We start from the raw sequence: 288,358 nt of genomic DNA, 5'->3' as shown, positions 1-288,358 counted from the left end.
AGAACGAATGATCTTGTCTTCATAAAAATCTGCTTGGGCTGCCCTAAGTTCAAGCTTGCAGCGTCTAATGTCCTCCCTATATTCGGCTTTAAGGAGAACAGAGTAATCTCTTCCCCATTTCCTTTCAAGCCTTCTGCAGGATTGTTTAATGTCTCTTAGCCTAGGGGAGAACCATGGGGCGGTGCTTTGCCTGCTAATTATATGTTTGGATTTTTTTGGGAGTACTGCATCCAGTGAGCCCGGAATGCAGAGGTTAAAATTATCAGAGACCCGGTCGGGATTAAGATCATTAGGAGGTCTAGTGGCTTCCAAGGTTTGCTTCCATTGGTCTGTAGGAAGTTTCATCCAGTTCCGTTCCTGAACGGAGGTTATATTAGGAGAGGAAGAGGGTCCGGGCATCTCCCCAAAAAAAGGGATCAGAAAGTGATCGGTCCACGGTAAAGGGACGGGAGTGCTTACCCTCAGTTCTTTACAGCTACTAAAGACAGGAGCTAATAAATGGCCTTGGGAGTGAGTGGGTCTCAATACTTTCTCCCTGAGCTGAAGAGCCATAAGATTCTCAATCAGTTCGTTGGCCAGCTTATCCAAAGGATCATATAGGTGGAGATTAAGGTCACCAAGTACCGTGAAGGGGGAGGGGGTAAAAGCCAGACTAGCAACCGTAGTGGGAAGTGCCTCAAGAAATTGCCTGGGAGTGCCAGGAGGGTGGTAGACAAGAAGGCCTGAAAAGGTACTAGTCGGGGACATATCAATGGCGATGGTGAGAATTTAGCAGTCCGGTAAAGGGTCTGCTAAAATACAGCAGGTACATTTATTATTAGCCACAATAGCTATTCCTCCACCTCTGCCACCCTGTAGATCGAGTAGCTGGAAGAGAGGGTTTGAGCAAGAATAGGGTCAGATTCATTATGCAGCCACGTCTCCATCAAGAAGAGAACGTCAGGTTTAAGATCCAACAATAGAATTGACAATTCAATAGCATGTTTTGAGAAGGATCTACAATTTAATAAAAACATCTTTAGGGCAGGAGCATTACTCATAGGGTCTGCCCGTTTGAGGGAGGGCTGGAGGAAGAAGCCACAAACTATACAATGGGAATCACCACTAAAAACATTAAGCCGGTGCCAACACGAATCGTTAAATACACCTCTAAGAGAGTGGAGATACATCACGCTATAGTATATAGTATTTCCATGACAACGGCCAGAGGTTGTGGCCCCTGGTCCCGGCATGGTGTGGAAGGGTGCAGATAGGCTTGCCTTTGGCGCGCTACAGCGCGCCCGCTGCGCGGGAAAAAGAGCATGAAATTAATAGTAGTTGCGAGACTCCTCCCCCTTCGGGCTGCAACCCAGAAGAGGGAAGAGAGAGGTTGCTGGTGCTCCCTCCACTACAACAGGAAAACCCGAGGTGGACCCGGGAGTAGAGCGGGGAGCGAGGGTGCAGTGACAGGTAGGAATCCAGTTAAAAAAACACACAATAGAATTTCGATCAGCAACAGTTCAATTAAAACAAGTTAAAAACGAAAATCAGATTTGTGCTCAGCGCTAAAACAATCAATTTGCTTGGCTTCGCTGCGCGTGTCTGGGAGCTCTTTGTACCAGAGTGAGTCAATCAATCAATCAATCAGGTTTTTTTGAAGCGCAAGCTACTCACCCGGGCGGGTCTCATGGCGCTGAGAGAAAGGGAGGGTAGGCGGATAGTTCCGCAGATCCTGGAGGCTCACTGAGTTCCATCGAAGAGCCAGGTGTGGGGGTCCTTTAGGAACTTAGGGAGTGATGCACTCTGTCAGAGGTGGAGTGGGAGGGAGTTCCATACCTTGGCCGTGAGGAGGGAGAAGGAGCGCCCTCCTGTTCTGCTTTTCTTGATCCGGGGTATCGTTGCAAGGTAGAGCTGGGCTGAGCAGAGCGAACGCTGGGGAGCGTGGAACACGAGGCAGTAGTTCAGGTTGGCGGGTCCAGTGTTGTGGATGGGAATCACTGACATTATCGAAAGACACAATATCATCCTACAAAAATATCGACACAAAATTAATGAACACAATAATATCAACATCCTATACATAACTAAAAACATACAAAAATATCGGATACACAATATCGACCTACATAAACATCGATCTCACTAAAATCGACAACATACATATCGAAAGTTTTAAATATCGACTACATTAAAATGTATACACTAAGTCAAAAATATCGAGAACACATTTATCGACAACAATATTATCGTTATTTTATATATATCAAAATATTTATATATATATATAACAATACTTTCCAACATATAAAAATTAAATTAACACCAAAATACACATCTCTCATAACAAACTATAAATATAATTACATTTCAGATTTATAAAACATCTAATAATTTAAAAAATGTTAATAAAAGTTTTTAATTAAATTATATAAAATTAACACGCAAAATTATTATTTTACGTTTGCCTTATATATAAAAAAAACCCTAACATATTTTCAAAAATACTAACTCACCAAATGAAAACACTGAAAATATAAATTAACCAATAGCAAACTAATTACCAACTCGAAACCACTATATAAACAATTACACACTAAACACAAACCACCTGAAGAAAAAAAGGACAGGATCAATTCGACTACACCTACAAGAACATCAAGATTGAACCTAAAATTCTATGGATTAAAAGTAAGTAACTAAAATAAACTAAATAAAACTAACTGCTAAAATGTGAAAAATGACAAACATGATCAAATTACTAATGCATATCTACTTTTTATTTTCTCCTACCACTACAGAATACTCTACTAACAAAGAACAGAGAACAGAATTCTGAAAACCAAGATACAACTAACAAAGTAAGTATGTTCAAACATTAAACTAACTGCTAAAATGTTAAAAATTACAAACATGTTCAAATTACTAAAACATATCTACTTTTTATTTTCTCCTACCACTACAGAATACTCTACTAACAAAGAACAGAGAACAAAATTCAGAAAACCAAGATACAACTAACAAAGTAAGTATGTTCAAACATTTTCTTAAAAACATAAAATAAGTTTAAGCTAAATGTATCGAAAAAACTGTAATTGCAACCTAAAAAATATCGCTTAACAATTAACACAAATAAATGCATTTTTTTCCTCACAGATCAAGAAAACACAGAAAATAAAGGCCACAACTAAACAGTCAAGTACATCAAAATCAAAGACAGAATTTCTAAAAATGTAAGTATATACTATAGAAATTTTTATAAATTAACTTAAAATACATACATTATTTTTTTATTAACTACAAAATATATTTCTTGAAGAATAACAAACAACAAAATGAGTGAAGGAGCTGAATTTGTTACCTGCCAGAAAGGAAAACTATTACTCTGCTACATGGGTTACACTTATACCCAAGAAAAACAATTTGGGATGAAAGTTAATTGGAAATGTTGCAAATATTACTCCAACAAATGTTACGGAAGGGCAACAACTACAGAAGCAACAGTACTTTGAACTAGGGAACACAACCACCCACCAAACGTAACAGAAATAGAAGTTAGAACAGCATTGGAAAACATAAAAGAGGCAAGCACAGGTTCCCAAAAAGCAACAAGCGTCATCTTAAAAGAACACATTCCCAAAACACCTAAAACAATGACTACTCAGATGCCAAATATTGTTTCCCTAAAAAGAACAATAGCCCGAACAAAAAGAACAACTACTACTACCACTCCACCTCCTAGAACATATAGCGATATAAATTTAAATCCTAACCACACTATAGGGCTCCATTAGGATGGCGGGCGGTGGCACCACCGCCGTGGTGGCGGGGCGAAAAAACACCTTTTTCCGCCCGCGACCTGCGGAACACACGTCCGCAACATTAGGATAGGTAAACACAGGTCATTTCCCGTCCGCCGCGGCAAGCTGCGCACCGCCATCAAACAGCGCCCGCCAGCGCGGCGGCGGGAGCTAATCGAAAGTCTCCGCCATGCCCGATGACGTCCGGCCCGTCCGACAAATTAGGATGGGCCAAACAAGCAGACGCACCGCAGCGGGGACACCGCACAGCTGTAATGTAATGTAATGTAATGTATAGGCATTTATATAGCGCACTACTTACCCGTAGGGTCCCAAGGCGCTTCGACCGCTGCGAAACCCTTCCTGGCTTCCCTGAGAGATGGTCCCTTAATGGGTATCTCCAGGGTGAGACCAGGCATCCCCGGCGGTCTGGTGGGGCCGTTAGTGAAGATGAGGCAAGCTAATGCCCAGAGTTGCCGAGTGTGATCGCTGATCAGAGTGGGCACCGAGGCGAGAGAATTATCGAGTCCGCTGACCCTGGTCCAGAAACTGCCGCGCCGGGAATCGAACCCTGGTCCCGGGCCGTCCTCTGCTCTCGGGTCTGCCGCCTCTAACCAGTGAGCCACACTACTTGAAGCAGGCGGAAAGTCGACAGCGGAGCACGAACACCGAGCCCCGACATGAACCCCATGGACCCAGCCCTCCACATGCATCCGGTCATGTACCTGCTGCAACACTATCGCCAGATGGGCCAACGCGGACGCTGCCGCAGGTACGCCACTACACATATGCACCGCACAACACACATGCCGACACAGTGTCCCAGCACCACACTGGCATCCTGCTAGGGGACACAACACATCCACATGGGCACCCACATATCACCTACCTCACTACAAGGCATTCCACACCATCCGGAACACAGAACGTCCGCCAACCAGCAGGAACGCCCCGGTCACGGTCACGTCACCGCCGCGGTCGACACATGTGCACAATGTTGAAGGCAGGGCCACACCAAGGCATGGGCAGGTCACCTACATCACACAAACACGCCACCCCAGACCACACTGCACACCACCCGAGATAGCCAAAGGCCAGGTACTAATCCTGTGCACCCCCATGCACACCAACAAGCACAGCAACAAGAACCACAATACACAAACACTGTAACACACAACACACAACCAGGGACACAGGCACTGCAGGAGTGGCTGAGAATGAACACACAACACCAGTGCACTCCCCATAGCCCACACAATTGCAAACAATCATCCATACAGGGCAAGACAAAACCAAAAACAGGCATACAACTCCTGGCACACCCAACACCACACATGCCATGTAGGCCATGCCACCTGGACTAAGGCCAACACAAGATGACCATACACATACACGCCTCGGCACACAGAAAGGAAAACACACACATACCCCATGACATCACACACAGCTACACAACCACTGAACAGCTGCACACCCTGTGCTGCCAGTGTCCTCCCAAGGTGACCTGTGAACTGTGTATGCAGCAATAGCAAATCCCCAACAGGAAATTAGCATTGTCTGTGAAATAGCCATTCCAGAGTACAACATCAGCTGGGCCAGAATGGACGGAAGAGCCCATCACCCCTGTATTAAAATAAGATGGCCACAAAGAGGCTAGCAATGTAGAACTGAAAAATAGAGCATGGTAAACTGTCAAGCAAATGCAAACAAGAAAAGGATTACCATCAGCACAGCACATCAGAGCAACAGGCCCAGAGTCCTTGGCAGGGGAGACAGCAAGTACATGAGAGGCTGCACAGGGGACAGCACAGCACATCAGAGCAACAGGCCCAGAGTCCTTGGCAGGGGAGAGCACAGCACATCAGAGCAACAGGCCCAGAGTCCTTGGCAGGGGAGACAGCAAGTACATGAGAGGCTACACAGGGGAGAGCACAGCACATCAGAGCAACAGGCCCAGAGTCCTTGGCAGGGGAGACAGTAAGTACATGAGAGGCTGCACAGGGGACAGCACAGCACATCAGAGCAACAGGCCCAGAGTCCTTGGCAGGGGAGAGCACAGCACATCAGAGCAACAGGCCCAGAGTCCTTGGCAGGGGAGACAGCAAGTACATGAGAGACTACACAGGGGAGAGCACAGCATATCAGAGCAACAGGCCCAGAGTCCTTGGCAGGGGAGACAGCAAGTACATGAGAGGCTGCACAGGGGACAGCACAGCACATCAGAGCAACAGGCCCAGAGTCCTTGGCAGGGGAGAGCACAGCACATCAGAGCAATAGGCCCAGAGTCCTTGGCAGGGGAGAGCACAGCACATCAGAGCAACAGGCCCAGAGTCCTTGGCAGGGGAGACAGCAAGTACATGAGAGGCTGCACAGGGAACAGCACAGCACATCAGAGCAACAGGCCCAGAGTCCTTGGCAGGGGAGAGCACAGCACATCAGAGCAACAGGCCCAGAGTCCTTGGCAGGGGAGACAGCAAGTACATGAGAGGCTGCACAGGGGAGAGCACAGCACATCAGCGCAACAGGTCCAGAGTCCATGGCAGGGGAGACAGCAAGTACATGAGAGGCGGCACAGGGGAGAGTACAGCACATCAGAGCAACAGACCCAGAGTCCATGGCAGGGGAGAGCACAGCACATCAGAGCAACGGGCCCAGAGTCCATGGCAGGGGAGACAGCAAGTACATGAGAGGCTACACAGGGGAGAGCACAGCACATCAGAGCAACAGGCCCAGAGTCCTTGGCAGGGGAGACAGCAAGTACATGAGAGGCTGCACAGGGGACAGCACAGCACATCAGAGCAACAGGCCCAGAGTCCTTGGCAGGGGAGAGCACAGCATATCAGAGCAACAGGCCCAGAGTCTTTGGCAGGGGAGACAGCAAGTACATGAGAGGCTACACAGGGGAGAGCACAGCACATCAGAGCAACAGGCCCAGAGTCCATGGCAGGGGAGACAGCAAGTACATGAGAGGCTGCACAGGGGAGAGTACAGCACATCAGAGCAACAGGCCCAGAGTCCATGGCAGGGGAGACAGCAAGTACATGAGAGGGTGCACAGGGGAGAGTACAGCACATCATAGCAACAGGCCCAGAGTCCATGGCAGGGGAGAGCACAGCACATCAGAGCAACAGGCCCAGAGTCCTTGGCAGGGAGAGCACAGCACAACAGAGCAACAGGGTTAGCAACACACCCAGGCTGCAAGCAATGGTCCTGAGTAGCACACCTGTGTGTGGCACAAGCGTATGAGGGTGTTGTCAACTCACTCCAGGCTGTCATGCGGACTGTGACCTGGCTGCGTGTCATGGACAGCAGGACTACTTGACTGGTGTGCCAGAGGGCCATGTGATGCGGTAATAACAGAGGGCCTGCAAGGTGGAGGGCTGTGTGGACCAGGTGGCACCGTGGCACATGGAGGTGGAGTCATGCACACCCTTGACACAGTGTGGGTGGGAGAGGTTGGAGGGATGCCCTTCCACTTTTTTGGTACATGAAATGGCTTGCCTGTCTTGGGGTTGATGGGAAGTAGAGATGGCAGAATAGGCACACACACCAACTGTACCACATCAGGGGCACACACTGGCACTCCCTCAGGTGATGTGCTTGATCCTGCATCACGCTTTGGCTGGCTACGCCTCCGGACCACCCTACCCTCTCTGGAAGGTGCACCCTTCACAGTGACCACCTTACCACTACCCCCAGGGGTGTGGTCCACAGTGCCCTCCTGTCCCTCCTTGCCAGGGCTGGTCACAACACTGGGATTCCCCGCCTTTACCATTGGGCTGGTCACAACAGGGCTCTCCTCTGCCCCAATGGTTGGGCTGGTCCCAACAGGGCCCTCCTCCACCTGCCTCGATGTACTTTTATTTGGTGTCGATGTGGTGGGTGGTTGTGTCCCTGTGCTCTCCCCAGGTGTAGCCATGACATGCCACACATCCTCTGTGGTCAACGCTGAGTCATAATCTGGTGATGCCTCTGCAGCATGTGAGCTTGATGTTTTGGACAATGATCTTGTGGCCTTACTTTTCTGTGACTCTGCCTTGTCCGTGCATATTGGGGGGGCACTGTTCTTCTTCTGGGATGGAGTCTGTGGACGGGATTGTTTGCTTTGTGTCTGACCTGTGCTCCTAGTGTTGTACCGTTTAGTAGACGTAGGTCCCAAGTGGACAATGTCATCTGATGTGTCCCCTGAATGGGTGGACGTCACTGGCACCTGAGCTGCAATGGGACCATGTGCCTGTTGTAGGCCTGTTGTGACTGTGGCTGACAATGACTGGACAGTGCGGTGAAGCCCACCCACGTCAGAGTGTATGTCCTCCATGAAAGCTAGAACCTGACCTAATTTGTTATCGTGGGCACTGAAGGCATTGAGCAGGGCGGACTGTCCCACGCAAAGTTGGCGCAGGAGCTCTACGCACTCTACACTGAGGGCAGCAGGGGGGACAGGTGCAGGGGCAGCGGTGCCATGTGTGAATGTCACACCTCCCCTCTTAGTAACACGGATACGGGCAGCACCAGAGGAAGTGGATGGGAGGCTGGGCACTGGCCGCTGGGTGTCAGATGCTGTGGCACACTCCACATCCCCTGTGCCTGCAAACAGGGATGCATCGCCGCCGCCATCAGATGAAGTGGTACTTTGTGTCTCAGCTACAGATTCCCCATGCATACTCCTGTCACCCTCAGGAGCGCTGGTGTTCTCAGTGTCACTTGGCTCAGTCCCACTTGCCTCCGCTGCCGCTGTCGTGCTGGTCTCGCCAACACTTGTCTCAGGATCATGTACCGCTGTGTTGTCTTGCGAATCTGCATTTGTGAGACAAACAGGTTTGTGTAAGTGTCATCATCTGTACACACCACAGCTGATCAATACTGCACAGTAGAGGCCTAGAGCTACATCAGAACCAACACACCCTGCAAACACTGTGCATCTACACACGATATAGACCACAACAGTGCCTGTCATGCAGACAACCTTCCTGGATTGAGGCATGTCGATGCCACACAGCACCACACCCTGCCCATGGATGGTCTTCCCCCAGCCCACATTGACCATCCCCACGGACATGATGTAGCCACAACACACATCACCACTTACACCCCTACAGGGAATCAGAGGGGACCCCACACACCTGTATTCACCACACATGCCACAGTGCCAAGTAGGCCATAGCAAACACCATGTCGCAATCAGGCTACACAATATCGTCGGATGAGTGGGCCTCAAACATCATGGATGCATGCAAAGTACACAGACATGGTGTGACACTCATCAAATGGACACAGCAGTTCGGCACAATATGTACTCCCCACACCATCACAGAGCAGAGAGACCATGTGGACACATAAAATCTGTCAAGGACTGAGAACTGCATGCATGGGCAGTACAGTAAGGCCATGGTGGTGAAATGCCTCATACAGGCACACATCACAGTGGCCACACACATCACATGACACAGCATGGCAACACACGCACATCACATGTGTCACCGCTGGCACCGGCCCTGTACACATGCATCCACTCCCAGACAAACTCTCCCTCCCCAGATACTAAGCTTCTCTGTCTTGCTGCTGATGCCCCTTCAGACGTGCATCCAGGTCTGGATTGGTCACCGCCAGTATGCGTGCCATCAGCGGAGTCATGGTGCGACGTTCCAAACGTCCTGTGCGTGGTACCTTACCCAAGGTCATCTCTGCCACTTGCTTAGCCAGTCTGCTGATGTCGTCCCACCTCTTGTGACAGTGTGTGTGCCGTCTGTTTGATACCCCCAGGGCTCGCACCTTTGCTGCAATGGCCCTCCACACAGCCTTACGTTGGTGTACCTTGAGCTGCAGGCATGAGAGTAAAGAAGAGCAAAAGAACATTTACACAATGTAAGATGTCAGCATCTATCATCACAGCAGCCACACACAGACTCTGGACTCACAGTAACCTCCCTCCCTCCAGTACTGGGCGTACCCTCTGCATGGCATAAATATTAGTGTATGCATGCACACATTGTAGTCCCTAGTCTCCATGATATGCACACAAAGGCATAATGCATCAACACAAATGCATCGACAGCGGTGTGGAAATCGGAAATTGCACAGGGCACCGATGGGGTATATCCACTAATGAGTGTGAAGCAACTGTAGCATGTAAGTTGGCTGATGTTCAAGGTTTGGCTATGCTGCCACTGAACCCACTCTGTGGCTCACACTGACTCTAACTACAGGGGCACCCTTAAATTTCAGCAAAAGCGTTCACTGTCCTGGCTACTGAAAGGCTAACAACTGTTGGTTCTGCATGGGCGCCAATGTCACACACCCCCACATACGAGTACAGGCCTAGGAAAGACTCACATCGCAACACACACACTACCTCGAGCAGGAAACAGCCTGTCTGTCAGTGTAAGTCATCACCCCACTTCCCCAAGCATGTACTGCAGCATCACGACTACACGTCTGACACCACCCTGCCCTGCAGCTCCCTTCATGGCAACTTACCACAACATTGGGACCACCAAACAGCCGTGGGTACTGTGCCAGCACCCCGTCCACAAGGACATCCAGCTCCTCACTTGTGAATGGACTGGCACAGATCTTCTCTGTTCTCGACATCACTGTGTAAATGGCAGACCTGTGGCGGAAGTGAGTTGTGAGGGGTCCCAGGCAGCAGGCTCTTGGAGCAGCAGGACAGGGTCCAAGGCAGCAGGACAGGGTCCCAGGCAGCAGGACAGGGTCCCAGGCAGCAGGACAGGGTCTCAGGCAGCAGGACAGGGTCTCAGGCAGCAGGACAGGGTCTCAGGCAGCAGGACAGGGTCTCAGGCAGCAGGACAGGGTCCCAGGCAGCCGGACAGGGTCCAAGGCAGCAGGACAGGGTCCCAGGCAGCAGGACAGGGTCCCAGGCAGCAGGACAGGGTCCAAGGCAGCAGGACATGGTCCCAGGCAGCAGGACAGGGTCCAAGGCAGCAGGACAGGGTCTCAGGCAGCAGGCTCTTGGAGCAGTGGGAATGTAAGGTCACTCCCACAGATTTATAGCCCCCTGTGGTCGTTAGGTTGCTTGAAAGCTGCTTCAATTGGTAGTCCGGGTGTGCCTCATTCAAAAGCATCCAATGACCGCCTCCGCGGTAGCGGAGCACACCTCCTGCGACTTTCAAATCTGCATCATGCCAACGCCATCATCGATGCCATTGGCTGGATGCAAAGCTCCACTAGCTGCACCTTGTATGCACATGTGAATTGTTCTTCCATAATTTCCACTTCCACTGTCCCAGATGTGTTTGTGGCACTTGTGTATTGTCACTGAAGAGGCGTGCCCTCTGTGTGTAGCTATTGGCCAGCCAAGTCACCTGAAGTGCCATGCATCTCTCTGGTACTCCTTTGTTTCCCATTACATCATTTATGCTCTGTGCCATGCTCATCACATGTTGCTTGTCACTGACATTTGCATTTCACTCCTTGACTAGGAGGAGGCCGAATCTACTCCGTCACCTGACAGTGCTGCAGGACATGGAGGATGAGGCAATCGTCAGAAAATTCAGGCTGGACAGACCAACACTGAAGATCCTGTGTGATCCATTGGAGCCCCACCTGCAGCCTCGCCGTCACTATCCTACGGCATTCACACCCACCTACAAGGTGATGGCGGCACTCCACTTTTTTGCGACTGGTTGCTTCCAGGAGACCGTGGCCAACGTTGGGGGGATGTCGCAGCCCATGTTCAGCATGGTGCTGCGGGATGTGCTTGCGGCTATGATGATCTATCGCAATCGGTACATACATTTCCCCAGGGGACGTGAATTGGCTGCTGTGAAGGCGGACTTTTATGCCCTTGGGGCCATCCCACATGTAGTCGGTGCCATTGATTGCACACATGTCGGTCTGTTGCCACCGCAGGCGACGGAGCACATTTATCGTAATCGCAAACACTACCACTCCATGAATGTGCAGGTGGTGTGCCTTGCCTACATGACAATTTCACATGTGTGTGCCAAGTTTCCTGGTTCGGCCCATGATTCTTACATCATGAAGAACAGCATGGTGCTACGGATGATGAAGAATATGCATCCTGAACGTGCCTGGATTGTGGGTGAGTTTCACTACTGCAATGGCGTGCTGTGTGTCACTTTCTGCACTCTGGCTGTACAACATTGCAATGTGTGTTTTGCGTTCACAGGTGACTCAGCATATCCCAGTCGCCCATGGCTGTTGAGCCCACTACGGAATCCCCGGACACCAGCAGACATCCGCTACAATGATGCCCATGGCAGGACCCGACGGGTGATTGAGCGGACTTTCGGGCTGCTTAAGTCAAGGTTCCGGTGCCTTGACAGGACCGGTGGCGCACTGGCATATTCGCCTGGGAAGGTGTGCCAGATTTTCGTGGCATGCTGTATGCTGCACAACCTGGCCATCCACAGGAGGGTCCCCCTGCTCCTGGATGATGGTGATGACCCAAGGCCGCAACCTGCTCAGGGCCCAGAATCCAGTGATGAGGACAGTGGAGATGAGGAAGGAGTTGACCAGCGCCAGCAGCTCATCGACCGGTACTTCACTTGAAGGTGGATGGCTAGGTACAATGTGAACATTGTCTGATGGTGTTGTTCTTGTTATGAATGGCTATGCGTGGCAATGACCAATGGCCACATGTACTGTCACCCATGTGTGTATATTGTGAAATGGAATTTCAGTGCCGAGATGTGTATAGGACTTTATTTGCGCACATCTGCTCGACATTGTGTAATTTGGCTGTGAAGTTTAGGTTATTTTGTGTGCTGTGATCAGTGTGTTGCCACAATGACACCAGTGACTGTTGTTCTGTTGTGTCTCCCTAGGTGCTACAGAGGGTTCCTGGCCTGCATACTGTACATCATTGGCACACATCATGGACATCTGGAACTATGTAAATACTGCACTATAAAAATCACAACACAAAATCTTGTGCATCAGGTATTTTATTTTAGAAGTGTACATGTGATTGGTGCGGTGATATTTACAGGAAGGTGTGGAATGTGCACTGAGTTGACAGTCCAGTTCAGTGAGTTGTACGAGTAGAGACCACATGGATGTGGTCACCCAGTCCAACGGTGAGGTGCCATTGCCAGGGCAATGTGGGGAAGGATAGTCCAAAGTGTGAATGCAGTTGGGAAGAGGGTTGTCTTCACGGCTGGCTCCGTGACTGGCGTATGGTAGGTGCATTGCCTCCAGATACTCCCAGGCTCTTCTTAGGACGCCCCCTGGTTCTTTTGGGGGGGGGGGCAGCTGATTGGCCAGCGACGTCAGGGGACTCGTCCCTCTCTGTTGGCGCAGGGGAGGATGGAGCACTGTCATCATGCGGCACAACAGGAGGAGACGGAGGTGGTGGTTGGGACACAGGCCTGTCCCTCTGCAATGCCACTTGCTGGCCCATGAGGTCCACCATCTGTCCCAGATGGTTATCGATGGACCTCATCAGCTGGACGAGCTCCCTCATGAATTCATCTGACCGGCCACTTTGTCCCTGGACCTCTTGGTAAGCCTCCACAACTCTTGTGAAGTGGTCCAGGGATGGTGTCCACTCCTCCCGAGGTCTGGTGGTGACCCTGGCCCTCCCACTTGTTCTGCCGCCACTGACCTCTTCCCTCGCCACTGGGGGACCACGCACTCTCTCCCTGCCCTCCACAGCTGTTGGTGTGGGTTCTTCGTCCCTGGGGACAGGGACGTTGCTGCAGGTGGCACTGGTGGTCCTGGTGGTGTTGGTGGCAGTGGCGGTGGTGGCTGTGGTGGTTGCGGTGATAGAGGCCGTGGCTGCAGGGGTCTGCTGCGTTGTAGTGGCAGCAGAGGTGGTGGTGGGGAGGATGGGGTCATGGGACCTCGGGGTCATGGGACCTCTGGGTCTGTGGCACACCTGATGGGCCGGGCTGGAGCTCATCGTCCAAGCTGTCCTGGGATTCCACTCCTGAGATTCCATGGGCCGGTGGTGGAGACTGGCTCTGCTGGTCATTGGTGTTGTCCTCAGCAGTGAGTTCTTCATCACCTGTGGAGTAGATGGGGAGTGGTCAGTGTTAGTGTAATCTGCATATCATCATCTGTCTGTACACTACTTACATGTGCATTCATCAGTTGTAGTAATAATGGCTACACCGTCTGACATTTAATAGTGTTGGGGGACATCAAGGAGTCATACATATTGATTCTCAATGCTTTGGGTTGGATTGTTGTCGGTTTTCTGGATGCAGGTCACACACACACTTCATGTGGATTTATTGTAGATACGTACCTGTTAAGTAACTGTGCAGGAGGCAATGGCTGACACATGCTGCTGGGTGGGGGAGGCCTCCATGATGCTGGGGTGTGGCACAGGGGGGAGGGTGGGAGTTGTGATACAACCCTCCCACCCAAAAACAGTGCTCCAATACAAGATGGCTACCAACCTGTTAGTCTGTTTGTCAAACAGTGCAATGGCTGACACATGCTGCTGGGTGGGGGAGGCCTCCATGATGCTGGGGTGTGGCACAGGGGGGATGGTGGGAGTTGTTGTACAGAGCCTCCCTCCCTTCCACACACTCCCAGTGAAGATGGCTACCAACCTGTAAGTCTGTTTGTTCAACAGTGCAATGGCTGACACATGCTGCTGGGTGGGGGAGGCCTCCATGATGCAGGAGTGTGGCACAGGCGGGATGGTGGGAGTTGTGATACAACCCTCCCACCCGAAAACAGTGCTCCAATACAAGATGGCTACCAACCTGTTAGTCTGTTGTCAAACAGTGTAATGGCTGACACATGCTGCTGGGTGGGGGAGGCCTCCATGATGCTCAGCTTTGATACAGGGGGGATGGTGGGAGTTGTTGTACAGACCTCCCTCCCTTCCACACACTCCCAGTGAAGATGGCTACCAACCTGTAGGTCTGTTTGTCAAACAGTGCAATGGCTGACACATGCTGCTGGGTGGGGGAGGCCTCCATGATGCTCAGCTTTGATACAGGGGGGATGGTGGGAGTTGTTATACAGACCTCCCTCCCTTCCACACACACACAGTGAAGATGGCTACCAACCTGTAGGTCTGTTTGTCAAACAGTACAATGGCTGACACATGCTGCTGGGTGGGGGAGGCCTCCATGATGCTCAGCTTTGATACAGGGGGGATGGTGGGAGTTGTTGTACAGACCTCCCTCCCTTCCACACACACCCAGTGAAGATGGCTACCAACCTGTAGGTCTGTTTGTCAAACAGTGCAATGGCTGACACATGCTGCTGGGTGGGGGAGGCCTCCATGATGCTCAGCTTTGATACAGGGGGGATGGTGGGAGTTGTTGTACAGACCTCCCTCGCCCATACAGGCCTCCTAAGCAGGGTGGCTGGCTACATGTTGGGTGGGGATGGACATTCAAATGGTGTTTGGGTATTGCAAGGAGCTAATTGTCATTGTGGTGTGGGACATTTGTGTGTACTTACCAGCCTCCGCTCCCCCGGCTACTCCTGTGAGACTCTCAGGTAGAAGGATGGCAAGCACCTTATCCTCCAATGGTGTGAATGTCTTTAGTGGGACGGGAGGGCCACTGCCAGTCACGTTTGCCAGCGTCCAGTTCTTGCTCCTCTTCTCCTTGACAACCCTCTTGAGATCATTCCACAGCCTCTGGATCTCCCTCTTGGATCTTGGGGCGGCCCCTACTGCATTCACCCTTTGGACTATCCTTTGCCACATTTTTGTCCTGATGGCTAATGGTGTCTGTTGGACCAGGCTACCAAATAGTTGTGGCTCTACTCTTACAATCTCGTTGACCATGACTGTCAACTCAGTGTCGGTGAATTTTTTGCATTTTTTGTGCTGTCATGGTGTGGGAGGGTTGAGGTGTTTGTGGGTGCAAGGGTGTGTGGGTGCAGGGGTGTGGTGATGATGTGTGTGGGGTGTTGTGTAGTGGGGGTTGTTTGTGATGGTGTGATGGTGGTGGTGGTGGTGGTTGGTGGATGGGTGTGCTGTGGTCTTTTGCCTCTCCTGTCAGATGTGGTGTATGGCCTTGTCTTCTGGAGTGATGCAAAGGATTGTGGTCAGTGCAGGGGGTGGCTTTATACTCACCTGTGTGGGTGTGCCCAATGGGATTTAGGTGGTCAGGCGTGTTGTGGGAGTGGTTCTGTGTATTATTTTCGTTATTTATGTTTCTGTGTAAGTGTATTGTATGTTTTGGGTGCAGGGCTATTTTGTTTGTGCATTGTTAGGCATGACTGCGGTCTTTTCACATCGTCCGCCATGTTTATCATGTTCGTTCGTAGCGGTGGCTTTGCTGCTGCTTGACCGCCATTTCTCCGATTCACTCCTGGGTGCGTCCGCTGCGGTCGGTGTGGGCGGTTCCGTCCGCAACACCCTCGGAATTATCCTAATTTCCCGTGCGGTGTCTCCGATGGACCTGTGGACGGTTTTGTGTTATCTGCTGCTTTTCTGTCTGCCGCGGTCGGAGTTTTGCCATCACCGCACGCGTCGGGCGGTTTTATATTGGCAGCTACCACCGCGGTCGGTTTTTCGTGGCGGGTGATCCTAATTCGCATGCCGGTTTTGCCGTGGTCATGGCGGGCGGTTGATTTCCGCCTCCATGGCGGTCGGGGTGGTTTTCCGCACGCTATCCTGATGGGCCCCACTTTAAACAAACAACCATTTGTCATTTACGACAATGAAAGCAATGATAAAAGACTCATAATTTTTGGCACAAATATAAACCTCATAAAACTTCAGCAAAGCCAATATTGGATGATGGATGGGACTTTTAACATCTGTCCCAAACCTTTTTTCCAATTATACACAATACATTGCCTATATCAAAACTTCAACATACCTCTACTTTATGCACTACTACCAAATAAAACTAATTCCACATATATGGAATTATTAAACACAATCAAACAAAAAACTAATGACTATTCCCCTGAAAAAATAATACTTGATTTTGAACAAGCAATGCTTTCAAGTATTTTAAAAATACACTCCCATACCTGTATTCAAGGCTGCTATTATCACTTTAACTAGTGTCTATGGAGACATTTACAAAAGACAACTTTAAGTATAGAATATGCAAACTCATCTTTTGCATATCAAATAAAAAAACTCACAGCACTGGCTTACGTTCCAGAAACAGACGTAGTAGAACACTACAACCTTTTAATTGATAGCACCTATTATAAACAAAATGAAGCTAAATTAAGTCAACTTTTAGACTACTTTGAAGATACCTGGGTAGGCAGACTCCACAGATATGGCCACAGAAGAAATCCTAAATTCCTAATACCCTGGTGGAACGTTTACCGAAGCACCTTAAATGGTGAATCAAAAACAAACAACTCTGTTGGAGGCTGGCACAATGCCTTCCTACAATCAACTGGCCGAACTAAACAAAGTTTAAAAAAAATTATTAAATGCTTACAAAAAGAACAAAGCTATCAAGAGTCCAGAATGGAACAATGCATTACTGAACTATCTCTAAAAACATCTAAACAAACCAAACAAATGCACAAATACCTAGAACAACAAGTAAAGTTGTACCCTAGCACAAAAGGCATTGAATACCTCAACATAATAGCCAAAACACTACTCTAAATTACTGTGAACAACAAACCAGTCCTAAAAAATAAAACCAATAAAATATAAATAACAATAATATATTTTATCTCCCAAAAAATTAATGTGTGCAATATATGTAAAATGTTATTAAATATATATACACACATTAATTAAATTGGAAATAAATAAAACATAACAATTATGATAATAACATTACCCACCCACAATAAATACAATTTAAAAAACTTACCAAGCATATTCCAAGTGCTGTAGAATCTGTCCCAAAACTGAATAATCCTTTCAACGAATATCCTTCGAATAACCATCAAAAACCCGAAAATTTGTAAAATATAGAACAAACGCTCCAGGAAACCCGAAAAATTTAAAGAAGTGTTCAAAATCCATTAGTTAATAAAACTAACAAAAACTTCTAAAAAAAAAAAAAAAAATGATTGCTTCCGATATCACGAACACCTGAAAAAAAAATATATAAAACATACATTCCCACCCACATAAAACACATAAACACCTAATAACATCACTAGTAAAATTATATTTCACCTACATATACTTTTAACATCGAAATACTAAGGGCCACATTAGAATGGCGGGCGGATTGCCCCCGCCAGGCTGGCGGTAGCCACCGCCAGCCTGGCGGGGGAAATCCGCCCGCCATCCTTCCCTGTATTCCCCCCCGCCATATTAGAATGGCGGGGGGGACCACGGCGGAGCAAAACACCGCCCGCCACTTTTCCGTCCCGGTCGCCTTGCGGCCGGGGCGGAAAACGAGTAACATGCAGGCGTTGTCTGTCAGACACCGCCCGCATCATTACAATGGCCATTTTACAATGCCTTTCCGTGGCGGCATTGCCGCCACGGAAAGGCATGCGGTGTTCACTCTGGGGGCCCCCTGGGGGCCCCCAGAGTGAAGGCCAAAGGGGGGTGGCACACGGGGGGGTACCTGTGGTACCCCCCTGCATTTACATAATCAAAGCGATAGGCACCGCGCGGTGCCTGCCGCTTTGATTATGTAAATGCTGCACAGCATTTTTAGTATTGTGGCGGGCGGAGCTCTGTGCTCCGCCCGCCACAATACTAAAAATACAGGATGTGCCCGCCACAGTGGCGGGCACATCCTAATGCTGCGTGCGGGACCCCCGCCCTTAGGGCGGGCGGTCCCGATGTCCGATAGGATGGCGGGCGGGCAAAGCCCGCCCGCCATCCTAATGGGGCCCTTACTATACAAACAAGCCTAAAACAAGCTAAAAATACGTACATCCACCATGCGTAAATACAACATATCAAACAGTTTAATATAACTAATTTACTTCTAACAACACTAAATAGTACCACACTACTATCAAAAGTAATTTAAAACACACTTAAAACATATAAAACAAACCTTACCTTTAGCGACGTGAAGTGTCTCCCAATCGCGAGCTAGTCTTCCTCCAAATGACACAAAACGACATCAAGCGGTTACAAAATAAAAGACCCAAAACTAATAAAATAGATTAATCTTACAAACATATTATTTAATTTTCTAAAATATTCCTTTACTAAATTAAAAATAAATACTAGGTTAAAAAAAATCTGTTTTTGATATTTGTATTAAAATACTTAACAAAATGTATATATTTTGTAAAATTATAAAAATAAATATTATAAAATACATAATATTTATTATTATAATTATTAAAACATGGAAAAATTGTACAAAAATCTGTGAACCAAGGGCTCCATTATGATGTCGGACGGATCGCCTCCGCCATGGTGGGGGTGGCGATCTGCCTGACAGAAATGCCCGCCCGCCACCCTTTTCCCCCCGCCACATTACAATGGTGGGGGGGACCGCAGCGAGGCAAACACCGCCCGCCACTTTCCCGCCCCGGTTGCCTTGCGACCGGGGCGGAAAACGAGTAACATGCAGGCGGTGTCTGTCAGACACCGCCCGCAATATTACAATGGGCATTTTTCAATGCCTTTCCGTGGTGGCAATGCCACCACGGAAAGGCATGCGGTGTTCACTCTGGGGGCCCCCTGTGGGCCCCCAGAGTGAAGGCCAAACGGGGGTGGCACACGGGGGTACCTGTGGTACCCCCCTGTCTTTGCATAATCGAAGAGGCAGGCACTGCGCGGTGCCTGCCGCTTCGATTGTGCAAAGGCGTGCTTTTGTTTTTAACATTGAGGCGGGCGGAGCAGTGAGCACCGCCCTCCACAATGTTAAATTGAAGAATGCGCCCGCCACTGTGGCGGACGCATCCTAATGGCAATGTCGGGACCCCCGCCCTTTGGGCGGGCGGTCCCGAGTTCTGCTAGGGTGGCGGGCGGGCAAAGCCCGCCCGCCATCCTAATGTGCCCCCAAATTTTGAATTTATATATATATATATATATATATATATTATATCCAATCCCGACCAAACAATAACCATCAGGCGCTGACTCCGTGGGGTCAAATCAGGAACAAATATTTATTTATTCAGTGCACAAGGATTGACGCGTTTCGACGGTCACAGCCGCCTTGCTCACAACACAGAGCAAATAGTGACTCATAGCTTTTAAACATGTCAACATGTGATTGGGTCTCGCATTGGTTTCCCTGTAGTCATGGTTACCAGTTGTCAACTCACTGGAAAAATACCGCGTTATATGTAGGAAGGCTACTCCTACTCTATAAAGGCAATTGAAAATTAAACTGCATATAATTTATCAAATTAAATAAAGGACAATTCATTGCATTGCCGATTATATAAATTAACGCCAAAGAACATTGCACTTTTCAAACATAAATGCGATTATATAAATTTGTTATATCATAATGTGTTTAAATGTGCACCAGTTAAATTCACTGTATGGGTACAAATTAATTCATGGTACTCGGAAAAGGAATACTGGGTCTAGTGCCCGTTTTTTGACAAGAACCTTGAATTAAGAGGTTCGCTGTGTTTGTTTACACAATTACTCGTTTTGAGAAAACGTTTTGGAATTGAGCCCAAGTGGGCATTGGCAACACATTAGACAGGTAATACTACATATGCATCATACAATGCTAATAATTAACTTCACATACTAGCAATGTCAAAACCGTGAGAATTTCAAAATCAGGGATAACCAAAGTAAATAAGTGAGCATAACCTATACTTCAATTAAGAAAGTGACATGTGAGATATATATATATAATTACATTTAAGTCTCTGTTATCGGAGGATTGGTATGGGGGCTTAAAGGATCAGTTTATGTTACATTGCTAAAGGAATCATAAGTGAACACTAAGTGCTTCATCTGCATTAAGGCCATGCGGCGTCTTGCTGTCTAGGAGAATGATATAACGTGACTCCAACCTCCTAAGGGCTAGCTGTCTGTTTCCCCCTCTGGCGCTATTTGACACATGGTCTACTACAAAGTATTTTATATTGTCTGCATTGCCTGCGTGTGACATGTTTATGTGCCTGGCCACTGGATACGTAGGGTCATTGTTTTTTATGGCCCTAAGGTGTTGTAACACTCTTACGTGGACCGGGTGTATTGTACTACCCACGTATAGTTTTTTGCAGCTACACTGTAATATATAGACTGCAAAGTCTGTTTTGCATGAGTAGTTAGATCGTATCATTAGTGGGGTTTTTCTGTGTGGCACATCTACCTGAGTAGTATTGGTGCCATACTGACACGCTTTGCACTTAGTGCATTTAAAGAAACCATTTTTGGTTTTAAGCCATGGCGGTTCTTTCTTTTTTAACACTGGGGTACTGTTGACCAACTCTTCCCTCATGCTTTTCGCTTTCCTAAACGTGAGTTGGGGGTTCCTTGTACAGCTTTTGCCTATTATCGGATCATTCCGAACTATAGGCCAATGTCTGTAAATTATGCTCCTCACTTGTTTATGGTAAGCATTGTAGCCTGTGATGAGACGTGGTATGTCTGTATTGGATTCAGATTTGGATTTAGCATTTTTGTCATCAAACAATAGTTCTCTCCTGTCTTTTTGGTCACACTTCTGTTCTGCCCTTTTTAGTGTTTTTTCTGGGTATCCTCTAAGCTTTAATCTGTTGAAAAGTGCAGTTTTTGATTGGTTGTATGAACTCACTGTACTGCAGTTTCTTTTCATGCGGAGACATTCTGCATATGGTATACTTTCAATGAGATTGGGGGGATGAAAACTGGCAGCGTGCAGGATAGTGTTACCTGCTGTTGGTTTGCGGTAGGTATTGGTTTCAATTTTGTTGTCTATGGCCAACAGTTCCAAATCTAGGAAATTTATCCCAGTGGTGCTTGTGTTACAGGTGAATTTCAGGTTAAGGCTGTTTTCATTCAACCTTTCCGCAAACTTTTGGGCACTAAATTCACTGCCTTTCCAAATTAGGAAGATATCGTCTATATATCGACAATAAAACATAACATTTTCTGTCATTTCTTCCAAGTATCTCACCCTGAGTACTTGCTCCTCCCACCAGCCCATATGCAAATTAGCATAGCTGGGGGCGAAGCAAGTACCCATGGCCGTCCCCTGTATCTGTTTGTACAGTAATTTATTAAAACTGAAAGTATTATTTTCCAAACACCACTCAACCATTTGCAATAACATTTGTGTGTGTTTGTACAGATCTAGGCTACGGCCTCCTAGAAAGTGTCTGATAGCCTTAAGTCCATCTTGATGTCTTATGCTCGTATACAGACTTTGAACATCCAGTGTGACAAACACAAAATCTGAATTCCATTTGATATCATATATTTTTTTCAAAAAATCTCCACTGTCTCTCGTGTACGAGGGTAGGTCCTTAACAAAGGGTTGTAGGAAGGAATCCACAAATATACTGGTGTTTTCGAAAAGACCTCCGATGGCGGAAATTATTGGTCTTCCCGGTGGGCAAGTCGAGTCTTTATGCACTTTCGGGATTAGGTACAGATTTGGCGTGATGGGGTAATTGTTCCGTAGGAATTCAAATTCATTCTTCGAAATTGTCCCCGCAGCTTTCCAGTCATATAGACTTCTGTGATATCTTTCTTTAATGCTGATGATATTGGTTTCACTAATCCTTTGGTAGCATATATATATATACCTGTGTTAAAATATTTTTTTATTTAAATATATTGTTAAAAAAAATAATATTAATAATTTTAATATTAGTATTAATTTAAAAACAGTATGTACAACCAACATGTATAACAATACAAAAATGTTATATAATATGTTTAAAAAAATTACTTTTTTGTTATAATTTTTAACCATACTTACATCTGTATTCAAATTTTTTTAAATAAAATGTACAATTTCAAACAAATATAAAAATGTAAATTGAACATATAATTTTTTGTCAAATATATGTAACCAAATAAATTAGTATGAAATAAAAATGTAATACTAACTACCAACTACACAAAAATGGTATACATTTATTTATAGTCATAAATAATTTACTATTCCCACTCCATTCTACATTAAATTGGGGTAGGTGCTGGACACTAATTAAATAAAATTTACTATTCCCACTCCAGTCTACATTAAATTGGGGTAGGTGCTGGAAACTAATTTAGAATTATTTACTATTCCCACTCCAGTCTACATTAAATTGGGGTAGATGCTGGACACTAATTAAATATAATTTACTATTCCCACTCCAGTCTACATTAAATTGGGGTAGGTGCTGGACACTAATTAATTATAATTTGCTATTCCCACTCCAGTCTACATTAAATTGTGGTAGGTGCTGGACACTAATTAAATATAATTTACTATTCCCACTCCAGTCTACATTAAATTGGGTAAGTGCTGGACACTAATTAATTATAATTTACTATTCCCACTCCAGTCTACATTAAATTGGGTAAGTGCTGGACACTAATTAAATATAATTTACTATTCCCACTCCAGTCTACATTAAATTGGAGTAGGTGCTGGGCGCTAATTAATTATAATTTACTATTCCCACTCCAGTGTACATTAAATTGTAGTAGGTTCTGGACACTAATTAAATATAATTTACTATTCCCACTCCAGGCTACATTAAATTGGGGTAGGTGCTGGACACTAATTAATTATAATTTACTATTCCCACTCCAGTCTACATTAAATTGTAGTAGGTGCTGGACACTAATTAAATAAAATTTACTATTCCCACTCCAGTCTACATTAAATTGGGGTAAGTGCTGGACACTAATTAATTATAATTTACTATTCCCAACTCCACTCTACATTAAATTAAAGTAGGTGCTCGACACTAATTAAAAAAAATGTACCATTCCCACTCCAGTGTACATTAAATTGAGGTAGGTGCTGGACACTAATTAATTACAATTTACTATTCCCACTCCAGTCTACATTAAATTGTGGTAGGTGCTGGACACTAATTAAATATAATTTACTATTCCCACTCCAGTCTACATTAAATTGGGGTAGGTGCTGGACACCAATGTAAAAATATTTACTATTCCCACTCCAGTCTACATTAAATTGGGGTAGGTGCTGGACACTAATTAAATATAATTTACTATTCCCACTTCAGTCTACATTAAATTTGAGTAGTAGCTTAAACCAATAACATATTTATAATACATCAAAAAAATTATACAAACGAATTAAATAATATAGTAATATAATATGTGTTTTCTAAACATACATTTTAATGTAATTTTTTTAAATATTTGCATTTTTTTAAAAATATTACAAAATTATAAATTGTGAATTCAATGTCATAATTTTTTGAAATAAAAACATTTAAAAAAAATAATTTTATTTTATTTTTTTTCAAGTTTTTTAATTTGTTTTACATTTTTAATAAATATTTCTTCAATGTTATAAGTTTTTTAAATAACTCCCCACCCTTATCCACTATAAACCCAGCATCCTGCTACTAAATAATTTATATTTTAAATGTCATTTTTAATTTTTTTAATTTTTTTAAATTTTGTTAAAAATCTTACTTCAAATTGTTAAATTTTTAAAACACTCACCACCCTTATCCCCTATAAACCCAACATCCCCCTACTAAATATATATTTTTTTAATTTCATTTTTTTTAATTGTTTTAACTTTTTTAACAAATATTACTTCAAATTTAAACATTTTTAAAACACTCTCCACCCTTATCCCTTATAAACCCAACATCCCTCTACTAAATATTTTGTTTAAATTTCATTTTGAATTTTTTTTAATTTTTTAACAAATATTACTTCAAATGTATAATTTTTTAAAACACTCCCCACCCTTATCCCCTATAAACCCAATATACCGCTCCTAAAATTATATATTATTTTAAAAAAAATATATTAAAAAAAGCATTTTAATAACACATTGAAATTACTAATTATTAATAAACACTAAACATTTCTAAAAAATAAACATATTTTACTAATAATTACAATATATCGCTATTTTTATACAACGATATTTTGTCTTACTATATTTTTGCATCCGATATAAAATTACACATACTTAAAACAATATTTTTGTAATCGATATTTTATTATTCGATATACTTTACCATCGATATAAAAACTTCGATATTCTGTCACATCGATAATAAAAATTCGATATTATGTCTGCTTACCGTGGATGGCCTTGTGTGCATGGGTGAGGAGCTTTATGGTGATTCTCTTCTCGACGGGGAGCCAGTGTAGGGTCCCTAGGTGTTGGCTGATGTGGCAGTGGCGCGGTATTTTGAGGACTAGTCTCGCGGCAGCGTACTGGATGTTCTGGAGTTTGCGAGTAAGGTTCTTGTTGATCCTGGCATAGAATGCATTGCCGTAGTCCAGTCTGCTACAGATGAGGGCGTGTGACAGTTTTTCTGTGTTCGGGGGGATCCACTTGAAGGTACTGCAGAGTAGGCGGAGGGTGTGGTAGCAGGAGGAGGTGATTGCGTTGACCTGACGGTCCATTTTGAGTTCAGAGACCAGGATGATTCCGAGGTTGCATGCGTAGTTCGTGGGGGCGGGAGGGTCGCCGAGGGTGGGGGGCCACCAGGTGTCATTCCAGGCATAGGGGTGTGGGCCCATGATGAGCATCTCGTTTTTTCCTTGTTCATTTGAAGCCAGCTGTTCTTCACCCATCTTGCAACGGCTTTCATTCTGTCTTGAAAGTTGCGTTTGGTGATGTTTGGTTCATTGGATAGGAAGGGAATGAGTTGGGTGTTGTCTGCGTATGATGTGATGTTGAGTCCGTGTCCCCTGACGATGGATGCGGGTAGGCCATGTAGATGTTGAACAGGTTGGGCTGACGGAGGATCCTTGTGGGACTCCGCAGGAGGTTGGAGTCGGTTCTGAAAGAAATGCAGGGAGTCTGACTAGTTGTGTTCTGCCGGAGAGGAAAGAGAAGATCCATTTGAGGGCCTTGCTCCGGATTCCCGCATCGTGGAGCCTGTGGGCTAGGGTGCGGTGAGAGACAGTATTGAAGGCAACAGAGAGGTCCAGGAGGATGAGGGCCACTGTCTCTCTTCTGTCAAGGAGGGCGCAGTTGTCGTCCGTTGCTGTGAGAAGTGTGGCTTCAGTGCTGTGGTTCTTCCTGAAGCCTGATTGGGAGGAGTCGAGGATGTTGTTTTCTTCAATGAAGGTGGCAAGTTGACTGTTGATGGCTTTTTCCATGACTTTGGCCGGATAAGGGGGTAGGGAGATCGGTCTGAAGTTCTTGAGGTCAGAGAGGTCTGCAGAAGGTTTTTTCAGGACAGGGTTGATCTCTGCATGTTTCCAGTCATCGGGGAAGGAGGTGGTCTCAAAGGAGCGGTTGATGATGCATTGAAGCTCAGGGGCGATGATGTCTGCAGCTTTGCGGTACATGTGGTGGGGGCAGGGGTCCGTGGGCGACCCAAAGTGGGTAGTTTTCATTATCCTCAGAGTGTCATCGATGCTGATGGCAGTCCATCTGTCAAGTGGCGGCTGCGTGCTGCTGGGAGTGGTTGGAGGGGGTTCCTCATGGGGGTTGTTGTTGTCAAATTTGTCATAGATGGTCTTGATTTTGTGATGGAAGAAAACGCTGAGTCTGACACAGAGGTCCTGGGGGTGAATGATGTCTGTGGACTCGCTGTTGGGTTGGGCGAACTCTTTGATGTTGACCAAGAGTTCCTTACTGTTGTGTACGTTGGTGGAGATTTTGTCCTGAAGTGCTTTCTTCCTGAAGAGTCTGATGAGCTTGTGGTATGTTGCGGTAGCTGTTTTGAAGTTGTCGAGGTCTGTCAGGGTTTTGGAGTTTCTCCACCATTTTTCACGTCATCTGCAGGTGCGTCTAGAATCTTGTAGTTCGGTGGAAGACTAGCTGGCTTTCTTGGCGTGGGGCTTAGAGGCTTTTTTGAGGGAGCTGATGGTATTAGCGCAGTCTATGATCCAGTTGTGAGGAGGGCGGGCAGCGGTGGTGGGGTCATCGTTTGTGGTGGTGGGATTGGAGCTGCCGAGGGCGGCACGGAGCTGGTCATTGGAGATCTGCTCCAATTCCTACTTTGAAGCTGATGTGGGTGACTTTGTGGGATGATGGATTTGAAGGTGACGTGAACACAGCAATGGTCCGTCCATGGGAGTTCGAAGGTGTGGCTGAAGGTGATGGAGTTCCCTGCTGTGAAAATGGGATCGAAGATGTGCCCAGCTGAGTGTGTTTGCTTGGGTACAATCTGCTTAAGTCCCATGGTGTGGAGATTGTCCAGGAGGGAGGTGGAGTTGGAGTCCTGGCAGTTATCGAGGTGGAAGTTGAGGTCTCTTAGCAGCATGAAATTGGTGGAGGTGATGGCATGAGTCATGATGATGTCAATGATGGAGTCGGAGAAGGGAGTACAGGTTCCTGGGGGTCTGTAGAAGAGGGTTCCTCAGAGGGTGGAGGACAGGTTGATCTGGATCTTGAAATGGAGGTGTTCCATCAGCTCTGTGGGCCCATAGGGGTAGGTGCTCAGCTGGAGATTGGCCTTGTGGGCGATGGCGATGCCTTCTCTGGGGCGGTTGGGGCTATCCTTCCGGATGAACTTGTATCCTTCAGGGTTGGCGATCACGATGTCTGGTCTGGAAGAGGCGTTCGTCCATGATTCGGTGAGGAAGGTAATGTCTGGGGCAGCGCTGTCGAGGAGGTCCCAGATTTCCGTGGCGTGTCTGTGGAGGGAGCGGACGTGGAGGAGGATGCATCTCAGAGTTTGGGGTGCGATGGAGTTGCTGTTGTAGGGAGGTGAAGGGTCCTAAGTCTCGGTGACGGTGAAGGAATGGTGGCAGTGATGGTAGGTGAAGGGTCCATGGGTGTCGAGAGTTGAGGAGAGCTTGCCGTTGTGGTTCTTGCCAACATTGAGTTAGTGGAGCGCTGATGAGCTGTAGCACTGGTGGGCCAGAAGACATGGGGTCATAGTGCTGGTCCCAGTCGGGTCATGGACGGGTGCAGACGGGCTTGCCTTTGGCACGAATTCAGTGCACCAGTCATGCAGCGGCCTCCATTAAGTCGAGGTCGGGGGAAGGTGGGACAGCTGGTAGGCGGGAGCTGGAAAAACACAGAAGCGGGAGGGGCAGTAGGGGCAGCAGTGGCGGAGACCGGCAAAAGGGAAAAAGTTAGACAAAATAGCTCTGTGGAAAAAGAAAGCAAGCAATGTCACGAAAGAAAGAAATAGGTAGAGCAAGTCACCAGTCGAGAAATAAGGCAAATAAAGCAAGAAACAAGACTGCAGGAGAAACAAAAGAATAGAAAAGAGAAAAAGAAAAAGAAAAAAAAGCAATCCCAGTGGCCTCAAACCGTGGTCTGAGTGGCCAGGAGCAGAGCACTACTAGGGGGAGCTGCGGGGCTGTGCGCTGAGAGAGCAGGAACCTAGGGGGTTAAGTTTAGGAGCAGAAGTCTCAGTTGCTTTGGGAGTTGGAGTGTGCTTGTTTATTGCATGTTTGTGGGCATGTGTAAGTCAGTATGAGCATAGGTGTTCTTTCACAGTTCGATAACTCTCGAGGATTATACACATGGGTACCACAAAGGTAGATACAAAGGTTTGAGATACCCCAGTATATGAAAGCTGAACACATGCTGTACTCAAGAATCTCCCCTGGTTGCCAGAATACTTGAACTCAGCGCACACTACAGCTTTCGTGCAACATAGTCTGGCATAAGTCCCCTGTGGTGAAACATCTTGTCAAAAGCTACATTACACCATATTCACCCATGTTAGACCATTTCCAACTATGATGTGTCTGTGAACATGCAGACAGCAGGTTCAGTGTCTTTCTCCATAGATGAGTCTACTGTTCATCCCTGCTCCATGAAGGCCTACCTCTGAAGTCCCCCTACTCTCTTATACTTCACAAAGCTTGAGGACCAACTTCCTGTCCATAAGAAAACTGAAGAGCACCTTCTTTGAAAAAATGCTCCACTAAACGGTACGAAATGTAATACTTAATGCCCAACCACCATATTGCACAACAGATCGTGCATCCAGCCTGTCATCTTGCAACCAACTAGCAAACACACAGACATTTGAATCCTTGCATAGTTGTTTGACCAAAAGCTGTTAGCACGACGAAAACCTGCAATCACTTCAAAAAAGCACCTATTATTATGCCTTGGTTTACTACATAACTATTTTTAGGAAAATGTGTTAATTTTCCAAGACCTGTAAGCAGTGGCTAAGTACTTTACAAGTGTAACAGTCAATTCCTATCAAGCCCCATCTATTTTGTATCTTGGAGGTAAGAACGTCGACGCGTTTCGAACCCAATATAATTCTGCGGGTTCTCCTCAGGACACGGACTGGGGGGTCGCTGTCACTGTGAAATAATAATTAAAATATGGTTTTAGCTGAGAAAACTACCTCTAGGGACCTCTTCTCTCAGACTCAAACACTCTTGTAATAAATGTACCTTATTGATGAAGGGTTCAGATCACTCCCTGTGAACAGATAACGTAAAGATGTCTATTATATACGTTACTACACTGTCCCAGATATACGGTCCAGGGAAGACATGGCTTGGCAGTTCGGACTGGACTGTTCCCATGAGGCACAGGGTCAGACTGATTTGCATATAGCCATGTCTGAAATAGGGTGGCAGAGTGGGCTAAAGAACGTGATGGATTAAACCCAGATCTTTTGACTGGGTGTGAGTGTTTGATTGATTCAGATGCTCCGTCCATCACCACCCCCTTTTGTACCGCTTTTGGCCGACATAAGTGTGGCAGGGTATGCTCAGATGTGAGTCCCTTGCTCACTTTGCCACTGGATTCAAGCAAGCCGGGCTGAAGACGGCTGTAATGCCAGAAACCGGTCCTCGGAAGCTTGTTTCCGGTCCAGAGAAGACATGGCTTGGCAGTTCGGACTGGACTGTTCCCATGAGGCACAGGGTCAGACTGATTTGTATATAGCCATGTCTGAACTGGGGTGGCAGAGTGGGCTAAAGAACGGTGATGGATTAAACCCAGATCTTTTGACTGGGTGTGAGTGTTTGATTGATTCAGATGCTCCGTCCATCACCACCCCCTTTTGTACCGCTTTTGGCCACCATAAGTGTGGCAGGGTATGCTCAGACGTGAGTCCCTTGCTCACGTTGCCACTGGATTCAAGCAAGCCAGGCTGAAGACGGCTGTAATGCCAGAAACCGGTCCTCAGAAGCTTGTTTCCGGTCCAGGGAAGACATGGCTTGGCAGTTTGGACTGGACTGTTCCCATGAGGCACAGGGTCAGACTGATTTGCATATAGCCATGTCTGAACTAGGGTGGCAGAGTGGGCTAAAGAACGGTGATGGATTAAACCCAGATCTTTTGACTGGGTGTGAGTGTTTGATTGATTCAGATGCTCCGTCCATCACCACCCCCTTTTGTACCGCGACTGCTGCACAGCAAGAAGCGACTGCTGCATATCGAGGATCAGCTACGGGACGTAGAAGTTGAAAAAATGCGGACCCAGGCGATTTCCACCCAGCCTGCTCCCAAGATTGCGCCCAAGTAGGGACTCTACGCCGGAAACCCTATCTTCCTAGGACAAATAAAAAATGATAAAATCTACATGCACCCTCCATGGGCCACACAGGATTAGCAATTGGATGCACTCCGATACACACAGATGGCGAACCAAGGAATCCGTCTATAGGAGGTCCCAGCCGATCGCCCTCTTGCCTGCCCCCAAGATGGCGCTTATCTTCTTCTGGAATTCGTCCCGGTAACAGCTAGAAAACTCGTAATTGCACAGCAACTCTCTACATCACGTCGCAATAAAGGGGCAACAACCTCCACTTTAGCACCAAGAGCAGAACGAGGTCAGAAACGGGACGAAGCAGCCGAACCAACACGGACCCAGATGAACCTCATTCTGCCTGACCCCCAAATGGCGCCCAAGTCGGGACACCGCGCGGAAAAAACCTCCCGGTAATCCCTATCTGCCATGGAGATAGAGGGGATTAAAGCACACATCCTCCCTCCACAGGACTTACAGAGATAACCAATCGAGTTGCACACTGTGGGACATAGACTGTGGACTGAGATAAGCCGAGGAGAAGAGGTCCCAGCCGATCTCCTCCTTGCCTGCCCCCAAGATGGCGCTCCACATTCGGAACTCATCCCGGTAATGCTCAGCTACTCTCTCCAATACGACGCAAGAAAGGGGTAAGAACCTTATCACCTTAACAGCAAGTAATAACAAAGGCTGCTTTCTGAGTGTCAACTGAGGTCACGGCTAAAACCCACAGACGGGGTCTGGCACCCCCTTCCTCTGCCTGACCTCTAAATGGCCCCCAAAACGGACATCACCCATAAAAAACCCTACTGGAGGAAGAAATCATCGGCTTCTCAATCATCACGAATCCTCAGGCCAAACCTCTCCAAAGCCTAGTCCAACCACCCACTGCCACAAGAGGCGCTCAGAGGGTCATCGGCCTCAAAGCCCAAGGGACTTTCACCATATCCAGACATACAGGAGTATTAGAAGCATCACTATTGGCGAAAGATCCAACGTGACCTCAAACAATAACGGTTCCACAGGACCCAGTAAAAGCCAATAAATTTCAAAAGCCTCTGGCAAGACCTCACAGCCCCTCACACTTCAAAAGCACTACAACCTACCCAAAGGGACGCTCCCCAGCCCCAGACGCACAGAAACTCAAGAAGCGTCATTTTTTTCGGAGTAAGATCAGCGCTACCTCATTCTAATCGAGCACACAGGTCCCAACTGCTCCCTATCACTTCCCCCTCCCCCACTGGAAACGCTACTTCGCTCAGACCTTTAGCGCCCCCTCCTCAGACACCCAGAAACGCCCCCCCTTGCCCGTGACCCTCATTCATCGCATACCACCCAGTCACAGCACCCACTGGCCCCTACCTCCCTACCCCCGCCCCTCCCCTCTCCACTAACACACACTCAGCCCTCAGGCAACGCCCCTCCCTCACTAGAGACTAGTGGCTTCCCCAGCCAAACGCCCCTCCACACCGCCTCTCACCATGACTATCAACTCCAGCCCCCTTTCCTCCCCCTCATAAAACATAACGGACCCAACTCCTTCTCCATCACCCCCCATCAAACCTCACGCACAATGCAAGAAAATCCCTCCAACACAAACTCATCAGGCAATTCCCCGAATCCCTCTTCGTAGATGTCTACCACTGCCCCTCAAAAGCCCAATTAAAAATGGACCTCATCTTCCACACAGCCAGACCAGGCTATTGGATTTCCAATCTGAGAGAAAATCGCCTAATAACCAAAACCACCAAGACAATACACAGCTTCAAGCTCTCCTTCTACTCCCCGAATCTCTCGCCCAATTTCGGGATCACCTCAGTAACCATCTACTCCAACGGCACAGTCCGGATTCAAGCCAACAACTACAATCTGGAGGCCTTTGACCGCTCATTCCCCTCCCTACTAGCAAACTCTGTCACTCATGACGCCTACCAAGACCATCAGCCCCACACGATGATCAAACCCCCTACACCATACACAAGGAACACAGCCACCCCTAAACATCCCCCACCCACCTACAAGCCCCTAGATAACAAGGCCGCGACACCATCCACCACCACAGCCCACACTACAGAAACACTCCCGAAGCGGACCTCCCCCCACCAGACCCAGTGGGTAAGACGGCTAACCCCAACCCCCCCCCCACATCCAACGACTACTCTCCCTCAAGATAAACCGCCCTCCACCCCCCAAACTCCACTCACCACCTCCCCAGACCTTGACCCAAGCAGCCACCCAAACCTGCTCAGACACCCGAGTTAACCCTAAACCACAACACAACCAAAACATCTCCCAAGCGCAACTCCCCCCCTCAAGAAGGGCCACACCACCGCCTCACCCGCATCAAAAGCCAAATAGACACCATAATACAAGGCCTAAACCTCATCCTCACCAACCTCTCGACTGGACAAAACCCCAAGACCCTGTCCTCTCCCCCCTTCACCTATATCCCCCCTACAACTATAGCCCCCCCCAGCCAAACAAACTCATCTCTTCACTCCAACACACATCCCCCCACCCCGCCCTTAACCTGGAGACCCAACAGAGCGGAGAAAGCCATGACCTGGGACGAGGCGCTCGAACTGGCCGCCTCTTACAACAGCCCTACCTCCCCCCCCTGTCCGCTATTCAGGTAATTACCAGTCTTAGAAACGAGAATCCCCTCCGCACACCTCCTAGACCCCCGATCTCCCTCATTAACATCCCCACCAAACCTACAAAAAAAGACTCTCCCGGGACCAACTGCCTGCTCATAAATTCCAGATTGGCCACCAAACACTCCACAGAGCTAGCAGAGACCATCCTCAACCATAATATAGACATAGCATTCATCACGGAGACATGGCTCAACGACTCTTCATCACCTAATCTAGATATGCTTGTCCCACCAGGCTATTCCATCATCAATAAAGATAGGAAGAATCAAAAAAAAAAAAGGAGGAGGCGTGGCAATCATCCACAAGAACGACCTCTCGGTGACCAAAACAGATGCTTTTAACTACAACTCCTTTGAATGCCTTACAATTAACATCAACACAAGTGACAACCAGTTAACGCAATGCTATCTACTATATCATCCGCCAGGTAACAACGCCACTTTCACGGATCAACTTTCAAACTTGATCGCCAACTGCTCTCTCAAAGAGTCCAACACTCTCATTCTAGGGGATCTTAATCTACGCTGGAACAACGAGAACAACATCACTATTAAATCCCTAAACGATCTTCTGCACTCCAACAACCTCTCCCAACACTGCTCAGAAGAGACCCACTACAAAGGGTCGATCCTAGACGTCATCATCGCCCGACATGATGCAATCTCCATCGATCACATACTCCCGGTAGACTGGTCCGACCACCACCTAATCCTATTTCAACTCTCTCAAGGGATCCAGTCTCGTCCCCCCATTGCAGCCCCCCCTCCCCACATGGTCCAGAAACATATCACAAATCAACACATCGGAACTAGAAGAAAGAATAGCCTCCTGTCTGCCAATCCCCACAGAAGGACTCTCAGCTACTGAACTCACCTCACACTACAAACCGACCACATCCGACATCCTAAACCAACTGGCACCCCTAAAACAAAAAAAAAAAGGAACATCCCATCAAGAACCTGGTTTAACAAGGACATCAATAAGGAAAGGAGACTTCTCAGAGGCACAGAACGACACTGGAGAAAGAACCCCTCCGCCATCCATCGCAGGGAACTCAGGGATGTTCAAAGAAGGTACAAAAAACAGCGAAAAAACAAACCTTTTCTGCAATGCGCTTGACAAGGCAAAAAATAGACCCAGAGAACTCTTCAACATCATCAAAAAACAAACATCCAAGCCAGCCACTGCCCTTGTACAACCCTCCAAAACCCTATGTGACAACGTTGTCACCTTCTTCAACGACAAAATAGCCAAGATCGAACTATCCCTAGGCATCAGCCCTCCCTTGGCTACCAACATCAATCCAACAGTAACAGAAAACTTCTCCACAGATCCTACTGTTACCGCCTGGTCCTCCTTCGACCTCGTCCATGAAGCAGAGATCCTCAACCTAATCTCATCCTCCAAACCCTCCTCCCACAACCTCGATCCCATCCCCTCCCAAATGGCCAAAGACCTCAAACTCACCCTTGCTCCACTCTGGTGTGAAATCATCAATAGCTCCCTAAAGAATGGCACCGTCCCGGACTGCCTCAAAGTCGGCCAGGTGACTCCTCTCCTGAAGAAACCAGGTTTAGACACCAACGACCTCAATAACTTCAGACCAGTCTCAAGTCTGCCTTTTCTAGCCAAAATCCTAGAAAAGTGTGCATTACGGCAACTCAACAAGCAGCTCGACAACATCAACCTTCTTGACCACAATCAATCGGGCTTCAGAAAAGGATTTAGCACTGAAACCGCAATACTGAACATAGTAGATGACATCCGCAATTCCCTTGACGCGGATCAGTGCTGCCTACTCATCCTCCTAGACCTGTCAGCGGCCTTCGACACGGTTGACCACAAGCTCCTCATCAAGGCCCTCAAGGAAAGAGTTGGTGCAAACGATGTGGTCCTGCAATGGTTTGACTCCTTCTTTCAGAACCGCTTCCAAAGAGTCAAAATAAAATCCTTCACATCCGACCCTCTCCCCGTGACCAGAGGGGTTCCTCAAGGTTTAACATATACATGGTACCCCTCACCATCATACTGAAGAAAGCCAACATCCCCTTCCATCTCTACGCAGATGACACACAGATCTACATAGAAACCACCTCCTTCAACGACATTCTAAGGCTCAACAACACTCTCAAAGAAATACGAGCCTGGCTTGGGACGAACCACCTCAAACTCAATCAAGGAAAAACCAAACTCCTCCTCATCTCCAACAAGGACGACAACCCCCAAATCACAGAATGGGTGAAAGCTATTGACGCTCTCAATGGAAATCTCACTCTGACTAACTCAGTTAAATCTCTTGGAATCACCCTTGACCATAAACTTTAATGTCAAACCACATTAAGAACTCCGCAAAGAGCGCCTTCCTCAATCTCAAACTCCTCAACAAAATCAAACCGCACATCCCACAAAGGGATCTCCAACTAGACACCCAATCTCTGGTGTTGTCCAGACTGGACTATGAGATCGCAACCTTATCAGGCACAGCCCTTTCACACCTTGCACCAATGAAAACCACCCTCAATGCAGCTGCCAGAATGGTCTCAGGGGCAAAGAAATTCGACCACATATCCCCCGCACTCAAAGACTTAAAATGGCTCCCAATGGAAATGCGCGCCAGCTTCAGAACGGCCTGTCTTACACACAAAGCCTTGCACACAGGGAAACCGGAATACCTAGCCTCCAAACTCAAGAGAGCGGGCCAATCCAGAAACCTCAGAAGTTCAAACTCCCTACTACTCATCCCCTTGAGAACCCGGAAACAAAAAAACGCAACTCGCTCGTTTGCCGGCAATGCCCCAAAAATCTGGAACTCCATCCCAGTGGACATCAGGACTACAGCTTCCTTTCCAGACTTCAAGAGACGCCTAAAAATCCTCTACCTCAACCGCGTATTCCCGAACTCTACCTCAGCAGCCCACCCTGCAACTATGTCTACCTCATAATCACTACCTCCAACACGCCCCTCAGGTGCCAAATATCAATGTTAATCCTTGAACTTGTATGAAACTTTTTCTTGATATACTGCTCTACACTTGTTCCCTCCAGCCGATTGTAAAGCGCTCCAATACCCTCAGGTCTGGCCAGCGCTATAGAAAACTCCCCCCCCCCCCCAAATAAATAAATAAAATAAACGTGCTACCCCTGGTGTATTTGTTTTCTCCCGGCCTTATTGGCTCTCCTCCTCCTCCCCACCCGGCGCTGGCGTTCACCTTACGATGGCACCCTCTCCCTCCTGGCTCCTGTAGCGTTCGTGCTCTTCTGCTGGCTTTTCCTCCCCACCATGGCCCCACCGGGCTGCGTGCTGGTTGGCCCCCAGCCCCCCGTTTTATGTCTGACCGTCCCATATCTCCTGACCTATGGCTGATATCACCTGTTGGTCTTGGAATGTACGTGGCCTAAATGACCACCGCAAGGCCCGCTTGATGCACGCCCACATGTCGATATTTGCCTCCTGCAGGAGACTTACCTGCTTCCCCATTCGACCTCTAGATTGGGCGCAAGATACTTGGGTCCGACTCCTCCATGTACTCTTCCTACGCAAGAGGAGTCTCCATCCTGCTGCGCCGCGGTCTCCCCTGGCAGACCACCCGAGTCATAGCTGACCCTGAAGGTCGGTATGTAATTCTTCACGGGATGCTGCTCGCTCAAACTGTCACCATTGCTTCGGTGTATGGCCCCAACACGGATGACCCCGAGTTCTTCTATACGGTTTGGCATCTGATCTCCTCTTGTGGCCCTGCAGCGGTAATATGGGGTGGCGATTTCAACGTCACTCTGTACGTAGATTTGGACAAGTCGGGATCTTTCTGGTCCAACCCGCACGCGGCCGCTGCCTTGTCTTCCATCTTGGGACAACTTGCTAGTCGATGTTTGGCGTCACCTCCGGCCTGCGGTCCGGGAGGGCACGTGCGTCTCGGGTGCCAGGGGCTGCTGGTCGTGCATTGACCTTTGGCTGGTTTTGCCGGATGTCCTCTCTTGGACTGAGGACGCTACTCACATGGCGGGCACACTCTCCGACCATGCTTCAGTCAGCCTTCTGCTGCGCCGGCCGGATTCCCAGCACTGCGCATTCACCTGGCGCCTTCCTTCTAACACCCTCCGGGATACTGTCTTCTGTGACGAGATCCAAACCACCATTGTTAACTATTTTGAGCTTAATGTCGGCTCTGTTGATTCGGCCTCCAAGCTGTGGGAGGGATTCAAGGTGTGCATTCGGGGGGAGTGTATATCCAAGCAGTCCGGTGTCCTCCGGGCCATCCGTTCCACGCTTGCCAGGCTCGAGGGGGAGATCCGGGATCTAGACGCCTCCATCGCGAACGGCGCTGGCCCAGATGTGTTGGTGCTTCTGCGTCAAAAGCATTCTGAATTCTCCGAGGAGGCCGGCCGCGAGCTATCCTTCCTGTGTAGGATGGGTCGTGCTCGCCGATTCGGGGAGGGAGACCGGCCGGGACGCACCCTAGCCAACTTATTGCGGCCACCGCGTGCCTCCTCCTACATCACCACCCTCGTTGACGGTGGACCTGATCGCACCACCTCTTCCGATGAGATAAAATCCTGTTTCCTCGCCTTTTACTCCCAGCTGTATTTGGCCGGCACCCCCCCCCCCCTCCCCGGAGGACTTTGATCTATATTTTGAGTCTATTGCTTTGGTCTGGTTGGCGGACTACCACCGCAAATTTCTTGATGAACCTTTTTCCAAGGAGGAAATACTGGCAGCGGGCACCCGGACTGGACGGCATTATGGCCGCCTTCTATAAGCAGTTCGCCCCCATTCTGATTCAACATCTTGCTGCCATGTATAACGAGTCCTTTGATACCGGAACGCTCCCACCGTCGCTCCGTGAAGCGTCGCTCCTCAAACCGGACAAACCTGCAGACCGGTGTGATTCATATCGCCCCCCTCTCCCTCATTAATATAGACAATAACATTTTCACTAAACTCATCGGCTCCCGTCTCCTTCTTTTAATGCCAACCATCGCCCTCCCCAACCAATCTGGCTTCATCCCGGGCAGGGCGACCTCCCATAACCTTCGTACCATCTTCTCAGTTCTACATCAAATCAACCCTGATCTTCTGGCTGTGGCCGCACTGCTAGACGCAACCAAAGCGTTTGACACGCTAGAGTGGCCGTTCCTCTTTTATGTCCTCTCACGTATGGGTTTTAGTGCGCATTGTTTGAGGAATATCAAACTGCTCTACACTGACCCACTCGCACGGTTACGTATTAACGGCCAAATCACTGACCCTATTCCCATTTTGCCTGAGGCACGCCGTGTATAAATCCACCCAAAGTTGCTCAAGCAATATGAGGCCGCACTCCCATTGAGGTGAAAGAAACATCTTTATTTATTTTAAAGCCGACAGCTTTTCCTCCCGTATTCGTGTCCCTGGCCTGATGCGTTTCAATGGACTCTCACCATCTTATCAGAGGCCTTCTTGGGGACATAATTTATAGCCCATATTGAGCCCCCGGAGCAAACTCTGTCAGCCTGAGAGAAGACTCACCAGGACCACTCGAGGAGGAACCCCTTCTTGAATTGGGCAAATTGAGGTGTTAAAATTGATCCCGGAGCTCCTGCAGCGACAATTGAACTGTCTTGCACCCCGCTGCACGCTTCGCCGATGAAGATCCGCGCCTCGTGACTGGCGCTGCGGCATGGGCCAGAGGCTCCCCCCGGTGCGGCCCGCTGACCGCGGGTGCCCGTGAGCTCTCCCACACTGCCGAAACGGGTGAGTGGCTTACCTCTGTGGGGACTGCTTGCGAGGTTGGGGGCCGCCCGCTGTGCTGGCCGGTGTGCGGACGCTGCGGCCTGGTCACGGCCCTTCCGAATCTCAGCCGTTTGGTACGTGAGGTTATTCGGTTCGGAGGGCTTTCGGGGGTCCAAATAAATTGGAATAAGTCTGTACTTTTCCCCCTGGCGGAAGCCACTCTTCCATTTGTGCCTGACTATCCCTTCGAGTGGGCTACAGGTCCCACCCGTTATCTCGGCATCTGGTTGAGTAGGGACCCGGACGACCTCTGGAGGTCCAACTTTGGCCGTGCTGTGGACTGGTTGGAGCCTAAGATTCCCCAGTGGACTCGATTGCCCCTCTCTCTCGCTGGCCGCGTCGCCGTCGCAAAGATTGTGGTCCTCCCCAAATTCCTTTATCTATTCTCTAACATACCCATCCCCCTGACCGCTTATTTTTTCTGCAGGTTGCGTTCTCTTATGGTGTCCTTAGTTTGGGCGGGACCACAGCCCAATGTCGCTTATGAAATACTGACCCTGCCGATGGCTGCTGGCGGTCTTAGTGCGCCTGATCTCCGGCTATACGCCCTCTGCGCTCAGGCCAGCTTTCTGCATTTCTGGGTGCATCCCACCCGCTACCAGCGGTGGAGTCAGATGTCACCGCCCCTCGGCCCCTCACTACAGCGCTGTTCGTCCCTGCGGTGCGTCCTCGCTCGGAGGTTAACATGGTGGAGACGCTGCGCCGGGCATGGTCTTATCTGCGCAGGCTGGCTGGACTCACTCTTTTTCAGCGGGTACCATGCCCATCACAAACCACCCGGACTTCCCCCCACTCCAGTCTTCCTGTATGTCTCGGAACGCGGCGGCAGGAGGCCTAGAGACTGTGGCTGAGCTATATCCCGATGATTCTTTCTATCCACTCCCGGAATCGCCCTCCTTGATGGACACGCTTCTGTATTATCAGCTGCGTGCCACCTGCCGGAAATTGCAGTCCTCCTTTCCACAACCTCCACCCACCTTTCCCGCTCTGGACTTGTTATACACCTCCGCTTCTCTGCGTAAGCTCGTTACTAGATTGTAGGCCTCTGCCCTGCTGTCCTCCACAACACGGGCAAGCGAGACGTGGATCGCAGCCCTGGGCTTGGATATTTCAGACGCCGATTGGCTCTACTGTTGTAATCAAATTACTAAACTTTCCCCAAATTACAGGCTCTGTCTGATCCATTTTAAGTTCTTACACAGGTTCTATCGCACTCCACGACACCTTCACAGTTTGGGGCTCATACCTGATGATTCCCACCCCACACAACCTACGAACCTTTTTCTTTTCCATAAGCACCTCTGGAAGAGACCCTACTGACTATGCCACCTCTTTGATGAAGGTTTATTGCCCTATGCCAATGGCCCTGTGTTGCTGAAGACCGACCTCTATGCACTGATATTGTTTTGTATTTTGCCACTCTGTACTGAACCCTCACATGATGCTTTCTTATTTGATTGTATTGTTGTTCTGCACTTGCATCAATAAAAAAGTTTATATTAAAAAAAAAAAAGTATTGTCTCTTGGGTGCACGATGTCACAATTGCAGCGTCATTATTTAGAAATACCTGGCATAGGAATCTGTCCAAGAGAGGTGTAGCTCCTCTTTTCTCCCTTTCATCACTCACGCCAGAATTTCCCTGGAAGTCCGTAGGTCTGGCAATGAGGGATGCCTGTCATGCCCCCACGGTCCGCAGCGCGGCAAAGTTCATGTCTCAATACTGGGGCCCCCAACCCTGCAGACAATGGAGATGGAGTACTCCATCATTTAATCCAACAAAACAGAAATGCCAAGCTCGGGTTCAATTGCGCAGGTATTTATTGCATTTTGCTGCAGGCTAACCCTACGCGTTTCAGCTTCTGCCTTGATCACAGGTGGGTGACATCATAGTAAAAAGCAAGTGCTCCTTTAATTAAAACAATCATGTGACTTTCACTCGTTGCAATCAAAGTTCCAAGATGAATTTGTTTGGCGCATTTGGACTGCACTGGCAGTTAGTGTAAATTTCGGCCCCAATAGCCTTCAATGCTGCCTTGTGCTGTCATCTCCTACTAGGAAAACAGAGATAAGATAAGATAAGATAAGATAAGATAAGATAAGATAAGATAAGATAAGATAAGATAAGATAAGATAAGATAAGATAAGATAAGATAAGATAAGATAAGATAAGATAAGATAAGATAAGATAAGATAAGATAAGATAAGATAAGATAAGATAAGATAAGATAAGATAAGATAAGATAAGATAAGATAAGATAAGATAAGATAAGATAAGATAAGATAAGATAAGATAAGATAAGATAAGATAAGATAAGATAGACCTTGTGCTGCAGGTCCTGGTCCATCTTGCTTCTCGTGTCCTGACACTCTTAACCTTGGTCCTCATAGTTTGGGTTGTCTTTTTTCTCCTGGATTGTTCCTTGTCCATTTAGTCCTACTGGTACTGCAGCCACTGATTAAGGTCCTCTTGATCCATGTTCTCCTTGCACAGGTTTTCCTGAGCCTGGTCATTTTGGTCCTGCCCCTCCTGCCCAACTCTGTCCATTCCACTTGGTCTTCCAGATGCTGGTTGGCCTTCTTACCTCAGATCCTCCTCAACCTGGTCGTGCTACTTGTAATGATTGCTCTCTCTCACTTGGTAAACCAAGCCCTGGTCCCCAAGGTCTTAATGACCCTCTTAGCCCTGTGTCCGATCCTCCTGGTCATGATCCTTTTAGTTTACCTAGATATTTTGCTCTGGTCATCTGAGTGCCCTTGTACTGCCCCCCTCCGTCTTCCGAATCCCTGTCCTGCTTATCCTTATAAAATGGACATACTGACCATTGCCCTTTAGGTCCTGATCTTCATAGTCCTCTTCAATCTGGTCCTGATTCTCCTGGCCCTCATGCTCCTGATCCTTACCTGCATGACTCTGCAATAACTTGTCCTGTTACAGATCATCCTTGCCTTTCCAAGTTCTGATGTTCCTTGAGCTCCAGTTCATGCTAGTCTAAGAGGGAAACATTGTTTACAACGCGGTGTTTATGTAGTAAAGGAAAGATGCACAGTCTTCTGTGTAAGTAGGATTCTTTACTGTAAGTTCCTTCCAAGATAGTAAGTACAAGGGTAGATCCCACTAGGAGCCAGCTGTTAGCAGCTCAGCCTGAGTCGACAAACTGCCACAGTCAGGTAGAGAGAGACACAGTGAGCCAGAGAGTCAGACAGGCATTCTATGATGTCACAGAAGTCATAGGACAGTCTATCTATTGAAGAACAGTGGAGAGGAAATTTACCACAATTTACACCGCAGTACCTTTACAACAATGCCATTACAACGCAAGTCGTTACTACGACTTGCGCTGGATGGCGCTGTTGGATAAGGAATATTGTAATTTTATATTCCAACACCTTCCCTACTGTTACGTGGGCTGGTGTTGGAATATAAAATTATAATAATCCTCAATCCTCGCACACCAACGCAAGTTGTTATAACAACTTGCGTTGTAATGGCAGCGTTGTAAATTACCGCAATATGAAAGATCGCGTTGTACTGACGTACATCCAGTCTAAAGCTTCCTGTTCCTGTACTTTCTGGTCCTAGTTTGACTACTCGTCATTCCTAAGTACTCCTACCTCTAGTTGTTTAGATCCTGGTTCTCCTATTTCACAGGATCCAGGTCCTAAACTTTTTCATCCTCTTCACCCTAATTCTTATCATTCAATGCAGGTGGTCCTGCTTCCCTGGTTTACATAGTCCCCTTGTATGCCTGTACCTAATCCTTCTGATCCTAGTCACCTTGGTCCATGTAGTCCTGGTCTTAGTTCTGGTACTCCTTTGTCTGGCTCTCATGTACTGGGTCTTCTGGTGCTAGTTCTTCTGACCCTTGTTTCCCTAGCCCTCCTAGTTCCCAGTTCTCCTACACCATCCTACTCCTTCCTAGTCCTCCCTATCTCCTAGTTTACCTATTCTACCTTGGACTTGTCCACCTGAGCATGGCCCCCTCTATCATGGTCCACATAGTAATGGTCCTATTGGGTCTGGTCTTCCCTCTGGCACTTGTCTTCCTAGTTCCTATGTTGTGGGCCACCCTGGTTCATGTAGTTCTTATGACCCTGGTTTAGAATCTTCCTGAGTCTGACACTCCTGGACCTTCTGAACCATGGTCATTCTAACCTAGGGTCTCCACAGGTCCTGGCAGCCCTGGAAGTTCTCATTGAGGCCTTCCTGGTCTGGGTTCTTTTCCTTCTGGCTCCCAGGTCATCCTTGATCTGTTGTCTGCAGTTTTGGCCCTCCTGTCTCTGGTCCTCTCTCCATTGGTTTCCTGGCAATGGTCCTGTTTGGTCTGTTTACTTAGGTCTGCTGCGCCTGGCCCTAGGTGTCGTCATACCTCTGGTCCTGGTTGGTTCACACAGGACCTCATAACCCTCCTTACCATGTGGTCCAGGATATTTTTTCACTTCTACCTCTGATACTTCTGTTCCTTTGGGCCCCTGTCTACTGGTTCCAGATCCCCCTGTTCCACATCCTTCTGGCCCTCCCGATCCTTCTAACCAAGGCCATGGTCGCCCTAGTGCTGTTATTAATTTTCCTGTTCCTCATTGTCTATTTTCTTCTGGTCCCTTGTATTTGGTAAACCTGGTTCTCATAGATTAGGTCTTCCTGGGCCTAGTTCTTCAGATCCTTGTCCTCATGGCTCTGGCCGCCCTAGCCCTCCTAGTGGTTCACCTCTTGGCCCTTATTCTTCTAATTTTCCTCCTCCTCCTGCTTCTCTCCCCACCACCGATCCACAATGACTTCAGTCAGGTCCAGCCTCCAAGCCTGTCACATAGATTTTTGGGGGGACTTCCAGATTTCTTTTGCTGAGACAGCACTGACAAGTACAGAAATGAGGGCCCAGTAGAGGCAGGCCCTTACACTGTTTAACAAGTTAAAAATGAAAACTACCATTCCCAAGATGCATTGCGCAGATGAATGAAATGTTAGTGTGGCTTAAGGGGCCACTCATGACATAGGACCAATAAGCATCAAAACCCTAAACCTACTCTGCTGGGTGAATATTGTGAAAAAGTGTGTTCATTCATCAGCAGCAGATGGAACTCTTCCTGTGAATTACTCAAATGCATTACCTACCTTTCTCCTGCTTTCACATCCCCTTTCTACAGAAGCCCTGTTACAGTGTCTCACACAATTTTAATCCTGCGAGTGCCCGAAAGTACTGTGCCTCCAAACACCAATTACCTACTGTACCTCTGGGGCCCAAATACCACCTATCCTGCTGCATTCACTGTTTGCTGCTTGATGACTGCAGGTGCTGTGTTGAAAGATTTGGAATGCTAATCAAGAACAACCCCCGTTAAATAGCCTCAAGCCTGCACAAGGCATTCCATAAGTCAAAAAGATTCCAGCCATCACAAATCATCAAAAGGAGCATCATGAACACTAAGTTATGTATGTTATGTTATGTTATGTTGTTATGTTATGTCATTTCATGTCACGTCATGTTATATAATACTGTGTTATGGTGTATTATTTTATATGGATTTGTAGAGCACACTATCAGCCAGGGAGGGAAACTGGTGCTGAGCAGGTATGAGTCAATCCAAATCTACGTACTGGTAAGACTACTCAAAAAGCCATTTCTTCAGCTTCTTGAGGAGAAGGAGGCTCTTATGTGTAGCAGGAGGTCGTCCACGCTTTAGGAGTGATGTACGAAAAGGCTCAACCACTAGATACAGTTTCCCATGTGTGTGGGGTGTGTGCAAATAGGAGTCTAGACGAGAGAAGGTGTCTGAATGATTTGTGAAAACAGATAAGATTGTTGAGATATTCTGGGACAGTGTTATGGAGTGTCTTAAAAGTGTGGGTGAGGAGTTTGAATTGTGCTCATTTGTGTATGGGGAACCAGTGGAGCTCTTTCAGGTGCAGTGTGATGTGAGTGTGGTATGGAATGTTGAGAGTGATCGGGGCGACAAGTTCCGAATGGTCTGCAGCCTTATGGTGAGTTTTTGTTGATCCCTAAATAGAGGGTGTACCCATAGTCCCGCTTGCTTGTGAAGAGGGCGTGTGTGATGGTTATGCAGGTGCTAATTGGGAGCCATTTGAAAATCTTCCAGAGCATTGGCAGGTTAGTGCAGCATGAGATGATGGCAGTGACCTTGGCAGTCAAGCCAAGTTTGCTTTTGAAGACTATCCCAATGTTCTTGGCATGGCTGGTGGGTGGCGGGTATTGGTCCTAGATCAGTTGGCCACTGAGTGGAGTCCCACAGTAAAGTGCTCTTCATAAAGATCACAATTTTGTCTTGTTGGCGTTCAGCTTCAGAACAGTTGGTCTTCATCCAGTGGGCGGTTTAAGTCATGCAGGCATTGAAATTAATCCAGGTTATGGGCGCCTTGTCTGAGTGAGAAAATGAGTTGCGTGTCTTCATTATAGGAGAGGACATTGATGTCGCGAGAGCAGATGATGTTGGCTAGAGGGATAATGTATGCATTGAAGAGGTTTAGAATCAGGGAGGATCCTTGTGGAACCCCGCAGATGAGGTCGTGGGCGACCAACGTGTATGGTACCAGGCTGAATGACTGTGTCCTTCCAGTCAGGAAAAAGTAGAACCATTGGAGTGCGTGCCCTTGGATTCTGATGTTGTGTGGGCTCTGGATGTGGATGGAGTGAGAGACCATGTCAAACACTGCAGAGAGGTCCAGGGCAATGAGGTGTCTCCTCCATCCAGAGTCATGAGGATGTCAACCATGGTAGCAAAGAGGGATGTTTCTGTGCCATGGTTGGGTCTAAAACCAGACTGAGTGGTATCAAGAAGCCAGTCACAAAAGGAGGAGAGGACACACAGTGTGGCATACCAGCACTCAGTTAGCCCCGATGCATTGTAGTAAATGCAGTGCATGATTTCATTTGAAAGTCATTAGTATTCACCATTGTTGGTGCAGTCAGTGCAGTGTATTTCTAGACATGTGTATCAAAATAGTTTTTCTTCTTTACTGGAGAGCAACAAGTGACATTTTAGGAGTGCTGGCAATGCTGCTCACAGTCTTTTCAGGTTTAGTACCCCTCCCAGAGCACAGGTGCATCCCAGAGCTCTTCAGCCCAATAACTCAGCAAGGAGCCAATCACAAAATGAGAAGGGAGCCCACTGCTGGCATACCAGCACACAATTAGCCCAGATGCAATGTGGTAAATGCGGTGCATGATAATACTCACTTTATTTAAAAGTCTTTAGTATTCATCAAAGAGTTGGTGGTCATTGAGGTATTCGGTGGGGTATCTGTTGATAATTTTTTCTACGACCTTGGCTGGAAATGGTATCAGGTGGACTGATCTGTAGTTGGCGAGAGTTGAAGGGTCCACAGAGGATTTATTCTGCAACTGAAGGACAATTGCATGTTTCGAAGAATCTAGGATGGTCATGGAAGAGGTTGAAGCAGTTGGCACGGGTGTGAGCATGGCGCTGATTGGTTGCAGTCCTCTGGAGAAGACAAGGAAGGTCAGGGGTCTGATGGGGGCCCTGAGTGGATGGACTTCATGGAGAGGGTGGTTTCTTCTGGGGGGATGAGAACATCATGCAATGCTTACTCATATCCTGTATAGCCAAATATAGGAGTTGAAGTGGTTCATTATTCTTCTCATTCAAAGCAAGACTCTGCTGGCATTACATGCAGGATCTCATGTGCTAAGAGGAAACTTGTGGTGCTGGAACCGAATGCAATAGCAGTGGTTGGTGCCATCTTTGGAAGTAGTTGGTACCAGTTGTAGCCACCTACGAACACATTTGGGATGTGGGACTGTTGTAACTAAAATAGCCGGCTCACATAGGTTACAAAGTGTAGATTTAATGAAGACGATATCTCTTAGGTCACAGGTTATATATAAACGCCCCATCAGGAGCAGCATCCCCACTACTCAGTCCACTCTCCACTGACACTCTTACAGGCACAGGCACTCATCAACATTCCAACACATTACAGACACACTGGCTGAGCAGCGGGGAACTGAGAGACAATGGACAGGATGCATTATAACAACATTAGGTTACAACACATCTCTTCCCCTTAGAAAAATAAATAAAAATACAGTGCGTAAGATGAAAATAAAACAATCAATGAGTCCTATAAATATTCAAACTCATAAATTATTCATACAGGTTCAGTAACAAAACCTTCCCAAACTTAAATATGTAGATATTACCACATGGAAAGATGGCAGAAAAATGTAAGGTGCAACACAGCATGGCCCTTACCACATCTCACCCCTGAGGGGGGATCATCTTAAATTAAAGACTGCAACAACACTCTCTACTGCATACACATGCTTAGAGATCAAACCCCTTCTGCATACACAACAGGACTAGGGGTGAGTACATAGAACACAAACTCAAACATAACCACTACTCTTCACCAAAACTCCTGCACCCTCCTACAGAGACAGAAACTCAAAATTTGCACTCATTGCGTACCACACCTAAGGAAAACAAAAATACTTCCTCCAAAATTATACTAACAACAGACCTTTAGAGCATAGCTTTTCGCAAAATTTGAAAAGCATGACATGACACTATACTTAAACATTCAGTACAGCAATAAAACCAGACAAGAATGTACAATACATTTGACAGCATATATAAGGAAAACCACATTAAAAATGATTCTCTGGCAGGTACTCAAATCTTCCACCCAAGTGAGTAAATTATCACCAGAACACAATTTAGAAACTGACTGTAGATCCAACTGAAACAGTTCCTTTGTTATGAACTGCCTGAAGGTGAATTTTTCCTCACACTAGAAACATTAGACTGCACATAGACTAACGATTAGTGTATCCAGGTAAAATGTCACAGAGGACCACTTCCTGTTGCCAAAAGGAAAGAAACTATTACAGACTAGAGCGGTGGACACTAACGTCACCCAAATTCCTTACTCAATAATCAGGCTGTTTGTTAACTTACTAGGCACGTGCTAGATTGTAGTGTGCTCCTTCAGATGCACTGTCCTTTCAGATGAACGTACAACCAGGACTGCAATCGCTGCTCACTTCAGGATGCCAGCTCCTAATGCATCAGCCTATGGCTGCTTCTAGCCTCTTCATGCACCAGCAACCTCACAGTTACGCTGGGCTACACTACTTCCACGCTCCTGCGTCAGCTCATGTAATCAATAAAAGGGTCATGCAGTTTTGCGCTGAACTTAAAAAATGTATACCGGCCTCAATCAACACACTGCCTTCTTCAGATGAGCTCTAAATGCGTTTAAAGCCCATCTACTTACATCGCATTCATAACAATGCACACGTCTCCCTTGGCAATGAGCTTCACTGGCCAACGCTGATGATTCCACCTTCCTTTGGGATCGGGTAGAGACAAGTCCACAACTCAATAATGATGATCTCGAATTACTGAGATCGAAACGCCGTCGACCCCATGTACAACAAAAAACTCCTCTATTGCTAAAATTTATGCCAGGAGTTTTTGCTCTCGTTGTCAAATCGATGTATATATTTAAAATGTCACTTTCACTCGTCACACCTTGAACCTTTCACTTTTTTTGTGAGCATGTGAACCGTACTGCTATAAAGTTTTTTTGATATAATAATAATAATAAATGCCCTATTATGTCAATTCTCATCCTGTGTCCCGTTGTACAATTTTAGTCGAACTACTGTTGCTCCCCTCTAGCATTTATTCAATAATATACCTCATACCATAGGCTAATAGACTAGCACTGCGTCAGAGTTTTGGTTATATTGCTAAGGACCAGTTAGCCCTCTATGAACCACTGTTTCTCCTAATATAGCTACATTTCTAGAACACACGTAAACCAAAAACTGTTTCATGGTGCTAAGGTAACTAGAACATAGCGCACAAATGATCGTTACTCATAAGCGAGCCTGAAAAGCCAGGGGCCTCATTTATGAGGCCGTGCGTCACTTTTATGCCGCTGGTGCGTCACTTTTTGTGACGCACCAGTGGCGTAAAAAATGCGCCTTGTTGCGCCATATTTACAAAGTGACGCATCTAGGTAGATGCGTCACGTTGTAAACCCCTGCGCCACATTATACCTGCGCCAGGTATAATGTATGCAAGGGGGGCGTATTGACGCAAGGAAGGGTTGTAGAAGTGACGCAGTGAAATCTATGAGATATCACTGCGTCACTTTTAGGACGCCGCTGCGTCAAAATCTTGCGCCTGCCTCAGAGCAGGCGTAAGACTGACGCAGGCCCTTTCACATGGGGCTTGCCCCATGTGAAAGGACGCATTGCTGGATGTAGGACTTGGCCCTTTCCCCAGACTTTTTCGCTTTTTATTCCCTTAATTTAGGATGTCCCCCATAGTAACAAAAGTGTATAGGCCTTGTGTAATGGAGAAAGCCCTGTGTAATGTTAAACTAATGTAAAGGTGCAGGTGCTCTCTTCGCCTAACATGGCTGCCACTGACCCCTGCTATTGCAGCGCGGTCTTTGTGTGCGCATTCTAGTGGTCAGGAGCTGGCTAGAACCCTCCAAACAATGTATCAATACTAGCCTGCCAGCCTATCCATAGCCAGAATGGTGGAACCTCCTAGAACCTCCTGGAACCTTCTGGAACAGGTGAGGTGACACCAACTGCCACTACCAACTGTCAACTGGCACTATAGAAGGAAAGGCAGGGAAACTTTCCTGGCAGACTGAGGGAGCACAGACCTGGGGGAGAACCTACGCAGGAGCATTAGGCAGAGGGGCCTAGACAGGGACCTATGACACTGGTAGAGACAGAGCCTAGGCGCTGCCTATCAAGTGTTGAGGGATCCTGAATTTGCCCCCCTGACCTGGCCCGGTGGAAGGGGAACCCCAGGTCTGCTTGAAGGGAACTGGCTGAGGAGACTTGATATCAACCATCAACTTCAACATCCCCCCCCCCTTCAAGGAACCCAGAGACTGCAATTTACAAGGGCGCAAGAAATATAAAGCGCCAAGAAGAAACCAAATCACCACAGGACTTTTGAGAAATCAACCAGGTATTGGCGCTGTAACACTCCCTGCGCTCCCTGACGCCACCTGGGATCCCTTTTTCTTGCTTGCCACTGTCATGTGAACTGTCCTGTGGAACCTGCTGATCTGACTTCAACTAATATAAACTGTCTGCTAGCTAAGCGCTCTTATTCCCTGGCGCTAGCACCCTGCACTACCTGTCCTGAGGAAAGTGCTCCACTGAAGTGAATGCTAAGCACTATCTCTGCGTAGCGCTAGTCTCCTGAACTGCTAGCCTAACTGAATTGCCTGAGGCTTAAGCACTGTAACTGCCGGCAGAAGCGCTAGAACCCTGAAGCGCTATATCTGTCTGAATTGCTAACCTGCATCATCTGAACTGACTAATTTACTTCAGCGTGCTAAACTGGACAGAGCGCTGTCTCCCAGGCACTATCCCTCCGATCACCTGTTGAAGAGCTGTGCCTCCTTGAGAAGTGCTTATGTCCTGCAGACTGTTGGGCCCTGAAGAGCTATACTCTTAAAGCGCCACGAAGCTCCTGGGCGCTATTCCTGCCTGAAGCGCTTTTGCCCTGATGAGCGCTGACTCTGCCTGAGACGGCTGTTGTGCCTTCAAGCGCTGTCGCCTCCAGAGAAGCACTGCCATTCGTGTCCTGCTGACTGAGCCCAGCGCCGTGAAACCCCTGGCGCTAGGCCCCTTTGAAGAGCGCTGTGAATGGGTCGCACTGTGTACCTGATCCCTGAAACCCACTACCAGCGCTGTGACTGCGAAGCGTTGTGAACCTGTGAGCTCTGCTGCTGCCTGGGGACCCTTTAGGTACTGTGAAGCACTGTACATCCAGCATCTGTCATTAATTTCAAGCACTGCATCAGCGAGGCGCTGTGGGCCCAGGACCTGAATTTGCTGCCTGGCGCTGTGTCAGAAAGCGCCCTGTGCCCAAGATCATTGCCGCTAGTGTGAGCGCTGAGGCTGTGGAGAGCACTGTGAGGAAGAGCGCTGTTATGCCCCAGAACACCTCAGCCAGTGCGAGCGCTGTGGAAGTGTAGAGTGCTATGAGGAGAAACTGTAGTTGGGCCCTGTTGGCCCTGATCAGGCCCATAAAAGCATCTGAACTGGGCCTGGTCCCATTTAAGAATTAACCCCCGGTTAGGGGTCTATTATGGCCCTGGTGAATCTTGCCACTGAGAAGGGTTAACAAGTTAAGGGGCTGCTGGGCCACTAAGGTTAACCCCGGCCTGGGAGTAAAGTTAAGTGCTCATTTTGGCCTTAATACCGGGTTAGTGCTGGCTAATGCAATGTACCGGGTTAGTGCTGGCTAATGCAATGGTTATCTTTGATGCCAGGTTTATTCTTGATGCAATATCTCCTTGCTGTAATGTTTATTCCTGATGAATTGGTTATTGATGCTACAGGGATTAGTAACTTGCTCCCTTTGCTCACATAATGAAATGTTGACCCCCAGTTAAATGCAAAGGTTATCCTGGCCTAATGAAATGTGGGTTTTTGCATAATGACATGTTGCCTGATCTTTAAGGAAGTGTTTTCTACTCCTGCCTGATGCCAGGGTCTCTGAAACACCTGCATTTATATAATGAAATGTGTCTGCATAGGGAAGGGTTATATGCCAAGTGCAATGTTCCTTAAGTACAACTCCAGGAAATGTTTAATGCTGGGTAATGTAACGTTTTAACCTTTATTGAAATAAGTTATTGCTAATGAGAATATGAATGGCTCTACATGAAATGTTGTTCTCACCTGCGAACAGGATACTTCCTAATGAAAGGTCCCTACTAGATTAAGGGGGTGTTTACCCTGGTATTGGACTGTTTTAGAGGTCCCAAGGACCACAGTTTATAGGCCTCAATTCATAAAAGGTTAACCCCTGACTAGAGGTGGTATTAGGAAGCCTACAGTATCAGGATGACGAGTATTAGCAAGGGCTAGGCCCAAACCCAGGGATTATCCACATTACGCCTAGTGTCCTGTTCAGCCTAGGCCTTATGAGAGGTTTACCTATTAGTAAATGTGTACTCTTGCTCAGAAAAGTGGTTACTAGCATAATGAGATGCTCACCCTTGCTGGGTGCCTTGTTTTAGAATATTTAAGGAGATGGTTAATCCTGCACAAGGGGATGTTTTATCTTAATGGAATGTTTTCTCCCACTTAGTGCTACATTTAAAGGAAGCCTCCAGTTAACCCCTGATTAGGGGAAGGGTATACACTAAGGCGAAACTGCTTAGGGAGTCGCTTAGGCCCTGTTCTAACGCATGTACTGAGGTCCCCAGCTATGTTTGAGACCTGTTAAATGAGATGATGATTTCCTCATGCCTCATGAAATGTTTTACATTGACTTCACAGGAAGTCCTTCATCGGCGTAAGGAGAATGATAACTCTGACCTACAGTTATTTATGATACATCATTTATGCCTTTTTAAGTTTTACTCCTAATAGAGGAGGAGAGTTATGCCCGCTTAATTCTGAGGCTAATAGGATGTTTCACATTGAATGAAATGTTTTATCACTTGATGCACTGCTTACTCCTACAGCGGAGAGATGTAACTGTTATGAAGATGCTCTTCGCTTACCTGAAGAAATGGAGATTGGTACTTAACGCAATGTTGTATTCATGTCTTTATAATGTATTTCTTACAGGTGATGATAAGAAGCAAGGCCAAGGTCAGGCCTGTGTTTTTCTAGTACTTGATATTATCTAATATTTAGTATTTAACTTATATTTGATATTTAATCACCTAGTATTTATTGCCAAGTGTTGAAACACATGTATTTGAAGAAAACTAACAAGTTATTGATTGCAATTTTTGATTACCCTGACTCTGCTCTATATAAAAGTTATCTAATTTTTATACAAACTAACTGTAGTGGTGTCATTCATTGCGTGCCCTTTTTACTGTCTCAGTGGTTGCATGTGCTGTATGGTCGCTTTACACATAAGCTTTTGGATGCCTACCCGCTCGTGCCATGCTACCCTTGGGGAGCTGGTGACCCCAGTTCCAACACAGGAGTTGCGTCACTTTTGTGACACACTCCAGCAATGCGTCACTTTTGCACTTGCAGATACGTCAGAAATACTGACGTATCTGTAACTCCTTGCGACATGATGCGTCATACATTAAATATGACGCACCACGAATGTCGCAAGGAGTGCGCACTGAGAAGTGACGCATCGCTGCTTTCACGCAGCGATGCGTCATTTCTCATAAATGAGGCCCCACGTCTTTAGGAGTTTCCTGAACACAGTATAACATGGGGTGGACCTGATTACAGGTGGAAGGGCATTCCAGATGCGGGGGCAAGTACAGAGCACCCGGAACCGCAGATTGTCTTTTTTTTTAAAGTAGGAATGATAAAAAATTGCTTCTACATCATAGTGCATTACATGCAGCATTTTGGCCTGTGATGCCTCATGCTATCTGCTTGGCAACTTATGCTTCACCGGCTCTTATGGGCATACCATTTCCTAATACATTCTGTGGTTCTTATGCACAGAGCGTTTTCTTTGAGTAGTTGTGTTATTCTTAAGGCTTAGGTGTCATTTGCTTGTGAATCTCTTTTTATAATGCATGTTTTTGTGAAGAAGCATGTCTTCTTCCTAAGCCTACTCGTTTTACTTCTAGAAAAGGATTTGGATTTATCTCTAGTTTTTCAGATATAACTCACAGCTAAGGCAGGAGTAAGGTGCTACTATCAAACAATACGCTTTGTGAATCCAACTTTGCACATCTTTATACTATTTTCTTATTTATTACTCTAAGGCAGGCTGAACAATTGAATGAATATACCAGCAATGCTAACAGTACAGTTGAGGATATATTGGCACCATGCTAGCTCCAGTAACAACTGGTTGAAAGGTTTCTAAAACCATCAGTACCCATTTACCAAAGACTTTCTCGTGACTTACTCATCTAGTACTTCTAGCTTATTCCTAAGACTCCAGGACTACAGAATAAAACACGCCTACACAGAGGATAATATTTGTGAATCTGCATATTAGTGTGTTTTTTAGATTGAAGCATACCAGACAGCGCAGCTGTCTAGTTTGCTGGAGACATTTTTGGGACATTCAGAAAGCTTCCCTGGTATTGCATTCCACCCTTTGCTTACCATTGGGTTTGTGCTTCGTAGCTCACATTTTATACCTTTCTATCTGCTGGCTTTAGTTTCAGTTCATCGCTCCCAAGGAACAAAGACTTTTCATAAGTGCTCCTTGTTGTAAACATGCCTGTAATTCTTGTTCTTATCTTGTCACATTTGATGTGCATCCAAAGACTAAGATCAAATGTCAGGCTCTCTCTTCTGAGGGAGCTTGGTGTTTACTTTTGCTTCTTCGACTTCAAATTGAGAGAATTTGTGTAACAATCTTGCTGGATACTGGTGGTAGGAAAGGGCCTTATTCTAGCACACAACAACATTTAAATCCAATGTGCAAGTATTTCAGAATATATCAGAATTCAGAAAGCACAAATGAAGCAACTTTTTTTAAATTCTGAAGCCTGTTGGAAACAAATACTTTGATATGATCAAAATAAATCAATACACTAGGTGATGCTATTTCCACACATTATCACTTGTGACCTGTATAGTTTTATTAGTAAAACTGTATATCAGTGCAAATCTAATGGCCCTTTCAATTGAAAATGGGTTGTTTGTAATGGCCGTGTGCCATCACACCACGCATATTTTATTTAACATCACTCCATTCTACTCTGCATCACTCCATGCCACTGCACTCCACTCTGCATCACTCCACTTTACACCACTCCTCACCACTGCACTCTGCATCACTGCACTCTATGTCACTCTGCGCCACTCCACTCTATGCCACTGCTTTGAAAGAATCTATTCTACGCCACTGTACTCTACACTACTGTACTCCACTCTTCACCACTCCACTTTATGCCACTGCACTCTACACCACTGCACTCTATGTCACAGCACTGCACACCACTGTACTCTACATCACACCATTGTAGTCTATGACACTGGACTCCATGTAATGCACTCCCTGCCACTGAACTCTCCACCACTCTCCTATGTACTACTGCACTCTATGCCACTGCATTCTGCAGCACTCCACTCCACACCACTGCATGATACACCACTCCACTCTATGCCACTCTATGCAATTCTACTCTGCACCCACTGCACTCTACATCACTGTACTCTATATGACTGTACTGTATGCCACTCTGCTCGGCACAATTCCACTCTGCAGCACTGCACTATACTTTGGACCACTCTAATCTATGCCACTGCATTCTACAATGCTCCATTGTACGCAGCGGAATTCTATGTCACTGCACTCTACACCACTGCACTCTATGCCACTATATTTGCCAACACTCTACACAAGTCCACTCTACTCTGTTCAATGCCCCTCCACTGCTCTGTTCATCATTGCACTCTAATCTACACTGCACCACTCTACTCTACACCCCTTCACTCTATGCCACTGCACTCTACATCACTGCACTCTACTCCACTCAACTGTACGCCAGTGCACTCTATTATACTGCACTCCATTTTGCACCAACGTACTCAACACCATTGAACTCTACCCCACTTTACTCAATGCCACTGCACTCTACGTCAATGCACTCTATTCTACTCAACGCCACTGCACTCTACAACCCTGTACTATGCAACACTTCACTCCATACGGCTGAACTCTACTATGCACTACTGGATTCTACGCCAATGTACCCTATGCTACGGTAGGCTGCATCACTCCACTCTATGCCACAGCACTCTGCAGCATTCCACTCTATGCCACTGCACTCTCCCACTGTACTCTAAAGCACTATACTTTACTCTGCACCACTCTACTCTGCACCACTTTATGCCACTCTACTCTGTGCCACTCTTCGCCACTGTACTCTGCAGCACTGCATTCTACGCAACTGTACTCTATGCCAGTCTACTCTACTCTGCATCACTACATTCTATGCTACTGCACTCTACTATGCAACACTATAATCTATGCCACTGCATTCTACGATGCTGCCTTGTACGCTGCTGAATTCTATGCCTCAGCAGTCTACACCACTCCAGTCTACTTCACTTTATGCCAATGCACTCTACACCAGTCCAATCTGCTCTATGCCACTCTGCGGTACGCCACTCTACATGACATTTCTCAATGCCACACTGATGCACAACACGCTATGTCACTCCGCTCTGCGACGTTCTACTCCACTCTTCACCATTGCTCTCTACAACACTCCTTGTCACTCTCCTTCATGCCAGCATTTTTTAGCCATGCTGAACACAGAACATGGCTAAAACACATTGGTAAAGCCAATAGCTCTTGCATAAGCAAGACCTATTGGTTTTGCCAATGTTTGTTTCATTATTCTATTTGCTGAAGTTGCATACGCTTGCAATAACGTTGAATAATTAACTCTCACCCCCCCCCCACCCCCATCATTATAGCTGCAGATGTAATCATGTTAGCACTGATTGGTGCCAATGTTTTTCCACTGGATGCAAATATGGTGCATCAAGGAGCATGTTCTTTGTAGCCCACATGGGGCCGGATGTACGACCATTGACAATTGCAACTCGCAAATGTGCCAAATTTAGATTCACAATTTTAAGTCCCAATTGCCAATGTACAACAGTGTCTGAGACACTGTTTGCCATTCCCACTGGGGTCGCAAATTGCATGCCTCATGCATATTAATGAGGCTGTTGCAATTTGCGACCCCATTGGTAATGGCTGCCAATCTCAGAGAAGGTGTCCTGCTGGGGTCATCAGACCTCCATGCCTGGGACTGCTTATGCAGTCCGTTTTCAGTAAAAAAAAACGGAATGTATTTTAAAAAAATTAAATTAAAAACTTTTTTCTCCACTTTTTAAGGGCAGGTAGTGGTCCCTGGGACCACTGCCGGCTCTGAAAAAATGTTTGCGCACCCATTCACAAAAGGGAAGTGGTCAACTCGGGACCCCTTCCCATTTGTGAATGATAAACTGCAAGTGTTTCGCAATTGCGGTTACAAAACATTCTTACATAGGGTTCAGACTCGCTGTTAGGAAGGGACTCCCTTGGAACGGCCCTTCCTAATAGCGAGTCGCTACCCTATTTTGCGGGTCGCTATTTAATTAGCGACTCACAAATTAGGGTTAGTACATGGGCCATAGGTTTTTGCATGCGAAAACAGGTCTATAACCCACTTGTACATGCAAAAATCCATCGTACATCTGGCCCATGGTGTTTCCTGGGAGTTGGATTATCAAGTGCTTTAAACACCGAAATCACTAACACTTGTAAGAGACACCTTCATTAGTACTCTGCAATAGTAAATGTTTCTAGTTGTGTTAGCCTTACCTACATTCTCAAAGCTTCGACTTATTTGTTGATCATTTTCCTAGAAGTTATTTCTGGTATTTTGCAAACTTCCCATGCACTTGCGATTAATGTTTGCCTATGATTTGTACACTGTCTGAATGGTTTTGGATGAACACTGCTTAAAATCATTTTTAAATAAATACATATCCCTCAGCTTACTTTTGGTTTCTGGCCTCATTATCTTCCAAACTAACACGGCACTTATCTGATTGACAGCGCTAAACCAGACAGGTATGTGCCAGCACGCCTCCCAATTCTTAACAGCAAGCACAGCCACTTTTAAAACCAGGTCAGGTCTCAAGTGTCAACTGCAGAAGGCCCTTTGCTGACCTTGTACCACCTGACATCTTCTCCTCTTTCTGACCTGAATTTTACCTTTTGCTTAACACCCTCTTCTTTCTCCTCTAAATCCATTTTAGTAGTTCCTACTCTTGCCACGATTATTTGAGATAAACCCTTTGTGCGGTAGGGGATGAAAAGATGTTTTATTGAAGCCGAGATAAGTCCTGGGCACAGCTTCTCTATTGTCTACCAGCACAGCTACGGGTTTCTCTGGCTGGCACTTCCTTCTAGCACTCAGTGCTGACAGACTGTGAGCTAAGCAGTACACAGACGGTGGGATGCCATGGGGATCATGGGCTCCAGTATTTTCTGTATTGCTGTGTTTAGTCCCATCAGATAATGTTTTACCTACACATTCCCAGGCACTTGTTAACGAGCAGCTAGAAACGAGCAGCTAGAAGGAGGATTCCTGGGAACTGATCTCGCTTTAACCTACTTCCTCGATAACTTGAGTATCTAAATTATTGAATTACTATGCATGTCACAAAAGTGTTTCCCTGAACTTCTTTTTCAAAAAAATCTTTCCCCAAACACTGTTTATAATTACCTTATTTTTCCATAACATCTTAGAGCAAATTTATCATTGCATTCTAAGGCTGAAAAAACTAAATGTATTAAAAAATATGAATTTCTAAATGAACAATGCCGTTTCATAAGTCGCATTTATTAACGGTCTAACAGCCTGATTCATGAAGCTAAATTGCGCTCGCAATAGCAGCGAAAATGCTATCGCGGGCGCAATTTCACAAATCGGTATTCACCACGAATATAGCGAAATCGCAAACACAGAATTGCGAAATCGCAAAGAAGATTCGCAGAATCCCGGCAGTAGACCATTAGCGAATCGGAAATTGCGAGAAATCACGGATTCTGCGAAAATAATAGCGATTTGGCAATACAATCGCAATCGGTATTCATGAAAAATCGCAATTAGCAAAAAAAAAACAAATCGCTGTTTGCGAGGCGCAAATTAAGGACAACCCAAAGCAGGTGGTAACCATCAAAGCCATTGTAAAACATTTTTTGAAAAACCGTTGGCCAATCAGTAACTGGTGCAGGCCTGACCAAACACACTTAAGGAGAAGCAGCATCAGCAGAAGGAGTGACAGAATGCCAGGACTGTACATGGTGGTCAGGCGGCGAAGGCTACAGCGAGCAGCACGGAGGAGACGCAGAATCCAGGAAAGGATATTCCGCCAGCGGGTCACCCTGCTGGGCCAAACCAGAGAGCAAATATACGCAAAGTACCGGCTGCATGGGGCTATGATCATCAAGCTAATACAGGACCTTGACCCCCTGATGCAGCACCCAACAAGGCGGACCAATGCCGTCCCAACACATGTCCAGGTATTGTGTAGCCTGCACCTCCTGGCCTCTGGGAGCTTCCAGGGGATAGTTGCTGTTGCTGGGGGGATATCCCAGCCCACCATGTCCCGCTGCCTACCGAGTTTCCTTGACGCAATGCTGACCCAGCTACACCACCACATCAAATTTCCCACCAGCCAACAGGATTTGGATGAGACCAAGCTACAATTCTACAATGTCGCCCATTTCCCACACGTGATAGGATGCATTGACTGTACCCACGTCCATATCTGCCCACCAGCTGTAAAGGAGTACATGTACCGCAATCGCAAGTCCTACCACTCCCTCAACATCCAGATGGTCTGCAATGCTAAGACATACATCACGGACATAGTGGCACAGTACCCAGGGAGTACACATGACTCATTCATATTCCGTCACAGCGGCCTCCACACACGACTGGCCAGGGGAGACTTCGGGGAAGGACACCTACTTGGTAAGTACACTTTGCCCACAATGTCAAACTGCGATGAAGTAGCTGCGCTGCACAGGCACTCACCCTCTGCTCCTCTCATTCAGGTGACAGTGGCTACGCCCTGCGTGACTACCTCCTCACCCCATACCTCAACCCTGCTACACCACAGCAACAGCGTTACAACGTATCACACATACGCACAAGGAATTGCATTGAGAGGACTTTTGGGCTACTGATGAGCAGATTCCGCATACTTCACAAGACAGGTGGGGCCATGTACTACAGTCCTGATGTGTGCTGCCGCATTGTGGCTGTGTGTGCAATACTACACAACATTGCTACCAAGCGCCGGATACCTGTAGACATCTCTGGCAGTGAGTCGGAAGGGGATGACCGGCCACCTGCACATGTGCGCCATGCACGCGGGGAGAACCCAGCTGAAGGCCACAGACGCCGCAACCACATCACAATGAACAGTTTCTAGTGTACCCACTCCCCTCACCCAACAAATCACAATTGCATGCAAATGGAAATAATGACAGGATGCCAATGTATGATGCAAGAATAAATATTATTGTTGGATTCACAATAATAGTGCAAGTTGCCATCCTTCCTATGCAATCAGTTTTGCCCCATACTGCTGCGTCCAAAACCCAGGGCAGGCTTGTAGTGTCAGCATGTCCCTGTAAAAGTACATGTTACTCAGGTGCGCCGCCGACGCGAAGCACCCAGCCGCCTCTCTGGCTCCTCCTCTGCCACCGCACGTGACCCTGCAGTGGGCCTGGTGCTACGTCGTAACACCGCAACCTGTGAGGCAGACAGGCTGCTCACACTGGAGGTGCCCTCGCTGGCATCGTCCCCCCGACATTTCCTGGTAGAGTGGGATGGAGTGCCATAACGGCAGTGGTGAGGTGATCTAACACTCTGGCCACATCCTCACAGCATTAAATTAGCTGCTGCTGCTGCGCCAGGGACCGTCGCGAGAGCTGGGACGTCGCATTCCCGATCACGTAGTTGGATCTGGTGTATGCGGACAGCCGCGTCAGTAGCTGCCGGTGGCGGCGGCGGGCGGTGTTGCGCTGCGATATTAGCGCAGCAGTGTTGGCCTCCATGGCTGCCATCATGCGGTCCATCCTCTCTGCCACATTTGCCACATTGCGGCCAATATTATGTGGCTGCATCTGTATGGCCCCTTGCCGGTGTGCCTGCAGCTGGTGAATGCGTAGCATCCTACGCTTTATGCTCATGCTCGGCAAGCGCACTTCCATCCCCCTCCTGCCGCTGCGTGCATTGTTCTGCAGGCGAGCCCTGCCATGCCTGCTCTGCTGGCTGGCCACAGTGGGTGGGCGCTGTGTCACCGCTGTGGCTGGACCAGATGTGGAGGCTCCAGCTGCTGGTGGCGTTGAGGTAGGCGTAGGTGGTGCGCCTGATGGTGGAGGCGCTGATGCTGTGAGCCTGGCTGCAGGGGTAGGTGGTGCGCCTGATGGTGGAGGCGCTGATGCTGTGGGCCTGGCTGCAGGGGTAGGTGGTGCGCCTGATGGTGGAGGCGCTGATGCTGTGGGCCTGGCTGCAGGGGTAGGTGCAGCGCCTGTTGGTGCAGGATGTGTTTGTGACGGCACCTCCTCGGCATCCTGTGGTTGCTCATCGATGAGCAGCCTGTCACTGTCGCTGCTGTCTGCGCCACCTGTGAGGGGAAGTGGACGTTCATTAGTTGCATGTATCTGTCACACGTGCAGTTGCTACATGCATGCTGGATGACATTCCCTGACTGGCTGTGGCATTGCGTACTTTGGAACCTGTCTGGCTGCATTGGGGTACTTGTACATTGTGGGCAGACTACATGTCCCACAATGCTTTAGGGCATTACCTAATGTGCACCGATGGCATGACTTTGGAACATTATGGGAGGCTATAGGTTCATGGCCATTGATAGGGGACAGGGTCGCAGTCGCATGCCACTTACCTTGGCTCTCTTGGGTGGGGCGGGATGAGTCCAATCTGGTTACCCCAATGCACGCCTTGGGCTCCAACGTATCCTCGACGCGGTCCTCCATGGGGGTGTTTGGAGGGACTGTAGGTCCTCCCCCTACAGTGGCCAGAGACTCTCCCAGCCTCTCGGCAACCTTCTCCTTGGCACGAACTCGGAGGTCGTACCACCTCTTCTTTAGTTCCTCCAGTGACCTGTCTGCCACGCCCACGGAGTTCACTGTGGCTGCTATCCCGAGCCAGATTCTCCGTTTCTCCTGCTCAGGCACCCTCCTTGATTCTCTCCCAAACAGTTTTGAGTGGTTCTCTACCACCCCTTCGATGAGGTGCTCCAACTCCTGTTCGGAGAACTTCAGTTTCCTCTTCCGCCCGGTGTTGCTGGGCCCTGGTACAGCCTCCTCTGCCATTGCTGCAGTGAGATTGGGTGTGGAATACCAAGTTTGCTGGTGTCCTGGCAGGAGCTGAGTTAGTTGCTGCCTCGAGGTCTGCCTCACTGTTGTGAATGGGGGTGGGAACTGGCTGCTTCCTGGTTGTGATGTCATCACTGTGCTCGAAATGCGACTTCCCGTTTTCCCGATCTCGCGATTTTGCGATCTTGCATTTTGCGATCTCGCAATTAGCGATATCGCTATTTGCGATATCGCAATTCCTACACGGATGTTGCTGAAAATAGCGATTATTCTGCGATTTCCGAAACTCGCAAACGCTTTTTGCGGCCACGTGCGAATCGCATTTTTTTCTCGCTAAATTTCATGAATACTGATCTGCAATTTCTAAATTGCGATTCGCTGTTAATCGCAATTTGGAAATCGCAGATTTCAGTTTTCATGAATCAGGCTGTAAATAAGTAACAAACCTTAACACTGTTAAACCATTTCTTTTTTTCATAATTAAATAACAGATAAGAAAAAAGTTATTCAAAGCAACAAAGAAATATCTTCATTGTTAATATGTTTCAAATAGGTTGCTTAGAAATGAAATCTTTTTGAAAGGCTGTTTTTTTGCATGTTAGATGGACAAGGATACATTAGGGGTGGAGGTTATGGGGTGACTTCTACCCAGGAGATATAGGGAAAATAGTCCCTCTCCTTGGCAAAGTGGCTGACTAGCTAATGTACATAACAAAACTTATTTTTTTAAAGGAATTTAAGATATAACAAAAAAAAGTAGTTAAATAAAAAGATTTTAGACTGAAGTTGACCTTTAAAAAAATATGCCTTGGCAGAAAATACGTGCAGTACTTCTGGCTTGTTTTGGAGTGAGCTAAGAGTTCTAAAAGAGTAAGACACATCTACTCATAATAAACTCTTTGGGTATCAGGTAATTAATGTGGTGAAAGCTGTAAAACCGTTGTAACTAGCATGGAATAGTGGAGACAAAATGTGGTGGTAGCCACCTGGCCACGGGAATACATTATTAGTGTGGTTAGTTTATGAGTCAATGCAAGTGACAAAGCTCAACCATATGCTTGGAAAAACAGGTGAGTTTATTAGAATCATCTCAATTTGAGGGTTATTTTTTAAGTCTTACTTGTGGTATTAGGGTGATTCACAAAATCGAACATAGATGTCAGTTGACAGAATATAGGCCTTTTGATGGGTGATAAAGAACAAATAGCTTAGTAAGGTAGCTTAGACTAGATAAAGCTTTATGACACTTCTGGTGCCTATTTTGTTCAATTTATAGTCCAATTATTAGTTCCAAAGTTTAGCATCTGATGTGTAATGTTATTAATTAACCTATTTTAAAGGTTTAAATGAAGTCCTCAGTAAGGAATTGCTGGTTTGTCGAATATTTAGAATGGCTTGCCTAGCAACCAGTAGCGGCTGTTACCGGACACAGGTGGCAGCGCGGAAGCTGAGGGGGGTGAAAAAAGAAAACAACTTATCTAAAAATGGCCAGCTGCTGCCTCTCCTCAGTTCTCTTCTTCCTGTCTCCAGTCCGGCAGCAGGAAGAAACAGAGAAGCACCTGGAGTGCCAGGCTCTCAAGCTCCCATGAGCCAATCACAACGCTCACCGTACAATAGTGCAAATTTGTCATTACAACTGCATGGCTGATTTCTACCTTCGCTAAACACAGCCCTCAACCAATCACATCACCAGTTCTAAACCCCATGTACTGTGGTATACCATGAACTTTGCACAGTATACCATAGCACAATATACAACATATACGTTTACAATTTCTTACACTATTTATATACAGCCAGAAAATTATTTTGAGGATACTAAAATTCATATTTTGCAGATATAACATTCACACGTTTTCACATATTGTTACAGTCCCTGTCATTTTAATTACACACTTAACTTTACGCCGTTCTGGTGTATAAGAGTTGACTTCATATCACTGCACGCTATGCTATTTACAGTATGCCACTCCACTTTACGACACTCCAGTATACACCATTAACTTGTATGCTAATCTTCTGAACATTACTCAACTCTACTCCACCCAACTCCACTGTAGGCCACTCCAGTCTACACCACTATACTCTACGTTATTATATTGTTCACCGCTGTATTCTATTATACTTTTGTATTTGCTGCTCTACTGGATAAACCTACGCTGTACTGCTCACTACTGTTCGCTATTCCACTGTACGCATCTCCACTTTACTCTATTCCACTATAAGCTATTCCACTATTCCCCACTTTATGGTACACTACTGGAGTGTATCCTATTCCAGGGTCTGCTAATCCACTGTGTGGCATTCTATTCTACTAAAATCTAGTATACACCATTGCATTGCACCACAATGTACTCTATGCTATTTCACTTTACAAAACTACATTCTGCATCATCCCACAAAACAACACTTCACTGTATGTTACTAGACTATAAGCATCTATAATTAACCCTATTGAATTGCACAACACTTTACTGTACTCAACTTCATTATATACCACTCCAATGTACATGCCAAGACTTAACATCAGTAAACTCTATGTTATTTCAGTAAACACTACTTAATTGTACGCTGCCCCAATGTATGGTACTACACTTTAGACTACTCCAGTATATGCCATTGCACTGTACCCTATAACATTGTGCATGGCCGTAGCGTACACTATTCCAGTCTGCACCTCTGCAATGTACGGCACTCCAATAAACACCACTTCACTTTACTCAATTATTCTTTACAACACTACACTGTACAACACTAGACTAGATCTATGCCCACTATACAACACTCAACTGCACACCACTCCGCTGTATGGCACTCCCCTGGACCCCACTCCAGTGTATGTTATTCCATTTTATGCCTCTCCATTGTACCAAACTCCACGGTATGCCTCTTGACTGTACACTATTTTAATATACGATATTCCAAAATATGCACCTGCATGATGCAACACTTCACTCTATGGCACTTCACTGTAGGCCAGTACAGTGTCTGCGAATATACTCTGCAATTTTTTTAGGACTCCACTCCATTTTACCACACTCCCCTCTATGCTATTCCGCTGGATACCACTGCCACATAAGCCACTGCAATATTCACTACTCTAATGTATCCAACATCAGTGTAAATCTCTCCACAGTATGCAAATCCACTCAATGCCACTACGCTGTATACTATTCCAGTGTACGCCACTCAGTATACTTAAATACACTTTATTCCCTCCAGTATTTCAAAATATACCGTATCACAGTACACTTAACAACACTATCCTCCAGTAAATTCTACCACACTCCACCTTATTAACAATCCACTCCGAACCAGTAAACTGTACCAATATTACACATGTGTTACTGACATAAGAAAAACGATTGAAATTCACATAAGAAAAAAAAGGTTAGAGATAATTTATAGTTACAAAAAACGTGTTTAAGTTTCAAACACAACTTAAACTACACAAACGTTTGAAATTATACAGTTATAGTTATATCTTTAATGTATCACTTAAGCACCACTTCCAAAGTAATACGTCATACTTATAACTCCCATTCACCCTTCCATACCACTTTAACTTTCAGATAACTCAATCACCTCCATACACAGTCCTCTCACCTCACTCGCCACACTACATTAACAATAGCTTGCCCCTTCTCCATGCACTACCTATATCCTTGCATATTACATAAGTTAGAGCATGTGAAATCATTGCATTAATAATAAAACGTATCACATCTCAAATACTTAATAAGGCTATACACAGCGTATGGTACAGTGGAGAGATTCTTGGGCTATGCCATCATGATCTCCCCTTTTGCGCCAACTCCATAGATTCACTCCGGTGGTATCTCTGGTATTCTATTGATTGTACCATTTCTGTTTTTGGGTGGCCCCCTGCTATAGATCCATTTATCTTTGGCTTATGCCATCTCTGCCGCAGACTACACTCCATAGCCCTATACTGCAATGTCTATGTTTTGTTTCTTGAGTTGTGACTCTTTTCTTTGGTGGCACCACAGACCATTTTCTGTGGCGTCTCTCGTTATCCTTGGATTGTGCCATCTCCATTTTGTGATGGATCTGTTAAACCCACTACCTCTTACTTGGAATCAATAGTCATTCTTCAAGTGCATCACACAAAATCCTAGATGGAGCCAGCCCTATTTCTAGTAATAGATGTAAACTCAATAATGTAATTGTGGTTGGTATGTGCAAATGTGACTTTGGGGCATATTATCAAGGAGGACGTTAAAAATGATCGCGGGTTAAGCTGCAGAAAACTGCAGCTAAAGCGGTGATAATGGGCTTGATAATATGCCCTTGAGAATTCCAAGAGAAGTCCATGTTCTGGTGTGAACATGGGCTTCTATTGGAATTCTCCAGGGCATATTATCAAGCCCATTATCGCCGTCCTTGATAATATGCCCCCAAATTCTTACACATCTTTCTTATACACTGCATAATTCAGAGCACCTGCATGGTCAACACAACAAGTTGCAAGGACACCTCCATGTCTCATGCACGACACCACAAGTTTTTCCCACACATACCATTCTCAAGCCAACATTCTGCCAACCAGGCAAAACAAACAGCATAGCTTCCTACAAGATTATCCAGAAAACACATAAGGTTCTACAAGGGATATGGAAAAGCCACTGTAAAAGGCAATACCAATGTTATGTTTTGTAATGTACCCCAATATAGGCCTGGGTTGTCACCTAACCTTTCACCTACATTTCCCTGCCGTTGTAGTACATAATGTTTTTTGGTATTGACCTTTTACCTAGTTATGGTGCTGCATAAATGTGTGGTTTTCCCAGAAAACTAGCCTCATTTATTATGCATGAGGATTCTCAGAATAACAGCAGTATCATCAGCTTCTGTATAATAACTATGTATAAGGCCCATCCTTTCGGTCATCCTCTGCCGACATGACACAGCAAGGTAGAACCCCTGAGGGTACCTTTGGGGTATATATACACCATATCTTTGTTGGGGCAGGCAGAGGAGAAAGACTTCAATGCTGACACTCTGACGCAAGACGCTGGGTTTCCTGCACGCAGACAATGCAGCTCGCAATGGTCTGACATCCCTCGCGTGGTGTCCATCTCGAGACCAAGACAGGGTCCCACAGTCTCTCACTTCAGGTAATGGGGTTGGCCTCATCCTAGCGGGATTCCTCGCTCTACACCTACATACCTTTTAGGTACACTTAGGCACATCTAACAAGGTTGCATCGTAGGAGTACGCATTATTAATGTCATGTATTATTACACCTACCTGTATTCATTGTTTTAGCACTATGGTAGGAATCTACCATTCATTTACTCTCTTGGTCCTTATAATCATTTATATCTGTTTCTATCTTATGGTGTTTCAGCACACCTATTTTACACTTGCATGACGCTGGTTCAATAAATGCTTATTGAAAACGTCCCCACCATTTATTCTGTGCATTTCTCTGAGACAAAGTGAGCACAAGTGACTGAGCGAAAACTGTACTGTTTCTGTGATCCCTGATGGGACAGGGTTGTCATGTAAAATGTTGCCAAGAACTAATCTCTCCTTGTAAGAGGAGTTTACAATGGCACTGTGAGCTAGCTGGTCTACAGGTGAACGAACCCGGTGGGGGTGTCTGGAATCATTCTGGACACAAATTCCACAGTTTATGTTGACTAAACCACAGATCCTATATAGGTTTATGAGAACTAAACGACATGGCGCCACCAACATTGGTTTGGTTATTTAACGGTCAAATCTGAGTAGTTGAGTCATGCTTTACTCAGAGACCAATACTCACATTTACCCAGAGACGTCTGGAGTGGGAAGGGAAAAATCCACTACAGCTGAGTAGGCATATATTATGTATTGGCTGTAGGGTTATTCAAGCTTGAAAGACAAATAATTCAGATTGTGCATAAAACCTTATCTGAAGTTTCCTCAAAACTATTTCAACAATGTCTGTTGTAGAGAACGCTGCATTACAAGCACATGCAGCAGGGGAAGGAGATCAGGAAGGTGATATTAAGATTTCAGAAAATGTCAGAACTGCCCTTACTCTAAAATTAAGAAAAACCAAAGGGGAGGATGGACAGAGTGTTGAACAATGCAAGCACTCAACCCCAGTCAACTGATCTGGGTTTAATCCATCATCATTATTTAGTCCACTCTGCCACCCCAGTTCAGACATGGCCATTTGCAAATCAGTCTGACCCTGTGCCTTATGGGAACAGTCCAGCCTGAACTGCCAAGCCATGTCTTCCCTGGACCGGAAACAATCATCCTGGGACCGGTTTTGGGTTCATAACCCTCATCAGCCAGGCTATCTTGAATCCAGTGGCAAAGTGTGCAAGGGAATCACGTCTGGGCATACCCTGCCAACTTAGGGCGAGCACAGCAAAACCAAAGGGGATGATGGACGGAGTGTTCAACAATGCAAGCACTCACCCCCAGTCAACTGATCTGGGTTCAATCCATCATCATACTTTAGCTCACTCCGCCAGCCCAGTTCAGACATGACCATATGCCAATCCGTCTGACCCTGTGCCTCATGGGAACAGTCCAGCCCAAACTGCCAAGCCATGTCTTCCCTGGACTGTACACAATCCTCCTGGGACCGGTTTCGGGTTCATAACCCTCATCAGGCAGGCTATCTTGAATCCAGTGGCAAAGTGAGCAAGGGACCCACGTCTGGGCATACCCTGCCAACGTAGGGCGAACAAAGCAAAACCAAAGGGGATTATGGAAGGAGTAGGGTCAAGACTGATTTGCACATGGTTGGGTTCAAACTGGAATGGCATGGTGAGCAAAAAAACAATAGATTTAGGCCCAGATCTCTGTACCGAATAAACGACATTGTTCTGCATTCTGTCCATCAACTGTTGTTTTTGCACTTACTCTAAAATTAGCAGGCTATGGAGTCACATCAATAGGCGGGACAGTAACTTTCAAGATTGAGGCACACAAGTCATACATGACAGAGGTATTCTATTCATGGGTTAAATTCCCACCAGCAGATGCACGCACAAATACACTGAAGATGAAATACCGGAAGAATATTGTCCATATGAGGACATTGAAGTTCTGCTCACCTACCAGGAGCACATGAACTGGTTTAAAGGAGCCCTCCCACACACAACAGATAAAGTGAGACTTGGTCCACTCGGAAGAGATAAAGCCACTTGGCTGGTCCCAGTGGCTTACACACCACATCCGAACATTGACACAAAGACCGTAGCAGACTTACGTACCCTATACAAAGAAATAATCAAACTTTACAGAAATCTGACACAGTTCATTATAAGAACACTCACACTTCAGCCTGAAAAGGGCTACACCAGCAGGACAAATTCAGAGGTCGGCCCACTGAACACGAGCAAATGCCATTCTGGATAGATCAGAAAATAACACAGTTACAGGCAGTGTTTCCACACACAAGCCCTGAAGAAAAAAATAGAATGCTAACAATATGCTTGCCAATGGGGCTAGCTCCCCAGATAGAGGATTGTACTGCTTGGGGTACAGTTTTTGCTGCCATCTATACCAGAACTCATGGTATCCCTTCAATAGCAGTAAAACCATATATATTGAGACAGGTACAGAATGAGTATGGAGCAGAACAAGCTCTGAACTTTGGGATGAAATTGTTAGGAAATGTTGCCCAGGTATCAACTATTATGTTGGCTAACATAAAAGGGGAAGCAGGGGCAGTGGAAATATGCCAGCACCTTTGGGATTTCAATCCTATATAACAGGAGCGTGACGTACCTAAAATTATCAAAGATACATATGCCTAATTAGGTATAGATAATTTGGGAGCTAGAGCAACAAACCCTCCACTGATGGGTGGACCTGAAAAGGATAACACCAAGCAAGCACCTGATTCTTCCAAGAAGAAATGGGACAATTAAAAATAAAAGAATAGAGAGAATAGATCACAATCAAGAGATGATTCTCCTCAACAGGAGTCCTCCAAAAGGAGGTACAACCTTAAGAATTGTGATAACATTAAGAAACCTGACCGGTATCAGGCTACCAATACACATTCCTCTTGTACCTTTCAGGGTTCATAAAAAAACTCAGAGAGGGAAGGACGGTCAGAACACAGCCAAGAAAAACTCACACAGTCCAGAGACACACATCTTACTTCTGGCTATAATAGCAAAAAAGTAGATAAACTAAAATCAAAACCTCAATTCAAAAAGAGGAAGGTATCAGGTCTTCATGTCAGACAGGCCAAGGATACTGAGGACTCAACTTCTGAATGGGGAATGGGCTCCGACGATGCTAGACAGTGCAGCAGAAGTAACAATAGCTAGCCAGAACCTGATTGCATTTCTGGTGACAGCGGCATTGAAGGAACATATTACCTGATACTAGTCAAGTCAAGTCAAGTCAGAAGATTTGTATAGCGCGCTACATACCCAGAGGGTCTCAAGGCGCTTGAAGAAGGGTGGGGAGTTACTTGTCGAATATCCACGTTTTGAGTTGCTTTCTGAATGCTAGGTGGTTCTGAGTAAGGCGAAGGTGAGTGGGAAGTGAGTTCCAAGTTTTAGCTGCTAGGTAGGAGAAGGATCTACCTCCCATGGTGGTTTTGTTGATGCGAGGTACAGTGGCAAGGGCTTGGTTGGAGGATCGTAGCTGGCGGGAGGGGGTGTAGAAGGATAGTCGTGTGTTGAGGCATTCGGGTCCGATTTCGTAGAGTGCTTTGTGTGCGTGGGTAAGGAGCCGGAAAGTGATCCTCTTATTGACGGGGAGCCAGTGGAGGTTTTTCAGGTGATCAGAGATGTGTTCTTTACGCGGGATGTCTAATATGAGCTTGGCTGAGGCGTTCTGAATGCGTTGTAGTTTTTTCTGGAGTTTTGCGGTGGTGCCGGCGTAGAGGGTGTTTCCGTAGTCCAGTCGGCTCGTGACCAGAGCGTGGGTGACTGTTTTTCTAGTTTCGGTAGGGATCCAGCGGAATGTTTTTTTGAGCATGCGAAGAATGTTGAAGCAAGATGAAGAAACGGCGTTGACTTGTCTGTTCATCGAGAGTGAGGAGTACAGAATGACGCCCAGGTTCCGTGCGTGGTCCGTCGGGATGGGTGCTTTTCCAAGGGCCTCTGGCCACCAAGAGTCGTCCCAGGCGGAGGGGGAGGTACCTAAGATGAGGACTTCTGTTTTGTCTGAGTTCAGTTTCAGACGGCTGTGCTTCATCCATTCGGCTACTTCTTTCATTCCTTCGTGTAGGTTGGTTTTGGCCGTGTTAGGGTCTCTGGTGAGTGATAGGATCAGTTGAGTGTCGTCGGCGTAGGAGATGATGTTGAGGTTATGTTGGCGTGCGATGGCCGCGAGGGGGCTCATGTAAACGTTGAAGAGGGTGGGACTGAGTGAGGACCCTTGAGGTACGCCGCAGATGACTTCGGTAGCCTCTGACTTGAATGGTGGAAGGCGGACTCTCTGGGTTCTTCCGGAGAGGAACGAGGTGATCCATTCCAGTGCTTTTCCTTGGATTCCGATGTTTTTGAGGCGCTGTAGAAGGGTGCTATGGCAGACTGTGTCGAAGGCTGCGGAGAGGTCGAGGAGGATGAGGGCAACTGTGTCTCCATTGTCCAGTAGAGTTCGAATGTCGTCTGTTGCTGCGATGAGGGCGGTTTCTGTGCTGTGCTTGGCTCGGAAGCCGGACTGTGAGGAGTCGAGGGATTTGTTTGTTTCGAGGAATGCGGCGAGCTGGTTGTTGACAGCTTTCTCAATGACTTTGGCCGGGAATGGAAGGAGTGAGATAGGGCGGTAGTTTTTGAGTTCGGTGGGGTCAGCTGTGGGTTTCTTCAGAAGGGCGCTGAGTTCGGCATGTTTCCAGCTTTCCGGGAAGGTTGCGGAGTTGAGGGAGCAGTTGATGACGTCTCGGAGGTGCGGTGCAATAATGGAGTCTGCTTTGTTGAAGATGTGGTGAGGGCAAGGGTCAGTGGGGGATCCTGAGTAGATAGAGTTCATCAGACGGATGGTGTCCTCAGTGGAGATTGGCTTCCAGTTATTGAGGATGTTCAGGGGGGGTGGGGGTTCTGCAGGGGATTGGGTGGTTTGGTCTCCGGGTTGGTTGTCGAAGCTGTTGTGGATGTCTGCAATTTTGTTGTGGAAGAATGAGGCTAGGGAGTCGCAGAGGGCTTGAGAGGGGGTGATGTCGTTGGAGTTGGCTGAGGGGTTGGTAAATTCCTTGATGATGTTGAATAATTCCTTGCTGTTGTGGGCATTGTTATCTAGACGGTCCTTGAAGGCTGCTTTCTTGGCATTTCGGATTAGTTGGTGGTGTATGCGGGTGGCGTTTTTGAAGGCGTCCTTGGTGCTGGTGGTTGGGTCTTTTTTCCAGGTCTTCGAGGGAGCGACAGAGTTTCTTTGATTTTTTAAGGTCATCGTTGAACCAGGAGGCCTTCTTGCTGCCTAGTTTGATTTGTCGTTTTTTCAGTGGTGCTAGGATGTCGGCGCTGTTGGATAGCCATTGGGTGAGGTTGGTGGCTGCTTGGTCTGGGTTTGAGGAGTGGGCGGGGGGCTTTTGAAGAAGCGATGAGGAGATCTGGTCGATGGTGATTTTGTTCCAGTTTCTTTGCAGAGTGGGTTGGGGGTGGTTGTTGGATGTGGGCTTATTGTAGGTGAAGTTAACGCAGCTGTGGTCAGTCCAAAGGAGAGCTGTGGTGTGGCTGAAGGAGACATGTTTGCTGGAGGTGAAGATAGGGTCGAGTGTGTGACCTGCGATGTGGGTGGGGGTAGTGACGAGTTGTTTAAGTCCGAGGTTTGCGAGGTTGTCCAAAAGGGTGGTGGTGTTGCGGTCGTTGTTCTTTTCAAGGTGAAAGTTGAGGTCTCCCAAAAGGATGTAGTCCTCGGAGGGGAGTGCGTGTGGGGTGATGAAGTCCGTGATGTCTTCACTAAACTGTGCGCGGGGTCCTGGTGGCCTGTAAAGGAGGGTGCCTCTGAGTGTGGTCTTGGGGTCGATGTGGATCTGGAAGTGAAGGTGTTCAGAGTTGGCGAGATTGACGTCTGAGCTGGTTGAGATGCGGATGGATTTCTTATGGACGATAGCGATGCCTGCTCCTGTGTGGCCGGTATGGTCCTTGCGAATGATCTTATAGCCTTCCGGGATGGCAATGGTGATGTCTGGGGCTGAGGAGGCATTCATCCATGTTTCTGTTAGGAAGGCGACGTCCGGAGAGATGGTGTCGAGTAGATTCCAGAGGTCAATGGCGTGTCTGTGGACCGAGCGGGTGTTGAGCAGGATGCATTGTAGGTGTTTGGGATCGGATATCTGTTTTGAGTTCGTAGATGTGGAGTTGTTCTTGGAGCCGTCGAACTTGCAGGAGTAGCAGGAAAAGGGTCCATGGGTGTGTCCAGGAGCAGCTTGGACGCAGTTGAGGGAGCGGCCGGGGTTGAGGGCTAGGAGGGTGGAGGCATCGTAAGTAATGCAGGAGGGGTGGACTTTACGAGGGCCAGGGGTTCTGGCGCTGGGCGCGGTCCAGGCGCGGACGGGCGTAGACGGGCTTACCTTTGGCGCACCTTCGGCGCGGGTTGGGCGCGGTCGCTGCGCGTATACGCTGCGCGTTAGGTCATTGGTCATAAATGGATGGTGGAGGGGGCGGAGCGTGGGAGGGTCAGCAGCTGGGAGGAGGCGGTGGCGGGAGGAGGGGCGGACCAGGGGAAAAACCAAAACACAAAATGGAGGGTCAAAGGCGAGCACAGCCAGGGGCAGCAAATGCACAGCGTGAAACGAGCCTTACACGCACAAATCAGCTGAAAAGTCTGAGTTACTGCCTCAGAGACGTCGCGCTGCTAATTAAATAAATAAGGCGACAGTGCGGCACATATAATTAATTAATTCGACAGTGCAGCGCAATTCAGAAAGTACAGTACAGCGCTATGGAGCGACAGTGCAGCGCTAGCAATTAAATAAATAAAGGACAATGCAGCGTTAGGAGCTGAAATGCAGGAAAACAGAACGATACCAGCGTGTAGCTCAGCTGTGGCGTGGGGGAGCAACCGGACTGAATGAGGGTCCAGGCGGTCACAGGGAGCTCGGGAGCAAGGAAGGGTATTACTCGTGGGTGGGAGGGTCAGCAGCTGGGAGGAGGCGGTGGCGGGAGGAGGGGCGGACCAGGGGAAAAACCAAAACACAAAATGGAGGGTCAAAGGCGAGCACAGCCAGGGGCAGCAAATGCACAGCGTGAAACGAGCCTTACACGCACAAATCAGCTGAAAAGTCTGAGTTACTGCCTCAGAGACGTCGCGCTGCTAATTAAATAAATAAGGCGACAGTGCGGCACATATAATTAATTAATTCGACAGTGCAGCGCAATTCAGAAAGTACAGTACAGCGCTATGGAGCGACAGGGCAGCGCTAGCAATTAAATAAATAAAGGACAATGCAGCGTTAGGAGCTGAAATGCAGGAAAACAGAACGATACCAGCGTGTAGCTCAGCTGTGGCGTGGGGGAGCAACCGGACTGAATGGGTCCCACACCCGATATATCAAATAACACTCCAAATGGAGGGGGACAACCCAAGGAAAATTAAAGGTCTCTTTTGGGAGAACCTGACTTATTGCTATGGCATTCCCTTGGCAGAAAAAGATTGGCCGCCTGAAATTGTTATGGAGTGCCGGAAGGGAGGAACAGTAATTTTAACGGCCTTTTCTGACCTCAGTCCAGTATACTTAAAACATATGAGTAGGAGTGGGCGGTAGAACTTACTCCAGCATTATATCACAACAATGTAGGGTGGGATACTGAGTCAACTTATCTTGTAATCCCGGTAAAAACATCTCCAACTCCACAGAGACAATACCCAATAAAACAAGAAGTGAAAAAACAAGTCAGGGAAATCTTAGATCAACTTGAATACCAAGGTGTAATAGAGAATTGCACCTCTTCAATGAATAATCCTTTGTTTCCTGTAATGAAACTGGACAATTCATATTGTCTAGTTTTAGATCACAGACAATTGAATACATGCACAAAAACATTTGCAGTACAGAATGCATAAATGAATAAAATTGTGCGGACAAAATACAAAACCACACTGGATATTGCAAGTGGATTTTTCTGCCAAAATATAGCACCTGAAAGCAGATATTTGATAGCATTCTCAGTCCTAGACTTTCAGAGTCAATTCTGTTGACTGCCCAAGGGTATGAGAATAGCCCTAGTTGTTCTCAGCTAGGGTAACAGAGTTACTTCAAAATTTTGACGAGGAGGCATTGTCCTATGTAGATGATATTTATCTGATGGATGATGATTTATTGGATCATTTGACCAGGGTGAGTAACATAATTTTGGAGTTCACCTCTTAGAGTTACAAATTCAACATTAAAAATCAAAAATAGCCCACCTCAATGTCCTATTTTTGAGATATGAGTTATCAAGTGAAGGTAAAAGCCTAGCAGCTAACTATTTAGAAAAGTGTGCACTGCTCCAACCTCTAAAAATCACAAAAATTTGCAATCCATTTTGGAATTCTAAAGTTTGGCAGAACATACAGTTTGGATTGCGCAGAAAAAGTAAAACTTTTCTACGATTTAATAAGACCTGAGTTTTTCAATCAGACATTGGACACAGGAACACACAGATATACTTTGTTCCCAAGCTGACATGATAGCTTCCAAACACCTACACACACGTGTAAATACCACAAATTTGGTGATCCATGTAGTCGTGAGTCTATCAGGGTACACTTAACTAACCTTCAATGAAGGCAAAACAGTATCTATAGCATACAAGTCTCACTTGTATACAAACACTGAAATGCGCTTTGCTTCCACAGAAAAAATTCTGTCAGCAGTACAGACTGTCATAGTGAGAGAAAGAGAACCAGCACAGGGGAAACAAGTAATTGTCATAACTCCAGTACCGGCCTTAGAGGCTGTTACAAAAGCTAGCATTCCAAATGCAATAATGCTGCATCCACGATGGATACAATGGGCTAACTCTCTTACTTCAACAGATGAAGACAAATTTGATTCCACATTAAAACCACAAGCATTTCTGAAATACGAACAAGAATATCCTCTCCCGAATGAAATAATGTCTCTAGATCATTATGAATTGATTATTTACTCTGACGGCACTGCTCACCCTGCCATAGGAAGTAAAGAGCAAAACAGCGCAGCTTGTGAGATTGTAAAAGGACGTATGCAGGATGGCACGTTCGATCCTAGCAGTACAAAGACGCAGTCTCTAGGAGACTGCAAGGCATAGCTGGCAGAATTAAAAACCCTATTACTGGCACTAATACATACTGACCTGGAATTCCCCACACTTATAGTGTGCGATTCATTTTACTGTGTGCAGTCTTACAATGAAAATCTTCACTACTGGGGTCCGGACGGGTTTAAAGGCTCAAAAGGTTGCATATTAGAGCACAAAATGCTTTGGGAACAAGTGGCAGAGTTGAAAAAAGACCTGGCAAAAGCCCTTGTGATACACACGCTAAGTCATCAACGTGATAGCGTTCACGTTGAAGGAAATTCATTGGCTAATGAAGCCGCAAAGGTGACAGTGCGGACTGCTACCGTAGCTGCAAACACTTGTTCAAGCACAAGAATAAATGGAAGCACAATGATAGTTTTCATTGCTTCATGCAAAAAACAGTGCAGCCTTGCCAACAGGCTTTCCACTCAAGTACTCCTACAAGTTCAATGCCAAAAATATTCTGTGTGCTCAAATTCCAGGAGTGGGGGATGGAGTAATACAAAACATGGATCACAGCTTTAATTTTAGCTGCACACAAGGGTCTGGGTTCTGCAAACACAGGGATTACTGCAACAGTTTCTCTACTGAACACTATTGGTGGCCAGGTTTAACAAACATTTGTCAGCAGATGAAGGGTTCCACCATAGCACTTCCAGCACAAACACCATTACTAATATCAGACAGACCTCTCGCTTGTGTCTATTTGGACCACTGCGGCCCCTTACAATCGGATGGAGCTTACAAGTACATATTGATGGCAGTGGATTCATGCTCTAGATTCCTGTGGGTTTGGCCTCAGTGCTCGGCTGACGCTTGAACTGTTATAAAAGATTTGCAAGTCTTCATAGGGACGTACGCAGTTGGCACATTACATTCTGACCGTGTCCCTGTGTTTGGCTCTAGGGCTTACAAAGAAGCCATGGGAAGTTTAGTTGTTGCATTACAGTACTCCTCTCCGTACCACCCCGATGGAAATTTGTTATTGAAAGGAAAAACCGGGATTTAAAGCAATCTTTAACACAGGCTGTCAGGTTTGGGTGGTAGTTGGTCAATCACCTACATGGGGTCCAGAGGGCACTTAATAACATGCCAAGAAGTTCCATAGGAGGTATCACCCCTTACGAGGGCCTATTTGGGACAAGGATGTGTGTAGCTGACCTCGATTATGAAAGCACAGTGGCGGTTGAAAAACCTTTTGACATCAATAAACGTTTGGCTGTTTTACAGGATCTTAATGAATTCCAGGCACTACAAAGCAACATGCAAGTAAAACGCACTGCCACTGGGAAAGCAACATCAGTAACGGCAATATCTGCCTGGATCCCAAAAGTCAGAGATCTGGTCAGAGAAAAGATTGTGGACAAGAAAGAATTTGGACCATCATACAGAATCTGCCTGTACCTGTCCTGGCTGTCACAGGAATAAGAACAGTACTTCTTCTGCCTCTTGCCAGCAAGAAAGAAAAGAGATTTGTCTCAATTGATCTGATGAAACCCCACTATGTGGCCGATACTGAATAGCGGGCGTGTGGGCTCCTGGGTAGACACCGCTCTCCTCTCGCTATCTTACGGGAAGTTCAGACAAAAAGACTTATAACATTCGAAGTGTCTTCAATTCGAAGTAATGGAATTTCCAACAATGAAATGTAACTTGTTCCTATTGAAATTGAACAACGAAATTCAAATGAAACACAGATATCAATTCATTCTACCACCAAAATCTACATCAGCATGTCTCTACAGGAGACATCTGCCAGTTCATCAAAATCTGCGGAGCTACCAAAGATAGATCTAACTGCATCTGGCTACTTCATCAATTTCAACACATTTTCTCTGGATCCCAGTGAACCTGAGTCAGCCAAGCACCAGTTTCCTGCAAAAAATAACTTCATGATTTCTACATTTTTCTGACAAAGACATAGCTAGTTTCCCATAGCTACAGCACTGGATAATGCCTGGAATAGTGTTCCTACTATTCTGGATTGGTTTAGTGACTGTATTTTCCTTGATTGTGAATGGACACTATCTCCCAGAATGCTCTGCAGTATCAAAAGTGAACTTGGTGCTGAAACCTCATACTTCATCTCATCGTAAACAGAGAGACATGTACAATGTAAACATTACAGCAGATCTAGTTCCTGACAGAATAGCTTGGGATAGAGTTTCATATGATGTATTTGGTCCCACTGAACTTTTAGAAATACCACATATATTCAAAATGTCTTTAAATTATGTCATCACCACTGGTACATACTCTGATGATTAAAACTGTTAATAATATGTTGTCTGATTTAGAACTGTCTGCAGCATTTGAATGAAATGCTCGATGACTCGTTCGATTTTGACACACTGGTCTTCACTTTCTGCGCACCATGTCATGTTTTCACATATCACCAATGGGAACATTGCCCAACACCACCGAAAGATAGTTCACAAATGTTTGCACAAAAGTTTTACTTATTTTTCTGGGTTTAATACATCAGATCCGCGCCCATGTTATTATAAGCTTACATCTACATCTGCAAAGAAAAGTATGCTTAATAACACAAAACAGATATACTCTGCATCCTTTATTGCCCAATTGTCTGAACAGGTGTTTCAGCTTATGGAAAGACACTATAGAGCAAAATCAGGCTGTGGTACTAAGGAATGGCAGGTTCATAGAACTGAGACACTATTTAGAGCATGCATCATACCACAACAGATTATCTTCCTGAGTGACACTTTGCAACAGACTTCATGTCTTGGGTTAGCCAAGATTAAGGACTTGAAAACCCCTTATATTCCCTCTCTTTCACACTTTGAGGGATGGCAAAACTATACAGAAAATGGTGAGGGTACACTCAAAGACATCGTGCATGACGTTTCATACAATTCAACAGACTCTAATTGGAAGGGATGGTTGGTTTTGCCTATCGACAATAAGTGTCTATCAAGATTCAAGTGCACAACTGAAGGGTTTAGTATCCATAGGGCTGACTCATGATATGTACAACAAGAACATCCGGGGGTTGTGACATCATACACTGTTAGGAAGTTATGCCTAGATTGGCTAGGAACCCTGACACTGTCTCAGGTGAAACAATACTTGTCCCTACTTTACTTGTTGTATGTAAGTATTGTTTCCAGCTACCACACTGTCAGGGAGGCTCCGTTATGGCCTTCGTTGAATGTTTCCTTTATACGGTTTGATACTCTGAGCCGAATGAAAGCCATGCTTTTAAAGAAAGATGTGCCCTTAAACTCAGCCCAAGAGACTTTTGATCTCCAGGTTGCAAGGTCCTCTACTGAGATACCGGCACTGGTATGAACTAACTGCCCTTTCCATTTTGGAGAAATGGTATAGCGTATCTTTAACATGTCTGATATGAAGAGTGTAGTACACCTATTTAAGACCATAGGTTCTGGACTGTTAAGCACCTTTCAGACCATTTTCGGAGTGATTCCAGATTTTATACACTCTGTATTTTGGAAGCATTTTTGGAGGACTTCCTTTAATCCTGCTACTGGTAGTGGGAATCCTTTATTTACGCAATGGACGTCCCAGTCACCAAAGAGAAGGGAAAATGCTCCTGAAGCAACGTTACCATGACCGCATGGCACTCCATCTGGGCACACCTCAACTTCGGGAGCTAAGTGAGTCTTGGTTCCTATCTTTCCGACCAGTCTGGATTGACTGTGCTTTGCCTGTTCTATGTTCTGCGGGCCCGAATGCATGTTGGATCTCTGTACAACACTTCCATTGTTGCACCACTGGTCGTGGATGCATTGCTGGACCCGTTAATGGATCACTGTTGGACTTGGCCCTTTTGGTAGGTTCACGCTGAAACTTTTTGCGTTCTCCTAGCCTGTTTCTATAACCTGGTGTTGGTGATTTTTAGCCTCTGCACACTTTAGCACTGTGGTGTAAAGTGCTTGCGATGTCTGTGTATGTGTGGTGAGATGGGCCTGCCCTCCTATAGGAATGCATGGGGGATATGTGTGTCCATGGTAATTCCTGATATGAGAGGAGTGCTGGGGCGAGTTTAGTATGTGCCAACTCGTGAGAATAAATGCTGCGCAATGGTGTGCGCAGATGTATTGTGACTAGTGGAGAAATGCCACTTTTAGAAGTTTGCATTTCTGTCTCCAGTGTGTCTGCCTGCCTGATGTGAATTGCATGTCTGGCTTGTGATTGACAGGTGCTGGATGATGTGGGTGGCTCCAGGAGCAAGGATGGGTCTGCCCGGAGGTGAATAGGGAGATCTGCATATAGATGGGAGGGAGGAGTTGCACCTGGGACCTGAATAGGGCTGTGTCTTTCCTCCACAATCCTGGCTCCACCTCCTGTGGTGGGTCTGATGAAGTGCTCAGGAGCCCCCCTGAACCAGCAGTATCTTGTACTAAGTGGTGTATAAAAGAAGGGACTGTGACCCCATTTAAATGTTCTCTTTTGGACCCTGACAGAGGGAGGGCTTCCTCCTTGCTGGAGTGCCCTGTGTGCTGGCCCCTGGGCCCTACATTGCCCCCCTGATGCCTCCAGGACTTCTTGGACCTTTTGGGTGCTTTTCCTTTGCCAAGGCTTGATGCAGCCTGCCAGTACCCTGAGAGCACTTTGTCTGGAGTTTTTCCTGGGAGAGGGAGAGCCTGGGGCTGAGCAGCGTGGCGCTGCAGCCCTGGCTGAGGGAGCCCCCCATGTGGGGGTCCCCTGCTCCTTGTGAGCCTTGCGGGTGCCCACCCTGCTTATGTCACTGTTTCGATGGCGGGTGCCCACCCCGCATTGATCCTTGTCTCACGGGTGCCACCCCGCATGCTAGTGTCATTTTGGTTGCCTAGCGTGTGCCCACCAGGCGATTGTGGCCGTCGGAGTTGTTTTGTGCGCAGGTGCCCCTCCCACGACTTTGCTTAATTAAGCGGGTGCCCACCCCGCTGTGGATTTCTAGTTACGGAGGGAGCCTACCCCTCATTTCCCCCGAGAACGCCACCCGCGGCCCGCCTAGTTGTGGGCGGGGCCGCTGGACGGAAGCGGAAGTACACTTAGTTTGAAAAAATATTTGCACCGGGCACAGTGCTAGCTATGTGATTGTGAAGCAGTCATACCAAAAATATGCAAGTAATAACAAACTTCATACTTATTTTATGCAAAAATATATCTTTTTTATTTCTTTTGCTCTTTTTTGTTTCTAGTAATTGGTATTAAATATTGCGGAAAAACATATACATATCCAATACAAAAATATTTTTTTATATTTAAAAAGGCATTTCTTGTGAAATATTTTTCTATACAATTGTAACCACAAAGACAAATTGAAGTTAAGGCTAATTGAGTACAAACAAGAGATGATCACAGCTAATTTTGCTATTTCATTTGTCACGTGCTAATATGCTGATGTACAATTATTAGTTTAACGGTTGTCACACTTGTAGGTTGACCATATCATAAAGAGAAACACTGGTTACTGAACGTTATTGCCACCAACGCGTTTCGGGTTTGAGCCTTCCTCAAGGTGTTCTGACCAGTGGTATACTACAATAGAAAAAGAATTCATTTAAAAAACCTTACCATGATACGACTGGAAGGCACTAACTGATTAAACATATATAGATTAGATTATAATCCCAACCCCACATATAGTAAAGGTGTCTATAAAGGCAAGGTTGACCGCCCAGTCATAAGGCGCAAACTTCTCAGTCATGCTTACAAATCCCATACACTCTAATACAACATCCATACTTAATCTTATTGTATAAAGACCCTATTTTTTCTGATAAATCTACAGTCTATCTACCTGAAAATTCATGAACTATTCACTAAGACTACAGATGTTAAATGTCATTAACTCTGTATAGAGGAGGACTATACGGTTGTAGCAAAAAGGTCAGATATTATGGAAGGGCCATAGTTTCCAACAAACTCGCTATTACTCAACCTATAGTTTAACACTAATATAGATTTATGACATCTGCACTTTTTGTCATAGATGCCCAAAGTGCCCATATCTTCTTACCCAAGAGATCTCAGTTATATCTTGTATTGAGATCTTTACACTTGATGTTCTAACATCTTCTGTCAACAAAGAGTACTTCGGTTCAAGGAGTCTTTGTTGACGCAAGTAAGTGTATTCATCTATAAAGATTACCAAAACAACTTTGATTTAGTGTCTCATATTATTATGTATAGATTCCAGATTTCTCACTACAATATCCCCTTAATGGATGCTTACCCGATTATATGGATGAAAGAGACGTGAATATTCGTTCTATTGAAGAACCTGATTGTTTGAACATAAAAGCTTATGGAATGGTCATCTCACATCATGTGGCTGAAATAATAAAGATATTAAGATATTTTATTTGCTCTCAAGTTTGACACTCTCCTAATTGGATCTAAAACTAGGGAGACTTGATTGTGATTTCGTTTAACCCCTTCGCTGCGGGGGTTAATCCACCACTGTGCTGGGGGGAGGGGGCACGCACAGCGCCCGCATGCTCATGACGAGCTCGTCATGAGCTACAGCGCTCCTGTGCTCATGAGGAGCTCAGCTCATCACAGGTGCATTGGCTCCGTGGAACGTTCAGCACTGCGGGGGAATTATCCCCGCGTGTGAGCGTTCCACGGGCCATGACGAGCTGAGCTCGTCATGAGCACCGGAGCGCAGTGGCTCATGACAAGCTCAGCTCATCATGAGCATTGAAGAGGTTAACATGCTCACCTCATTCCTGTATTACAGACTTTCACATAAGCTGGGCTTGTTTCCAATTTATCCTTATAGATTGAGACAATTCGTAAATGAGCACGAGTGTCACTGGATTCTGGACAGAGTATGATGGTACCTAATACATAAAGAGGTGTAGCAAATGATCAGCCTCTTCTGCCACCTCTCCTGACTATACAACCTACTATACAACCTATCAAATCATTCTCTGTCTTTAATCTCTTGCGGGTACCTCTATGCATGTAGCACAAATGTTGTGCATATCTTGTACAGGCAGCATAAAATGGTATCCAATACATATAATAGCACATAGAGCTTGATCCCAAGCTCTGCGCTGTAAAAAAAGCTCACTAAAAAAGGTTCCTAAGGTAATGACACATGCTTTAAATCTATAAGATGCGCAGTGCACGGTACTAACGAACCATGCTGGTCATAATAACCTGCCTGTAACATACCAAGTAGCCGAAAAATTCTCGAAATTAACAGGAAAAGAACATTATGTCGCCTCGTTGCATCACTAGTTTTAATGCTTGGTAATTTAGCTATACTTTGCAATTAAATAGAGGCGACCTGGACCTAACATCTTTACCCATGAAAAAATATTTTTAGCTACTAAGTGTGGTTAAGCCAAGGAATTTTTTACCTTACAAAGGTTATCGTTATATTAGGTTGCTTTATTAATAGCAGGCTTTAAGATACGTAACAACATAGCTATGTTTAATGATTAGACTGACTTGTTCTCAACCTGACAACATACTTATAAACATCAGAATACCTTAAGATTGTTAAAAAACTACTGGGGCAGTTGCATCCAAAGTTGACTTACAGGAAAACCGAGCTAAAGCTAAAGCTCGAACCTGCAAATTGAACTACACTTATTTCAAGCTTACCTGTCTTTCTCAAACCATCAAGCCGCTGTTTGTGCTGGCTCAGGAATAGGCCAATAGTTTGAACCGCTCTGCATTTCGAAGTTTAAATAGTAGCTTACGCTGCACTAAAGGGATAACATGATTACGTCATCTTTGTTCGCCTCGCTCGACCTGAGAAATAGGTAATGAAGGCGGCCATCTTAATCTATGTTTATAATTCAGCATGCACATTAAATGGACTCGATATTTTGATGCCCCACTTATATAATCACAATTTTTAAGTGAATATTTATGAATGTAATGCAATTGACCTAACCTAACCAATGTATAGAGATAAATATTTGTATTCACTCATTCTCTATATACTAGACGTGCCACAAATATTAGGCCAATCGTTTTTGTTTTAATTAAGTTATTTTTGTTGTAATAGGTTATGCAAATCCACCTGTAATTATTTGTGTTGTCTATAGATCATACAAACCCATCTATAACTATTAAAAGGGTTTAGTATCTTGGCATGAGAGGGGTATAAGGAGTCTTTTGTCATGAATTTTATGGGATTAACAGCAGTGTCATAGATATTATTAGATTGACACTAATGTTTTTGTGTTGATAATCTAAGTTACTAAATATATTTCAGAGAACAAACACTTGTCTCTACAAAAAGCCATTCACAGAGTGTGTTATTTGTTCGTTTATTACAAATCCAGCTCCACTGTCTGCATGTTAGTTATGTCTTATTGCCTGTTCCCACGGTATTTCCATATTTAAACCTTTGGTGGCTGTATCCAGCAAAAAAATCCAGAAGCGGAAGTACAGCCAGACGCAAAGGGGAAGCTGGGCTGCATGAGAGGAGGTCGGGAGCCTACACCCCCTCCTCGAGTGCCCGTGACAAGTCCCGGGGCTCCCAGGAGGGGGCCCGGATGAAGAATGAAGGTGGCTGAGGCCACCAACGGTAGCGCAGGGCTCCCAGGAGCAAAGGGAAACCCCGGGCCGCAAGTGTATCTGCTGGTGTGCGAGGGTCTCCTAGTGAGAAGATAGCCCCGCTGATTGCCCTGCACCAGTGTGAGAGCCCCAGCAAACTGTGTGTAGAGGTGTGAGGTAGTCTAGTGGTTGGGGGGCGGAGTCGTAGGAGGAGCAGGAACAGGAGGAGCCGGGGAAAGGAACTGATCAGTTAGAGTAGGGACAGGATAGGAGCAAGAGGTGTGTAATAAAGCTCCCATTAAAATAACTACAAGTGTCTGTAATAATTGTAGCAGGATGCTACAACTGGCGACGAGGGTGGGATGAGCCAGCCCACTGTATGCAGAACCAAGAGAAGACACCCTGTCCCAGGCGATGTCCAGAGGAACGCTGCCGAACATAATAAGCTGCTGCCCGAGCAGAGAAGCCAGCAGTAGGTGACCCTGTTCCCCCCCCCCCGCAGTCGAGAGGGATTCTAGAGGGAGCCGAAACACCGAGCGCTGAAACGCTCCACAACAGAGATTGTCTCGCGCCAAAAACGCGAGCCCCCACTGGATGCGTAGTGCCTGGCATCCGCGAAGAAACAGGAGTCGGGAGCCCACTCCGACCCTGTCCAACACCCCAAAGTGAGTAGAAGGTGCCCGAGTGAGGAGGACGCCGTCCCTGCGAGCCTACTGCCGAGCGCGAGTGAACGCGCCAAAACCGGAGCCTGAATACCGGTGAAAGTAAAACCTCACGCCCGATGCGTGAGGTTTGGCATGCTGTCGGAAAACCTCACGCCCGATGAGTGAGGTTTGGCGCGCTGTGAACGAAGAAAAGCAGGAACTCTAAAGTATGGAGGATTCGGGAGCCTACCCCGATCCTGCCTAATACCCTGATCACAAGAAGGCGCCTGGGGCACTGTGGAAGCCCCGTGGAGTGCCCAGAAACAAGAGCGCTGTTCGCGCCAAAGAGAGACTGCAGGTGCCCATGTGAGTACGGGCTGAAGCGAGGGAAACTGAGCAAGGGCTCGGGAGCTCACCCCGACCCTGCTGCACTGCTGGAATAAATGTTGGGGACTGGCTGAGCGCTGCGAGAAGAAGCGCTATCCCATGAAAAAAGAACTGTGCCGCTTTGGTGGAAACCTCACCCCCGATGCGTGGGAATTCGCATCTGTGTCCGGCGATCGTGTCGGAATGAGTCTGTGAGCTCACCTGGTGGTGGTGAAGAAATAACCCCAGAAGGAAGACGTGGGACTGAAATGAAGACCGGGGTAAGTCCCTGTGAAGAGCTGTGAAGCGCTGTGAAGCTTGCATGGTGAGAAGAGGTGCATGTGGCCAAGTCTCGTGAGAGTTGGGCGGCCATCTTTGAGTCAGGCGGATTTCAAGGACATACCCTGTGTGATGCATAGGCGGCCATCTTAGAGTCAGGCAATAGCCAGAAAGTGAACAAACATTGGCGAGAACAAAGAAACAAACATTGACACATGCAAAATAACAAGCATTGGTGCCTGCAAGGACAAGTATTGGCCAAGAGTAAACAAGCGTTGGCAAAGGTAAGAGACATACAAACAAGCACTTGTAGGTGCATGCAAACAAGCACTGGCGAAGACCAAATAAACACTGGCAAAGGCCGAACAAGCATCGGCGAAAGCCAAACAAGCATTGGCAAGCAACCTACAAATACTGTCAAGAGCCAACAGACAAGTCGTGGCGAATAGAAAAAAAAAACAAGCAGTGGCGAAAGGAAACAAACACATGCCGTCGACAAGCCTTGGTACATGACAATAAACAGACACTGGTAAATGCCTAGAAATAGGCAGTAACAAGGCAAACACACAAGCGGAGATAACGGCGTGTGAACACCAATGAACACGGCCTGGCAATCAACACAGAACAAGCACGTGCACACACGAGAGTGAATCGACTAACAAGCACGGGCAACCACAAGACCCGCTCACCTAACATGCGTTGACAAAACAAATGTCAGCACAGGTGGCAACGTGGACATTGAGCAACACAAACAAATGCGCAGTGGTGAAGGCACTGAAGCAACACGTGTCTGTACCACAAGAGGCACAAGCAAACTCAAGAACCAAGCAACGACAACGGCACAATGGAATAAGCATTAGCAAATGCAAGAGACAGATAACGACGACACTGAGCGCTAACTGAAGAGCGCCGAAGAGACAAGAGCGGCTGGACTGTACTGCAGCAGACCCAGAGGAGGGCAGTCTTACAGAGGACCCCGGAGAGAGCAGTACCATCCAAGCTCATTCGCCGACGCATACTTCGTTAGCTACAAAGACCATCAATCTCCAAGCAAACGACCAAACCAAAGACCCTGACCAGAATCTCCCTCTCTCATGACGGGTGGAGACACAGCACAGCGGGTCACTCCATACAGTGAAGTACCGCCCCCGGCGATGCAGACTGATGAGTGGATCTCGGATCTCAAACGACACCGGTGGCTCGAAGCACTAGAAGATTTCTTAAAAGCCAATGGTGAACAAAGAGAGAGGAAGTGTCTACTACTACTCCTCCATTTGGTGGGTCCGGAGGGCCGATGCCCAATCAGGACATTTTCCGAGGAGGACACCGAAATCTACAAAAGACTCCAAAGGGAGCTCTGTGCTCATCTCAACGCACAGACAGATGTGGACCATAATCGCATGGCTTTCAATACAGCACGGCAGGAACCAGGCGAACCGCTGCCAAACTTCATCACTCGTTTGCAGAGTATGGTACGAGGTTGCCACTTCAACACTTTCACAAATGAGGATGCGGTTCGACTTCGGATCGTTGAAGGATGCACAAATCCTGACACAAAACGTAAGATTCTGCAAGGTCATTGGTCGTTAAAGGAGATCATCAAGAAGGCCGAAATTGGAATGCAAATCAAAGCAAGAGAAGGATTGAAGGACGTGCACCTAAGCGCAACTCATCCAGATACCGAGGAAGATAGAACTCAGAAAACAAACAGAACTGAAAGAGGCAGACCAGCAAAAAGACAACGGGAAAGACACGGTGACAAAGAAAGTGACACAGATTATTCCGGGTCAGACTCTTCAACATCCGACCACTCGAAGTCAACCAAGGATTACCCGGAGTCAGATGACCCAGAGGCGACCATCCAAAAGACCGGTCCCAGAAGTCATTCACCTCCCAGGAGTTCCTCAAGGAGTCACTCAAGGTATGACACACAATGTTCCGATGGGGAAAAAGCATCAAGTACAGATCGCATCCCTGGACAAGATGGCATCCGGCACAGCAAGTGGGAGAGAAAGAATAACCAGAGAAGAAGAGGTCGCACTGGTCAACACCAGAAGTCGGCGCAGGAACATCGGTCGACAAGCAGTGAAGACGAGTCCAAGGAAACATCTGGCCGAAGAACACATACAACTCAAATCAGAAGTGTTGGAGCATCCAACAAGGGAGAAGGAGAAACAGGTCGCACAAGACGGACTGATCCTCCATTGCGACGAACCAAACAAGAAGACAATGAGGCAAACGCTTGGGATCAAGCACAAGGAACAAGCACAGGATCATCAAACAACCTCCCAAATGGGACGGCACTGAAGACGTTCCAACAAAGGCGCACGGAGAAACATCTCAACGACAACTCAAAAGGGAAGTACAATTCGCCATGGATTACGGACTTCAAAAATCCACTACCAAAGACAGTTTCAAGGAAACGTTGGAGAAGGAGAGGGGAGAAGAATCTCTCTGACACTGAGTGCACATCTATCCGATCCTGGAGGTCGACAAAAGACTTCTCTGACCCAGAAAGCACGTTCATGTCCAGGAACTACTCTGACTCAGAGAGTGCGTCCGTCCGATCCTGGAGGTCAACAAGAGACTTCTCTGGCCCAGAGAGCACAGCTGTCCGATCCCGTGAGTCGACCAAGTCATGGTCCCGACAACAGCCATGGCGTCAACCACCCGAACGCGCCAGAGAACCAAAGGACACCCTTCCTGTCAAGAGTAACATAACACACACTAAGGTCTCTGATTACTCAGCCACGCCACAAGGCAATCCATCATGTCAATCACAAACATATCCGGACATGGACCAGACACCGTCACCCCTGAAGGGGTCCGAAAGGCTGACTCAAAGGACCTATAAAAGGAAAACAGAGACAGTGGACCTTAGTCATCGGACAGGAAGGGACCTGCCAGCCAGTCTGCAGAGAAAGCCGGACATGTCAGCAGAGATGGATCATCGGATGAGTGAAAAACATGCCCATGCACAGATAGACAACGAGTTCGTCAGACAATCTGAGGTTGTGCATGAGTTACCGAACCGAACCAAGACAGTCTCGTCAGATAATACCATACTGTCTGATGTGCACGACCCAGAGGTGAACGACAGTGTCGCCCTCGACCGGACAAGACAAGAAGGGGCAAGGGTAAGCGCAGGTGCCCATAAAAGGACAAGAACATTGTCCACTCATGAAAGGGACCGAGCACCCGAACCAACTATTACACCACTAGAAGAAAACATGAGGACTGCAGACCGTGAGAGTGAACAGCTCACCCGCACTGTGGTCAAGAACGCCCTGATCAAGACACCGGAAAGAGTGACCAAAGTCCAACCCACCACTGATTCGACACTATTGAGGCTTGAAGAACAGACCGTCCGCCAACCCGTGTGGTGGATTGAAGAACTGCGAACACTGAGGACATTAAGATCACTTTGTTGAGAAGGGGGGAGATGTAGAGGTGTGAGGTAGTCTAGTGGTTGGGGGGCGGAGTCGTAGGAGGAGCAGGAACAGGAGGAGCCGGGGAAAGGAACTGATCAGTTAGAGTAGGGACAGGATAGGAGCAAGAGGTGTGTAATAAAGCTCCCATTAAAATAACTACAAGTGTCTGTAATAATTGTAGCAGGATGCTACACTGTGAAGATGACACAGTGCCTCCCCCTGCCACCAGAGAGCAGCCTGGTGAGTGGAGCTGCCTGGGGGGGAGGGAGGCACAGCACCAGAGTCCCTATCCTGAGCAGGCCCGCTGTTATGGGCCGCCTCAATGAAGTGGGGAGAAGCAGAGTGCCAGTCCCGCTCCAGAGCCCGGAGGAGTCCCGTCATAGAGCCCAGGTGAGTGGAGATCAAGTTACTTGGTCCCTGGCAGAGGCACAGAATGAGGGCGCCCCTGTCTCGCAGCGGGCCCCCTCCCCCAAGAGGAGCATGATGGTTTTAGAGCCCCATGTGGCTCAGACATTGGGCATTGTGGTGTCCAGAGCCCGTGAGGCTCCACCATGGTGGCATGTTTTGTTTCAGGAGCCAGTGCGCTCCCAGGGGGCATAGTTATTTTTAGAGCCTAGGTAGCTCCCACGATGGTCATAATTGTTTTGGGAAGGCCCAGAGGCGCCCATGCTTTTAGTGATTGTTCACCTTTGTCTTCAAGGCACAGTGGTGCCAGAGCCGCTTTCCCTACTCCCAGCTGCGCCGCACCAGCGTGGCCAGCTGCAACATTGGCCGATTGATTCCAAGGGCAGCTGCACCGTTTAGGTCACCATTCTTTGGAGGACATGGATTGTCAGTTAGGAGCGAAATTCAGTCTTTGCTCATCCCTGCACAGCTGCGCAGCACTTAGTGCCAATTGCACTGTTTAGGTTTGCGCAGTGGCGCAATTGGATTTCGCTGGATTGGCAGCGCACCCTGACATTCTGGACATTGGGCATTTGAGCCCCTGTTTGAGATGACCAGTTGGCCATGGGGGACTGTTAGATTTATAGGGCGCCAGGCCCTAATGTGATGTGGTGCTAGGAAATGTAATATGTGTAGTATGTTTGACGCACCCTGTGTTGCACCTCTAAGCTGTGGTTTATGATTATGAGGTTGTTCTGCATATCATCGTTTATGCTAGTGAGATTATGTTTCACTGTGTGATTTATGCCCCTAATGTGAGTTATACTTAGGAGGTTAGGGTCTAATGTGTTTAGACTTGAGAGATGATTGCATAATGTGTTTATGCTGGTGAGGTTGGCGCAGAATGTAATTCGTGCATGATGTGAGACTGTGCATAATGTAGTTTATTTTACAGGCTGATGCTAAATACAGTGATTACCAGTGTTTACCTGTTGTACGTTTGTGATCTGTTTTACTTTTACCAAGTGCTCTTTGTGGTGGTTCTGACAGTGGTCTATGTGGCCCTGTCATGTGTATATAATCCCTTGTGAATATTGCCTGTGCCAGTTGGCACAGTGTATGTTATGTGTTTACTATTCTAATTTATTTTGAAAATACAAAGGCTATTTTTGATATAACCTTGTGTGGAGTTCCTTTTGTAGTGTGCCTGGGATGTTGTTGCTGTGTGTGTGCGCAAATGCTTTACACATGGCCTCCAGGATAAGCCTGACTGCTTGTGCCAAGCTACCAAGGGGGTGAGCAGGGGTTATCTTTGGCGTGTAACTCCCCAGCCCAGACTAGAGTGGTGGTCTATGCCTGGCTTTGGCACAAGCCTTAGCCAACCAGAGATCCCATTTCTAACAATCACGTACTGCAGTGTCCTTAGCATATTCCCATGTTGATGCTGGCATTCTTAGAGCCACCATGGGACGCTTCAGCTCCTGTTGTATTGGATACTGGCTCTACTACAGGCACAGAGGCTTTGAATGTTTCAAACACTTCCTCAGCATCAGCAGTGAGAACTGAAGAAGATCATATTTGCTTGATTGACCTGATCTGTGAGGTGTTACAGGGAATGGTGTCTGCGAAGGCAAGCAGCAGTGATGTTGCATCTCCCACACAGGAAACATAAACATTTGGCTCTCCATGTGCTGGGAAGAATTTGGCCTTTTTCCAAAACAACCGAAATTGGAATTTTAACCCCTTCAGCGCTGCACACATTTTCGCCCTGTGCTGGCGATTTAAATAGTGGGCGGGATTCAGACGGCCCCTGGCCATCCTCCGCACACACCCACCGTGACTCATGACAGCCGGGGGCCGTCATGCGCACCAAAGGGGTTAAACAAAAAATATTTCTATACTATTACTGACCACATGGCTTTCAGACACTCTCATTTGCTCCAACCATGTATATGAACAAATGTTAAAGGACTTTTAACATACATAATGCACCTATGGAGTTTTAGGCACTTTTTAATATGCTTTTTAGACATTTTTATTCCGAACATTTTTAACAAGGTTTTACAACTAATTAGTTGAACATTTGCTTTTAGTGTATCATCCGGTCAGATGAGGAGTGGGTGTTACGTTTTGTAATGTACCCCAATATAGGCCTGGGTAGTCACCTAACCTTTCACCTACATTTCCCTGCCGTTGTACTATATAACGGTTTTTGGAATTGACCTTTTACCTAGTTAAGGTGCTGCATAAATGTTGTGTGGTTTTCCCAGAAAACTAGCCTAATTTATTACGCATGAGGATTCTCAGAATCACAGCAGGATTACCATCTTCTGCATAATAACTATGTATAAGGGTCATCCCTTCCATCATCCTCGGCCGACATTACACAGGAAGTTAGAATCCCTGAGGGTACCTTACAGGTATATATACACCATATCTTTGCTGGGGTAGGCAGAGGAGAAAGACTTCCATTCTGACACGCTGACTTAGGATGCTGAGGTTCCTGCAGGCAGACACTTCAGCTCGCAGTAGTCTGACATCCCTCGCGGGGTGTCCATCTCGAGACCAAGATGGGGTCCCAAAGTCTCTCACTTCAGGTAATGGAGTTGGCTTCATCCTAGGGGGATTCTTTGCTCTACGCCTACATACATGTACATAGGTACACTTAGGCACATCTAGTTCCGGTTGCATTGTAGTAGTAAGCATCATTACTGTCATGTATTTATATATCTGCCTGTATTCATTGTTTTAGCACTATGGCAGGAATCTACCATCCATTTATTCTATTGGTGCCTATAAAAATGTATATCTGTTTCTGTCTTATGGTTGTTTCAGCACACCTATTTTACACCATAATGACACTGGTTCAATGAATGTTTATTGAAAATGTCCCAACCATTTATTTTGTGTATTTCTCTGAGACAAAGTGAGCAGGAGTGAATGAGCGAAAAGTACTGTACTGTTTCCACAATCCCTGATGGGACAGGGTTGTCATGTTCGATAGTTGCCAAGAACTATTCTCTCCTTGGTAAGAGGAGTTTACAGTGGCACTGTGAGCTAGCTGGTATACAGTGAACATTCCTGGTGGGGGTGTCTGGAATCAGTCTGGACACCAATCTCACAGTCTATGTTGTCTAAATGCGCAGATCCTATATAGGTTTATAAGAACTACATTACACAAATACTTCTATAGTGGTTAGCCTTTTTCGTACTGTTTCCAATTTTGTTGATAAGGTAAATGAGGCAGAAAGATATACATTTGGTTGGCAAGAATATCATGCATGGCCAAGTGTGGAAATTGTGGAATTTGCTATTAGATAAGGTAAAGAGCTACAGGATACAGTTTCTGGGTTTTAACCAGTAACTTAATTGACGATTTCTTTGTGAAACTCTTTCCACTCTCTATGTTAGTTTCTGTAGTATTTTCAGCCAAAATAAAATCAACCCCTTTATTACTGAAAGTTGACCAAAATAGCCAATGTGTTGTGATCTTTTTTCTAATTGTATTGTGTTTATTGTTTATCAGAACAAGGGTGTATTGTAATTACAAGCTTTTTCCCAGATTTTTTTTGCCATATACTAATTCACCCTCCACAAACCTAGCTCTAAAAATAGAAAATGGAAAAGAAAGATGAGGGTGGATCTTAGTGTGTTGAATTGGTACTTTTCAGTGGAATAGGCTGGTCTCTATACAGAAGGTGCAACATAGAGAGTATTTTTCTTTTGATGCATATTAGGATCTCACAAGGAAGGAGTCATGCAAGAACCTGTAGCATTTATCAGTAGCTATAGGCAGTAGACTGTAGGTGTATTACTGACAAAGCACATTGACTTGAAACACATTGACTGGATAATAAGTATACAAAAATTATTAATGACTAAGGCATTGCAAAAGAGCAGTTCTTGCAAATAACCTTGCCCATATTAAATGTATTGTATTGCATTGTTTTGTAATTGCATTTATAAAGCACTTTCCAAAGCTGACGAGGTGTTAAAGTGCTTTATGGAAAGTAGCACAATAATCCAGAATTAGTTGTTAATCCAGTTGTTATTGGTTATTGTGGTTATTGGTTTTAGTGATGTGCTCTCAAAACCCATTTTATGCATTTAATCCTGTTTCTTTGTGATAAATTAAATTAATAAGAGTTAGGTGTGCTCGTTAGTGGGGGATATATGGGTTCATGTAAGTGGGTGATGAGATGAATAAATAGGCTGGCAAAATTAGGTACTTAAGATGCAGGCATAGTATTTTAAAGTAGAAGAGCCATTTGAAATACAGTACCTGAAACTGATGAGCTCTGAGCCAAAAGTAATTCCTCTTAAAACTAATAATAATAATAATAAGCAAGCTCATAAAGCGCATGGCTTCACTCACTAGTGTGTTCCCGCGCTGCGGCCAAAACTCGTCTGGAGCAATAACGTGACATAGGGTTGAATTTTTTCCGAAAGAGTGTTTCCGATGGTTCCTTCTGGAGAGCGAGGGGGGTCATTCTAGTGTTTAGCAGCCAGATAGCAGAAAGATCGACCACCCATTCTTGCTCTTTTAGTACCCGGTATTTTAACTTGTCCAGTCCCCGAAAATCTCAGATGCCGGGTTGGAGTGGAGGGGAACAGTAGATTGAGTAGATAGCTTGGCCCTTTCCCCTGCAGAATGCAGTGACTAATACACAGGGCCTTAAAAAGTATTCTCTTCCTCACTGGAAGCCAGTGAAGGGCTGCGAGGGCATTCTTGGAGGAAGCTCTCCTGGGCAGCATCAGAACAAGGTGGGCCAACAGGTTCTTCTCTTTTACATCAAAAAATAAATTAAAGGAAAATGCCAGACTGTGTACAATAAGGGGCACTAGTTTAGATGAAGACATGGACACAATTCACTAAAATGACAGGGGTTGCAGAATTGACACACATCCTTTGGTAGCCTATTGACATTAAACTGTTATTCTTATGTACCAGACTTACCCTCTCAGCAGCTTCCTACTTTCCTCTGAGGATACTGAAGAAGGGCAAGAAGCAGAAACATCTGAAAGTGGACATGGCACAAATTTTTGTTTCTAGTCTGGTTATGCTTGTTTCTTCATGACACCTGAGACTAACGGTAGCAAAGACAGTGCTAGGAGTAACAAAGAGCAAGTTAGTGGCAGTAATTGCTACCCCTGGTAACCTCAAATGATCCAAGGATGAAGGTTAATCCTTTGCAAGCATTGCTGACTTCAGTCTCTATTTCTTTTCTCACACAAAGTGAAGTATTATTGCAGATTTTTAAATTCAGTCATGTGAGAAATATATATAATCGAAGGAAGATACACAATCGGTCTTTTGTGGAGAGATCAAAAATATTGTTGAATAATAAAATATGGCATCAGTGGCTGTGCAATACATTTGTTAAGAATGTATTCTAAGACTGTGTGAGCTGAGTGTGCATATGATTTTATTGTAATTTTTATGTAACAAGCATTAATTTTGCTTAACACCACATTTTTTTCATTTTCCACTCATCTGCGAAAGGGATAGAAACTAAACGAGTTTTGGCTTGTGGAATAATTCAGATTGCATTTGAAACTTTTGGAGGACAAGTAATTTCTCTACTAGACTATAACGGTAATATGTAATAATGGAGCTTGGTACATGCTTTGTTATTTTCAGTTTGGAGACAAAATGACTATGCATGTGCTTCACACAATGTACTGTACAATCTTGTGATAAAAGTGTCAGTGTGGCAGATTGCCTGAAGGTAAGGCACTTCATGTGAATTCCCCAGAGGTGAATTCACCTGCATTTCAGCCATTCTTCATTCAATGGCCGGTCCTTCCATCATGGCTACTTAAGCTCTTGAATTCTACACTCTTGCTTTCCTGTATGGCTGCTGTAAAAGTCACACCCACCCATTTCCCTCCATTGGTGTAATGAAAAATTATCCCCCCTCCCCTGCAGAATGTGATGTGGGAACCTAGGGGCATATTATCAAAGGATTTATCTCTGCTTTTCTGGCTTTAAAAGCCAAGAAAGCGGAGATAACATTATCTCCCTATCAGCAACAGGGTGCTAACACGCAAATTCACATGTTAGCACACTTTTTTTCTACGCTTCCCCTTGCGTCTCTAATGAGATGCAAAGAGGGCGTTCCAGAGTAAAATAATAGGAGAAATGCTGTTAAGCGACATTTCTCCTATTATCAAGGATATCGCTAACCCTGTTAGTGATAAAAAAAAGCAGAGCTAATCGCGGTTAGCACGGCTTTTTTTACACCTGGTATTTTCCTGACTTAGCCATGATATCCTATGGAAGGTATATCATGGCTAAGTTTGAAAAGCGTGGAGGCAGCACCAATCCTGAAGTAAATCAACAGAGGCCAAAATTTTACAAAAATAGATTTTTCTTTTTATTTTCGTATTTTCAAAGTGCACAGGACAGCCAACGCGTTTCGCTCCCCAACCATGGGAGCTTCGTCAGGGCAATTTTAATAGATGATTCTCCTCTAGTAGTGCAATCAAAGTGAAGAAAATGCTGGCCACTATAATGGTACATATACTAGTAAAAAGTTCCGAATTGCATCGTAGTGTCCAAAACGTAGAGGGCCGTTGAGTTTTTCACACAAGTAACATATCAGATTATCCCATTAGGTAAATATAAATATCCATCAAGGTATTGTGATGCGAAGAGACGTATATGCAGTCCTTGATAAGCTGCTATCACATGCGTACTTCAAACGGTTATGCCAGTGTGACGGCTCATGACGGATTTTCCCATGGCTAAGTTTGTGAGCCCCTATCATCAAGCTAACGCCAAACTTCGAGAGATTATCGTTGCTTTTCCAGCGATAATCTCTCATTTGGCAGTTAGCGCGAGGATTTTTATCACTACTGAGATAAGCGTTGCTAATAACACGCTATCTCAGTGATAAAAATCCACGCTACCCGGCGATAATTATCCTACCGCTAAGTGCGCTTAGCGATAATTATCGCTGGGGCTTGATAATATGGCCCCTAGAGTCACGATATCTCACAGAAATTGAGTGGCCTTGGCCTGAATAGGAGACCTTGAAGGCCTGGTGGCACCCTGAACGGTTGGGGAACCCTTGCCCCGCAGGGGCTGTAGGGACTGTCATTACATCCCTGTTTATCTCCTCTACATGGAGGAGGTCACTTATCGCACCACCACTTTCATCCCTGACATACTGCAACAGCTGTCATCATTAGCAGAGGCACCAGAAGCCAGCCTAGCCCTGCAAGCATGTTGTCATTTGCAGCTCCACTTTCATACTCCCACGAGACATTGCAGCAAGGTAATGTGAGTTGGGTTTCTTGCTTTGTGTGTTCATCCACCACAACATGATGTGCATCATTCACCATCCTTAAACACACCCAGTATGCATTGGCATTTGTGTAATGCTGTCCGTGTGTTGGTCTAAAGAGCCATATGTTTTTTAGTATGCTTGCCCAGAGGCATTAAATTTGAAGGAACACCAAAATCAGCTTCTCACTGTCAGTGGTGAAATTACCACGTTTTGTGCCGAACCTTAAAATACATGTGTTTGGGATGCTCATGCCTCCATTGGCTACAAAACGCTGTCCAGTGAGGAAATTTGTAAACAGTAACTTAGGGCCCTATTTAATTCTTGCTGGTAAGGATACTCTGTTGCAACGGTGATGGAGTAGAGTATCATTACCGCTAAGAATGTGGTCCACCTGCCACATTTAGATGCAGGCGGATTTTGGTGTTTATCACAGTGGAGATTGTTCTGTTTCCGCTATGATTAACCACCTCCGATGGCCCTGGGGAGCAAGGGCAATCAGAGAAATTACTGCACGTCCACCCACCCAATTTGGATGGGCGGACGTGTGATCATTTTTAGGTTTCACCTACAGAGAGCTTTTGCTGAGCTTGTGAAGTCTGTGGTATTTTTAAAAAAAATCTTAAAAGGGGCTTACAACCCCCCCTCCATTTGTTCATATGCTTATCACTGTTTTCCTTGCTTGCAGTTAGTTGCAGCATGCTATTTCCTGGTGTGTTCATCTTTCTCTTTGTATGTTTTCTTATCAAAGGAACTTGGATGAAGTAATCCCTTTGATGTTTTTCTCTTACTTTAATGGAACTAGTTTTGTCTTAGTGATGAAGCGTGCTTGGCGACTGCACCAACCAAAGGTATTGGAGTGCTTTACATTAACACCAGATACTTTTCATGAAGACACCGTAAACGTAGGCAAATCACTTAATCTCACTGTGACAACCCGCATTTGCTCTTGGCTGCCCGTCAACCTCGTGCCGCCCCTGCTTGCCCACACTAAACCGCTGTTGCGCAGATCCCTCTTCCCCTCAGATCCCCTTTTTGTGCAGTTTTATGTAGCGGCAACACACCCTGAACAGATTGGAGCACTTTACAAAAGTAGCAGTTACTCTTTTTTGCTACAGTTTTAGGTAGGCCCAAACACCACCCGAAGATATTGAAGAGCTTCATATTAGCACCAGTTCCTTTACACAAGGCCACATTAATTTTTGTAGTCACAGGGAGATTAAGTTATTTGCCCAGAAGCTAGGATGTTAAGCGAATTGCGAAACTCAAACCTGGTTTACCAACTCCATAATTGTCCGCTCGGGCCCTTACCCCACATCCTCCCCAATGAGGATGCCACATTCCCTTCGTAGCCTCGGTCACAATTTTGCATTTTGTGATTACCAGAAAAACACTTAATCTCCCCATGGCTGCCCGCATTTGCTGTTGGTTGCCCATCCACTTCCCGCCAGTCGTTGCTTGCCCCCGCTGAACTCCATGGCACAGATCCCCTCCTCCACCAACTCTGTTTTTCGCATTTTTTTGTGCAGTTTTATATAGCCACAACAATACCCGAAGGTATTGGAGCACTTTCAATAAGCACCAGTTACTTTTTGGTGCAATTTTATATAGCACCAACACCACCTTGAAGGCATCGGAGCACTTTACATTAGCATCAGTTCCATTACACAAGGACACATTCATTTTTTAATGTGTCCCAAATCAAGGATGTTAAGCCGACAACGAAACGCGAACCCGGTTTACCAGCGCCGTCGTCAGCAGCTCTGGCCCTCATGCCACATCCTCTCCCGAAAGGATGCCATATCATCTCCCTCACCGCAACCTCAGTTCTACATTTTGTGGTTATGGATAAATTACTTAATCTCCCCATTTCTAAACACAACAAGCATTGGAAAAGCCAGTAGGTTTCTTCAGTGTGAAATCTATTTTATGTCTAGGCTACACAGCGCATGCACTGTCTTGAAGAGACATGTTGCGTTCTATCCGTGGGCTTATAGGCCGCCTATCTCCTACCATTGGCAAACATCAGTGTCACTCTCATTTTCCTTGATGCTATTTGTCATGGTGTCGTAATTTGACGGTGATCGGGTTAGCGTTAAGCTTTGCTACACGCATTTCCCCTTAAATTGACTATAGTGTTCGGACGCCATTTTGAATACACTGGCGGCCATTTGAAAGAACGCGTTGCCTCGTGGTCAGCATGCCCTTTTGTCCTTCCTCTGTACCACTGACCACTCGAGTTTGCCCAGCAACAGGCTATTTTTAGTACTGGTCAAGCTTGCACATGCGTAGTCAAACCCTCTGTACTAGTGGACAGTCATCGCTTAGGAATGTCCCACTAAACTGACCAGTGGTGTTGTAACCCCACCCATGAGTTGGCTGTGTTCCAAAAATGACCATATATGTACCTAAATTGAGCAAATGTGTTCCGCCTACTCTTTTTTATTACTGTAAAACTGTATAAAAGATGTCTCGCACCGATGTTCGGTGTGATACTTCTTGCATTACCGAAGGGTGCTGTAGGAATGTACCACCACCCCATGGGGTCCTAATAAACTTGTCTTTTGCATTTTCTAGTTTCCGTGCCAAGCTCTGTTTTATGGTGTAGCGGGTTTTGCGGAATATGTAGGCCTAAAGAACCCAATACCACAAATTGGCGACCACGAAGGGACTCATCGGCGACTCGGTTGCCCGAAGGAGAGGTCGTGACGAAGGATTGGAAACTCGCCATGGACGCGTACGCTGCCACTGAGTGACCCGAGTCTTGGCACCCACGGTGTTTTCTTCCTTTCCTTCTGATCTGACCTTCCAGGTGGCGCCGGTCCCCGACTTAGATCCTGCTTGTTCGAGTTGTCGTACAGTGCCGGTTTGGCTGATTCGATTAAAGAACTTGGCAGTTGGAACCTGGATATTTGAGGATTTGGTAAGCTTGTGATTGGTAAGATTGTCTACGGACGCTTACTGTGGCTTTTTGAATATGTTTTGAGTTAGCTAACATTTGGTTCTATGATTTGGATTATATGTGCAGTGCACTTCACATAGGCGGGTAGTGTGGAGATATTTCTCTAACTTTGTATTTGTTTGAACGGCACACCTTGTGTGAAGTATATTAAGTGCCATTTTTGTAATATCGCGTTTTCGTGATTTTTGACATGCCCGTTTTAAGCACACTCCGAGGGATGTGCTGTCTTGGAAAAGGTACCAATTATCGACTAAATGAATCTCAGCCGGCTCCCCCAGAGGGGACCCCTAATCGCGAAATGTACATTAAATTTGGCATTCCTCCTATTTTATACAGCACATTGTGGCACAAGTACACCAAAACTGATCCCGAATTGCAATGGCCACTACATGGGTCGTTTGATTTACGAAAGGTTCAGTATGTGGAGCAATGTTTGTTTCAGCGCAGGTCTAGGCAGGATATGTTTGATTGCGTACGTATGTGGGAGAAAGCGGTGCGTGAACGAATGAAGCGTGAATTTGCCTTGGCGGACAAAGAGCAGCGGAAGGCTGCTTGGGATAAGGCTTTACAGCTGGAGGAGAAAGAGTTGCAGGAAAAGAAAGAGAAGGAGGCGCGGGAACGTAATTTGCAAACGAATGGTCAATTCCCTATTCGACGTCCTCTTTATCCTGTCCTTACTAATGAAGTTGATGATTTTTCATTATTAGATCGTTGCCCGCCTCCATATGTTCTACCTACGGCCCCAGATGAGGATTCGGACGAAGGCGATCAAGGGGGTAGTCGTCTGAGGTTAAGAGCTAGTGAGACTGCGGAACTGCGCAGTTTTGCCCGTAAACTCCATTTGAACAAAATAACTATGTCAGAGATTAATGACCAAATGAGTAGGTGGTCCGAACGAGAATGGTTGTATTTTTTGGAACATTTTGGAGATGAAGTTGTAGAACGATTCAGGAAAAATTCTAATGAGCTAGAGCCAAAGGATGTATCAGTTAGTCGTGAGAACATGCGTAAAGGTCTTTTTGTTATTGCAGATGCGGATGGGTTTTTCCAACGGTTGGTCCAGCTACGGGATGAGGCGTCAAGATTACGGGAAGCGAAAAAGGCATCAGAGGCGCCTGCGCCGGGATCGACGGAGCAATCCAAAGAGTGTTCTATCTTTGGAGCAGATAAGAGTTCTACAGTTCATGTTATGCCTATGCGTGAAGCTGCACCTTTGTATGTCCCTCCTAAAGGGCAAGGTACAAGTGACGACAAAATGTCCGGGGATGCAAAGGGTTATTTTGTATATAATTGGGTTTATACACCTTGGAATAGAGCAGATGTTATGGCACTGAAAAATGCTTTGCCTGACCCCCGTAAGAATCCGGCAGCTTTTTATGAAGGAGTGGAAGGGGCTATTTCTTCGTGTGTTATGACGTTAGTTGATATTGACCTTTTCTTTGGGTTAATATTGCCTCCTGATATGTGGAGAGCAATTCGTAAGTTCGATGATGGAGCGATCTTGGGGGCGGATTGGAAAACTCTATCCCAAGCTGATTTAGATAGGGAACCTGCATGTAAGCCATGTCAATTAATCTTAGATCTCCCGACGGCTATTTTGAACAAATTAAAAACGCTCGTCCCCCCTAAAAAGATTGATTGGACAATGCTAGCTTCTTGTAAACAGAAGGCAGATGAGTCGGTTTCTGACTTCTTCTCACGTTTTGAAGAAGCATTTCATGATTACAGTGGGCAATTATTAACAGACGATACGGGTAGGCATTTGTTCGTTGACAAGTATGTAGCGAATCTCCTACCAGAGATTGCAAAGCGTTTAAAGACTAGTGAAAGTTCCTGGACCACGGCGACCCCTGCCTCTCTATTGACTATGGCCCAGTATTATGAACGACAGGAGTTAGAGGCTAAAGAAAGTACTGATAAGAAAGCGAAGGAATTGAAGACGAAAGTGATGTTGGCTCAGGTTTATGCTACACAGCCAAGAGGGAATGATAGAGGAAGGCGTGGATCGTATGGTACGTCTTCTGGTCGTACCGACATTGCTGAGGATCAGTGTGCATATTGTAAAGAGTTTGGACATTGGGCATCAGATTGTCCGGTGCTTCGAGAACAATGTAATCGGCGTGGTCGAGGAGGTGGAAGGACACGGAATAGTTATTCAGGAGCGAGGGGTGGAGCAAGTGATCGCGGCGGGTTTGAAGCGAGGGGTCGTGGTCAGGCCGATAATAATACTTTTGATCGACGGAATCAGTATCAGATATTGGAGGGTGAGAATGTGGAGTCTCAGGATTATGTACATGCATAGGATTGTGTAGGATGGGGTGTGGAATCGGTTGAAGTACTAGTAGATCAAAGAGGTCCATATGTATCAGCGGGCGTTTTGGGTTCTACTGATCAGTTCCTAGTTGATATGGGAGCTACTCGTAGCGCTCTGTCTAAAAACTTGGTTCCAAGGGCTCCCCTGTCTGGCGAAACGATTACATCCATAGGGTTCGATGGAACACCCTCTCTTAGCCCATTGTCACAACCCCTTACATTTTACATTGACAGATTCTTTGGCCCGTGCCCGTTCTTATTGTCACCAAACACTCCAGACAATATTATGGGAATAGATTTGCTTAAATACTTCTGAGCAACAATACGCTGCGCTCCTGAAGGAGTGCGGGTTATTTTGAATGATAACTACCCAGATGTAGAGAGATTGTGCACTATGCAAGAAATTGAAGCGTTGGCATCTCTCCCACACACGTTATGGGCTACTTCAGACACGGATGTGGGACAGATGCTTATTCCCCCTATTCGAATAACTGTCAAGGAGGGAGCGTCTTTGCCTCGTGTACCTCAGTATAAAATCCCCAGGGAGGGCGAAGTTGCTTTAACTCGTATTGTACATGACTTGATTATCGCGGGCGTTGTGGAGGAAGTTCCCTATAATGTTTGTAACAGCCCTATTCTTCCGATTTTAAAGAAGGATACTGATAACAAAATCTATCGATTTATTATTGATTTGAGAGAGATTAACAAAATAGTAGTGCCCCAGTACCCGGTGGTGTCTGATATCACCACTTTACTTACTTTCATTCCGCCCACTGCTACCACGTTTACAGTGATCGGCTTGAAAAATGCTTTCTTCTCCATTCCTATCCATCCTGATAGCCGATACTTATTTGGCTTCACATTAAATAATAAATCGTATAGATTTTGTCGAGTTCCTCAAGGCTATACAGAAAGTCCTAGCATTTATAGCCAGGCTTTAAAAAGACAGCTCGATTCTTTTGATTTGCAGTCTGGAGTGGCTCTCATCCAGTATGTCGATGACATTCTACTTGCAGCAGATACGCAAGACCAGTGTGAGGAGAGTACGCTTGCTTTGCTCTCCTTTCTTGCTCAGAACAATCACAAGGTTTCTAGGAAAAAGCTCCAATATTGTAGACCAAAGGTGACCTACCTCGGTCATCTTTTGTCTAAGGAGGGACGTGCATTGACATCTGATCGAATCCAAGCAATTTTAGATACACCAGTCCCTCGCACTCAGAAAGATGTTCGTGCTTTCATAGGTTTAACGTCTTTTTGTAGACAGTGGATAATGGGGTTCTCACACATTATAAAACCTTTGTTAGCCTTGTTGTCAAAAGATACACCGATCCCCCTTGAATGGACGGATGAATGTCAGAATGCTTTCGAGCAATTGAGAGAAGCTCTTTGTTCTGCACCAGTGTTAGGTACACCAGATTATACGAAGATTTTCACATTGTATGTACACGAGAAGGATGGGTGTGCATTGTCAGTCCTAGTGCAGACACACGGGGATAAACAGAGACCTTGCGCGTATTTTTTGGCGATACTTGACCCCGTAGCACGAGGATTACCAGTGTTTTCGAGCAGTTGCAGCAACAGCAGTGGCCATACGACAGAGTGAGGGAATAGTTTTGTCACATAAATTGACGGTGTTAGTTCCCCATGCGGTAGATGCTCTGCTAAATCAAACAAAGACCCAGTACTTAACGAGTGCACGTTTAACAGGATATGAGCTAACGTTGTTGGCGCCACATATCACACTAAAGAGATGTGCTACCCTGAACCCTGCTACTTTATTACCGTATCCAGTTGCTGATGGCCAACAGGAAGAGCTCCATGATTGTGTTTTCCTGACTGAAGAACAAACAAAGGGTCGTGTCGACTTACAGGATACGCCACTTCCAGATGTGGATGGGGAACTGTGGGTTGATGGATCGTGTGCAAGGCTGCCGGATGGTACAACTTCCGCAGCATATGCGATCACGACACTTAAGACAGTGGTAGAAACAGCACGAATACCACAGCAATCGGCCCAAGCAGCGGAACTGATAGCCTTAACAAGAGCATGTGAATTGAGTGCTGGCCTGTGTGTGAACATCTACACTGATAGCCGGTAGCCTTTGGAGTAGCGCATGATTTTGGCCTACTCTGGAGAGAGCGAGGGTTTTTGACTTCACACGGAGTGCACATCATGCATGGAGAATTAGTGCGTGATCTTCTGAATGCGCTACTTTGTCCAAAGAAAGTGGCGATAATCAAATGTTGTGCACATAAGAAGGTGACAGACAAAGTAGGACAGGGAAACGCCTTTGCAGATTGCATAGCGAGGGAAACTGCTATATCACGAAATGCCTCGCCAATGTATGTAGTGAAATTACAGGCTGAGCGATGGCATGATGCCAGAGAGGAGATATTAGACATTCAGAAATCAGCGTCTGAGGCAGAACTTGCAACCTGGGCAGCGGAAGGAGTGCTAGATGATGAGGGTTGTTGGAGAAGCAAAGATATGGAAAGATGGAAATTGCCTGCAGCTTATTTGCAAGCAATGGTCCAAATGACACATGGATTGGCACATGTTGGAGCTCTCGCAACTACCAGATTGCTTACGCGAGTCTGGGAGCATCCTGAGATTGCCAATACGGCCAAAAGAGTAGTGCAGACCTGTCTGATATGCTTGCAGCACAATCCTGCTAAAGGGACGTATACTCCGAAAGGAGGGTTTGTTCCACCTACTGCACCATTTGAAGTACTGCAAATGGATTACATCCAGCTTGAGCGTTGCAATAACCTTAAATATGTCTTAGTGGTGGTGTGTGCTTTCAGTAAATGGATTGAGGCTTACCCCACGAAGGATAATACAGCGTTGACAACAGCTAAGGTTTTGCTCAAAGAGTACTTCCCACGCTATGGTGTTTGTAAATTTTTGTGGAATGATAATGGTCCTCATTTTGTTGGGAAAATTGTGGAATACGTGATGAAGGGATTGGGAATTCAGCAGAAATTTCATGCTGTATTCCATCCGCAGTCAGCAGGTCTTGTGGAAAGATACAATGCTACTTTGAAATTGAAGCTAGCAAAGATTGTGGCATCCACATCTTTGAAATGGCCGGATGCTCTGCCTTTGGCATTGCTATCTATCAGATCAGTACCCCATTCCCGAACTGGCCTCACACCTTATGAAGTGGTGTTTGGTAGGCCTATGAATATATGGGGAGTTCCTAAGCTTCGATTGTTACATGATGTGCCTTGTATAATGATGAACGATTATTTGGCAAGATTAACAAATGATTTACTTTACATTCATCAACAGGTTCGAGAAGCGCTCCCCGACAATTCAATTGGAGAAACTCACAATCTTCGTCCCGGCGACCATGTAATGGTCAGGTCCTTTGAGAGAACAAGCAGCTTGGAGCCGAGGTGGCGTGGACCCGAGCAAGTGCTACTAGCGACTCGAACGGCTGTGCGAGTTACTAACAGGAAGCGATGGGTCCATTCGACTCATTGTCGTCGTGTCTCTCCGGACCTGGTGAGCCCAACTGTGCTGTCTGATTATCGAGACATCTTGGATGAGGAGAAGAGCCCAGCTGTTACGTCTACTGAATCGGAGGGAGCCTTCTCGGACCACACTGTCCCTGGTAAAGAGAGATACAATCTACGATCAAGACAAGCAGTTGTTTTGTGCGAGACTGGTTGAGTTACCGCTCCAGGTTTGTGAAACGGAAGCCGGGAATATCAAGGAGGGGGGTCTGTTCTGCCAAAGTGTAGCGACACCCGTCTTGAATCTCGGAGAAGAAACCAACGGCTACCTCGGAGCTCAGCACTCACATTTTTATTTTTTAGTTACTTTTTGAGACATTTTGAACTCTGAACTATGGCATCTTCTACAATGCGAAATAAGAGAATTCTTGGTGTAGTACTCTTTGTTATGACAATTGTGGTGATAGCAGTAATAGCTTGGGTGGTAGAACTCCTGGCACCGGCAAGAGAACATTTATTGCCAACTACATCAATTCCATCTGAACATTTTCATTTCACTTTGCCTTATCATGAAGAGCGACACAGACAGACTTATTTGAATAATAGTTTCATCCAGATTTTGCATCACACCCATAATATGACGAACACTTCGAACTGTTGGGTATGTGGGATGTTGCCTGGGCATCAAAAGAAAGGAGGCACTCCGCTTATCCCACTGCCATTCTCTCATAATGGTTCTTGTACCGCTTGGTATACCCTTTTATTCACTTTGCGATGGCCAACAAAAGGTGGACTACTTTTCCGACTCAACAAGGTCTGCTTTAATGATCGAGATGGTTATCCACAAGCTGAAGGAACTAAATTTGAATGGGAAGAATATCGACCTCGCCTCGAATTTATAGTAACCAACAAAATGTAAATATGTCTAGTCTGCATGTAATCACAGTTATTGATACGAAGGCCGATCTGTGTGTCCGAAATAAAGGTACAATCCCAGTAGGAAGAAGTGAATGTAATACTACTCTCACCTTTGACACTCCAAATGGTATCACCTTTGTGGCTTCACGAAACACTTACTTTATCTGTGGAAATAGGGGTTATCACCGTCTCCCTATAGGATGGTTAGGAACATGCTATATATCTTTTGTATTACCCCCGTGTTCATTGCCCCACCTATGTACCATAATGACTTCATTCTGTACCACGATTTTATACTGAATAGAGTGAAGAGAACATTGGCTCTCGATGAAATAGACCAAACTGACACTTCTCTGCAACAGTATGTCGATTTTAATTTAGGTCTGTTCTCATTTGTTGGGGCTGCCTTAAATAGCCCGAAAATAAGACGACTGACACGTGTTGTAGAAGCTGTTGCCAATGAGACCGTTTTTGCTTTAGGAAACTTGACTGAGGAACTTCAAATTACCATAATTGTAACGCTCCAGAACCGAATGGTTCTAGATGTAGTATTAGCTGATCGTGGGGGTGCATGTTGCATTATCGGAAGTAGTTGCTGTGTGTACGTGCCAGATAATTCACCTTCTGTATATGATGCAATTTCTAAGTTACATAAGATAGCTGCTGAGATACATCCTGATAATGGTACTTGGACACTTTCGGGGTGGTTTTGGACGTTACTTAGTACTTGGGGTTGGAAGTTGCTGACCATCCTATGTGTATTGTAATTGGGATATTATTCTTCCTATGTCTCTGCATTCAATGTGGCCCTATGTTATGTTCCATGTGCCTATCTGCTTGTATCCCATCCAAACGAGCTATTGCCAAGAATGAACAAATGATTCATGGAGAAGTAGCAAAAATTATGTCCATTGATATTGATGATGAATATCCTGATTATGTCCACTATGAGGTAGCTTCAGCTAAACGCTAAAAGGGTCGTCTGTCGTAATTTGACGGTGATTGGGTTAGCGTTAAGCTTTGCTACACGCATTTCCCCTTAAATTGACTATAGTGTTCGGATGCCATTTTGAATACACTGGCGGCCATTTGAAAGAACGCGTTGCCTCGTGGTCAGCATGCCCTTTTGTCCTTCCTCTGTACCAATGACCACTCGAGTTTGCCCAGCAACAGGCTATTTTTAGTACTGGTCAAGCTTGCACATGCGTAGTCAAACCCTCTGTACTAGTGGACAGTCATCGCTTAGGAATGTCCCACTAAACTGACCAGTGGTGTTGTAACCCCACCCATGAGTTGGCTGTGTTCCAAAAATGACCATATATGTACCTAAATTGAGCAAATGTGTTCCGCCTACTCTTTTTATTACTGTAAAACTGTATAAAAGATGTCTCGCACCGATGTTCGGTGTGATACTTTTTGCATTACCGAAGGGTGCTGTAGAAATGTACCGCCACCCCATGGGGTCCTAATAAACTTGTCTTTTGCATTTTCTAGTTTCCGTGCCAAGCTCTGTTTTATGGTGTAGCGGGTTTTGCGGAATATGTAGGCCTGAAGAACCCAATACCACAATGGCATGTGGGTGTCATGCCCTCTTCTTGTGTTTGGCCCTCACATGGCATATGGACCAAGTACATGTCTCCTTACACTGTTCCAGGTTTGCACAGCTATTTTTTCTTTGCTTTCAAGCATTCTATAGGAGTATTTGGGTTTTCAGGCCATCTCACTTGTGCATATACCACTAAAATGAATGTGCGTGTACATAAACTAGAGCATTTCTTAAAAAATAGTTAAAACACGTACAGCACTTGCTAAAAAAAAATTGTTTGATCTGATGGCATTGGAGCACTCATTCCATCCTCCATCTTTCCATAGTTTCCGGTCCAGGGAGAGAGTGGTTGAAAAGTTTCAGCACTCCATCAAGCATCTTGTAGTGTTTGCTATGTTTGCCGTAAGTGGCCATGGGTATGCCCAGAAGTGGGTCCCTTGTTCGCTATATAACTGGATTCAAGCTAGCCTGACTGATGAGGGGTGATACCTCAAAACGGTCCCAGGTTGCTTTCCTCTGGTCCAGGGAGGACCTATCCTGGCAGTTTGAATTGGATTGTTTGCATGAGGGCAAGGTCATGTAAGGATCCTCGAGCTGTTTCCGCAGGAGCGCCAGGAACTGTCGACAGGCCCAACCCTTCCCCCCTACACCTCTTGCGTCTATCAAACACTAGATAGCAATGGTGATCTGGAGGGAAAGGAGGGAACAAAACAAGGAAAGTAAGGGGGAAAACAGGACTTCGCAGGCAGACTCTCCCAATCGGCTTGAAACAGGAACTACAAAAAAGAAGAGGGTCAAAACAGTGCATGAATCATCTACCTTAATATCATAAACGTGTAATAGAGGGATTTACCACTTCTGTAGTTTCTGGAATCCCTGTACTCTATCACTGCCAACAAGGTAGGTTCTTGATTTATAGACCTTTTCTTCATAACATTCTGGAACTATAATGGAGAGACAGGTAAGGCCCCCTTCGTCTGATTGCTGGGTATTGCCTGTGTCCCCAAAGAGAAGTTAGATATACCTGTTTGGAAAAAACCTTTTCCGTATCCAGGAATCTAAACTGCAGGATGTCTATGAATGGGTACTTCCAGGTCACAACAGCTGAATGTAAAAAAGACACATTTCTTAGTTCCCTTCTCTAGCTGAAGAACGGTCAGTAATATACAGAAAGAAAGAGTGCGCTACAAGCGCGTTACCGTATTCTCCTAAGGTTACAGCCTGTGACGGATGCCAGTGCTCCAAATCGGTGCAAGTCCACAGAACAAATTATAACGGAGAAATCTCCATGGGGGAATAACACAAATGCCCCGAGCGGACTACAACTACCACAATGCCCCAGGAGGGCTGTAACGCTGCCCTGCCCAAGTCCGGCCGGCCGACGGAGCAATATGTCCAGTCGACGGGCGGAACCGGGAGAAGCAGGTCAGCCACCTGAGGAACAAAGGAGCAGAAGAAAGCCGGCACCCCGGGAGGGGGGGGGGAGAAGGAAAAACACAGGGAAAAAATACTAAGTCCGCTTAAACAATCAGAGGACTCAGTTTCAGTGAGTGGAAAATATCTCTCCCAAGCGAGCTTAGCAACTCGCTTCTATAACCGGAGAAAAATCTCAGGAAAGGACGAGGGTAACTAGAACCATGTAAATCTCCCCGACCACGGAACAGAAAGTCGGACCATAAACAAACAGGACCCCACAGAAGCAACGGGGTTAGCGGCTAAACGGAAGTGACGCGGCGAACGTCTCGCAGTGCACTAGAACGCGAAGCGCTGGTTGGAAGGGTAGTCAGGCTTTTATCTCTTGCCTGACCCCTTCGCCCATGCGCATCTTCTGGCGTCCATCTTGGTTTATCCGTGAAGACCGATCCAAAAACTGGCAGGCGTGACAGGTCAAGGCTGATTTGCATATGGCTGGGTCCAAACTGGGGTGGCATATTGAGCAAAAGAATGATGGATTCAATCCAGATCTCTGACTGGGGCTGAGTGGTTGAAATGCTTCAGCACTCCGTTTATCACCAGTTTCATACTACAGTGATACATTAATTTTTGTTGCTGATCCTGCTTCAATTAAGGTACTTTTCCCCCTTCAATTTAGCTTCCTTCCACCCTCTCCCATTGTTGCTTGCCCATCTCCCAATCTCCTCCTGCTTCCCTGCTTGACCCGTCCCCCCACTACCTCCATCAAAGCTGCTGCTTTTATTTTTATTTTTTGCATGTTCCAATGGTATTGGAGTGCTTGTTCTGTCCTCCACCTTGCCATAGTGCTAACACAAGCCAATGGTATTAGAGCACTTTAAGTAGTCACGAGTTACATTACACAATGACACATTTATTGTATGCAGAGGGAAGCGTAAGTAATTTGCTCAGAATCACAAACTGTTCAGCTGACTCTAAGATTCGAACTTGGTTCCCCAGTTCCCCACTTACCACATAAGAGGGGAGAGGGCCAAACAAATACACTCTACCACCCCGAACCCCCAAAGGTTCTCAAGTGCACACACAAAGGGGGTGGAGAGCTAAAGACAAAACTTATAACAAAGCAGACAAACTCATCTGTTTGAAAAAACTGCCCTCACTCACATACCGAAGTATGTGACATGCTTCATCATAGGGCCTGCTTACAATACGCCCTGGTGTAGCCACACACGGGGCGGAGCATAAGGGAGGAGAAAAAAGAATAAATTCCACACAACACAACGTATAACCATGAAACAGTAAATTATTTGTATCACCTAGTGAGATGATCTCAAACTGATTAAGAGCACCTATGGTGGATATGGAGGAGTTTTCCAAATTAGTTCTTAAACTGGGGTTGTTGATATAGGTGGCCGGGAAATTATCATAGATTTTGGACTTTTTTTCTTAGAAAAAATTCGCTATTGAGTCGCTTAGTATTTGAGATTCAAGCGGTGCTTGTTTACATGCTTGGGGGGGAGAAAAATCCTTGACAATGTCAAATAAGACTTTAGAAGAGTTTCTGGATTGTTCAATTTTGTTATGTAGATAAGAGCATCTGGCGATTTTTATTGATTGATGATAGTGAGATAATGACTCTTTATAGACTTTCTTATCCTCTGATAATTTTGTCCTTCTCCCTCTTCTCTCATGTGCTTTGCACGTGGACTTTAAGTTTTTCAATTCGTCCGAATACCAGGGGGCTGAGGGCCGCCTCGGAGAGGGATTGACAATTTTTAAAAGAATTACTATGTCAAATGTTTTAATTAAGGCAGAATTGAAGCTGAATAACATTGCTGTGGGGTCTTGATCGTTTTGCTCTAAATCAGAGAAGACTTGGGTAAATGTTTTGTTGAAAATATCCAGTGTTAATTTATACCATGATCTTTTTTTTTACCATTTTTTTGCATACGATGAATCCTATATTTTGGCCCCGATTGGAGCGAAAGGGAAAATTGGATCATGTAGTGGTCTGACCAGATAAGGGGCAGTGGCTGAGATATTCTTAGCTGTTCTGAGCTAGTGAAAATGAGATCCAAGGTATGGCCTGCCATGTAAGTGGGTCCGGACACCTTCTGTGACAGTCCAATATCGCTCAGATTCGAAATGAGCTTCATTACATCTGGGTTTGTCAGATCCTCTCCATGAAAATTAAAGTCTCCTAAAAGGATAAAATTGCTAGAAGCCAAAGCCTGCATGGCAATGAGTTCTGTCAGGGCAGTAGAAAAGTTGGATTTTGGACCTGGTGGTCGGTAAAGTAATGCGCCGTCCCAGGATACTGACGGGGACACCGACACTTTAAAAATGCCTAGTTCCATTAGATCATCGCTGATGGAAGAAATCCATTGTACTTTAAGATGATTTTTCAATTCCTATACCACATCCCAACTTCCCTGTTCTGTCAAGATGAATACATTTATAATGGTGACTACTCCATCTGCCAAAAATGTAATTTGGGCCTTAGTTTCTAATGTGACCCATAAGTGGTCTGTCATGTCCAGGTGAAGGAGTAGTGGTAGTCTACTCATCGGGCTTAGGAGAGGACAGTGATATAGCCACATTCATTGGGTGCCAGAGTAGGCACCCAGATAAATTGACAGTGGAGCTGAAAGGCTTACATAGCACATTGACTGCTGTTGATGAATGAGACCGTCAGAGGGTTCTTGCACAACAGGGATGAGGAGAAACCATCAGATTTGCATCACACAATTATGCCAGACAGTGATGAGTCTTTTTCAGGATTGCAATAAGCCAACCTAGACAGGACAGACAGGAGCTCTTTTCTAATAACCAATGGTATGTCATAAGTTTGTATCGACAAACAACACGACTTCACGCTTAAAGCGCTAAAAGCTTTTAGCAATATTTAGACGTGAGCTGCGTCTAGTGTTTCATTTGAAAAAATTAAAAGTTCAGGAGCCCAAAGTTGCTGTCAGGACCCTGCAGCCAGCGCTGTTGAATGCCGGTGTTGCCAAATAGCAATGTTGCCTAGCTTTGGTTCAACTCAACTCTCTTTCTTAAACCACTGCACACTTCCTGACTCTTCATTTCACTCTTGCTGGTTCTTATTCATGCCTGCTTTCACCCTTATCACTGTACCCCATCTTTCACTCCCTCTTTTTCATTTTTCTTCTTTTCTCCCTGCTGCACTGGGTCAAACATTGATGATGCTAAATAAGTCGTAATCCCCCAAAATGAGTGCTGGTACCCACATCTGTATCCACCGGCACAAATTAAGGGGTATATTCACAAGAACGTGTGATAACTACAGCAAGAGTAGCGTCACACAACTTTTAACATCGCAGCCCATCGCGGGAAAATAACCCTGTGTCAACGTGGAATTCACAACAATACGGAAGTATGCGATAGTCATCAAATAATGCGTCAAAAATCAGCGGAGAAAATCAACACTAAGCCGCAAAAATAAGAAACGCGAACGCAAAAAAACATGTGATGAGGCCAATGGCGGTACAAATAATCAGAGAAAACCAGCCACAGGCCTGCAAATCCTACGCGTCTGGAGGGTAAACGAACTATGAAATCAAAAAAAGAAACATTTCAAACTGCGTAGCACCATGGATGCACCCGAGCGAGTGCAGAGGACAAGCCGAACCCCACTAGCCCCACGGAGGAACAGCATGGAACCCCATGTTCGGGGAAGGGCTAGGACAAGAGGAAGAGGAAGACGGGGTTTAGTCCACAGGATGACCGGATCATCGTCACGGAGGTCATAGGACACTACCAAAAACTGTCCGCCACCTCCACTGCGGCACTGGAAACCCAAACGGAAATATGGCAGGCCATCGTCAATAACGTCAATGTAGTCGGAGTGGCGAGAAGGTCACTGGAGGAGGTCAAGAGGCGCTGGCATGAAGTGCACATCCAAACCAAGGAGAAGCTCTCTGCCAACAGAAAGGCAGCAAGGGCGACTGGAGGTGTGAGTCCTGCGACACAGGAGGTGATTGAGGAGCTGAAGGAAATGTTGGCCATAGTCAGCAGGGTGGAGACGGTGGCAGGAATTGGGGGCCTGGACACAGCACGATAACACCTGACCCAACAGCAACAGGGTGAGTAACGACCAGGGACAGGGGTACGGGGGGGGGATAGGCACAATGGCACACATGCATAATTATGTGTAGTACACTGCACACCCACAATGACCCTGGTCTTGTCACTGAGAGCCTTGGCACACTGCAGCACACATAGAAACGCCAAGTAGGCCCCGTCCACAATGTGCACAAAGGGCCCGTTCCAGATCACCAATAACACAACCGACCCATGCACATGTGCTGAATCCAGCAAAGCAGTGGCTCTGTGGCCCACACTGACTACGCAAGTAACACTACATGCCCGATAGCATGGCAGCAGCCCAAAAACATGAGATGACCCACGAATCGACATGGAGGTAGCCCAGTGTGGATCACATCTGTAAAGGAGCGCGTCACACTCCGACATGTCCACGTTCACACACAACCCATGCCGTACAATACACGCAGCAGACGAACAATGCACCAGGCCACAAAGATCTGTCTGACAGCACGCATGACCCAAGTCAAAAACAAAACAGGCCCCGAAAAGCACACACTTCAAAGGCACTCCACCTCAAAGGGAGAAGACTACACAAAATCAGAGCTGCAGGGGCATCTTCCCCACAATGCAGCACACACATAGCAATCACAGAACATCAGAAATGATGGCAATGAGGTACAAAGTGCAACACCAGCACCATAGGACACGACTCATAACAGGTCCCGTACGTGCGTAGGAACTGTCCACTCAGATCAGGTATTGTCTGACACTGTGTGATGACAATGCACGGGTACCACCACATATCCGTCATGTAGTCAAAAAACACACTGACTGCCAATAAATAGCCAGCTACACCAAAAAATTCACAAAGTACAGTGGCATGCAGTCTGAACGTAAACATCTGCAAATCTCCAACATACATGTACAACTCTGTCAACCTGCATCTACCCTTTCACATTGCAGAGGGACAAACAACACCTCCTGCAGAGCAGACCAGACATATCTTCAGTGACGATGAAGAGGACCCCCTAGTCATCTGCACCAACACCATCCAATGGATTGTAGATAGCCTCTGCACCGCATCCCCAGAAGCAGGGTAGGCCAGCTGCCCCGAGGTGAGCCCACCACCTGCACAGACCATACAGCAGGAAACACACATCACCACGGCTGTCTCCCAGCACCCTGTCCAATTCATGGAGTTCCAACAATGTATGAGGTGTTGCCAGGTGGAGTTGGCTGACCAGCTGCGGGTGGGCTTCAAACTCGTGGCAGCCAAACTCGAAGCCATTCGTGGGTCTCCGAGTCCCATCAGGGACCATGTGCAGTCCCTATCGGACACCTCCTGTATGCACCATGCCCCACCACAGACCTTGGCTGACCTTGCTGGGGCAATGAATCTAATACAAGACAGGCACCAGCATTTAGAGCACAGAGTTGGCACAGATGCGGAGGTCAATGGAGACCATGGAGCAGATGCAGGCTGGAAGTCTGTCTGCCACTGCTGTACACCAGCGAGTAGTAACTGGGAACCTCAATGCCCTGCAGTACTTCATCTTGCCATTGCTGCCACTGAGCTGGTCCCAGATGACTGCAGCAGGAACATCAACACACACATCTCTGAGCCCTGATAGGTCCATGGCACAAAGTGATGCTGCACCATCACCTTCACAGTCTGTTGTGTCAGTGGCACACAGTGATGCAGCCATCACCCCACCACACACCGGACACACCAGACACAGAATCTGTATCAGGGGAGTAAGAAGAGGATTGGAATTACTTTGTGAGGAAGGAGGCAGTAGCATCCATCACCGCCATATGCCCGGTCCCTGCCTGGTTATGACCTATGCATCATGCCCTGGGAAACACCTCATGCTGACCCCCAGAACACTCTGCGACATGCACCCGGACCCCGACATGGACTGCCATTTCATCACTGCTGGCCAATTACACAGCAATTCTGCTGCAGACTGCACTCTCCCACTTCCTAATCACTGGACTGTGTTTTTCCCACCACTGGGCTTCCATGTGATGTGGGCTTGGATGGCCATGAACAGCACCAGCTCCATCACTCACCTGGATGTGAATAAAACATTCTAAATCACACAGATATGTAATTACTATGTTCACTCACATATGGAAGTATGGCTGGATGTAGGGACAATGATTGCACATGAAGGTACACCATGGTAACTTACATCTATGTGTATGTGTATCCCTGAGACACATGGCAAATCGGTTGACTGTGAAGGTGAGTACTATCTGTGTCCCCCATTGCACATCAACAATAATCTCATGACCCCCCCAAACTAGGCACACGTCCATGTGTTGAATAGGGCTGTGGGTAGGACTGACCAAATCCGTAGCAGGCCAGGAGTGGTGGCCTACATCACATTTGACAACAGAGCAGCACGTCGCATATCCAGTTACACACATCTGTGTGGACACATTCAGTTATGATGTATCACATTGCTCCACATGGTCAGAGGTTGCACACCATACTCACATTGCTGAAGTCAAGTAAGTGCACATGTCGGCCAGCACCTATCCCAAAACAATGTCTGGCTCAAAGAGGTTGAACTTGCAAAAGGGACACACCACCATTGTACATGCATCAGTCAGTCCCTCCCTGTGTGGTGACGATGCTCATGGTGACACACGAGTGGACAATCAAATCAACACACCTCACAGTTAGACACCAATCAATCAATCAATCAATCAGTGACACTTATAGAGCGCGCTACATACCCGTAGGGTCTCAAGGCGCTGGGGGGTGGGGGGGTTGCCGCTACTGCTCGAACAGCCAGGTCTTCAGCTTCTTCCTGAAGGAGAGGTGGTCTTGGGTCAGGCGCAGGTCGGTCGGGAGGGAGTTCCAGGTCTTGGCGGCCAGGTAGGAGAAGGACCTTCCTCCTGTAGTCGCTCTTCGGATGCGGGGGACGGCGGCGAGAGCGTGGTTGGCTGATCGGAGGTGGCGTTTGGGAGCGTAGAAGTTGATCCGGCTGTTGAGGTAGCTCGGGCCTTGGTCGTGTAGGGCTTTGTGTGCGTGGGTGAGGAGGCGGAAGGTGATTCTTTTGTTGACGGGGAGCCAGTGAAGGTCTCTCAGATGTCCGGTGATGTGGATGGTTCGTGGGATGTCGAGGATGAGTCTGGCTGAGGCGTTCTGGATCCGCTGGAGTCTCTTCTGGAGCTTGGCGGTGGTACCGGCGTAGAGGGCGTTGCCGTAGTCCAGTCGGCTGGTGACGAGGGCCTGGGTGACGGTCTTCCTGGTCTCGGTGGGGATCCACCGGAAGATCTTCCGTAGCATGCGTAGGATGTTGAAGCACGCCGAGGAGACGTTGTTGACTTGCCTGGTCATGGAGAGGGAGGAGTCCAGGATGAAGCCCAGGTTGCGTGCATGGTCTGTCGGTTTGGGTGCGGTGCCCAGGGCGGGAGGCCACCAGGAGTCGTCCCAGGCGGAGGGGGAAGAGCCCAGGATGAGGACCTCCGTCTTGTCAGAGTTCAGTTTCAGGCGGCTGGTCGTCATCCACTCGGCTACCTCTTTCATCCCTTCGTGCAGGTTGGCTCTGGCGGAGGCGGGGTCGTTGGTCAGGGAGAGGATCAGCTGGGTGTCGTCGGCGTAGGAGATTATGCTGAGGTTGTGTTTGCGTACGATGGCCGCGAGGGGGCTCATGTAGACGTTGAAGAGGGTGGGGCTCAGAGATGATCCTTGAGGGACGCCGCAGATGACTTCGGAGGCCTCTGACTTGTACGGTGGTAGGCGGACTCTCTGTGTTCTCCCGTCGAGGAAGGAGATGATCCATTCCAGCGCCTTGTCCTGGATTCCGATGTTGCTGAGGCGCTGTACTAGGGTGCGGTGGCAGACCGTGTCGAAAGCCGCGGAGAGGTCTAGGAGGATGAGGGCCGCTGTTTCTCCATTGTCCATCAGGGCTCGGATGTCATCGGTGGCGGCGATGAGGGCGGTCTCGGTGCTGTGATTGGAAGCCGGACTGTGAGGGGTCGAGGGATCCGTTCGTCTCGAGGAAGGCGGCCATCTGCTTGTTGACGGTCTTCTCGATGACTTTGGCAGGAAACGGGAGGAGCGAGATGGGGCGGTAGTTCTTGAGTTCGGTGGGGTCCGCTGTTGGTTTCTTGAGTAGGGCGCTGAGTTCGGCGTGTTTCCAGCTCTCAGGGAAGGTGGCGGTGCCGAATGATGTGTTGATGATGTCTCGCAGGTGGGGTGCGATGACAGCGTCGGCCTTGTTGAAGACGTGGTGAGGGCAGGGGTCGGTCGGTGATCCGGAGTGGATGGAGTTCATCGTGCGGATGGTGTCTTCGGTGCTGATCGGGGTCCAGGCATGGAGGGTGGTGGTGGGGGGTGGATGTTCGGTCATGGTGTGCGTTGGTTGGTTGTTGAAGCTGTTGTGTATGTCCGCGATCTTGTTGTGGAAGTATGAAGCGAGGGAGTTGCAGAGGTCTTGCGATGGGGTGATGTCGTTGTTTCCTGCGCTGGGGTTGGAAAGCTCTTTCACGATGTTGAAGAGTTCCTTGCAGTTGTGTGCGTTGTTGTCCAACCGTTCCTTGAATGCTGTTTTCTTGGCGGCGCGGATCAGCTGGTGGTGCTTCCGGGTGGCAAGTTTGAAGGAGGTCCTGTTGTCCGGTGTAGGTTCCCTTCTCCAGACTTTCTCGAGGGCTCGGCAGTTCTTCTTGGAGCTCTTGAGTTCGTCGGTGAACCACGGGGCTTTCTTGCTTCCGGGTCTGCTGGGCGGGGTCCTCAGCGGGGCGAGCTCGTCCGCGCAGATGCTGATCCACTTCGTGAGGTTGTTGGCGGCCTGGCTGGGGTTCGCTGAGCTGGCAGGAGGGTGCTGGCTCAGGGAGGTGGCGAGCTGGTCTGCTGTGATCTTGTTCCAGCTTCTGCGGGCGGCCTGTTGCTGGTGGTGGTGGGTCGTCGTTCTCTTGAAGGTGAAGTGGACGCAGCTGTGGTCCGTCCATTGAAGCTCTGTGGCATGGCTGAAGTCGATGTCTGTGCTGGAAGAGAAGACTGCGTCGAGTGTGTGTCCGGCGAGGTGGGTGGGGGTGGACACCAGTTGCTTGAGTCCCAGGTTAGCGAGGTTGTCCAGCAGGGTGGTGGTGTTGCGGTCGTTGTTGTTCTCCAGGTGGAAGTTGAGGTCCCCCAGGAGGATGTAGTCAGCGGAGGGGAGGGCATGCGGGCTGACGAAGTCGGCGATGTCCTCGCTGAATTGTGTGCGTGGTCCAGGGGGTCGGTAGATCAGGGTGCCTCTGAGGGTGGTGTTCGGGTTGGTGTGGATCTGGAAATGCAGGTGTTCGGCGGTGGTCAGGGTGTTGTCGGTGCTGGTCGTGAGACGGATGGTGTTCTTGTGGATGATGGCGATGCCTCCTCCCATCTGGTTGGCGTTGCGGTCCCTCCGGACGATCTTGTAGCCCTCTGGGATAGCGATGGCGATGTCGGGAGCTGATGTGGCGTTCATCCAGGTCTCCGTGAGGAAGGCAACGTCAGGGGCTGTGGCGTCTAAGAGGTTCCAGAGTTCGATGGCAGGTCTGTGGACGGAGCAGGTGTTGAGCAGGATGCACTTGAGGTGGGTGCTGCTGGTGTTCGGCTTGGCGGGTGCTGTTGTGAGGCAGGTCCGGATGCAGGTGAATTTGCAGGCTTGGCAGCTGAAAGGTCCGTGGGTGCGTCGTGGTGTGGCTTGATGGCAATCTGGGAGTCGGCCAGAGTTGAGAGCGATGAGGGTGGCGGCGGAGTACGTCAGGCGGGTCGGTCGGGGTCTTCGTGGGCCAGGGGTCCTGGCGCTGGTCGCGATCCGGTCGTGGACGGGCGCAGACGGGCTTACCTTTGGCGCGCCTTCGGCGCACAATCGGCGCGCCCTCTGCGCGTGACCGCTGCACGTTCGCACGGTCGCCATTTAAAGGCGAAGTGCGCGGGTGGGCGGAGCAGCTGGGAGGCGGGAGCGGGGAGGGAACAGAAGGAAAAAAGGTGCGGGGTCTGCGGTGGTGGCGGGAAGCGGGGAGCGGGGAGGGAAGACGGAGGGCGGCGAGGTAGGCGGCCAAACAGGTGGGGTGGCATAGACTTTATTGGCATGGGCGTGTCAGTACGGACGAGGCAACTGCCACAAGAGGCAGTGACATGCTTAAGACACTAGCAAGCAGCAATGGGTACATGTTGAGGTTCATACATTGTTGTTGCAACAATGGACGAAAATCATCACGGATGGCAACGCTCCCAGCCCACCTTGCCTTGCTTGATGAGTCAGGTGTTGTTTGGCTTATGCCCATTGAACCGTGTGAGGGGGCACGACTCTCTGCCCATGGGATCTGCATAGTGCTCTGCCTCCGAAACGCGTCTATTGTCTGCTCTGCTGACAGTGCGCAGGTGAAAGGGTCCGAAAGGTTCACTTGTCGTGCCACTGTGCTGTGTGTGTGCTGTACCCTAGTAGTGTCCGAATTGGCAATAATGCCAAACAAATCTGTGCTGCTACGACCATGGACCAGCCTCACCTTGCACAGGTGTGTGTACACACGCCTTGTTTCACACACATGCATCCAGAGTTCAGATGTGTCCTCTGTAGTGGTGGGATATGTGAGCAATCCCCAATGCAACATGTTGTTGGGACCTGTGGTGTGGGTAACAATCGGATGTGGCTGCAGGAATGTAGTTACCCAGCTTCATATGCAATGTGTTCCAATAGTACGTTGTTGTGTTCAAGGAACACAAGGGTGGGACAATCCATTAACTGGTCCAGGCAGGTGTGCTCAGCCCACACCGTTTCACCAATCCGCAAGACAGCCCAATAGGGTAGAGCCTCTATGTGGTCACTGCACACGAGGAATTGTGCAATCTCCCATGCACAACTGCCAATACATTCGCAGTATGTCAAGGCATCCCATGCACGGCTGTCTCGATTACACTCCTGTTCATGATCCAACAGGAGGGCAGACACAAGTCATAGTCCAATTCATCTACGGTTGTGTTGGATAGGCAGACAACCATGGGACACTCGAATGTGCATGTCCAGCAGCGGAACCAGGGCTGGACGCAGGTGATATAGGCAATGCGGAAGCTGAGCGGGTAACTGATCCACAGCACTGCCAGTGGTGCTGCACCCAGTAAATGTAGCATATGTGCATGGTAGTGTTCCACGTGACGGGGGTTGTGCATGTGCCCAGTATGACCTGCCATTTCCTTGGTGCGTCTAGTGGAACCGGCACTCTTCTGTACTGCGGCAGTTGTGTGGAGGATATTCCACAGCTCTGAGCAATGATTCAAATGTGCGTGCAATGTTGGGCTGAATGGGTTGCTGTATCCATGACAGTCAAGGCCATCCCATGCGGGGGTACCTCAGGCAGGGGCTTCTGTGTGTGGGGTGTGGATCAGTCGGAATGGTTCCTTTGCGCAATGTGTGGTGTGGGAGTCGTCCACATCCGCCTTGGCATCTCTCACAGGGTGTTCCAGGCACATTCAGGACCAGGGTCAGAGATGCAGGTGTCCTTCCCCCTTTTGCATTAAAACAATGGAGCTTTCATCTCTGAGGTTTGTGTGCCTACTACTTGCGATTTCGGAATGTGATGTGGCTTTGTGGCTGAGATTGGGACACGGCCTTGGGCTCATGGTGTACGGATGGCGATACACACACACATGTTGGCATGTGGTGCCAGGTGCCCTGCAAGGCCTTGTGCTGCTTCTGCAATCTCACTCCGTCTCTCTGCCTTGCTCTCTCCCTCTCTTTCCTTTGTTGGGCACATGGCACACCTTCTTCTGTTTTATTTATTTTATTTTATTTCTTAAATTTGTATGAGCGCAACAGCTACCCAACAAGGGTTTCCTGGCGCTATCAAAGGAGCAGCAGAGTAAAAAACAACCTACTGGCCAAATAGCCACGTTTTTAGTGACTTTCGAAACAAGAGAAGGTCAGAGTGCATGCGCAGAGAAAGAGGAAGAGCATTCCATAACACGGGCCCAAATATGAAAAAGACCTGCCCGCCCATACTGGAAAGTCTTATCTTCTGGACCTGGAATTTAGCTTGTGTGGCAGACCGAAGAGTGCGGGACGGAGCATAGGGAAGGGCTCGGTGTTTTAGATAGCGGGGGCTCTGTTGTGCATAATACGTAACATATAGGTTAGATCTTCTGTTGAATTTCGTCTTCCAAGCTATGTCCTACGGATTGTCCAGTGTGGACCTGCTATGACTCATCTGAATGGTTGTTTTGTCTTTTGTTTGTATGGTGTTTTGTGTTAGTGATTGCATTGGTGTATGACTGGTTCTCTATTTACTGGCGAATCATGTATGTTGATTTTCCTGCTTGTGCGACGTCAGGCAGCATATTTGTTTTGTGATTCGTTGTGTTGATGTGCAGTTTCTTGGTCCGGGTTTGGGGGTGGGCCCCGAAAATCTCCAAATACTCAAAGTCCGGCCGCGTCCCATTAAAATAGTGCGCCCTTAAAGAAGCGTTTATTGAACGAAAAAAAGAGCAATGATAGGAAATTAGAGTGTGATCGACAGGCACAAAGCGAGCCTGGGCAGTTTCAATGGCACAACCCTCTGCTCCTGTTTTGATATGATTTCCTCTTCAATGAGGTCGGTCTGGCTGAAGTGCGGTCTTTTATTGCCTGCTTTCATCTAAAGTGCTCCAGTTCCATTATGAAATATTATTCTTGTAAACTGTGGCTTTGTGGATGCATGCGTGTGCGGGATAGTGAGAACAACTCTGCCGAAGCTCGCTCTTTGTAACTGTTTCATATGTTTTTGCAACGAGCACGCCAACACGGAATATTAAAGATTGAAATTAAATTGTGGCTTGGATCTATAAAGGTTTCATTTTCATCTTGTACAATACACAAAGCACATTTCAACAGCTCACCTTGCAAATACGGAAAATGAGGCCTGAATAAACTAAAAGTGTGCACTTTAAATTGTTCGACATGTATATGGAAATTGTAATAATGACAGCAAGCCCTGCCCATCGTGAATGCGTCCGCAGCGGCAACACCAGCCAGGTCACTTACTACGTAAAGCCTGGCATCCCCCTATTACATGAATTACATATCTGCCAATAAACCAGAACAGTTTATAGACACATAACCGATTTGTTCCAAATTAGGGTTTGTCCCTACCAAGGAAAAGTTATTACTCATGCAATGTTTATGAACCTCGGTTAAAAGTTCGGAACGTTCGCACTGAAATACATAAGCTTCGAGTTGAATTGTGAACTGCCTAATTTGCATTTTGTTCTGAAATATTCCGCTCCAAAAGTTATAACAAAGATGTTTATCGCGTTTTTTACATCCTTGATTGACCTTGAATTTGACCTTGGCCTTTGTATTGCCTGGTCATTGTCTCGATTGGGCAAATTTGCTATTATAACTCCATTTCCGGCCAACTTGGGTGCTAGACCCACGCCTTGGTAGTTGCTGAGACTTTACACTTCGAAGTTTATTACCTCTAAATGTTTTTCGAACTAACATTTTTCATTTGATTCCTTTTCTAAATACGTGTATCAAACATTTAACTGTAATTCTTTATTTAGGTCACCATTACGCATCTATCATGTATGAACCCCTAAAACACTCCATGACCCCCATCCCGGTCAATATCCTTTGCACCAAGATGCCGATATGTACATCACTGCTGTTAGAATCGCTCAACCAATATTGTGATGTTTTTTATATGAAGTGTATTTGTGGAGCGCACTATTATCAAAGGTATCCCTGTGCTGTATATGGGTGGGAGCCTGGCCTTGGGGAAGAGGGGTGGGGTAGTCAAACAGTCAGTTCTTCAGCTTCTTGTGTAATTCAAGAAGTGATAGGAAGGCGCTTATATGGATCATGAGGTCTTTCCGCGCTTTGGAATCTATGAATGAGAAGGCGAACAGGGAGAAGGAGGAGCTGGGTCATTAATGACTGCACCACCAGAACTAGTCACTGAAAGTAGAAAGTATTGCCCACCTCAAATGGTCTGCTGCTGGTAGACCATAAATATAACTATGAAAACTGGTTGGATGAGAGGTAATATGTAAATACGAACAATTTTAGTACACAACAACACATCAATAAAGGCAATTGCAGATAGTCGTTTCTGGTCTTTTTATTTTCAGATGTGCTTCATAAGACAGAACCAGCCAACACGTTTCGCCGAAGCATGGACTTCTTCAGGGCAATAGCGTAGAGGAATAAGAAGTATCCTCAGACACTGGATCAAGGAAGATAAAAACGAGTCCTAGGGCACATAGGTGAAGCTCATGGTAGAGCATTGTCCTATGATTATACGTGATAAGGTGTACTTCAAGCGATATTAGTCATGTCCGTTCAGGGAGAGTGTCCGGGAAATTGTGCGTATTTACATATTGCCTCTCATCCAACCAGTTTTCATGAATGAGAAGGTTCAACCTCTGGTCTTGATCCTGTTTATATGTGGGATGTGTTCTTGTAGAAGTCTGGCTGAGCGAAGGTGCCTTGATGGTTGCAAATGCATACATCAAGCAACATTATACCCCACAACATATTCCCCCTTAAGTCCCAGTACAGTGTTTTACTGATTTTGAATTTGGGAGCAGGAAAAGTACAAGATTTAGCAGCACAATACTAAGCTGCATAAATATAATAATATATCTCCAGCATTCCAGAGCTAGTATTTATTTATTTATTTATTTATAAAGTTTTATATAGCGCAAACGTGACCCACGGGGGTATCAGAGCGCTTTACAATAAAAGATTTTGTCTTATTTTATTGGCGGAAGTTCTTCAGTCACTAAGTTGCTCCATTGAAATAAGGAGTGCTAAACTGTTGATTTCTGATGTAAATGTCTAGTTATGTATATAGGGGCAGATTTATGAGGCCTTTGCGCCACGTTTACGCCGCTGTTGCGTCACGCAAGGCGGCGTAAACGTGGCGCATCCCTACGAACGATTTACAACGTGACGCATCTAGGCAGATGCGTCACGTTGTAAAGCCCTGCGCCGCTTGTGGGCGTTCCGGCGCAGGGTGGGCGTTCCGGGGCAGGTGCGCCTCGCAAAAGTGGCTGAGTGAAATCTATGAGATTTCACTCAGTCACTTTTAAGCCAATGCTGCGTCAAAAGCCTGCGCCTGCTTGAAGCAGGCGTAGGTCTTGACGCAGCATTGTTAAAATGGGGCACCCCCGAGCCTTGCTGGAGCTGCGTCGCGCTTGCGACGCAACTCCAGCAATGCGCCACATTTCCGGCACAGATGCGTCACGCATCTGTGCCGTTTTTACACCATGGTGCGCCGCATTAATAAATTCCTTTCTGGTGAAGAAATGGCTTGGTAGTTTAGTCTGCCCTGTTCCCATGATGCACTGGGCCAGGGACAGACTGATTTGCATATAGCCAGGTTCTGAGCTGGGATGGTGCAGTGAGATAAATAACGGTGATGGATCAAGCCCTGATCTTTGGACTGGGTAAGAGTGGTCTGCTTAATTCAGACACTCTGTTCATCACCACCCCCTTTTCTGAAGCATTAATAAATGCGGCGCACCATGGCTGGCGGAGCTGTGGCGCACTGTGGCGCATGTTAACTGGCGCATCCCTGGGGATGCGCCAGTTAACATAAATCTGCCCCAGAGTATTTATGACTGGAGTGTGTGCGACCCACTTATGCCACACATTTTATTTGCAAACTAACCCATTTCATTACTAGGTAAACCTTTAGTCAGCCGGATTATGGGACCTACGGTTTTAGTTTTGCCAATATTGATGTGGGCCGCGAAGCCTACATGTTCCACAGTGCAGATAAAACAGGACTAGCTCAAAGCAAGACTGGCGATATGGGGCACTTGGCGGAGATAAATAAGTAAGACAGAGGGAGATAGTGTTGTTTGTCCAGAATCACAAGCTGTGGTTAAGGGGGGAAGCCTCGGTTAGAAACAAGGTCTCCCTGATTTACTGTCAGTAGCAAAGGACCTGTCAAAGAATTATCAGTCCTAGGCTAGTGCAAAAAATGCATTCTTTTCCCAGCATTTGGAATGCTCCACGTTTTCTCGGGTAGGCCCTGGAAAGCTAAGATTTTGTTAGAATTTTTGCCATTTGCCTTAGTCCCCTTAGGCCACACCTACTGATTATCCACAAAATGAACAAATCAGAGGACACAGGTTTAAGAGAAATGTGCATTTACGCACCTTTTCCCCCATTAGAGAAATATATTTGCACGTGGAGAAATCCCTTCGTCTATGCCCCCTGAAGCAAATGAAACATTTGGGGCACCTGTCCACACTAATTGCACTACAGCTCTCATTTTTGCGCACAACTTTTGAAGTGCAGTTAAAATGGGGAAAACACACATAAATCATGTTTTAGGATATCAACATAGTTATGATTTAGTGGTGCTCCACACAGTTGCCGTGGCCACCAAATGGCAATATGATTGGAAGACCCACGTGTCCGTCTGTAGGAGATCCTGGCTGACCAGCTGGTATTGATGTGCAAAGTACACCTACAAACATCCACAGACCCCAGTTGTGCTACGCGTGAGCTGCCATTTGCACAGATGATTTTTTTTGTATATTAGGTGTGGAAGATGTTCAGGGATTGATGCCTAAGGTAGTTCCATTGACACTCACACAGTAAACATTGTGCAGCTTAAAAACAGTTCATATTTCAAACGATGCCTTTTTACCGCCACGGCTTTAATTCTGACCTATTTGTGGCAACGTGACTTTTCTCTTGGAGTGGAAAGCGCGTTGATGCTGCGCAGGGAGTGACGCAGTCTCCTGGGCGATTTGGAGTAATTCGTATCCATAATATACGATCAAATGTGGGGTATATTACCCTTCGTCGCTTTATTGCCTGCCAAGAGGCATTTTATGACTCACCGCGGGAACTGCACGACATGTCCGCCTTTCCCTTGAATGCGGGCACACGGCCAAAGGTTCCCACTCAATCACAGCCAATGTTGGCCAATAAGAGAGTACCAACCAGTCTCCCGCAGTTAAACGCACACTGCACTGTGAACACACGAATGCATCTACAACAGACTAACGGTGAGTGTTGGTATTTGGACTTTACTCATGACATGCTGTGACTGGACTGTTTTTCGAAAGAAGCTGTTTTACGACTGAGATGAACGCCTGGTTTACATCAACTCTCTTGCATTTTCAGGACCATCTCTAGGAATGAGTCACTTTACTGTGGTGTGTCAGTAGGCACATATCTTCTAGAATATTGTGGGATTTTGGTATTGTTCTTAGCTGCGACTTCCGTTAGGTCGCAAGGGAGAAGGGGAGGGATTTGGTTGAATCTAGAACCTTCTGTGAGATGCCTAATACCCAGGGCACAATTTGGGTGCACACGCAGGTACACGGCGTCCACCCACTATTTTCACAGGGTGGACGCCGTCAACCCTGCCAAGAAGTTGAGCCCCACAGAAATATGATGAACTGCTCCCGGTGTAATTTCCAGACACAGGGACAAGTGCAGCGGTGCCTGCATGTTGTGTGCTGTCCATTCCAAGCAGCAACGTGAAAGGAGGGGTGCTTTTTTATTTTCACCTCCAACTGGGCCACCCATTTAAGCCGAAGTTAAGAGGCCATCAGGGCTCCTTTTGATCAAGTATACTGACTGTGCATTGTCTGGAACCTCACACTTGAATGCAAATGCAATGGAGGGGAAACAAAGGCACACAGCTTTGTTACCATTTCACAGGTACTTAAGAGAGGCCTGCTTTTGACTTTGTCCTGTCCCCTGTATATAAGAGATATGCATGCACTGTAAGAATGTCAGATGTATTGGTCTGCTCCAGTAGTTACACAAATAACTATTTAAATAGCACTATTTTTTTTAAAGCACTAATCATTCCAATGCAGGGTGTCGGAGCGCTTTATGTAACACACACATTATACATTGATAATAGATCACATAAGTGTGTAAATCCATGTACAAGATGTGTTACATGATACTGAGAGTTACAAGGTATAGGAGTCACATGGCCTTCATAACTCACAGTGCTATATTAGAAGGATTACAGTTTATGAACTGGTAGTGACAAAAGGATCTCTGTGTTAAAAGCAATTACCCACTTACCTATCTATATATAAAATAAAAAGTTGTCATCTACATGTCGCATGTTGTGCTTAGCAGGTGACACATTAACGTTCAATACTACTTTGATTCATATCTGTGACTACACAAAACAGAGATCTCTCCAACAAAAACGTTCACCTACAGAGTTATCTCCCCATTATTATTATCCCTGAGATTACTGGGCACCTGTGCAGCAGATGCTTCAACCACACATAATATTTTAAAATGCACACTTTGTAGCAAAATAAGCAGAGCAGATCTACTACCATGCTTCTCCTTGTTGCCAATTTCTTAGTGGAAGGGTTTAAAAAATTTTTACAATGTATTAGTTGAGGCCTAGATTTAGCGTCAGGATTGTGCCACTTTTTGGGCACAACCTCGACTCAAAATCTCAATGGTTAAATCTCATAATTTGGTTAAATGTACTGATATACCTGATATACATTGTGTGAGATCCTAATATCAGATGTTACTTTTTGTGATTTCACTTCCAGTGAGGTCCCTTCCTGTGATGCTGTGTGTGATGTCACACGTCGTTACGTCATGAGGTCCTGTCCCTGTGAAATCGCAGCTAAGGAATTGACCTTTCTTGACCCCCCTCTACCACCTACGCTATCTTTAACTATCGGCACCATGTGTACCTGTCTCTCTTTGATGTCAATTAGATCACGAGAGGAGGGAAACTAGAACCTGGCATGCAATGCCTAATACCTCTGTACAAGTCACTTGAAATGAAATTACCACATTTTTACTTGAGGATAAGATATGGTCCTCAGGTTTATTTATTCAAAACACAAGGTAGTTTACAGGCAATCTGTGTGTGCTTTTCTCGTTCTTTTGGCCCTGCTAATAGTACCAAAATAAAAGATCTCAAAACACTTCTGGCACAGAAAACTTTTTCCACGATTCAGGTTGCCTTGGGGGTCAAGTATCTACACCTGGGTCACCCAGTTCACTTCTCAACCCAGTTCCATGGCCAGTGCCAACTGTCAAGCTTGGCGGGAGCACCCTTGAACCATCTGTATGGATTGCTTGGTTGAACTTTTCTGTAACTTCCACATCCCTGCCAGGTTATTTTCAGCCTCCTGGAAATACCTCAGTTGAGCTGTGGAGTGTCCCATAGGTACACTCTGCTCACTATATTGGCCTGGTGTAGGTTTAACAATAAGATATCCAGACCACTATCAGACAGGTGTATCCTGTCCAAAAGATAACTGCTGAAGTAAAATTGTAAATTGTAAATTGATACTTGTATAGCACACTACTCACCTGCAAGGGTCTCGAAGGCGCTTGTACAAATACCACTGTGGAACCCATCCTGGCTTTCCCTGTGAGGCGTCCACTCCTGGGCACCCTCAAGGTGGAGGCCAGGCATCCTTAGCGTTGTGGGGGCCGTTGTGGAGATTAAGCAAGCTATTGCCCAGAGTTGCAGAGTGGGACTCTATGATTGGAATAGGCACCGAGGCGAGAATTATCAGGTCCGTGGAATTTTTAAGTCCAAGACCCGCCGAGGCATTGAACCCTGGTCCCGGGCTAGACCTCTGCATCAGGGTCTGCTGCTCTAACCATTGAGCCACACTTCTCCACAGTATTAGGTTAAAGAGGGCATGCCTATTGTACATACGGTATTAGAATATAGTTGGCAGAATATTGTAATATAAATATTTTGCCCTAAATATTATTTACAAAACTATTGTCCCATTGGAATTAATAATACAAATTCAACGCTCAATAGGACAATATGTTTATAAACGGTATTTAGGACACCAAACTTATGCCGGATAATATTGAATTGTTCTATGCCGACAGTTATCATTATGTCTTCTAAAGTCCAGCGAAGCATGCCCCATGCCATGCCATGCCATGACAGCATTGATACATCCTCAGAGCAAATTACTCAATGAGGCCCTCCTAGACAAGTAATGATGTTTTCCATGGATGTGGACACGAATGGGGCTTGCTATCCTGCGCATCCTGCTCTCCTTTCCCATGTTCTCATTCAACCCACCTGGCATCTCCAGAGAGGTGCAACATATTTTACAAGTCTCCTTTCCAGCATGCCAGTGTAGACAATTGTAAAAGCATAATAGAAATTTCGTAAGAAGGTAATGCAAACATCCATCTTCTGATAGTCATTTAAGAAGTTTGCCTAAATTCTTCACCTATAAACCTATGCTAAGCATCTTTATTGACTGCACACTCTAGACCACTGCCCTCTATGCCACTCTACTCTGGACCACTCTACTCTATGTCACTGCACTCAACTCTTCACCATTCTATACCACTGCACCCTATGCCACTGTACTCTACTCTGCACCACTCTAAGCCATTGTACTCTGCACCACTGCACTCTATGCCACTCTATTTGCACCACTCTACTCTACACCTCTGTTCTCTACACCACTACACTCTGGCACTCTACTCTGCACCACTGTACTCCACTCTGCACTCTATGCCGCTTTATTCTACACCACTCTACTCTACTTTGCACCACTGCACTCTACATTACTGCACTCTGTGCCATTCTACTGTGCTCTGCACCACTCTACTCTACACCACTGTGCTTTGTTTCACTGCACTGTGCACTACTGCACTCTATGCCACTGCATTCTACACCGCTCTACTCAATTCTGCACCACTATAACCCACTGCACACTACCCCAGTCCAACGTCACTCTACTCTACTCTCCACCACTCTATGCCACTGCAATCTACACACTTCACTTTACTCTGTACCACTCCAAACTGAACCAATGCACTCTATGCCACTCCACTCTACCCCTGCCTCTTCAGTCTACCACTCCATGCCTCTCTATGCCACTCTACTTTGTGCCATGCCACTCCACACAGTACCACTCTACGCCACTCTACCCCACTCCACTCCTCACAATGCCACGCTACTCTACGGGACTCTATTCTACCCCACTTCACTCAACCACACTTCACTCTACCCCACTCTCCTCTTTGCCACTCCAAGTTACTCTGCTCCACTTCACTCTACGCCACTCTACTCCACTCTACTTCACTCCACACCACTCTGTGCTATGCCTCGCCACTCTATGCCACACTGCGACACTCACTCTAAGCCACTTTAGTGTATCCCACTCTACTCTACACCACTCTAGACTACTCAACTCAACTCAATGTCAATCAACTCTACACCACTTTTCTCTAAACCACTCAACTGTAATTTATGCCACTCACTCTACCCCACATTACTCCTCTCTATCCTAGTACACTCTACTCTATGCCACTCCATTCTAACCCAAGCTGCTCTATATCAATCTACCCTACACCACTCCACGCTATTCCACTCTATATCACTTCACTCTACACCACTCCACACTACACCACTTCATTGTACGCCACCCCAAGCCAATCTTTCCTCTCTACCCCACTCCACCCCAAACAATGCCTTTCTTCTCTATGCTACCCTACTCTACTCCACCCTACTCTACCCCACTTCACTCTACATCATTCTACTCTAAGCCAGTCTACTCTATGCCACTTCAAACTGCTTTACTCCACTCCACTCTACACCACTCTATTCTACTCAACCCTACTCTATGACAATCAACTCTACGCCACTGCAGTCTGTGCCACTTTACTCTACACTAGTCCACTCTATTCCATGCCACTACACTCTATGCCCCTCCACTGTGTGCCGCTCTACCTTACACCACTCTACTCTATGCCACTCCATGCCACTCTACGCCGCTCTACCCCACCCCTCTCCACACAATGCCTCTCTACTCTATGCTACTCTACTCTATGCCACTCCAAGCCACATTACTTCACTCCACTCTATGCCACACTACTCCATTCTACTCTATTCCACAGCACTCCATGCCACTCTATAGCACTTAGTCTACCCCAAGGTGTGGGAACTGCTTCATTCATGCAACTTGAATATATCAAAAGAAGTCTGTCTTTCAGATCTGCTCCTAGAGCAGGAGAGGTTTGGTTCAATACAAAATGAGCTCATCATGACTGTATGTCCCATGTTGGATTTTGCCATGCCCTCTGGACCTCTTGCTACAATAGCTGTATGTCTTCCTGCACACTTCCAACTACAACAGCATCATGTCACATGACCATCGTCCTGTGGCAGTACATGGTCCATTTGCCTCACTCTGCTTCATATTATTGCCTGGCTCTACAACTCATTTGGGCCATTGGTACTAATGTCTTTATTTTGAGAGCAATATCTAAGCTCTATCTACATGTGAAACCACTGACCCCTCAAATGGGGGGGCCTCCATGAAACAAGCAAAAATGCTCCCAACTGCCAGAGGGGAGACTGCTACCCCCAAATATGCTTATCTATATTTTTCTGTGTCAATACCTCACCTGCAGTGGACGGGGCAAACTGACTGGCATTCAAACCATCATCATGTCCATACCAGGCTATCAGGCCACTGCTTACCCAAAATGGCCACCAACTTTCATGCTCTACTTAAGCCGACTCAACATGACCATCTGGATGATCCGGTTTCAAACCTCTGTAGGTCATACATTACACCCATAGCCGTCCCCTCTCAAATAAAACATCCTAAGCCATGATATGCTTTCTCCAAGCATATCCTGAAGATACTTTGCTTTGGTAGTCAAATCAGAGATTTCAATAGATTTGTTTTGAGGATGCGCACTGGGTTGGATTTAGATTGCATTTCAAAACAGACAAGAGAAAAGCTGTTTCTTGGACTCCAGTACTCCAGTATTCCCATGCATGTGGCTGCTCAAAAGACATGAAAGCCAGAATGGCCATGACCCTCTGCAGGAGACACCATCTACGGCATGTGCCAATGAGTCTTCACAGAGGACTTAATTCACACTGCCTTAGATATCCATGCAAACCATATGTACAGAAAGTAATGCAACACACATTCCTATGTAATGAGAGTTCAAAGCTGTAGGACACAAGGCAGATTTTCCAAGAGAATAAACTACCAAGAACTGTTATCTTGTACCCTAATGAGGGGGCTGTAGTAACAATCAACACCTGGTAGCAGTACAGTTTGGTATTACAACCAGCCTTGAGTCTAAAAGCTAGGCGGAGCAATCTTATATCCCCAAGGGTTGATTAACTGTCTCAATATTTAAGGCAACTGATTAGAAACATGGCAGTGTAGGCAGGACTTCACACAATGGAAAGTCACTGGCCTGTGGGCCAACCATGCCACCTTATGAAGTTATACAGATATGCCTAAATGATATGGCACTTTGAATCTGATGGTCTAGAATACTGACCAGAATAATTACAAGTGGCTGAAATTAGTTCAAGCATTCCCTCTATAATCTTTATGGTTCTTCTCAAAGGAATTTTGAGATAACACCCATGATGCCCTACTGATTGAATGTGGCATAATTATCCTAAGGAGTGACTTTCCTCAGGACACAGGTCACGATCTAGGTGAGTGGTGTCTGATGCAAGTCCTGGATGATTATTTCAATAACAGATTTTCAGGTTAACCACAAAGTGAAAAATGTCAACACAGATACACAGTATGGGGATTAAAGTTATGGGGACCCGGAGCATGTGACAGACCTGGCCTTCTTGAACTAGGAGTTTGAAAGCTTTGATCTACAGTTTCTCTCAAAATTGAAGTATCTTATCTATAAAACTCATCAAGAAGTCTAGTCTTGATGGTATTTGGAGCCTAAAATACCAATCCCCTGCTGCATTTACTTTATTTTTATGAGTATTATCTTCATGATCTAATGTGCATTATTTACTACTTTCCAAAGTGCTGTTATATCTTCCCTCAACCACTGATATTCATAAATATAGGAATTGGTAGGATTCACTGAAGTCCTGGTGTCTTCTGATTTCACTAACCGTGCTCCTTACACCATGCTTCCATCAACGGCGCACCTCATTCCATGAGCTGTAGTTGCCATGGGGGGATGTTGTTTTTGTCCATTATTTGTCCTGCCTGTAATTTTTCTGTGTTACTGGGTGGGGATGCCAGCCTTTTGGGGGTCTTTAAGGGTTCCAGGAAATCTGGTGGTAATATGAGCTCTAGTGCAAAGAAGGCTTGTATTCCCCTCAGTGACTACTTGTCCCATACTCCTTGGGGTCATTATGCATGCATTAGCTATCTTGGGTGAGGCTTTGCTATAAAATTAGGCTTACCCAGATGACGACGTACATTATTCTGGAGACAGCAGGAAGGGCAGCTAACCTGGAATAAGGCTCCTACTGGTGTCCTTCTTTAAAGCAGCAGTCATACAGAGAGACCTGTCTGGCCTCAAATGAAAGAGCACAACAGCGCTCTCTTGGTTATATTTTGTGTTCTGATTTAGGGCAATACTTTTTCCTTAGAAACCATTATTTTTCACAATGTTGGCATCTAACAGAAAACACAGCAAGACTTGAGTGGAAAGTATTTGGGAGAGAAAACTATTCTTTGATGTTCAAGCTAAAGAGTGAGTTCATAAGTCTATGATCCAAAAATGTTTAAAAAGTGTGTACATATAACACCAAAGACTATTTCCAAATGTTTTAAGCCTACGTTTCCAACAAAGACTACATGAGACTAAGCCAAGGGTTAAAGCAAGACTATACTTGAAGTTGTTAGTGGAGGAAAGTTCCAGGACAAGTATCATCGGCTTTGAGTTTGGTGCCTAGAAGAGTGCTCTTCCCAGACTCAGCTTTGTTATGTTGAGATGTCCTATTTTCAGTGATTTTTTTTATGTTAGAAGAAACTAGAAACAAAGAGAAGGGAGAAGGCTCATATCGATCAGACGTTCTTATCATTTAGCTGGCATAAATCAAGTTTCCTAAGAGATTCAACTGCTGAGAGGTGTTCATCTAGAGAGAATGAAAGAGATAACTGCCTTATGTCAAGGGATAGAAAAACATCAAAATACTTATCTGTACACTGACTATGAGGATAACCAAATTAAAAAAGATGGATTTTTCGTTATCTCACAGATCTCCGTTCCAGCTGTTCCCTCACAAAAGCCCATTCTTTCACCCAGCCACACCATTCTGCGTCATTACGGCAAGCAGAATAGGCAGTTCAAGGAGGTGGACCTTTTGAGATTCGCACTGATCCTGAGGAGCCACGTCACTGACAGGAGCTTTGTAAAGTGCTACATGTATCATTGAATCACTTCTGAGCACTACGGGTTATTAGAATCAATAAAAAAGAGGAAATATAGAATGGTGGAGTCTGAAGGGATGGTTCGTAGGTGAATCAGTGCATTAAAAGCAAATCTAAATAGTTCAGTTTTCCAAAGTGTGACAAAGAAGAAGACTTGACTGAATGCCTGCCCTAGCTTCCTTATTTACAACAAGGGGTGGTGAGGGACAGAGTCTCTGAATTAAGCAGAATACTCTCACCCAGTCAAGAGATCAGGGCTAGATCCAACACCGTTTTTTAGCTCACTGCACCATCCCAGTTTCAGAACCTGGCTGTATGCAAATTAGTCTGTTCCTGTCCCAGTGCATGATGGGAACAGGGCAAACCAAACTACAAAAGCCAATTCTTACACTGGGAAGGAAACAAGCTACCGGGGACCGGTTTCTGGCATTACAGCCGTCTTCGGCCCGGCTTGCTTGAATCCTGATGGTGCAATGAGCAAGGGACTCATGTCTGAGTATACCCTTCCACGCTAAGGGTGGACAAAAATATTTACAACAAGGGGTGGTGAGGGACAGAGTCTCTGAATTAAGCAGAATACTCTCACCCAGTCAAGAGATCAGGGCTAGATCCAACACCGTTTTTTAGCTCACTGCACCATCCCAGTTTCAGAACCTGGCTGTATGCAAATTAGTCTGTTCCTGTCCCAGTGCATGATGGGAACAGGGCAAACCAAACTACAAAAGCCAATTCTTACACTGGGAAGGAAACAAGCTACCGGGGACCGGTTTCTTCTTTTTTGTCCACCATAAGCGTGGAAGGGTATACTCAGATGTGAGTCCCTAGCTCATTGCACCATCAGGATTCAAGCAAGCCGGGCCGAAGACGGCTGAAATGCCAGAAACCGGTCCCCGGTAGCTTGTTTCCTTCCCAGTATAAGAATTGGCTTGGTAGTTTGGTCTGCCCTGTTCCCATGATGCACTGGGCCAGGGTCAGACTAATTTGCATATAGCCAAGTTCTGAGCTGGGATGGTGCAGTGAGCTGAAAAAGGGTGATGGATCAAGCCCTGATCTTTGGACTGGGTAAGAGTGGTCTGCTTAATTCAGACACTCTGTTCATCACCACCCCCTTTTCTGAATCATTTTTGTCCACCATAAGCGTGGAAGGGTATACTCAGATGTGAGTCCCTAGCTCATTGCACCATCAGGATTCAAGCAAGCCGGGCCGAAGACGGCTGAATTGCCAGAAACCGGTCCCCGGTAGCTTGTTTCCTTCCCAGTATAAGAATTGGCTTGGTAGTTTGGTCTGCCCTGTTCCCATGATGCACAGGGCCAGGGTCAGACTAATTTGCATATAGCCAAGTTCTGAGCTGGGATGGTGCAGTGAGCTGAAAAACGGTGATGGATCAAGCCCTGATCTTTGGACTGGGTAAGAGTGGTCTGCTTAATTCAGACACTCTGTTCATCACCACCCCCTTTTCTGAATCATTTTTGTCCACCATAAGCGTGGAAGGGTATACTCAGATGTGAGTCCCTAGCTCATTGCACCATCAGGATTCAAGCAAGCCGGGCCGAAGACGGCTGAAATGCCAGAAACCGGTCCCCGGTAGCTTGTTTCCTTCCCAGTATAAGAATTGGCTTGGTAGTTTGGTCTGCCCTGTTCCCATGATGCACTGGGCCAGGGTCAGACTAATTTGCATATAGCCAAGTTCTGAGCTGGGATGGTGCAGTGAGCTGAAAAACGGTGATGGATCAAGCCCTGATCTTTGGACTGGGTAAGAGTGGTCTGCTTAATTCAGACACTCTGTTCATCACCACCCCCTTTTCTGCCCTAGCTTCCTTAACTTCCAACACCCAAGGATATATGTTTTGTTTACTTGCAGGATACAGTGTGCTGGAACTTTAAACAATCAACCATGAAAGAGGAAGCTGCAGGGCTTAGCCACTACATCAAGAGTGAGGAATTGTATATTCACATGTCCAACACTCGGGATTGGTCACTGTTGACATTAGAGGAGGTGTGGTCACCACAGACGCCTTGGAAAATGCGGAACCCCAAAGTAAGGAGAACTGCAGCTGGATGGAGAAAAGACCCCAGAAGACACCGCCAAATCGGCGCAACCAGGAGGACGTGCCCACCTGACATCTCTGCAGTCAGGAGGGAAGACGGAAGATGGAGTGCCCGTCAACATACTTAGTGTCCCAGCAATGCTCTTGGAAGAGCGTGGCTTGAGCAGGTTAGTGCCAGGGTCAGGGAGTGGGGTTGGTGGGAGCACAAAGGCTCTGGACAACAGTATTCTGCCTGAAAGACAATTGCTATAATAATTTACTAGTTGCAAGCATTGAGTCCTCAGAACAGAGCACAAAAAGGGTACATTGGGCAAACATTGTACAGCAGTCTATCTTCTCACCTCAAAGGATTATAAGAATATACATTTTCCAAATTTATTGTTTGATTATTTCTTCCGAGCCCTCCGTTATACGGACCCCTAAGTGATTAAATTTAGTGGCGGTCGTAATCATACTTGGTAAACTCAAGGAGATGATGGACAGAGCACTGAAACTTTTCAGACACTCACCCATAGTCACAGATCTGGGTTGAATCCAGTGGCAAAGTGAGCAAGGGACCCACGTCTGTGCATACCCTGCCTACTTAGAGCGAACAAAGCAAACACAAGATGTTGGAAGGAGAGCTGAAATTTTTCAGACACTCACCCCCAGTCACAGATATGGGTAAAATCCATGATCGTTCTTTAGCTCACTTTGCCACCCCAGTTCAGACCCAGCCATATTCAAATCAGTCTTGACCCTGTTCCTTATGGTAATAGTCCAATCCGAACTGCCAAGCCAGGTATTCCCTGGACTGGAAACAAGCATCCTGGGACCAGTTTCGGGTTAACACCTCTCATCAGCCAGGCTAGCTTGAATCCAGTGGCAAAGTGAGCAAGGAACCCACGTCTGGACCTACCCTGACAACTTAGGGTGAACAAAGCAAACACAAAGAGATGATGGACGGAGCGCTCAAACTTTTCAGACACTCACCGCCAGTCACAGATCCAGGTTGAATCCAAATCAGTCTTGACCCTGTTCCTGGTAGGAACCGTCCAGCCCAAACTGCCAAGCCAGGTCTTCTCTGACTGGAAACAAGCATCCTGGGACGGGTTTCAGGGTAACAACTCTCATCAGCCAGGCTAGCTTTAATCCAGTGGTAAAGTGAGAAAAGGATCCACATCTGGGCATTCCCTGACAACTTAGGGTGCAACACAAGGAGATAATTGACGGAGTGCTGAAACTTTTCAGACACTCACCCCCAGTCACAAGTCACAGATCTGAGTTTAATCCATCATCGTTCTTTAGCTCACTTCACCACACCAGTTCAGACCCAGCCATATGCAAATCAGTCTTGACCTTGTCCTTATGTGAAACATCGATCACAAACTGCCAAGCCAGGTCTTCCCTGGACCTCAAACAAGCATCCTGGGACTGTTTCCAGGGTTTTTCAGGTTGAGCACTGTTTCCAGGGTAACACCCCTCATCAGCCCGGCTGGTCCAGTGACTAACCTGCCATTATTGTTATTTTATCGCAATATAATCGTGAGGAGAACTCCCAAACTCAGAATCTACAACTACAAAGGAAGAAGTAGAGAGTCACGAGAAAATCCTGGACTGTATGGCAAATTCCTCAATAGAGGCACCATAATCCATGTAAACACCATTCCTTCCCTATAGGCCAGAGGGTACAAACATTGATGCAAAGTTTTCAAAAGCTGGATGTTAGTGGGTTTGAATCTAAGCTTGGAGTTAAGGAACGTTTGCATTCTTAGTCCTTGGACTCCAAAGGATCTGCCTCCATGTTTCATCCTATCATAGGTCTGTCAACTGATCAGATGAGCAGATTTTGAAAACAGCTTTCTGGACAGTGTATAATGACGTGCCTGTTTCTGCACACACCTTAGATCTGTAGATGGCTTAAAGGGTAGTTTCTTTAATCATGGCTTCAGCTGGGAGCTAGATGAGAGTTTTCAATGCAGGTTTATGTGGTCATGTTTACAGAGGTTTAACCACAGTCTCATAACTTGTCTGTAGCCTTTGTATCCTGGTGATAAGGTTGTTGGGGAGACTAGTTTAAATGATATGATGTGGTTTGTGTGCTTAAATAGTATCTCCAGACTTCTTAAGAAGATTGACCCCTGCCTATGTTGCAATTTAAATGATTTGTACCTCAAACATTACACCCAACTACACAAGTAAATACAAATCAAATAAATACACAAATTAGTAAATATTTTCTTTAACTCATAAACATAACAAATGTAAAATCTGAAATTTTAATGGGAAAGGTGGAGCTTTCCAAAATGTATTTTTATTTCTAAAAGAAAGCTGGTATGATACTTTCTAGACTCACTTTGTCATTTTTTCTCATAATACACCACCCCCCTCTTTTTGTTGGTGCATACAAGTTCTTCAGTTGAGGTTAACAACTGTCCATACTACTGTTTACTGTATTTATGCTGCTTACTGTATTTATGCTGCTCACGCCAATCATGCTAAGGATTTCAACCTAACTCCTACCCTCTAATTTCAAATACCTTCACATTTACACTGTTTTAAAAAAAAATCAAATTTATTGTTTGCTTTTTTATGTGCATACATTTTATTAATCTAGTATTATAATATCATTTTCTAAATTGTTGTGGACATCCAAGTAGGCATTGCGGACATCCATGAGTTCAGGGAGGACAGGTTAAGAACTACTATTATATGAGATTACATGGGATTCCAAAATCTGGTGAATCAATGAGTCAGGACCTCCATTTTTTTCTTCCATACTACAGAGAAGGTTTATTCCAGAAAAATGCACGGTTTAAGCATTAGGTTATGTTGGATGCTGTCAGATGAAGGAGCTGATTTACAAAGATGTCATATAAGGCAGTGCAGCAAGCAAAGTTGCTGCTTTGTGGTGCATGACGGGGAAAGAGCAGAAAAGAGCTGTATCCACGATGATATGGCAGTGCCCTGCTCTCTCCCTATCGAAGGCACACAGCCAGGCTGCCTATTCCTACACACAAATGTTTGCACCATTGTGCAAAGGTGTCTGTGTCATGTCTAACATAGGTGTACTACTGAAAGGGTATCCTTACCGTATGAAATACTATGCCTAGACAGACTTTAAAAGGTTTTCCTCTTTCGATGTGTGCTGTTAGTACAGCACACATGCCCAGTCAGAAATCTTTGAAGAAATGAAAGCATTTCCTCAAGTTAACACCAACCTCAAACAGGTGATTTCTTTTGTGTGCCAAAAACTTGTCTACTGTTGTGAGTAGATAGAGCTTTGTGTCAAAAACCTACTGGGTGTGACACCAATAATTCTGGCATAATACTTGTTTACTGAACAGCATTGGGGCAACAGCCAAAACTTATGTTAAAAAAAGCACAATACTTAACCTACTGCAGTGTTCTTACTACCCATCAACGATGCGATGCACAACAATATCAGACATTAAAGGCTCACAAGCAGGATTTTGAGAGCCATGCCCTTGAAATAATCCATAGAATAATTGCACACAATTCTTACATGCTATAAAATTACTCTCACCATTTGCTCAAATGGGAAATATTCAATCTGTGCCCCAAGAACAACTCAATTACCACATTGAGAACACCGAAAAAGGAAAACACTTCCAACCACACCTGGTTTAGAAGAGAAAAAGGAAAAGTACCACTGTAGTATTGAACTATCTAAACTTCTCCAGATAGGATCATGGGAATGCAAAACTACAAAACAAAGTGGTTTCCAAAAAGATAGACTTGCAGCACTCAAAGAATGCAACATGCAGCAATGCTTCTAATATGGAGTACATGACAATATGAACACATGCTATTGACCCTACAGTCCCTCCATTGACACCTAATGTGCGCACAATGTTTAAATGTATGCATATAGGTTGTGGTATTTATGTAGTGTGGACATAGCTAAAGGCAGCAGAAGGCTGTTCATGGCCAAAGGCAAAGACCCAGTTTATGTGTTTGGAGGAGTAGCCGGTTTCGAAGAGAAAAAGTGGAATGTTACTGCATCATGTAGTAGTGCTCTTTAAAGAGTTGTGTCTTGAGAATTTACTAAATTGGACAGGATTGGGGGGCAGACCTGAAGGACACGAGGCATAAATGGAGATGGCATGCTGCCTTGATTTTATTCTTTTTTTGCAATTCTTCTTCTCCAGTCTGATGGTGGCCTCACTATGGCTGTGCAGATAGCCACACATAATGGAGACCTTGCTAACCAGCTCATCAGGGGTGTCACTAGTAATGGCTTGTAGATGATGCAACTGGTTGGGAAGAGGCTGCAGGCTGGCAAGGGTGGCCAGTGAAGTTTCATCAGAGAGGAGTTGATGTGGTCATATTTTTTACTTGGTGAGGAATTTTTTTCATGTAATGTTCCCTTAAGGGGAGCTAGTGTGGAGTCTGGGAGTCCATTGAACTGGGCATTGTCATCATCGGCTGCGAGAGTACAAGGGCTTTAACAACAGTTCTGAAGTCACTTTCTTGGAGGAATTGCTTCTTTCTTTTAATAGAAAGAGCTGGTAAGCGGATGTCTTGGTTTTCATGGAGATGGCTTCCTTAAAGGTGAGGTTGATGTCCAGGGTGAATCCGAGGTACTTTACATTGAGTAGAAACTAAAATTAGAATTCATCAGGGTTCATGTTTCTGTGCCAGGTTTGGACTAATTGTTGCTTCCTGCACTTGATGAACATTGTGAATTGTGTTTTGGCGGGGTTAAACTTCTGTTAGGTGCTGGACATCCAGGTCTGGAAGAGGTGTAAGGAGTGTTTGAGGCGCTAGATGTGTGGAGTAGAGCATCTCTTTAAATCTTGGGTGGAAATTTGCAGACCAAGCACCTTTTATGGATGAACTTTACCAAAGATTGAGCTATTTAACACATCAGATAATTATCAAATGAGTTAAATACCTCCCAAGTCCTAATTCTGACTTGTTTGTAAACAAGTGTTTACGCACTGGTCTGAAAACACCAACCAACTTGTAATCCGGCCCACGATGGCCTGGATTTACCTAGAGTCATTCAATGTAAAATTGCAGCGCTTCATTTTACAAACAGCAAAACATTCCACAGCATCATATTTACTGCACATTGTGTGTGATTATGGTTGATGTAACACTGATAATGGCTAGTTTATGCAAGATAAACACAATTTAACATTGCACCACAAGAACGGTGAGTGAGCAGTGTCTTTTGTGAATTTTGTAGTCAAGGCACTTCCACCACTACAGATCTCTACATACAGCCATTTGCCCATGGGTAAATGGCAGAAATTAGGTATATTACACGTGTAAATATGAGATTTATCTTTTGCTCATTGCTTCTATTTGTTTTCATTTGGCATTACCATTCCAAGCAAAACCAAGTGGAGCTACTTTACATAACTTCAGCTGATCTGGCTTTGCATGGAAACCTATGGGTGTTTGCTCTGTTCCTGTTCTGTTGCTTATATTATCAAGTGTTTGTGCTCCACGATGCAATGTAGGATCAGCGCTGCATCACCATTATATACAAAAATATTTTTGTGCGCAAAATTTGAACGACGCATTCATATACAATGCTTTGCAGTACACAACATCCTATTTTGTCACAAAAGCACACATGTCAAAGTGTAGTAAATGGGTGCCCTTGTATAGTAGTGTTAAGGTACATATTTTGGTAGATCAAAGTTTTTTTTTAATTAGAATTCCTTAAATTCAATGAAAGGAAAACATGTCACTATCCCTCTCCACAAGTGAAAGACTAATATGTATGTCTCTTGTTTGTCAACATTTTTACACATTTAGGGGCATATTTACAAGCCCCTATTGCCATAGGAATGTCACTTTTAATGACTTTCCTGTGGCGATAGGGGCTTCACCTTATTGACAAGGTGGCGTTAAGCTACTTAACGTGGCTCAATGCCGCCTTATAAATAAGGCCCCTTTCATGCTACACTTAGCCTGAAAGGGATGGGCAATGGGTGTTGCGGTGGTCCTTCTGCCGCAACACCCATTGATTTTGACGCTGCCCCCTATTTACATGGGGGAGGCAGCGCCAAAACTAAGACCAGGGAAAACCTGGTCTTAACATGGCGAAACGAGGAGAAGTGCTTTATTTCTCCTAGTTTTTGTTGTATGCAGCACACATAGAAACAGCAAAACGCCACGAATGATTGTTTATGTGCAGGAAGGGACACCTTCCTGCACATAATCAATAATCTGAAAAATGACGAATTTAAACTTCTATGTGTGCTGCACAATTCAGCAGTCATAGAAGTTTCAAATCGCCATTTGTGATTGTTTATGTGCAGGAAGACCACCGTCCTGCACATAAACAATCATTCGCTCAACACGGCACCCTTGCACTATGGTTCAAGGGTGCCTGTGTTGGCGCTAGGCAGCTTAATTTAGCGCCAGCGCTAGGAAACACACAGGGATGTGCTGTATCTTTTTAAATACATCTTAACCCTGCATTTTCGGAATGGCGGAGTGTTGCGTTAGCATTTTGGGCTTAACAACACGACGCTCCTCCGTTCCCTTGTAAATATGCCCCGTAGTGAGTGTTTTCCTGAAATGCATATTATATGTACAAGGCATTCATATTTTTGCATATGCATATGTTTATATATTTAATCTATTGCTGTACAGTGCTCCATAACGACCTTAGATGATAACAAAATCCATTATCGATTGGACGAACCGAAAGTAGCGCTCTTTATGTAGTTCATGAAAATAACTTCATGCTCTTTTATAGCAGGCTAAACGTGAGCCAACAACCTCATGACCGGCTCGTTAGCCGTGCCTTAACCTTTCAACAATCAAAAACCATGCCTATGTCAGTCTTATACTGTACTTTTTCAGGTGTGGAAAAATAGTTTTAAGAGTTTTCATTTATGTGTAGAAATTAGATATTTGCAGAAAAACTAATAAATAGCAAATGATGTCACTAGGAAGGGCTTAAAGTCAGCCTGGGGGCATTTATATCCTAAATATACACGACTTTTAATAAAGCCTAATTGTTTAAAGGTGTGATAGGGCCTGTTCAGCCTAAAGTTCTGTCATATTTCAAGTTCCAACAGGATCTTTATGCAATACTCCATGTTTAATTATTTCAGTTCAAGTGCTCATAAAAAGATATCACTACACTTTGAAATCCAAACCTCCGAGAGACTTTTCTAAATGTGTGCGTTCTTTATTGCATTTGAAGTGACCGCAACCTCTCTGCTCAGAGTAATTCAGTACGGAATAATAAAGTTTCCAGTGGTGCCAGCACAAACAGCTTAATGGTTTCCATTTCAAGTCACATCTAATAGTTGCCTTTTCAGATTAAAATCTGAAGTTTTGAAAAAAGTTTTCGTAAACATGTTACCAAGGAGTTTGAAAAAAATAGGCAACACATTATGACCACAAAGACGTCCTTTGTCCCAAATATTGGGAGGAAAGGCTGTTTCTTATATTTTCTTTTTATGGTGTATATTAGTTACGTTTATTTTGCCCTCTATTAAACAGGCTCCTTTCAAATACATTTAGAGGCTGATTATGAATTGGGTGGACCTGTGCGTAAACCCCTCTTTACACACAGATTGGAATTATGAGTTGTTAGGTATTTAACCCCTTCCATACGGCCGCGATTCTGCGCCTGTGCAGCAGAATCGTGAGTGGGCGGGTTTATGACGGCCTCCAGTCGTCATCAGCACACGAGCACCGTAGTGCATGACGGCTGGGCACCGTCATCAGCATGCAAGGGGTTAAAGCATCCGATAATTATCAGCTGAGTTAAAGACCGTGGTGTAGCACCCTGATGCCCAGGAGAGAGGAGCCGCCTCTCCTGATCAACTACCTGCCGGCCTCAGATCTATGGCCCCGCACTGTGAGGCCTAGGGTCATCCGGCCATGATCCAGCTTTGCTAGGCACACAGGAAAGGCGCCCACTTCTTCCCTGGGCTTCGCAGTGCTCTGACATGGTTGAGAGGCCTACGGAAAAGGGACAAAAAGACTAGCAGTTATGCCATGGGTCCTGGTGCAAAGTAAAAGCCTCCTCAGCACAGGATGCACTGTAAAAAACAGCCATATTTTGGGTGCATTGGGCACCTCATATCCCTGACACCCAGTGCCACTGTAAGTGGTGGGTCACTGATGTCTATGCCTCTGACATGGACCCATGCACATAGCCATGGTACTGTGACCGTCCTTAGATGAAGAAACCCAGAAGCTGCTAAGCAGAAGACTGCATAAATGGTATTTTTTCTGGTCTGTGATTTCCCAGATCAGCATATGCCTGCTCTTTATTACTCTCGCCCCTAGTGGAAGTCAACTAGACTTAACTACATGAGCTAGCTAGTTTCAAATTTCCCTATGGTTCACAAAGCAGATTTTGTTATACCGAAGAGGAAAATCCATTCACCAACTGAATATCAAGGATCATAATCCTGATATGTTCTAATAGGGAATGCGCCTTAAATTGACTATATGTTTGTGCAGGAACTTACATGTCACATGCCAGTGCTTTGCAGCACAAGCAAATGAGTCGAGCAATATTCATGAGCAAAATCTATTTTGCTCTGAAAATTGACGTGAATGCTATGCCAAATTGTTTTGCACAGTGGAGCGCCACCCCTCACATATTGCAGGCAAAAGGCACACAATGGGCAACCTTATTGTCAAAGATTTTGTGTCACCAGTTGAGTCCCAGGAACTTTGTGACTCAATAGCAAATTTTTTCCATGAAAAAATCTCCCTGATATATGCGAATTTTCCTATAACAGTCACAAAAAATGTAGGACTTATCACTGATTTTGAAGATTCTGCAATGTCCTCTGCCTGTCTTCTGAACCAGTTTGAGACAATAACGCTGGAGGAGATTGACAGATTATTGTCTGCCTCTAAATCTGGCTCACCAGGTGATACATACTCACCAAGAATCATGACCCTTCTTTCCCCTGTGTGTGCACCGGAAATACAATTTTTTTTTACCTGTTCAGTTCTATCTGGCTCAATCCCTGCTGCCTGGAAAGAAGCCTATGTTGGGCCGATTCTTCAGAAACCTACGGCTGACCCCCAAGTCCTCAGTAATTATAGACCCATATCTTTGCTGCCTCTGCTTGGTAAAATACTGAAAACCTCAATAAACAATCAACTAAGTTCTTATTTAGAATCCAAAAAGATCCTTGACCCCTCACAATCTGGCTTCCGTCCGGGCTTTAGCAGGGAGACAGCCATTTTGGCTGTCACCGATTCCATAAGACAGACTCTGGATGCAGGAGGATCAATGATATTGATCCTCTTGGATCTCTCCGCAGCATTCGACACCATCGCCCATCGACTGCTTGTGGAGAGATTATATGAGTGTGGTATTCGGGATCTAGCCTTAAAATGGCTCACTGATTTTCTATCAGACAGATGGCAAACCATAATGTTAGGTCCCCACCTGTCCCACAAATTCTAGCTAGATAAGGGTGTGCCTCAGGGCTCGTGTCTCAGCCCCACACTTTTTAACATGACCATGGCGCCTCTGGCCAAGAGTGTTTACCCATATGGGTTCGAAATAATATCATACGCTGACGATACTCAGCTGATGTTCCCAATTGGTTTGAATCCCGCAGTTGAGAAATCACGCTTTTCAGCGGGAATGCTTGCCATCTCAAAGTGGATGACTGAATGTTGCCTTCAACTAAATCCCGAAAAAAAACAAGCTCACGCTCCTGGGTAAAGCATCCAACACCTAGACGGCTGACTGGTGGCCTCTGTAGTAAACTACTTCTCCGTGGTTCTCTGCTTATTGGAATGTTGGTGACATCATGGAATGCCTGGGGTGACTCTCTGGCTCTTAGTGTCAGTTGATCTACTCAGGCTGAGCTGATGAGAGCTAGCTCCTGGTGGGGTTCTTCTCCTGTTCTACTTATCTACATCTGTATCTATTATCCTAGAAGGAACTTACAATAAAGGAACCTATCTTCTACAGTGGACTCCTGTACTTCCTTTACCACAGTTTGGCGACGTTTTGAACTGGATTTATCTACGCGTGCAGTTATTTACAATGGATTAAGCAACTACAAAGGAAAAGAAAGAACCCAAGACATCAAGAATCGTGGAAAAATTTGTATTTTTACTGTAAGGTAATGCCCAGCTGACCCCACCAGTGTCGTGTTTCATCTAGACAGCCTGCACTCTGGGCATGTGTTTATTTTATTTGATGTCTCCTGGCAATCTGCGTGGGATTTGTTCTCCTGTTTCTGCAACTTGTCTGAACTCACTGTCTGCAAGTCTGATCTGCAGAAAAGGGTTTGCCAGCGTTTTGTTCTGGGAAAAAAACAACAGTGACATTGCCGGTGTGTTTGTCAGTGAGCCCGTTCTTGTCCTTCTGCTGTCTACGAGTCTGCAGCGCCTGAACAGACTCAGGAGTGTCTGGTAAAGCGGCGATTTTCGTGAGCTAATGCATTTATGTGTTCAGCATTGCTCTATGACTACAAGTACTGAGGCGTGTTTTTTTTTTTCAACAAGCTGGACAGGGTTGTGTACAGCGCCTCCGGTCTGCCTTTGCTTTTGGGGACATTTGTGTTGCCTCTGCGCATTTAAACGAGCGCTTGTGTTTTAGCTTGCAGAACTGATTGGCAGTTTCTTGAAGGTGTGCGCAGCATTGGAGGATATTGTCTCTTCGCATGTTTGGCAACTAGTGGGACACGGACAGAAGATTCAAACATTTTATACACTTTAAAAGAAAGACATTTCATTTCTTTTCGCACTTACTGTGCCAGGGAAGTTTAACCGCTACAGTTTGAATTTTTCTCGGTTCTCCCACCGCGCACACATCGCGCGCTGCCTGCCTCGCTCCAGTCACAGTCTGTGACGTCTGCCTACTGATCACTCGTCACTCTCCACAGCACGTCTTTGCCGTGAACCTTCCGGCAGAGGCGTAACAGCCTGCAGTGCGCTGTTCCAGGCTTCCGTTCTAAGCGCGCCTTGTCCTGTGAATTCCGTCAGCTTGAGGCATTTTTCCATGCTGCTGAGCCTTTCATTTTCGGCAAACGAGTTGTACCAGCCCACCACCATGAACAGTTTGAAGGTGCGCAGCTACGCAGTTGAAGGGACTTTCTTCGTGGACTGGTTTGTTTTTTTTACATGGCGATATTCTACGGCGATTGTGGGACTTCAGCTACGGCGATTGTGGGGACTTCAGTGGCATCTCCGGGGAGCAGAGTACAAGGACCCCGGGTGAGAGGTCGCTCACCGGAGCAATGTGTTATTTATTTATTTATTTGTTTCTTGGAACTCGGGTGAGAGATCGCTCACCGGAGCAAGTGTTATTTATTTATTTATGACTGATAATTTAGTCTTATTTTGTGGTGGTGTGGTGTGATGTGTGGCAAACTTGTGTTGCTCTTGTTCTTACTCTGTAAGGTCATTATCCAATACTTGTCTCAAGTGTACCCTAGGTGGTCTGTGTGTCGGTAGTCAATCCTCCATTGCTCATCATTCAGTGTAGTTTTTTTTGGAGGGAGTGTGTTGCAGACTTCTCTTGCTCTAATTTAGATTCTGTGTGGTGTGTGGGTCATGTCCTGGTTGGATGTTTTCATCTGTTTTTTTTGTGGGGTTGGTTTCCTCAATTGTACCCTAGGTGGTCTGTGTGTGGGTAGTCAATGCCCCAATGTTTTTTTTTTGGGTTCTTTGAGTCTGCGTCATATGCTTGGTGGTAGTCCATGCCCCATTTGTTCCCAGGTATATAGTCCTGCGGTGTACCCTACTTAGGGGAGGTTGTGTGTTTGAGTGGGTAGTCAATGCCATTTCTATTTGTTTCCTTGTGCTAGTGGTCTGTGTGGGTAGTCCATGCCCCATTTTGGTTCCCAGGTATTGTCCTGTGGTGTACCCTACATAGGGGAAGTGGTCTGTGTGGGTAGTCCATGCCCCATTTTGTTCCCAGGTATTGTCCTGCGGTGTACCCTACATAGGGGAGGTTGTGTCTGTGGGTAGTCAAAGCCCATTTCTTTTAGTTTTTTTTTTTGTGCTAGTGGTGTGTGCGTGTAGCCCATGCCCCATGTCCCAGGTTCGCTACCTGTGGTGTACCCTTTTCAGGGGAGGTTGTTGATTTGTGGGTAGTCAATGCCCTATTTCCAGGTTGTCTTTCCTGTGGTGTACCCTTCTTTGGGGAGGTTGTGTTTTTAAGTATTAGTACCCTGTCTTCCCTATTTTTGGTGGAGATTGTTTAACATCGTTTCTTTTTGACACTCTGCTTCTGTCAAAGTCTACCTGCCTGAGATTCGTGGCCAAGGGTTTCATGTTGGTGGGACTTTGGGTGAGGAGTTTTTATTTTTTCTCTGTGTGAACCGCCTGAGATTTATCATGTGCCAATAAGCTGCCTTTAACTCTGTTTTACTGGGGAACGTACTTCTGGCAGGGGAGGTCCACAGCCTGCTCAACCCCAGCTCACAGAGAATAATTTTAACACTACTAAACCACTCAATTTTCTTGTTTACATCCAACTCCCTGACTTCTAACAAAGCCAGGGCGTAATTGGCTAGCTCGGGAGTCACCCAAAGTCTCCTCCATTATGCTACTAACCTTTAACATGCTACATCCCTGATGGAATGTGGAGAAGTGTGGTTCAATGGTTAGAGCGGCAGACCCTGATGCAGAAGTCTTGCCTGGGACCAGGGTTCAATTCCCTGTCTCGGCGGGTCTTGGGCTCAAAATTCCACGGACCTGATAATTCTCGCCTCGGTGCCTATTCCAATCATGGAGTCCCACTCTGAAACTCTGGGCAATAGCTTACTTAATCTCCACAATGGCCCCCACAATGCTAAGGATGCCTGGCCTCCACCTTGGGGTTGCCCAGGAGTGGACGCCTCACAAGGAAAGCCAGGATGGGTTCCACAGCGGTATTCGTACAAGCGCCTTGAGACCCTTGCGGGTGAGTAGTGCGCTATACAAGTATCAATTTACATTTTATTTACATTTCTGTCAGATTGTTTCGTTAGGGGAGCTTGTAAAGGGTCTGTGTCTACGCTTGCCTTTGTTTTTTTTTTTTTTTTCAGGGGGTGTTTTCTCTAGTGTACCCAGTTGGCAGCGTGACCATTTTTGCTTTGCTACTCTGCTCTTTATTCATCCATGCCATGTTTTTACTCTAAGGGAAGGGGATGTGGCATATAGTAGCATTTAGTAGTTTCTTTCTATCTAGAATTTAGCATGTTGTTCTACTTCTGCTCATACTTATGATTATAGTATTTCTGTTCATGCTAATCATACCTCATGCAGTACTTGTTGTACTTTATTTATTTGCGTACTTCACTTTTGTACTTTTATGCAATTGTCACACTTGAGGTATCTTTGTCTGTGTTTTCTTCTTTCTTTCCTCATTCACTAAGGAGAGAGGATGTGTAGTAAACTACTTCTCTGTGGTTCTCTGCTTATTGGAATGTTGGTGACATCATGGAATGCCTGGGGTGACTCTCTGGCTCTTAGTGTCAGTTGATCTACTCAGGCTGAGCTGATGAGAGCTAGCTCCTGGTGGGGTTCTTCTCCTGTTCTACTTATCTACATCTGTATCTATTATCCTAGAAGGAACTTACAATAAAGGAACCTATCTTCTACAGTGGACTCCTGTACTTCCTTTACCACAGCCTCCTCAGTTGGGAGTGGCTCCCATACCAACCCCCTCAGTAAAAAGCATTGCACTGCAATTAGATCAAACTCTTACGATGAAGGACCACAATACAACCACTATTGGCTCCTGCTATTATAGCCTTCGTCTCCTGCGTAAGATACTACCTTACTTGCCGCTGGAACATCACAGAACGGTGGTCCAGGCGATGGTTATGAGTAGCCTCGACTATGGGAATGCGTTATTGGCAGAAGTGGGCGAGACACTGTTAGCTAAGCTACAAATGATTCAAAACACTGCATCAAGGATGGTATTATATTGTCCCCCCTGGTCTCCCTCACTTCCTCTGCTCAGAGAGCTTGACTGGCTTCCAGTGAAAAAAAGGTCCTTCTTCAACTTTTGTTGCCTCACATTTATTGCTTTGAACGGAAAGGGTCCCTGTTACTTACAAAAGAAGCTTTTTGACTGGTCTTGGGCCGTAATCTTAGGTCCAACTTATTAGCCCTATTAAAGACCCTTCGTATCCTTCTCACTCGCACTGGAGGCAGAGTCTTTTTGTTCCCCCTAAGTACTGGAACTTGCTACCAGAGTCCTTACGTAAATGCACCTCCTATTTGGTCTTTAGGCCTAAAGGCCTTTTTGTTTTAACCTCTCTGCTCTACCTGCTTCCCACTTTCTTTTTGCCTCCTTTTATCTGCTAAGTAAGCGCCGAGGTGCCCCCGGGTGAGTCGTGCGCTATAGAAGAGCCCCTTAACATAACATAACATAACATAACCACAATGCAAATACCAAAAGGTTTGACACAAAGCTAGACATCCTAAAATAGTGTGAGCTGGCTTTGTGTGAAATAATACCACCAAATGAAAACAGATGCAAACAAGGGATGAGTGGACTAGCGTGTGATATTCCTACACCTATCAAGTCTTAATTCCTTGAAACTGCACATTTTACTAAATATTGTACTTAGAATGAGGCTCCAAGCTAGGCACAGCTGACTCCCTCTTGCGCCACATCCATCCGCGGCCGGCAGTGGGAGTACATGCAGGGCGGTGATGTGGGGGGTACACAGACAAAATACCGATTTTTAAATATCGATATACAAAAATATCGAAGTTTAAATATCGATGGGACAAAATATCGAAGGTAAGTAATATCGACAGTCTTAATATCGATATTGGTATGATATCAGTAATATCGAAGTTGTAAATATCGATGTCAATAATATCGAAATTAATAACTTTGATGTTACTAATATCAATTTTTAAATAAATTTAGTGTATATTATATTGTATTTATTATGTTTTATTATTTATTTTTAATGTAATTTAATTAAATATTGTCTTTTACTACTGTAGCGGGTTGTGGGTTTATAGGGGAATAGGGTGGGAAGTAATTTAATTATGTTAAATTAATTATTAATTAGTAGGAATTATTAATTAATTAATTGAGAAATAATTTTTAATTATTTTTAATTAATTGATTAATTGATAAATATGTTCTGTAGCGGGTTATGGGTTTATAGGGGAATAGGGTGGGAAGTAATTTAATAATAATTAATTAATTGATATATGTTTGTACATATTTTAATTAATAATTAATTGGTAATTAATTTCTATTATTTAGTTAATTAATTAATATAATTTTTTACATATTTATAATTATTAATTAGTTGGTAATTAATTAATATAAATTATTTAATTACATTAATTATAGTATTTTTTTATATATAATTTATTGTTATTCTTAATTAATTAATTGGGAAAAATAATATTAATTATTAAATTAAATTAATTACAGCAAATGTGCTAATATATTTACTTTATTGTTATTGTTAATTAATAATTAATTGGTAATTAAATAATATTAATTGATTTTGGGTAAAGGAGTATTTTTAGGGTTCAGGGTCAGTTTTCAGTTTTTGGGTAAAGGGGTATTTTTAGGGTTCTGGGTCAGTTTTCAGTTTTTGGGTAAAGGGGTATTTTTAGGGTTCAGGGTCAGTTTTCAGTTCATGGGTAAAGGGGTATTTTTAGGGTTCAGGGTCAGTTTTCAGTTTTTGGGTAAAGGGGTATTTTTAGGGTTCAGGGTCAGTTTTCAGTTTTTGGGTAAAGGGGTATTTTTAGGGTTCTGGGTCAGTTTTCAGTTTTTGGGTAAAGGGGTATTTTGAGGGTTCTGGGTCAGTTTTCAGTTCATGGGTAAAGGGGTATTTTTAGGTTTCAGGGTCAGTTTTGGGTTTTTGGGGTACAGGGATATTTTTAGGGTTCAGGGTCAGTTTTGGGTTTTTGGGGTACAGGCGTACAGGGTTAAAACAAAAAAATATTACATTAAATCAAATAAATTACATGAAAAAAATTAAAATTACTTTAAATTATTAAGTGTTTTATTTATTTTAAATGTATATGTATTAGTTTTAATTTTGTTTTAATATTTTTATTTAATAGTTGTAAAATTATATGTATTTTAAAATTATTTTTACATTATTATTAATACATTTAAAAAAACGATATTTTTGATTCCGATATTTTTGTACTACGATATTATTTTTTCGATATTTTTGTACTTACCTTAATGAAGATAGGATTCCGATATTTTTGCTGTCGATATTTTTGCTCCGATATTTTTGCATTTCGATATTCTGTCTGTCGATATTATGTCAGACATTCGATGTGGGGAGGGGGAGGGGCAGGGAGGGGGTTAGTAATGTATGGATTACGGAGCTTACCAGGTAAGTTAACATTTAAATAATTAAAACAAATTTCTTTGAGTGCATTGCATCCCCAAATGTGATGCAGTGTGCGCAACAAAATTCGTTTTATTTATTTAAATGTTTACTTACCTGTACAACTCCGTAATCCATACTTTACTACCCCCCACCCTGCCCTTCCCCCTCCACACGTCACCGCCCTGCAGGTACTCCCACTGCCGGCCGTGTCTGGCCACATCATAATGCTTAGCGTTGCCCTAAACCTGCATTTTTTGTGTGACCATCGCCACTTTTGTGGTTTTGGCGCGCACAGTTTTATCACTTTTGCACAATACAGCTGTGCAGTTTTACACGCAGCCCTCCGTTACTTGAACTATAATGAATCTAGGCCAGGGTTTATGATACACCACATCAAGACGACCCAGAGCAGTAGGTCAGTTCCCACTATTTTGTCAACGAAGTAGTAGTGTTGTACCTTTCATACACATTGGCCGGACGCCTAACACTGGAAGCAATCATCATCCCTGTAGGAAATCAGGTACATAACAAACTTGTAAACTAACCAGGGAGTTTGACCTCAAAGAGATCAAAAGAAGTGAAAACATATTTGCCATTAAAAATTGAATCAATAGCCTTCACCGTAGAATTTGCAAGCTCTTAAAACAACGGTAAAACCTGGCAATTCCCCGTAGTTTCAAAACATAGCGAGCAGAATGAAACTACAGAAATTATCCTACCTCTCCCTAAATCTCACATTCTATTTACAGGCTGATAAAATGCTCCGAGAAGAGATGTTGGGAGAAACATAGGTCTTCCCATTACCGCCCTCCATTGCCCACAGGCAGCTGGACACTTTGTTTCACTGGTAAAGTACATCTGACTTTACAAATGCTCCATCGATTGGTGGTTATGTAAAGCTCATTTACTAATGAGGACAGGCTAGACCTCAACTCTTTGTTGTGTACCTAGATCGAATAAACATTTGCCACCCCTGCTTTTAGGTACATGCCTATTGAAAATACCCAAATATGGTCATTCTGAGCGGACAGAAGACACCATTAGGTTTTTAAGGAATAGTTAGGTTTAATTATGGACATATCTCCTATTTATCAGGTAACAATACAAAAGGATATATCAAATATGAAATCAATCTCTCATTATAAGGAAGTTCTCAGTTCTCCGAATTATCTCACTCTTCTTTCCCTATATTCTTCAGTTAAATGTCCCCAGTAACTGTGGTTCAGCGAGCTTGCCCCTTGGGAGAACACACAGATGAAAATACAAGGAAAGTATTAATGAACCATGGACATTTGTTCTTTCACCCATTTTTCAACACTTTCTTCACTCCGTTCCCTTTTTCTACTCTTCCCTTAGCCTCATAAACCATTCCCTGCAAAGTGCATTCTAAATGTTCTCTCTCTCTTCTTCGTTGTTCCTGTATCTCCTTTTATTAAGTTCTCATCTCTTATTTGTGCCTCTATGTTGGTTCAAATTGTTTTCCCTCTTGAGCTGAACTTAAAAATATTGTCACCAGCAAGATTTTCCTGTTTTTCAGTTACACCACCTCTCTAGCTTTCCCTCCCGTCCCCTGCCTTGCTTGGTCCGCCCTCAGATAGTGGATTGGTTTACGTCATTCTCCTGTCTCCTCTGAATTCACCAGTTGTATCAGGTGAAACTGGCCCTCGGTCTGCCTCAGTCTCTCATGTCAACCCCTGCTCTCATACTTCCTTCATTTCGGTATTCTCCTTCCAGGCAGAGTCTCCGTAGTGCTTCTCCCTGTGCTTTCCCCACTTGTTTCCCTATGAAGACTAGGTGTACTTTTCAGTTCCGGTTTCTTGCACTCCTTGCTTGCCTTCCACTTCCGGTTGTCCGCTCTTATGCTCTTCCTCTCTTTTTTTCTTCCACACTGTCTCCACCGACCTGTTTGAGATTATCACCATGGATCCCAGGTTAGCATCCCCTGTCAATCACATATTGCATCATTAATAATAGCTATGCACTAAAGGTAGCCCTGCTGCTGGAACGCACTCACTGTGTGATTCAAGTCATCTTAAGTAAGGCAGTACAAGTCCATTGTTGTAACATTCTGATAAGAGGGTGTAAAACTGTAGCCTGATATGAGCTCTATGGGTAATAACCACTTTACTTTTTAATGAGAAAGGCAAGTTGAGGATGGAGCAAAGGCTGGCTTTTTCATAAAACCAATCAGCTTGACCACAAAAGCACTTATCCAATATCCTTAACTGAGGCAGAAATTACGTTCAAAAGGTAAAAAAAAGCCTGCAGCTCGATAGAGTTCCTCCTGACTGAAATGATCGCAGACCAACAGTCTGTACCTGCAGCATAACATGAAAAGCATTATTCCACTAGTCGCTTTATTGCCAGTTTGGTTGGGGGCAGGGTAAAATACTTCTGATTATGTATTTATTTATTTATTTATTTGTGGCATTTCCATAATGTTGGCTTGGGCATGTGGCAACAATGCATGTCTAACAATAGCAAGAATTACATTAAATCAATTGCTGCACGAGTAGCAGGTAAAGAATTCAGACCATTAGCTTGGGAGCTATGTTCAGAAGAGGTAAATCTGTAGGTCCCTTCTGAAAAGTAATGATCACAATATTTTATTAGTATGTAGATTAGGAGTTATAGTCCCAGACTCATACTAATGATATTGCATCCATGGCCCTATTACCAATACTTAGGCCTGCAAGCACCAGCAACCGACTATGTTGTTGGTATTGGATCGTTCATTGTTTACCTCCATAGAACACTTACCCAGGATATCTGTAACCACTGTATGGCTGTGGGGTGCTTCTTTGTCACATCTGGATGCTTGTAACCAGTGCATGAGCGGGCTACGTCTCTGTCGTTGCTACATGGACCCTATAGGGCCTTTATCCTGTCTAGCTCTAGTAAGTGCTCGCCAAATGGACTGCCCTACTGTTTCTCCAGGATAGACCCGAAAGACAATTCTGAAATCTGCTGGCAATAATTACTCAACAATGATACAGCAGTGGGTGTTAAGTAATGGCCTTCTTGACTGATAGCTTACCACAATTGTTTGTCTGACTTTGTGTAGATTCTTTGTATGCCAGGACTCTCAATTGTAACCTTGGCACATAGTTTTTCGGTAGCTAGAGTGTGCCAGTGGGTTGGCACTCTACGCCCCTCGAGGAGACATCAGTGACGTAACAATAGCTCCCACAGACCCCACAATGCGGGGAGTCTCGAACTCTAGAGGGCCCCCTCCTGCACTGTGAATGGGCGGGCCTGAGAGGTCCTGACTGGGTCTGGAGCATGGAGGGCCCCTCCATGCACTTTGCAGGGGAATGGGGGGGTGGGAGGGGGTGGAGAGGCGCAGGTTTTGTTACGCCACTAGTAGACATTATTGAGCATTCATTGTAGCTACTTTTCTCATGTGTGTGCCTTTAAGTAAGCTACTCTTCATCACTCCATCACAGACATTTTAGATCGTTCACAGTGGCTGCTTGTATCAAGCGCATGCAACTGGCTGCCCCTGTATGGACCCTGTATTTCTTTAATCCTGGCTATCTGTATCCAGTGAATGCTCAATAGCCAATCTACCTCGCTGCTGCTTGCACACTGTTTATTTTTTCTGGCCGCCTATGAGCACTGGATTCCAGTGAATTGCTGTTTCCTTCACTTCTGTGTAGTCCCTAAAGAGCATTTCCTTTGGCTGCACCTCTCCTGTGCATGCCTTTGGGTTGCTTCTCACTGTTCCTGGTTGGTCTCTTGAGATGTTTACATGGACGCTCTGCAGGTCTCTGACCTGTCACTCCAATGGCTTGATATGGAGCAGCGGCAATTACTGCTTCCATTCATGGGTTCCTCCTCTGTCACTCCAAGGTAATGTCTATAGAGACCGGCTCATTCAGTCACACTATGAAATGAATGTAAAGTGCAGGTGCTCTATAGCTGACTCATTGTCACACCATGAAATGCCTAGGCCCAACAATCTGAGTTATCAAAACTCTGGTCATGGCTCTGTAGATCACTGTTCCAACCAAGCACCCCACGACGGTGTAGCGAGCTACCTGTCTTCTAAGGCACTTTGGAACCTTGTCAGAGTTATGACGCGCTGTGTAAACGCAATTACAATACAACCTTGTATGGCAGCTGGCCTCTTCCTCCAAGCTGGCTATGTCTACAAAACAAAAGTATCTTGGAGAGACATCAGTAAGTGATGTGACGAATGTTTACCATTCCAAGACATCAATGTATTTAATCATCGTGATGCAGTTAATTAAAACCTTTACATGATAAAAGAGAAGAAATTGCAAACATAAAAACAGATAAAAGGCAAGTGCATCAGCAAAGAAAGCTTTTAAAACAAGATTCAAAGACACGCACACCAGTGGAAATAGTCTATTTCAATCTTGTCTTTAATTGTACAAAACATGTGAGAAAAAACATTTGCAATGCAAAATGTCTTGTATTTGTGAAAGTTAGAGCTATTGGCATTGTAAATTATAATTTTTTTTTCATTAGAGGAAGTTGGAGGACTAAGAATGAGGAATTACCACGGATGAGGGACGCAGCACTGGCTAGAGGGTTTAAAATGAGGCTTACCGATGAGACAAGAGATACAGCTGCAGAACTGCCTAGAGGATTTGGAATGGGGGAGTTACTGACAGGACCAGAGAAGCAGCTAGCAGTACGATCTAGAGGGCTAAGAATGAGGAATTACTCACGGGACCAGAGTACAGCTAACAGCACTTCCTAGAGGACTAAAAATGAGGAATTATAACAGGGAACAGAGACACACCTGCAGCACTGTCTAGAGGATTTAGAATGAGGAATTTTTGATGAGGCCAGAGAAGCAGCTAACAGCACTGCCTAGAGGACTTAAAATGAGGAATTACCAATGGGCCATAGAAGCAGCTAGCAGCACTGCCTAGAGGACTAAGAATGGGGAATTACCACTAGGAACAGAGACACAGATCAAGCACTGCTTAGAGGACTTAAATTGTGGGATTTGCCGAGGGGACCAGAGAACAGCTGCAGCACTGTCTAGAGGACTTAGAATAAGGAATTACCAATGAGACCAGAGAAGCAGCTAGCAGTACTGTCTAGAGTGCTTAAAATGTGGGAATTACCGATGGGACCAGAGAAGCAGCTGCAGCACTGTCTAGAGGGTTTAGAATGAGGAATTAACAATGAGCCCAGAGAAGCAGCTAGATGCACTGCCTAGCGGACTAAGAATGAGGAATTACCACCGGGAACAGAGACAGCTCCAGCACTGCATAGAGGATGTAAAATGTGGGAATTGCAAATGGGATCAGAGAAGCAGCTGCAGCACTGTCTAGAGGACTTAGAATGAGGAATTATTGATGAGACCAGAGAAGCAGGCATCAGCACTGTTTAGAGAACTTAGAATGAGGGAATTACCAACGGAATCAGTGAAGCAGCTGCAGAACTGTCCAGAGGACTTAAAATATGGAATTACCGATGGGACCAGAGTAGCTTCTAGCAGCACTATCTGGAAGACTTAGAATTAGGAATTACAGATGAGACCAGAGTAGCAGCCAGCAGCACTGTCTGGAAGACATAGAATGAGGAATTAGCAACAGGGCCAGAGTAGCAGCTAGCAGCACTGTCTGGAAGACTTAAAATTAGGAATTAGCAACAGTCCCAGAGTAGCAACTAGCAGCACTGTCTGGAAAAACTTAGAATGAGGAATTACTGAAGGGACCAGAGTAGTAGCAAGCAGTGCTGTCGAGAGGACTTCGAATTTCTGGGAGTTAAGAGAGTGAATTTCACCTCTCCACAATGTCTAAGGTACAAGCCCTTATATACATTTCTACATAATGGATACATACAGTCACCTATGGGCCCATATCTGTTTGCAATTATATGCCCTTTTCGAGTACTTCAGCCTAGATCCATGCAAGGATTTTCAGCGCCTAGGGCACAATAGCATTTTTCCTTCTTGAGTGCTCACTGACATTATGGCGATTTTTCAGTCCTTTTTTGTAAGTTAGCATCACCTCTAGCAAGTGCTGCCTCATATTGGTTTATTGAAGCACCAGCCCTCACTTGGTTTCTGTACGTATCGCTTTCCTTGATCAGTACTACTCATTTTATAGAGCAAGGTATTGGAGAGGGCTAAGTGGACTGTGCTTAAATGGTAGCATGCGACTTGTAGTTTACACCCTGTGACTCACATTTATGAAAGCTTGTGCAATCACGTGTGTGACGCAGTACAGTTTATCGCTGCCCCATTGTGCCATGACAATGGCAATTGTAATTGTAATAATAATTGTAATTGCATTTACAATGCGCTTACTGCCCCAGCCAAATTGTTGAAGCACTTTTAAAGTACATAGTAAATGGATGCTATCTTTTGTGTTGAGTTGGACTGCGTGAACGCTTGCATGGTGCAACACTATTCAGTGCTGCTCACAAGGGCTTTTATCATGGTAAATAAATAGAAGCTATCTTTTGCACTTAGATGCACCACAGGGCTATGTACAACTTTATTGAATGTAAGCCTGAGACACAAGAAATCCAACCAGCTCTCTTACTACTAATGTACATGCACTTTTGCAGTCTTCTGCTCCTCACCAAAAATAGCATCGCGAAACACCAGATGTAAAAACCGTAAAACACCACCAAATGTGCATAGCATAAAAGGCACAATAAAAAGTGATACTATTCTATTTCTGAAACAAAATTCAACATAAAAGAAATTGGATGAAACTTAACATCGGGGGTAGCAAAACATGTGGAAAGCCCGCATAGTGCCTACTTTATGTATTTTTGGCCATGTGTAGGCGCTCTGATATTACGGATTTACAGATGCCTGGAGCAAAACTTGTCAAGATGTAATACTGTAACACAGCCCAGCTCTTATCGAAATATTTTATTATTTTATGCTAGTCTCATTTTCCCCGGGATAATTTCAGAGCATGCTTAAGTGATAAGGACAGGATTGTTGGGAACAAGCAGTGGTGCAGGAAGGACAGCAGCAATGACAGGAGGGAGGTGGTCTGCTCGAAGAGGCAACAGATGCCTAGAGATGACCCACCAAAAGGATCAATTTGTGATATCGTCTGGGCGAGAGCCAAACACCCAAAGGCGAGACACATGGACCCTATTGGCCAACCACAGTAAAGGAATTTGGAAAGGCAGGCCAACCAACCAACCAGAAACGCTGTTCATTTGAGAAGCCCATAGACGGAATACAACATGCCTTCAAAGAGCAGCGCAAGCGCTGCCTGGGCTCAACCTAAAAAAGTGGTGGTGTATGAGAAGTGCAAATAACAAAAGAGGAAGCGTTTGGTGGTATGATCTTCAGATTGGTTGCAAGCCAGCTTTAAGTAGCTTCTCTGCAATGATGGTAGACCTTACTTACCAGGCAGGCTATTACCTGGACACTTGAGCTTTGCAAGCAGAAAAGAAGGGCTTGATGGCATGATCTTATTCCGTGAGTATTAACGATGTTACGTAAGAACTTTCTGCATGCAAATTTTAAAAACGGACATATGTAGAGTCTAGGCAAAAAAAGTTTTTCTGGCCCCTTACACTGCCTGCATAGCGGTGAATTAGGTTTTGGGCCCCACAGCGGAAGCGCATCCTTTGTTTGTGTTAGGCCGAATCTTAGCGCTAAAAACATGGATTTATATAAACCTTTGATTGATTCAAATAGATAACTCTGCGGAGTAGGCGATTTGTATGTGTTAATGCATAGCCACAGTGTTTGCACTTTCGAAAGCGTTCCTTGTCTAGCGCAAATGATAATACCTCTGTCTGTTTATTCACTGCGAGTTTAAAAGTATTGTGAGGTAAGTGTACTTCCCAGAGGTGTTTTGAGTCCAGCCCCTCTAAAGCCTTACTTCTAGCATAGGCCCAGCAGTTCGTTTCACTGTTGTCATGAATCTCTTATCAGAGGAGTAATTTTACTGAACCCATTTCTTAGAGATGACAAATACTTGAGAAGGGCACTTCGTTGTACCAGTCCTTGCTCTTGTAGTCCGAACTCTAAACGAATTTGTGCAGGTGATGTATTCTGTGGGAAGTGGGATATGAGGCGAGACCTTAGTCTTGCGAGTGAGAAACTGGGAAGGAGACACCATTAGACGACTGGCGCAGCCAATTGCAAAGAGACGCGATGCTGTCCTTTTCTGTGTGAACTTTAAAGGTAGCAACCTTCTTTACCTCTTCATGAATTAAGCAGCGGAGCGGCCCTGTCCGGCTATTGGCAATTATTAAACCCAAACATTCCGATATCTTTAGTAAAAGCACAGACGACTGGTGCAAATAGTGCCATCTACATTTTAACTTGCCTCTTCTTGCCTGCAACGTGAATATGTATTTCTTTATTCAAACAGATAAACCAGTCCACGCCCTGTAGAGAATCCCGCAACCCACCTTGGCAATCGAAACGTGTCGGCATTATACAACACGGGGACTTTTGCAATTAATTAAGTTTCCCCGAGTAGAAATGTTTTTTGAATGGTCTCACTCCTGGGTTTAATGTTTCTTAAATTGATTACACAATGTGGATGGTAAAGGATGTCCTAGTAGTCACTCCTTTTGTTTATGTTTATGTTTATGTTTATTTTTATGTTTATTAGATTTGTATTGCGCACAAATACCCGAAGGTGTCTCGGCGCAGTGGATTATCAATTGACAAGTTTAATTTAGAATGGAATCATTGATCAAAGAGCCAAGTTTTCAGTTGTTTTCGGAAAATTAAAAGTGTTGGACTGGTCTTGATGGTAAAAGGGAGAGTATTCCAAAGCCTCGCAGTAGCTACTAGGAAGCGTCTATCTCCCCAAGCAACTGTTCTAGTGCGAGGGAGAGGAAGAAGGTAATTGGATGCCGAGCGAAGAGACCTGCTCGGGGTGTAGATCTTGAAGGCCTTTATTAGAAATTGAGGGCCCGAATTGTGGATGGCTTTATACGCAATACAGAGGGCCTTGAATTTTATGCGGCTTCTGACTCTAAGCCAGTGCAGTTGACGTATGGCCGCAGAAACGGAGTGATACTTGGGAATGGAAAGTAGTACCCTTGCCGCCGCATTTTGGACTGATTGCAATTTGTCCAATACCTGCTGCTGGGCATTCAGCAAGAGGGCATTGCAATAGTCCAATTTTGAGAATATTAAAGTTGTTATAAGAGTTTTTCCTGCTGCGGGAGGTAAATAGGGAAGTCGTTTTTTTATTTTTCTGAGTGTGAAAAAGGAGGATGAGATCACCGTATTAACGTGATGGAGAAATGTTAATTTGGTGTCGAATATGACCCCAAGATTTCTGACCTTGGCGACTGGTACTGGCAGGGGACCAAAGTCAGTAGGCCACCAGCTGTCCGGCCATACAGGAGACAAGTTGCCAGAAGTCATCACCTCTGTCTTGTCCGAGTTTAATTTTAAGCAGTTTACCGACATCCAGGACCCTATGGCTAGCATAGCTTCCTGGAATCTTGATGCAACTGCCAATCCATTCTTATGAACAGCCAACACCAATTGCGTGTCATCTGCATAGGTGGTTAAACTCAGCCCATATGATTTTATGACCCTCGCCAAGTCCGACACATAGATGGTAAATAGTGTCGAACTTAGCGATGATCCCTGGGGCACTCCGCACGGCAACGTGGATGTGGGCGAGTAAAAAGTGCCCAGTTTCACAGATTGGGAGCGGTTAGCCAAAAAAGAGGCTATGAGATCTCTGGCTAGATGGTTAACTCCCAGTGTTGAGACACAGTCGATCAAGGTGGAATGATCGACCGTGTCAAAGGCGGCAGAGAGATCTAGCAATATGAGTGCCGCCACCCCACTATGATCTAGAATGGTTCTGATCTCATCAGCCGCCTTTATCAGTGCCATTTCTGTCCCATGGCCTCGTCTGAACCCAAACTGGGTACATTCCAGCAAATTATGTTGATCAATAAATTCTGAAAGCTGATGGTTCATAAGTGATTCGAAAATTTTTGCTGGGAAAGGAAGGCAGGCTATGGGTCTGTAACCCACTGGTTCTAGAGGGTCCAGAGAAGGTTTTTTTAACAAAGGTTTAATTATTGGTTTTTTTCCATATCTCTGGATACTCACCCGTGAGAAACATAGAATTGCAGATATCAGTAAGAGGTGGAGTGATAATCCCACTAAGCAGATTAAATACCGATGGTGGACAAGGGTCTAACGGGGAGCCTGAAGTAATGGTTACTGTATATTTATTGATCGTGTCGGCTAAGACGGGATGAAACAGGGAGAAGGTTGGACCAGCTGCCGGTATAGGAACAGGTCGAGAGTCCAAACCTTGAGAGTGGGTTAATGAAGAAAAAGTTGCATAAATATTGGTGACTTTGCTAATGAAGTGATCTGCCAAAGAATTACAAAGGTCTTGAGATGGCTCAATAGCTGAAACTGATGGGGGAGTCGATAAGATGTTAACTGTTTGAAACAGTTTTCTGGAAGAATTTTGTGCAAGCTCTATTTGGGATAGATAGTAAGCCCTTTTATGAGAGATTATGGCACGCTTGTAAATGGCTATAGCAGCTTTATAGCATTGTTTATCATGAAGGTTGTAATGTTTTCGCCAATGTCTCTCAAGGTTCCTGCAGTGCTGCCTCTGCAGTCTGAGTTCCTCCGAAAACCATCTCGCAGACTGGGTGGAACGATTAGGAAAAATTAATTTAGTGGGTACAGCCGTACTAAATGCATCCAGGAGCCAATCCTGGTACCTGATAGACGCCTGATTAGGGTTAACAGATGCCTCAAAAAGGGGAGTTGTAAGTAATTGAGTGAGAAGGGGGAGGTCTAGATTTTTCCAGTTGCGGGTACTTTGCGCAGTTTGCGATTTATATTGTGCTGGGTTAGGGTTATGTGCTTTTATACTAAAAATAACTACTTCATGATCAGACCAGGTCAGGGGCAGCACGTTAGTTAGAGATATGGCTGAGTTGTTGGTGTACCTCGGACAACATCCGTCACCTACTTCGGGTACTAGAGAGCCGACTGGAGCCGGATATGATGCCAGCAGTGCTGTCTGTGGATGTCGAGAAAGCTTTCGATAGCCTAGAGTGGAACTACCTTGATAGGGTACTGGAGAAGTTCGGGCTAGGGGAGCAATTTGGGCGCTGGACGAGGGTCCTCTACTCTTTTGCGACAGCCAGGGTGCGACTGGGCTCTGTGGTGTCCTCTGACTACTCGGTGCGCAGAGGAACAAGGCAGGGGTGCTGCCTTTCGCCTTTGCTGTTTGCTCTGGTGATGAAGCCCTTGGCGGCCCGGGCGCGTTCGGGCGAAGCGTACGATGGGATAATACACGGCGGGACATCACACTGTATCTCATTGTACGCGGACGATCTGCTGTTGTTCCTGGAGAACACAGGGACGGCGCTAGAGGGAGCAGTTGCAATGTTGTCGGATTTTGGGAGAATGTGAGGCCTTAGGGTTAACTGGAGCAAGACTTGCATCTTTCCGTTACGGGCGAGCACGCCCTGACCACCCCTACCGGTAGATGTCACCTGGGAGGGATCGTGCTTCACCTACCTAGGGGTCCGCATATATCATGAGGCTTCTGACCTGCTGGAAGGCAACATAGGACGCTGTATTAGGGCCCTGAAAGGGTGCATGACCTTTTGGGCATCTCTCCCCTTGTCGGTACAGGGCTGGGTGGCACTGCTCAAGATGGTGGCTTTGCCCAGATTGCTCTATTATTTTCGGACATTGCCGGTGTGGATCCCGCAGAGGGTTTTTAGAGAATTGAGGACGCTGACGATTGACTTCCTGAAGGGACACGGGAGGCGCAGGGTGGCACTGACTACGTTGATGAGACCTAAGCCTGAAGGGGGAATGGCGGTCCCTGATTTCGTACTATATTATTTGGTGGCTCAACTACAAATCTTGACACAGAACGTTGCTAGAGAATTTAGGGGTCAGGACCAGGATAGAGGGACAGGGATTCAGAGACATATCGTATCATATATTATTATGCAACAGTGATTAGAGCTGCGGGAGCTCACAATGGAGGAGAAGACTATACGGCTATGCTGGCATAGAAGCCTAAAGAGAGCGAGAGCGAAGCGCCCGTACGCACCGGAGATCCCTCTGGGGATGCTGACGGCGTTGCCACACGGTGGGGATTGGTCCCCATTACTAGAATGGGAGGACTTGGGCCTCCAGGTGGTAGGTGACCTATATGTTGATGGGGTGTTAGTGCCATTTGGAGTACTCCAAGATCAATTTGGTCTCCCCGACGGGAGTTTCCTGTTGCATGCGGCAGTGACGGCAGCGATACAGAAGCACTGGAAGTCGGGGTTGTCCGAACCTTGCGTAACCATGGCCTGCCAGTATGTAGTAATGGCTGCAGGTACAATCAAGGCGGTCACCTGCCTTCACTCTAGAATGCTGCATGAGGGGCTGGGACCGCTCACAGTCTTGAAGCAGAAATGGGAGGAACGTTTAGGAAAGCCCATACCGGACGCGACCTGGGGCCACATATTGAAGAGAATATGGAAAGGGAGTAGAAATGCCCGATTTCAGCAAGTGCATTTCTTTGTAATAAACAGGGCCTACTTGACCCCGGGGAAGATCAGGAGGTATTTCCGAGTGCAGGATGCGGCATGCCCCAGATGCTTGACACCGGAGGTGGAGTTGGACCACTTACTGTGGGATTGCCCGAAACTAGGGGCGTATTGGTCAGAGGTGGGGGAGCTCCTTAAAGCAGTCACTGATAGACAGGTGGAGTTCGACATGGCGACATGTTTGTTGCTCTGGTTCCCTCACACGGCCAAGACAAAAATCACAAGTAAAGTCATTGACTTGGGGCTTGTTTTGGCCCAGAGAGAGATCACTTGGCATTGGAAATCGAAAGAGGGCCCGTCCACTAGGCGATGGACGACCGAATTGCAGAAATGGGCGCGGAGCGAAAGCGTGGTTAGGCTTCGAAAGCCCAGCAGAACGGCAAATGTGAAGGGTTTAGAAATGGCAAGGGCCTGGGAAGCAATAGTGCAAGCCTTAAAGGACTATTTAATTGTAGACGAACCCTAGGGGATGGTCAGTGTAGGAGGTTCCATGGGACGTGGAGGCACATAAAGTAGGTTCCCTCAGATTGCAACAGATTTTAACTGAGATTTTATAGATATGGCCCACATCAGCAGCAGTTGGGGGGGGGGGCTTAAAGGGAGGGTTAGGGAGGCGCCCGTGGTGGCTAATGAGAGATCCAAGTGAGGCTTACACTCAGATATGGGCGAAGGTGGGGGACTCCCATGACACAGATTTCCAATTGAATGATGGGACTGATTGACTGTATTAGGCCTAGGAGATTTCGGTGAAGGGGCGCTACTAAAGATGACTGAATGTGGTTGAGTCGCGTTTGTATTATGAGCAGGCGCTAACATTCGGCGGATCGTATTGGAGGGGGGGTTGGGAGTTATAGAAAAGCAGAAGCCAAATTGTGTTGTAGACCAGTTGCCTCGCTGAGAGAGGGTTTGGTGTTGTTTTTTTTTTATGTCCTTGTCTGGTATTTCCGACAGTCCTGTAATTAACGCCGCCCGGCCTCCGGGATGTGAGCTGAATGGCTGTGTACAATTTTACTACTGGCCGGGGACTTACGATGGTCAGAAATTGGAAGGTCGACATGAATCATTGATTGTCTATGAATCTGCAATAAAAATTCTTTAAAAAAAAAATAAAAATGGCTGAGTTGTTGGTGAACAGCCCATCCAAGGTGTGGCCAGCTTGATGGGTTGATACTGAGACTAGCTGGTGTAGTCCTAGCGCCTCCAGGTCGGTGATAAGATGAATCGTATCTTTGTCCACGGGGGATTCAAGATGGAAATTAAAATCTCCCAGGACTGTATAGTCCGATGGTTCTGTACAATGTTATAGTATCTCACCAAGATTGGAGAGAAAATGTGTACCTGGACCAGGAGGTCGATAAAGAAGAGTACCCTTAAATGCTTGGTTGTTGTTTAGTATGATGGAAAATGTAAGGGCCTCACAGTCCAAAGTGGACACTAGTTCAGTTTTTAGAAAGAACCTAGCTTTATGAACTATAGCACGTCCCCCGCCCCTACCTAAGGGCCTGTCTAGTTTAGATACATGAAAACCCTCGGGAATGGCCGAACAGAAGTCAGGTCCTGACGCCGCATCACCCCAAGTTTCTGTGATAAACAGAATGTCCAACTCTAGGCTTGTGATTAGCTCAAAGATTTCCAGATTATGCCTGGGTAAAGATCGTGCATTGATGAGAGCCGCAAGATAAGGGGGCCTTAACTTTGAGCGGGAAGGCTGGATAAGTGGGCGAGGATCCGGGAGAGTGAAAAGGCATGTGGGACAGGAGGTAATAGGGGACGTAAATAACGACACACTGGGCAGAGGAGAGCAATGGAGTGGAAAAGCACTTACATTTATCTCCCTTAGCTGGTCAGCAGTGTAACGAATTTGCGGGGCTTGGCGTGGAGATGTATTTCGCACAAGGGGGTGGCACTGGGCCCGGTCCCGGCGCCGGCGGGCTTCCGTAAGGGCATAGAGTTTAAATAGCCGAGTAGGCCAGCAGCCAGACTGCTAACCTCTCAACCCGGAAGTCAGATGTAGCCCTTCCCACTATGGCAGTCTATCCCTCCACAACAAGCCAAATCATCGGTGGTGGAATGGGGATCGCGTCTATAGCAGCAGTACACAAGTAATTTAGTAGTCAAAGTATAATGTGCATGAAAACAATAGTGCATACAAATAAAATACAATTTTTTAAAAACCGCTAGGAGCCCAACGAGGAAGAGCCTCCGTCGGTGGGTTCGTTTTTAAAATGGGTATCTAGGACAGGAGGCGCGCTAGTACCAGCATGCGATCTTAAGCATTCGCCATTAGTGTCAAATAAATCCAAGGAGAAGGCTGAATCACGAGTTTAAATAGACAAGTAGGCGAGCAGCTAGACTGCTAACCTCTCAACCTGGAAGTCAGATGTAGCCCTTCCCACTATGGCGGTCTATTCCTCCACAACAAGCCGAATCATCGGTGGTGGAATGGGGATCGCGCCTATAGCAGCAGTACACAAGTAATTTAGTAGTCAAATTATAATGTGCATGAAAACAATAGTGCATACAAATAAAATACAATTTTTTAAAAACCGCTAGGAGCCCAACGAGGAAGAGCCTCCGTCGGCGAGTTCGTTTTAAAAATGGGTATCTAGGGCAGGAGGCGCGCTAGTACCAGCTTGCGATCTTAAGAAGCATTCTCCATTAGTGTCAAATAAATCCAAGGAGAAGGCTGAATCACGAGTTTAAATAGCCGAGTAGGCGAGCAGCTAGACTGCTAACCTCTGAACCTGGAAGTCAGATGTAGCCCTTCCCACTATGGCGGTCTATCCCTCCACAACAAGCCGAATCATCGGTGGTGGAACGGGGATCGCGCCTATAGCAGCAGTGCACAAGTAATTTAGTAGTCAAATTATAATGTGCATGAAAACAATAGTGCATACAAATAAAATAAAAAAAATTAAAAACCGCTAGGAGCCCAACGAGGAAGAGCCTCCATCGGCGGGTTCATTTTTAAAATGGGTATCTAGGGCAGGAGGCGCACTAGTACCAGCATGCGATCTTAAGAAGCATTCGCCATTAGTGTCAAGTAAATCCTGAGGATGGTGATATAATGTTTAGCGTATTGTTGTTATGTATCACTCTTCATATATTGTTTGTTACATCACATTACTTTATCACAAAATCTCTATGTTTTAGTTTTATTTGTTGCCTTAATATGTATAATTTGTTCTTGACTAAAACGTATCCGCACTTACCTGACCTATGATTATATGTGGAGTAAAGTGCATAAAATGAAGTAGCAAATAAATGCTTCAAGCCTATATCAATTGAATTGATGGCCTTTAGTCTGTTAAATTGGTTTAGCAGCATATGAATGTGACGGCCACAACACCTTTTCTCTTAGTTTATTACGGCCCTGTCCAGTCGCCTAAGGCCAAACCCCTTGTTGCTATTATGTAAATTAAAGTTGGCAAACCATTTGGGCCCCGCGCCCCAATGCCCCTGATTTTCTATAATTGAGCTTCAATAACTGACTGGGAGAAGAAAAGAGTTGGGATGTCGCTCTTGTTGTCTGTGTGCAGAGGTGCTTGGTCTTCACTGCGATATAAAGACCCAATGTGAGTAAACCTGGCTTGTTGAGGAATGTCGTTGCCAGCAGAACGAGTAGGGCCATGCTCTAACTGATTAATCAAGGCCCACCAAGTGTTATTGTTCTTTAATTTACAGGCTTGTAGGATTTCAATCCAGTCTTGATCATGTCCTGCATGCTTTGCCTGGCAAGTTGCTTTTTTGTAGTACTTCCTACTAAGCTCTGTGGGTGAGTGCAAATGAGATTGGGATGCTTGTGCATGATGATTTGCCTTCACTGCTTTTAGTGTACTCTTCTGATGTTTGAGTGCACCGTTGTACCACCTGTTTTTGGCCGAGCACTGGTAGAGCAGGCATTGCCATTTATTTGCTCCCAGGACAGCAGTGGCTGCTCAGTAATGGCGAAGGAGCATCACCCCACTGCTCAGAGCTAGCAGATGATAAAAAAAAATCATAATAACACAGTGTTATAATCATTTTATTTATCGCTATCCAAGCAGACATGTGCACTTATGTTTCTCCAACCCGGATGTGTTGCACAGCCTTGTTGGAGAAAAGTCACAGGCTCTCAGGCACTGTGTGAGTGGCAAATGAGGCCTCTCAGACCAATCCTGGTGCTGCTCTAGTGCTAGGTACAGCATGAGAGCAGCCTCTGGATTGGGTGGGTAGCTTGTGCGTTGAGGCCCATCCACTTCCGGGCCAAATGGAAGGAGCAACGAGGCAGCCGGCATTGTCTGCAAGAGCAGAGCAGCAGGTAAGTCTGTTTATTTTAATTTTATTTCCCGTCCCCCCGGCCGCCCTACCACTTTAGATAGGCGGCAGCCACCACTGTCCCAGGAAGCTTTTGAGATCTTTTTGTGTAGTTTGCCAGGCAGCCTGAGTATTCATCAGATCCCACATGCTTTGCCGGTTGATCTTTTTTCCACGGCTTGTATTTTTCCTAGGCTAGTTCTGTATATCTTAAGTGACTCCAAGTTGTTCCTAAGTCTGTAAGGCCTATTTTCTCCCTCTATACAACATGTGTGTTGCTGTTTGAGAATGTCTACTATCAGAGACTGATGGTCGTTTTCTCGGCGGTCTTTTACTATAAACATTGTGACCCTATGGAATACGTAAAAACGACAGATGCGTAATCCAGCACTGACTCTGCAATTAAACAGCTGGGACAGAGGACTCTTCTAGTGATTACAATTTGTTGAAGTGACAATCAAGATAGCTGCTTTCACGAAAATCTCTGACGTTTTCCATAACACACTGACATTATGCTCCCCAAGTAAAGAACAGAAGTGGAGTAAAGTAAGTCTACTTTCAGAATCAGGCCTTGCAACAAAAAAAATGCTCCCTGTTGGATCCAATATCGGATTGCTGTGTTGAACGTGCCCGGCTTAGCTATCCATCTGGTGTGGCCCAACACCAGCTATAAAACATGAAATTTAATTAAACATCACGAACAAGAGAAAGATATCTGTCTTCAGAGGAGATAAAATATAACGGTTTTTGCAAAACATGTCACTTACGAATGTTTCATTGCTATCTGTTACCTATTATAGCTCAAAAAGCACTCAGGCAGTGGATGAGGATATGGACAGGAATAAAGGGGCCTGCAGGCATGGCGGGGACGGTCTTGGCGCGCGCCTCGAGAAGAACGCTTGCACATGTGCTCCAGCCAATCACAGCGCGCAAAACAACACAGGACCGAGAGCAAATATCCACGGGGCTCGTTTATTCACTTGCTTGCAGATGAGACAATCTAATAAAAATATGAATCCGGAGGGTGCCAAGCAGTAAATCGTTGCCTGCAGTTCACACTGCGATACTGCTAACTGTGAACTGATATCATATTCACGCTCAGTAGAATGAGCTTCTCAGAGCCCCAGGTTTCCTGAAAGGCATCCAAGAAATAACAAAGCCAATGTCGAGTGCAGCTAGAACGAAAACACTCTTCTCCTATTTACTTATTCAGAAATCTCCAGAAATGCTTACTTTGGTCCTCGGTTCCCAAGGTCTCTTTATGTTTTTTTGACTAGCTGATTTCTCCAGGGCCCCACCCGGGCCTCATGCATATTTAAGCCCTCCCAGGGGATAGATAGGTGGTGAGTTATGATTCATTCTAGTCCATAATATTGTTTTTTGTCTGAAAAAGAATATTATTTTTGTTAGAAGTTCGAAGAAAGGGAAACATACTTACTGAAATGCGTCCATTCTTCCTTTACAAGGGTCAAACCACGCAAGATAATATATACTTGTATATTTTCACAAACATTCAAACATATTGATATATGGTTATTTTTATGTCTCCATTTCTATAGGCTGCATGTAAGTTGCAGAAACGATTAATCTCAGGCTAAGCACTATTGACTGAGGGGAGGATGTTGGCCAAATATGTCTATCTTGGATTGACGCCCTGTCCTAAATGAAGGGTAATCCATATTTATTTTATAGTATCAACAAAGCATGGAGTTATATAATATTTTCTCTTAAATGCTACTGTTTTGCAGGAATTGAAAACATACTAATAAAACGTATTTTGTTTCATATTATAAGATATTATAGGATGAAACGGCGCCCAGCCATGGCTTTGCTAAACATATTGCTTAAGCTAAACTTGTACTGAAATCTAAGTTTTAAAACGGTTGTTTGCTAAAGGCACCCTTGTTGAAGAGCTCCATACTTTATGTACACACATAGAACAAAATTATTGTTACAGGTTTTCAGCCTACCAAAAATAAAACTTATCTCTCTTTCCCAATGCCCAAACCCAGGTGGCCATACGTGCACTAGTCAACACCCTGCCCTGTTGACCAGAGGCTGGTTGCTGGTATCCGTGATTAGGTCATTACTATCATAAGCACTAATATGAATCTTTCTTTAGTGTCTTGATCTTGAAACCCCAAACTACTGCTTGGCAGGAATAGGGATATAAGAAACGGAAATAGAAGAGGCAAGGCAAAGACGTCTTGACATAAACCTGGACAAATGCCATCATCATTCCCCCCTCATTTTTATTTGTTTATTTTTTGCAGTTTTAAATTACGCAAACTCGATCCGAAGGTATTGGCGCACTTTACATGAGCACCAGTTATATCACACAAGGACACATTCATTTGTGGAAGGCACAGGTTGATTAAGTGATTTGCCCAGACTCACAGGATGTTGAGCTGCCAACGATATTGTAACCTGGGTTCCAAGTTTCAAATTCAGAAGTTTTGACCGTTAGGCCAGATCCTCTCCCATCCTCTCTTGTCGCCACCAAAGCCTGGTTCAAAAAATGAAAGAAACAAACTCTTCCTAGAATTCCAAACAAACTTAGCATGATTACACCACTGACTTCATGATAGACAATACAACTGTCAGTCTATGAGAACACTCACATCTCGATCATCTGCTCCCAAGCAAAATCCAGTCTGAGAATCTGCTGGGCTGTGAAAGATTCATGCCTTAATTAATGAAATGAATTATCAGAATCGGCAATATTAGAAAATAAAGTTGAGCATTTCTGATCCCTTCTCATCATACACATCCACATTCTACCATACACTTGCTCTGTCCTTTCAAATCTTCCCAGCTAAAAACAAAAGACAATGATTGGATGCTACGTCTTGTTGTTAATAATGATGCAGAAGCAATCTGCAAATAAAGTAACTCCTTAGTGTAAGAGTAGCATTTACCATCAATACGCGGGATTCCTAATTGGGTCAGGCACATGGAGCTTAGGGGCTTGACAAGACATATGTGTCTCAGAGGTCTCCCACAAGACCAGTCCCTTATTTGAGTCATAAGCATGGAACTGAGGGTCTTAATGAGACTCTACAAATATACGCAAGAGGTACACCTTATGGATAGGTCCAGGAGCCAGGGGGATAAGGAAGAACACACCTGAAAATGCTCCAGCCTGACCAATATTAGTGCTTTTTTTATGACTATCAAAAAGCTCTTACGGGCTGTCCATCATGGGATATTTAGAACAGGCTCAATAATACAATCATTAAATATGTTTACTTTATTAGCTAATTATACACAGTTAAAACACATATTATTCATCCATGCTAATGCATCAGTATTTATCATTAAGATGCCTCTCTAAATTCTATCTATCTTGCTTAAAAAGATGCCAATGGCAGTTGGACCTGAAAATTCCTATGGTACACCCCATTTACAATCAACCACACAGCAGTCATTCTCACCTCACATACCACATCCTCAAACCTGTACAATTCACACTAGGAAACGGCATAACGTAACACGATATACACCGGTGAAAAATGGTAGAGAGAACACTTCCAAACATAATCCGCAAAGGTGTTATCATTTAGGAGTTCCAAACATTCAGGTCAACGCACATTTCGGTGGGAATAACAATTTTCTTCCACCTTCATCATGACCAACCATTTGACTAACTTTAGGTGAGTGGCAGGGGTATCTATAGGCAAGGACAATGGCTGCAGAGTGGCCTCAAATGATAGCTGTACAGTTTCCACAGGTTCACCCACAGAGGACTCAATCCAATGTCTACAAGCTGAGAAGCCAATTGCCTTTGTGACAGAATTGTCACTGTAAATTCATGAGATACCATGGATATCCACAGACGTTATTTCAGGACGGACGGAGATACAAAATGGATATTCATATCAGAAGAATCATTTGAACGGGCTTCTATCCTGGGCTACTCACTATTCCTGTCCTGTGGGGTTCCTTTGCCAATATTACTAATGTCGCACATCCGGCATTTCTTGCTCTGGCCGTTTGAAAGTGAATATCTGGCATCTCACTGGTCTCCCACGGGTCCAGGTACCAATTATTGACTCCTCTGTCAGGGGCGTGGAAGGCCCTGAGAGAAGGGAGGAGACACGCAACAGAGTTACGTCTGGGACCAATGAGATGCATGGGGATTTGGCAATGGTAGTTAGGGAGCAGAGCACAGGACCCTGCAGGGGTAAAAGTGGACATTTTAACTGCCATTATAATGGCAGAAATGGGAGAGGTTACTCAAGCAGAGGGGGAGAGGCTTAAAAGAAATGGGGAGAGGAGATAACCCTCCCTTTTTATTTGAAATCACCAATCAGAGCCTACAATTCACTCTAATAAAATAGGAAGTGGAGGAGCTTAACATCACCCACTTCCCATGGGTCTGTGTATAATGCATGGGCTATCAAAGAATCAAAGGGTTTTACTTGCACTCCTGCCAAGTTGGTCGTATTGTATTGTATTATAATAGCATGTACGTCCTGCTTACTAACCCGGACGAAGAGCTGAAGCACTTTACAAATTGGCATGCTACTCCAGGATCCAAGGTTAGTGATGAATCCCTTGGTTATGGGTCATTGCATGTTATTGGGATTCGATTTAAGGTATCAAGAGAAGCATTTGTCACATTTACTCCAGTTTCTTTGTGGTAGCTTAAATTAATATGAGTTAGGTGTGATATTTAGTGGGGGCTATATGAGTTCATAGAAATAGTTGGTGAGTTGAAAAGATAGGCCAGAGGAGTTTACAGAATTTTGGGTTGCAGGGATATGGTTTCACAAAAGAAGCAGTGGCAGCCTAAGAAATGAGGTGTGGCAATTTGATTAAATACAATAATAGAGAGAGGCATGACACTTAGGGTAAACTACACTCAGAGACTGAAGGCATGCTGAAGATGAAAGGTAAGGAATAGGTCATTCTAACAAAAGAATTGGGAACACTTAAGTTTGTTGCCATCCTCATAATGCCTAGTTTCTGCCTTCATGGTGGTATCTACTCATCCAGACTATTCCATCCTACGTATGTATATGGTATTTGCATAGGGCACACCAATCCAAAAGGCAGCAGAGTGCTGTACAGGGTGAAAGATAAACATAGACAATGAGTGATAGGAGAAGTAGCTGTGTGTTGGACAGTTAATGCATTGTGATGTAGTATTCTTTATAGAGGTCAGCCTTTAACTGTTTCCTAAATTTGAGCAGCATTGGGGTGGTCCTAGTGGACATGGATATGTATTTCCAGATCCCGGGTGCAGAGATACAAAAGGCCTGCTGCTTTGTTTTTTTGTACTTCTTAATGTGCATTTTGAAGTTGCCCTGGCTGTGCACAAACCCCCAGAGATGGTGATCTTGCTGGCAGGATAAATGGAGGCGCTGGTAGTGATGGCTTTTAAATGATGCAGCTGTCTATCAAGATGTGGTGGCCGGCAACAAGACCCATGAGGTTCCATCAGGATGGGAGTAATGTGATCATATTTCTTCAGTCTCTGGATGAGATCTGTTGCGACATGTAGGATGCCCTTAAGGGCTGCCAGTATGGAAACCAGGTGGCCATGGTGCTGGGTGTCACCACCATCCAGATGCAAGAGTATATGGGCTTGAACCTCAGTTTTGAGGTTGCTTTCTGGAGAAAACAGTTCCACATTCTTTAGAAGAGAGAGATGGTATCAGGCCATCTTTGTTTTCTTGGCAATGTCTTCCTTGAAGGTGAGGTTGGAGTCCAAGGTAAATTTAAGTGACTAGGCATCATGTGAAAGTTCCAGTTCAAAGCTGCTGAGGTTCATGTAATTGAGTCATGTTTTCTATTTGTTGTTCTTGGCAAATTACAGGAATTCTGTTTTGGTTGGGTTGAGATTCAGGTAGGCACTGGAAATCTGATCTGGATGATGTGCAGTCAGTGTTTGAGACATTGGATGTTTGAAGCAGAAGACTTTCAAATAAAGTTGAGTATCATTGGCATATTGGTTAATCTTTATGCTGTTATCTGCGACCAGACCACCAGGAGACACCATAGAGAAAGTTGAAGATGACAGGAGCCAGTATGAAACCGTGGAGGACTTGATAGGTGATAGGGATGTTTTGGGACATGGAGGTACACATTTGAACAAGCATCGACAAAGCCTAAAAGCTGGCAGCCAAGGTAGATGTATAGTTTTTTCCCAGTGCTTGTTAATAGATGGGCACCACTACTCCACATTTTTCTCAAACATCTCGGGTCCTGTCTCTGGATATTAAGTCTACACTTTCTCTATTTGGGTTCTGTAATACTTACAGGCTGATCTAAGTAACTGTTCAGTAAAGCATTGTAGAGAGTACGTTTTTTCATGATTTCTCCTCATCAATAGTAAAATATGATAGACCCCTAAACTATGGTATTGAGCGGTAATCCTGAAGAATAAGTGACTGTTATCTGGAATTTTGTTTTGTCTAATGCTGTTTTTTGGTTGATCTTATGAGTTCCTTCCCATTTCTTCTTCTCAGTCACCTTATTTGTTTCTTGTTGATTCACATATATTTACACTTTGGGTATAATGGAGGACATGAGACTATCTTTGATAAGCTGTCACCATTGATGGATGTATTTGCTCTGGTGATGTCTTCTGTTACAGGATGAACACCTGCTGGGCACCCAAACATATAGGGACATTTTGGCTATCTGATATTTGTACTGCACCATGTTTAAAAATTGTCACTAAAAACAATAAAAAAAACATGTATTAAAACGTGATCCGAAATGTACACCCCGTTGTATATACGATCAAGCTGTGAGCAAAGGATTTAGATGCTGGATGTCTGAAGCAGAGGAGACTTTCAAGTAGAGTTGTCTATCATCAGCATTTTGGTGAATCTTGTTGCTGTTATCTGAGAGTAGAACTCCAAGTGATGCCATAGATTATGGCTATCTTTTGGGTACTGGAGCTGCTCATGTGAATAACCTTGTGAGAGATTATTGAGTGTGTAACAAACACACTTGTTAAATTACAGAAATATCTAGAACAGAGACATGACACCGTGACAATTAAGAGATCAAAGATTAAGAGATCAAAGGTATCATTGATGTAAGAATTTATCAAGCAATATTTGTATTACATATTCCAGTGAAAAGAACGTCCCATACAAAGAACTGAAAATTAGAAAGAAACCTCAACTATAATACAAAAGAAAAACCTGAAAGTGTAAATAGGAGCTGACAGAACATATGAATTCTCAGGATTTTCTGACTTTGATGTCCTAGACCTGTACTGTCTTTTGGTTTAGGTAATAAACAATACACAAAACTGGATTATAGTGAATACTTAACTCCCTTCCAAGTGATGGGCAGCATCATAGGGCTGATAATTCCAAGTGCTAACAAGCCTTGTCTGTTTCCCAGTTCCCATAACCTGGCCCAGATTTACCACCTATTTGCACCATCCATTGCGCGAAGTATGATGGGGCATTGACTGCAAAGCGGTGCATCAGCACCAATCAACTTTCATGCACAATAACTGGTTCCTGCTGAAAGTTGACCAGACCAATGCACATAAATCCCTTTACATTATGAAACAGAAAGCAGCAGCACCAATGTCATGTATACAGAAGGGGCATAACAGGATGGGATTTGAGCAAATATGCTACAGCTTTCACACAAAGTCAGATCAAATGAAATAGCTAATCTGGTTTTGAGTGAAATCCTAATGGCAAAGGAAAAACAGCCATAAACAAGGAGCAAGAACAATATTGCTTATGCATAAGATATATAATTGCTGATGGTTGACAAGCACTGAAATTTGTACTGGAGGGTGTACCTCAAATGCACATCTTGCCTTTGTACCATAGCACACCTCCTAGAGCCAAATGTTTCAGCACTTTGCGCTCGTGCAAATTCACCAAAAGTGATGTAACTTGACGCAGAGTGTTGATTTGGGAACTACTGTCCAGAGCAATACATTTTTGAGTTGGAAATGAGCCTAAAGTAATGCAAAGTAGGGCTTTGTTCTACTTTTCATCAATGTGGCATCATTTGAGTGTTACATGGGCTTTCCAATATAACCACCTACGGTTTTTGATGCAAAACCCAATCTACTAATATCTGAAGGCAGGGCTTGCATCAAAACATTACTCCTCCTCGAGGCAGGGGAAAAAAAGGACAAAGGTTATTTAGTACAGATTTTTCTAACTTTACATGTGTGTTGTTCTGTTCAGCGCACATACATAGAAAAATCTTAAAGCAAGTCTAAGCACAGGATTTTGCACTGGAAGGGTACCCCTGCAGTACAAACCCCAGCCTAGACTTACACATAGTTTCCATGGTGCTAGGCAGCCAAAAGGTACACCAGCACATTTGAAGCTAGAAGCATCGCTATATCTTTGCTGTTAAGGCACTCTCCTACTCTCTCCTTTTCAGGTTACACAGTGCAGCAACTTTGGTTTCTACACTGATGGGTGAAAAAATTGTAATTTTGCCACCAAGTGTGGCTCTTAAAATGCTTTTTTAGCTGGGCCATTGACATAATCAGCTCATTGGTTCAATGCAGCACCACTGATTTTCGCACAGTGCTGTACTGCACAAATGTTGGTAAATCTAGGCACCAATGCAGAAAATACGGCCCATATTCACCTCTGTCCAAAATGTGCTTGTCATAACTACTTCAATATCCAAGGTCTTTTCTATGCTACGCAATCCCTGCTCCAACTAGCACTCCTATTTTTTGTTGCAATGAAACATTCTTCTGTAGCAGTATTCTGTCTGAAACTCTCCCAACTCCTACAAAACAGCTCAATGTAGCACGCACTAAAGAACAAAACAAGATTAGAACCAGTGCGACTGCTGTGTTGACGACCAAAGTTTCACCCACTTTCTCAAACATTTTTCTCTTTAACCCTTTCCCTGCTTATGACGGAACCGCTCCGTCATCAGCTGCGGTGGCGCTGTGCTGATGACAGAGCAGTTCCGTCATGGCCCGCTCGAGTGTTCCATTGAGCGGGGCGGGCCACGACGGAACCGCTCCGTCATAAGCACAGCGCAACCGACGCTGGTGACGGAGCGGTTCCGTCACCAGCATGCGGCCGCCGCGCGGCCGCCCCGCCCCCTTAGCACTGCGGCGGAATAGCCGCCGCAGTGAAGGGGTGAAAACCAAAAGAGGTCTGCTAAATGCTAGAGAGGTATCTTACACAAAAGTGAAGGGGTGATGATTTACATTCCCTCTACTCCGGCGCCCCTAGCCACAACTTAAACACACCAAAAGGAGTAGAGAGTGATAACATTTATGTCTCTGTGGTGGAAAGTGCTTTGTGTGGAAAAACTGCCCTCACTCACTCTGTTGCTTGACATGCTTCATCATAGGGCTGCTTCAGTTCACCCCGCGCGGACCAACGCCTGGGGTGGAGCAATAGGGTAGGGAAAGATAAGACACAACATATAAAAATATATAGAAACAGTTAGACTCGGATCACCGAAAGAGGAAGTGCAGTGTGAATTAAAACTAGCTCGGAGGTGTCGCTGTGCGTACAGTTTTTTTCCTGGACCCTCCGGCCAGGATTAAAAACTTAAAGGATGGTGGTGGCTGGAAGAGATTATGAACTCATTCCCCCCCTCCTTACTGTCAATTTGTCGACATGTTTCAGCCGTCGTTATGTGCCCAAAGTATAGGGTCACGCCGGCCTTCGTCAGGACCTTTCTGATCCCAAATATACAGTCACCTCGTTACCTGGAGTGTGGTTGTCCAAGAACAAATCGTTCCTGCACCGAGGTATCCCCTAAGTAACACTCTCCCACAATACTACATGGAAGAGAAACATAAACAACAAACACGACAGGTCACTACTAATCATTCCCTATAGTAGTTCAGCTCACCACAATGCATCAATCATTGTCAAACCACCACATTTCGGGTATAGTACCCTGATCGGTATCCTTTATTAAAGATAACATGACTTCATTCAATATATGTGAAACTGATGTAGATTCACCTACTAGAATTGTATGCGCAGATCGTTGCACGTATGTTTTTCCCTTGCACACCTCACTCAAAATAAAAAAAACTCAAATGGTGCCATGACACTCACCAAGTTTACACTAGAACATTACTAGAACTGGCGAGAGACAAGGAGAGACCCCCTGTAGTCACACTCTGGGGGAGACAAAACAACAAGGAGACACATAGTGTTTAGATGGTCATGTATCAAATAACATCCAACCTGGATTGACCCCTCCAGGTGTGAAAGTATCAATGATCATGCCATGAGATAACGGTTCCTAGTACCCTCTATAAGCGGATAAGGTAAAGTTTACCCCACAATCCTAGAGAGTGCCCCTTATACCACATAGTTGCCAGCTACAAATACGGTATTATCGCCCCTCGCCCCAGGTCTCGTCCCATATATGATCCTCATGGGCGTTCACAATATATCCCCTTTGTCCCTTTATCAACTCCCTTCTCCGGTCCGGTTGTGCACCCACCCTCCATCTCTTTACTTTATCAAGGAAGGTGCTCCTCCCTCAGGCTGCTTGTCCGTTCTCGCTGCGAAGGTGACCTGGAATGGAGTGTTTCACGTTTAAAATACCAGCCCCGGCTCCCTACTTCCCGTCACATGGGAACTAGGGCGTGGTCTGTGTCACCAATAATGGTTACGTTTGCATGCAGCGAGCTCTATCGCCCAGGGCGATGATGACCCTCCTTCTGTGTTTTTTTTATTTTTATTTCTCGCCCTGGTTGTTCTGACTTTATTTGGACACGTACGTGGAAGACAATAAAGCAACCCGTCCTCCTTAATTGCATATCTCGCCGGCAGCACTCGTGTATTGCGCAAAGGCCCGCACCTCTTGGACATGAACTTCCCATAGGCAATGCCCAACAAGTCAATAAGGCTACCCATGCACAATTAGTGCAGTAAGTACCATACGCTGATGGTAGTTAAAAAAGCAGAAACAAAGGGATTACCCAAATATCAGTGTGACAGCGGGGCAGTGAAGCCGTGTCACCAGCAGTGTCTAGTGTTGCGCCACCGGACACAGGTGTGCTCCCTGTGTATTCAGAAAAGGGGGCTAGCCTACAGTGTATCCTGTATCTATGGTGGCAAGAGTTCCTACCATTATGAGGCAGGTGTCAAGTGTATTACAGTTTTTTCAACCATTCCTTCAAAGTCTATAAGTAATCACAGGTTGGACGTGTGGGAAAGATTTACATACCCTATGTAAAAGTCCAGAGTCTAGCATAGTGTGTCCATCTATCTGCTAAGAGTCTGCCACAGGATATCATCATTAACCCTTTCCATGCTCATGACAGAGCGGGTCTGTCCTGAGCAACGGTGGGCGTGTGCTCATGATGGAACTGCTCCGTCATGGCACCCACTCATGGGGGAGCGCCAGCCACCCATGGGGGAACTGCTGCCACCCATGGGGGAACCGCTGCCACCCCGACCCCCCCAGCCCCCCTCGGGGATCCTGTGATGTCAGCACGCACAGCGCGCGCAGACATCATCAGGAAGCGTTGGACGCCTGGAAGCCAATTTTTGGGAGCATCCATGAGTGGTAAAGTGAACTGCCTGGTCTCTATTGTTTTACATTTTTTGCTCAGTTTCAAGGTTGGCCTTTGTGCAATGTATTTAGTTTCACATTTTGTGTTAGTAGATTTGTATCTATTTGCAATTTGTTTGTGTTTTCTTTTGTGTATAAAAAAATCATAAATGTGATGGCGGTGTGTTTAGGCTGGTGCTGGGCTGATGATGTGTGTGGACTGGTACTTGGCTGGTGGTGTGCGTGGACTGGAGCTTGGCTGGCGGTGTGCATGGACTGGCGTTTGGCTGGCGTTGTCGTGGACTGGCGCTTGGCTGGTGGTGTGCGTGGGCTGGCGTTTGGCTGGCAGTGTGCTTGGACTGGCGCTTGGCTGGCGGTTGCCTGGACTGGCGCTTGGCTGGCGGTGTGCATGGACTGGTGCTTGGCTGGTGGTGTGCGTGGACTGTAGCATGACTGGCAGTGTGCGTGGACTGGTGCTTGGCTATCGGTGTGCGTGGACTGGCGCTTGGCTGGTGGTGTGTGTGGACTGGTGCTTGGCTGGCGATGTGTGAGTAGTGACTTGCTGCTGGTCACTACATACACTGCTAGCCAAACGTCCTCCACGCAATCCGCGTGCTGGTGTGGTTGCTGTGTCAGGAATGTGGGCATGTGAAAGTGATGGTCCCTTGAATGGCGCTGTCTGCTGGTGTGAGTGTTGTAATGTGCTGGGCCCGCAGCTGGCGGTGTGAATGGTTTTGTATGTGTCACACGTATGAAAGGTGTATGATTGGCCTGTAAAGAGGTTGGTGCCTTGTCGTGGCTTTACAGCTTAGAGTTGTGAGTCAATGGTTTCAGTTTCTCATCCTTTCAATTATTAAAAGTACATTTCATTTTTGGGAACTCTCTGATTAATTCAACTGTATATATTGAACCATCATTCACCCTCCAAATCCAACGGGTATGTATATGTTCTTGAGGAATAGGTGGTTGTGCAGAAATATTTGTCTTTTCTGTCTTTCTCAATCAGGCTGTACCTTGTACCTTTTTAGGTCTTGCCTACGCAGCGCGCATGGGCTGCATAGGAGGGCCTTTAGCCGTCACTCTGCTCATTTTCAAGCACCCACTTGTGCTTCTGGCAGCATCCACCTTGCAGGAGCAAGCCACAAGCATGAGTGCAGTGCTTGAAAATGAGCAGACTGCACGTGCACGCACACATCACTCCCAGGCTTGTTATTCGTCTTACAGAAAGACCAGCTTCGGCGACTTCTGGCAGCAGCGGGCTCGCGCTTTACCGCAAGCTGTCTGTTTTCACTGTCAGTGCTCGCTCTCTCCCTCCCTCCCTCTCACTTGGCCTCCATCTCTGTAGCTTGCTCAGTCTTCTTCTGTTTATCTTTTTTTGTCAACTCTTTCTCACTCATACGTTCTCCTGCTTAATCTATTAAGTTTATCTTGCTTCTTTTCCTATCTCTCTAGCTCCTTTTCTGTTTCCATTGCCTTTCTGTTATCACCCCTCTCTGTGTTCTCTCTTCGAGACAGCTGCACTCTTGGCCCTAATCACTTTCGGTTTTGTAAATGAATTACAGTGGCTATTGTCATAAAAGGGGAGGGCGGTGAGCGAGACTTGCTTTAATATTTTAGTCATGACTCCTTTTTTTGCCTATAGAGTGCACCATATACACTGGTAAACAAACATTGCCTTAAACACGCTAACACTGGCATGCACAAATGTTGTTTGCATTTTTTTCACACATTAACGAAATACCTGCTGACTTTGCCAATGTTTGTTAGGTCTGACTTCATAGCTCAATGGTCTGCAAGATGTATTGTTACCATTTGTTTAAAACAAACTTAGGGTAGACTTTTGCTGCTCTCACAGGAGTATTACCCACTTCCTAGTGACTATTTGACGTAGCTTTACATTTTCCAGAAAATGCTTCATTCGGACTGCACAAAGGACCATTTTACATCTGCAAAGTCCATTCAAACGTCACATTGCATGTAGCTCTTGTAGGCATTCGGAACAGAAAAGAATCCTTGTTTGCTACTTTTCTGCCAGCATTGGCAAAGCCAATAGAACATGCTTTATTGTGATAAATAGCATTTGTGCATGCATCGCCTGTAAACAGCATTTTTTAATACATTTCTATACATACATTGGTACATTAAAAGCTGGATTTATTGGCTTTACCTATGCTATGTTTTTTAACTCCAGTCTATGAATTCCCAGAGCATGTTATTACCACGCTAGTAAAGTACAAAGTAAATTCCATCAGGGTGTTCTATAACTCGTTTCTCACCTACAGCGTTGTTTCCAAGGGCTGTCTTGATGTTTGTTTGAACGACCCAAAAAAACTGCAATGTAGAATTTTGCACTTTGGACATATCGGATACTTTAGCGGTTGCTTCTTCAACGTGTTTGCAAATCTTCGCATCAGCCAGTGATTTGTGTGATGGTTTTAGTATGTCTGTTATTCCGTTAACAGCTTGATCGATGATTCTATGGCTGGGCAGGAATTCTTGAGGAGATATGCTTGTTGGGCTCTCTGTCTCCTTGCAAAGGCTCTGCTGTTTGGGGTCTATTTGTGCCTGGGAGAATGGACAGCTGGCGTCGATGATTTAATGGTCAAGTGGTCTAACTCTGTTCTCTGTACACACAGTCTTCTATGGCTGTGATCAGAGAGGTGGCTTCACTGCCTGCACATGAATGCTTTCATCAAATGTTGTCGTTTCTCAGTAATGACATAATCAATGGCCAGACTGCTGAGAGGACAGTCAAATCGAAATTGCCAAAATGCACACCATTTGTCTGCCATTTTAAACAGACAGGCCCAGTGTTTTGCTACCGTGTTACTTATTGTAGTCTTACCTTGGCCTGTATTTTGGGCAGAGGATGATTCTTTCCTGGCACATGCTTATGTGCTTCCATGTGGAAGTCTATTTTCCTGGCCTTCTGAACATCCCCTTGGCCTGCAAATGAGGTAATGTGGGGGCATATTATCAACAAAGGGCGTTACATTATCGCCGCTTTTATCGGTAGGAAACTGCCGATAAAGCGGCGATAATGGCCTTGATAATATGTTCTATGAATTCCAATCGAAGCCCATGTTAGATGTCAAGACATTTAACATGGGCTTCGATTGGAATTCAATAGAGCATATTATCAAGGCCATTATCGCCGCTTTATCAGCAGTTTCCTACCAATAAAAGCGGCGATAATGTAACGCCCTTTGTTGATAATATGCCCTGTGATTCTGTAAGGGTGTGTGTGTTATACCAAGGGAACCATGGGGCCTAACGCAAGCAACTAACGTGGCCACTGCTACCCCCGTTGGCTACTAAAAGACACTTGTGACTGGCATGCAGTGGATTCATATTCTGTTGGGCTCTGGCGCCACTACGCCAGCTTTACTGTTGATAGCTGTGTATAGTGCACAGTAACGTCAATTCACCGAAACCACAAAGGTTGCAAAAGCTACATCATACACCATTTGGCCGCCAGTGGCATCACAAGATTTGCCTATTTAAGATGCCTTCCCTAGGGATTAGGGGAAGGAAGGTAAGGCCAGGGCTACAAAGGGGAAAGTGGCTACATCTAATTGACGTCTATTGGAAAGGGGCGACCACTCGGTCCCCCCGAACGTATGGTGGAGTACCCCGATCCCCCCGGGAGGCCATCTTGGGCGGGGGGCGAGTCTCGGCTGGTATGCCCGAAGCGGCGTAGCCGGGGCGCGCCTTTTCCCGCCCTGGAGTGGGTTGTCCTAGACGCTGACGCCGCCGGCCACGCCCCCGGGGGGCAGGCGGAGGCGGGTTTACGCCCGCCCGAAGACGGATAAAAGGAGCAACAAGCCAAGAAAGCATCCTCTTGTTCCTGTGCTCTGAAGCTGCACCTCCCCGCTGCACGTGAGCTCGAGACGGAACGACAGTCCTCTCACCCTGAGACCATGTGCAGAGCCAAAACGGGTGATAACGGTGGTAGGGGAAGCGCCAAACAGGTCTGAAATAGTCCGAGGGGCGCCTTTACCTACCCCGGTTGATACCATGGCAATGATTCCTTGGCTCAATGAATATCCAGATCATGTCGCAGCAAGGGTGTTGCGAGATGGGTTTTTGTATGGTTTCCGCATTCCAGTGGGGGACTTTCGGGGTAACTCAAGTTGTAAGAACCAACTGTCGGTCCTGCAGCATACGGCGGTGGTACAGGTAAAGATTGGGAAAGAGGTGACTCGAGGGCGGGTTGCCGGTCCATTCGATCTACCGCCGGTTGCTAACTTTGTTTGTTCTCCCTTAGGGGTGGTCCCCAAGAAGGACCCGGGTGAGTTTAGGCTAATACATAATTTGTCAGCTCCACGAGGTCTTTCCGTGAATGATGCGATAGACCCGGAAGTGTGTTCGGTGCGGTACGCATCTTTCGATGAAGCCGTCGCCATGTTGAATCGCCTGGGGCCCGGAGCGCTGATGGCCAAATCAGACATCGAGTCAGCGTTCCGGTTGCTCCCGGTACACCCAGTCGATCAGCGTCTCCTTGGTTTCACGTTTCAGGGTCGCTATTACATGGATAAATGTATGCCAATGGGTTGCTCCATATCTTGTGCTTATTTTGAAAAGTTCAGTTGTTTTCTGCAATGGGTATTCACAAGAAAGACGGGTTTTCAGCATGTGATGCATTATCTCGATGACTTTCTGTTTCTGGGGGCAGCCGGGGATCCAGAATGTGGGCAGGCTTTATCAGAGTTTTGTGGCTTAATGAATCACTTCGGCGTGCCATTGGCACCAGGTAAGACTGTGGGTCCCTCGACTTCACTCGAGTTCCTCGGGATCGAGCTCTACTCGGAGGAAGGTTGTTTTCGGTTGCCCAAAGAGAAGGTGTTGAAATTCAGGGCATCCCTTGAAACATGTATTCGTGAGACTAAGGTGAACCTGCATCAATTGCAACAAACGGTGGGCCAGTTGAATTTTGCCCTTAGAGTGATCCCAATGGCCCGCCCCTTTTCCCGCTCGATTGCTCAAGCCATGGTCGGCCTTAAAGAGGGACATCACCGCACAAGGCTCTCGGCAGAGATTCGCCAGGACATGCGCATTTGGTTGGCATTTCTGGCGGATTTCAATGGTCGAATTGTCTGGAACAAGCCGGCAGTGTCATCCGAGGAGCTGGGGCTATGGACAGATTCGGCGGGGAGTATAGGTTTTGGCGCCATATTTGGTAATCAATGGTCGGCTCAAAAATGGCCGTCATGGTGGCACGAGAGCGGGCTGACGAGTAACATTGCTTTTCTCGAACTTTTCCCTATTTTGGTGGCCCTGAAAACGTGGCCTGAGGGGTTCCGAGATCATTCTGTCGTGTTCTGGTCTGACAACATGACCGTGGTAGAGTGTATCAATAGTCAGGCAGCACGTTGCAAATGGATTCTGAGACTGCTCAAAGAAATTGTATTGTTGTGTATGCAGTTGAATGTGATCTTTAGGGCGCGACATGTCCCAGGGGTCCTGAACCAAGCGGCTGATGCGCTTTCTCGTTTCCGTATGCAGGCCTTCTGGGGTTTTCTGCCCACAGCGGACCCGGTGGCGGCACCCTTTCCCGAAGCTCTCTGGTCTCTCGGTGCCCCGAACTACAAAACCTCGTGGGAGAGAGTTTAGCACCCAGGACAAGGAAGGCATATGAAGGGGCGTTCCGTTCCTATTGGTCCTTTTTGGGTTCTGCTAGGGGGGAGCTTTGGGGTCAGGAAGAGCTTGTTGTAAAATTCTTGCTGTCTTTACATCAGGCAGGCAAGTCAGTAGCTACGGCCCAGAGGCATCGGGCCGCCATTTCATTTATGGCAAAGGCTCATGGGATCCAGGACCCAACAGCGTCCTTTGTGGTACAGAAAGCGCTACGGGGGTGGCAACGCCTTGAGGGTCGCAGAGTAAATGAGAGGCACCCGATAGGTCTGGATAGGTTGGCCCTGTTATTATCCGTACTCCCTTCGACATGTTCATCCCAGTATGAAACTGTGTTATTCCGGGCCGCCTTTGTGTTAGCATTCCATGGGGCAATGCGGGTAAGCGAACTGGTGGCGAGGAACAAACGGGATACGGTGGGGGGCCTGTGCCGAGAGCACATTCAGGTAAAGAGGGAGACGATGACTGTCTCGTTTGTCAGGTCCAAGGCCGATCAGGGTGCGATTGGGGATTGTGTAGTCATACATCGGATTCCCGGATCTCCCATGTGCCCTGTTGTTTGCGTAGAGGAATATTTAGCGCAGAGGGCGTCATCATGGGGGGGGACCTTGTTGAGGCACGCTGATGCCACCCCGCTGACGAGGTTTCAATTTCAGCGGGTGCTTACAATGGCAATTTCGGCCGCGGGCTTGAACCCCGGCGAGTTTGGGACCCATTCCTTTCGGATAGGGGCTGCTACTGAGGCTACAGCCAGGGGTCTGAGTGTAGAAAAAGTGAAACGTTTGGGGCGTTGGTCCTCGAATTGTTACAAAAGGTATGTGCGGTTGCACATGTTGTGAAGCTGCTATCATGTACTCACGCTTCTTGTTTTTGTTTGGTTTACAGTTTCGCAAGCTTACGAGGCGGGGCGGACTGTGCAGTCGACCCGACACCTGGGAACCAGCGGTCAAACATCGCCGGCTGCGGAAAAAGTGGTGTGGGTCGTGGGCCACTCATACGTGAGGCGCGCCGCGGACGTATTCAAAGCAGGTGACATGATTCACGTGGCTGGGGAATACGGGTACAGGGTGACCTTCTACGGAAGGGGCGGGCTCTGTATTGACCAGTTTCAAAGTTTTATTGAGGGTTTGTTAGGGCGGACAAGGTCACCGCCGTCTATAATCATAGTCCATCTTGGGGGTAATGATTTGGTAACCACTGGTAGACGACTGCTTCTCGATGCAATGCTTTCCACTGTAAGTTGGTTGGCGAGAAGAGTTCCAGGGTGCACAATTGCATGGTCCCATATGATTCCACGAAAAGTGTGGCGGGGGCGATTTCGGTTTCTGCGCTGAATCACTCAGTGAAGAAAATAAATAACAAGTTGGGTAGATTGTTTTGTTCAAGTACACTGCATTCTATCCCGCATGGTTGTATCAAGGGGGACAGTATGTATTTGGGAGACGGGGTCCATTTGTCCCGGGTGGGGAACGAGTTACTCATAGGAGACCTCATAGCCTGGCTAAGGAGTTTAAAGCATGACCTTTAGGCAGGAGTTGTTGTGGGGGGTCCGGATAGCCGGTCAACTATCCGGCCTGTGGCGGTAAGGTCATGATCGGTGAGCAGTAATTGGAAGATCCCTATGGGGGGGCGTCACCCATTACGGATGGGAGCGCCCGGGGGAGGTGGCCATTGGCCCCTCAACGGGGAGGCGGTCCCTTCTAAGGATGGGCCGCCGAAAGTAAAGGAAAGGCGGTCAAGGCCCCTTCCTTGATAGGAGGGGCTACGGGCCCCTCCTGGGGAATTTCCCAGGGCCAGGACACCTGCGACGGCAGATGTGGTAAGTTGTGTGGGGTGGGGAGGGGGTTTACGCTACCTTCTAGACACCTCACACGAGTCCTCGGACGACCTTTAAATGGCGTCGAGTTCATTGGGGCCCCCGTCAAGTCAAGGGAAATTTGTAGATGCATTTGAGGTACAGCCTCTGTGCGGTCGCCCCTCCCAAGTGGGGGGGGTAATTCTGGTTTAGGGATCTGACACCGGTTACGACCTTGCCGTTAACGTTAGGATGTACAATTTCAAGTTAAATGTTTTGTAGGATGTTAGTTCGGCTAGGAGAACCTTTGTATTAGAAATATGTTAAGGTTAGCCAAACATCGTAATGTGGAAATGAAATTGTACATAATATGAAACTGTTATTTTAATGTTTTGATTTTGTTTCATATTTTAATAAATACGGCCGGGAGGGTCACTCCCTCCCGCCTTCCAAAAGTTCAGAACCGTTTCCAGTTTCCCATCCTTGGGGATTGCGTCGAGAGGGGGTGGCGGGTATCTCAGCCATATGGAAAGGGGCGACCACTCGGTCCCCCCGAACGTATGGTGGAGTACCCCGATCCCCCCGGGAGGCCATCTTGGGCGGGGGGCGAGTCTCGGCTGGTATGCCCGAAGCGGCGTAGCCGGGGCGCGCCTTTTCCCGCCCTGGAGTGGGTTGTCCTAGACGCTGACGCCGCCGGCCACGCCCCCGGGGGGCAGGCGGAGGCGGGTTTACGCCCGCCCGAAGACGGATAAAAGGAGCAACAAGCCAAGAAAGCATCCTCTTGTTCCTGTGCTCTGAAGCTGCACCTCCCCGCTGCACGTGAGCGCGAGACGGAACGAAGAGCCAATTTTGACCCACCCACCAGCCCCTGAAGACAGCAAGTGGTTTTTAAATAAAGTTTTGATGTGGTAACTCTATTTTTTTTTGCAGGTTGTGATGATGGACGTGTTTTTTGTGTATGCAATAAAGAGAATGATTATCTAGAGTATGTTTTTTGAATAAAGTTTTGCACTAGTGTTGATCAGTAATCATACGTGAAGTAGTTATGGTTGTCTTTTTAGTAATTTTAGTTAATTGTCGTATTTATTTTGGTCGGGCGGTAAGGTCATGATCGGTGAGCAGTAATTGGAAGATCCCTATGGGGGGGCGTCACCCATTACGGATGGGAGCGCCCGGGGGAGGTGGCCATTGGCCCCTCAACGGGGAGGCGGTCCCTTCTAAGGATGGGCCGCCGAAAGTAAAGGAAAGGCGGTCAAGGCCCCTTCCTTGATAGGAGGGGCTACGGGCCCCTCCTGGGGAATTTCCCGGGGCCAGGACACCTGCGACGGCAGATGTGGTAAGTTGTGTGGGGTGGGGAGGGGGTTTACGCTACCTTCTAGACACCTCACACGAGTCCTCGGACGACCTTTAAATGGCGTCGAGTTCATTGGGGCCCCCGTCAAGTCAAGGGAAATTTGTAGATGCATTTGAGGTACAGCCTCTGTGCGGTCGCCCCTCCCAAGTGGGGGGGGTAATTCTGGTTTAGGGATCTGACACCGGTTACGACCTTGCCGTTGGCCCTTAACGTTAGGATGTACAATTTCAAGTTAAATGTTTTGTAGGATGTTAGTTCGGCTAGGAGAACCTTTGTATTAGAAATATGTTAAGGTTAGCCAAACATCGTAATGTGGAAATGAAATTGCACATAATATGAAACTGTTATTTTAATGTTTTGATTTTGTTTCATATTTTAATAAATACGGCCGGGAGGGTCACTCCCTCCCGCCTTCCAAAAGTTCAGAACCGTTTCCAGTTTCCCATCCTTGGGGATTGCGTCGAGAGGGGGTGGCGGGTATCTCAGCCATATGAACTAAACATGGATAAAAGATCTGCCTGCTCCTGAGCAGTGGGGTAACGTAAAGTGATGAGGACTCCTTGCAGAATGTGAAGAGGATATCTGCAGTTCAGAGCAATACCTGCTCTGAACTGCACTGAGAGCAAAGCCAGCGAGCCTATCTATCTTCAGGTGGGCTCAAGGGGGTCATTGCCCAAGAAAATGACGAAAAAATGTACCACATTCTGAAGAGGCAGTGCTAAAATATTCCACTGCTAGGATAATGGGCCATGCAGACCATACCATCCCCAGTGTTGCAGGTTTCGTCGAGAAAGTTTTGAAAAAGTAACTGCTGAGCAGTGTATTTTCTGTACAATTTCCCTGAGACTGGCTCCAAAGCTCAACGTAATGCAAGAAGTATGAATCTGGATGGACAATTTCACATGGGCTATCTCATATCTGTATTTGTAGGGCCGACTGTATGGCAAACTCCTCATTTTAGCTTTTCAGCACACCCCGGCTGTTTCCTGTGCAAACATCTGTGTCACAAGTCTTTCATCAGCGCGCTCACTGACCAGAACATGTAGAAAATAAAACAATCCCACCATAAGCCCTTATTGTTTTAACAAAATACTTTATTTCAATGTTTTTGGACGTGCTGGGTGTATTTCCAGTTTTGTGTTATATGGAAAACATAATCACTTACTGTTGGAATTAGGTAGCCTGGCCTAGGGCAAGACTAGTATCTCAGAGGCACGGTGTAAAGGTTGCAGACCACCCAAAAGTAATTCCACGCAATAACACTCAAAAAGAAAACACTACTCCAAAATTATATGAAAATACGTACTGCTTTATATAAAAATAATATGCTCTGGGTTGTCAAATCAGTAACTCACATATAAATAGTTCAAGCAGTTTAGATTACTTTCAGGGTCAACAATTACACTTTCTTTAAACTACTAGCAGATTATCACTCTTTGAATTACTAGCAGTTACTGTATTTCCAAATTCTTATCACACTTCTGCATTAAGATAACTGTACCCTAGAATCAATTAGGCTAGGTATACTCCGCTAGAATCTTGGGAGAAAACTACACTTCACTTATAAGCACGAGCAAATATCATTACAGTATTAACATTTAAACTATTAAGCAATTTAGTTAGCCAGGTTCCACTTTACAGTTCACTTGTCATTAAACCAGTTACAAAGAGAATCACAATGCAGTTTCTTTTCAGTTGAACTAAGAAGGTGTGATTAGATAATGACTGTACTCCGCTTACTTAAATTAGGCCAGAACCTCACTCTCATTTACTTGAATCACAGTTCAGTTAATCAGTTCACCACCTTGGCTAGATCTGGTTTCCTTATGTTACTCCCCAACCTGAGGTTAGCAGGGATTGACTGACCAGGATCTACTTTACTGCTCTGTAGGCACTAGCGCCACTCCCCCTGAAACTCCACTCCTTACTTGTTTCCACAGCGTGGTTGTGGTCTTCTCTGTGTTCAGCAGCAAGATGACAAAATGAAGGGCACAGAGGGGGGGGGGGGGCGGAGCACACCACAGAGGCGGGCAATCCCTTAATGGGGGCGAAGGCTCCCTTGTAGCTCCCCTGTGCTCTCCTCACTCGAGCCAGCTCCTCTGCTGGGCGCTCGAGCGGAGAACAGGGCCGATGACTTATCACCCCCAACAACAGCCGAGACTCTCAGCTCCCTCTCCCTACTCGGCCAGCTCCTCTGCGTGGCGCGCGAGCAGGGGAGTAGGGAGACACTCACTCCGGCCGCAGCCGGCTCCTCGCGTTGCTTGGCGGGTCACTGCTTCCGTGGGCATGCGCAGAAGCGCTTGCCCGGGGCTCCTCCTCACAACGACCGGCGGGGCTCTGATCTCCTCCACATGCGCGGAAGCGCTCGCGCCCGCCCTCAAAAGGAAGACGCTACTCACGGACCTGCCCGACCCTAGGTCCTTCCTGACAAGACAGTGAATCGGCTTTTGGGCATGCGCGAAGGCGCCGTTTTACCGCGTCTCGCTCTGGCTCTTCCCTGACAGCCGGGTCACTTCTCCACACGTGATTACAGCGCGGAAGGTGCCCCTGGGGTCCCAATCTCGGCAGCAGCGCTCGGGACTCCTCAGATGGGATGGGACTTTCCTGCACACTTCTACTCCTTAGCGTTCAAAGGGGGGATCGGCTCACCAACAGTTCTGCCACAGGTAAGGGGTGTACAGCGCTACCCCAGCCACCAGTTTTCTTCCTATCCTCAGAAGGGAGGAGGGAATCAAGGGGGCCCTCTCAGCAGACAGTCACTGTGCACTTTTAAGGCACTGGAACCCCAGCCCACCTTACTGGGCAGATGACAGGGTCAGGAGTCTTCTTCAGTTCAGATCCCAATACTGGGCAGAGGACTGCGCTCACTACTTCGCAGTCTCCTTCTCCTGTTCTCACCCCTCTGTTCTAGATTAGGGGTCACACAGGCGCCCAGGGTCTCCAGTAACTTCCCACAGCGGGGCCAAGACAAATAACTAAAAGGGGAGTTGGGGGTTGGACCAAATAGGCAGCTTCCCAGTTCAGGAGGTCAACCCTAAGTCTAACCTTTTCCCACCCTTAGCTACCACCTGTCCTCCAGCTGACTTCCACAGGTAGACAAAATGGCTGCCCCGCATTCCGCCTTATATAGGCTGCCCTTCAGTGGTCCAGAATGGACCAGAAGGTTCTGGAATGCCCTATGTTAGGCTATGGCCAAGTTCTGTTGGTGACAGTTGGGGCAGTTGGTGGCCACCATTTTAGGTGGTGCCAACTTTCCTGTCAGAACAGGCCTCTGGGCCTGAGGTAAAATATTATGAGGGGGAAAGAAAACACCTATCCCCCTGACCAACACCTACAAAAAGTCAGTAGACACAAAAATTAACAATGGTATGAGGGGCAAAAAGGGGACAAAATAAATAAAAATTGGGAGGGACTTCGCCAAAAAGCCAGACAGGTCTAACACACGTCCCCCCCCAGCTGAAAGTGGGGAGAACTACCCAACCCCTTGGGAGTCCTCATCACTAAGGCGGAAATACCTGGAGAGACCGTCTGCATTGGCGTGGTCCACTCCAGGCCGATGTTCCACCCGGAAGTCCATTCCCTGGAGGGAGATGGACCACCTCAACAACTTGGGATTTTCCCCCTTCATTTGCATCAGCCAACGAAGGGGTCGGTGGTCGGTCTGAACCAGGAAGTGCGAGCCAAAGAGGTATGGCCGCAGCTTCTTCAGAGCCCACACCACCGCAAAAGCTTCCCTTTCAATGGCACTCCACTTCTGTTCCCGGGGAAGCAGCCTCCTGGATAAGAAGACTACAGGTTGATCCAGGCCCTCTTCATTGAGTTGCGATAACACTGCCCCAATGCCATGTTCCGATGCATCCGTTTGGACAATGAACTCCTTGGAGAAGTCTGGGGCCCTCAGGACCGGTGCCGCACACATTGCCTGTTTCAATTTTTCAAAGGCTTGCTGACAAGCCTTTGTCCAAACTACCCGTCGAGGTTGTTTCTTAGAGGTGAGCTCTGTGAGGGGCGCTACAATAGTGCCATACCCCTTCACAAAGCGACGGTAGTATCCTGTGAGGCCCAGGAAAGCTCGGACCTCAGTCTGTGTCTTGGGGGGTTCCCAGGCCATGATTGCCTCAATCTTCGCCTGCAGGGGCTGCACAGTCCCCCTACCCACCAAGTGTCCAAGGTACACAACCGACCCCTGCCCAATCTGGCATTTGCTGGCTTTGATGGTCAATCCAGCTTGTCTCAGGGCCTGGAGTACGGCCTGCAAATGCTGCAGATGGTCCTCCCAGCTGCTACTGAAGACAGCAATGTCATCCAAGTAGGCAGCAGAGAAACTCTCCAATCCAGAGAGGACCTGGTTCACCAGCCGCTGAAATGTGGCAGGGGCGTTCTTGAGCCCAAAGGGCATCACACAGAACTGGTAGTGTCCCTCAGGCGTGGAGAAGGCTGACCTTTCCCTTGCTCCATCTGTCAAGGATATCTGCCAGTACCCTGAAGTGAGGTCAAAGGTACTCAGATATTGGGCAGCTCCTAGCCGGTCAATCAATTCATCCGCCCTAGGGATCGGATGAGCATCAGTCCTTGTCACTGAATTCAGTCCTCGGTAATCCACACAGAACCTCAGTTCAGGTGTGGTGCCTGGTGGTGCGGCTTTTGGCACGAGCACCACCGGACTGGACCAAGGGCTGTTGGAAGGTTCAATTACTCCCAGCTCTAGCATCTTGGCAACTTCTCCATGTATGCTAGCCTTCACCTTGTCAGACAGCCGGTAGGTCTTGGACTTCACTGGTGGGCTGTCTCCTGTGTCCACATCATGGGTACACAGGTGGGTCCTTCCCGGGACAAGGGAGAACAACGAAGAGTACTGCTCCAGTATCTGGCGGCAGTCTTCCCGTTGCTCAGGAGTGAGAGTGGGAGAGAGATTCACTCCCTCCACTGACCCATCCTTCTCTTGGGACGAAAAGAGATCTGGGAGAGGTTCGCTTTCCGCTTCTTCTCCCCCGTCAGTCACCATCATCAGCATGACTTCGGGCCTCTCATGGTGGGGCTTGAGTCGGTTGGCATGTAGCACCCGTAGGGGCTGTCGAGGGGTCTTAAGGTCCACCAGGTATGTGGCCTTACCCTTCTTTTCCAACACCTCAAAGGGGCCTGTCCAGCGATCCTGGAGGGCGCTAAGCTCTCCAGGCTCCATCACCCACACTTTCTGTCCAGGCTCCAATTCCACCTGGTGAGCATTGTGGTCATACCACTCTTTCATGACTGCCTGGCTGGCCTCCAAGTTGTCAGAAGCTTGCTTCCACAACTTCGCCATTTGGCTCCTGAAGGCCAGCATGTAGCTCACCACATCCTGGGGGGGTTTCCTGGGAGATTTCTCCCAACCATCCTTCACCAGGCTGAGAGGACCGCGTACAGGGTGCCCATACAGAAGCTCAAAGGGGCTGAAGCCCACTCCCTTCTGGGGCACTTCCCTGTAGGAAAAAAGTAAACAGGGTAGGAGGACATCCCATTTCCTCTGCAGGCTCTCGGGCAGACTTCTGATCATGCCCTTCAAGGTCTTATTGAACCTCTCAACCAGTCCATTCGACTGGGGGTGGTAAGGAGTGGTGAACCGGTAGGTCACTCCACACTCCTTCCACATGGCCCGCATGTAAGCTGACAGGAAGTTGGTCCCCCTGTCGGACACAACTTCCTTGGGAAATCCCACCCGGGTAAAGATTCCCATTAGGGCTCTTGCCACTACAGGTGCAGTGACTGTCCTCAGAGGTATTGCCTCTGGGTACCGTGTGGCATGATCCACCAGTACCAGGATAAACCTGTGACCAGCTGCTGTTGGTGGATCCAAAGGCCCTACAATGTCGATGCCCACCCTCTCAAAGGGGGTGCTAACGACTGGAAGTGGTTCCAGGGGAGCTTTTAGCTTCACCCCTGTTTTCCCACTGGCCTGGCAGGTTACACAAGTCCTACAGTATGTGTTGGACGCCGCTTTCATCTGAGGCCAGTAAAAGTGGAGAACAAGCCGTGCAAAGGTCTTGTCCTGGCCTAAGTGTCCTGCCAGGGGTATGGCATGAGCCAATTCCAAAAGAAAGGCTCGGTACTGTTGCGGGACTACCAAGGCCCTCGATGAACCAGGCGAGGGTACCTTGGGTTCACTGTAGAGGAGTCCATCCTCCCAGTAAATATGGTAATGTCCCGTAACATCACCTGCTGCTTGGGCTTCAGCCTGTCGCCTCAGTCCCTCAAGGGTGGGGCACTCCCTCTGCCCCTTACAGAATTCCTCTCTGGTAGGACCTCCCTCCACATGCCACTCCGCAGGGATGGGCAAATCCTCCAGAGAGTCTACTTCCCCCTCCACGGACTCCTGGTCCACCACCGCAGGTGGCCGATCTGTCTCATGGGGTGTGGAAGCCGGAGCAGGCTTTCTCTGTCTCCGGGTCTGTCCCTTCTTAGCAGCGGGTTGGGCCATTGTTCCAGGCTCCAACCCAGGCGAACTCCCTCTCCGGGCAGTCGCAGACCGTGTGCTGACACAGGCCCAGTCAGGTGTACCCAGCATCGCAGAATGCGTCCGGTATTCCACCTCTCTCCAAGTATTGTGTTCCATGTCATTCCCCAACAGGCAATCGACTGGCACGGCAGGGCTTACGGCAACTCGAAGTGAACCTGCAACCCCCTCCCACTCAAAGGGAACCTCAGCCACTGGATAGTGGCCCATTCTGCCGTCAGCCATCGCGGCGGGGTGGAGTACATTTGGAACAACCTGCTCTGGGGACACCAGCTGACTTCTCACCATAGTCATGCTGGCTCCTGTATCCCTCAGAGCCTCCCCTCTCTGGCCATTGATGGTAACCCATTGCCCATACTTTGTAGTATTTGGGGGCACCTGGATCTTTGGCACCATCTCCCGTTCTCCCAGGGACACTAAGGTGACACCCGCCCACTCACCCCCCTTATCTAAGGGCAACTCCTCCCCGAGCGCTACACTAGCTACTCCCGGTGACTTTCCTCCGGTGGGAGGGGGTGGTCTCTTTGGGCATCTGACATCTCCCTTATAATGTCCAACGCCACCGCATTCAAAACAGTGGAGAACCCTGGGCTGCTGGCTCTGGCCAGGATGAGGGTTCCGGGGCGGGTTTGCCCTAGGGGTGAAACCTGCTCCCTTCCCTTGGAAGTTATTTTGGGGACCTTTAGAGAACTCTTTCTTTTTCTCCCCCCCCTCCTTCTTCTGGGGGGCGCCCTGTCCGGCTTTTTGAGATTCCCCTCCAGTCCCCTTGGTGGACACCCGGGTACTTGTCCAGATGTCCGCCTCCTCTGCAAGCTTCCGGGGATTGCTCAGCTTGCTGTCTACCAGGTGTTGGCGCAGCTCGGGAAAGCATTTCTCGAGGAGGTGTTCTCTCAAAAACAGATCGTACAGCCCCTCATAATCTTTTACCTCGCTGCCCTTGACCCAACCCTCTAAAGCCTTTCTGGCGTAATCAAGGAAGTCCACCCAGTTCTGAGTTCCCATCTTGTGGCTCCCCCTAAACTTCTGTCGGTACCTTTCTGGGGTGAGCCCGAACTTCCTCAATAACGCCAGCTTCATGGTGGGGTAGTTTGTCTGTTCCTCTGGATCCAGGGCCAACAAGGTGTCCCGACCAGCAGGAGGCATGTACTTGTACAAACTACCCCCCAGTGCTTCTCCTGCACTCCATGAACCTTCAAAGAAACCTCATAAGCGGCCAGCCACTTAGCAACATCATCCCCCTGACTGAAGCTCGCTATCAGGTCCTTTGGGATATAGGGTTTGGTCTCCCTGGCTGGCTCTTTCGGTTCGCTGCCACCATTCCTAACAGGAGAGGACCCCCGTTGTAGACTTTGGAGCTCCAGTTCCTTCAGCCTAAACTCATGGACCATCCTCTTCTCCTCTTTCTCCAATTCCATCTTAGCCAACTCCCACTTTAGTTGTCTTTTCTCCCTCCTATCGGTGAGCTCAGCTTCTGTTAGGCTTTTCCCAGAAATGCTACTGCCCTTTCTGGAATAGGACACTGGTCCGGTGAGCAAGTTTTCCCCCTCATGGCGGAATAACTCCTCCACCCCCCCTTCTGTGCCCTGGTCAACCTCCTCATCCTCCTCCTTTGTCTCTTGGTGTGCCTCCACCCAGGCCCTAAGGCTAGTCTGGAGCTCCCCCTTCCTAGCACCATGTTTGAAAAAGACCCCCATTTGTTGGCAGAACATTCTCAATTGGGGCACGGAATAGACTTCCAGGTTTTCCACCGCAAACTCCATTGTGAGTCTGGCAAACCTGGATACACACCAGAAATTTCAGTGGGGTGAGGGTAACCTAAAACCAACTCCACCCACCACCAGGAATAAATTTAGAAAAAACAAAAAGACTAATTGGGAGGGCCGCAAGGAGAAAACTCCTGGTGTAGGTTGGGTGTATTACGCCAAATTACTAGTAAGTAGCTGCAACCAAGTCCGCCATCCCACCGCTAGGCACCATATGTTGGAATTAGGTAGCCTGGCCTAGGGCAAGACTAGTATCTCAGAGGCACGGTGTAAAGGTTGCAGACCACCCAAAAGTAATTCCACGCAATAACACTCAAAAAGAAAACACTACTCCAAAATTATATGAAAATACGTACTGCTTTATATAAAAATAATATGCTCTGGGTTGTCAAATCAGTAACTCACATATAAATAGTTCAAGCAGTTTAGATTACTTTCAGGGTCAACAATTACACTTTCTTTAAACTACTAGCAGATTATCACTCTTTGAATTACTAGCAGTTACTGTATTTCCAAATTCTTATCACACTTCTGCATTAAGATAACTGTACCCTAGAATAAATTAGACTAGGTATACTCCGCTAGAATCTTGGGAGAAAACTACACTTCACTTATAAGCACGAGCAAATATCATTACAGTATTAACATTTAAACTATTAAGCAATTTAGTTAGCCAGGTTCCACTTTACAGTTCACTTGTCATTAAACCAGTTACAAAGAGAATCACAATGCAGTTTCTTTTCAGTTGAACTAAGAAGGTGTGATTAGATAATGACTGTACTCCGCTTACTTAAATTAGGCCAGAACCTCACTCTCATTTACTTGAATCACAGTTCAGTTAATCAGTTCACCACCTTGGCTAGATCTGGTTTCCTTATGTTACTCCCCAACCTGAGGTTAGCAGGGATTGACTGACCAGGATCTACTTTACTGCTCTGTAGGCACTAGCGCCACTCCCCCTGAAACTCCACTCCTTACTTGTTTCCACAGCGTGGTTGTGGTCTTCTCTGTGTTCAGCAGCAAGATGACAAAATGAAGGGCACAGAGGGGGGGGGGGGCGGAGCACACCACAGAGGCGGGCAATCCCTTAATGGGGGCGAAGGCTCCCTTGTAGCTCCCCTGTGCTCTCCTCACTCGAGCCAGCTCCTCTGCTGGGCGCTCGAGCGGAGAACAGGGCCGATGACTTATCACCCCCAACAACAGCCGAGACTCTCAGCTCCCTCTCCCTACTCGGCCAGCTCCTCTGCGTGGCGCGCGAGCAGGGGAGTAGGGAGACACTCACTCCGGCCGCAGCCGGCTCCTCGCGTTGCTTGGCGGGTCACTGCTTCCGTGGGCATGCGCAGAAGCGCTTGCCCGGGGCTCCTCCTCACAACGACCGGCGGGGCTCTGATCTCCTCCACATGCGCGGAAGCGCTCGCGCCCGCCCTCAAAAGGAAGACGCTACTCACGGACCTGCCCGACCCTAGGTCCTTCCTGACAAGACAGTGAATCGGCTTTTGGGCATGCGCGAAGGCGCCGTTTTACCGCGTCTCGCTCTGGCTCTTCCCTGACAGCCGGGTCACTTCTCCACACGTGATTACAGCGCGGAAGGTGCCCCCGGGGTCCCAATCTCGGCAGCAGCGCTCGGGACTCCTCAGATGGGATGGGACTTTCCTGCACACTTCTACTCCTTAGCGTTCAAAGGGGGGATCGGCTCACCAACAGTTCTGCCACAGGTAAGGGGTGTACAGCGCTACCCCAGCCACCAGTTTTCTTCCTATCCTCAGAAGGGAGGAGGGAATCAAGGGGGCCCTCTCAGCAGACAGTCACTGTGCACTTTTAAGGCACTGGAACCCCAGCCCACCTTACTGGGCAGATGACAGGGTCAGGAGTCTTCTTCAGTTCAGATCCCAATACTGGGCAGAGGACAGCGCTCACTACTTCGCAGTCTCCTTCTCCTGTTCTCACCCCTCTGTTCTAGATTAGGGGTCACACAGGCGCCCAGGGTCTCCAGTAACTTCCCACAGCGGGGCCAAGACAAATAACTAAAAGGGGAGTTGGGGGTTGGACCAAATAGGCAGCTTCCCAGTTCAGGAGGTCAACCCTAAGTCTAACCTTTTCCCACCCTTAGCTACCACCTGTCCTCCAGCTGACTTCCACAGGTAGACAAAATGGCTGCCCCGCATTCCGCCTTATATAGGCTGCCCTTCAGTGGTCCAGAATGGACCAGAAGGTTCTGGAATGCCCTATGTTAGGCTATGGCCAAGTTCTGTTGGTGACAGTTGGGGCAGTTGGTGGCCACCATTTTAGGTGGTGCCAACTTTCCTGTCAGAACAGGCCTCTGGGCCTGAGGTAAAATATTATGAGGGGGAAAGAAAACACCTATCCCCCTGACCAACACCTACAAAAAGTCAGTAGACACAAAAATTAACAATGGTATGAGGGGCAAAAAGGGGACAAAATAAATAAAAATTGGGAGGGACTTCGCCAAAAAGCCAGACAGGTCTAACACTTACAATCGTAAATTGCTGTATTAGGCTTTTTATCACTTGAAACCAAGAACAAACAAGCATTGGCATAGCTAATAAGTCTTGCCTTTGAGACCTTATAAGTGTTTAGTGATGCAGTACACTATCCCTGGTGCAACAACATTTACTGTTGCATGTCTAAACACTTATACGGTCCCAAAGGCGAGATCTATTGGCTATGCCAACGCTGGTTGTGAATGTTGTAATGTGTTGGTTTTGTGCCTGGTGGTGTGAATAGTCTTATGTGTATCACGTATGAAAGGTGTATGAATGGCCTGTAAAGCGGTTGGGGCCTTGACGTGCCTTTACAGCTCACAAGCTGCGAGTCACTAGTTCAATTTTTTGTCCTTTGACTTGCATGGGTCCCCCAAAATACCCCTACCCAGAATCCTCTGCAAACCTCAAATTTAGCTGAAAAAGCAGTGATTTTATTAGCTAAATTTGAGGTTTCAGGGGATTCTGGGTTGGAGAATGTTGGGGGACCCATGCAAGCTATACCTCGCTGGACTCCCCTGCTTGTCTAGTTTTCACAGATGTGTGGGTTTGGTAAGTTTCCCTAGATGGCCGCCGAGCTCCGGGCCAAAAACTAATAGGACCCCTCTTGCGAAACCAGGCTGGTTTGCAATAGGTAATTTTGATGTTGCCTCAATAGGTTTTGGTCCCTTGCTTGTCGCGGGTACTTGACCCACCTACATAAGTGAAGCACCATTTTTCTCAGAATACTTTGGGAACGAGGGGTGGGTGGAATTGTGTGGATCCACGCAGATTCCAGAACTTTCCACCACAGACATATGAGGTATATGTGTTTTATTTACACATTTTGAGGTTTGCAAGGGATTCTGGGTAACAGAACATGGTGAGAGCCAGTGAAGTCACCCCATCCTGAAAAAATAAGGTCCATTTTCACTGTGAAAATGTGGTATGACCACGTTGCGTTTTGGGCTGTTTCCTGTCCGGGCACTTGGCCTACCCACACAAGTGAGGTACCATTTTTCTCAGAAGACTTTGGGGAAAGTGGGGGTGGGTGGAATTTTGTGGATCCACTCAGATTCCAGAACTTTCCACCACAGAAATCTGAGGAAAATGTGTTTTTTTTAACAAATCTTGAGGTTTGCAAGGGATTCTGGGTAACATAACCTGGTGCGAGCCAGTAAAGTCACTCCATCCTGGATTCCCCTTGGTGTCTAGTTTTAAAAAATGTATAGGTTTGCTAGGTTTCCCTAGGTTCAGGCAGAGCTAGGGTTAAAAAACTATAGCTAGGCACTTTGCAAAAAAAGGGTCAGTTTTCACTTTGAAAATGTGGTGGGTCCCCGTTGGGTTTTGGGCCATTTCCTGTCGCAGGCACAAGGCCTACCCGCACAAGTGAGGTACCACTTTTCTCGGAAGACTTTGGGGACCGAGGGGTGGGTGGAATTTTGTGGATTCACGGAGATTCCAGAACTTTCAACCACAGAAATGTGAGAAAAATGTGTTTTTTTTTTAAAAAAAAGAATTTTGAGGTTTGCAAGGAATTCTGGGTAACAGAACCTGGTGGGAGCCAGTCAAGTCACCCCATGCTGGATTTCCTTTGGTGTCTAGTTTTCAAAAATGTATAGGTTTGCTAGGTTTCCATAGGTGCCGGCAGAGCTAGGGTTCAAAAACTACAGCTAGGCACTTTGCAAAAAAGGGTCAGTTTTCACTGTAAAAATAAAGTGTGTCCATGTTGCGTTTTGAGCCGTTTCCTGTCACGGGCACTAGGCCTACCCACATAAGTGAGGTACATTTTTAATGGGAGACTTAGGGGAACACAGAATTTTAGAGCAACTGCTGTTACCTACTGACTTTTAATGCATTTCTGCCTTCCAAATGAAAGACAATGTGTAATAAATAAGTAATTTTGAAAAATGACCTATAATTCTCATGCTAGTATGGGTACTCCCAATTTTGGAAATGTACAAATATCTACTGGTGTCTTTCAAACCGATTTGCCCATGTATATATTTTCCCAAATTAATTGCTATATACCCAGTACATAATAAAAAACCATTGCAAGACAATGCTCAGTTATTGGCTCTGGGTTCGTCGGGTTCATGGCGAACCTACAAGTCCTATATATCCCTCACCCAGAAAGGTCCAACGGATATAACAGTATATTGCTTTCAAACAGCTGTCATAATTAGAAGAAGTTTCAGCTGAAAACGTTGACACAAATGGCTGTTTTTCAACAAATTTTCAATTTTTCCTATATTCAACTGTTAGTTTCTATAAAGAAACCTTGAAGGATCTACACAAATGACCCCTTGCTGAATTCAGAAATTTGTCTACTTTTTGAAAATGTATAGTTTTCCAGGATCCATTATTGCTTTCATACCCCTTTCTACCATTAACTGGAAGGAGGTTGAAAGCACAAAAAAATAGCAAAAATAGGCTATATCCCAGAAAAATGCCAAAACTGTGTAAAAGGTTTTTTTGGTTTTCTGACAAAAGTCTGCTTTTCCCTGAAATCTGGAAAGATGGTGATCTCAGCACAACAACTCCTTTGTTGATACCATTTGCAGGAAAAAAAACTGATGGTTTCAACTGTAGCCTTTTTTCCAATTTTCCCCCCAATAACTAAAATGTAGCTGTATTTTGGCTAATTTCTGGGTCCCCTCCAGGGAATCCACAAACCTTGGCAAATTTGGAGTGGATACCTTCTGTGGTCAAAAAGTTACAGGGGACTAAGCGCAAACTACCCCAAATAGCCAAAAAAGGCTTAACGTGGAGTGTGGGGGGGGGGGGGGGGGGGGCTAGCAGCAAAGGGGTTAAGGCCCACAAGGTGACTCTTGAGACGGTATACCCATTTCTGTTCCCTCAGGAGTCGGGCCCTTATTTTATCTCCTGTGGTTGGGCTCAATCTAGGTTTATCCACCACTGTCCATGCTGTATCTTCTATAGTATGTTGTTTTTCTAGGTAATGTGCAGGTAGTTTAGTATTTCATTTGAGACACCTGAATGTAGTATGGTGTTCCATTATGGGTGTCTCATCCCCACATATTATTTATTGCAAGGGAATGTAATGAGATAGATGACATATTCAGAGTTGGAGTTCATGTGTGTCCTCTGCTCCCATAAATAAGTTAAATCTACATCTATGGTTTTCGTGTTTTTCGTAAGATGGCACACATTACATGATCCACACCTCAAGTGTCATTGGAGCGGCAGAAGTCCACTTGTTGCCTCTGACCCTTTCTGCTGATGTATGTTAGATCTTGTGTGTACCAACATGTCCTTAAGATTGGCACTCCTTTTGAAAGAAAAGAGGGGGTTGGCTATATTCATACCGTTTGAATTAAGTATGCGCCAATGTTTCAATATAATTTGTTTTATGTGGTGCAAGGCCATGTTAAAAGTGGTGACGCACACTGGTTTATCTATTGATGGTCTCTCAGTTTTTTCCAATAGGTTTTCCATGTTAGTATTGGCTGCTCTTTTTCTGGCTTTAGAGATGGTGTGCTCAGGGTATCCTCTCTGATTGAGTTTTTCTGTGAGGAGGACGGCCTCCTTCTTTAAAGTGGTTCTCTCAGTGCCGTTCCGCCTTAGTCTGAAGAACTGGCCCAAAGGTAAGTTGTCCCTTAATGACTTTGGGGTAAAAATTATCATAAACCCGCAGCGAGGCTAAAGAGGGTCTGTAACAGACTAAGCAAGAGCTTATATCCTTACAAAAAGATGTTGTCAACTACATAAAAGCACTTCTATGGAGGTACTTCTAAATGCTTGTAGCATGCTTTCTCCTATATACTCCTCTGATGAATAACCGGCTTTACCATAAAGAACATAAATCTCAAGAGGAGATCCCAGCTGTCTATGGATATGGAGACTTTGCTGACAAAGAGCTTACCTAACCCAGGAATGTTGCCGGAAGAGAAGTGCTGGTGCACAGTCACAGGGTCGCTGGGGAGTCCTTGCGCTGGGAGAGCCTTCACTGCAGAGGTAATGCATCAGCTCTGCAAGGGATTGCACCGCACAGCAGAGGAGATGAGTTGGTTCTGCTGGATCCACAGATGGGTTGGCAAACCACCTTCAAGCCCACTTCCAAGGGCATGATAGAACCCACTGATGTTAGAGTCAAGGTTCTGGGCTCAAGGTTGTTAGAGCCTTCTGTGCAGCAGATCAGCACTGCAGGGCAGCAGTCCTTCAGTGCAGCAGTCCGGTAGAGTGGCAGTCCTTTTAGTAGCACATCAGTCCTTCTTCCTGGCAGAGTACTCACAGGCCCAGAAGTGTACAGAAATGTTGATGTCTAGGGTCCAATATTTATACCTAGGCCTTCATTGGAAGTGGGAGGTGCTTTTAGAGGTTTCTCTTTGAAGTCTCCAGGCCTCCTGCCTTCCCTGTCCTGTCTCTAGGCTAACTAAATGGGGTATGTAGCCTTTGGGTGGAAGCAGAACACAGCGTATTCAATAGTAAGTAGGGCTGTGCCCAGATCCATCCTCCCATTTGGCCTTTGATGGCAAGTCCTGGCACACCTAAGTTCTCTATTGTGTATGGGTGTCTTGGAGGAATCCACAAAGCTCAGCTGTCATACACACCCAGTCATGTGACCCAGAGACAGGCTGAAGACATTAAATGGCTAAGGCATGAAAATGGCAACTTTCTAAAAGTGGCATTTTCAAAATTGTAATTTAAAATCCGGCTTCACCATGAGATAGGATTTTTCATTACAGTTTCAAAGACACCAAACATGAACTGATTACATTCTCCCATTTGTAAATGATCAATTTATGAATGTAATACAGTAACTCCAATGTTAGCCTGTGGGAGAGCTTGGGCCTACAGTAGTTAAAAACTATGTTTTTCACTATCAGGACACCTAAAACTAAAACATACATGTCCCAACTTTTAAAATGCACTGCACCCTGCCCTCTGTGCTGTCTGGGTGACTTACATATATTAACCAGCATTTACAATGCAATGGTTTTTCCTTTGTTAAAGTTAGAGCTATTGGCATTGCTCTTGACATCATTTTTATTTATGTTTTTTTTAACATAAATAAATGGCATTGTCATTTACAATGCCAATAGCTTAATCTCTCGCAAATGCCACACACAAACACCCACACAGAGCCCCCCACACACACACACAGAGCCCCCCTCCACACACACACCCACACAGAGCCCCCCACACACACACCCACACAGAGCCCCCCACACACACAGCCACACAGAGCCCCCCCACACACACAGCCACACAGAGCCCCCCACGCACTGCGAGCCCCCCCACACACACTGCGAGCCCCCACACACACTGCGAGCCCCCACACATTGCAGGCAACAGAGGCACGTAAACAGGGTCACAAGCAGGCAACAGAGGCACGAAAACAGGGTCACAAGCAGGCAACAGAGTCACAAGCAGGCAACAGAGGCACGAAAACAGGGTCACAAGCAGGCAACAGAGGCACGAAAACAGGGTCAGAAGCAGGCAACAGAGAACAAGCAGGCAACAGAGGCACGAAAACAGGGTCACAAACAGGCAACAGAGGAACGAAAACAGGGTCACAAGATACTGTTTTATGTATGGACTGTTATGGTGTGTACCATCCCACTGGCCTATTTTTGTTTCCTACGTTTTGAACGTATCATTATTTATGTTAATCATTTCCACATGTTAGCACCAAACAGGGCTGACCAAAACAAAAATCTAAAGCATTAGGTTTTTTGAAATCTGATTTTGCTCCTGCTTTTTGCAGATCGAGCCCCAGGATTGTAATGAAAATCACCACTACAAAAATATAACAACTTGCCAATAATGAAACATAACAATCATAGCCTCTTGATTAAACGCCACGGTCATGCTTTTAGTACGAGGGCAGGTGTTTGTGAATTTCTGGCTCATGCAAGCATTGGGAAACCACCACCTCAACACCCCATCACTTCATCTTTAACAAATCCAAGACCACAAAAAATATTCTAATCATGAAAAATATATGCACTGTTCAGGCAGACATTCCATGCACTTCTAACAATGGAATATAATAAAGCCATAGAGGGAATGTGGTCATATGTAACCAAACTTCTTTTTTGAGCATAAGGAATTGGACGGCTACAGAAGAACAAAAAGTTAAAACCTGGACTATGGGTAACCTGTGGGCATTGCTTCTCTCTGTATGAGATATATTTAAATCCAGAACATGCTCATTCTCCAAACCATCTCTCAGGCGACCTTCATTGTGAGGGTTCGACTTTTATTTCATGCTCTTTGTTAGCTAAAAAGCATAACCTGGTCACTGCTATGGCTCCTAAAGTATTCATCAAATTCAAACTGTAATGTGAGGGTTCGACTTTTATTTCATGCTCTTTGTTAGCTAAAAAGCATAACCTGGTCACTGCTATGGCTCCTAAAGTATTCATCAAATTCAAACTGTAAGAGCTCAATTTGAAAAAACAATTTCAATGGCATAGATAGCGCGCGCACGAGTTTGGCGCTATGCCCATTAAAACGTACTTTACATCTAGACAAATAATGTCCGGTTATTTGGTGCAACCTGTTTCATTCGAAATGTTTTTTTAGTGGTGTGGGCTTTAAAGCCTCCCAACCCCCTTCCCGCGCATTTCTGTTGCTCGTGCTGGCTTCAGCTAGAGCCGGTCTCAACCACTCCTTACCTTTAAACTGTCAGCAGGCACCGCTGCCAAGTAATTGCCGATGACATGCAAGCAGTATTTTTTTCAGATTCCCCTTCCTGCCTTTTTGTAAGGAAAATAAACCATAGCGGTGCCCCAACAAACATGACAGGAAAAATAACAGCACTTGTACTTGACCGATACTGGAGTCGCGCTGCTCACCCTCCCGCTGGAATCTGGAGCCCCCCTTCCCTCCGTCAGCAGCTGGGGACGGCGAGATAAAAGAAAGACACGCTGGGCGAGGGGCTTCTTCCAAAGGTCTGCAGCCTCGCTTTCAGCCAAAATAAAGAAAATGCGCTCGCAACATCACTGACAGTAGACACAACAAGGGCGCTAAATGGTCACTGGAGGAAAAATACAGGGTGACGGCTATTAGGGGGTGGGTGGATGGGAAGCAAAAATACATACTTCCGCCAAAAACTAACAGGGCGGCCAGGTTTGTTTACTTTTCTGGAAGTGAGGTGGGATTTACCTTTCTTCCACAAATTTGAGGGGTTATTTTTGAAATATTTTCAGAAATGTGATTGTGTAATTCTCACAGAGTCAATTTATTCTATAGAGACATGGAAAGGGTTGATACAAAAGGGAGTTGGCGATCTGAGAGATTGTACCAAAAGGAAAGTCGATAAGGAAGCACATAGGGCTCTCATGGAGTCTTCCAGATCGTGGTAAACTCACAACAAACATAGCCAATAATCTGTTAAAATGATGTCACCTGGTCATTTCTTTCTGCGGCTATCATCAGCACAATTCCAGGGCATTTATCAGACAATGCCGTCAATGGCGGACCAGATTCGGGGGCGTTCTCGGCTTTTGGCTGACGTAGCGTGACGTCGCCAAAAGCCAAAAATTCTCGGGAACGCCCCCAAATCTGGTCCAGGATTGACGGACAGAGCCGTCTCCCAATGGCTAGCCTTCATTTATGGAGCTAGCCAATGGGAGACTGGGGCGGATACCCGACTGCACACACAACTCATAAGGTTTTTTGGCGCATGCGCACTATGTGCCCATCGCCAGTCAAAACCTAAAAAGGGATGAATTGTATGTATTAAAAAAGAAGGGTTGGGCCAGGCAAAAGTTGTATTTTGCCAGGTCGAAATGGAAGTTTAAAACTGCACACACAGGCTTTAGTGGCAGACCTGAGATATTTTTAAAGGGCTACTTAAGTGGATGGCATAACCAGTACTGCAGGCCCACTGGTATCATTTAATTTACAAGCCTTGGGTTCAGGTAGTGCCACTTTCCTCTGGATTTACAAGTAAATTAGATTTGTCTATTGTGTATAAGCCAGTTCAACCATATTTTAAGACAAGAGCACAAGCCCTTTAGATCTGATTAGCAGTCATAAAGTCCTAAAGCCAGAAAAGATGTAGTCAGCAAGACAGGAGGGTTGAGGCGAAAAGTTAGATGAAAACACACACCAAGAATGCCAGGTCAAACAAATCAAACAAAATGTATGGATATTTGACTAGTTTAAATGATTTAATATAATTTGCTGTTATTTGCTAAAAGGGGGTGGGGGTATTTTTACACCCTACTCCAATTTTATTCTATAAGCAGATTTTGCAGTACCAGGGTTTTTGGCCATGTGTGGTGCTCCACTTATTGTAGCTCTGAGCTGGAGTACATGTACTGCTATTTTGAGTCTTTTTTGGCTGCATTAACTTTAGAAGTCAGTTTTTGAATATAAATCAGTTTACTCTGTTGTTGGCGGGTGCACGTCCCTCCCTAAAATCCTCTGTATCCCTCTGAAACCTCTCCTTACACCTCTTTAATCCCCTTACATTTAGTACTAAGTATGCCCCCTTTTACAGCCACTCGCCCAGGTCCCTCTCCCATTTACTAATATGTAGTAAACCTGCATGTCTATGTATGTGTATGTATAGGCATTTATATAGCGCACTACTTACCCGGAGGGTCCCAAGGCGCTTCGACCGCTGCGAAACCCTTCCTGGCTTCCCTGAGAGATGGTCCCTTAATGGGTATCTCCAGGGTGAGACCAGGCATCCCCGGCGGTCTGGTGGGGCCATTAGTGAAGATGAGGCAAGCTAGTGCCCAGAGTTGCCGAGTGTGATCGCTGATCAGAGTGGGCACCGAGGCGAGAGAATTATCGAGTCCGCTGACCCTGGTCCAGAAACCTGCCGCGCCGGGAATCGAACCCTGGTCCCGGGCCGTCCTCTGCTCTCGGGTCTGCCGCCTCTAACCAGTGAGCCACACTACTTCACCAGGCCCTTCCCATAGAAAAGATAGTAGAGGTGGAGGTAGAAAGTTACACTTGTAGGTTTTTTAATTGCATTTGTGGTAAGTAAGTAGAACTACTGTAGTACTTACTTCACCTACTACAAAATACAGTTTGTAAATCAGGCTCAATACTTCTGTCAGATTGTATTTAGTCCAAAGTATTCTGAAACCATATGTTTCTCTTCCCTCTTCTTTCCCATTTGTATGTTTTTCTCTCTCTTGCTCACGTTCAATATGAGGAAAAATAAGTGCCGGACCCCAAAATTGAGTGGCGGTGAGCCAGACCGGCAACCACTGGCTCAAATTAAGCACCGAGAGTTTACCACATGCTGCTAACAGCCACTGATACATAGGGCCATAGGTACAAAAGCATTTTTGCAGTCACAAAAGGCCCGATTCGCAACCGCAAAAATGCCTTTTCATATATACAAAGCACAAATTGTTATTCAGTGACTTGTTACCGGATCGTTCTTTGTGTTTAACCCAATGGCCGTCGCAGACCCGCCCACTCAATAGAACGCCCGCACCGCGGCGGAATTGCCGCTGTGGTTAAGGCGTTAATGATTTGGTATTTGGAAGGGGCATTTTTATGGCATCACTTCCAAATACAGAATCACGGTGGTATGTGTGAATGTTTCACGACCGAATTAATGGTTGCCAAACATTCATATTTTATTGACACCTCAAAGGAGGTGGTAACCATTGGCAAATGAGAGGGACCCCTTCCCCTTTGTGAATGCTGAAAAAAATACTTTTTAAGATCAGGCAATGGTCCCATGAACCACTGCCTTAAGAGTTTCATTTTATTTTTTTAAACGCATCCTGTTTTCATTTAAGGAAAAAATAAATGATTGCTTTATTAAAAGGCAATCACAGAATGGTGGCCTGTTGACCCTAGCAGGCCACCATCCCTGTGATGGCTCCATTTGCTAATGGGTCGCAAACTGAGGTAAGTCAATTTGCGACCCACTAGGAATTTCTGTTTGTGCCTTTACCTCTTGTGGTGAAATCACGAAGATGCTTGCACCCGATAATGCACACTTGGTATTAAAAACATTATTCCCTACTCAATGCTTGAGATAAGCAATATTTTGCACTATATTTTGCTTTTGTGTCAGTTGCTAACACACGCAGCAGCAATAAACATGACGCAGGCTTAGCTGCATAGTATTGGTTTTCAGTGACCAATGAAACTTGACAAACTTCTGTTTTTAGAGGAATCATCTTAAGCTTCAGCACTCTAACTCAGATACGAAGCATCTATTAAACTTGGTAAGTACATACATATATACATAAATATCGCCATGGTACTGTTCAGGAGCAAAAACGATCTTAAAAATACAATTTGACAAATCCTATTCAGGAATGCAAAATACAGTTTACTACAACACTGTGTTGGTATCCATTGAGGACAACTCATCTGAACAATACTCATAAAAGCAGCTTTGAGCATCACTTTGAACAGCAACACACAAAGCTAAAATGTATAAATGCACAGAGCTATAAAGTTTGCCAGCATTTCAACAGTAAACATATTCCATTTGTCACTGGTGGAGCTTGGTTAGCATATCCTTTGATGTTGATCATCTTCTTAAGGGCTGAATTTACATACATTAGTACTGGAGTAGGTATGTGACTGTGTTCACATTGTGTGTGTCATAATGCGTGCTTTAGAGTTACATTATCACAGAAATAACGACATGTGCAGGGGATAGTTTGACTCATCGATTCACCGCTTAGACAAAATGCAAGCCTTGCATTTGTGAGTCATCTTCCCATTGCTCTCAACACTAACATGTGTTGTGAATTTGTTTGAATCAATCAATCAATCAATCTATCAGGATTAATACAGCGCGGCTAATCACCCAATATGGTATTCAGGTGATTGCAGGTCCCGGAGGCTTATTCGAACAGTCAGGTCTTGAGGGTCATACGGAATTTCGGAAGTGAGGTGATGGTCTGGAGTTGCATGGGGAGGCTGTTCCAGGTCTTTGATGTGATGTGAGAGAAGGAGCGTCCCCTATTTCTGCTTCAGTAGATTCGGGAAATATGCACAAGAGAAAGAGAGGAGGCACGTAGTCTTCTCAACAGTTGTTGGAAGTTAATGCGTGGTTAATGTAGGCAGTGCTTGGTTTTATAGAGCCTTGTGTGCGTGGGCCAGCAGCTTGAAGTGGCATTTCTTCTGTACGGGAAGCCAGTCGAGTTGCCTGAGGTGGGGTTTAATGTGGGTTTGTCGGGGAAGGCCGAGGATCAGTCTGGCTGTGGCGTTCTGTATAATTTGAAGTTTCTGTAGGAGGTGTGCTGCAGACAGTTGTTCTTCATCCAGTTTGTGGCACTTGTAATGCTTCTGTGAAAGTTGAATTTGGTGGTGGTGGGGTTGTTGGTGAGTGAGAGGATGAGTTGTGTGTCATCTGCATACAAAATTATGTTGAGACTGTGGGATCTAATGATGTTGGACAATGGGGTCATATATGAGTTGAAGAGCGTGGGGCTGAGGGATGAGCCTTAGGGGACATCGCAAGTGATCTTCTTGGGTTTGGAGGTGAAAGCTGTGAGGTGGATCCTCTGCGTTCTTTTGGTGAGGAAGGAGGCTATCCATCTGAGCGCATCCCCATGGATGCCGATGTGGTGGTCTTTTGATCAGCGTATGGTGAGATATAGTGTTGAAAGCTCAGAGAAGTCAAGAAGGATCAGAGCTACTGTTTCTCCTCAGTCGAGGATGGTTAAAATGCCGTTGGCTGCTATCAGGGCAGTTCCAGTGTTATGATTACTGTGGAAGCTGGACTTGGGAGGGGTTAAATCTGTGGTTTAGTTCCAAGTGTGTCATGAGTAGCTTGTTCATGATCTTTTTCAGTACCTTCACTGTGAACGGGAGCAGGGAGATTGGACAGTAGTTTTTTATTTCACTGGGGTGAGAGGAGAGATTTTTGAGTAGTGGGTTGACTTCAACGTGTTTCCAGGAGTTGGGTAATGTTGTGGTGGTGACAGAATGTTTAGCAAGGTAGTGAGTTCCTGGCTGAACATTTGGTTCCCAAGGTTGAAGATGTGGTGCAAACATGGGTCTGTGGGAGCTCCCAAGTGGATGCATTTCATGCTGGAGGTGGTGGCCTGGGAGGACAGGAGGTTCCAGGTGGTCAGTTTGTGGTTCGTGTCTGTTGCATATATGGCATATCTGTCGATGTAGCCTATAGGTTTGGGTTGGGATTTTAAGTTTCTGTATACAATTGCAATCTTTTTGTGGAAGAAGTCGTTGAGATTGTGACAAGCTCCTTTGAGGGTATGATGTTGTTTTTTCTGTCAGCCAAGCTGGAGAATTCTTTAACAATGTTGAAAAGTTTCTTGGTATTGTTGGTGCTGGTTTCCATGTGTGCAGCTGGGGCTGTCTTCTTTGTTGCCCTCAGCAGGCAGTGCTAGAGGTAGAGGGAGGCCTTGAAGGCTGCCCTGTCAGAGGTGTCCTTGATGGCCTGCCATCTCCTCTCCAGCTGTTTGCTGTCTTGGGTGTACCAGCTGGAGTTTTTGGAAGATTTTCTCTGGATGTTACTCTTGATGTGGCCGATGCCTCAGTGTAATTGGCGGTCTACACGTTGAAGTTCTTCACTCCCTGTTTGAGATTCGTGGTGGTAGCAGGGTTGGAGATGTTGAGGGGGTCCATCCAGCTGGTCTCTTAGATTTTGTTCCATGCCCGGGAGGGGTGCTGGTCATTTTGGGAGTGGTGGTGCGGGGGTTCGAGTTGCTGAAGTGAATGATGGAGTGATCAGTCCATGTGAGTTCTGTAACATGGCTATATTTGACAAGGCTGCTGGAGGTGAAAATGGGGTTGAGCATGCACTGCGGTGTCAGTAGGGTCATAGATGATCTGAGTCAATCCGACGCTGCTCATATTGTCGAGGATGTGTTCAGTGTTGTTGTCGTTGGGGTCATGGATGTGTCCTTGGAGTCTAGGGCCAGGGGTGCAAAGAATTCCGCAATGGTGTTGCAGTAGCTGGAGCACAGGCCTGTGGGTCAGTAGGCAATGGTGTTAGGAAAGGTCTATAGCAAAGTGACAGACATTGATTAGATAATACAATTTACGTTTTTTTGTAAATAAAAACCTAGAATGAAACAGTATATTAAGTCCACTTGTGTACAGAAACCAATGAGCAAAATAATTTTTGATAGAGCTTTATTGTTTATTGTTGTTGACTATTTTTCTTTTGTTTTCTACTGTTTTTTTTAATATATATAGTTTTTATAAGTGATTATGTGTTTAAATTTTATATAGTCTTGAATTAAAAAATACAAAAGAGAATACAAAATCAATAGACATGAAACATATATACAGTGATGAAGGCAAAGCGGTAGACACCACTACGCGCGTTTCGGCTCTTGAGCCTTCTTCAGGTGACCGTCTATTGTTAGAGTTTCAAAGAGTCCAGGACTCACAGTTAGGTGTGGCGTGGATATTAAAGGTCAGTCGGTAAAGGCAGCTTCTTAAGATCTTGAGATGTGGAACGATGTAGTCCTATAGCTTGTCATATGATGTTATGACATCAGAGAAAATGAGGTGGTAGAACAGTATAGTGGAGGTAGCTTAGATTCAGATCGTTATTTGTGTTGACATTTGTAGAACCTCCACGAGTATAACTTCCAGTGAGTAGATGGTAAGGTGATGAGAGCAATAGTGAGGAAACGAGTATTTATCTCCACAAGTTGATAAAATATCCGGAGGCGAGCAATAATGATGTATAATTGTTAGCACGAATATTTTGTATCCACCTAAAGATAAAGTAGAAAAGATGTCCCAGGAGCGGAAAATACTATGGAGGATGATCTGGTCATAGCATCGCCCGTGAGGTTTGGTGAAAATAGTGACGCTCCTGGTAGAAAAGGACTGGTAGCAATACTCGACCGCCAAAAGACCACACACAGGTATGCTAGAATGCAATGGTGCCTCTGATGGTTATCTTGTCGTCTATGTGGAGCTTGAAGTTGAGATGTTCTGTGGGGTGATGGTTTTGTCGGTGGTGGTGCACTGTATGGTCTGTTTGTGGATGATGGCTGTTCCTCCTCCCGGCTTGTTGGTGTTGTCATGATGACTGATTTCATATCCATTGGGGAACACTGTGGTAAAGTCTGAGGCATATGTCAGTTTGAGCTAGGTTTCCGTGAGGAAGACAATGTAGGGTGCGAGGGTGGCGATGAGGTCCCATAATTTGGTGCAACGCTTGCATAGTGAGTGTGTGTATAGAAAGTCACATGTGAGTTGGGGACTTTGCTCAGGCGATGGTGTATCTTTGGAAGGTGAAAGTGTCAGGGATCATAGTGCTGGGCACGGTCCAGGCGCAGACAGGCTTGCCTTTGGTGCACAAGCGGCACTCCCGCTACACGCGTCTGCTTCGTGGTCTCTCTGCGGCCTGCATTAAGTAGGTCCTAGGACTTCTGTTGATAGGAAGAATGGTGAGTGGGTAAACCTGGGTGGGAAAACCAGGGCAGTGGCAGTGGCAGTGTCACTGGTTCGGTCTGGAACAAGCAAGAACTGTAGACCACAGGCAAGTTGTAGGCTAGTTGTCCAGGTGCCTACTCAGTGAATATCTATGTAAGCAGTTTGATTTATTTTGTATTTCAGACATTCACAAGTCTCAGCTTCAGCTGTCTGTGACTTGAGCCAGATGTACAAGCCTTTTGCGCGGAGTTTACGTTACTTGGCAAAACTATTTTTATTGGATTTACTTTCCAGATTATAACTTGTTTTTGATGGAAAGGTGCATAAAATGAATGTAAAGCAGCACAAAAAGCTGCTTTGCATCACTGTGTCAAAGGGGCATTAAATGGGTGGTACATGGGTGTTCCCTTGCTACCACCCATGGTTTTTGATACAAAACCCTATCTTCTAACAATAAACGACAGGGTTTCACGCCAAAAAATATTGCTACTTTGAAGCAGACGTTAAAAGGAGAAATCTTTTTATTGCTCCTTTCTTTTCTGACTTTGCATGTGTGCTGCACTTCACAGCTCACATCCGAAGTGTAAAAAGTTATACAGTTTGTCTATGCATAGCATTTTGTACCAGAAGGGTTCCCTTCCAGTGCAAAACGTATGCTAGACTCACGCAGACAGCTTTGCACTATAGTGCAAAGGTGTGTGTGTGGCGCTCAGAAGCCTGATTGTGCGTCAGCTCTAGGGAGAGGGGAGTAGAGTGGCATATCTCTATAGAAATGTTGCTTTCCTCCTCTCTCGCTATAAGCACAGAACAAGGGGACCCATATAGTCAGAAGGGACCAAGGGTAGTAGTAAGCTATTAGCGACAGAAGTCCCTTTCAAGAAGAATACATCCACATAGCTACAAAACTACAATCAGGATTGGGTCTATTTCTGCCCAAAGCAAGCAAGGCGACTTTGGGTACTACCCTGTGTTGTGTGACAGGATCATAAATCTGACCCACAGAGACATAAATACATTCCATATGCTTAGAGGCAGCTTTGGGTCCCTTGGTCAGGATAGCATGGCTTTTTGGCTATCTGACTTCCTTGCTTATGGTTCAATGGCTTTACTCCCTAGTCTTGTACTTGTCCAACCCAGGAGCATGAGTGCTTACAGTGTTCTAATTGTATGACGTATATCCTTCCACTGCATAATGAAGGGGACATTTTTATGTTGCTTTAAGCACCCCATGGGAGGGTATGTGTTTCCCTGCTCTTTCCTTATTGCACGTCTTCACCATGTACTCTTGCATCACTTTCACTCCTAGCTCTTTCCTTCCCCCGCCATCCTATTTATTATCATGCTACTTGTGTAGTGTAGTTCCTATATTCCCAATAGGCTCTGCACATTGGAATAATATATCCTATAGATGTGACGTAGGACTTATGTCTACTAGGTCTCTATCGAATATATTAAACTTAATTGTGAGTGCCAGCTAGCTCAGAGGTCGCTAGAAACTTTCTCGAATACACAAGAAGAGATTAGTTTCTGACAACCGCATCAACATGACAACTTTGTTTCCCCAAGATAAAACGTATCTTCAGAGTCGTAGAAACAATAGATAGATATTTTACTCAGTCATTCGTGCATGCTTCGTTTCACCAGAGGTGCAGAGAAATAGAGAGACAGGCGTTTTCAAGAAAATAATTTATTGAACAGTCTTCTTTCTCATGCAGAAGAAATTAACTGCTACAATCGTAATACTGGCTGTAAAGTATAAATGCGTACAGCAAGAAGAGTATTATAAAATAATACTGTAAAAGCATGGTATGGTTTCTAAGCCATAAAATACATACATAAATAAATAAAGACTAAAAGTACTCAACTGGTGTTTCTAAAATACGCCTACTCCGATGTGCCTAACCTAAGTCTAGTACGAGGGAAGGAGTTAGTGTGGTGTAGCATAAGTTTAGTATTCTTTTGCCAAGAATCTATCCAAGATTTCTCTTAGGGTCTAATCAGCTCCGTACCTTGGTTTAAAATGAAGGAGGTCTGTTATCTCTCTGTCTCAGGACTCGATTTCCCAACACCCAGCAAGGGGAGCTTGGAGACACTGGAGCTGGATTTCTCGACAGGAGAAAAGACAGCGTCACTCTCAGTGCATCTGCTAGAGGGTCGGCTTCCTTCGGCACTTGCTGTAGGGAGATGCGTCAGGCAAGTCAATAGTCGAACTGCTCCAAACCACCGTGGGTTTGCTATGGCAAGTGTGGGCATATTTATACCTTGAAGGTGCAGAGTTTGACGTAAAGGTGGACATAATAACATCATCAAAGAGGGGAAGTCCCTAACGGCTGAAGCCGAGTTTTTCAAGAAATCGTTGTGGCTTTTCGGAACTAGTGGAAGTAGCCATGCCGTATTTGGACTGGATCGGTTATGTCTAAATATGGCTATGTTTTCTATATGAGGACACTAGCAGCCCGTCCCGACGTTGTCCGGGTATGAATTGCTGCCGGCCAGTAGTAGATTGTTTTGTAGGATTTCGTTTTGATAGCATTTCTTATCTGTGACAGGCCTGTGAAACGTTCCGATTCACAGTGTTCTGCTGATGCACTTAAGAGTGCGCGTTCAGTAGTGTGTGAACTCGAGTTTCCCTACTTTATTTTTCCTTGCAATATTATATAGCGCAAACTCGACAACATGGCATGAGCACAATTTACATTACAGAAGAACACATTCATTTGTGGTAGGCATGGGAAGACAAAGCGATTTGCCTGAAATCACATGATGTTGAGCTGATGGCGAGATTCGAATGTAGCTCGCCAGCTCTAAAGTTCGCAATTCTAGAACTTGTGGCTGGAGGTGTGTCTAAAAGTGTATGTCGGTGCTGGCCATCAATGAGAGAGACCTGTGCATTGTTCAAATGGGTGGTGAAAAAAATGAGTATGTTGCTGGAGATGTGGGCCGCCGTGCCACCAATGTACTTACCGGGGAAGGGTAAACACCCATTATTCCGCAACTTTCTTTCCGCATACCATCACTCCACATTATTTCATTACGAAAGTACCATGACTCCGCAATGCCATTATAACGCATGGCATTACATTTTATATGCTTTTACCACGCATACATTTACAAAAAAATTCCTTGTAATGCATGAATGGAAAAAGCATGTTTTTTTATGTTTGGATAAGGTAAGTATGGGTATAGGGGTATATGTTTTGGGGTACTGAGGTATATGTTTTGGGGTGTTTGGGTATTTTAAGGGTTCGGATATAGTTTTGGGTTATGGGGTACAGGGGTAGTTTTAGGGTTTAGGGATAGGTATGGGTTTTGGGGTACAGGGGTATTTTTAGGGTTCAGGGCTAGGTTTGGGTTTTGGGGTATGGGGGTAGTTTTAGGGTTCGGGTAGTTTTGGGTTTTGGGGTACAGGGGTATTTTAAGGGTTCAGGGCTGGGTTTGGGTTTTGGGGTACAGGGGTATTTTTAGGGTTCAGGGCTAGGTTTTGGTTTTGGGGTACAGGGCTATTTTAGGGTTCAGGGATAGGTTTGGGTTTTGGGGTACAGGGTTATTTTAGGGTTCAGGGCTAGGTTTGGGTTTTGGGGTACAGGGGTATTTTTAGGGTTCAGGGTTAGGTTTGGGTTTTGGGGTACAGGGGTATTTTAAGGGTTCAGGGCTAGGTTTGGGTTTTGGGGTACAGGGGTATTTTAGGGTTCAGGGGTAGGTTTGGGTTTTGGGGTACAGTGGTATTTTTAGGGTTTAGGGCTAGGTTTGGGTTTTGGGATACAGGGGTATTTTTAGGGTTCAGGGGTAGGTTTGGGTTTTGAGGTACAGGGGTATTTATAGGGTTCAGGGCTAGGTTTGTGTTTTGGGGACAAGGGTATTTTTAGGGTTTAGGGATAGGTTTAGGTTTTGGGGTACAGGGTATATTTATAGGGTTAAGATGGGTTAGTGTTTAAGGGTGTTGGGGTATTTTAAGGAGTAAGGGTGGGTTATGATTATGGGGTGCAGGGATATTTAAAGGGAGCAGGGTAGGATTAGCACACGATATGAGACATGGCATGAAGAGCGGAACGTACCACACGCCCCCAGCGTTTGTCACGTCCACAGCACAACGCAGACACGCCCACAAGGGACTACTTTGCTGGCACGGTTCTTTTACCTTTTAAATGTATATGGTGGGTGTCTGCATAGCCTATGTCCTTCTGCTGCAACTGCCCTTTCCAACGCTGTATTGGGTGTTGTGATTGGTGCTGTGGTTCCTGAGATTACCCGCCTTAAAGGTTTGGGCTCCCTCTTTATTATATTAGTATGGATGGTGATTTATACCTATATAAGGGCATGAATCGGGAAAACTACACTAGGGTCCTAAAATGCGATACAACACCTGTGTGTTTATTTTTTATTTTTTTATTTTTTTTGTTGGTAAACCTTTATTATTACTTTTAGCAGATACACTTATGGGCCCACAACCATCACGGCTGGCCGCTGGTACGATTTGGTGAAATCAAGTCAAGCATCTCGTAAGAGACAATAGTCCGCCACCCGCCGACCCAGTACTGAAGCTAAATAACATTCGCCCACAGCTGATCACATGTATGACAGGATCAAGAAAGGTTTCTTTTTAAATGTTTAAAGAAGAACAGGATCCGGAACAGTATATTCAATCAAGAACAAGTGAAGGGATTGCGATATTATAGGATATTCACAGACAGGATAACTGTGGTTGAAATAGTAGCGCCGGCACCAGGATAAGCAGTAAAACATTACACATTGCATCGTTATAGCGATCCGACCATCATGCCTTGGAACATAATAGGAACATCTACCCTAAGAGAACAGACTAATAAAATACAGGAATACACTACCCAGATCCCAGAAAAGAAGGAAAGGGAAAGAAAAAGAAAGGCCATAGAAACAATAAAAGGACAAGGCTAAGAAGACCCATCCCCCCAACCCCCCCACCCTGCACTCCTGTAGATGGCTACGGCCTACCCCCCCTAGCAGTGTGCCTGTCGCCCTAAGAAACTGAAACCCCCATAAAGAAACTAGTCCAGAAAAATGAAAAGAAAACAGTTACGAATAAAGTGGAGGAGGATCTCCAGGCCAGCTCCCGGCCCCACCCCACCCCGTGCTAACCCTCAGCACATTGAACAATACTAGATCAAAGACAGTCAATTTGCAAGAGGGTAGTAAGATACATTGTTAACCCGCAAAGTTACATAGTCACAACATTTCCGAGTCTCGACTACCACCATCAGCCCGTTAGCAGTCCCTGCGTGGCGGAATCCTCTCTAGCCCTGGCCCACCCTATCAAGCTCACCCACATGTACCGACCAGTCAGTGCCTGAAGAGATTGTTCCAGGAGACTCGGGCACCCCGAGTGGGGAGAACAGACTGCCATGTAAAGGAGGTTCAACGCGGGGATCAAGCCACACCAAGATATTCACCAGACGTCGCGGCAGGACTGAGCACGGGGTCTTTAGCAAGTGAGGAGGAGTAATAGTTCCATTCCACTGTCGAGACCTTGTCGGCGTATTCGAGGGCGCTGCATGGTCGACCGACCCCTTCGGCGTCACAAGTCCAGTGTTTCCCGATTCAGAGGAAACTCCAGGCGGCCAGCTAGGGGTTGTATGAGTCGGGCCCCTCAAAGTCTCCCTTGTCGGTAGGATATCAAAAACACAGCCCACTGATGCGGAAACAGGCAAAATTTCAATCGCCCAGGATACAAATGGCGCCTCCTTCCTCGGGGTGGCAGTAATGGCGTCCAGCTTTTCTCCCAGGTTTTGTGCGTCCCGTTGTAAGGCACTGCGGAGGGCGCCAAGGGCCAGAACAAGGTCACCGACCATCATACTGTCGCAATGCACCCCGATGTCGACGCATCTGCCAGCTCCGATCGTTCCATCTCCTTGGGGCAGCCGAAGCCGGGTATTACTATCCCGAGCTGCAGCTCGATCAGCATCCATCGCTGCATAGGATCGGGAGCGGGTTTCAAACAAAGAAGAGGGGGAGTGCATGGTGCCACGAACAAGCCAGGGGAACCGGGTGCAGCAATCAGAGCCACCGACCCCCCCCGGTGTGCCACGCCATAAACGAAAACACTGTCCTGCACAATTCGGGAGATTCCCACAGATATCAGGAAAGGCTGGATTCCACGTCCGATGGCCGCTCCAACGAGCAACCCCGTTCTGGGAGCTGCGACCCGTACGGTAGTGGGTCGGGACCTCTCCGTGGCCCCGCTGGCAGGGCTGAGGCACAACCGAAGGATCGGGGCAAGTTTTCACCCGCTCCGGGCGATCAATCAGGCTTCACTACTGGTGGCCACCATTGTTGCGTCGGCGGTCAGCGCAGCATCCCACTCCAAGCCCCGGCTCCGACGCTCTCACAGGCCGCAATAGAAGATGAGACATATCTCCGGCATCGGGGCAGGCAGAGATCTCGGAGGCACACGATCGGCGGTCACAACCATTCACCCGCACAAAACCGTGATGCAGGCACAGGATATCGGTCAGGATAGTATCGCGGGGCGGAAAGGTTTACGGAGCCGGGCGCCTAAGCGCCTATCGCGGTCGCCGGCCTGGCTCCTCCCCTGTGTGTTTATTTATTAATGTATTTTCATTTTTCACAAGAGCCTTGGCATGCCATAGTGTTGACAGGCCAGTCACTCATTCATCTCCCCTGCTTCCACTCCCTGATGCTTCACAGCTCACTTCCAAATGCTGCCTGAACCTGCCCAGTTCCTCATCCCATGTTGATAGTTTTGAATAATATCATGTTTTTACCAGAGCCCAGCAGCTGAAAAATGCTAGAGGGACGGTCGTTGGCTTTTTCATGCTTTGATGACATTTTTTTTATTTTTAATTGACCAGTCTAACATGTCCATCCATCATTTTAGGTTGGTAAATTAAAAATAGCTGTCTGCACAGCAACGTTTGCATCCTAACGTTCATGTGTGCGCACCTCATGATGCATGCGCACATCAAGATGCATGCATGAACAAAAGCAGCCATCTTGAAATTGACTTTTTAATAGAAAACCCATTGCAAGATCGTGATCAATATGTGGACATGCGTCTTCAAATTCATTTGGACAAAAGCATTGGCAAAGGTACAGCTCAGCATTTTGAAGCTGAGACATACTATCTAGGTTTGATGCTCACTCTTCTAGAGGTGCAATGGCTAGCAAAGTCTTTTGGGCTGGAGGTTCTCTGCCCGAAATACTTAAAGCTGCAGATTGGTCTAATGCAAGTACCTTCTCGAAGTTCTACTTGAGACCAATAGAACATGTTAGCGGTGCAGCTTTGCATGGCTTTAAACATGCATAATGGTAGCCTCCGGTCTTGTAATGAAATGTCGATTCTCCAATTAACATGAAGAGAGAATCTTGATTTCATTAAAGACATACGGAGGCTAACATTATCCCACCCTCCTCTCCCTGAGAGGTTTGGGTTGATTGATGTCAAATTTTTTTCTTATTATATCTGAAAACATGATTTTTGTCTCTCGCCTTTTTCACTATATGATATTTTTTTGTTCCTTCTCAGATAACAATCTTAAGGAATAATTGTTTAGATGAAATTTCTTCACTGTACTCCTGTGTCATCGCAGCCCACGAGGAAGATAGGAGCCTGCTCATCCTAGTTGTTATGTTTTAAAGTTCTATTTATTGTGATGTTATAGTATTCTTTAAAGGGCTGCATGTTTGGCAGCAAATAAAAGTATTTGCATAATGTTAGCCTCCGTATGTCTTTAATGAAATCAAGATTCTCTCTTCATGTTAATTGGAGAATCAACATTCTTGTTCAAAGCTCCCAATGGTTCAGTGTTCAAATTTCACTGTCCTGTCCTTATAGGTTATGTAGACAGTTGCCATGATTGTAGAGGGGTGAGGGAACACACTGTTATATGTGTGATTTATAACAGTGTGATTTGTATATTGTACGTTGTTTGCTTGTTTCTGTCACTGAAGTATGTGAAGTATGTGAAGTACGTGAAGTTACTGTTGTGTACCCCTTATGTTCTGGGCTCTGGTTTTTTTCTGGGCCTTACCTTGCAGCATGCAAAACTTTTGCCCTTCTACTCCTGTCTTTCAATGGGCTTTCAAAATCTTTTCAGATGGTGTCCTTTATTTCCTGTTTGCCCACTGGATTTTCTCCCTCACATTAGAATAATTGCATGTAATAGCCAGCATGTGCTTTCCACACGTTACAAAAGAACATGCTTGTTTTGTGCTACAAAATAATTTTTCAAATAACTGCATATGTTTTGTTATTTAGATATATTGCTGGGATTCAGAAGCAGTTCTTATCATACAAGCTGGAACTTGTCATTTTGAAAACAGAGGGGACACATTCTCGCCGAGCAAAGGTATCAAGACGAGAGAGAGCTCTGCTGCCTGAGATGTATAATAACTACCTATGACTGCCAGGTATGGGATCTCCCACTAATCCCAGAGATCTATAATATAACACTGTGCTTCTATAGTGAGGGTAGGCCTAGGCAGATCTGTCTTTCGATATGACAGGGCTTTTCATTCTGTACAGTCTGTCAATTATGATAACCACATTTTTGACCCGTATATATATTTTAATTACAGCACAATTATTACAAAATAGAGCATGATAGGTTCAATAAATATTGCAAGCTTTCTTCGTGTCTCTTTTCTGGTTATTGTGGATACATATGAGCGAGAGAACAAAAGGTGATGGCCTGCTACCGCGATCCCTATGAGGATCTAGGATGTTGTGTTCTGGGGTGCCAATTTACTTGTTTTTCTTGAAAGGTTAGAGGAGCAAGTAAGGCACTATGACCTAGTCTGGATTTGGGCCCATAGGTACTTATGTGGTATGGTGACTAGGTTCCTACATACTGCAGGTACTGTTGTGTACCCTCGCTTATGTTCTGGGCTCTGTTTATTTTCTGGGCCTTACCTTGCAGCATGCGCAATATTTGCCCTTCTTCTTCTGTCTTTCAATGTCCTTTCAAAATCTCTTCAGATGGAGTCCTGTATTTCCTATAGGCCCACTAGGTTGTCTCCCTTATGTTAGAATAATTGCAGTAATAGCCAGCGTTTGCTACAAATGTATTTTTCAAATAGACTGCACATGTTGTGTTATTTAGTTCTTTTCCTGGGATTCAGAAGGAACATTTCACACAAAGTCGAAAAACACTGCCTCTGTTTTCTCAGGGGTCAGAAACTAACACCTAAACATAACAAACCAATCCAGCTGCTGTTTGGACCATGCAATCCTAATCATATAAGCTGGGACTTGTTGTTTTGAAAAAAGAGAGGACCCATTATCGCAGAGCAAAGGTCTTTAGACAAGAGAGCTCTGCTGTCTAAGATGTAGAACAACTATCTATGTATTCCAGGTATGGGATTTTCCACAAATCCCAGAGATCTATAATATAATACTGTGCTTCTATAGTGAGGGTAGGCTTAGGCAGATCAGTCTTTCAATATGACAGGGTTTTTCGTTGTGTACAGTCTGTCGATTAATATAATCACATTTTTGACCTTTATATGTCTTTTAATTGCAACACAATTATTTAAAAAAATAGAGCATGATAGTTTCAATAACTAGTGCAAGCTTTCTTTCTATCTCATTTCTGTTTATTGTGGATACGTTATGTTAACCCAACTTGTATAGCTCAACAGCTGCCTCAGCGAAGAGGCATCACGGCGCTGACAGCAGCAAGACATAGAGGCTAAGGCCTAAGCCGGTGGGAAGAGATAGGTTTTGATATCCTTCCGAAACATCAGATAGTTGTCAAGGCAGTGGATCCGGGAGGGGAGGGAGTTCCAGAGTTTAGCCCCTAAGCTGCGAAATGACCATCCCCCAGGCATTGCCCCATGGAGCGCAGATAGCGCATGTGTGTGTAAGGCATTAGCAGATTGGCCAGAATACCCGGGGAAGAGTACTTCAGAATGTCAAAGACCAGGTAAAGGGCCTTGAATTCAATACGCTTGGCCATAGGCAGCCAATGTAACTGTTGAAATGGCACCGGTTGTTGTGCAGCTTCTAGAGAGCCCAAGCAGGGCTCTGTCTGCCGCATTTTGGACTCTTTGCAGACACAGGGCCTCTGCCTTATTTACCCCCAGGTAGAGCGAACTGGCATAGTCTAGCCTTGACAGGATAGCCGCTTGGACGGGTGGAAGGATCAAAGTACCCCAGCAGGGGTTTCAATACCCTGAGTAAGCCAAAGCACGTACCTGCCACTTTCTTGGTATGGTCCTGAAAGCTGAGGGTCGAGTCCATCCACACCTCTAGATTTTTCACCACCGACTTAGGGGTGGGTGCGCTCTCAAGGAAATTCGCCCACCATTGATCACTCAGTATCTCTCCCCAGCAGCAGCACCCACTTCCACACTATCGGGGCTGTTAGTTTACAGACTCCCTGGCACATATGGGCAATTCTGTGAGGAATTATTTACGAACGCTATTACCCTAGCGAGTGCTTCCCCCAATTTCACCATTTTAGGTGACTTTAACATACATTTAGACGAACCGGATTCATCTGCATGTCTTAAATTAACTTCTAGCTTGGGAGCACTTCAGCTCACTCAACTGGTACTAGGCCCTACTCATAAAGCAGGACATACCTTAGATCACTGCTATACTAATCTGTGTAACCTTAAATTTACCAATTCAATCAGGGTCCCCTGGTCAGACCATTATCTGCTACTCTTCACGCTGCCTTTGACAGAACAAGACAGACCTGCAACAACATCTAAGAGAATAACCCGGATATGGTCTAAGCTCCCAGTGGATAACTGTAACCTTAATCTTAGGGAATCCCTACCTAGTTTAAAGAATGACCCTATAGAAGCTAATGCCCAGTTCAACCAGTGGGTAGAAAATTCCCTAGACCTTACCCTCCCTAAATCCCAACTCTCCCACAGACGTGGGGAGAATAAGAAACCTTGGTACACCGAAGAATTAAAGGCACTCAAGCGGTGTTGTAAACAGGAGGAAAGAAAGTGGAGGAAGAACTCCACTCCAGATACGAAGGAGAACTATAAGACTGCTCTTAGGAAATACAAACGGGAAATTAAAACTACAAAATCTAAGTATTTCCAGGAAAAAATTTATACCTCAGCCAATGCTCCCCGCGAAATGTTTAAAATCTTTAAATCATTGATTACATCACCGACCTCATTGGCCGATCCCAACAAAGCGCAACTACGTTGTAATGAGCTGGCCACATTTTTCTCGGAAAAAGTGATAAATATCTATTCCTTCTTCCCCCACGCCCCCACAGAACCGTCTACTCCTGTGGGTGAAGACATGGCGGAGTTTAAAGAATTTCCTCCCATGGATGTTTTGACTACTCAGGGACTGCTTAAAAACTTAAAATCTGGGTCCCCATTGGATCCAGCACCCCCTACGATTTTACAGCTGGTATCCGAGACGGTGACTCCACTTATTCAGGAGGTGATAAACTCCTCACTGGCCTCTGGCACGGTGACCCCTTCCTGGAAACAAGCCAGAGTAAAGGCTCTTCTAAAAAAATCAAACCTTAACCCAGATGACTGGGCACATTATCGGCCTATATCCTTGCTGCCAACAGTCAGTAAGCTTGCTGAAAAGTATGTAAATGCCCAGCTTTCTGCATTTCTGGAGGAAAGGAATGTACTGCACCCTACGCAAACTGGCTTTCGGAGCCTTCAGGGAACTGAGACCGCCCTTATTACGGTGGTAGAGGAGACTAGGAAGATCCTTGACACCGGCTGCAATGCCGCCATACTTCTCTTAGACCTCAGTGCGGCATTCGATACCGTGAATCATAACATCTTGCTGCAGAGGCTGAGAGAAGTAGGGGTTGGGGGGCAAGCGCTCAATTGGCTGTGTTCCTTTCTAACGGAAAGGACCTTCACGGTCTTTGAGGACAACGCTTCTTCACCCCAAATGCGTCTCCAGTGTGGTGTTCCCCAGGGCTCTTCCCTCAGCCCTACACTATTTAATATCTATATGAGGCCTTTGGCTGAGGTGATTCTGCCCTGGGGAGTACAGCTGGTGACGTATGCAGATGATACGCAATTGATCATCTCACTAGCGTCTCAGAATGCCCCCTATAAAAATCTCTCCTCTTGTCTAACGGATATCCACGCATGGATGGATACATCCTTTCTTAAATTGAACGGTGCGAAAACAGAGGTAATGTTACTGGGACAGAAGCCTCCGTCCACCATTGACAACTGGTGGCCACTTTGCCTTGGACAGGCCCCCCCCACCAAAAAGCCAAATTAAGAGCCTGGGGGTCTGGCTCGACCCTGCCCTTAATCTTGGAGTACAGGTGCGCAAGGTAGCAGCGATCTGTTATGCCTTACTGAGACAACTGAGGAAAACCATTAAACTCCTCCCGTTCAGTTCCAGGAGAATACTGGTACAATCCCTGATATTATCGCGCCTTGACTACTCCAATGCACTCTATCTGGGAGCTCCACAAGGCGCTATTAAAATCCTCCAGACGGTCCAAAACTGTGCCGCACGTCTGTTACTGGACATCCCACGACGGACCTCTGCCAGATCTGGTTTGCGCCAGTTACACTGGCTCCCAGTGCAAAGGAGAGTGGAGTTTAAGTCCTTGACCACAGTACATAAAGCCTTCTATAAGACTGGCCCCGTACTAATTCAAGCCATGTTCTCCCCCTATTGCCCTCAACGGACCCTCAGATCTAATAATAAGAATCTGTTAGTGGTCCCTAAAACAAAACAATCACTGGCGTTGCCAATAGGTCTCGCAGTAGGAAAGTTGGAGCTATTACAATTGCAAATAACAATGCCTTTTATTTTTGTTTTCATTTTAAAAACATAAAGGGCTTTGTCATTTACAAAACCAGTAGCTCCAGCTTTCCTACTGCGAGACCTATTGGCAACGCCAGTGCTTGTTTTATTTATGTGTTGGTTTTGAAAATAGCAAAACTAATAGCTTTGTCAGTTACAATGTCAATAGTTTTAACTTTCGCAAATGTGACACCTATAGCATTTGTAATGCAATGTGTGTTGTATTTACGTGACTTAGATGTATTGATATTACAAATAACAATGGCTTTTAATTTTGTAAATAATTAATACTTAAATAAAAGTTATTGTAATTTATAATGGCAATAGCTTTAACGTTTGTAAATAACTTTTGTGAAGATTATGTTCAGTGTATTTTATTGTGACGAAAATCCAAGAACATTGCATTTGCACCTACACACACACAGAGCCACACACACACACACACACACACACATATTGATGTGGTGGTGGTGGATCTGGGGGATATGGTGGTGGTGGTGGTGGTGGTGATGGTGGATGTGGTGGATGTGGGGGTGGATGTGGTGGTGGTGGTGGATGTGGTGGTTGTGGAGGTGGTGGATGTGGTGGTGGTGGATGTGGTGGAGGTGGTGGATGTGGTGGTGGTGGATGTGGTGAAAGTGGTGGTGGATGTGGTGGTGGATGTGGTGGTGGATGTGGTGGTGGATGTGGTGGTGGTGGATGCGGTGGTGGATGTGGTGGTGGTGGTTGATGTGGTGGTTGATGTGGTGGTGGTGGATGTGGTGGTGGTGGATGTGGTGGATGCGGTGGTGGTGGTTGATGTGGTGGATGCGGTGGATGTGGATGTGGTGGATGTGGTGGTGGATGTGGCGGTGGATGTCATGGTGGATGTGGAGGTGATGGTGGATGTGGTGGTGATGGTGGATGTAGTGGTGGATGTAGTGGTGGTGGATGGGGTGGTGGTGGATGGGGTGATGGATGTAGTGGTGGTGGGTGTGGTCACACACACACATAGATGTGGTGGTGGTGGATCTGGGGGATATGGTGGTGGTGGATGTGGTGGTGGATGTGGTGGTGGTGGTGATGGTGGATGTGGTGGTGATGGTGGTGGATGTGGGGGTGGATGTGGTGGTGGTGGTGGATGTGGTGGTGATGGATGTGGTGGTGGTGGATGTGGTGGAGGTGGTGGATGTGGTGGTGGTGGATGCGGTGGTGGTGGTTGATGTGGTGGATGCGGTGGTGGTGGTGGATGTGGTGGTGGTGGATGCGGTGGTGGTGGTTGATGTGGTGGATGCGGTGGTGGTGGTGGATGTGGTGGTGGTGGATGCGTTGGTGGATGTGGTGGTGGTGGATGCGGTGGTGGTGGAAGTGGTGGTGGATGTGGTGGTGGATGTGGTGGTGGATGTGGTGGTGGATGTGGTGGTGGTGGACGTGGTGGTGGACGTGGTGGTGGACGTGGTGGTGGTGGATGCGGTGGATGTGGATGTGGTGGATGTGGTGGTGGATGTGGCGGTGGATGTCATGGTGGATGTGGAGGTGATGGTGGATGTGGATGTGGTGGTGATGGTGGATGTGGTGGTGGATGCGGTGGTGGTGGTGGATGCGGTGGTGGTGGTGGATGCAGTAGTGGTGGTGGATGCAGTAGTGGTGGTGGATGCGGTGGTGGTGGTGGATGCGGTGGTGGTGGATGCGGTGGTGGTGGTGGATGGGGTGGTGGTGGTGGATGGGGTGGTGGTGGATGGGGTGATGGATGTAGTGGTGGTGGGTGTGGTCACACACACGCACACACACATAGATGTGGTGGTGGTGGATCTGGGGGATATGGTGGTGGTGGATGTGGTGGTGGATGTGGTGGTGGTGGTGATGGTGGATGTGGTGGTGATGGTGGTGGATGTGAGGGTGGATGTGGTGGTGGTGGTGGATGTGGTGGTAGTGGATGTGGTGGTGGTGGATGTGGTGGATGTGGTGAAAGTGGTGGTGGATGTGGTGTTGGATGTGGTGGATGTGGTGGTGGATGTGGTGGTGGTGGATGCGGTGGTGGTGGTTGATATGGTGGATGCGGTGGTGGTGGTGGATGTGGTGGTGGTGGATGCGGTGGTGTATGTGGTGGCGGTGGATTTGGTGGTGGTGGAAGTGGTGGTGGATGTGTTGGATGTGGTGGTGGATGCGTTGGTGGATGTGGTGGTGGTGGATGCGGTGGTGGTGGAAGTGGTGGTGGATGTGGTGGTGGATGTGGTGGTGGATGTGGTGGTGGACGTGGTGGTGGATGTGGTGGTGGACGTGGTGGTGGTGGATGCGGTAGATGTGGATGTGGTGGATGTGGTGGTGGATGTGGCGGTGGATGTCATGGTGGATGTGGAGGTGATGGTGGATGTGGATGTGGTGGTGATGGTGGATGTGGTGGTGGATGCGGTGGTGGTGGTGGATGCGGTGGTGGTGGTGGATGCAGTAGTGGTGGTGGATGCAGTAGTGGTGGTGGATGCGGTGGTGGTGGTGGATGCGGTGGTGGTGGTGGATGCGGTGGTGGTGGTGGATGGGGTGGTGGTGGTGGATGGGGTGGTGGTGGATGGGGTGATGGATGTAGTGGTGGTGGGTGTGGTCACACACACGCACACACACATAGATGTGGTGGTGGTGGATCTGGGGGATATGGTGGTGGTGGATGTGGTGGTGGATGTGGTGGTGGTGGTGATGGTGGATGTGGTGGTGATGGTGGTGGTGGTGGATGTGGTGGTAGTGGATGTGGTGGTGGTGGATGTGGTGGATGTGGTGAAAGTGGTGGTGGATGTGGTGTTGGATGTGGTGGATGTGGTGGTGGATGTGGTGGTGGTGGATGCGGTGGTGGTGGTTGATGTGGTGGATGCGGTGGTGGTGGTGGTGGTGGATGTGGTGGTGGTGGATGCGGTGGTGGATGTGGTGGCGGTGGATTTGGTGGTGGTGGAAGTGGTGGTGGATGTGTTGGATGTGGTGGTGGATGCGTTGGTGGATGTGGTGGTGGTGGATGCGGTGGTGGTGGAAGTGGTGGTGGATGTGGTGGTGGATGTGGTGGTGGATGTGGTGGTGGATGTGGTGGTGGACGTGGTGGTGGTGGATGCGGTGGATGTGGATGTGGTGGATGTGGTGGTGGATGTGGCAGTGGATGTCATGGTGGATGTGGAGGTGATGGTGGATGTGGATGTGGTGGTGATGGTGGATGTGGTGGTGAATGAGGTGGTGGTGGTGGATGCAGTAGTGGTGGTGGATGCGGTGGTGGTGGTGGATGCGGTGGTGGTGGTGGATGCGGTGGTGGTGGTGGATGGGGTGGTGGTGGTGGATGGGGTGGTGGTGGATGGGGTGATGGATGTAGTGGTGGTGGGTGTGGTCACACACACGCACACACACATAGATGTGGTGGTGGTGGATCTGGGGGATATGGTGGTGGTGGATGTGGTGGTGGATGTGGTGGTGGTGGTGATGGTGGATGTGGTCGTGATGGTGGTGGATGTGAGGGTGGATGTGGTGGTGGTGGTGGATGTGGTGGTAGTGGATGTGGTGGTGGTGGATGTGGTGGATGTGGTGAAAGTGGTGGTGGATGTGGTGGTGGATGTGGTGGATGTGGTGGTGGATGTGGTGGTGGTGGATGCGGTGGTGGTGGTTGATGTGGTGGATGCGGTGGTGGTGGTGGATGTGGTGGTGGTGGATGGGGTGGTGGATGTGGTGGTGGTGGACTTGGTGGTGGTGGAAGTGGTGGTGGATGTGTTGGATGTGGTGGTGGATGTGGTGGTGGATGTGGTGGTGGATGTGGTGGTGGATGCGGTGGATGTGGATGTGGTGGATGTGGTGGTGGATGTGGCAGTGGATGTCATTGTGGATGTGGAGGTGATGGTGGATGTGGTGGTGGATGTGGCAGTGGATGTCATTGTGGATGTGGAGGTGATGGTGGATGTGGTGGTGGATGTGGTGGTGATGGTGGATGTGGTGGTGGATGTGGTGGTGGTGGTGGATGCGGTGGTGGTGGTGGATGCATTTGTGGTGGTGAATGGGGTGGTGGTGGATGGGGTGGTGGTGGTGGATGGGGTGGTGGTGGTGGATGTGGTGGTGGTGGTGGTGGATGGGGTGATGGATGTAGTGGTGGTGGGTGTGGTGGATGTGGTGGTGGTGGTGGGTGTGGTGGATGTGGCTGTGGATGTGGCGGTGGATGTGGCGGTGGATGTGGCGGTGGATGTGGCGGTGGATCTGGCGGTGGATGTGGAGGTGGATTTGGAGGTGGATTTGGAGGTGGATGTGGTGGTGGATGTGGTGGTGGATGTGGTGGTGGATGTGGTGGTGGTGGATGTGGTGTTGGTGGATGTGGTGGTGGATGTAGTGGTGGTGGGTGTGGTGGATGCGGTGGTGGTGGGTGTGGTGGATGTGGTGGTGGATGTGGCGGTGGATGTGGCGGTGGATGTGGCGGTGGATGTGGCGGTGGATGTGGTGGTGGATGTGATGGCTGATGTGGTGGTGGATGTGGAGGTGCATGTGGAGGTGGATTTGGAGGTGATGGTGGATGGATGCACACATGGTAGATGCAAATGTGAATGGGTGGGTGAATGGATGCATGGATACGTTTATAGTTGATAGGTGTATACTTGGATGAATATATGGTTGGATGGGCGTGCCTGCATGCGAGGGTGGACGGGTAGAAGTGGCAGCACACGGAGATGGATGAAAGTGTGAATGGGTGGATTTATAGAAACTGGATAATTTCAGATACAATTTATAATAAGAGGCGCTTTGCAGGCAGAGAAGGTAGCATTTTCTATTGCCTCAGAAGACATGGTTGATAAGTAGGTCCATCGCACTAGTGTTAAGATAATTTTGAGCCTTAATATTTAATAGATCGGTTGGGAAAATCATCCATCTATAATACCATGGAACGGTGTAATCATTCTAAAATGGACAGTTCTTTTTCTAAGCTAACAAATCAGCCACTCATTAAAATGCAATTCCTGTACATTTTGCATGTCTCCGCAATTCGAAATAGAAAGAAAGCCGGGTGGCAGAAAAAAATGACGTTTTCTAGCCCAGAGTCTGTCTGTAAAGGTGTTAATTCTATAGCCAAAACGCCCGACTACAGTTGCGGATTGCATTAGAAACCTGGTATGAAGAAGCCATCGGAGCAGTTCTCAAACGACCCTCCCAGAAAAAAATATATATACTTTCGAATTAATTGGTAAACACAACAAGCGTACACATGGCGGAAACAAAGTTATCGAGGTAAAGCTTTGTAAATAAAGGGTGCAGTCTGTAACACTTACTTCGAACGAGAAGTTTAAAACAAAGTAGGGCAACACTGTATCACCCTATCCATGTGCATTTTAGCAACTGAACGCGATATATATACGAATTTTGCATATATAGGTCCGAGTTTAGGCGTACATAAAATGTTGCGTTAAAGATTCAAACTGCATCTTAATCCACTTAAATAAAGTAAGAACCCATAATTAAAAATAAAAGTCACACAAAAACTCTTAATCAGGCGAGGTTGGTGAAATTACATCAGCTCGATTCACCATAAACACTTTTTTAGCAAATGAAATCAAACGTAATTTCCCGAACCGCCTGTGTACTGCAGCCTCTGTTATTGTGAAATAGTAAATATTTGCTTAGGAGTCAGTCCATGACAGGCCGCCGCGCTTCGGCCTGATGAGAGATCAACATTATCAGAGCGAGGACGGTCCAGGCAGGGGCAGTCCTCTTTTCATATCTAACGCCTCTAAGATATAGCACCCGCGCTTAGATGCTAGCTGACAATTGTTCACGGGCTTTGAACAAACATGCTCTGTTGTGCATATTCCGCAGCTGTTCCAGCCCCAATCAAACAATAACACAGGGTAAAATGTGTCAAAGCATTCCCTACCCTTCGCTGGAGTTTGTTCCACTCCACGCGCTGTAGCTCTTGCTTGACACGGACTTTGTGACAGAAGTATTTTTTTCTGCTAAAAATAAATAAACACAAAGTAAATAAATAAAAAAGGTGCCTCTCACACTTCATTCATCGCAAAGAACTTGTACAATGCGGTAGTCATCACGAGCGACATGGAAATACTCCCCACATAGGATAACAAGTATGTGGATCAAAAGAAAAGTGCGATTTAGTGCATGGGGGAGGGGTATATTTACAAGGCCGGGAGAGAAAATAAAGAAAAAAATGAGGCGAGAGTGGAGAAGATAACGAGATAGACGAAAGGAGGGTCCGGCTGGGAGCTGGGAAAGAGGCTGAAAGTGCTGATAGGGAGGGGAAAATGCACGTAGCACATTCCAATGAAGTCTGGTGGGGGGCGGGGGTGGGGAGCAGGCATATGGTGTTTGAGTGAGCAGCCTTTGATGTGCGAGCGAGTGGGAGGGAACAGCAGGGGGCGGAGAAGCAGATTGCCTTCAAGGCAGGAGGCAGGCAGAAGGCTCGTGCACGAGATCACATGCACTCGTGAAAAACCTCTTTTTTGGGCTCATGGTGAAACTCTTGGTTTCACTGCTATAGACTCGTCCTATTCCATTCCTGCGGAATGGAAATAGGCCGAGACCTAAAGAACACGTACAGGTGGGAGACACTTTTCGCTACAGGCAACCAAACTATGGAATAGTCTTCCTGACTCCATTAGATTGGAACCCAATCATCAAAAATTCAGGAGGCTAGTTAAAACTCACCTGTTTGCCTAACTCTGTGAATGAATGAGCAAAGGGCGCCGGGATGCCTACGGGTAGCTGCGCGCGTAACAAATGTGTAATTCATTCATTCATTCATTCATTGGCGTTGCGCTGGAGACAGTTGGCGGTCATCCACTCTGTGACTGCTGCCAGACCGCTCCTGAAATTGGGAGCATCCCTAGTAGAGTCATCGGAGAGAACCACCACCAATTGCGTGTCAGCAGCGTAAGAGACAATGGAGAGACCCCAGTGCCTGGCCACCACAGCCAATGGTTGTACATACAGATTGAATAGTACAGGACTCAGAGCACAGCCCTGTGGCACACCTTGTCCGATAGACTGGACACGAGAAAGAAAAGGCGGGGCAGTCACCTGGAATGTTCTCTCAGAGAGGAAAGATCTAATCCACTCTAGAGCTGAGCCAACGATACCGGCCTCCTCCAGACGATGTAGTAGAATCTGGTGGGAGACCGTATTGAACGCAGCACTAAGATCTAACAGTATCAGTGTTGTGGTGATCCCAGCATCCAGAGCGGTCCGCAGATGTTCGGTCACAGCAAGTAGAGCTGTCTCCATGCTGTGACCTGGGCGGAAACCATTCTGCGAGAAATCCTGGATACTGTGGTTATCCAAGAATGTCATTAGAATGGAATTAATGTGTGCCACTGCAATCTGAGCCGGCCAAAGTAAGAGAGAAATTGGATGGAAGTTTTCCAATTTGACTGGATCCATGAAGGTTTTTAAGTAGGGGGACCACCATTGCCTGTGTCCACAGCCTAAGAACGACAGCAGTGGAGAGAGAAGTATTAATCACCTGGCACAAAGGTGCCAGGAGACCTTGTGCTCCCACTACAGGATATACGGGGGAATCCTGCCTGGGCTCCCCATCTGGGGCTCGCCCTGCACTGCCCCACCCAAGAAGAAGGGCTTGTAAGGTTTGTATCACTCAGGCAGCTGCCTGGGATCATGCCGCGCAGCTGCCAACATCGATCTTGCATGTTCACTGTTAGCCAAAATTGCTCGAGGCCACTCTGGCCCAATGTCTGGTTAATTGTCTCATGGGAGCCCCTCCCTGGTCTCCAGCCTCCACTGATCCGGCAGCTAAACTATTGTTACATAGGCTTCCTCCTGAGGTGACCTCCTCCTGAGGTGACCTCCTCCTGAGGAGATCTCCTCCTGAGGTGACCTCCTCCATCGGGGCAGAGCCTTTCACCCTAGTATCCCTGGGTTCTCCACTCCTGGGCAGGGAGAAAGCTGCGTGGGCCAGGACCTTCCGCCCAGGCCCTGCGAACCATGTCTGCCCGCAACCACACAGTGCAGCTGCCGAGTGTTGGGAAGGGGGTGGCAGCCGGAAGAACACAGAGCGAAGTCTACGTCAGCTCTGTTATCTTCGGCGCGGCCCTCCTCCTCGGCTGGGCCCCACCCTGCAGTCATGTGCGCATTGCTGGGCAACATGGAGGATGCACCGCACCAGGATTCCTCATCTCTGCAGGGTTTGGCTGCCGGGGCCACGTAGCAGAGCCCTGGCTGCCGCAAACTAACGAGGGAACCTGGAAAACCAGAGGGAGAATGCTTCAGTTGCTCAACCTACGCAGGGGGAATGCAGCAAAACACACGCTCCTTCCAGGAAATCATCAGGAGCAATTCCCCCTAAATAAAGGTACCAGTGGTCTTCCAAAGTGGAGTGCACCACCAGAATCCAGAGCTCCTCACCAAGCACTGAGTGTAGTGCATTGGGGCACGCCAACCAGGTGCTGGCAGGCAGGCCTGCACGTGGGGTCCACAGAGTAGCAGTCCTTATTCAGGGTAGCATGTCCATACTTTAGAGGGATCCAGTCCCATGGTGGTTCCTCCTGGTAGTCCAGCAGTCTTCCAGTTACACTTCCACCCAGTGTCTTCTCATTTTCATGTGGTCACAGCCCCTGTACTTATAGTTTTATATTTCACTATACTAATTCACCACTAATCCATTAAGGGTTCTGGAGTAACATGCTACTTCCCAAAAAAGCACTTCAACACCTCATCAGGGGAAGCCAGTGCTACACAAATTCAAACCTTTTTACCTCTTCTACCCTTTCACTATCCTTCTCAATCCAAATAACTGACTATCATATCCACCATTCAAACTACTTTCATATTTCACTATACCAAATCACCACTAACACTGTATGTGTTCCAGAGTAGCGTGCTGCTCGCCGAAAAATCAACCTCCCCTAAGGGGTAGCAAGCTCTATATAAATTAAAACCCTTTTCCCTTCTCTATCCCTCCACAATCCTTCTCAATCCAAATAACGGATTAACATATCCACCACTCAAATGACTTTCCTATTTTCACTATACTAATTCCCCACTAATCTTTTCTGGACTCCGAAGTAGCGTGCTGCTCACTGAAAAAGCGCTTCAACTCCCCATCAAGGGTAACAAGTGCTAAATAAATGCAAACCTTTTTCCTTCTTCTATCTCTCCACTGTCCTTCTCAGTCCAAATAACTGACTAACATATCCACTACTCAAATTACTTTCAAATTTTCACTATATAAATTCACTACAAATCCTTTATAGATTCCAGAGTAGTGTGCTACTTCCAGAAAAAGCGCTTTGATGCTTCATCAGGGGTAGTAAGCACTATATAAATGCAATTACTATACAATATATGTTTAGGGACCAGAATCAATACGTTCAGGTAAGTAAGCTTTGCAAGAGAAATACTTTTACATTTAAAAAGTCGACAATGCATTTTTCAGAAGCTGCACTGTTATCCTATGGGAGTTAAAACAAGTACGGCATTCAGGTAGAGTACAGCGACGTATGAGGCAAATCTCCAAGACTTAAGGTGAGCATGGGGCGAGGTCCAAGGTAGCAACAGTAGGTCACCTCCAGCGACACTAGGGCGGTCAGGTGCAGAGGTGCAATACAGCTTTGGGTGCCCAATGTTAATCAATAACGATCGGTCTGTGGGAAAAGAAGCTGCAGGTTTGGACTGGGAGGCTAGTCGGGCTGAACCAACCAGAGGGTTCAAGTCTGGTGATGCTATGGAATGTGGGAACGCCAGTGGTCCTCTTCTCATCGGGACGGGGCGGCACAGTGCAAAGGGAGCACTTGCGGTTGAGGGTGCCTGCAAACAGAGGCTGCGGGCGTCGTCTGGAAGTTCACGAGGTGTGAAAGCAAAGTGAACTCTGTCTCCTGAGAGCTTGGGGACCACGCTCACACCATAGGCGAACTTTGACATGGGCTGGGGGCTCTGGATCAGTGTTGCTTGGCTGAGTCAGGTTTTGGCAGGTCTTGAGTCCTTGCGGATCTCCTTGGGGTGTCTGAAGGAAGCAAGGAAGCAGCTCTGCTGGTCCATGGGAGTCCAGGATCTTTGTTCAAGAAAGGCAGTCCTCCCAGGCTTCGGGATGCACAACATCTTGCACGGCAAGACAACTTTGGCGCAATTCGACTGGAACAGCAGACAGGTCGGCAGGGTTGGGATTAGGTCAATTGCTCCTTCTACAGTCTTTGCTTTCATGGCTCTTCAGTGCCCTTCTTCATAGGTCAGCAGGATCTGCTTTTATGGTGCCAGGGTTCCACTAAATACTGAATTTAGGGGTATTAGGGGAGTGTAGGGGAGTAGAAAATGATACGGTGAGGTGTGTATCTAAATCCAGCACAGGTTCTTTCAGCTCGTCGCCATTGTAAAGATAGTCCAAACACCACAAATATGCATGAAGTATCCTTTCTTGAAGTTGGTCTTCACAATCCCAGCCTGCTAGTCCTAGCTTCAGACCTGGCTCACTGTTTTGAATCTATACATTCCAGACTGAAGCTTGGGAACCACAGGATTCATAGAGACTGATGACACAGGCAAGATGTTCTTGCACAGACTTACAAAAGAACACATTACAATGGCTTAAGTAACACATATAGAATACCACAGCTACCTACCCCTTGGGTCACTACAACCGCTTTATGACCACTTCCTGTGGAAAGAGGGCATAATCTTGCCCCAGAACACCTAAGCTTGTCATCACCAAGATGGCTTACTTTGACAAGTCACCTCCACTTCAGGTAGCCCACCTTAGAGCTCGTACTAGTCTGACGGTTGACCTAGCTGACTAGCTAATTTTTCCACCTGTCCAGGTACCATAGGGCTCTGGAAAAAGGGGGTCAACTTTCCCTCCTGTGAGGAAAGCCAGAAGCATATATCAAAGGCGGTGGGCTCTTTGAAGTACCCCTGCCTTGGAATGCTAATCTTCAGGTCATCCTTTGGGAGGCAGTGTAAACACCCTCTGCCTGAGCAGGTTTTGTTTCTGGCTTCCTGAGGGCAAAGGACCTCACCCTAGGGGGGTCAGAAACCTGTCTCTGGTGGCAGGCTGGCGAAAACCAGTCATTCAGCATATCAGTAGCTGGTTGGTTTTCAAGGGGCACCTCTAAGATGCCCTCTGTGTGCATGAATTAATAAGTTCAACACTGACGTCAGTGTGGGTTTTTTAATATGAGATGTTTGACAACAAACGTCCATATTTTCTATGAAGCCATCATGTAGCTGGGGAAGTCATTTTCACCAGTGTCCAGCACATGTACTTAAACTGGCTTCCCTGTTAAGCACAGGGGCATATCTGCTCATGGAGATTATCCTGACATGTAGTATAGTGCTCCCTGCTTTAGAGCTGTAAGGCCTGCTGTAGGAGTGACTTACCTATACTGCATGCAGTGTCTCTGGTCATGGCACTCAGGGATGGGTACCATGTCATGTTTTCACTTTTGTCTGCACCAAGACACGCATCCTGCAGTGGCAGCCTCTTTGTGTACCTAGGTACCATTTACTTGGAACTTACAAGGGGTGCTAAAGGTATTGCCAAATGGGGTTCAATTCCACAGTTTTGGGAAAGAGATCTGGCACTGGAGACCTAGTTAGCAGGATTCCAGTGAACTTCCAGTCAAAATCACATCAAATGCCAGGCAAAATGTTGAAGTGACCATGTTAATCAGGGGCACCTTCCTACAGTCATAATCTACGGTGCATGCTCAGACAGTTCGAAATCACACACCTGACCAAAAAGGATTGTAAAAGTGGGAGCTTGAACAGTTTTGTCAAGGAAGGAAGATGTGCCTTTCTCACATCAGTTGGGAATTAGCTGTATGAACAGCAGCTTTAGTTACTAATAAGGAGTACTGTGGGAGAGCAATGAGCAGAGGATTGCCTTTATCAAGTTGTGATGAGACAAAAGCCTTAACAATAGTCTAAATGCTCTTGGGAGTGAGGAAGAGCTTCATTTTGAAGCAAAGCGATGTAAGCTGGAACCATACTATTTGTGCTCTTTCTTGCTATCACTGTTGAAAGGTAGAGAATGGCAAAAGAGAAACCACAGGAATTCAACAGAAAAAAATAGATCCATTTATTTTCATATTTTAAGATGCTCCTAGATAATGGGCCAGAGGATTTAACTATTAATTTGAATGACCGCAAACTTGTTTTGTTCAGTTTCACAAGGATTCTGGACCTCCACGTTTGTATGACAGCAAAGCAGGATCTGAATTTAAGGATTTGATTAGTTGATGACACTTTAAGGTATGGGCGTGTTTCATTAGCAAATTGAGTTTACCTGTCCTTTATATAAAATTAGAAGTTTACCCTTTTAAGTGATGAGTAAATTGATAAATTAGACATATGTTTTTATTTGGAACTCTTCGGAGTTCCAAAACATATTAAATACATTGAATTGATTTGAATTGAATTGAGTTTACATGTATAGAGCATACTATGATGAAAGCAAAGAGCAATGAACTAAGGGAGAGAGCTCAGAGGTATGAGTCAGATCATTTACATTGAGACAAGTAATAGGTTTTGTACGCAGCCGATGAATTGCATATGTTCTTTCTTTGTCCTAAATTATCATTGCTGTTTCAACAAACTGAAACTTTTTTGTCTATTATTTTGAAATGTAATATAAAGTTAACTAATGAATTAGTATTACTTGGTATAGATCACACTGTTACTCGGCCTAGACCAATTTCTTATTTTCTTTTTCTATGCATGGCCGCAGTCAGATCCTGTATTACCAAAGAATGGATTAGTCAGGATCCCCCCACGTTTTTCATGTGGCGGGAAAAATTACTATTTATGTTTAATATGGAATCGGCTATCTACAAGCTTAAGGGGGTTAGAAAAAGAATCATGGGAGAAAACATTTGGGCACCAATTGCCGAGTGGATCTAATTTTATGTTGTGTATATTTGCTCTTCCATTTTGTACTCTGCTAAAAATTTATTATATAATTTGGTCTTCTTTTTTGAAGATACTGTGTTTTTTCTTGTTTATTAATATGCTTTGCAGTATTTCCTTGCAATAAAACAATAAAACTTAAAAAAAAAAAAAAGAGACAAGTAATAGGTAAGTACTACTATGCCGGGAGGGTAAAGCTCCTTAACCAGATGTGTCTTCCTGCTTCTTTCTAAATTGTAGCAGGATTTAAATAGTTCTGATATATATGTGGATGTTGTTCCAGATCCTAGGTGCATGATGGAGACAGCTGGCTGCTGTTTTTGTCTTTTCTGCATCTCAGCATTTTCAGTCTGCTGATTTTTCCGTGAGACAGTTATTTTCTTGGCAAAGTATGTCAGGGCATCATTTGTAGTTGCTTTTTAAGTGATATGTGTCTGTCCTTAAATATGATATGGTCCAGGAGGAAGCGTTAGTGTGGTTCAGAGTTGGAGGATAACTATGTCTTATTTCCTGGATTTAAAATGTAAACATATGATCCCATCTTTAACCAAGCAGGGTATGTCGACTTCTTGCCTGATTACAGTAGAGATCCTGTGATTTTTTTTATTTTTAGACTGTACATTAAAAACATGCACAAAAGTATTCACACATTATGTTGGGTGCGAAGACTATATCAATTTGAGTTAATGAACAAAGCAATAAATATTGATTAGATGTTACAAGATATGTTCATGCTCTTTTTACCTGTTCAATGAAGTGATTTGTTTTGTTTTACACATGCTTTAATTGCCTTTGCATCTGTAGTAATCACTAAGACCCTGATTCACAAAAGTAAACTTAGACATTTAGTCTTAACTTAGAAAAAACGTCTACGTTTACGACTTTGGGAATTCACAAATGGCATTTACGAGTACTATCTTTATGTCTGCACTCAAGGTGGAGATCTGCCCTGAGTGCAGACATAAAGATATTACTCATAAATACCCTTTGTGAATTCCCGAAGTCACAAACTTAGACGTTTGGTGTAAGTTTAGACTGAGGGCCTAATTATGAGTTTGCTGGTGGCAGTCCAACCACTGCCACACTGCTGGCCCACCCACAGTAATATCAGTGTGGGAGTCAGACCGCCACAGAACCGCTGCAACCGCTGAGGTTCAAGGATCCTGTGGCGGTTGCGCAGTGGTCAGGAGCACTCATTTGCTGTCTGTGCCACCACAGCACTGACAAATGTATGAGGAGTTGCCTGTCCACCGCCCTTTTTATGGCAGTGAGACCACCATGAAAAGGGTGGTGGAGAGGCCCTACCACTCCTGAGCCTAGGGTTACAAGTTTCTGGACGGTGTGGCATGTATGCCACACCGTGCAGGAAGGAGAAGTTGGCGCTCCAGGAATGGCAGACTGCATGTCTGGCTCTTCAATGAGCCTGACAAACCCCCACCTTGGACCACCACAGCACTGCCCACCGGACCAACAGTAAACGCCTAATCTGGCAGGCAGCAGCACCACAGCTTTGACGGTCCTGCAGCAGACGGTGCTGAATCAGGCCCTATGTATGTATGAATCAAGGTACTTTTGAAACTTTCTCTTGCAAGTGAAAACTGATCTCATATCGGAAAAAAAAGTTGTGCGTTTTAAAAACAGATACTTAAAGAAGTCATAAATTGCATGTAATTTTAAATCAAGTGTGGTGTCAATTGTTACATTATAATTGTGAAATGAAACAGTGATGCTTATTCACCGTACTATTTAGCAGAATAATGATGGATGATAGCGATAACAAAACACTGATCTTTCAGTACTTTTTACATTTTGAAATGTATTTTTCTTGTCAACATTCACCATTAGACAAGCTGCTAAAACGTTCTTTCCTTTACTTAATTTGCATATTTTGAAACACAATGTTTCTTGACTATTACTCTGCAATATCAGGCAATATGTAGAATTGACCTCCAGTGGGAATTCTCGCTTCCCTCACTAGGAATCCTGTGCCAATTTGAATTATAACACAAACCTAAAGGTATCATCTGAATTAGGAATTTTAGAATTGGAAAAGACCAATTTTAAACTAATTAGCAAGGGAAAAAAGAACAATATGAGTGGATAGAAAGGGGCATTCACTCACATAAAAGCAAGTGCACATAACATCCTAAACTTGATCAAAGTCTGTGAAGTAAATCTACAAATAGAAATTTTGGAGTGAAATTGTTTTCACAATCACGAGTCTCACCTCGATGTTAAAACTTAGCTGAAGCTTTATCGAGTCACCTGACACAATTAATGATAAATAGTGGTGTGCATGACCTGCGTAATCCTCACATCTTCCAAAGAGTTTGTTGCAGTGTCCCAAGAAGAAGAAAAAATGGGTCATTGTTACAACCCTGTTATTTTATAAGGTTCATTATTTGCTTTAGCTTGTTATTGGTTACCCCCTGTAATCTCAAATTGTACTTATTAATAATACATTGCTCAGCACTTTTATGGAAATGGTATGTTCCTTCCTCTCTTCTCCTGCGTTCCTATTGGTACACTCCCGGTGTTCTGGAGTCTACCTTAGAATGTTGAGAGAGGCATTGTCCGGAACTGGTGGAGAGAGGAGCAGTTATAATAAAAGCTTTTCTTACCTGCACTGGCTATTCCACTTTGTATCACTGGCGACGATCTGTGAAAGGGAACAGATGTTACCTGCTCCTCCCCTTCTGCTTACACTCCACCAGCCGTTCCTTCATCAAAACAACTCTTCAAAAGCAACTCTTCATATCCAGGACCGCCTCGCCTTTCAAACCACACTGGTGAGGTCTTGTTGTCGTTGTTGTTGACTGCTTCTTTTTGTTTGGCCCAGTGACTCTGTTCAAAGGTTGTAGTTCCTGGTGTTCGTCTATGCCTGAAGAAGGGTGTCTTTCTTCACCTTGTCCTTTCTTGCCCAGCGTGTGTGGCGGTGGTCCTGTCGGAATATTACTAAGCAGAGTCTTCTGTTTCTGCAGTTCTCGGCAGGCATCGCAGAGACAACACTCATCGCTGTATCACAACACCCACGTCACTACCTCCCAGTGGTCCACCATGACACTTCTCGCAGGGGCAGCCTCCTCCCTGAGCTCTCGACACCCGCTCATCAGCATTCCCTAGGCGAGGTCGCAAACACGCTGTGCTTTGCTGGTCCGGGCGCTTTCCGTGTCCTGGTGAGGCTGGGTAGACTGCCCGCAGGCGTGGCGCCCTTCACCAAACTCCTTACCTCCTCACAGCTGTCCCGCTGCGGGGCCTCTGACTTTTCACAAGAACCTTCTGGTCCTGGGGTGAAAAGTCACTACATTTCCGTTTGCCTCAGGCTTTCCTAGTCCGACAATGGGCGTCCTCATGACAGCCTCCTCAGCCCCGTCGACTGTATCCGTCCGTTCAGCCGGAGGTCCGCCTTCTGCCTAGGTTCTTCCGGAGCTCTGCGGTTGAACGCCCTGAACGCACCAGCCTCACTCCACCGGCCCAGCTCCGCATTCTCTTCTTGCCTCAGTAACCCCTGGGCCAGTATTGGTGTTGGTTTCGGAGCTGAAACGCCCAGCGTTCGCAGTCAGCTGCCTCAGAGTCTGTCAGCTGACTGCGTCATCATACCCAGTGCGCCACTGCGGAGCCTCTGCCACCTGTGTGCCTCAGCTGGGTCTTCTGCTCACACCTCTCTCTTCGACGATCGTCATGTCTCGGAGATACGCACTCCATAGCGTGTCTTCACAAGGCAGCGCTGTTTCTGCGGTGACACACACACCAGAGCTCCTTAACGGTTGTTCCATTCTCCTCAGCGTGTCAATACATACACTTCATGATACGGTGACACGCACACCAGTTGTATTTAAAACTCTTCCAGGAACATTGTACAGCATAGTGTGTCATTGCATCCACGGTGACACACACACCTTTACATTTCGCTTATACCTGTGTGTATTATAACTTAGTATTGTTGGCTCATCAATCCAGGTACATCATAAGTATTGTTGTTTTAAAGCCGCTTCCAGGAACATTGTACAGCTTAGTGTGTCAATTGCATTCACGGTGACACACACACCTTTACATTTTGCTGATACCTGCGTGTAATGAAATTGTATTGATGTTTCTTGAATCCAGGCATATCTTAAGTGGTGTTCCTAGCAAATACCATTTGTAACCATCATGTAATCTCCTACTTCATGCAAGTGTCATCCTGTGATTTTCTGATATTTTTTATTAGGTCCCCAATACATTCCTTTCTCAGCTCACCTTTATTGTTGTGGTACCTGACAGAATGGCAGATGCAAGCATGTCACTACCAGCCTCATTTTTGAACGTGTTTGGGGAACCCAGCGTCCTATGGGAAGACTGGGAGAAAGTGTTTGAGTCCTATCTGGTAGCCATTGGTGGGGAAAAGTTCAGTGCTTTCAGAAAACAGCATATTCTGTTGCACAATTTAGGCCCTACTGGAAGGAAGGTGTTTGAGTCACTTCCTGAACCAGAGATAGAAGTAGATGATGAGGATGCGTACAATACCACTTTAATAAAATTACGTATTCACTTTGGGGACAAGGTGAATGTAGTATTCGAAAGACATAAATTCACTGTTCTTCAAAAGGCAAACAAGAAAGTGTATCTACGTACGTTGCAAATCTTAGGGGTCTCAGCAAGTTATGTGATTTCCAAGATTTAAATGATTCATTGATTAGAGACCAATTAGTACGCTGTACTAATAACAAAGAGATTCAAAAGAAGTTGTTACAAAAACAACCAGATCTCCAAGAAGCAGTTAAAATAGCAAAATCCATAGAACACACAGATATTTGCATTAAAGAGATAAACTCCCCTGATTCTAAGGATAGAGTAGCAGAAATATCTAACATAGATAACGAGCCCGAAGTCTGCAAGATCAAAAATTAATCACCTAAACCTAAAAAGGACAATTTGCGTAATCAAACAGGAGACGAAGGGGCACCTGCCCCGAAATGCATTGGGTGTAGATTAATCATTATGATTTATGTTGTATGAACCATTGAATTTGTTTGCATTTCTGTGAAAGTAATGATACGAATATATTGTTTTTAGGAATGTAAAATATCAAAGCGTACAAAACGATTGCTCTAACATTGTTTGTTTAAATAAAAAGAATGTACTAACGTCAAATAATTGTTTTGAAGTAGTGCGTACTGGAGTCCTGGTGACTCACCATACCAGGCCAAATACATTTATTTCACGTAGTTTGCAGGCACTAGTCCAGTACAGCACACATACCGGATTAACATTTTGACTTATGTGAACTGAGTGCAACACCCTTCCATATTCATTTCATATCACACTGCAACCGTAGGGCGCTAGCACCACTTTGAAGATGTCGTTCGATTCTATTGCGGCTATCACAGATAACAGAGCCAATACAAAGGTATACACAGCAGAAGAGGCAAATCAAATTTATAAACTCATCAAGGAATCAAAAACTTTTGATGCACAAGGAGGGTCCGTGACTCAACAATTAAAACAACTCGAATACCTTACTAGGCGTGAGTTAAATCAGCGACTACATGCCACGACGCTTATACAGTATCATCGTGTGAAGCGTATTCCCAGAGGCCTGAGACTAGCTATAAGACCGATGCTATATAGGTTAAACAACAATCCAAAATTCATGGAAAAGTGGTTCGAAATCTTGAATAAATGTTCCCTGGATTTGATCTTACTGCTAATTGAGGAACTCGCGAAGACTATACATGACTTGGAGGAGGAAATATTTAATGTAAAACGAGAACTATCAGAGAGGATTGAGGAAGATGTATGGGCTAGGACCTTAGAAGATATCAACACACGATTGGATAAATACGGGAAGGAGCTAGAAGAAACTAAGTTGCGCAAATTCAAACGTGACACTATTGATTATAAGTTAAACGAGGCCTACACGTGGGCGGAGGTCTACGCCAAGAGGAGATTCAATAGCAAAAAACAACAACCAGCTTCCTCGGACGAGAGTGTAGTTTCTGATAGTGAACTGAGTACTGTAAGGCAGCCCTTGATTGCCACACAACCACAGAAATCAACATCACAACCTTCTGATCAAGTAGATACAGCAGCTGGACCATCATCGGTTTCTTTTTTAGAGAAGGATTTACCACCGAGCAAACCACCGGAGGTTCCAACAACTCAAACTGGAGACAAAAGACGAGAAGAGGACAAGGAAAAGGAAAGGGAAAGGGAGAAGGACAAAGAACAATTGAAAAAGACGGGGTTGCGAAGTCAGACCAAGACCTTGTAATCAATATCTCCAGCTACTCCTTGTCAAACTTTGAAAAGAAACTTTTGAATAAAGGTACATCTTTCGTGAGCACATATCATACTAACGCATTGGAAGTGGAGGTAGCATTCTTTAAGTTCATGAGAATCCTGAGGCTGAAACATTTCTTCACAATTTTGAACCCAGTTGAAGACACGGAAGATGTGGACAGACAATTTAAACCAAAAAGCAACTTCACGGCACCGATATCCCACAAAACCTTGGATACGTTTGAAATTTTAGTAAAGGCTGACATGAACAGAATTCAATTCAAGAGGAAAGCTAAGAACCTTACACGAGCTGAATACAGTGCTCTACAAAGGCTAGCGAAGAACAAGGACTTGATGTTTCAGAGAGCAGATAAGGGTGGTGGACTTGTTCTCATGGATTTCATGTTCTATAAACAGAAGGGAGATGAGCATGTGCAGAATGAGGAAACATATGCTAAACTTGAAAATGACCCGACAGCAAGTATATCTCAAAATTTGGACAACATTTTGGATAAGGCTGAGGAACTAAATTGGATTGACAATACAACAAAACGGTACTTGAGGCAGTTATATCCCAGAAGACCCAAAATTTACTTTCTACCGAAAGTACATAAAAATTTGAACGACCCACCTTTCAGGCCCATTGTTTCTGGGTGTTCTTCAATTTTTGAGAATCTTGGCATTTTCATTGATGCACATATGCAGCCATTCATTCGAGATTGGGTCACTTATCTAGAGGATACATCAGATTTCTTAAGGAGTCTCTCAACAATCATAATTGATGACAATGCAGATTTGACACTTTGTACTATTGATGTTGCTTCCCTTCATACATCAATCCCCCATAAGCAGGGATTGGAAGCTATGGAGTGGGCTTTGTTAAGAACAGACAAACCGGACGAGCTCAAATATCTCATACTACAGCTTTTGGAGTTTTGCCTTCAAAACAGCTACTTTCTTTGGCAAGGTGAATTTTACACTCAACTAACAGGCACGGCGATGGGATTTCCGGGGGCATGTATTTATGCCAACATTTTCATGGCGAAATTTGAGCTGGATTACATACTTGAGGACTCCACGTGGCAGGAAGGAATTGTTTATTACAAGCGTTACATCGACGACATATTTATAATATGGAAACGTTCCTCTGCAGAGCTTCTTCGAAACATCAAGAGTTTAAATTTGGCCAATCCCAGGATACAATTCACGCACAGTATAAGCAATACTGCATTACCTTATTTGGATGTTCTAGTTGAACTAAAAAATGGATCGATTCAAACTAAACTGTTTAAGAAAGAGACTGATAAGAACACAGCACTACTGTATGGAAGCTTCCATCCGGCAAACCTTATCAACAATCTCCCAGCTTCTCAGTTTAGGAGGATCAAAAGAATTTCTTCAAATGAGGTTGAATGCGAAAAGAGCCTGAACCAACAAAAACAAAGATATTTGGATAGGGGTTACCCCAATAAGTTGTTAGAGGCACATCTGGATAAGATAAAAGCAACTCCAAGGACAGATCTTTTACAAAAAAAACCTAAGATGGTCAACAAAAGGATGGTTTTTGTCTCAAAATATTCATCTGCATCAAGGGATATCCAAAGAATAATTCTTAAACGATGGGAGATCGTAGCAGCAGAGAAAGATTTTGGATCATTATTTTGCGATAGACCTTTGTTTGCATATAAAAGATCACAAAACCTAAAGGAACTACTCAACAAACCAATGAGTGATATCAACACCCAAACATCAGTATTTAAAGGCACCACGAGATGTTATAACTGCAAAAATTGTAACAATGCTATACTGGGAGATACCCTTCTACATCCTCGCACAGGTGAAAAAATACTGTTGAGACACACCACCAATTGTAACTCTGAACATGTGGTATATTCAATCAAGTGCCCATGTGGATTACTATATGTCGGCAAAACGGACAGAAAACTGAAACTGAAACTCTCGGAACATAAAAGCCGTATCCGAAACAAAAATCTGACTTCACCTCTGGCTAAGCACTGGATTGAAGCGGGGCATTCTATTGCCCAACTAAGATTTCAAATAATTGAACTGGTTCCGCAAAGGTTGGGTGTGGACAATGCAAAAGTACTTCTCCAGAGGGAGACTTTTTGGATTCGCAAATTACAAACCCTCATTCCGAATGGATTGATTGATAAACTGGAACTCATATGCTTTCTATGAGGTATACACATCTAGAGCCCTCGGGTTGCCTGACACACAATGATACCCACACATAAGTATACATACATACCTAAGAGTGTTAGACTGTTGAAACACAACAGGCAGCTTGTTGTTTATTGGTGACACCTTGAATTGGAGAATGTAAATAGGCAGGAACTGTCATGACCTGGGATTGATATTTTGTAAATGATTTTCCAAAATCTCCTTTACACTTCTTTCTTTTTTTCTTTCTTTGTTCTTTTACTCAATATATGTTCTCTAGAGTCGGCATTAAGTAATGTTCACCATTCAAATATGGCGGCTACTTTTTTTCGAGAAGTAGTTTACGGACGACGAACAGTGCACTTTTTGCATACTTGTAAAATATAACATATATTGCAAGAATACACGTTTTTTTGAAACTTATATTTACTTTAATTGAGACTCAAATGAGTGAAGAAGGATCGTTATGTTAGTTGAAAGAACGGTATACGAAGTAAGTCCTTCGTTTGTTTCCATGTGGGAGTCGACTTATTTAACTTAGAGAAGGGACTAATGGTTTGTAACGAGACTCGGGAAGAACGCCACTACGGGTGACTGATCGGCTATTTTTCGGTAAGGATAGATAGCGGTCTGACGGCTACGGTCATTTTTGAAACAGCTATGTGCTGGCCAGGGTTTAAAAGACTGTTGTTTTTATTGGCAGGATTACTGATTTTTGAGATTCTGGCGAGACCGAAACAAAACAACCAGGGCTCGCAGGTAAATCCTTCGCCGTGTAAATCATTGAAATAGTCATGATCACACGCAATCTTGACTCAGCATCCTTGACAGTGGTTATTATTATTTTTTGTCTAGGCTCTTGAAAATATTGGACTACAGCGCAGGTGAGCTCATTCATTGAGCATGTTTGAAAAGTTTTAATGTTCTTTTTGTATGTTTTTTTCATATATATTCCCCGCGTTTTCGTTTCTTCCACAGATTTTTTCAGAGTTAACTACTCAGGTAACAGTTTCATAATATCTTGGCCCATACGATGTCTATTGTAATAAATAGATATGTATATTTAAAAAAACCTATATCGTTTTCCTTCATCTAGACAACACAAATTCATGACGTTCTTATTGGAATATACAATTCCTTCATACTCGTGGTAAGGAGCTACTTGAACATTTGAATTCGTATCATAGTCTTCAGATTCATTCTTGCATCAAGAGTAATGAGATTTCTTTCTTTCTTTTCTTTTTCTATGCACAGACCCCTGACGAAGGGGCACCTGCCCCGAAATGCATTGGGTGTAGATTAATCATTATGATTTATGTTGTATGAACCATTGAATTTGTTTGCATTTCTGTGAAAGTAATGATACGAATATATTGTTTTTAGGAATGTAAAATATCAAAGCATACAAAACGATTGCTCTAACATTGTTTGTTTAAATAAAAAGAATGTACTAACGTCAAATAATTGTTTTGAAGTAGGTCGTACTGGAGTCCTGGTGACTCACAACACCAGGTCAAATACATTTATTGCTGTGGAAGCAACAACCATTTGCCAATGATCCTAATTGTCAAGCAAGATCAGCTTGGTGCAGGAAGTTTAACAAGAAAGGTTACCTATCAAGGGTTTATGGATGCTTTCCGAGGAAATTTGGAAGCAACAAACCCAGTGATGATAAAACCCAAGTCAAAAAGATAATCCTACAAATCAATGAGGTGGGGGCTAATGATCAACAAAGGTATCCGGAATGCGAGGTCTACATTGATGGGAAAAATGTCAAAATGTTTGCAGACTCTTGTTCCCCATTCACCTTGGTAAATTTCTCAGATTTTAAATCCATATTGGGCCAGGAACAAAGTAAACTCTGTAAGGCAGACATAGCCCCCAGTGGTTACAATAGGGACCCCATACCCTTGAAGGGAATGTTCAAGTCTATCATTTCTTTTAAGGACCGTTCCACGGTTGGTAAAGTGTATATGGTGGAAAATGGATCCAACTTGCTGGGGTGGCACCATCAAAAGGAGGTAGGAATTAAATTAGACCCCAACAATCCGGAACAAGTCTTGTTCACTAATGTTGCAAACATCTCTGAGCATATCAGCAATGAGTTTCCAGAAGTTTTCTCAGAGAACTTTCCCCATTCCCACCTTATGTGGGAACCATTAAGGAAATAATTAACTAGGCTGGAAAACTTAAATATCATACAGCCAGTTGATTGTTCAGAATGGGTGGCCCCCATTGTTATCGCTAAGAAGAGCCATAGCCAAGACATCAGGATGTGCATTGATCTACAGGACCTAAACAACAGCATTTTAGTATAAAGACATCCTTTACCCCACATCCATGAGATGCTGAGCACGATGGGGAAGGCTACGCATTTCAGTGTCCTGGATCTCTCCATGGCGTACCACCAGGTGGAGCTACATCCAGACTCAAGAAGGTTCACTGCGTTCAATACACCCTTAGGAACCTTCATGTTCTGTCACATGCCGTTCGGGTTAGCCTCGGCTGCAGCTGTATTTCAGAAAATCATGCAGCGCATCCTGGAGAGAGTGCCTAAAATGCTATGCTTCCAGGATGACGTCCTGATATATGGTGCCAACATCGAGGAACATGACAACATCTTAAGGCAAGTCCTTTCTAAATTCAGAAATGCAGGGCTCACACTTAAAAGAGAGAAATGTCAACTTGGGGTAGAATCAGTGGAGTATCTAGGCCATTGCATTTCCAGAGAAGGTTTTAAACCCAAACATTGTCTAATTGAGGCAGTGAAAGAGGCCCCAGCACCTACCAATAAGGAAGAACTCAAGTCCTTCTTGGGATTTGCAGAATACATGTCTAAATACATCAATCGTTTTGCTGAATTGACTGCCAATCTTAGGAAACTCACCAAAAAGAACATTCAGTTTCAGTGGTCAAAAGAACACCAGATATCCTTTGCAAAAGTAAAAGAGGGTATACTTTCAGCCCCTTGCTTGTGTAATTTTGAGCATAACCGAAAAACAATTCTTACCACAGATGCAAGTGGAAAAGGTTTGTGGGCTACCCTCTCACAGGTGATTGATGGCAAGGAAAGGATCGTTGTCTTTGCCTCACGTTCTCTAACTAAAGCTGAGATGACCTATTCGGTGGTGGAAAGAGAGGCATTGGCTTGTTTTTGGGGGGGTGAAAATGTTTACGTTTTTCCTTTGGGGCATTCAATTCTGTGTAATTCTGTGTACGTACAGATCACAAACCATTGGTTTTTATGTTTAACCCAAAAAACTATTCTTGCAACACCCCTCGCATAGCCAAGTGGATACTAAGGTTGGAAGGGTTCTGTTGACTGTTGACTGTTCACATTGAATATGTGCCAGGCGTGCAAAATTCAGCAGCAGATTTTCTTTCCAGGAGTCCGCTCCACAGAAAAGAACAATTTGATGTAGGTGAATACCCTATCTTCCAACTGAATCTTAACACCATCTCTTCCCAGGAATGGCTAAGAAGTATGGACTCAGACAACACATTGGCACAACTCATTTCATACACTGTACAGGGTTGGCCTGACACTCAGGACCAGATGACTACTGATGTAAAGAAATTCTTGGAGGTACGCCATGAACTGAACATTGACCAAGGTATTTTATTCAGGAATAATAAAATAATCCCACCAGAAGCCATTGGAAGTAGAATTATTGATCTGGTCCACGAGGGTCACTTAGGCAGAAGCCTGACCAAAGCTAGACTACGGGAACGCTATTGGTTCCCTAACATGGATGCATTAGTAGAGACAAATGTCAAGGATTGCCAGACATGTGCTAACAGCGACAAATCAAAAGTATCTAGGAAATCTCCCATCTTCCCAGTGCCTGTACCAGATAAACCATGGGGAAAGGTCGCTTTAGACATAATGGGTCCATTTAACCTTAGAAAGATAACTAAGCATTTCTCATTAGTCATGGTGGACTACCATTCTCATTGGACAATTGTTAGGTTGGTTAGTCAAATAACAACCATGACAGTCATTCAATTCCTTAGAGATACATTCCGGCATCCATCGTCACTGACAATGGAGTCCAATTCACTTCTCATGCCATGACAGAATTCCTCGGCAATCTGAATATAGCACATGTAAGATCACCACTCTACTGCCCTAGGGCGAATAGTCTGTAGAAAGAATGAACCGCATGGTCAAATGGTGTATACAATTAGCTAGTAATAACAGCATTCCCACAGAACAGGCACTACAAGATATATTGTGGGCTTATCATACCACCCCTAATCAAATCAAATCACGGGCATTTCCCCTTTTTCTGGTAGGAAACCTTGCACCAAGTTCTTCCCTAACTGGTTAGGAGGGGGGTCCCACATCACTAATGACATGCAAAAGTTCAAAGACAAAATTCTCATTCACCAGAACAAATACAAATCCCAGTATGACTCCAAACATGGAGTCAAGGTTCCACAATGGGAGGTGGGGGACTGGGTTTGTATCAAAAATCCTAGAAAGAGCAATCCTGAAACTAAATTCTCAAAACCCATGCGCATAACAGCTGTAAGGAACAACACTGTCATTTTAGACAATGACCAATTGTGGAGTATGGATAGGTTAGTTAAGTCACAACAGGAACACAACCAACCAGGAAATCAGAGTCTCCCCACAGTGTCACAGTCAAGCAACCTTTCCCCTTTCCCCCAAAGAACACGCAAAACTCCTGGTTGGCACAAGGGCTTTATTATGTGCAAATGAATTTGATTCATTGGTATTAAGGGGGGGAAGATGTGTTACAACCCTGTTATTTTATAAGGTTCATTATTTGCTTTAGCTTGTTATTGGTTACCCCCTGTTATCTCAAATTATACTTATTAATAATACATTGCTCAGCAGTTTTATGGAAATGGTGTGTTCCTTCCTCCCTTCTCCTGCATTCCTATTGGTACACTCCAGGTGTTCTGGAGTCTACCTTAGAATGTTGAGTGAGGCATTGTCCGGAACTGGTGGAGAGAGGAGCAGTTATAATAAAAGCTTTTCTTATCTGCACTGGCTATTCCACTTTGTATCAGTCATCCTGAGGAATGGGGCTTGTTGAGGTAACCATAGAAGTGGTAACAAATTTGATTCAAAGTAATTTCTAATGTCCCACTTTTCACATATGTTGTTTTGAGTCAGTGCTTAATTAAAAAAAAATGTTTTTCTTGACAGTCTCGTACAGATACAGTACAGGAATGTTGGATGACAGGGATTGAGGCGAGTCAGTGCTTAACTCGTAAACAAATATGTGGTGGGCCCAAACTTGTGCCCATAAGCCTGCGGCTGGTGATATTGAAGAATGGGGGACCGAATGCCAAGAAATGTTCTACCTTTTAACCACTTTTTTTAAAATCTTAACCTATGTAAGGGTTTAACCTAAAAAAAAAGTAAGTTCCTTTGGGTATACCCATAGATACTTTTAATCTCTGAGTTTGTATCGAGACTGAAGAATTTGTCCTGAAGAATAATATCTAAGATCTCCCAAGCCTATTTTTGGTTGAGTCTGCTGGAGTGGAACTGCCCTACTCCAATGTGAGAGGTCACCTATGATGCAGCACGACCTGTCAAATATCTTTATATGACCCACTACAGCATTTTCTTCACTTATACCGGACCCGTTGGTCATGGCTTGTATAGATTCAGTTACCTTATATGTGATAATATGATAAACAAGAGGATGTGATTTTTACCTCTTGATTCCCACGTAGGGTTTAGAATTGGAAAGGGGTAAGCAATGAAAGCTACTGAAAGTAATCGTGTAACAGTTAACTGGCAACTTGTTTCATTTACACAAGGATAATCTACTTTAGGGCTGTCAATGAACAATAAACCTTGAGACATAGTCCAAAGAGGACCCTTTAACAAAAGAAAAATCATCAGTAAGCATGTAATATTTTGAACGATAACAAGAACATGTAGGGTGGAATGGATGGTGAGAAACAGGAAGATATGAGGAAGGAAGAAAACAATAAATTGGACTAGAGAGAAGAGGACGTGGAGTAGGTGTAAAATATAAGAATTATTCTGAGTGTTATGTGCTTGTGCTACACGAGTAGTTGCACTTAAGACTTAGAGATCCTTTCCAGGGAAGGGGTGAAGGCTAGGCATCTGTCGACTCAATGGCCTGCTGAGCTGACCACCATACTGTAAAGGAGGTCCCTATGTTTTTGTAGCACTGCGAGTGATGGATGAAGCCCTTTACAAGGCCTTAGCAAAGTGCATGAGCCACTGCATGGCACAAAGTGATACACAGGGTTTCTGCTACGGTAAGGCAACAGAATATTAATCATTCAAGTGTCTGTTCACAGAGGAGTCAGTGGGTGCAGGGTACAGATGACTTAATGTCCAGTTTTACAGTGAGCACAGTATTACCAATGACAAACCTACATAAGGCATTCTGGTCTCCCATCACTTCTCAGGTAGGTGTCAATGTCTGACAACTGAATCCAAACCAAAGAGTGACTTCATGTTTAGAGGACCAGCAACACCTGTAGGCCTAGGTGTGGCTCTTTATCATTATGAAGATTGCAGCTCCCCAATCTTTTCTCTACAGTTTTTCTTAGAATGTATTTTACTTTAGTAATTAACCTCACGTTTACTGAGTTGTTAAAGGAAAAACACATCTGAAATAAAACACATGGTGGCACTAAATGGAAAATTGACTCATCTCTAAGGAGCAAATAACATTTTCTCAGAATGACCGCCTCCTCATTATAATGCCAAGAAACTGGAGCAACAGTGCACAAACCTAACACATGCAAAATAATTTTTCTCCAAGTGATTTAATTTCCTTGTTCAGTGATCCTGTGCAAGACAGGGATATACTTCATCCGGAGAACAGCAAACACCACCAAGTGTTTCCAACTTTATGACAGCATGTTTTCTTTTCTATTTTACTTTAAATCACTGAAGGCTTCTCACTTGGATACTATTATTCCCCGCTGTTGCTCGAACAACTTAACATTTGCTGAATGGCACATTGGTATTTTTTCTCACAAAACTCTTGGAATGTTGAGGCAGCATAACCCTGTAAACTACGTACAACTTTTCCGTTGTTAAAATGTAGCGTAACTTTGTGAAATTTTCCGTGCATGACTTTCTTTAGTAGCATTTACGGGCCCTTAAACCACTACTAAAGAAGAGTTGTCAATTCAGAGCTGAAGGTGCAGAACTGATGGCAGTTTTGTGCCATCCTAGCACCCGGTGCCAGCAAGCCTTCTTTGCATCTTTCCAAACCAGCCAAGACAGCAGGAAACCACAGGGCCACTAATTACAAACTGTCTTAACAGTAAATGTAGGTTTGCTAAAAAAAGTAGGAAATATACATTCTACCAAAAATCCACACAGGGCGTGGCAAGTACCCTTTGTCAAGAGATTTCACGTCCAAATCAAGGCACAGGCAAAACCTGCGCACACCCATGTTTTACCTAGATGGATAGAGTAACGTCATAAATATATTCTCACATTAAACATTACTTCATGAATGGTAAAATAAAACTTTGTAGCCTTTAATGTGTCAAATAGTCAGAGATATGTCTTCGTTGTGACACTTGAGGTAGTTTTGTCAGTGCTATGTTGCAAGTAGCCACAACACTTCTCCCTTGAAATGGCTCATCTGACTGAGTCTAGTGAAATAGAAATATTGACAGGATGAAATGGGGGGACTAACAGAGCCCCCATGTAGTCACCAATAAGTGAAATGAAAAGAACAATAAATCTACGTAACTGAGCGCAGTCACTAAGCAGAGGATAATAATAGTTCTGTACAACAGTGAAGTAGTGTGGCTCACTGGTTAGAGGCGGCAGACCCGAGAGCAGAGGACACACGGTTCGATTCCCGGCGCGGCAGGTTTCTGGACCAGGGTCAGCGGACTCGATAATTCTCTCGCCTCGGTGCCCACGCTGATCAGCGTTCACACTCGGCAACTCTGGGCATTAGCTTGCCTCATCTTCACTAACGGCCCCACCAGACCGCCGGGGATGCCTGGTCTCACCCTGGAGATACCCATTAAGGGACCATCTCTCAGGGAAGCCAGGAAGGGTTTCGCAGCGGTCGAAGCGCCTTGGGACCCTCCGGGTAAGTAGTGTGCTATATAAATGCCTATACATTTACAACCAGAAGAATGGAATCTTGCCATGGGTAGTTTTTTTACATTGATGCAAGAACCAGTTATAGCACGAGTGATTCTCATAGGGCAACAAACTGTATGTTGCATGGAGTCTTCCTTTATAACCCCTGTCACCATCAATTACACATGATAGAAGTGCCATTCCTCTCAGAAACAAATCTCTTGACTGAAGCAATATTAGAGCTCCTCACCAAATTGCGCAAGCACACAAATTAATTTGTCGACCTCCCACTGATTCACAGGATCCACTGCCTTTAAATGCTGATTTTTAACTTTATTTGGCTATTCTTACCGCTTGTTCCAGTCTCTGGTAGCTTGCCACGACCAGCACCTCTGAAAGGTGTAATTGCTGCACCTCATTTCTTCGGTTTAAAGGAGATTCCCCCATTGACCCTTTTACCGGTGTCTGCCTGCAGGTACTGCCGCGTTTTCCTGTCAGAAGGGTGGAGTCATTCTGAGGAAAGGGCGCAGCTGAGGCCTAGGGCCCTCCCACAGCTGGTTTTAGCTGCTGCACTGCCCAATATCACAAAGTCTTTTATTCGTGCTTGCCTAATTCTTTATGTATTATTGCGCCTTGCATTAATAGCATTTATTTATTTCAATGGAAGAAAATAATATTCATGTTATTCATTGCAACGTAAGCAAACTACTTATCCTCCACCAGTTAAGCACAAATTAGTGAAATCTAATGAACCTTCTTTATCCACATAACTTGACGGAGTACAAGCTGTTCACTCTAACACAGATACTCTTGCATTAGAAATCAAAAATATATACAAAGGCATGGCTAGCATTTCTATGAAAGTATCTGACAGTGCAATAAAAATTCAGGAAAATAAAGCAAAAATATACAGTCTCATGCCCTTTGCAGCAAAAATAGCACCAATGTGTAAATTATTACTTGACTTAGAAATTCGTAATCAACAGTACAACTTGAAAATATTAAATCTGCCAGAAGATGTGGAAGGTAATGACTAAAGTGTGCATTTGGAAAACTTATTACCCGGTCTTTTACGTCTAAAATTTCCTGAAAATCTGAGCTTGACAAGGCTCATAGAATTTCTTCCCATCGCAGTCCAAGCCAGAACAAACCTCATCACATAATATTTCTGCATAATCATCATTTAGTGCTGATTCTGAAAGCTTTCTTTAATTGTTAATGAGTATAACATTTTCATTCCTCAAGACTATGAAAAGATGACGCTTAAAATACACAAATAGTTTGCCGATCTTCGGCCAAAACTGAGAAGCTCACGTTTTAAATATGAACTGTTTGATCCATCTACTATGTGAATCTGGAAAGATGGTTTTTCAAAGTTCTTTCAGGTTCTGGATGATCTTCGTCTCTTCTTGGATCAACATTTACAGCTCTCCTTGTAAACAAATGAGTGTGATAATTGAGCACAATGCTTTAGATTTCTTTATACCTAACCTATTTAGTAGAGTTTCTTATGAGGGCATTTAGGGTCAGCTCATTATTGTCATGGGTGTGTCTCCAATTCAAGAGTACTGATTATGTTTCCATGTTGTCTTTTTTATGTTTGCCTGTGTCTTTCATTTTTCTCTTCTCTCACAATGTTAGAGCTACTTTGTATTCTTACAGTCTACCTGGTTCTTTCTTTTCTTTTATCTTCAATATTTTATCATGATGTCTAATATTAAAAGTATTAAAATTGTTTCTTTTAACGTTAAAGGTTGATGACACCCTGTTAAACGTACTAAGGTTTTAGATTATTTAGCTAGACATAAGGCTAATATATGTTTAGTTCAGGCGACCCATATAGATAATGCTGTTTTAGCCTACATGAACAAAAAATGTGTTTCTTCTCATGCGCTCAATAAGAAAAATTGAGTTGCTATACTTTTTGCAAAAAAATTACATCTGAAAACAATACACAAGTGTTCTGATTCTGACGGTCATTTTCTCACAGCAAAATCTAAATTGACAACACTGTTTTGCACCTAATTTATGTGTATGGTCCCACAAATGATGACCCCAATTTTTGTTCTCTTTTTACATTAGAAGTGCAAAAACTGAATAATGTTCCACTTATTATTGGAGGTGACTTTGATCTTATGTGATCCATTACTGGATAGAACTTCCCAAACCAAATATCATCCTACAAAAAACGTACTTCAGTCTTTTTTTTTTTTTTAAAGTTTTTGAAAACCTTTATTGAGCATCGAATCAGAACAAATACGGGCCTACAACCTGCCGGCCGGCCACGAAAACAGTTAAGCACCAATGCAACTTTACGGCGACACAGTAATATCTCTCATTGTAAGCAAGCATTAAAAAGGTTACACTGTAATTACCATATTACCATGTCCCAGAATCAGTGAAGGCTAATTTTAAAAGTTTTCATCGCAACCATTAAGATCAGGTCATACTACTCCGCACTTATACAAATAAGAAAAAGAAAATAGGTCCATGTAGGTGGGACTCGACAACCCTTACCAATCAGTACAGTTCGCAACATGCAAGTTCCAGCCAGAGGATGGCCACAAATTATGCACACCCCTAAAGAGGACGCAACATCCCAACGAACACCGCGCTACCACCCATCCCCCAGTATGCCTATCACGGGCCTAGAAAAGAAGAAATTATATAATAACAAGAAGGCACCATAGAAAGAAACACGAACTAAAATTTACCCCCCCACCCTACACACATGCAGAGGCTACGGCCTACCCCCCCCCTAGCAGAGTGTTTGTCTCCCCATAACCCGAAATATAGTAAGAGAAGAGAAAATTGAGAAGGAGAAAAAGAAAGGGGAAAAAAGGAGAAAGAAGAAAGAATACAAAGAGAAGTAGAAAAGGAGAAAAAAAAAAGGAAAATCTCACTCTTGAGTATAGGGAGTAAGAAAAGTATGTAAACTAATCTGAAGCTCCCAAGAAACAAAGAAAGTGGGGGAGGAGCCCGCAGTCATCAGGCCACCAGGACTTACGAGCACTGCAATGGTACCTGCATCAGATATAGCACCGATTGTGGAGACAGCACACTAATAAGAACCAAACAGCCCATCGCCCGACCCCCACTCCGCCCAGAGCCGACATATTGGCTACGGTGATAAACAATAGGATTCTGGAGCCACCATTTTACAATGAAAGAAACGTCTCCCCCAATGCACTAAACAAAGCCAAAAAAAAAAAACGTTCCAGGCCAGGTCAGTTCCAAACAATCAGCAAGCCAAAGTACGAGGGAACCTCAGCCTTGGCCAGTGCGCCGAAATACTTCCAGATGTGTCCACCACTGTACTCTCCCCTCAAACTGGACAAGGGAACAAAATGGCCACCCCCAACAAGGAAGACAAAGAGGAGGAGGAAGTGAGCATCCCCAAGAAACCACAGTGCCGATATCCAAGTGGCGGGGCGACCCCCCCGCCGTCGTCAATTGAGTCACACTCCGCAAACGCAGAGAAAGAGTCACGGTGGCAGAGGCAGGGAGGGGGACCATCGCCCAAGAAGTCTCCGGGGAATGCCTTGTTGTTAAGGGAGTAGCAACAGTATCAGGCAGTACAGCGGAAAGGGACTCGGCAACAGTATCTTCGGCAATATTGCAACAGTCTGCCACATATCCAGGGTCCGGACGCATCTCCACAGTCACGCGATGCAAGTCTGTCTCCTGAGCAGGGGTGGATAGCGGCAGCTGGGGGCCAGTCGAGATCAGACCTGTAGGACACGAGGCAGCTCCCACTGTCTTTTGTTCTAGCGCACGGGCTTGTCGCCGCCATGACACCCGCAAGTCAAGCAGGGCAGCCAAGATGTCGCCATAAGTCAGTCCCCTCAGCGTTGCTGGCTGACTTTCGCTGCGCGGATGTTCCCCCGGGTTGTTAACTGATGCAGGCATGAGGGAGAAGCTGCCCATCACAGACGGAGAGACAGCCATCGTCCTCCTACTTGGGAGGGGGCGCCAGGGCCACCCCAGCAACAGGCTCGCGGTGCAGAGAGGGGGGGGCGGCCGTGCAAGCGGGAGCCGAAAAAGTATGAGCCCCCAACAGGTTAGCGGCACGCAGGTCCAGGGCAGGACAGAGTGAAGGCTTATTTTCGGATCGGCGGCATGGAAAGGCAGCGGTAGTGTAGGAACCCGAAAATGGGCCGTACAGTCAGTGAGCAGCAATGCGGGAGAAAAACGCTGCATTCCGGCTTCCAGCTTCTGTCGGAAGCAGGGAATCCCAACAAGGAGTCTTACCGCTCAAAAGGGGGGCGATGCAAGCAGCCTCCGCGATCAGCAGCTCTCCTGCCCCAGCCTGTGCCGAGTCTGCGTGCCCGGTCGAGGGCGCCCAGCCGTGTCCAATGGCGCCAACCCGCTCCAGGTCCCGGGTCGAAGTTGGAGGGCAGAGAACGGTACTAATTCACCGTAGAAACGGTCGGTAAGGATCTCAAAAGAGCACCGGCGACTTCCGTGCTCGCGTGCCTCCTTTTGTACCAGATCCAGTCAGGATTATTGCCAGCAGTTCGGTGCAGGATCGGACGGCTCGCGGAGCCTAGAGCCTACACGTCCGTCCCGGTCGCCATCTTGGCTCCTCCCTCGTACTTCACTCTTAAATTATTCTTAGAACTATCAAATTGATAGATGCTTGGAGTTTGCATCATCCAGCGGAGAAACAATTTACCCTTTTTTTTTATCCTATTCTCAAATTGATTATTTATGAATATCCCAAAAATTAATACATTCAATGTTTAATTTGACTATCCTGAATATTGATATTTCTGATCATGCACTTGTTTCATGCATTTTATGTCATAACTCCTCTCAACAAGCTCAAGGTCAATGGCACAACCAATGTTGTCTTTAATGAAACAAACAATGAATTTTATCAGCAATACATGACTATTTTTCTTTTAACCCTGACGGTTCGACATCAGTTATTACTCTAAAGGATGCATTTAAGGCATGTCAGATGCAGACAATATCTATTATGTTGCACAATAGTAAATCATTTAACTCAAGAACTAAAGAATTAGATAAGCAAATAGCTAAACACAAATGTCTCTTTCTCACATCTAATCAAATCAAATATATGATACAATTACGAAAACTTTGTGAATGGAACTCCATACTAAGCAATATGGTGGGCACACAAGTTCTATGAACAAAGCAAAATTTTATTTTAGTGCTAATAAATCTGGAAGATTTTTGGCCAATTATCTTCGTATTGAGAAAGATAAAAATGAAATTAATGCCATTCATAATTCTAATGATCAAATCGCTTTATTCCATATAGAAACAGTTAGTGAATTTATGAATTACCATTCAACTGTACATAATGAACCTCCTCCTAATGATATGTTGCAAAAAGATAATGTTTTAGAGAAGTGTGGTTTACCTGAAATTTCCACGTCAGTTAGAAATACATTTGATTTACCAATCATCATAATACTTAATTCTGTATTTTCCAATAGCCTCCTCCCACTCTTACCTGCCGTTTCAGGGTTGTCAATCGTCAGCATCCCTCGCACTCTACTATGCGGGTGTCACAGGGCGGCAAACAGTGGAATCTCGACAGTACTTCCCGTTCAATGCGGCTCCTGTGGGGCGGCAAATGCAGGGACTGCCACGGGTGGCCAAAGAGCTAGCTACGCCACTGATAAGCAGTTAAATATGCATGATTAAATTGAAATAAAAAAGATTAAACAACTTTACAATAAATAACATCACATATTAGAGGTTCAGCATAATAAAAAAATAGAAAATGAAAAGAGCCCCTATCTCAAAATTAGTGTGAAACCGAGGGCCATAATAGTACATAAGCGAATCATAAGTAAAATCACACACCATACTAATCCATTCAACTAAAAATGAAGGCGCTCATCTGAGGATACAAACTATATGGTCAATACCAATTTTTAATAACATTTAAAAACACAGTCAATATAAATAATAAGATAATAAAAGGACTAGCAGCATAAAAATCGGGTAACATTTTCCATAATATTATTTTAGGAGCAAAATTCTCAATCATCAAGAGTTATTAGGGGTGGAAATTCAGGCCAGTGCTTTAGATCTAATGCACCAACTCCAATGCAAATATTTGGATACTGCGCAGACAATTTCCTGTTTGGACTCTGTACACAGTCCTGGTGCACATCCTGGTGCTGTATGGAACCCAAATTGCCTGCATATTGGAATAATCCAGGATTTTCTGGGACACACGTATGATAGACAGAAACAAACTAAGGGCCTGATTCACAGAACTAACTTAAGATAAAATCCTAAACTTACTACTTTTGGCATTCACAGAATGCACTTTCTGCTTTTGGTATTCACAGAATGGATTTACAACTACTAACTTTACGTCCGCACTCGGGTCGGAGATTCCGGCCCGGAGGTGGGACTTCTGGCCCGGAGGTGGGGATTCCAGCCCGGAGGTGGAGATTTTGGCCATGGCTAAATCTCCGCCACCATCCGGAATCCCCACCTCCGGCCCAGAATCCCCACCTCGGGCCGGAAGTCCCACCTCCAGGCCGGAATCTCCACCTCCGGGTCGGAATCTCCGACCCGAGTGCGGACGTAAAGTTAGTAGTCGTAAATCAATTCTGTGAATTCCAAAAGTAGTAAGAGCATTCTGTGAATACCAACAGTAGTAAATTTAGGATTTTGTCTTAAGTTTTGTGAATCGGGCCCCCTGTGTACTACTGATTCCTCGCCTGCTAGCATGTTGGGTATAAAGTGCTCACAGTGGCACCTGACTTAAATTTCTCAGAATTTAAACTATATACCCCTAGTAGCTGGTGGGGTTATATAATCAAAAAAGGGTTCAAAGACCATATCAACCTTGAAAACTAAAAATGTATCTGCAAGAGACCCTTTAGGAAAATGCCTAATTTCTTCAGCCCACATGTACTCCCAGAAGACTTTCTTAAGAGTGGCCTTTAAAAGATGTTGTGTAGTAGAGCAAGCAGACCACAAGTCTTCAAGAGAAATCTTATATAGCATATTTTTAACATCGGAAAGGCACTTAATAGTACCAGTCCTAGCCAAGGCAACTAAGTTCTGGAGGGAGTGGTAATAATCGTCTAGGGCTAAACAATATTTGAGCCTACGCCAAAACAAAAGTGGTCTAAGTTTGGGCTTAGTGACAGATGGGCTCAAGACTTAGGTCTCGTCTAAGTGGAATCAGTGGGGTATTTTTTAGGAGATTAGTAATGGCTCTTAAAATGTATTTTCAGCCACCCCCAATGTGACCAGATTTGTATTACCCCATACTTCTGCCCCATACGAAGCACTTGCCTACCCCTTTGCTCTGTACACCCTCAGAGCAGAACATATCGGCCTAACTCTAGAGGGCCATTATACATTTATTACAGCTACTACATGCTAAGACACCAATAACATCGATTTGGTAAGATTAATCCCCAAGTAGGTAAACTCACTGACCCTCTCTTGTGGGCTGCCTTCCATGTTAACTACGCCCCTAAAAGACTTATGTGGGATGATGGCCATAAACATGGGCTTTGTATGATTGATCACCAGCCCAAAATTATCAACTAGATGTTGGAGATCACTCAGGGTTTTTTATATCAAAAGGTTGTCATCTGGACAGAGCAAAAAAGGAATCCTGTGACCAGTCAAACGAGATGCATCATTTAAATCATCTTCAAGATCAAATGACACATTATTTAATTATAGAGAAAATAGGGTCGGGGCACATCTTTGAACCACCAATCACTCTAGATGAAATACATTCAGCTATTAAATCTCTTAAATTACTTAAATCTCCAGGTCCAGATGGTATCCCCGCTAAAATTTATAATGAATTTTCTCCTCAACTTTCACCTCATTTACTCAAATTACTTACTTACTTTAGGAGTACTGGATCAACGTCAGGGTCCTTTACTGAAGCTTTGATTATAGTCCTCCCGAATCCTGATAAAGAGAAGCGTTGGCTGTGCCTACTTGTTATTGAAGATAACGAAAATAAAGAACTTTTCTGCTTGCATGAAAAATATAGTGAATGGAATATTAGTGAACATTGAAACTTTCCCGTTAAGATTTTATTGCCTCTCATCTTTCCGTTAAAACTGTATTTAATTTATGACCGTGTGGCATTTGGTCGCTTGAAGTGGGCAATACACGAGCTGCGACATATGAGTGACTGTACTGGGTGGTGCAGTTTTTTTAGACTTGCTGCCTTTCTCTGCCCTTAATGCTTTCTACCATCGTGCATATTTACCAATCTGGTTTTATGAAAAATAGGCATTCAGTGAATAACGTAAGATTATTATTTCATGTGATTGAAGCTGAAGCATCACTACCTCTACTAGCTGGTGTCCTGGCATTAGATGCAGAAAAGGCATTTGATAAAATCCATTGGCAGTATCTTTTCCATACCTTGTATGCATTTCATTTTGGCACTTCATTTTTTCCTATGATTTCAGCTCCATATTATGGTTAGTCTCTGCCAAACGTTTCATTATTGGTCAAATTTCTAATAGTTGTTTCGTTTTTAGGGGTACTAGACAAGGTTTCACCTTATCACCTTTTGCTTTTTCTTCTTGCTATTGAACCTTTACTAACTGCTGTTAAAAATTGTATGGAAATTGAGGGCCTCGTTATAAATAAAGGTACTAATAAAACATCAGCTTCTGTTGGTGATGTACTCCTATATATTGGTAATCCAGAATCATCCATTCCTCCATTATTACATTTAATTATCACTTTATCTCATATTTCAGGCCATACGCTAAACAGTAATAAAACAGAATGTGTTTCTTTAAAGACTCATTGTACACCTGATATGCCTGCAAACAGAACTCATTTTTACAGAAAGGCAAGCTTAAATATCTTGGTATATTGTTTTCTAATGGCATAATTATCGATTGTATTCTTTCTCATATTAAGGACAAATTAAAAAAATGGTCCATGTTATATCTTGGTGGGGAAAAGTTGATGGTATCAAAATGGTTATTGCTCCAAAAAATGTTTTCTTTGATTTCTATGATACTTGTTCAACTGCCTCTTAAGTTTTATAAGAATATATAAAAATGTATTTCTAAATTTTTGGGGAATAACAAATCTCCTCATTTAAGTTATGAAAATCTAAAATTGGCTAAGAGCAATGGGGTTTTGGTTTACCAGATTTCCTTAATTGTCATAAAGGGCTCAATTACGTTGTCGGTCGGAGTTGGCTCTGACCGACCTCCGGTCTGTGGTCCCGACACCGCAATCACAATGCGACTGCACATGGTGCGGTCCCATACTCCCACAGATTAACATGGGTACACAATAGGTGCCCCCTCTGCCCCCAACTGGAGGGTGCAGGGAGAAGGGGGCCCTTCCAGAGGCCCCCAAGCTCGCTTTCCTACAGGCTTTCCATGTCAGAAAGCCTGGCATGGAAAGCCTGTCGGAAATCGAGTATCATAATCCCAATGGCAGAAACGCTGTCCATTGGGATTACGTGCTGGTCTCTGACTACCCGACGGACTCCTTGATCCCATCTGAATCCAGCCAGAATGACCAGCCTGCCTTATTTCTGACCACCTGCATTGTAATGCAGCGGCCAGAAATGAAACTGCAATGAGGTTTGGAAAGTCTCCAACCATTTCCGAGCCTCATCGTAATAAGATCCAAAGTGTTTATTTTATCAGCCTTCTCTCTTCATTTTGGAATGAGGAATTGGATTTGTCGTTATCTTCAGATACATGGAGGAAAATTCGGTTGAATAGTATCTCTGGATGGCTGCCTGTTTCACCATACCAAACTAATTCCTTTATACTATTAATTTGTGTGTGGACCCCTTTAAGATTAATTAATGCAAAATATTTGAATTCATCTAATTGTTGTAAGTGTTTCCTGAATACAGACTCGTTACGACATATGCTTTATGAGTGTCATATTGTTGGTAAGTTTTGAAAAGAGATTTGGGAGATTGTTACTAAAATATTGAATATCACAGATAATTTTTCATATACTCTAGTAATTTCTAAATCTATTTCACTTTCACTTTTTACCAAACTGTCTGTTATTAATAGCAAACGTGTAGATTTCTGCAGCTTTAAAATCAATTAATGCCAATTGGAAAAATGCCTCATTACTATCAATTCATGATTGGTGGGCGTGGATAATTTTTACCAGAAGAGGAGTTCATTTGATTTTATCATGCATCATTCACAATACTCCTAATTATCATTCCTTTTGGAAACCAATTGAAGATTATATAGCTTTACATCTACAAATAAGTCTTATTTATAATGATTAATTGTTGCATGTCTAGGTATATTGGTTACATTTAGTAGCTCTATTAAGATTTATATATATTGACTAGCTTACCCGTCGCGCATTGCTGCGATCTCAGAAGAAAGGAAATTTAAGGAAACTTGTTATGATAACATTTAATTTACATTGTCTCATTTTTATTGAAACCTATTCATTTTTATATGGAAAACATTTTAAAGTGTTGTTTTAAGTCTGTTTATTTATTCGAGTGCTTGTGGATACACAGTATTTTTTGTTTTTCCGTCTGGTGTGTACACGAATAAATCAGAAGGTTTTCCGAAGCGTGAGCTGACTAAGCATGGGCGGATTTTGCGGATCCACGATCCGCTGATTTTGCGGATTTGCGGATCGTGGACGGGCGCAGGGGTCCCTTGAGTGAGCTGTCCATCATAGTGGGTGAATGGCGGGCAGACGGTGCAAACCGCGAGTGTGTGGGCGGGGCCAAATGGGCAGGGCTACCATGCGAGTTCACACATGCTTCTAGTGTGTATAAAAGGTCAGAGAAAGATCAGTTCAGCAGATGAAGAGAAATAAGCTCCTGGTCACAGAAACAGCACGGGTATTGCACTTGTGAAAGTCAAGGATGCAAAAGCCTCTATCCAGCATCACAGCTGATTTTCCACGGTAGAGTTGGGAAGAAGGCACACCTGTCCAGCCTCGACGACGCTCACGATTGTTTTTGGGCTAATGAATGAGTCACTGAATTTGAGCATCAACTAGTTCGAGCGACCATGTGTGTGTTACTATGCAATCGCCCCAAAGGGCGCAGGGGTCCCTTGAGTGAGCTGTCCATCATAGTGGGTGAATGGCGGGAAGACGTGCAAACCGCGAGTGTGTGGGCGGGGCCAAACGGGCAGGGCTACCATGTGAGTTCGCACATGCTTCTTGTGTGTATAAAAGGTCAGAGAAAGATCAGTTCAGCAGATGAAGAGAAATAAGCTCCTGGTCACAGAAACAGCACGGGTATTGCGCTCGTGAAAGTCAAGGATGCAAAAGCCTCTATCCAGAATCACAGCTGATTTTCCACGGTAGATTTGTGAAGAAGGCACACCTGCCTCGACGACGCTCACGATTGTTTTTGGGCTCACACGAAGGGCATGTTGTAACTATTTTAGGATGGCGCCGGCAAGCTGCCAGCGCCATCCTAAAATACTTACTAAATTAGCTTCAACAGGAAGCTCTAATAGATAAAATAAAGCAGGTGCGAGCACCTGCTTTATTTTATCTATTAGAGCTTCCTGTTGAAGCTAACTTAGTAGCTTGCCGGGCCCATCCTAAAATAGTTACAAGTTGACAGGCCAGCCAGGCTTCAACTTTTGCCCCCGGAATCCGCCGCTCGCGGATTTGCGAATTTGCGGTAAATTCGCGGGAGTTCGCGGATCGTGAATTTCTCGAAAATTCGCAAAATCCGCGAGCCAAACGGATTTTGCGCTCATACTTAGAGCTGACCACATACAGTTGTCCATGTGAGAAGCACGGATTCTCCAAATCTAGTTCACACACGATTGTCCTTGTGCTTTATTGATGGGCATTGCAAAAGTGAGTCGCAATCGAAACGGACCAGGAGCGCTTTGTTCGCATTTGCTGAGATTAGAACCTATCAATCAGGGAGGAGCGTTTGAGTGATTTATGATACTCCTATGTTGCAAGGTCTGGTGTGACCTGCGAGCCTGCCCTCGAGGCACGATGTGCGGGAGGGCTCTGCAGCGTGGGAGGCCACTTGGTTCTGTTGTCTTAGGTGTGGGTGGCCGCTGCTAAGTCTTGCCTCGGGCCGGAGATGCCCCGGGGTCGTGGTGATTTGAGGTTCCTGGGGCCGGTGGTCCCTTTAAGATTTTAGGCTGTAGGGCAGGCGGGGGCGTAGTACGGTGAGTTCTGGTCTTACGGGTGACTAGGCACTGGTGTCTGTGGCAAGCCCAGCCACACAACGCGGTCCGTTTTGAACAGGGGCCACGCAAAACGGTAGCCGTTTCAGGTTGCAGGTTGTGCAAAGAGCAACGGGTCTGGGGTCGCGCCTTGGTTGCATTGGGGCCGGTTGCTGCTGTCAGATAGGGATAGGAAGACGGCAGTGCACGGCACACTTGTGTAGAAATAGATGGGGTGTTTTAGTGGAAATGAGTGCCGTAGCCTTTGTTTACAACTGTCAGAGCCAAAATCAAGAGACCCGTTAAATGCAGGGCATCCCTCCTCATCCTCACACGGGCTTGCATGGAGGGGGGGGGGGGTGGGGTGCACCTACTTGTGGCCAGCTCCCTCGCCCTGCCCTTGCTCCTCACGATGCCGGTTCAGGCGCAGCTTTGCTGACAGCTCACGGATCCGAGGGATTTTCCTTCTTCTCCCCCCCCTCTGCCTCCCCTCCCCCGACTCTCGCCCTCGTTCTCCTCTCCGAGGTGGTTTTGTTTTTACACATGAGGTGCTTGGTGCCTAGGCGTGTGGGTCAGTAGTGTCAAAGCATTGTACACGCAGTTCTGGAGACATCCCCGGCGGTGGGGCCGGTCCACTAAGTCCACCGGGCACATAGGAGGTGATTTTCCTTAGCACAACTTAAATAGTGCATGTATTTGTAAAGAGCACGGATCAGCCATGGGCTAAAGGCTGTGAATAACTATTGATTATCGTAACCCAACTCAATGGTCTTAGTTTTATCAACCTCGGCAGCGTGGGAGGCCACTTGGTTCTGTTGTCTTAGGCGTGGGTGGCTGCTGCTAAGTCTTGCCTTGGGCCGGAGGTGCCCCGGGGTCTTGGCGATTTGAGGTTCCTAGGGCCGGTGGTCCCTTTAAGATTTTAGGCTGTAGGGCAGGCGGGGCGTAGTACGGTGAGTCCTGGTCTTACGGGTGACTAGGCGCTAGTGTCTGTGGCAAGCCCAGCCACACAACGCGGTCCGTTTTGAGCAGGGGCCACGCAAAACGGTAGCCGTTTCAGGTTGCAGGTTGCGCAAAGAGCAACGGGTCTGGGGTCGCGTCCTGGTTGCATTGGTGCCGGTTGGGTCTGTAGAATGACCATCAGCACGTGCAATTCAAGTAAAATAAATGTTCCGCTTTTAATATTCAAATACTCGGATACAGACTGTCTGGAAATTGAATTGCATTTACTGGATCAACGCGCTATTCTGAAGCCCAAAGTTAGTCAGCTGCCTCCAGAGTGTGGGGTGAACTATTGATGGTGGAGTGATGCTATGCTGCTATCAGATAGGGATAGGAAGACGGCAGTACACGGCACACTTGTGTAGAAATAGATGGGGTGTTTGAGTGGAAATGAGTGCCGTAGCCTTGCTCTGCACCTGCCTCGCCCTGCTGTGCAGAGTTTAGCTGCTATGCAGAGGAGAGCTGCTGTCCAGGTTTTAGCTACTATGCTAAAGTGATCAGTGCGCCAGTCGTGCTCTGCAGACTTGTGTGGAAACAGAGGTGGTGAAAACAAAGGCTCCGCTCTTGCGTTGCACCTGCCTTGCTCTAGTGTGCAGGGGTTAGCTGCTGCTCAGGGTTTAGCTGCTGTGTGTGTGGCTGTGTGTGTGTGGCTCTCTGTATGTATGTGTGTGGCTGTGTGTGTGGCGCTCTGTATGTGTGTGTGTGGCTCTCTGTATGTGTGTGGCTCTTTGTATGTGTGTGTCGTTCTCTGCATGTGTGTGTGTGGGAGAGACAGCAGTGTGAGAGCGACAGCAGTGTGAGAGAGACAGCAGTGTGAGTCTTCTAGGGAGAGCATGGTGTGTGGGAGAGCATGGTGTGTGAGAGGCAGCAGTGTGAGTCTTCTAGAGAGAGCATTGTGTGTGGGAGAGCATGGTGTGTGAGAGGCAGCAGTGTGAGTCTTCTAGGGAGAGCATGGTGTGTGGGAGAGCATGGTATGTGAGAGGCAGCAGTGTGTGAGAGACAGCAGTGTGAGACCTTTTATTTATGTTTTGGTTTTTGAAACATAAATAAAACGCATTGTTATCTGCAATATCATTAGCTCAAACTCGCGTAAATACGCGACCTATTGCATTGCAAATGCTATAGGTCTCGCATTTGCGAGAGATTAAGCTATTGGCATTGTAAATGACAACGCCATTTATTTATTTATTTTCAAAACCAACACATAAATAAAAATTGTCATTTACAATGCCAATAGCTCAAACTTTTCAAAAGGCGAAACCATTGCATTGTAAATGCTTGTTTACTTTGTAGTATGCAGAAAATCTAAAAAATACCTAACAGTTCCTCAGTTGTCACCTTTATTTGCGAGGCCTTTGTGAAGGGCTAAAATCCCTTAGATCGGCAGGTAGGAAGAGCACAATGGCTCAAGCCCGTTTATCAATTACAAACATGTTTCTGCCCTCTATAAGTAACCTATCTGGCCTGCGGTATTCGTCAGGGTGAAAAGATCCCTACATTAAATGCGACTAGGCTTAGTCTGATTTTCTTGGTAATGCAGGTACATCACCAAACAACATAATCACCCAAGTGAGTCCTGCCTGGGGTTTTTCAAAAAGATTCTTGTAGTAAACCTATTTAGAAAAAATAAAGAGAAAAAGATAGAAAAATGAGTGTCTGGGAAGGCAATGTTATTCCTCTTATACACTGACTACACCACAAGAGTAACTATCTTAACATAGCTTTCTAAAAATCACCTAAGGTGAGCAATATCCACCACACGTGCAGAAGCAGCACTATTGTGTCATTATACATTGATTCATGTCACTACAAGTGCAGGGTGATAGGGGATACTGTCTCCACATATAAATAAAATTAAAAACCGTCAGGACCAAAGATTCATTACTTATTGTCCCGACTGGCTTAGTAGTGTCTATTGATCACTATGCAATTTGTGTATAATAAAAAAAACGTTTTAAATGTTTTCTATTATTTGATTAAAAGAAAACCTATATCTTACCCGAGACTTTAAGGGATACTGGTAGGCTGGTCAGGGAGGAGGGGGTGTCCTTTGTAGTCACTCTAATTTTCATGTGGATATGAGGGAAGAAAAAAGGTTAGTTTAGGACAGGATTGATTCAGAGCCTACACCGTGAAGGTGCAGCCAAAATATAAACATTTTCTACAGAAAGTGAGTACCTCCCTTATCAAGAGGTTATTTTTGTTTTTTTTCTTTCAGGATTAAAATCTCTACATTGTGTCGCCAATTCTACTGTCACCCTAGGTGTATTCAGACTTTTGTTAATAGGCTATCTAGTTTTACAACACATGTTAAAACCCTGTCAGTCACCTGTAGGTCTGAAAGTTCCAAGCATATTGTATGTATGGTATCACGCAAGTCATTGAAACCAGTGGGAACATCAAGAGCATGTGATCATGAAGTATATTTTTTTCACTGATACGAGAAGGTATACTCTTACAATAGTAACCCAAATATACATAATGTTGTGGAAGCACCCAGGTATTTATGTGTTGTAGCGATGGAGCATCATTGCAAAGCGTGTCCTCGAAATGATCTAAATGCCTTCATTTTCCACAGTTCATCAAGCTTGCAGAGTGTTCGGGTGAGAACAATGTCCCAGCAACTAATACTAGCATGCCAACATCCGACTGAGCCCTGCCACTCTAGGGCTTCATAAGCATGCACACATACATTGCAAACAGGCATCCTGAAAAGTGCATCCCCATCGGGACACACCCATTCCTCCATACTGCATCAAAAGATTCACCACTCCAGTGAACTTAAGTGTTCTCACTCCATGCTGCTGGTATAAGGAGATTGGACATGTGCGCATACCCGGATGTGTAAATGCAGCAGGCACGTGTTTTGGTGATGGGAATTGTAGTCCCCTCCTGAGCATCTATGTTTATAGGTCGAGTAATTTTAATTACTCGAAGCCTATTACTTCTGAACCAAAGCCTCTTAAACCAGAAGGATTTCCTACAATGCATGTGGTGCACTCGAGCATGAAGCTTCCCCAGGCGCATGCTTGGCCTCGCACACCACCATCAAAGGCTTTTTCTCTCCCTCACTCACACCCCATCCCCATATGCTCCTTTCCTCCATCCCTCCCACTCGCTGGCTCCCCCGCCCCCCACCAGGCTCTCAATGCTTGTTTAGAAGGGAATTCCCTGATTGTTCAATGACGTGTACATCCCTTCTTGGAGTGAGCTTGGTGTTCAGATAATACACCTCTCTTGGGGAGCCTTGGGAAGGGAACAGATTCACAAATAATACATCCCCAGTATCCTGTGCCTTAAAAAAAAAAATTATATACACACACGTGTGACACAGGGATATAAAAAAGACAATTCCTATTCAGTCCTTGTCTAGATTTCTATATATAGAACAGCAGTTCCGAGGGTAGACCGGGCCACCGGTTAGAAAGTCTGTTAGAAATGGGGGCCTCTAGTTGGCAGAGGTAGGTACCTTTGTCCAAATAGGGATCCTTGTTCCAGTCAGGGTAATGGGGATACACACTTTAGATAACCCCTGCTCAACCCCTGGGTAGCTTGGCACGAGCAGACAGGCTTATCCCAAAGGCAATGTATAAAGTATTTGTACTCAAAACACACAGTAATACTGTGATAACACCACAAATGGACACCACACCAGTTTAGGGAAAAAAAGTATCTATATCTAAACTCAACAAGACCAAAACGACCAAAATCCAAAAAACATGTAATAAAAATATGACTTTTCAAAGGTTTCAAATAACTGGGTCCATAGAAAACTATGGATGTGTGATTCTACACAAAGTAGATGCGTCAAAATTCACAAGGCCAAACAGCCGCAGAGAAGAGAAGCGTCGAGAAATAAAGAGATGCGTCAGTTCCTGAGTCCTTGGGGAAGCGATGCACAGTTCTGTTGCCTGCAGGAGAAGGTATGCATTGAATCCGGACTGTAGGGGGAAGTGATGTGTGGACTCCAAGACGGTTCTGGTCTGCGGATGATGCGTCTGGAAAACTTGCTGCACAGGTGCGATGCATGGAAACCCGGAATGTCTTGGAGATCGATGCAGCTGCAGCAAGCAGCACTGTGTCAGTTTCTTCAGCCTTGATCCCAGGATGCATCAGTTCTTGCAACTGCGACAGGTGCTGCGTCGTCTCTGCAGCAGTGGTGCATGGAGATTCTTTTTGCAAGGCAGTGCTGTTTCGGGAAAAACAACCCCAAGAAGGGTGTTACATCGATTTTCTCAGTTCTCCCTGTTTCTTCCAGCTCCAAACAGCAGGAACAACATCCAGTGGCCCAGAACTGGAATTAGCACCTCCTGGCAGGTCAAAACTCTCCACAGCAGAGTTTAGGGGAGCTAGGGGTGAAGTCTCTGTGTCCCTGAGACTTCAGAACAGAAGGCCAGCACACACAAGCCCATGGGGATTCTTCTTCAAGCAGGTTCACAGGTTCCAGTCTTTGTCCTTTCCTTGGCAGAAACAGCAACTGCAGGCCTACCCCAAAGAGCACACAACATAGGGCAGTACTCCTCCTCACAGCTCTTCTCCTTGGCAACGTTTCCTCTTGAGTCCAGAAGTGAACTAAAGTCCTGGGCCCTTATTTATGAGGCCTTGCGTCAGTTTTGCGCCGCCGGTGCGTCACTTTTTGTGACGCACCAGTGGCGTACAAAATGCGCCTTGTTGCGCCATATTTAAAAAGTGACGCATCTAGGTAGATGCGTCACTTTTTAAAGCCCTGCGCCACATTATACATGCGTCAGGTATAATGTATGCAGAGGGGGCGTTCCCCCGCAAAAGCCTCGTAATAGTGACGCAGTGAAATCTATGAGATTTCACTGCGTCACTTTTAGGATGCTGTTGCGTCAAAATCTTGCGCCTGCCTCACAGCAGGCGTAAGACTGACGCAAGCCCTTTCACATGGGGCTTTCCCCATGTGAAAGGACGCATTGCTGGAGTTGCGTCACTTTTGTGACACACTCCAGCAATGCGTCACTTTTGCGCTTACAGATGCGTCAGAAATACTGACGTATCTGTAAGTCCTTGCGACATGATGCGCCATACATTAAATATGACGCATCATTGGTGTCGCAAGGAGTGCGCAGTGAAAAGTGACGCATCGCTGTTTTCACGCAGCGATGCGTCACTTTTCATAAATGAGGCCCCTGGGATTTAGGTCTACTATGTATACCCCATTTTGTCTTTGTTCTCTTCTTGTAAGGTTCTCTGAGCCCAGTCCAAACCAGTTCTGGCCTCACTGGTGAAGTATGACCACAGGGGGTGGAGACAGCATTGTGCAAAGGAGGCAGGCCCTATTCAGATGCAAGGAAAACTCCCCCCCCCCTACTCTAAATGCAGCCAAGGCCCATTCAGCTCAGATCTGAGTCAACCAGGACGGACTTGGCACACCTCCAACCCCCCTCCCCCAGTAGTTGTCTACAGTGAACGCACTTCCACAGCCTCTGTCACTCCTAAACCAGACATTCAATCCACAAACAGGTAGAGGCACACAGAATGATTAAACAAGAAAATGCCTGCTTTCTAAAAGTGCAAAAACCTGCATTCTGTCCATCAACTGTTGTTTTTGCATTTGTCACCTCGAGTGGGATGGGTATGCTCAGACGTGAGTGCCATGCTCTCCACACCACTGGAGTCAAGCTATCCTGGCTGAAGACGGCTGATAGCCAGAAACGGGTCCTAGAATGTTTGATTCCGGTCCAGGAAAGACATGGCTTGGCAGTTCGGGCTGGACTGTTCCCACGAGGCACAGGGTCAAGGCTGATTTGCATATGACCATGTCTGAACTGGGGTGGTGTGGAGTGCAAAAAAACGATGGATTTAGGCCCAGATCTCTGAACTGGGGTGTATGTATGACATTGTTCTGCATTCTGTCCATCAACTGTTGTTTTTGCTACTTTCTAAAAGTAGCATTTTCCAAAACAATTTGAAAACCATATTTATTAAAAGATGTGTCATTATATTCTGATGAGTTCAGAGAGCCTAAACTTTATGGGGCCGATTCACAGAACTAATCTGAGATAAAATCCTAAACTTACTACTTTTGGTATTCACAGAAAGGCATTTAGTAGTAGTAAAGTTAGGACTCCTAACTTTGCTACTACTAAACTGAGACAAAATCCTAACTTTATGACTTTCGGTATTCACAAAAGGCATTTAGTAGTAGTAAAGTTAGGAGTCCTTACTTTACTACAACTAAATGCTTTCTGTGAATACCAAAAGTAGTAAGTTTAGGATTTTATTTCAGTTTAATAGTAGTAAAGTTAGGAGTCCTAACTTTACCACTACTAAATGCCTTCTTTGAATACCAAAAGTAGTAAGTTTAGGATTTTATCTCAGATTAGTTTTGTCAATCTGCCCCTATTTCTCTATCTTGTCCCAATGGGAAGTTATACTTGTAAGATGTTACAAAGTAACTCCCATTCTATCCTATAGACCACAGCTTTCCAAACTTTTCATGTTGGTGACACACCTTTTTGTGAAAAAATGTTCAGGGACACGGTAACGCGTGGAAGGGCAGCGAGCGAGCACGAACCACCTATGATGGGTTCAGGCTCCACACCCCACACACAACCCCACACACACCACCCCCCACACACACAAAAATGCTTGTTTTTTACAGCCTCCACACTGAGCACCTTTGTTTAGCTGTATTTGCCTTGCTTCTGGTGCCTTTTTACTGAGTTGCTTATTTCGTAATGGAATCGTCAGTCTAGGGCAGCACCAGTCCCACAGGGAAAAGTCATTAAACTTGTGCTTTAACCATGAAACTTATTTAATCCTATCACTTGACGATGTTGCCAAGTTCATTGTTTGACATAAAGTCAATAAAGATGCCCCATGACTCTAAAATTGAGTAGCCCGTCACGATCTTGGGCATCAAGGACATCCCACTGAGAGTCGTGCTCTACAGCTCTACAGATGCAGTGCGTGTAGGTTTCTAGATCGGATTCCAGACATATTTCCAAAACCATACTCAGTTAACGCTCATCTGGGGAAAGATTGATTGCTCTGTTATTTTTAGCCAGGTGGGCCTCAAGCTTTTTAAACAGGAGTGAATAGTGCTAGCAGCTGTCCACGTGAGCAAAGTTTAATAATTGGCTACCAGGCAGAGGAATTCATGCATCAAAACGTCCACGGATATAAAGGCAGCGGACATCAGAAGGGGGAGTGACTGTCATGGAAATACAGGTCACAAAGGAGAGCTGGAAACAGAAGGACAGAGCAGAGGTGCATTTGGATCGCTGCCCTGTGGGCTCCCACTCCGTGTAATTTGCAAAACACACTTTACACTAAACTTTAGTGTAAAGTGTGTTTTCAGCCCCCACCTCCATTGGCATCAGAGGGCTTCAGCACCCACTCATCCTTCCCCCTGCCCCGCCCCCCGTTGTGTGTGGCAGCCCCGGAACGCTCACAGCCGCACCCGAGCACTTCACAGGTTTTTAAAGACCTTGTGCATGTTAATAGGCCCTATTACCATGCACAAGGTCTTTAAAAACGTGTGAAGTGCTCAGCAGAGTCGAGCTGCAGGGGCTCTTAGAAGGGGTGAAACAACAACAAAGTCCTATAATAGGGCTTTGTTGTTGTTTCACCCTTTCTAAGAGCCCCTGCAGCTCGACTCTGCCGTTTCCCGGCAAAAGTCATCTCATTGCACGACACACCTACGGTTGGGACGCGACACAGTAATGTGTCGCGCCACACAGTTTGGAAAGCTGTGCTATAGACAGATAACCTTTCAATAGTGAAAAACGAAATTGGCACTATTTCACAATCAGGACATGTCACATACACACCAGTACATGTCCTGTCTTTCATATACACTCCACCAAGTCAATGGGGGTACCTTGGGCCTACCTGATGGGTGCCTTACATATAAGAAAAGGGAAGGTTAGGGCCTGGAAAGTGGGTGCACTTGTCAGGTCGATATGGCAGTACAAAATTGCGCGCAGACACTGCAGTGGCAGGTCTGATATACTTTTACAGGCTACTCAGGTGGGTGGGACAATAAGTGCTGCAGGCCCACTAGTAGCATTTGATTGACAGGCCCTGGGCACACACAGTGCACTGTGCTCGGGACTTATCAGTAAATCAAATAGCCAACCATGGAAACACCAATCCATAAACACAATTTACTCAGAGAGCATATGCACTTTAGCAGTGGTAAAGTGCTCAGAGACCTATAGCCAAAAACAACAGGTGAGGAAAAATAGGAGGAAAAAGCTAAAAGTTTGGGGATAACCCTGCCGGTAGGGCCAAGTCAAATTATATTCACGTTGACAAACTCCCCCATGGTATATTGTCGTTCAGCCCAAGGCGGTCTATGTGTAATCTGTCTACCCATCTTTTCTCAAAGATGAGTAAGGCGTTTGTCATGTATTGGTGGTGGGGTATAACTTTTTCCAGGATGAACCACCATTTCATCGGCATTGTGGCCTTTCTCAACATAATAGTCAGTGAGCTTGGTAGCATCTCTTTTGCATCTAATGGTGCTACGGTGCTCAGAGATCCTGAAGTGCACTTTTCTACTTGCCATACCAATGTAAAATAAACCGAACAGGCGTGTACTTTATTAAGTACATGACATTTGTAGAATTACAAATCATCAGTTCTTGTAATTGCCATGGTGTCTGTAGATCCAATTCGAGTTCTTTTACTTTCCTGGTGTAAGGTAAAATGCTGCACCTATCGCAATGTCCAACTGGGAGTGGAAGATACCACAGTGTGGGTTGGTCATTTTTATTTCCCCTCTGTCTGGGTCTGGTGTGAACTAGTAAATCTTTTATGTTCCTTGATCTCCTAAATGGGGTTTGCCAATTCTAGACCCCCAGCCAGGAGAATCTCCCTGTTCCTATTAATCATATTTGGAACATGTTGGACAGAGTACCATAGATAGAAACACAAATCAATTTGTCACAGGATTTTTGTTCTTAAGGTATTAGAGGTTGGTCTATGTTGTTATTTAGTGCTCATTTGTTTTGTTATTTTATGATAAGCTCAGGTGGATAATGTTTTGAAGAACAGTTTTTTTGTGAGTTTTTTGACATGTAAGCGGTAATCTATAGTGTGTGAGCAGTTGCATCTCAGTCTAAAAAATTGTCCTACTAGTAAGTTTTCTCAAAGGCACAGTGGGCGGTAGCTCTATAAATACAGCAGATTATTGTGGTCAGTAGGTTTCTAGAATACTTCACGGGTCAGCTCACCGTGTTTCTCTTTGATTAATAGGTCTAGAAACTGCAGTTGATTTCCACCTACCATGAGGGAGAATTGTAAGAAAGGATTTTGCATATTCAGCCACTCTCCAAATTGTTGGGCATCATTACTAGTCCCTGTCCAGATGAGTAAGAAATCATCGATGTACCATTTCTATCAACTTGTTTTTTCACGGTAGGGGTTGTCCTTGCTCTGAATCACCTCTGACTCAAATGCATGTACGTACAGACAGGCTCGGCTGGGAGCAAATGTACTCCCCATAGAAATGAGATGCACTTGCGGATGGTGCTCCCCTTCGAACTCAAAGAAGTTACTAGTAAGTGCCAGATCCCATACAAAATCCTGGGGTGTGATCGAATCCCATTCAGTGCCCTCTAAAATCTTACTCACTACCTATAGAGTAGCTTCATGTGGGATGTTCGTGTAGAGCGACTCAACACCAAGTGATATTATTAACTCATTAGTTTTATCAAAAGGAAGGTCCTTTATCAAGATGAGCACATCTTTGGTGTCCTAAAGGAAGGTGATTTTTTTTTAATAAGGGGCCGAAAGAATACATAGCAAAATTGTGACAACGGTTTAATGCACGACCCGATTCCTGACACAATCAGTCTGCCTGGTGAAGGGATTTTGTTCTTGTGTATTTTTGGCATGGTATAGGAATAAGGAACCCTGGGTTGTCTCTGGATCAAGAAGTCATACTCATCTTTAGTGATCCAGTCATTTTCCAGTCCCTTCTTCACAAGAAAGGAGATTTCGTTCTGTAGGTCACTAATAGGGTTTCTTGTTAGTAGTTTATAGTGATGGGTATCACTTGACAGGTATAAACATTCCTGCCTCTACATATCTTTTGGGAGAAAAACTATTGCCCCCCCTTTATCAGCAGGTTTTATCACAATTGACTCATCCTCACCCAATCCTTTAAGGGCCTCCAGTTCTGCATTGCTGGTGTTATGGAACCCCATCTGATGTTCCTTTCCTATCTCATCCAGTCCTAAATAAACTGATTTTTCAAATGTCAACACTTCCGGTGGCATCGCAGAATTAGGTGGAACAAAGTAGATTTCCTTCATAGACCTTTGTTTTCCTTTCAATTGGAGGGAGGGTGGTCCTGAAAGAAAACCTTTAGCCACACCTTCAGTAGGAAGTATACTACTTCCTTTCTCAATCTGACCTTATCTTTCTTAAGAGTGGGTATATATCCTAGTCCTTTAGTTAGAGCTTTTCTTTCTGTCTCACTGAGTGTCCGTTTATTAAGATTCATGACTATGTCTTCATTGGGTTCTACGGTTTGCTTGTGCTCAGCATTTCTTCCTGGAATGTATTCCCTTCGTGGGTGGTGTCAATGTTTTTGCAAGATTCCTCTTTTCTTTTCCCAGTCCTCTCACCTCCTGAGGAGGTTGTGGGTTGTTCGAGTACTACCACTGCATCATTTGAGGTGGTAGAAAAGCTGTTGGTCCATAGCCAGTGGATCCCACAGTTAGGGCCCGAACCCCATGGGCTCTCAGGGGGAACTTGGGGTTGGCCTGGGGAAGTTTTAGAAATGGGGAACCCTCTCTGTCTAGTATAACCTCTCTGGTTCTACACTTTTCCTCTTCTTGAGCGGCCATCCCTTCGGTCGTCCTTATCTGAATTAGATGAGGTGCTGTTTTTTGATGACGTTTCGGAATCCCGACAAGATTCTCGTGAACAAGGAGAGACTATTTTCGGGTCTTTTTGAAATTTCTAAATCTTTTTTTGGGTCTGATATTCCCTGAACTCAGATATGACCTTACTGATTTCCTCTAATTTCTTTTTAAAAACCGTCAAACTTCTTCCTGCTGATTGTAAGGTGCTCTCACATGCCTTAATCTGAACTAAAATGGTCTCAGAGAGCCTCTTTGCTGTTCTCACGATTAGTACCAGCCAGTCTCTGGTGCATCTCCATGCTATCAGAAACCAGTCTTTTCTAAAATCCTTGACATCCAGAAGATTCTCAGTTCATTGGTTACTGTCAACCTCCTGGGGGCAGAGTTGGAGCATAAATAGTCAGTGAGAACTGCCCCATGGTGTAATGTCTTGACCTGGGATCTCTTAATCTCTACTAGGGTATCCCAATCACCCAATTGGGTAACAGTTTGTGCTAATGTTGTGTCACCCAACATCAAGGGTGCTAATAAGATTGCGGATACCTCATCATCATCATCAAATGTTATTCCTTCCACTATGAGTGTAAGCAGAAGTATTACCACCTGACCTGTGCAGTTATACAAAGTGAACCTCCCACAACCTACTGGTTGTGCTAAGTACTGATATCACGAAATGGAGAGAAGGAGGACTAAGCACTCTATAATCCTCCTGTACATAAATCATATATCACATCCAAGTAGGGTGCCTGCTAAGTAATCATAGATGCATGGAGATGACCACATCCTACATTCCCGGGGGTGTCCTCTGTTATCACTAAATTTGGTGGGAGTCAGATTAAATGGGAGGTCCATCATTAATGGAATGTTTCCGGCAACAATTAGGTCTTCACCTAATAGCAGACCACAATTGTAAGTCCACTTCAGCTTCGTCCTCCTCAAGAAAAATATCAATAAAGTGAGTACGTTTGAGGTAACAGCTGCAAAGTTACCCCATGCAAAGCCTCTGAGAGCACATTCACTCGAACTTTCCAGATCTCTTTATTCTCTCTGCTAATAGTTGTGCTTGAGGTGTTTGGACAGATGAAAATTACAATGCAGGACCTCAGAGAAGACCAATGCCTTTTTAGACAAGCATTGGCAAAAAAGTAAATCTAGTTTGGGTATGCTATTGAAAGCAAACCCGGCCAAGCCCAATTGCTGTGGCACACATAAGCAAATAAAACTCAATCAATTTTCTTTGGCTATGATTGTTCTTGTTAATATTTGTGGTTATTTCCACAATTTTGTGAGGTTGGCAGATCTTGGTAAAAAATGGGCATGCACAAGAACCAGAGCGAAGATGAAAGTGGGCTAGCAAAACCTCAACTGAGGGCCTCATGATTCAGAAGCTAATCCTAAACTAATTATTAAATATCTCTCACCTTACATGGAAGAAATAATGTCAGGTTGTGGTGTGTTCACGCAATGAAGGATTAGAGACATTGGGGCTCAGATTTACAACATTTTGCATCTGGATTTTTGTTACTTGGCTTATGCATATAGGAGGCGATGCTCTTCCTTGTATTTTCTTTGCAACAAGGAAATAATCCATGGTTGGTGCATGTGAGTTCCATGCACCCAACCATGGGTTTTAACACAAATCCCTATCACCAAAGAATTAAAGACAAGGATTTGTGCCACAATCCTGCACCTCCTTCAGTCAGGTGTAACGAGAACAAATGTTTTAATTTCCCTTCACTTTTCCCTTTTTGCCCGTGCACTACATTCTACCGCTCGCATGCCTGTACAAAATGTATGCTTCCCACAACACAGACGCCCTTGCACTATCATGCAAGGGTGTCTGCCTTGGTGCATGGTAGTCAAAAGTGCACCAGCGCAGGGAAAGAGGAGAACAGTGCCATGTCTTAGTAGATATGCTTTTATTATGCTCTCTCCTGTTCACAGCAACTTTACTTGCCACACTGCATTGTGTGGTTTTTTTTTGTAAATCTGGGCCTGGGTCTCTAACAACTGAAAAGCGGCACAGGTGGTTCTTCTTAATCATGATCTGACAGTTGCCACAGTTTTGATTTGTTAATTGCAAATTGGTTCCTTGCATAGATACAACTATGCTTTGTTGTTCATAGAGTCAAGATGCCCATGTTGGGGGAACATTATACGTCACAAAGATATTGCATTCCATTTCATATCATGATAGGATGTCTGAGGCCTCAATTACTTGTTCATCAAGTAGCATCTGAGCTGAACAGTTAGCACCTGCATAGCACATTTTCTCAGAGAAGTTGCCCTGCCGGATTCCCTGTCACCCACTGGAGGTTCTGTTTCATCAAATGTGGGTGAGTGTGGTAAGAACACGTGTGCTCTTATGGGCAGAAATATGCAAAACTAGTAGGTTTGGAAGGGTACTGAGACTGGCATCGAAAATAGAGGGAGGCTGTTAAGAAATGTGCGTGAGAGGCATTAACATCAAGGGGGACAAAGGGCCGAACGAAAAATGTGTATGACAGGCAGAGACCATGCGTGTTTCAAGTAGGATGCTATCTGAACAGGCAAGAACGTTGTAAATTAATAAAAATAAAAAAAATACAGTAAATGTAGTATAGAGTAGATTGTTTGATAATTTAGCTTTGCCAGTGTCCTTAGAAGATTTTGTAGGTTTTCTCAGAGATTTGTCTTTTTTTCCACAGAACTGAAAAAAAACGTCATGTTGTCCCACATTTTTCCAGGAATTTGTCTGCCTCTTTTATGACTTTATGCAGCAAGCAAATCGTATTTGAACTCGTTTAATTCAAGAGTACTCACAGCTATTATATATTAGAAGGCCATAAAACCACACAGCCAGGGCCGTTTCTAGGTGTTTTGCCACCCTAGGCGAGAATTGAAATATGCCGCCCCCTCCCTTTGTTTACCATCACTCTCTCCCCCGTCATCCAGGCTAGAAGAATAAATCCATAAGATATAAAAGGAACTTGTATTAAACATTAAACAATAAAACACATCAAACATGAAATAAGTAAATAAGTACTGTTCATGATATTTGAAGGGGTGTGGAATGTAATAAAATATCTACTTGTCCATGGGACAGGTTGCTTCATAAATCGACTTGTCCTGTAACAAAATCCACTTGTCCATTTGGTGCTATAGTGCAGCGACAAATTTTGGCTGCAATCTCATGATATAAGAGCTGTGATAGCCGCCTGGCCTCCAAAATGAAAGTGGTCCCCATTAGTTAATTACATACCTTAAAAAGTGTCCCAAGTTTGGATATTGGAGCAGTGTTAAACTTGTAAAGACACACCGCACATGTGTTTTGCACGGTATCAAAGACTGCTTAGATCTGAGCTTACTGCAATCTACTGAAAAATCATGCACAGCAGGCCATAAAAGAGGTCCACAAACTGACCAGTCAGGCCAGCCCACCAGACACCGCCTGATTGCCCTATGTGGCCAGTCTGACCCCGATCAATGTTCTCTTTTAAAAACATACTTTTCATGTTTCTTTAATATTTGGCCTCCGAGCATTGCATCAAGAAAAAATCTGTGGAGTGTTGCAAATATTTCCTCTATAAAACTGTCGCGATTGTTACAGTTCCTACCCAATGTTTGTTCAGAATTGGGCACGCAGGTTTACACATTAAAAATGGGAGTTTTGAATCAAAAAAGATTGCCACAATCTGTGCAGTTTTGTGATTCGTTATCAAAAGTGTGTTAAAGTTAACTTGCAAGAAAAGGGAACATACACTTTCAGAACCAAACGGTAAATACTGAAGGAATAACTATGCAATCGCATTGATGTAGCAAAAGGGGGACGCTGTGAATTTAGTAGGCTAATAATTTGGGAATGAACCGAGACTAAACTTGCGTAATAAAATGTTGTACGCCTCCAAAGAAGTTTTCCAGACGTCATCCCACCATCAGACAAATTGGATACTATTAGAATTATTTTTTTCCCCCAGAAAATTTTTTCTACTCAGTTAAGATACCTTTACCACGTTTCCCTTGAAAGGAACCATTTATTTAATCTGCAGAAGGCCCGTCGTGTATCTATGGGAAGCCTGCGAGCTCACTCTGAGAAGTGCAGACTATCCTGGCCACCTCCGAATCACGCTCGCGAAGACTTTTATGGCAGTGCGTTTCCTGAAATGATGTACAATAACGGGCTTGGTAATGTTAAGCATTTCCAAAAGAATTCCTGGCGTGGGATTTGTCGAAATATGTCTCAAGCCAGACATGTTCTGCAAACCCCATCTACTCTTCGTGTACTTATTATAGAGCCTTAGTTTGACAAAAGATGCATACACAGCTTCAATAAGAGAGACATTTTGGCACATTTAATAATTATATTTGAAATATATATACCAGGAAATGGTGCTTTTATGAGTGAACAACATTATTACTACATGTATTGCATGCAATGCATCCGATCCATTCCATTATTTCCGACCGAAATATATATTTATATATTTATTTTCACAGCCAGCGGCCTTCGCTGACTGCGTGACTCACCGGGCGGCTGGTGCACTGCTCAGTGCAAGACTCACGTCATGTCCCCACGACCCACCACGGCAGGGCTGTGGCTGATTGCAGGCTCGTGGTACCAGGGTCGGAGTGGAGACAGTAAAAAAAGAGGGCCGGGGACGGAGTCGGGACCGGTCTGGACGGGACAAAAAGACTGTGTGGCACTGTGGTATTTAATTCACGGCTATCACAGGGTACTAGAGCAGCGCCACCAGGCCAGCCGACACAGTCCGTCCCCCGCACGTGCCGAGAGATGGTAGCACGGTGGCACTGCACTTGTGTGCCGTGCACATCACCGTCACTGGGCTGCCCTCCCTGGCTGAAGCACTGCTCACGGATTGGCCAAAATTGTTTCCCAGGGCCGTCATTGGTAGCGCTATCCAGCGCTACAAGATTGACGGCCCTGGGGACCCACACTAGTGTGTCCCGACCCGCTCCAGTCCACACACCACCACTAATCTAGGGTGCACGCTGCCCCGCCCCCGCCACCACTAATCTAGGGTGTGCCGCGCTCGGCTCTAAAGTGCGCATTTGCGCAACATGATCAGATTGATGTCACAGCAATAATTAGCAAGCAAACAGCAGGTGCGGCGTGCATGCACAGTGCACTCCACATCCATTGCCATGATTTGCCACACAACACAATGCCGCCCTCACCATTTTGCCGCCCTAGGCGGCCGCCTAGTCCTGCCTAATGGCAGAAACGGCCCTGCACACAGCAAATGAACTTGAAGGCTGCTGGGACATGCTGCGTGTGTTCTCTAGCTCAGCAAGTGGCCCAGAAGTCAGGGTCAAATAGTGGCTGATTTCTGTGAGAGGGGCTGCCATCTCCAGTTTCTTTAATACAAACTAACGGGTATTTCTCTCTCCACAGGGCAGCTATCTCTATTACTTCTACTCTGAAACAAAACAGTAATGAAAACAAATCATCGTCACGTGTCACAGCTGCTGAGTTGAGATCCCAGGGCTGACATACTCTATGTACATCCACATTTTTGTGGTGAGGTACTTCCTGTGTTGACCGCGGGACTGTTTGATCGCGTTTAGCCCTAATTCTACCCTGCAGTCGTATTTGTGAAGCAGACACACAGAAAAAATGGTACTCAAGATCATCAAACTAAACTCCCAGAATGTCACATTTTAAATTTCGTGCTACAAAAATGTCAGTCAGAATATTGACTTAAAAAATAATGTGAGGGTAAGTGATGATTTACTATTGTTATTGAAAGAGCCGGCCCCAAAAATTCTAGGCCTGTTCTAGAATCACAATCCGATGGTTCTTTTTAGCAGCATGTAAGCGTAGAGTGGGGAAAGTCGTTACTAATGCCATTCACTTCAACAGGAATTTCTCTTGACACATAGTAACCACAGACAACTAGGTAAGGTTAGTTAATGTATTACAAATCCAAAAACAACTAAACATAAAGGCACCTCAAAACGAGAGTGTAAACATACATGGGAGTGAGCATAAAGTCAAAATTGCGAATAAAGTTGAGGTGGTGCAACATGCGCAAAATAATTAACTCAAGAAATAGGATGCAGACCATCAGAAAGCATGGGTCCAAATTTCTCTGCATCAAGGGTTGATGAAAATAAAGCATCAATCTATCCCTGCACTAACACTAACATGACATCCCTTCTTAAGCATTCTCAGGAAAAGGAATAAAAAGGTGTCAGCATGTCGAGTCTTCCTAAGTAGTCTCTCCGCCATCGATGGGACGGATAGCATAAAGCTATTGAGACATAGCTTGTTCTAAGATGCTCTATCTCCGGAGGCAGAGAAGAAGTGGGCACTTTCCCTACTCTAGCATCACGTTATTACAGTTATTTTTGCCAAGAGTCCTTGCAGGTCATGCCATCCACTCTGAATATAATCTCATAGGTAACTTTCCACGGAACATCGATGTTCCTGAACTGCAACATGTTGACCTTGATTCCCAGGCCTTCTCCGGTGTGAAAACACAACAATTTCCCTTATCGGTTTAGGCTTACGATGTATCTCCTTCTCTCCTTGCCTGACTAATAAAACAAAAACATTATTCTAGTTAACAATTGTGCTTCTTCCACCTGCAACACAGAGAGTGAAAAAGAAAGAAATCCACAACACACATGAAATTCAGACTGTTAATTCTAAAGCAATAACTTCCAGGGAAATTGCATTTCAGGCCTACAAGATTCACCTAACGTAAGAAAATAGCATATGAGCTTTACGGAATTACATAAGGAATTAAGACACTTTCAGTTAATATTCTTACCTACATGAAAAATGACACCTTAATAAACACATTCAATAAATGAAGGATTGTAACAACACTAGTCCTTCACGTTAATGTTTTCTGCTAGTTACATTTACATTCTATATTGATTTTTTAAGTTACTATTCAATGGATTAAATATACACCGTTTCACGTAATTACATTTAAAAATTCTAACACTCCATGTTAACGCGACAAAGGATTATATGTGAGTGCGCTCTACATGTGTGATTATAATGCACCCCTACAAATAAAATGCAGCTTCAACAACATCAGTACTCATCATATTTGTAGCTTGATGATAAATATATACCTGGTATTACAAGGATAAGGCCACTCGGGTTTTCACCCTGTTTGGGGGTAACTGGATGTGGAAGACCTCACTCTATAAATTCTCCACTCTCTCCTATATTGAGTGTAGTGGCTGCCATGAACCGCACAATGCACACTTTCCTATTTGCCAAAGGGCAACAACAGGCAAATGAAGGAAATCAGTAACTAGCACAATGGTGATGTTGAGTTTGCTAGAAACACAAGATGGAATGTTTTAGTACCAGTGTGACAGGCTGTAGTATACCGCCAGGCCGGAGTATACCCCACCAGGGATTTTGACCTGCGTTACTTATCTGTAATTGATAAAGCTAGAATTATAGCCAAGGGCCTAAACATTTGAAAGTTGCA

Source organism: Lissotriton vulgaris, chromosome 4_1 (genome assembly GCF_964263255.1).
Source record: "Lissotriton vulgaris chromosome 4_1, aLisVul1.2, whole genome shotgun sequence".
Lineage (NCBI taxonomy): Eukaryota > Metazoa > Chordata > Amphibia > Caudata > Salamandridae > Lissotriton > Lissotriton vulgaris.
The sequence above is the reverse complement of the archived record's forward strand: the minus strand, read 5'-3'. Positions refer to the sequence as shown.